Source organism: Carassius gibelio, chromosome B7 (assembly GCF_023724105.1).
Source record: "Carassius gibelio isolate Cgi1373 ecotype wild population from Czech Republic chromosome B7, carGib1.2-hapl.c, whole genome shotgun sequence".
Classification (NCBI taxonomy): Eukaryota; Metazoa; Chordata; class Actinopteri; order Cypriniformes; family Cyprinidae; genus Carassius; species Carassius gibelio.
Genome location: NC_068402.1, coordinates 28,607,538 through 28,895,895, shown reverse-complemented (window position 1 = coordinate 28,895,895; position 288,358 = coordinate 28,607,538). Strand labels below are relative to the sequence as shown.

Here is a 288,358-nt window from a genome sequence, read left to right as displayed (position 1 = left end):
ATTCTGGGCAAAGTGCTAATGTCTGACTTTAGCACAGATAATAGGATTACATGAAAATCTCTGGGAAAACTAGCTGTGGTTTCAAAGTCCTGACAAGCTGCATTTCCATTATCTGCCTTTAAAATGTTCTCTGTCCTCACTCTGAACTGACTCTCTGCTTTCTTAATCTCCTCCTCACCTCACAGAGCTGACAGTGAGAGATCAAATAAATAAATAAGTCTCTTTGTTAAACATTCAAGAATATTTTAAGCTGAATCTCCAATGCTAGATAAGAAATACGTCTCATTTGCTTAATTTGCATATAAATATAATATGGGTTCCACCCATTTAATATAATTACAAACAGACAAACAAACAAACTAAACATGCATTAAATGCACATCTTTGAAAGAGCGCAGTTTGCGGAGAGAATTTAATTTCTGTGTGAACCGGATGCTGCTGCCGACTGGATTTCAGTGTGGTGGCATATTTCTGTCAGACACAGACGAGGACACAGAGGATTCAGTGCAATAGTGTTTAATGTGAATCAGAGGTTTCAGACACAGGTGAATCTTGACACGAAGTAAACACAGAATGATAATCTCTTGACACGTAGATGACACAGTGATAACACAACTTTCCTTAATGTGATGGTGATACAGATGGCGACTCAGACGAAGACGATGGGAACAGGAATACAGATGATGACGAAGAGGGTTCAGCAGATCAGGTAGGTCAGACGAATGGCGTTCCGGTTAAGTGTGAGGAGATCGGTGCAAGACCAGACAATGGGTGATGGTGATGGAGGCTTTATATGTGGCACTGGTGATGATGCACAGGGTGTGTGTCGCACGGTGGTGGCACCATGCGATCATTTGGCAGCCCATGTTGAGTCCCTACGTTTAAGCCACAGCCAGTGACTGCTCCGTTCCGCTACAGTGGCAAGTTCTTTGATTGCCCTCCGTTGGGACTGCCCTCTGATCCCTACTTCCTTCAAGAGCCTTGTGGTAGAGCTGGCTACAAAACCTCTGCATCCCACCTCCACTGGCCACACCTTCACGTTCCAGCCCCGCCCCTCTGCTTCAGCTGCTAAGTTGGCATATCGCAGCCTCTTCTGCTCAAATGCCTCGTCGATGGCATCCTCCCATGGGACAGTGATTTCAACGATGAAGACACGCTGGCAGGACTTGGACCAAAGGACAAGGTCTGGGCGCAGGTTGGTTGCTGCAATTTCGGGTGGGAAGGTGAGCCTCTGGTTAAGGTCTACCCGCATTTCCCAATCCCGGGGTGCGTTCAGTGGGCCACAGTCTGGGAGTGATGGCTTAGTCCACTGTTTCTCCCCTTCCCGCATGAAGGTTGTTCTCCGCGGGATGGTAGTTTGGGCATTTAGAGGCGCGGCGTTGGTGGTTGCCCTCTTGTTCTCAAGTTCGGCAGCCAAACACCTCAGCACTTGGTTATGGCGCCAGGTGTACCTTCCTTGAGTTAGGCTTGTCTTACAACCCACCATGATGTGTTTGAGGGTTGCTGGGGCTGCACCTGCACACAAGGAACAGGCTGGGTCCTCTCCATACCAGAGATGTAGGTTGGTTGGGGAGGGCAGAACGTTGTATGTGGCCCTGATTATGAAACTTAGTCTATTAGCCTCCATACCCCACATCTCACTCCATGTGATTTTTCTCCTCTCCACAAGTTAAATGAACAATTCTTCACTTTAATACAAGTTATAACGTGAATGTACATCAGAGGATATATTAAAAAATAAAGTACAACTTACAAGCACGCATCATCTCTGTGCCTATAAACGGTTTTAACCAGGGAAATCATCAGTATAACAGCCTGTAAATAATGTGTGTTACATGACATTTACACAAAAAACCTTGTTCTGACTGATTCTAAAATATATCCATGCCTTTTTTTTTTTCTTTTTTTTTCTTTTTTCTCAAAATACACACCGGTAATGTTTTTTTCTTATAAAAAATTACTTACATTTTCTAATTTAACCATGGCTTAATCCTGGATTAGTCTAAGCCCTGTCTGTGAAGCTAGGCCTATATCTAAAAAATAAGCATGTGATAATCACAAATTTATTAATCTTCTTTTTAATAAAAAAATAAAAATTCACAGTATAGTTCACAATATAGCCTAAGTCAAATTTTCTTTTAATAAAACTATGATTGTTTTGTGCTCAAATTTATTATATTGAAAGATAATTATGATATTGCAAACATAATAATAATTGTTTTAAATTATGTGCTGGTATTACCTTATGAACTCATATTACATTATAATTTGTCACAGTGTGTTCATAATGTAATCCACTTTTCACACACATTATGTGAAATACACATTATGTGAAAAAAAAAATTAATAAAAAAAGAAATATTATTACATTATGAGCACAAGATTTTATTATGTTTTGAGAAAATTATTACATTATGAACTTTTCTGTAGGTGTGTGTGTGCAGTTATTACATTATGAGTTGCTACAGGGCTCTCCTATAATTCTGACCCAAAACACTGTCATGAATTAAGAACGGTATCAAACCGTCCTGCAAGTGTGACTGAAGCAGCAAACTTTGCAAAAAAAAAAAAAAAAATTGTCACTGCCTAAGTAATTTGAACATGATTTTACATTAGCACAGTGGTTTTCAACCTGTTTTGGGCCATTTTCAAATAGATTTCAGTGATTTTTTTTTTTTTTTTTTTTGAATATTTGTGCTGCAGTAATAGAACCCTGTTTTTAAAAATATACTGAATTCCTGATTTACTGACTGAACATGGTAATTTTGGTGGATAAATATCATTTTCACATAACATGTAAATGGAAGAAATGTAAAAGTTAAAGAAAAATTTTGTGAAAATATTTCAAATGTGCTTTCAATTTTTTTTTTTTTTTTACTATTTTAGCACTGCCCTGATTCATATATGTGACCCTGGAACACAAAACCATAAGTAGCATGTGTATATTTGTTACGTCATAGTCATGAGTCCAAATTTCTAATCTTAGTAATACAGATTTCTTGTTTACATATTTTTTTCTAAATAATTAAATTTTTAATTTTAATTTTGAATATTTTTTTTTTTCCATTTCATATTTATATTTCAATCTATATATTTTCAAAGCATGTATTTAGCCCATATACTGTAATTGCACATATTAGCCCATATAATAATAATAATAATAATAATAATAATAATAATAATAATAATAATAATAATAATAATAATAATAATAATAATGAAAGGCCACATGACATTCATGACATTTGATTTGACTGTACTTTAAATATCATTATTATTAGGTTTCCCAATAATGCAAACAATTTAATATGAATTATATTTTATGACGGCTTACAACAAAGGAAATGTGTAATTCAAAACAATTGCAGCCAGTAAGCATCCATGTTATTTTTGAACAAAAACAAAGAAAAGCATATGCTGATTTATTGTTTCTGAATGCTAGTTACAGGCCCGGCTATAGACGGTTTCAACGTCAACAACATAAACAAATGTTACTGGGCATGCATGTATTTATGGCCCTAATTTAACTTCCGGTAGACTTCCAAATAGAATCAATAAAAAAAAGTCCCTCAAGAGTAGATTATTATTATTTTTTTTTTAAACAAACAAAATATGTTTGCTGCATAAATCAGGTGGACTTAATGAAAATGCAAATTAATTATTTCTGAACAGGAGATAATATATAAAAGCATAAAGCGTGAGAAATAGAGGTTTCCCCAGTAACAGCTTTAAACAAAGCAGAGCTGGGCTCACAAACTCTGCATTATCAGGCATGTAACATGCAAGTCTTCCTTCAGAACAGTGATATAAAAACACCCGTGCCTCGTTTTGATATTTAGACATATAGATCTAAGGAATTATTATTATTAAACGTGCAGTACGTTACATTACTCGTGTTTATTCAACGAAGCCTTTTTGAAAATCGATCAGTTTTAAATCTGTGGCGAGTCTCCAAAAATAAATACTGTAAATGTATGGGAAACACATCCCACAGCACAACCACCTGAGCACAACTTCAGTCGACTCATCACCTTGACTTTAACTGCATTTTTAGAAGGCACCGCAGCCAGACCGATATACACAACACAGACCGGAAGTAAACTTAGGGCCAGGCGCATGCGCCCAATGAAACCGTCTATAGAAGGGTGGGCTGGCATATATCCTGGGTGATAATTTTTTAGTCATCATATAGTGCTAATATGTACTGTAGATTAAAAATAAATAAATAAATAAATAAATAAAAGGGATGCTTTCGATGTAGAAACTGCGTCGGACTTTGGAGATAATTTTCTTTTCTTTTTTTTTTTTTCTTCTTTTTTTGCAAGTTTCAGCTCATACATCTTTGGTAAAAAACTCGCCTTAACCTAACGCATCCTAAGAACACCTCAGCGTCCCCCTTTCAAAAATATTGCTTTGAGTGTCCCCTGATGCTCTCCGAAAGTCCCCCCTTAAGAAGCACTACACTAGCATGATAGTCATGGTCTAAATGCACATAAACTGTGAAGTTTGCACGCACAGGTGCACACATACATGCAAACTTATCATGCGTATCTGTGTCCTGACTCTTCTGTTCATGCCAAAGCTCATCCATCCGCTCAGATCCACTGGTGAAGCAGAATGCACCCGAATCCACCCATTTAGCCCATTTCAAACACATGGATAGACAGCACTACTTCCCAGAGACTGCTGGAGAGAACAAAAGTGGAGAATCAGAGTGCCATGAAAAACATCAAATAATAATAATTATAATTTGTATCATGTATATACTGTTTTTTTTTTTTTTTTTTTTTTTCTGGGTACTCAAAGCGCTTTAAATTAAGGGGGGGGGGGGGGGTCTCCTCAACCACCACCAGTGCGCATGATGTGACAAGAGACATATTGCGCCAGAACGCCCACCACACACCAGCTTATTGGTGGAGAGGAGACAGAGTGATGAAGCCAATCAGGATATGGGGGTGATTATGAGGCCTTGATGATATGGTAAACACACATAAATTTAAAATGGGGTAACCAACCCTGCAATCAACTGTCCTGCAAAGTTTAGCTCCAACCCTAATCAAACACACCTGCCTTTAATTTTTAAGTGATCCTGAAGACCTTAATTAGTCACTTCAGGTGTGTTTGATTAGGATTGGAGCTGAACTTTGCAGGACAGTCGATCGCCAGGAGCAGGGTTGGTTACCCCTGATCTAAAACTTTCATTGTCCTCAAACACAAACACATACAAAACATGATTCTGACATAATATGTGTACTGGGCTAGAACAGTCTGAGACCTCTAAAATAACACATAATAATACCACAAAACCTGTTGATAACCATAACCATTACCAGCAAGTTTATAAGTTCACTATAAGTACAATGTACTTAACATTAATTCATTCATTGAACATAACTACATAGTAATTACTAGCCTATGGAGAATTGCTCTTGACTCATAAAGCAACTGCAACGGCTTTGGCAGTAACATTTGTACTGGGCTTTTTTAAGTTATATTCAAAGTCTGAAAACCAAACAGCATTCATAACTTGTCTGAATATGTTCACCTTGATCCATTTATGAAGTTCAGTTGCAAAGAAGTCAAAAGAGCTCTCACGAAAGCTGCAGAGAATTGAGGGCTGTGACGTGTGGGACGGGGCCGAGAGCAGTAGGAAAGGAGCAAGGCCGGTGGAGTGATTTGGAATTGAGCGCCACCTGCTCCACTCACTGGTCTCGAGTCCCATGGAGGAGACTGGAAGGATACAAACACGGGAAGAAGGAGGCGGGAACTGGCGAACATTCAAATGAAAACTTTAATAGTAAAATAAACACAACACAGCACGACAACCCCTCACGGATGAATGCTGTGCACAAAAAAAACAACAACAAAAAAAAACAAAAAAACAGCAAATATAGCCCTGGCCTGGTCCTCTCTCATCCTTCACTGTCGTCGCTCCTCTTTTGTGATCTTCCGATCTCCTCCGTGGGACTCGAGGCCAGTGAGTGGAGCAGGTGTCACTCATTTCCAAATCACTCTAAAGGGCCTCGCTCCGTTACCATGCACTCTCGGCCCCGCCCCACTCGTCACAAGGGTATTGAAGAAAAATCATAACATCATCAAGAGGAATTAAATATTTGATCAGAGCAATTGAGAAAATCCCTTAGTTTACTTTATTTACTATTTTTAAATGTGTCCATGGCAGCAGAATGTCCTGCAGGTGAGGTGGTACATGTATACATAATATAATATAATAGATAATTGTGTGATCAGAGAGTGAGAGATAGATAAAGGATATCTCATTTCTATTTTCTTTACAGGCACTTAAATTGCTTCTGTATTGCACAGATGGAAATATATATATATTTTTTCCTGCATGCAGTACAGATGATGCATCTCTGTGAGGCTTATCAGTGTCTCAGATGCCCACATGCCAAGCCATATCTAATCAAAATACATGCAGAAAATAATTACCAAGGTGGAGACTATCAGTTTTGCTCCTAATAATTAGGCAGGGTTCAGAAAGCTTTATGACTCACTGATGATTATGGTTTCCTGTGTCCTCCATGTCAGAAAGGATAAGGCAGAGATAAAGAGTGAGAAAGAGAGAATGTTTTATTTATAGAATACTCAAAAGGCTTCATGTATATAAATTGCCTAGATTTTATGTGACATGGGACTTTATGATTAGCTATTATTAGTCCGCCCACACATCATTTATGAATAATAAGTGTATGTGCCCCTAGCATAGACACAGATCAGTGTTTGTAATAGAGATACATTGTGGTTGGATTTTGCACGTTGCACTTTGAGTGAAACGGCTGAAGAATTATTATATATATATATATATATATATATATATATATATATATATATATATATATATATATATATATATATATATTTTTTTTTTTACAATTATTATTCATGCTGGTAAAGCAGTGACCCTTTTAATGTTCAGTCCCAACAAAAACACACACATTTGAAAGTGTCAGGACCCCGGTGCACTCATGGTTGATAAGTTTACGTACCCATTCAAAAGCTGTCGAGCACATATTCATGTCATATTAGATGCATAAATCTGTACTTTGCTGGACTTGAGGTGAATGTTACAATGACAATATATATATATATATATATATATATATATATATATATATATATTTGCTGCATGTTTGAGATAAATGCAAGTGTTGGAAATAATTGTGTAAAATAAATAAATAAATTCAACAAATAAAATAATAAAATAAAATAAATGTTTTTGGTTAAAGACCTCTATAACACTCCCAATCACATAATATTGCAGCTCTATTCAGTTTATTAATTACATGCGTTTTAAAGCCTTGTCAGTTTACATTACAATATATACAGTACAGCTTTATGAGAACACAGACATGAAGCACATGCACATAATGTCAGCTGTCGTCACACAGTCACACATGTCAAGTAAGCACTAAGCAAAGTTCTCTTTCCTGTCAACTGTCAAATACATGCAAGGTTCTATCAAAAACATAGAAAGTTCACATAAACACAGTCAGTTAAGTCAGTGAAGACAAACAGTATATTCGATCTTTGAAACAGTGTCTCTTGAACATGGCAACAACACACTATTAACACAACCAGGCCTTGACACCTCTTATTTTTTGGGGGCAGGAATTATTTAAATGAGGAATACTGTGACATGTACATTACTGGGAGAAAAATCAGGATTATAAATGAAGATACAGAGATATGACATATATAACTTTTGTATAACTGTTTGTCCTTTGTAACTGTGCAGCTATTTTTAATGCACAAACAGCAACATTAAACAAATAAGTTGAACATGTAAAAAAGGCCTAACAGTTCTAAACAGTGAATAGTCTCAATAAATAGAGACTAATAGAATGTGATGTATATTCTGCATTCAAGATTTGTCTTGTGTGATGGGAAACACTAAACGATGTGACATCCGTCAAGCCAATCCCAATTCAACAAGCACCAAACTTAATTAGAAAACAACAAGGTCACAAAACTAAAGTTTAAACACACTTTCAGGCTGAGTTTACCCTAAAGGCCTTGTGTTTGTATTTGTGAGTGTGGTGTGTTTGCATGGAGAAATACTGATCAGCTGCCATATTAACTTTAATCAGGTCACTCTGTAATAGAAAGCTGCACTCCCCGCTGCAGGAAACAGGCTTAATTAAGTTGAATCTGTTTTTCATGACGTTCCCCGTAAGTGAATTAGCCGAATAGACACTCACCAGGCCACATTAGTTAAGGTTATTTTATTTGTGTCTGTTCTGCCTAGGTTTTATCGCAGCTGTTGTTGTTGTTTTGTATAAGCATGCTTTGTAAAAAAAAGAAAGAAAAACAAGCGTGTTTTTGTTGAATGTATTTGTGGCAATAATGTATATATATATATATATATATATATATATATATATATATATATATATATATATACACACACACACACATGCACAAATGCACGCATATATGCACAAAAATATGCTAGACCACAGTGATACCATAGACATTCTTTGGAGTGCTAAAGGATGGAGAATAGAAAGCAGAAAAAAAGTTGAGTTGGTTGGCAGATGACAACCAATAAATAAAATGACAGAACACATAATACATACAGTCTTTACATGTGTATTGCAATACAAAGAACAACAGATGTGAATAGAAAGTCACCCAAAGACTTTATAGGCTATGTGTTTGTGTGTGAGAGAGATAACGGAAAAATTAATCTTTATACATATGTGACTGTGCCAAAAGAAAACACACATTGCTCTCTGAAAATCATCCCAAGAATGAAACAAAGAATTAAGGCACATCATAATCCAGCTATCTCTCTCTCTCTCTCTCTCTCTCTCTCTCTCTCATTCTCTGAGTTTAAGTGTAGTACAGAACACAGAGTGACATGTACAAAGGAGAGGCAATTCCACATACTTTTCTCCCTTTTCCCCTCTCTCTCATCTTTTGAGAAGATAGCCCTATTATTTTTTCCTCTGAAAGCATTCATCTATTTCTGGTCAGGACAGTGCATCTGTCATATGAGCCCTTGGGCTCAAAAAATGCGTGCGGGGTCAAAGATCTAAACTCCCACAAATCTCTAAATGCCGGGCTGAAAGAGGCCATGGATGAGATTTTCCTTTTGGTTCTTTTCCTTCTTTTCTTCCCCCTCCGTCATGGCATATTTTGAGCAATGCCTGTTTAATCTCTTATTATTTATTTTCATCATTTGTCTATTTCAGAAACCCTTTCTACAAAAAAATGGGTAATTATGAAATGGGTGCCTTTTTTCCAATTATATGATTTTTTTAAAGTATATATATATATATATATATATATATATATATATATATATATATATATTAATAAATGGATATATATATTAGTATATAAAATGTATATAAAAAGGTAAAAAAAAAAAAAATATATATATATATATATATATATATATATATATATATATATATATATATATATAATATTATATTTTTTTACCATTTTTTAACCACCTTTTAGACAAAATTAATCTACATGGATACATATTAGCATAGATACATACTATCTATAGCAAGATAATATAAAGCCAAATTGCTAGTTTTCACAGTCTTTCCATCAACATATTTATATCTGCTTATATGTAATTATATTAGTTATGGTTAAAAATGAGAAAAAAATGTTTATATTGCTTCTATGGCCATTTCTTTTCACTCTCTCTGTCCTTTTCACTCTCTCAGTTTCCCCATATGTTTTTCTAGTCATAAAGACCCTCTTGAAAAACTCTGTCAAACACTGGTCCATTAAGACACATTTGGAGATTAATCTTCTAAAGAAGGAACATAAGACAGCTTGGATAAGCTTTTTGTCTTAGGATCATGTGTAAATCCATTTTGTAAAGACATGAGCCCCCCAAAAAATCCTTCACTGCTCAGCGGGAAGAAGTCCGACCAGGCAACCCAGATTAACCAAAAGTCTTAAAGAGATTATACAAAAAATCTAACTGCCTGTCTCTCAATTAACTAACATATGTTGTACTGTGATCTAATGGCTTAATAGTGTCAATTTTATTAGATACATATGTGCACATTGCATATGCTCATGGACTCACATGCACAGCCTGTCGGCCCAGTAGTCCAAGCTCAATTACTGTGTGCTGTAGGCAGCCTGTGAGAGTCAGAGGAGAGGACAACAAAGGTTACTATTGGCAGTCTGTTCTAAGCCAATGCGTCTTCCCTATAGTGCACATATCCATGTGACATTTACCTGCTCATCAATAGTGGAGAGCTGAAAACAACTGAGGTGCCCCTTTGTTCTTCCCTTGGGACGTTTGTTTGAGGATGCTTACAATAAATCTGTCTGATCGTTTTGGGAAAGTGCAAAGAAAGAGACATATGAGTAATTTGTTAATCTGTAACCTTTTTTAAGCAGCAACTGAAAGTTTTCTTGGCAATCTAATCAGAAGATCACATAGATTTGTATCTGTTTTTATCTGTTTGTTGCTAATCAGTTACAAAGCAGTGGAAGAAGATACCCTCTAACGTTCTTTTCTTTTTGCTAAAGCATAAATGATACACTATGAAACATTCTACCTCGAGGCTCATTCATGAAAGAGATTTCTTGATAAATATAGCAAACTCCTAATTATACTATGCAATATAAGTTGAATCTCAAAGAAATACTACTGGGAAATACAATTTATACCAAAGGCTTTGTAATCAGAGGACAAGAGTATATAGTCAATCGCACAACAAATCCATAAACTGCATACATGTATTAATGATGTCAAGAAACGAGTTCAACCGTTGGGGTTTGAAAGAAAACAAAAATCATTTGCATTCATTTTCTCCATGGAATTGGTTTTTAAAGACAAATTATAACCCTTTTAAAGACAGACCTGCTGTGAGATGTGAGGTCTGATAATCAAAGGAATATGCATTTGTTGCAGTCATTATTCTGTACTCTGTATATTTTCAACTTATTTATTTTTTCTTATGATTCTGCAAATAAATCTCCACCAATCAGAAACAAGCAAATCCCTCTTTAGTGTCCAACCACCCACTTGTAAATGATATTACAGGGAAACATTTTCACTATTAACAAAGCCACTATAACTGCTGAATATATTTACCGGAGTGAGCTATAATGTTTAATAAGAATATGGTGGTGAAAGAACCATGCAGGGATGTTTATTTTGAAGTGCATGTAAGGTGATAGAGTGGGCTGTCTTTAAAGTTTGTGGTGGTGAGTTCTGACAGTGATTGTAGTAATTTGTCAGTAAAGTGGTAAATTGTAGTGTATGTTATTTCCCAGGGAAGTAGGCAGGGTGGTTTGGGGAAGACAGGTGGCCCAGTCTAGAATCTGTCGACTTGAAATGAAGAACATTTCAGTCATTAGAGAAGTTTAGTCCTTGTTGCAGTGTGGGTGAAGCAACACTGAAACTTGTCAAGTCACAAGATGCTCATAATTAAGTGAATAAAACTGCAGCCGCACTAGTCTAAAACACTATAAGTCTTTTTAAACGCAGCTTAGATGGCTGATGATATAATTTCTAATTTAAATAGAGTCATTTTCTGGCAGAGAAACAATGAGGGTGTATTAATTAATGAACAAATCTCAATTAGGGTGACAGAATTAAAATTTAAGAAACGTTTATGCTAAATACCACATCGAATAAAATACACTTAATTGGCAACATCTTCTGGATGTAATTATTATTAAGTGATTTTGAAATGCAAACATCTTAATCTTGTCATAAGAAATATGTTTTCCATTAAACCAAAAAGCTCAATTTAAAATTCCACATTATACTTGCTCAAACAATGAAGTCTAATATTTGATCAGAATATCAAAACTGGAAAAGACCCAGGGGATAATATCCACTGGGATAAGCATCATTCCATCACTGATATGAAAGATGGCACATGAACGTGTGTTATGTCTGAACGGGGTTTTTTTTTTTTTTTTAAGCTCGACATACACATTGTCACACCCCTCTGCCAAGCTGTTATTTTGAGAAGTACAGCAGCTGAAATTGGCTCAGAATTACTATCACAGGCCTGGACTAGAGGAGTATAAAAGGAGGTGTAATTGCAATGTTTAAGAGCAGAAGGAAGTATGGGCATCAAACGTAGAAAGCTCTGCCTATCACCGGTCCAGCGAGAGAGTGGCACCACACTGACGGAATCCATAATTGCCACCTTCGCCCCATTTGAATGACAGCTCCAGTAGTTCCTAAATAGAACGGTGCTGCATTGTGAAAGACATGGTGGAAAGGTCTGAAATGAGATGCATGTGTGTGCATGTCTCATTTTTTTCTCAACCCAGTGCAAGTGTATTAGAATAAATAAGACCCAGTTCTCAGACAAGTGGGCTTGCTGTTGTTGGTGTTGCTCTCTCTCTCTCTCTCTCTCTCTCTCTCTCTCTCTCTCCCAGCAGAGGCAAAATCCTTGATAATTGGTCATAAGGGGAGGATTGACCTTTGCTAAGGCAAATGACTTTGCAGGTCCCTATGAAACTCAACACAATGTCCAACGCCATCTGCCATGTTTTTTCTTTTTCTTTTTCTTTTTTTTCTGTGTGTGCATATCACTGTGTGTGTACATCTGTGTGTGTTTGTATTCTTTTGTGTCGTGAGCAAACACTCAGCAAATTAAGGGCAGTAGACAAGTCAGCAGTTCTCTTTCCTGCTAGAATAACCCCAAAGCCCAAAGCATCATGAGGTGAGTGCTGCAAGTTGCAGTTATTGTTGTTTTTAGATCACGGGCTCCGGAAAGCACTTCGAATAAGTCGGGTCGAGAATGATGACAAGAAGTAATAACAAAAAAGTCACTAAAAGTCTTAATCTTATGCAGTGCTTGAAGTGGGCCGGTAAACGTTTTTGTGTGTACCGGCATTTCTGACTTGTTGCCGGTACTCCAAGTAAAAGCGTCAGGGTCAGGGTGATTATATGATCCCATATATGATTAGAAAGGACACTACCCAGTGTGATATAAATCACACTACCCAGGCGGGATCACTTCTCATCTCAACCAATCATGTGAATGAATGCAAGCGGAGTGTGTCGAGTGTGATAGCATGTCAGGGGAGGTGTGCAGAATAATTTGAATCAGTACTTAAATAAAATTATATGTTAAAATGAAATGGAGCAGGCTTTTGCGATCACATCATTTTAAACTTGTAAACTCCTGGATACTCCAAGGATCCAGTAAATGAATTCAAACAGTTCAAGTTCAAAACAGTTATAATGCTTAAGTCTAACTTACATCCAAATTTCAGTAAAATAATTCTTTTCAGAGTGTTTTATAATGAATGCTGATTATGCGGTGGTCAGAGATTTTGCAATAGATAAGATGCGCAAATCCACATCATTTTCAGCGTTTTTTGGCACATCTTCTCAGTTAACAACGGCTCTGTGTAGTAATAGCTGCTCTATGTGAAATCACGCACCTGATGGAATTAACCACTGATTAGAGAACCGGCTTTACTGACGAGATGCGCATAACGATCGGCCGATCGTGATCAGAGCACCCCTAATAGACACAGAGATTTACTTTAATTTTCAAGCTGATTACTCACTAAAAACTCACTAAAAACATATAATACAGTTTTACTATATTTTTTGTCAAATAAATGCTGCTTTGATGAGCATGGTAGTATATATAATTACTTTATCTGTTACTTACCTTCATGCGCCTTCCTCACAGAAATTCCTAAATCTCGTTTCTCGTTCCTGTATTTATTAGTGTGAGTTATGAAGTCCTTGCCCACTGCCATATGGGGAGAAAATGGGGGCTCTGCTTCCATTCTGGTCCTTTACGGCTCTGTGGAGCACAGCTCTCTTAATCAGGGGCCTCATCAATGTTCCTGGTTCTGTCGCACATTTGGGCCATTAAAGCCACGGGCTGATTACTGAGAGAATGTATCGCTGACATCCAGAGCTCAGTCTGTCACTGTGGCTGATTGGAATTTTCTGCCAGGATGAAATAATGTAAGTGTTCCAAATTACCAAATCGCTCAGGAATCATCAAGGTTATCTACAAAAAGTATGATTTAATTGTAAAGAACAGCTGATAGGGTTTTATGTGGAAATTAAGGGAGTTAAAGAAATAAAAAAAAAGTATATATATAAAACTGCAGAGATTGCTTCTACTAGGACAAAAATGCTCCAAACAGGGATTGGTCGATGGTCACCAAGGGAGACCAGGGATGCTATCTGAGTGCAAACAGCTGTGAACCTAGCAGACCGACGTCAGGTTGACTTCTGCAGCCTTGGATCACCTGTGAATCACAACAGTAATGGTGCCACCTGCTTTTTATCATAGCCCGAGCTCATTGTGGTAGCCTGGACAGGAGCCTTCAAGGCCCATAGAGCAGCATGCCAAGCGTAAATTAAAATATCAGCCTCAAACAGAGGGAGCCAAGTGACAGGATTATGGTGAAAATGGCCATCCTCAAGTGAGAGAGCTGAACAATAAAAAAGGAAAGGAAAAGAATGAAATGATCTTCTTCTGAGGCCTTAGAAATCGTTCAAAACTCAGTTGCAAATCATCAAATTGAAATCTGTAGTATATGAAAAAAAGCATATTAAACAGCATATATGATGAATTATAGAATTAGCAAAATTTGTTGGTGATACAGTATGTTTATTTTATTATAAATATTTTAGTGATCCACAAATGTATTGGCTAATTGTGCCGTCAATTAAAAAAGGGAAAAAAAAAAAATTGTGCCGAAAGCATTATAACAATCGGATGCTTCACATCTTATTTATCTGTCTTATTTATTTTATGTCTAATATAAAATGTGAAACAGAAGATTTTTTAACATTATACATCTCTTTACTGTCTCTTTCAATGTAATTTATTGTTGCTGAATAGAATATATTACTTTCTGTCTATTGACCGGCAATGTAAATAAGAAACGTTTATAAAGAATATGATTTTATTTGAATGTATCTCACTAATATTTACTTTATAAGGTGTACAGTTAATTATCAGACAAAAAAAAAAAAAAAAAAAAAAAAAAAAAACATAAACTAACATAAAACTCCAATAAATCTACTACAACATCTTCTCTAGTGTTCTCTGGTGTATCTGTAGTTATTACGTTTTAAATTTATTTTTGAATTTTCCACTTGATTTCTCTTCGGGTAAACTTCTTCTTTTTTTTTTTTTTTTTTTTTTTTTTTTAAGCGAAATGGTTATTTTTTTATCTTTAAATGAAATCGCTTCTTTAACTTTAACACCATGTCATTTCCACGTGTTCTCATTTGCAGCCTGCTGGCTCAAATGGCTAGAACCATTTCAATCACTTCCAACCCTGTGGTCTCTGACCTCATCTGAGATACTAAGTGCTATGAACAGGGAGATAAAAGGTTGCTCGGACAGCACAAAATGCTCTGAAATTAACATCAAATGATGCTTATGCTCTCATTGCACTCTTGGCCTCCATCCTGCATTCATTGCATATTTCTTTTCCCCTCCCTCGTGTCTTAGTAAGAAACACAAGACAAGAGACTATGCAAATGACCACTGACAGCAGGTATTTGATATGCTAACTGCCTTAGATAAATAGCATTAGCTCGACTAGATGCTTTCCAGCATGCATAAGATGGTTTTCTGAGCAGCGAGTCTATGAAACGTGGATGGGAGGCAGAGCGGATCTTTTCTGAATGCTGACTTTGTCTGTGAGAACCAGGATGGAGAGCACTGGTCAAGACAAAATGCATATAATTCAAATGCAGTCGCTCAAGCTTTTGCCATCTCAGCATGGCTGCCCTGACACACTTTTAAAGATTCAAAAAATTACTCTCACCTCAGACCACAACAACTACATCCAGCAAAACACTTTTTCAGTCTCTCGCTTTCCCATTTCTTTCTTCTCACCTCTCTCCTGCATACAAGAATAAGTGAGTGGCCTTTGGATCTCAATATTTATACTGTAGCCGGCTATGCTGCAAGCTAATGAAATGATGATCCCTGCTAAGGAACGCTGTCAAAGCCCTTCATCTGCCGGATGTCAGGGTGGCTTTGAAGGTTGCACTGCGAGTTAAATTACATCCAGGGGCGGGCAGCAGTCTCCTTAGCGTTTATAAGAAATATTGGATGCCCTTTTAGATCTTAACATGCATTGCAAATGCACAGAGAGCACAAAGAGAAAGAGAAAGTCACTTAAATAGTACCATCTAAAAGGTGTATAAAATAGAAGTGGCTTTTAACCTTTTGCAAGCAGTGATTGGCCACTGGATCGGATAACTGAGAAATATTTTGATATCGATTTATTGTCCACTCAGCACTTTTCGTCAGCTTGTTTTGTGGGTGGAATAAACCTTTAATACATTGAGCCAAATAAGCTTAAAAAATAATAACAATACAAATTAAAAAATTATAATTATTTTCATAGTATTATTTTTACATGATAATAAATGCCAGATATTAAAATATAATCATACTAATAAAACTAATATTGGTAGTATAATATTATAGTATGCAAGTACCAGTATATTATATATTATATTATAACATATACACATATATAAACACACACACACACACACACACATATTAATAATGACAAGAGAACATTTTCAAATTCCCCAGAGTTTAAACTAAAATTAAAATGAAAACTGTAAATGTGAAGATAAATGTGAATTCAAAATATGATAAAAAAAAGAAAAAAAGAAAAAAAAACTATATCTGCACATAATATAAAAATAGCACTGATAAAAAAAAAAAATTGAATTAAGTATGATCAAAATATTAACTCTGGGATTTTCTAAATGTCTCTCTCTCTCTCTCTCTTTTACACACACACACACACACACACACACACACACACACACACACACACACACACACACATATATATATATATATATATATATATATATATATATATATATATATATACACTGCCAGTATTGACGAATACCAATAAGTAGTGCTTTTAGTGATGTTATGATAATGAGTAACAGCTATAATTTGAAGCATTATCACTGTAAATCTGAAAAGTACCCATTGGGGCCGTTCACACAGCAGGTTTTTTATTATTATTATTATTTTATTATTATTTTTTTTTTTTTTGTATTACACAGTGCCACTTTTTTATTCCATTTTAAACATACACCATTGTGACCATTGTACTCATGTCTCACCTATTTTGAAAGTAAAAAATAAAATAAATAAATAAATACAAAACAAGAAAAAAAAAACACCCTTTCCCCAATTCCACTGCCTTCATCTTGTGTTTTTACTTTATGAATGGCCCCTTGTCCCCAGATAATATGTTCTATTATTGCTTACAAGTTAGGGCCTATATCTTTTTACGGAAAGCCTGCACGGGATGAGCTCTCCAATGTGCTGAACACACTTTAGATTCAGTTTTAGATCAAAACTGCTCCTGTTCCAGATGTGAAGGCAGAGTTCATGACAGATGGAATCAGACCAAACCCAAAGATCAAGTCAGGGCACAGTCCTCCCTGGTGTTGTAATTAGAACTCACCACCCACTTCACTTCACTCAGCCCCTCACTGAACTCAACAGGAGCTGAGCCACTAGCCCGCATCTGCCCTGCAGTGAAACATAACCTCCAAACCACCACAACAGTTCAAGCACACGAGTGATCCTTAACCAACCAAACCAAGATTTAGCATCTCTGATAGAATCTCTCGCATGGCAGATGGTTACTGCTCTGTGAGTTTTGTCCTTTTGAATAAAAAATGTATCTTACAGTACATGTCTATATTTTAGTGGAATCACTGTATGCAGACTGGCTGATAATTGTGTTTTAGGATCAATTAGCAATTCCTCCCTAGTGCCATATGTATCTGACTGAACTCTCTCTCTCTCTCTAATATAAACATGATGTGTATATATATATATATATATATATATATATATATATATATATATCATGTTACACACACACACAAACACACACACACACATTACACATGGACAAAAACAGTCACACAGTATATGTTCGTTATGAGCATTTAGATGTGCAAAACTGAAAACCTCGCATATGGCATATCACATACTGGAGTTGTCATGCTTAAGCAACTGTAAAGAGTGTGTGAAAAGATCGGACTACAACTGTGCGTCCAATCAAACTGTGAGAGAAGGAGGTCTCTCTGCTGTAGCATAGCCTTATTATATTTGGACCCTCACTGGGAGGCCAGTGCATTCAATCTCTAGGCTCATGTTACACTGAATGACTCTGATTTATAATAGTAGAGAATTCACACCACAAAATAAAAAATAAAATAACAAATTCCCCCAGTAGTACTTCTTTACACAACACTTACCAGACATCACATTCAGCTAGCTAGCCACAATTTTTAAAATACAGAATCTCACTGGCTAGGTTAATATTGTATATTCAATTGTTTTCACTTGTTTTAAGATTTAGATCACCTAACACAAAATTAAAGAGATAGTTCACCCAAAAATGAAATGGTGTGCCACGGCAGATGGGACGAGGAGAAGAATTGTTGTCATTATTTTAGTTTTCTTTCCACACAAAATGTATTCTTGTAGCAATGTCAAATTAGGGTTGAACCGCTGATGTCACATACCGCTGATGTCACATGGACTATTCTACAATGTCCTTGCTAAGTTTCAGCCCCTGGTCAAATTTCAGTTGTGTTACTGTCTATGGAGGGTCAGAGAGCTCTCAGATTTCATAAAAAATATATAAATGTGTATTCTGAAGATGAACTGGGTTTTATGGGTTTGGAACTACATGAGGGTGAGTAATTAATGACAGAATTTTCATTTTTGGTGGACTATCCCTTGCAATATGCTGGTTTGGTACTCAAAAAGCTGGAAGGATCTTACATTTAATCCTGATAATGCAGATGCTGCGTATATCGTTCAGGAATATTTGAAGAGAAAGTTCAAAAGAACAGCATTTATTTGAATATAAAGCTTTTGTAATATAAAAAAAAATGTCATTACAGACAGATTTGGCAACTTAATGCATCCTTCCAAATAATAATAATAATAATAATAATAATAATACGTATTATTATTATTACTATTATTATTATTATTATTATTATTATTATTATTATTGTTAATATTAATATATATATATATATATATATATATATATATATATATATATATATATATATATATATATATATATATATATATAATTACCAGTCTTGCCCACACTTTTCATCAGTGGATCTCTGTCCAGTAAGTTTCTTTGTAATGCCTCCTAATGAACTCAGTTTTGCCATGTCAGCAGCATCAATCTCATGCCAACGGAGTGGTTAAATTGGGACATGTTTCTCTAACAATAGAAGGACAGTATGTGTGTACAGTATGTCTGAAGGGCATTGGGAAGCATTTGGGAGGTCCAAAGAGGGAAAGGGATAGGGATGGGGGCTGGAGGGCTGCCATATTGCGCTATGTACCAACAGGATACCAAAATGCTGAGCGGACACAGCCTGTTTGGTCCTGCACAGGTTCAGGTCCCCATGGGCGACAGGTATCCCCAAAGAGCTGACACATTGCTTTTTCTCCCCTTCTTCTTTGTCCCTCCCTTTCGTTCCAATTCACTCTTTTGCTCTTGTCAAGGGAATTCTAGCAGGTGTCTGGAAAGGACCATCTGTAATGTCTTCCAATACATGTCTTGTTCTTAAACATATACAGCTGCATCTCAATAAATTAGAATGTCCTAGAAAAGTATTTTTTTTTCAGTAATTCAACTTAAATTGTGAAACTTGTGTATTACCTTAATTCAATGCACACAGACTGAAGTTTAAATTTTTGGTTCTTTTAATTGTGATGATTTTGGCTCACATTTGTAGTGAAATGTTGGCCTTCTGGAAAGTATGTTCATTTACTGTATATGTACTCAACACTTGGTAGGGGCTCCTTTTGCTATAATTACTGCCTCAGTTCGGCGTGAAATCAGCATCTTTAATAAGCTGGTCAGCAGAGGGAAGCATGAAGTGCTCCAAAATTTCTTGGTAAACGGGTGCAGTGACTTTGGCTTTCAAAAAACACAATGGACCAACACCAGCAGATGACATTGCACCCGAAAGCATCACAGACTGTGGAAACTTAACACTGGACTTCAAGCAACTTGGGCTATGAACTTCCCTACCCTTCCTCCAGACTCTGGGATCTTGGTTTACAAAAGAAATACAAAACTTGCTCTCATCTGAAAAGATTTTTGGACCACTAGCCAACAGTCCAGTTATTCTTCTCCTTAGCCTGGGTAAGACACTCTGACACTCTGTGGTTCAAGAGTGGCTTAACGAGAGAAATACAACAACTGTAAACAAATTCCTTAACAAGTTTGTATGCCTTGACCCCAGCCTCAGCCCATTCCTTGTGAAGTTCACTCAAATTCTTGAATCAATTTTGCTTGACAATCTTCATAAGGCTGCAGTTCTGTCGGTTGGTTGGGCATCTTTTTCTTCCACACTTTTTCCTTCCACTCAACTTTCTGTAAACATGCTTGGATACAGCACTCTGTGGACAGCCAGCTTCTTTGGCAATGTTTGTGGCTTACCCTCCTTGTGAAGTGTGTCAATGATTGTCTTCTGGACAACTGTCAGATCAGCAGTCTTCCCCATGATTGTGCAGCCTAGTGAACCAAACTGGGAGACCATTTTGAAGGCTCAGGAAACTTTTGCTGGTGTTTTGAGTTGATTAGCTGATTAGCATGTCACCATATTATAATTTGTTGAGATAGTGAATTGGTGTTTTTTTTTTTTTTTTTTTTTTTTAAATGTGAGTCAAAATCATCACAATTAAAATAACCAAAGACTTAAACTACTTTAGTCTGTGTGCAATGAATTTATTTTATACACAAGTTTCACTATTTGAGTTCAATTACTTAAAGAAATGAACCTTTTTCCACAACATTCTAGTTTATTGATACACCTAATGCAAAGTTTACTCAAAAATTTAAATTAGACTGTGTTTTACTCACACCTGAAGCATCCTAGGTGTATATGACTTTCTCCTTTCAGACGAATTGAGTCAGATATGCCAGTCTGGTCTCGCAAGTTTGTTTATAGGAGCAAAGAAAGCAAAGTCTCCTCTTGGCTTATATTGAAATCCTCTGACATTGCTCTTTGCAAAGCATTGGTTTGTACTTCTAATTCATGCCGTTTTGTTTTGTTCTCTCACAGCATTGCCGCAATGCCGATGTCTTAAATCATCCGCCAGAATGGCTTCCGCTCATGACACATAACAGAAGTGAGATAAACGTGTTTATTATGTTTGAAATATGGATATTTTTCTTACAAAAATGCATGGATTCACTACAGGAGACCTTCATTTACTCCCCAGAACTGTGTGTCAAATGTTTTATTATTAATGCGTACACTTTATTTGACAACTTGTGTACTGTTCAACTGCAACACCCACTGACTGTAATGACAATTTTTAATATAATGCCACTTGATTTCATCTGAAAGAACAAAATCATATACACCTGGGGTGCCTCGAGGACGAGTAAAACGCAAGCTTATTTTCATTTTTGAACTGATACTGTAAGGTTATGGAAAGACTTGAAGCACGACTGACATAGAAACCATTAACTTTGACCCGTGTCTGAGGACCAAGAAACTAGAGACTAGCTTAATACTAGCAGCTAATAGAAAGATTAAGAGATATAATAGAAGGTTAAGGGTAAATGTTTTTCAGTGAGAGTTTCAAGTTTCCTTTCCTCAGTATGTAGAATGTGAAATAAACAATGATCCAGACTGAAAGATCAACAGGGACTGATGGAACATCTGTATCTACTACGCCTCGGCAGTGTTCAGTTAATCTTATATTTAGTTTGCCTTTGAAGCAGAAACCCAATAACTTTACAAATCAGACCTTCACAACTGAGATTGCCAAGCTCCATATTACACTTCTTTGCATCAAAGCCTTTAACCATTTTTTTTTTTCCTCAATAAAGTTTGTAAGCTGTTCAGGAATGTGAAAGCCTCTTTTTCTCACCATGTATGGCTAAACTCAAACAGAAACAGAAAGCAAACAGTAAAACATGCACATTAGTGTGCTTCATGTGGTGACATCTATAAACAGGCTTTATTCAAGTAAAAATATATATTTTTAATGATGACCAACAAAATCACTTTTCGTGGGTTAGATAAGCTAAAATAGTTGCTTTCACTTTTTACAGTCAACTTATGAAAACAGGATGTGGGAATGTTACACATGGGCTGAATTTGGAGGTGTGTACCTCACTGTGACACAGTATCAAGACCATCAACCATACCGCTGGGCTAGCTGGTCCTTTGGCCCCCCTCCCAGGACACAGCTAAGGTGGGATTTCATATCCAGGCCTCCTGCTGTTTTGTTGTGGTCTACATAGCTCTGCAAATTGCTCTCTGGAGGTTTGAGAGATAAAAAGAGACGTATGCAGGAGATTTACCCCTGTGGTCTGGACCACCCGTCCTCTGTTTGCACCCTGGTTATCAGCAGTTATTGAGGCAGGATTCACTACTAGGCCTTTAAAGGGCAATTAGGTGACAGCCAATTACAGGTTTACAAATCTCATGGATCAAAGATCATTCTGTTATTTTCTATCCATGCATTTCTATGCATCTATAGGACCATTTAAAGGTATTCAGACACATCAAAGCTATGATACACAGAGGGACACGATTTTGAATCTGGCCTTTCTATTCCCCAAAGCTGTTTTCTTTCTCTGCTTCACTGGCTACTTTTGTTGTCCTTTCAAGTAATGGCATTAAGTCATTAAAATAAATAGAGTTATTCTCTGAGGCATTTAATGCAATAGGATAGAAACTAAATATAAGATAATTACTTTAATTCACCATTGTTTTGATTTTACAAAAATAAAACATATAATTATGCAGTGAACATAAGTCTTCTGTCTGCATCTTGCCAAATCTCCAAGATTACAAAGACGAAAAACAATAACCCCAACAAGGACACAATAGCCTGAATCATTAAAATACTGTAACTACTAAAACCCTGCAGCTACACGATCATTATTCAGTTCGTGAATCCGAAATATAGCTGTGAAAATGAAGACCTGAGAGCATTAAAATGAGCTGTACAGTGACAAAGTAAAACAAATGACTAGGAAGAGAGTACAAAACAATTTCTAAGTGTTTGGATGTCCCAGTAGGAATCGTTGATTTGGTTCTCAGGAAGTGGCAGATACATCAAACCTCCTAGAGGCAGCCTAGCAAAGGTCATCATTAAAAATATATTTTTTTGCAAACCAAAAGAAGACTTGAGAGAAATGCTACAGAGATGCCATTACTCAAAGACAAGCCCATACAGAGAAAACCTAAAATGCCTAATAGTGACCAGTTTCAATGAGGGAAAACATATTTTTAAGGTCACATGATACCAAACTAAAGGTTTTATCCAAAATTCAAATGTTGCATTAGTGCTGTAGGCTGTGTTTCACCAACAGGGATTGGACATCTTGTTAAACTGAAAATACTGCAAAATAGAAAATTGTCTCAGAATAGTCTTCTAAACTGACAAAAAAAGACAATCTTCCAGCAGCACAATGATCCCAAAACCCAAGACCAATAATTGTAGAGTTTCAAATGGTTCTTTTTTAGGACAAGCTCATACAAAGCTTAAACCAGCTCATGACCAACTAAGGACCAGCTGGAAATAAATAAATAAATAAAGATGCATTATACTCAAATATGGGGACCCTACTGTTCTTGTTTAATTATTGTTCAAAACATTTTAATTAATACATTCAATATTTTGGCAAACACTTTTGTCCAAAGCAGTTAACTAAGCTATACTGAATCATCAGTGTTGTTCCAGGACTGCGTTTCAAAGCTGGTCTGTTTCAAAGATTAAAAAAAGGGTGATATTTCTTAATCTTCTACGTGTGGTTTGTAGTTTGGAATATGGGATTGTTAGTTGATTAGGATCTGAAAACTTTTACCAAGGCTTGCCAGTTTTTGTATTTATATATTTATTATTATTATTATTATTATTATTTCAGCATAGCTATAGCTAGACAGAGTATCTGAGACTCAAGGCATACATTAATTAAGGTCTAATCATTACCAGATTACTGAAGCTTAAAGGACATCATGTCCCTGTAGTCATCCCATTCTTAAATATCAAATTAATTGATTCATATTTGAGGTGACCAACTGGCAAAGTGTCCTCGTCAGCTGCCCTGTCAGAGGAACAGACCCACAGGGACCCTGAGCAAGAGAGGAGGCAACAAACCGACCAGCAGGCCATTTCTGTTTCACTTTTTTCTCAAAGTAGACTTCAGCTGAATACAGAGAATGGGTGCATAAAAAAATAAAAATAAAAATAAAAATAAAAAAATAACACCAAGGCTGTTCCAAATGTATAATATATAAAATGTACATTCAGCTAGTTGGCATCACAAAGTAAAGACAGACATAATTACTGAGGTAAATAAATACCTAAATAAGTATTGGCAAATGAGATATAGTATTATTGTTATTAATTAATTGTTTGTTTGTTGGTTATTTATTTGTTTGTTTGTGTGAGTTATTGTACACCTGGTTGTTTATTTTCATTTTTATTTTAAACAAGATGCTGTAATGCAATATATAATACATACTGTAGTGTTTACATGTACTCCCCTCCCCATTCTGTAAAACTCTTGCTCACGCTTAACCTTTTCTGAAAAGAAACAGAGTCGCTGCTGAATGCACAGAAGGAGAGCTGACATTAAGCAAACAGAAACTTGTGGCGTTAAAGGCAAGAAGGATCCTCAAGTGTGGGGACCTTTTGCCAAAGAAAACGTCAGCACTGATCTTCAGCAGAAGCTATTTTGGGGAGAGGACAGCAGGCTATGCCTTGCATCCCTACCGTCCTTCATGATTTTGAGGAGGCTGGTCATGACAGTTTATCTGGTCATATAGGGCAGCATACAAAACAACCCAGGAAATATTTAGAAGAGCATTGCCCTACACACACTTTTCCAAGTTTGTGTGTATGTCTGAGGAAGGTGCAAACTTGACCATTTTGAAGAATTGTGGCATCATTATTGGAGAAGAAGGTTGCCGAGGGTGAAAGAAGAGGGGCACCACACGCAGCTTAGCTGTACAGGAGACGTCGGCCCCAGTAAACCCCCAGAGAACCATTACGCAGACAGCGGCTTCAGCAGGCGGCACATTGTTAACCCACGGAAAGTTATCATGGTATTATCTCTGCTGCCTTGATCCTCCTCAGGGATTTCCTCTTTCCTCTTTTATTTTTCCTCAGTATTCGTTTAGTCTGAATCTTCTAAGTTTTCTTTCTACCAACTGCCAGAACATGAGCATGTTCTTGAAAATGTTTATTATTATTAATATTATTGTTATTATTTTATTTAGATTGTAAACTGTGTCATAGAGCAATGTAGTGTTTTTTATTTTTTATTTTGTCTAATCAGAAATGGTTCTTCTCTGTAAACTTATCTCTCAATTCTCTGTATTAACTACATAAAACCGTATTAAACTTAATTAGATCTAAAAATGCTCAGAAGTGGATACACATTTTTTTTTCTTAGAGTCTTAAGAAAACTTAAGTTTTCTTAAAATTTCCATTATAGTATTATTTTCATATATTTTATTATGTATTTTGTGCTATGGCCAACTCCTTGGTTAAATAAAAACCTTTATTGGGGGTAAAATTGTTGGTTGTTATGGACATGATGTCATAGTTACAGGGCATCATAACAACTCTGTTATATTATAATAACTCTATTACTAAATCATTACTCCATCATTTTCACAAAAGAAATATGAAAATATACTCAGCCTTATTTCAGAACAACAACACAAATTATAATGCCATGATAAAGGTTATATTAGTTTTGATGTGATCTTCACAAAACAAAACTTTAAGGGAAACAAGTCAATTTAGCTCAAAGGGAATCATTTAAGATTTTAAAGGAATCTAATTTAAATTTGAATAGAATCACTGTTTCATGGCTGATCAATGATCAATTTTGGACATGATTCCTATAACAAGAATATGATGCATTTGGCAAATAACTGATGGTCAGGAATGTTTCAAACAAACAGATTCAAACGCATACATACTAAACAAGTATATGAATCCTTAAGCTATCCAATAGTTATTAAAAGACATACACAATAAGTGTCAATATCAGTGGACTGATATTCATTTACAAGTCTTTTTGTGTTCATTTTGGTGCGTCTACATCTATAAAAGACAGTCCCTGTGCCATTCTCTGGCATAAAGATGTTCTGTGGAGACCAGAGGTTAAAAGGTCCCCTTAGGAAATTTAGTCTGGCTCTGCTAGGTGGGGGGAAGTCAATCCAAAGGATCTTTTACGTTTACTCTCATGGGTTTAAATGTGATGGTTGGCTGTGCATCTCTTTGACCATCAATCTTGATTACTTGCCCCAAATTTGACAATCTCTTCTCCGAATTGAAATAGTCAGTAATTGTTCTAAAGGTGTTAATGTTGAAAGCTGTTCTGTAAAAGAGCTGGTTGGTTGGTTTTCTTGCTTCTGACTTGTGGCACAAGGAATTGATTTACAACATCCATGTTTCATAGTCATGATCAAATCTTCAATTTGTCTGGTTCGGGTCTGGGACATGAAAGTTGAAGAAACACCCACACACACAACTACAGACACCCAGGCGGGTTTTGTAAGGCCATTGTCTTCTCGAGCCCTCATCTGTTCCTGCTGAGTGTGAGTTTTAGCATTGAGGTAACATTTCAGGGGAATGTCATTACTCTCAGATGTCCCTGCGACCTTGGCAGCTTCCACAGCTGCTATCTCTACAGCAAGTAAAGGCAGAGAGGATTGCACAAAGTATAGAGGGAGAGAGAGAGAGAGAGAGAGAGAGAGAGAGAGAGAGAGAGAGAACAGGATGGCAGTGCAGTGAACAAACACATTCTAATCCATGCTGAAATCAGCAAAATCAAAAGATGAAACAGAAGGGAAACTTTCCTAAAACATGTTCACATTTATTTCCCCCCTCACTTTCTAACTTACTTTCTCACTCACTGCTATTATATCAGTGCCTTTCTCCTTTTTTCAGTTCTCTCATCTCAATGGTGTCACTTACGCTGCTGTTAAAAAGGGTTTTGTCAGCATGTCTCCAAGTGCAAAGCAAACTTATCAAACTCCCTTAAAGTCACAGCTACACACCCTCACATCCTTGTCAAGTGTGCCCTGAAATGAGGAAAGGACTGATCCAAAATACCATGGTCACCCACAAATTTAATACCAATTGCTGTTGTACCCCTACCCCACTGCAGGGGTGAATAATAATAATAATAATAATAATAATAATAATAATAATAATAATAATAATAATAATAATAATAATAATAATAATAATAATACATGGATATATTACATTTTGTTCAAATTGAGAACATTTTTATTTAAAAAAGGTAAATACACAGGGAACATAAAAAACAAATAAAATAGTATAACACACACACACAAAAAAAATAATATATAATATATATATATAGCATATAATGAATTTGTGTTAGCATTATTAACAGAACAAATGTAGGCTATACACTGTTTGTATAACAGACTGTATTGAAGCAGTACTCTTTTTATTATGACTATTATTTTGACTGGATTTTAATGAAAAGTCTATGCTACATATTAATGTGAACAAGAGAACATGCTGATTCATATCAGACCAGTTCTGTCCGTTAACATGATAGCAAATTAAATTATGAGACAGACGTGGCACTAATACTTCCTTATATTTTCTTTATGATTTATATATATATATATATATATATATATATATATATATATATATATATATATATATATATATATATATATATATATATATATATATATATATATATATATATATATGTATGTTAAACATCAGATCTTTCTATCCATGCTCACATCGATTGGCATCACAAGAACTTTGCTGGTTTGAATCTTGTCTCACAGATAAGTCTTTCAAGGTTATCAGGGGAGGGGAGGGGAGGGGAGGTATCAAAACACATCATCTGGTCATGGGGTTACCTCAGGGATCAGTTCTTGGACCCCTCTTCTTCTCCATATGCATTACATTGCTGGAACCCATTATATAGACACATGGTTTCTCCTTCAGTTGTTATGTTGATGACACACAGCTTTATTTCTCATATCAGCCATGTAATACAACGGACTGCACAAATCTAAGGGTGTCTGGCAGACTTTTTTGGCAAGGATGAAAGAACATCACCTGCATCTCAACCTAGCAAAGACTGGGCTTCTCGTCTTCCCTGCCACTCCGAAGGTACAGCACATTTTCACCATACAGCTAGGATCAGCAACAATAATACCCACAGAATTCAGCATTGGGTAATCTAAACCATCTTAAATTTAAATATCTCATTCCAACATCAGCATGGGGATACAGGTTTGGTCACTGCAGAACATCTTAAGCCTTCCTAATAGACCAGGTCACACAACGTCTTGTTCAGGCCCTTGTCATTTCTAGACTGGATTATTGCAACACTACTGCAATAAAGCCACTAAAAAAGATACAGAACAAAGCAGAACAACTGTTCTACAGTGCTACTGGAGCCCATGTCACATCTCTCTTTATTTCTCTGCTCTGGCCACCATTTTGCTGCTCCCATCAAGTTTGATGCTTGCCTTTAGAATGGTCACATGCTAGACATTTGCTTACCTTCGCTCTCTCTTACAAGACCATCTCATCCAGATTCCAGAGGCCAATAAGTGAGTGGCACCTTGTGGTAAAATCAAAGAGAAACATAAAATAACTTTTCAAACAAATTATTTAAATGTTCCTGACTGGTGGAATGATCTTCCTAACTCACCTAAATCCCTAAAAATATTCAAGAAACAACTGAAAACTCGACACTAGTTCTCCCCAAAAAATGAAAATTAGCTGAAAATGTACTCACCCTCAGGCCATCCAAGATGTAGAAGTTGTTGTTGTTGTTTTTTTTCCATTGGAAAAGATTTTCACAAGTAAACAACACAACTCCAGTCTATCAATTAATCTTCTGTTTGTAATAAACAAATCCATCATCAAGACATTCTTAACTTTAAAATGATTTATTCTGTTGGAAAAATACACACACACACACACACACACACACACACACATATATATATATATATATATATATATATATATATATATATATATATATATATATATATATATATATATATATATATATGCGTGTGTGTGTGTGTGTGTGTGTGTGTGTGTGTGTGTGTGTGTGTGTCAGCCAGAGAAATATTCCCAGATCAAACACTGTTTATAACTGAAAACAGTCCAAATCAGTTTTACACAAATGTTGCTGGATACTAATTTGTGAGAACAATGAAGGATGGACTTTACTGGAGGAAGCATGGTTATGAAGGGGTTAAATATGCAGCTGTTTACTCTCAAGACATTCACTGATCGAAGTTATCTCAATTACTTGTGGACTCTTTCAATGTTTTTATCAGCTACTTTGACTCTCATTCTGATGGCAGCCATTCACTGCAGAGGATTCATTATTGAGCAAGTGATGTAATGCTGAATTTCTCCAAATCTGTCCTGATGAAGAAAACAACTCACCTGCATGGCCTGAGGGTAAGTACATTTTCAGCAAATTTCAAGTTTTTGAATTCCTGCTACATCCTGTTGACTTGTATCCTCTATATTTATCCTATTCTTACATCCCTCCTTCTAGCTTGTGTTTTACTGGACAATATTAGAAACTTTGCATTGCTAGCACTTCTCATTTTATTGATAAATTGCTTGTTGTATATGTCTAACATTTGATGCTTTAGATACAAGCGGCTACAAAGTTAATACATGTATGTATGTATGTGTGTGTGTGTGTGTGTGTGTGTGCAATATATATATATGCCACTGGAATACACAAACAACTATCGTTTCAGTATTTTCATGTATATATTATGTCAAAATTACCCTTTTAGCACACCACTCTGGGGTAAAGAGCAACTGACGATGCATTTTCCTCATAAATGCTTATTTTCTTGGCTCAGCTCCTTACTTTTAATTAAATCAAATAACTGAAAGAAATTAACATGGTTTAAGATCACTCCTACATCATCTATATTTACCCCTCCTTCCTGATGTGGCCTCCAGCTCTCCCAAAACCATTAATTAGCATCCAGTGTTTTATGTATTTGCTGTAGCATGAAAAAAGAGCCAATGTGAGTGAATAGGTGAGGAACTGTTGGCACGAAAAGAGCTGAGAAAATGCACATGAATCAGTTCAGTGCTGGCCTGGCTCGGTGAGCTATGCCAAGCTGCTACATTATTTATCATCGCTAACAGACGTGGTTCTGATGAAGCAGTGAATGAGTAATTGGGGCCTTCAGCATCAGCATTCACTAGCGTTGCTCCGACACTTAATACACTGTGAATGAAGAGCACTTGTTGTAACTATTTGTCATTAGCTGCTTTGCTTTGGATGGTTCTTTGGCAAAGGGAAGCATGTGTATGGCAAGTCCATATTTGTGTAAAATCTGCTTTGTGCTAATGCAGTTAGGAAAGCATAATGTCGTGCTCAGTTTCAAGTCGGATGTGGGAGGTTCCTAATCTCCCTTTTTAATGCGTTCTGTTGTCAGACGCTCAGAAGATGACTAATGAATAACAAAATGCCAATGCATGCATGTGTTCTATAAGTGTAGAGTTATCAACAGAGAGTACAGTTTGGTACACATCTGCTCCACTTCATATGGTCATATATAGTTTAATAATGCAGTTAAACAAATGTATTTTCATATTGGTCAACATGAAAATCATGTTTTCTTTTTTCCCCCAGTTTGTCTAAAAGCAATTATCATTCCCCACAGTTGAGAAAAAGAAAATATGATGCCTATTTAAAAAAAAAAAAAGACATCACAATAATCAGTACATTTTTTTTTTTTTTTTTTTTTTTTTTTTTTTAAGTAGGCAAATTTGAGGGTTTCAAGTGTACAATCAAAAGGTTTCAGCATTCTTAAAACCATGCATTCACTCTGACTGACATTTTCAAACAACATATCGCTAACTACAAGCTACAATAACTATTATATTAGGTAGTCAGCATGCAATAAATGGATTCCTGCAAATATTGTAGAAGCCAGCGTTTGATAGAACAGTAGACTTGGCATAAATATCTTTGTGTGATCATTTTAAAAATGACTAGTTTTAAATAAAGCCACCAAAGAAACTGTCCAGATATTCAATTGCACCATTTGATTTCTTTATCTACTATAACACAAAGACTTCTGAAGGATCAGAAACTCTTCTTGAGATGGTGTCAGAATTTTTTTTTTTTTTTTTTTTCGACAGCTGTGGAGAGGTAAGAAGTAAATATTTTTATCTTGGGATTTTCTTCAGCACAATTGCTTCACTACCAATTTTCACCTCTCTGTAATGTTAGCAGGATACAGCTGGATTTTTTGAGAATTGAAGAGGATGCATTTGCTGATTTATGCTGTTAAATATTTATGTCTTAGCCCTCTTGACATGGACATGTCATGTGCTCAAATCATTGGGAGGTTAAGTGTTCTTGTTTATGTTAATTTCTAAAGGCCAGATATTCACACACTGGGATTATTGTGCTGATCCTCTTAATGCAATAGCAGGGCAACGTGTTTGTGCACCTTGTTTAAGAGCTCACGCATTTGGAGGAAAATGTATTCCTCACGATGTGTTGTCACAACAGTCTAATGTGTAAACAAATATTCATGCTATATGCTGAGCTATTCTGTGACATTTATTCTTAACTTAAGTAGATATACAAATGTGTACAACAGTAGAACATAAATATATAAATAAAGAGAGTGCACAAAATAATATCACACCACATACGCTGATTCCCTTCCTCATACAGTCCCAGTTACCTTATCGCATCTCAACACTGACACACTGACACAAAGCAAAATACAATCAACACTCTCCATATGACATTTGTTCATGGTGGTGGAAACGTCCCTATAGGGAAACCTCACAATTGTGCATAGATATGAGCATAAACATAATGTGTGCAACTCTAGTTTCTGGTGACAAACATACTGCACTTTTACAGAGCCTGCGGGCCTATGTGTCCTGTCCCCTGCAGATCTCTCTACTTTTGGCTCAGTTCCTCCCCTTGACATTTACTTCTTTCTGATACTTGGATATTGCCAGCTGCCACATTAAAGCTGGGGTAGTTATGCACACTGTCAGTGGCATATGCCTTCATTTTGTGGGCAACTGCAGACCCCTAACTCCTGCGCAAAAATGTGCTTTAATGATATATCATCTCTAATTCTGCCGCTGGGACCAGTTGTTCTCCTTCCTCCAGGCCTAGAATGGCATTTCAAAAATATAAGTCAATTTGACGACTTCCTACATTCTATTAAATCTGGTCACAGTTGCATAGAAATAGTATTAGACAGAGTAAGTTTACTGTACATGTACCTTTGAGCTTAAAGGGGGGGTGAAATGCTATTTCATGCATACTGAGTTTTTTACACTGTTGTTTTTTACAAGAGTTGGATTCCCATGCTAAACATGGACAAAGTTTCAAAAATTAAGTTGTAAGTTTGAAGGAGTATTTTTGTTCCCAAAATACTCCTTCCGGTTTGTCACAAGTTTCGGAAAGTTTTTTTCGAGTATGGCTCTGTGTGACGTTAGATGGAGCGGAATTTCCTTATATGGGTCCTGAGGCACTTCTGCCGGAAGAGCGCGCGCTCCCGTATAGCGAGGCTGAGCAGCACAGACATTTCACTGATCAGAGCGAGAGCGTCGCGAAAAGTCACAAAAGAAGTGTGTTTTTGGTTGCCATGGCAAGACAACCCTGCACAGATTACCAAAAAAAAAAAAGCATTAAGGGATCAGTGGATGGAGTTTATTTTTACAGAGCATCAACGGAGTTGTGCAAGTGTTTTTGTTTGTTCCCTGCATTTCGAAGATGCTTGTTCACAAGGCCCAGTTTGACGACGGATTTGCGTATCGTTTATTTCTTAAGGATGATGCAATCCCAAGGAAAAAGGGTGAGTAAAACTGCTTCAAATATCTCTGCCTTCTTGTTAGTGCGTCCCCTCCCATGCCAGAGACTCGGGTTCGAGCCCCGCTCGGAGCGAGTCGTTGCTGCTGCTGCTTTCGTTCAGTTTCAGCCTCTGGATCTGATTCTGGATCATAAATAAACGGCTGAATCTGACTGTAAGCCATGGTTTGTTTTGGATGATGGGTTTTCCCTCACGGTAATGTCACAGCTTCCACATCCTCTCAACGCAAAAGCCTATTCGCACTCGTGATTCTTTAGCTCCGCCCACACGTCACGCCTCCAGCCGGTCGTGTTTTTCTGGGAAAAATTGGTACAGACTATCTTTCTCTTATGAATATAATAAAACTAAAGACATTTTGGATTTATGAAGGATGCAGTACTACTCTATAGGTACTCAAGATTAACAGGATATTGAGTGTAAATGAGCATTTCACCCCCCCCCCCCCCCTTAATTTTCCACTTATGTGTATAGAGCTGAACATAAAATGCCATGTTAAAATCGGTGGTGGAGGTTTACTCTTAGCTTGTTCTCATTTCCTAGCTGTGCTGTGTATGACAGATTAGTGCAGCAAAATATGTAAGGATAGACAAGAAATTGTTGGATTGTAAAGTGAAGTGTGCAATCGATTAAGAGCGTGTAAGGAATGTACCCTAACACTGACTGGGATGTATTTTTATAGCAACCTCAAGAAATGTATGACTTCATCATGGCAAATTGTTAACAAGTTCTCTTGTCTAACATTAGACATGTTAATGGTACAATTGCTTCCGCTCATTTTCTGTTGCTTCTACTCATTTTATGGCATCCATTTGCTAATGAAATGCACAGTAGTAATACAGATGTTTGACATTAACCAAAATGAATGGAAAACATAAAAGTAGCAGTCAAAGGGTTGTGGTCAGTAAGACTGATATTATTATTATTATTATTATTATTATTATTATATATATTTTTTTTTCACAGCACATTGTTATTTCAAATAAATTAGAAATGTATTTTAATTCTACATAAATAAATGTTATAATTAGGCTATTTATGTATTTTAAGTACAACTATTATTATTATTTACTATTATATATATATATATATATATATATATATATATATATATATATATATATATATATATATATATATATATATATATATATATATATATATATATATATATATATATATATATACTGCAAAGTTGAAACATACACATCTGTGCAAAATATATGGATGGATGGGAAACAGTTTAGCGGGACTATACATTAATATGCAAAAAGAGGTTTTGCATGCATGGATGTGACGAGATTTATGACACCCTGTAGCAGCTCCAGCTCCTTTCACAGCATTTCATATGATATGTAGATGAATGACATCCTTGCTCCGGCATCATCAGGCATGCTTTGTCATAGGCTGACCTTCGACTTTGGCCCAAATCCAGCTCAGTTCTCATATGTGTGTGTGTGAGCATAAGCGTGTGTTTCTGTGATGGATGTGTGGAGCAGAACAGCTGTTTAGGCCATTGCCGGGCTCAGGGTCAACAGTTCTGGGTGACAGCCTTGGACACCGAGATGGATAGAGACACCATTTCCCTGGCAAGGATCGCTCTTTGTTGTATGTTTTGTGTGTGTGTGTGTGTGTGTTTGTGGGCGCAGATATGAGCTGAATATTTGAAACTTAAAAATACATGAATTAAACATTTCCATTCAACCATTAAACAACCATTAAAAACGTTTTTGCATTGAGTTAAATTTGACAGAAACAATGTTACTTTTTCAGGAAAGTGCCATGAATCAGTCTGTTTTGTCATAAATCAGTGTTAATGCTTCAACAAAGTCTGTGTATGGGTTATGATTCGGTCAGAGGAACTTATTAAAAGAATGTGAAGAGGAAATAAGAGGTTAATTGTAAATTTTACTCATACTGTACATCAGAAAACCAGTAAAGTCAGTCAGAACCGAACATAAGGGTTGACATAAAAGAAGTCTTTGATGTTCAGTTGTGATACCTTTTTATGTATTACACTTGCATGAAAGTTAAAAGGCAGTTTCAATACTTCAGAGGACTGATCGATTCCTTCGTGGTTTTCCTCCCTCTTGCTCTCTCTCTCTCTCTCTCTCTCTCTCTCTCTCTTTCTCTCTCTTCTGTTCTATTGTACACTCCTAATGCTCATCCACATTTCTTGCAATCTGCACTTGTTAATTTCCAGCCTTAACTTTTCCTCTTTCACTCTCTTACGTTTTATCTCTCTTTCATTTTTGAGAAGGCACCATACGTACTTGATCGATTATGTAGAGGGGGTTGGAGTGGTTGAGAGCATACAGCCAAGGTTTTCGTGTTCCTCACTAAATTAGGCCTTTCTGTCAGCCACTCACTGCGTTTCATCTGCTGCAGTTTAGGAAGGAAATAACATGCACCGTTTTCGACGTGCTCGCAGCCATTGAGGTTTTCCTCCTACACAGCCGCTTCCAATGTGAGAGGCTGCCGAGAAACATTCTCAGAAGAGGGCGAAAATGCTTTAAACCAGGAAAATTATTTGCCTGTCCTCATCGAAACAGCTGAATATGGAAAACCTTCACATCGCACCTGCAGCCTGTAAAATAAAAGTTTCATTAAAGTTAGTCTTATTTCTGGGGGGAAAAAATAAAATAGAAATACTTGCAATTATTATTTTCTATTAGAAAGAAAATGGTCCGATAACTTTTTTTATATTTTTTATTTTATTTTTTTTTTGGCCCTTTGAAACTTGTTATGTAGCAGATAACAGAGAGAGTTCTGGTCTTTGAAAAATCTCAAACCGGATTATTTGAACTCACCCTATATTCAATGTTATGCTAACATCCACACCACTGCTGGGATAGTCTCTAAGAACGCAGCACTGTGCTTTCCTTGATGGTCACAGCTTGCCAAAGTCCTTGTTTTAAGTAAATGTAGACTACAGTGATAGCAGATGCACTTAGGAGGAGCAGAGCCAGAAAAGCACATCTGTTCTTTATGAGAAATGTGGCGTGAGTGTGCTCTGCAGTGCCCACATTTCCTCTAGGTAGACATTTTCTTGGCTGGGCTGATCATGATTTAGGGGCCCTTTGCATATTGCAGATTCAAATGCCTATGATTGTGTTTTGAAAGGTACCTCTAGAGACTGCAGGTGTTTTATGAAGTTGAAACAACTGATTGTATTTAAGAGTGAAACGGGCCACATCAAGTGTGGTTTGTTGTGATACATTAAATATAAGCTTATCCCTCAAGGAATGGCAACATAAACATATAAAAAGATAAGAAGGCTAAAGAATCATGGCTCCTGCAGGGAAGTAGAGTAAAAACGCTTTCCCTAGAGAAGCCAAATGCATGTACACTATTTGTTATTAAAAGAATAAAGTGATTAAAACACTAAAATATGCTCTAATCTTCATGATTCTTTTTTGCACCACTTTCTATTTTTCTTCATTAACTGCATTTCATGTTTGAAGTTTATGATTTACCCTCACAAACAAATGATTGCAGTGTATCCCACAGGGAATGGCCCACATTTTTAATCAGTTCTAACCTTGAGCTTTGACATGTAAATTTCATCATGCTGAATTTGATTTTGCGTGTCCCCTATGTGATGTAAATATATGCATATTTCATATTCATGTGAGTAATTGTCATTCTCCTCAAAGCAAACAGTGACAAAACAAACTAGTTTGTGGATGTAATCATGGAGTGAAATTATGGGGAAGGTTTTTTATTGTGGTTTGTAAGCCGGGTTCAGCAGGCCTTGCATCATTCTGTAGTTTGCTTAATTGTTACATTGTTTTATTATTGTACATTTATGCTTTAACAATGATTTAACCTGCTGGTTTCTTTGCAATTCATCGTAAAAGGACAGTTCAGCCCAAAATAAAAGTTCTCATTATCATTTTGCCAGTAACTGAAGAACCACTGGGCGACTGAATAATTCAATGAGTTGAACCCCAATTTGTGAACAAATCATCTGATTCATCCAGTTTGCTTTATGAACCGAATCACAAAACAGCGTTGTGTTCACTTATATGATTTTGCAGTTCAGCAAATGGATTTCTTTAGCACTATACTTTTCTTATCAGCACATTAAAATTTGGATGTGTTATATATGCCAAACCAGTACCTAACTATGTGTCAAATCCTAGATGACAAAATGCTTCAAGGGTTTCAACATGAACAGAATTACTGCTATAAGCTGAACAAGCGAAAAAAAGACCCTTGGGATTGTTCCAGAACATCAGCCATAGTCCAGATGTCAAGAGATTTTAGTATTCTGTATTGGTGCTGTCAAGCTGCTGGCTAGATCACTGAGAGACTTTCTCTTTGGCATTCATTTTTGGACAATCTTGCATGTTTTTCCTTTCATCTTAATCTGAGTCAGTAACTTCTTGCGCACTGCATTTGGCCAATTAGCTATTTGTGTCTCTATAATAAGCTTCTGTCTCTTTCTATCGCTCCCTTTCTGTCTCCTTTTATGAAGTTTGCTTTGGATATATCCAAAGTATAAAATAATTTTCAAGTGAAATGCCTCAGTATTTCTTATCCTATTCCCCAAGGTCCTATATCTTCTTGAAATCGATGCGTTTCTGCAGACACATTCAAAGATGTCAAGTGATTGCCCACTTCACTTGCATGGCATTGGGAAGAAGAAATCTTGTTTTCAGATCTAATGAGGGATCATAGCCTTTATTACATCATCATCATCTTTTTTTTTTTTTTTTCAGATTTTCTTTGTGTGATATACACATTTGTACTGTGAAAGCACTGTATGTGTCTTATGTACTTGTGTACTCGATTTAACAGAAAGAAAAAAAAAATAAGCCTCAATTCACTATAGTACTTCTGGGAACTCTGAACACCACACTCATATATAGCCATATGAAAGGTACTGGGATACAACCAGACATCAACGTATCAAATGATTCCAGATGTTTCAATACAGGTTTGGGTCAAAATCATCTAAACCAGATTTAGGAAACTATTTCTTTATAGATCTTTATAAATAATCTAAATATGCCTCTTATCAAAATGTTGCATTAAGATGACTGAAATAGCTAAACCCAATTAGTTAGAAAAGATAATGTAATTATTTGTATTTATTTATTTATTCTACCCATTCTTATTCATTTATCATTCTTTTTCATACCAGTGCAATTTCGATTTCTCTACTGTTCACCCATTACACCTCTCCCCTTCTGATGTTGAGATTTTACTGAAAGTTTCCAGTAATGAAACAGGACTATTTTGGAAGCTTTCTTTCCATTGAAGTCTAGCAGTGTTTTGTCAGAAATCTTTTGGCTGTCATTGCTGGCTGAGTTCACTTCCCTGCTGTCACTGTGTCTCAGTGCTGTCTATGCTCATCGCCAAGCCAGAGAGCAAAATTTGGAAATCACTCCCTTGCATGTTCAACTAAAAAAAGTGCTTTCAATAAAATAAAATAAATAACTAAAAAAGGCTGATAAACTTATAGATATGAGATCTAACTACTGTGATCTCACAACATTGAATGCCTTTGTGTAGGTAAATTGGGAAAAGTGAATCCAATTTCTGTTGACAGCCTAAGCTGCTGTATATGGGTTAACATTCCAGTGATGCAGTATTGCCAAAGGCTTTAAAAGTGGGGATTCATGCACGTCTGGAGAGGACTGAGCCCTAATTGACCACTCCATGAATACATTTCCTGTACTGTTAACCTAAAAGTAGTGCACAGTTTTACAGCCCCTTGTAAACACCTGTTTCTAAATGATTCAACAGCCTATTAGAAATATTAAGAGATTTCTATTGGTTGCACACGTGACATCTCAGATAATATCTAGACTGTTAATCAGAGTTGGTTTTATTTAAACAAATGGAGCTTGACACAAATAACTTCCAATGGGCTTCTAGGATGCTGTGCTCTGGAAATACAACAAAATGGAGTTGGATTAAGTCGAGAAGCCAAATGAAGTAGAAATTGATTATTTTCATTTTCCATTTTCCCCGTCTTCCTTCTGCTCGTTTATTTTGTATAATTCCTGCAGGATTAGTGCAATCATTAGTTGGATTTTTTGTCATTGTAACTGGATTCTTTCTCAACCACCTGGTGTGCTTGTTTCTTGAGTGGATTCATTTGAAGGATGTGGACCCCAAATCCAAACTGATGCCTGCTAATCTTCAAGCCATGTATTTATATATTTTTTTTCTCTTTCTCTCATTCAATCCCTTTATACCTGATGAGGTCAAACATTCTTAAATATTTAAGAGTAGACTTGTTGTTAAGTGGTTTTAATAATGGTCTTTGCCTGATGTATTTCACTTTAAACTTATGGCGTAAAGTTAAATGAAAAGCCAATTGAAAATACCTTCAGTGCCCTGAAGTTCATACAGCTTTGACAGCATTTCAATTGACCTTGAATCTAGAGAACAAATTCACATCAACATGCCACCGATAGGGACTCTCTCTCCCAGGAAAGTGAGAAAAAACAACCAAACAAACAGTTCAGATTCATTTCGTTGGGGAAGCAAAATGCCTGGAATCACAGTCAATTTAGTCTTGTCCTGTAAAAAGCCCAGTCCCCATCTGCTCCCTTGTATCCCACTAACAAGGCCTGTGCCTGGGCAAAAAACAGCTTTGTCATTCAGGGAAATGAAAAGAAACATCCACTGTAGGTGGAACAATCCAACCATACAGAGACAGACAGCAGTTCAGAGACGAGAAAAAAATAATAAAAATAAAATAATTCTCACCCTTTTGTAGACAAGGTAATTTGTTTTCTTTTTTTCTCATTTTTTCAACCCATTTTTCACCCATTTGTAATCACCTTATCATAATCTTATTCTCTAGCTTAGGATATATATTTGGAAATAAGGTGGGAAGAGATAAAATGAAAGAAAGCTATATGCGCAAAAGCACTCAGTTAATAATCAAAAGTAAAGTATCATGGTAATACAACTTTTTTTAAGAATTACGATAAAGTAACTTAATAATTATAAAAATGTGTGTGTGTGTGTGTGTGTGTGTGTGTGTGTGTGTGTGTGTGTGTGTGTGTTTGTTTGTTGCATAACTACAGAAATACACAACATACATCAATTGTGCTTGGCAGCTGCCTGTACTCAAATTGCTCAGTTTGGTTAATTAAAATTAGCTAATGCCAGACATTTCCTCAACATTTTGTCACAATTTAATTTCATTGCTTTCAGTCCATTTAAATGAGTAAATCGGTAAAATAGAAGTACTTAATCCATTTATGTTGGGAGGACATGAATCATTCTGGTTGGCGTTAGTGCAGCATTGCTAAATCTGGGCAGGGGATTTCCAGTTCTCAACATGCTTTGCTTGAAAATAGATGTGTTATGTGTTTTTTTTTTATTTTTTATTTTTTTTTATAAAGATTAAGGGTCTTTTTAGTTTTCAAATTATGTTGGAATTTGGGGTAGTTACTTGAGTGGAGCTTGAGGATGGGTACACAAAGTACATTATTATAACTTACCCTTGTGCAAAAGTAGTTGTAGTAAATTGTATGTGTATTAAAATTTGCAATTAACATGCTACTGTAAGCTATTTCTAGCCTGGGCTGGCACATTCCTAATTTTATTGGGGTTAACTCAATACAGTTATTGTTCCGATACACAACAGTTTAATTTAATGTTAAGAAAACTAATTTCCAATGTGTAGAACCACTTTCCTCCTTTGAATTAAGCCAACTAATACTTTTTTGTAGACTACGTATGGCTTACATTAATCAGGATGCAGATTAATAGAAATATTGATCTGTACTTCCATTGCAGCCTGCTTCCCCTAATGTCCGTTTCCCATTTCCTGTAGAATGCATCCTTGAGAATGGTGTGGAACATGATTACTTCAGGAGAGAGAGAGAGACAGGACAGAGCTATAGGAAAGAAGAAAAAAAATGAAAGGAGAGAACGCGGAGGCAGACCATTTTACCTCTTAGTAGTCATTCTGGACTGAAAATGGAGAGAGCATTAAGGCAGCATGATGGAATGGAAGGGTTCTGAGTTATTAGAATGAGGTGTATAATTGTATCTGCTGCACTGCCCCCCTTAGAGTGACTTAGGGAAAGAACATATATTTTCTTTTCTTTTCTTTCTTTATTTTTCTTTTATATAAATAAAAAAAGAAAGAAAGAAAAGAAAAGAAAATATGTTCTTTCCCTATTTTCTTTTCTTTCTTTATTTTTCTTTTATATAAATACAAAAAGAAAGAAAGAAAAGAAAATATATGTTCTTTCCCTTTTTTTCTTCTTCTGGTTAAATGGAACAAATGGTAGAAAAGGTTGCTCTAATGTGGACTCTGGGGATTCAGTGTCCTTTTAATTCTTTTTTTCCCCCCTACAATTTCAAATAGGTGCATCTCTTTAAATGGGATTTATGACAGATTCCTTCCTTCTATTTTCCAATTGCAGCCAATTATGTGAAGTGTATATACTCAAATAAACTACAGTGCAGTATGTCTGTGCCTTTGCAATAATGATGAGATGTAATAATAGGAACAATGTCACCTTTGCATGTGGCCAGCAGTGGAGTAAAGTTTGGCTATAAAAATATGCATTCAGAATAGCACATTCTTTTATGTTTTACAGCTTGGTAAATACAGTTAAAGGGCTAGTTCAAGACCTTCAAAGATCTTTGGAATTGGAACACAAATTGAGATTTTTCTTTTTTTTTTTTAATGAAATCAGAGTCGTTCAACTATAATGTTATTAAGTTATGAGAACTACTTTTGTGCGCAAAAAAAGAAAGTGTGTGAACCTCTGCTCACAAACAAGGCAAACAGTATTCTCATAGTTTCATAAAATTGAAGTTCAACCACTGATGTACATGGACTGTTTTAATGTTACCCTTACTACTCTATGTTTCTGGGCCTGGAAATATTTTTGTTGCATGGTAGGGTCAGAAAGCTCTCAGATTTCATCACAAATATCTTAATTTGTGTTCTGAAGATAAACAGAGGTCTTACGGGTTTGGAACTACATGAGGGTGAGTAATTAATGACAGAATTTTCATTTTTGGATAAACTACCCCTTTAATGTTTGTTAATGTTTTTTTTTTTTTTTTTTATGAGTGTGAACATTAATACTTTTCATATCCTGTGGACACTTTATTCTGTTTTGAGCAGCAGAGAGTACAAATTCAGTACTAAAGTATTAAAGTTCAAATATCAGTATTGTTATTTTACAGGTGCACTACTTAGGACAATTTGTTTTTTTGTATTAAATACTAAATTCAATATTTTATTTTACACCATATTATTATTATTAGTATTATAATTATTTACGTTTACGTGATGAAAATTCCTGTACTTTTTTTCTGCAGCAGCCCAACTAGAGAGAATGTGGACTGGACAGGGATCATGTGACTGTTGTGTAGAGAAAGCTCTCTGTCTTCTCAGAAAACTAGACCTGAAACTAAATGCCGCCTAATAGTTTGAGACAGGTGACGTGCTAGCTAGAAAGTCCATTACCATGTTATTAGTAGCACACTGTTCATGTGTGTGTGTGTGTTTGTGTGTGCAGGCAGGCAAGTGGAAGGGGGCCCGACCTGACAGTGAGACTGTAGAGTTGGCGGTGACAGGACTTTTACGATACAATAAAACCAAACTAAATCAGAGCCATGGAAACAAGTATACAAAACCCACGCATATATTTACGCTTGCATAGACACACAGGAACAGGAAAGGAGGAGCTGATGCTTTCTGTGTAGGATTTCTATGGCTACTGGACTCCACTGAGCAGAAAATGGACATCTATTTTGCACATGAGTAATGTTCTTAGTTTAGGGATTGTATGTCAACATGGACATTTATAAAACACTCACTGCCTCCTTGTTTGTCCCCTATGGGGCAAGTGGGTGGAGTGGCATTTGTGTGCAGCTCTTTTGTTACAGGAAAGAGCAATGAACAGGAAAGTGAAATCTCCCTCATGAGACCTGTCAGCTGCCCCTGCTCAGCCCCTTGAGGTACACTTTATAAACACACACACACACACCATCAGCTCACCTCTCATTCTTCCCTATTTTGTATCTACACACATTGAGACAAACACTCAAGAACATGACAGAACACCTTTATAAAGATGTCCCAGTAAAAGTAGGGCAGTCCTGATTTTACAAGCCATGTCTCAGAGGTAAAGTCGGGGCACCATTTGTTCTGATAATTTGACTAGTGTGCTTTAGTTTGATATTGAAATAAAGGGTTTAAATAAGGCAATTGCTGTGATTTGTGCCTTTTCTTTCATGAGTTATTAGCAGCAGCACAATGTGTTGCCTTATGCAACAAGAAACGCTGGGCCATGGAGACGTTCATTATATATATATATATATATATATATATATATATATATATATATATATATATATATGTACAATATATGTATATATATATATATATTGTACATATATTGTACATATATTGTACATATATATATATATATATATATATATATATATATATATATATATATATATATATATATATGTACATATCTCAGTCCTAAGCATGTCTCAACTATTAACTGTAAAAAAAAAGAAAAAGAAAAAAAAAAGAAAAGAAAACAAGAAGAAGAAGAAAATATTACATAAATTGATGACTCGTCTATTTTCTTCCAATGTAGAGAAATGAAGCCAGTGTCTCAGGAATGTCTGAGAAATATTGTTCGTTTTATAGCATGAGATACTATAACTAACTAAAATCAAACTTATTAGATAAAAAAAAAAAAAAAAAAAAAAAAAAAACACTTGAATATGCTTTAATATTATAAAAACTACCTAAAATTAAATTATTAAATAAAGTAATTTTAGATTTTAATTTGACTCATATTCCATTCGTTTACATGGAGAGGGTGGGTTCAAAAGTGCAGCATTTATTTGAATCATACTGCCCCCCAGTTAAACAGATAAACAAATGGGTACATTTCAGCCAAAAAAAAAAAAGAAAAAGAAAAAAAAAATTCCTTGGTACTAGACATGAAAGCCATTGGATTTCAGTGTTTTGCATAGTGGAGAACCCAGAGAGAGACGCAGACTAGTGGGGAATGACTCAAATGTGTTAAGTAAATGATACTATGCATATATCTGATAACCATCTTCTGTCATAACGATATGCAAAATAGATAAGTTAATGAATTAGTAAATGCTTAAATAGTTATATCTACTATAGTATTAATAATTACTGGTAATAATTAGCACTGTATTACTGGGTACTGTTATACTGAAAAGCACTTCATTCATTCATTCATTCATTCTGACAGAGTAGTCAGTTAAGACTTCCAGTGAACAGCAGTTTAGACCTGTTGGCTAATTATGGTGTGTTAAAATTATACATATTTGTCACAATCCTAAGCAAAATGTTTCAAATAATTTGGGTTGAAGCACAGTTCATGTTGACTAATGTTTGCTATTGCTAAAAGATAATACAGTTACTGGAAAAAAGATTTTTTCCTTTGTGTACAATTTTGTTTTCATGGTCATCTGGTTGCATTTTCACATTCTCCTACCTCTCTTCACTTCAACACACCATCGTATTATTTCTCTCTTTTTCATTCTGGCCTACACACACACACACACACACACACACATCTCTTGGTCAACCACCTATTCCAGCAGAGCACCATTAGCGGTAGACCAATTTCAGGCATGCACATGTTCAGCGCAGAGACTCAAATGGAATATCTAAGCCAGTGGACACATTTAGTCTCTGTAAGCATGGCATCACCTATTCAGAAAATTCATCATTAACAGACCATATGTGTAAAATAGGTACAATTCTGTGTAGTATTATTTTTTCGTCATGCTTGAATATGTGATGGATTGTAGTTAAACCACAGCTGTGCTGGAAACATTTTCTGCCACTTAGTCTCTACAACAAATGATCCAATCATGATTTTTGCTCTTTTTGTTTGAGTTGCATGTGAGAGATCTATGTTAAATCCTCATTATTCAAAAATGTGTTTTGTTCTCCATGCTTTGGTAACAGATGTGTTCATGGATATGATATCATCATAGAGGCAGAAAACATATTTGACAGGTTGTGGCACAGAAATCAAGGATCGCATGGACTGTTAAACCTTCATCTAATTTGATTATTTATATTCATGGGTAACAAGCTGATAGATGATAGACTTTTATGATGCAACCACCCCTTCCTTATTAACTGGCCATGACATTGTCACGGAAATGAAATAACTAATGTGAGCAGAGCAAGACAGAGACAGGCACAGATGTGTGATCTGGAGAGAAATAACTGTATTCTTCTTCTTCTTCTTCTTCTTCTTATATATATATATATTATATATATTAGGGGTGTAACGGTTCACAAAATTCACGGTTCGGTTCGATACGATACACTGATGTCACGGTTCGGTTCGGTTCGGTTCGATACGTTTTAGATACAGCAAAATGTAAAAACATCTCAACTTTTCAGAATGCCGCAAGCGCACCGCGGGTCATGTGACAAGAACCAACCAATCAGCTTCATCCTTTCCCGTAACAACGTTGAGAGCTCAGCCAAGATGAAGGATCAGCTGATCATAGTTGTATATGGATTGCAATTTTGAAATAAATTTAGTAGCAGAGCTACTGCAAGCGATTTTTAGAGCTGCAAATCCATTTATCCTTCGCTGAAATTTCCGCGTCTCATGGAGAGAGCACGTCATTGTTGCTTAGCAAAGACAGACGCCTCATGAGCGCTTCTGCCCGAGCGCTTTGGAAAGGAGGAGAAAGACGTGCTTAGCGTTTTCCACGCGTTTTTAGGAGCACCAGACCTGTTGGTTATTGGGGGATCTTCTCATTTCTAGTCTGTTAAACGCATTGGCTATTTTGCAACGAGCCTTCAGCGCTTACTGAGTGAGCGAGCGCCTGCTGAGTAGCCTAACATAAACATATAAGATGGTGTTTTTTTCTTCTTCGGGAGTGTCAGGGGCGTTGCCTGTTACGTTGTTTGGGTTATTGGGCTACCTTGTTGAACGCATATCATTATATTTCTATCTCTCTCTTTTTTTTTTTTTTTCCAAATATAATTAATTACTCAAACGAACCGTTCGGTATACATAATGCGTACCGCGTACCGAACCGAAAGCGTCGTACCGAACGGTTCAATACGAATACGCGTATCGTTACACCTCTAATATATATATATATATATATATATATATATATATATATATATATATATATATTTATTTATTTGTCAGCCAATTATGCTTTCCAACTTTAAACAGTCTTCCTCGGGGTACAGATCCATTGTTTACACAATTTGTACTACTTGCAATCACAGCAAAAACAGAACAGTTAACAAGTGGGAGTGGCTACAGTTAACACGTTACATTGTTGCAGATTTGTACCCTGAAGATGGCAAAACACATTGGCTAATAAAATGTATAATTTAGTCTACTTTCACACTATTGTAGAACGCTACTTGCAAGAGCTATGATTATTATTTGATGAAAAAATCAACTATATGCTTGTAATGTTGTGAAATATTGTACTCCATGTTTCCATTTTTAGTAGATTATATATAATTTATTACTGTTATGACATGTCAGCAGTCATTACTTCAATCTTTACTTGATTTCTTGGAAATCATTTAAATAGGTTGACCTGGAAATATATATAAATATATAATATATAATATATTTATTTTTTTTCTCCATATCTCCATGTCTTTACTGTCACCTTTAATTAAAAGTAAATATATTAATGTATCTATTTCAAAAAGAAAGAAAGAAAGAAAGATAGAAAGATAGAAAGAAAATAATTATATAGATATTACTGACTCCAATCTTTTGAACAGTAGTGAATGTATTATACATTATTAAAGATTGTATCAATTAAAAGTTATAGAATTATTTTCGGTTATTTATAATAATAATAATAATAATAATAATAAATCCCCCTTAATAATAACACTTCACTTTTCACAGTCACATCAGTTCTTTACAAATAAAGTTGTCATCCACATACCTGAAAGTGAAAGTGAAAAGAAAAAAACATCATCGACTTCTTCTTCTGTTTCACTCAGAGATACATCAGATTTGGGTTTGTGTTTACGTGACTTCAACAAATACCAGTGGAAAAGAAATCCAAAAGCTCCACATTGATCCAACCAGTGGTGGTGATATCACCTTATCACTCTGAGTACGATATAACTGCACTCCTTTATTTGTTATTTGTTGACTGGAATCCATTCAGGCATATCTGTCATTCTGACAAGACATGACCAATTACATCAAGTCTACAGCTTTGAGTGACAAGGCATTGGTGAAGGAGAAGTGACAGCATTGGCAGATATTTTTTAGTAACACTTCAACAAAATCTGATTTATTTATTTATTTATTTATTTTTTAGTGGGGGGATCACTCACACTTAAGGAAACTTCATATCAACCTCAGTGACTGACATATACCCCCCCCCCCCACCCCCAAGCTTGTTGACCACAGGGGTCCCGTTCACCACGATTACGCTACCAACTGACTGGAGAATGATATGCGGCCATCAGTGGGTTTTTTGTGCATCAACAGTTGTGTTAGCTTTTTCAGAGAAAACTTATTACTGTAAAGCCTGACAAATTAATTAGAAGATACTAATAGAATACACAATCCAACTTTTTTTTTTTTTTTTTTTTTTTTATCATATAGGGATTTATATAGGGAAAGACATTTAAAGCACAACTACATTTCTTTCTATATCATCTGATATTTTTTCTATATTTATTTTCTATTCATTCATTCATTTTTATAAGCTTTTGAGGCTAAATAAAATTGCAGACATCCAATGGAAGTGAGATATTAATTTATATTCGACTAAAACCATACCTCCCGCTTTCTCATTTCACAAGTCACCCACACGCCACGACACACATCAACAACAAGTCTTTGTTAGAAGAGTTATGTGTTCAGTTGAGCAGTCTAGCCATGTATTGTTTCACGATATCATTCTAGCATTGAAGAACATAATGTATTTTCCACATTGTGAGAGATAGATAGAGAAAGAGGGAGAGAAAGGGGAAAGTTTGGCACACTGTTAAAAGCCTGGGCCAGATGCCTCACACAACTGACAGCTGCATGTGAGGACGATCCATTTAACTAATAGACTGATATTTAAATGCATCTGTTCTAGTGCAGGAGCTGATCGGGAGCCAAGCCATGGCGCGTCGTGGCTGGGGGAAAAAAAATGCTGACATTTTCACGCCGGCAGAAATAGACAATGTAAAAATAGGTGATGGGCTTTCATTAAATCACATTACCATAAAAATGCAGTAACGGTTACTGGTGACATTTCCACAACTGGAGAAAATGTTTTTCACGCTAGCTTTTCTTTCCTTCTGTCTTTGCTGCTCTTTCTCTCTCGGTTTTCTTTTTATAAACAAAAGTGAAAAGTTGAACTCGTTATGCAAAAACAGGATAATTACGTCTCTTCTAAAAATCGTTAATGTCATGATCTTCTCACGATGTTGCACATGTGTGCATGTAATCTGTGGGTGGCACTCACTCTGAGCTCTTCACACCCTCAAGTCATTGTATTGATGGATTCAGTTTTATCACCAGGTGACCCAGTCTTCAACATAGCCCTTCTTTAGCTTCGAGCACAGCACTTTAATACTTCTTTCTTCTCTCGCTCGAACGCACACACTTTGTGCTATTTTGTTACATGCTTTTTTTTTGCCCCTCGTTCCTTCATACATAATATTCTTTTTATTTGATGCTTATATATGCATGAGTCATACCCTCCACCTTCACTGTGGCTCTTTAAGCTGCATTTGCTTCCCTTATTGGTGAGAAACAGACGGAGAAATGGGAGGGGACCATGCTCATATGCCAATACAACTAATCGACATTGCTTGGTATGCATGGAGGAGGTTGAGCCATCGTGTTATAAATTGGCATGTGGCTGCTAGCCAGGGCTGAAGTGCATTAGTCAAACGGCCTGCATGTAATAAAATGTAGGGGTGGGGGCTGGGAGGGGGGCAAGGCTCCCGCTAGATTGAGATCTTAAGAAGGCTACCCGCCTAACAATATATTTGGACGGCAAACCCGAGCTCAATCCAGTCGGCCAGATCCTATCAGCGCACGAGCTTAGGTGAGGCTAAATTAGATGACATTCACTTTGACAAATAATTTCCCCCATCCTGTGCATATAAAAACCACTGGGCTCTCACATCTTTAAATTGGACTCAGATGAGAGGGGAGGCACAAGTATAGGTAGACGAGTTCAAGCCTTTCAGAGAACATAAAAGTGCAGTTGTGCATAACAGCAAATCACGAAAGGATTCATCCTTACTTGGAGGTGTGAAGTGGAACAGCATTGTTGTCTATGAGATTAACAACTGAACTACAGGGTATGTTTCCTGAAAGAAACTGGTTACAAGCTCCATTGTCATAGACATAACACTATTTTGTGTTCATATTTAGCTAACAATGTTACTCTGATCAGGAATTTAAAACACAAATGTTGGGGGAAATATTAGGCGAGAGGCTGTATTTAAGGGACCCCTCTCAGGTCAAAGTTGATCAACCCAGATTATTATAAAAATAAAAAAGACTATATAAATATACTTCATTAAATGTATTTCATAGTTCTCCTAAGTAACTTTGCAACTACATGTCTACTAACTCTTTGTTGAGTTAGACTGATACTGTAGGTTAGGCACATCCTGATTTTGCTGAGTTAGATGTGTTCCTAGGTCAACATATTTTGTTGACCCTGGAACAACATTTTACTCCAAAAATATATTCTTAACCATATCCCTACACCTAAACCTAACCTTAACCATGAGTAATCCCTAAAATCAGAGGAAATGATAGATGAATGACACTGATGTACAAGCACCAAACACTGATTTTAAGTGTAAACTTCACAAAATCTATAAACTGGTTCTTCAAATCTGATTGGTTAATCACAATGTTGTTCCAGGGTCAACAACGATGTTGTCCCAGGAACATGTCTCACTTGGTAAAATCAGGTTCTGCGTAGGTTAGGTTTAGGGTTAATAGAATACATTGACATATACTTGCAAAGTTTCTGATAGTCCGTATGTTGTATGTTGTGGACCCATCACAGTAAACTGTTAGAAGATATTAAGCATACAGTCTACTAATACTCTAATGACTGCTAGTTAACATAAATAAAATAGTTCTCACTTATTTTTCTAAAAATCACATTGTTCAATTTCATATGAAACTCCCATCTCATTAAAGAGTTACATTTTCTCGTAAGATTGGTCTGTAAGAGAACCAAATTATTCAACAAGATACAGTCATTATTTACTTACCCTTATATTGTTCCAAACCCATGCTTTCACCTTAAAATGACAAATCAGTATATTTTCTTATAAAACCTCCGAGGTTTATCTCCCTCTGTTCAAAGACTATTCCACCCATGTTCAGCTTTTGTTTAAAACATTTCATTAAAACCTGGACAAAAGGTCCAGTTGTTATCCTTTTTTTCAGCAGTCCTGCTGAGAACATCCTGTTCCTAAATATGCTGAAAATGTGAAACTATGTCTGGCAGTTTTGCAGAGCAGCTCTAGCCTTGTGATCTCGATTTATAATACAGTGTCTTTTAGATTAATCTTTGGGAAATCTCTAATTCATCATCATAATCCCTGCATCCATTCTTGCAGAAAACACATTTTTAGTACGGACTGAACATGCATTTGAATTCCCTTCTTTTCTTTGTAACACTTCGGCTGATAATAGATTTAAATAGCTGAGAAGCATGGTCATTTGTAAAGGCATCCATTCTGAACTGCAGTGTAAAATGTAAAGGGCTTGTTGGACTCCGCCAGTCCAAATTACATTATTCTGGCCAAGCTCTCTTTAGAACCAGCATGAGGGGTAGTCTAGTTTTTGATTTCTGTATTTTGAAATGCTTGGCTGTAAGTTTAAGGCACTCTGCTATATTCCTGGATTTGGTGTCCAGCAGAGACTCGACAGGAGAGATCCAGTCTGCTCTACTAGCCTGAGAAACACAGGCAGCCTCCAACAAAGAGAAGGCAGGAAATCAGCATGGCTTTGAAGGATAATTGGTATGAATCAGCCATGCTTCTAAGCAGTTTCTCAGCTCAAGTAAACTACTGCAACGTAGATATTGTTGACCATGGCACTGCAGTACAGATGTCATTTACAGGGAATTACCATTTTGAAAGCTTGCCAAAAGTGATGAACACATGTACTAAAGTCATAGTTTAAGAAAGCCCAGCCAAAAAAAAAAAAAGTAGTGACAATATTTTTTTGATTGACGCTGCATTAATTAATTCAAACTTCAAGTTCCTATTTAATTACAGTACATAAACTGAAAGATTCTTACAAAATAATTGATGTAGTTTCAGGTTTTTCTCATGGGTATTCTGATGGGTAACGATACACATTTAACTGAGCTAGAATCTCATTGAAGCAAGTATTTCACATACAGAGAGTAAAAATAACTAAATAAAATAAAATACAATAAAAATATCATATGTTAGATTATTGATTTATTTATTTAGTGGCTATAAGATCTTACTTTTTAAGTCAAACCTGATTTGTTGGGAGAAATACATTTTCCTATGTACAATGTGTCAAAACATGGTGCAAAATATACATTGATATATATATAATTGATATATATATATATATATATATATATATATATATATATATATATATATATATATATATATATATATATATATATATATATATATATATATACTGTATATAAAGAAAAAAAAGCTTGCTTATTTAATTTTTCATTATTTTAATTAATGATTACATTCATTTTTTATTTTTTATTTTTTTTCTGATTGGGCAGCAATATTTAGTGGCTCAATGTGTGCATTACATCTTATAATGCTGAATGCTACATTTAAATTTTTTACATAAAAAAAGAGACTGTTGATATTTATTTTCTTTTTTTAATGAATATGGAAACATAATGGATCATTTTGGCCAAGTTATGTTGGTCTATTAGCCTAGCATAATGCATAATACACAAAGTAATTAATAGATAATCAAGGTATTCTGCTCTATAGTGATGATCTGGCAGCCATACAGCCTGACAGAGGTAAATAATGCAGCCTAATGGCTTTGGTCTCCAGTTTAAATAGTCCATTTCGGCTTCTTGCTGATGTTTTAGCTTGCTTCCACTTACAAATATTACTAGTCAGTTTATTAGAGAACATGTAAGGCTGCATGCAAACGCTTAGCGACTACAATTTGCTAATTGGGCTCTTGTTCCACATTCTGAAGGCTTTACTGGCAAAGTAATGTAGTGCTTACTCAAGTCTGTGTTGAGCAAAGCTTGTTTTTATAGATGCTAGCAGCAACATCAGCAAATCCTGAATGACTCACTCTAGTGCTTTGACAGAGCTGCTTAACTTTGCTGTTAGGAAACACACACTCAACCATCTACATATGAATAAAATGAGTTTGTCCTAAATAACAGAATATACAGTAATAGACATAACACCTTTACACGGATTAATAGAAGAACTGTTGGCAAAAAAAACACACAAAAAAAAAACACATTTAACAGAGTGTGGTGTACCATTACCTCATGTTACATGGTGTGACATTTGAGTCACAACAAATTCTGTCAAGCCGTTGCACTTTAGACTGAGGCAGTGTATGCATTCATAAGGCACTGCAGTTGATGTTACTTGACACTGGATGCGGTCATAAGATATCAATAGCAATGGAGACCCTACCAATAATAACGGCTTGACCAGCATGAAGACCCAAGCACATGCAGTGCTGCAGGGATGGAGCATTTTTGTAAGCCAAAATCCAGAAACAAGTTAGCATTTTAGCACTTCTGTTTCCATCCTCCCAAAGTCAGTAGGCGATTTGAATGGGTCTGAAGCCTGAAATAAGGTAATTACTCCATCACTGCAGTACTCTATCAAAACATACATATGCAAAAGATAACCAATGTTACTCCAGGTTTACGTACTGTACATGTTGGCATGTGTTGCGATGCATGCTATAATTATAATCGGCTATCAAAACACACACAATGTACTCTTCAGTCAACACATACACACACACTGCAACACACACTGCAGTTGTTTGCTGGATGAGCAATATTGCCAACACATTAGATTGGGGCACATTGGCTGCCGGCTCTATGGATTTATGCTTCATCACCATGCTGTATCTCATAGCGTTGATTATAATTCCCAGAAGCCCTTAATTAAACGGTGTGCATGAGAGCATTTTCCCTTTCTTCCTCTTTATTTATTTCTGAATGTGCACAGCATGGATTTACTGACCATCCAGAGGAGTGCTAGCAAGCCGAACACAGAGAGCATTTATAAATTTGCAGGGCTTTGAAACACAGTCCAACAACAGCCTCTTTTATTTTTTGTTGTGATATCTCTTTCTTTTCTTTATGGTTATCATGGATGTAGTAAAAGTTATGCAATTTATGGAACTGCTGTGGCATGTTTACATAGGTATTGTAGATAATGCAGAATGTAGAGAAGATGTATGGAGTGGGCCTGATAATAAAAAGTACACGTGGTTCCTTAATCAGCTTAAATCAACTGAGTGTGCATATACGGCATTGCTTTAATTGACCATTTAGTTGAGTTACAGCATTTGTCAGCACTAGCATAGCGATAACACCTTCTCATATTTCCCCTTATAGAGCACAGGCTGTACCTTTGGAGCCAGGAGTGCCAGCATTACCGGAAAGTACCATCCTCTACACCCCCACCTCGTTCCTTCTCCCCTCATTCGCTTCCTTTCCATTCCATTAGCCTCTATCTGAACGATTCCAGCCCATTAAATGAAGACGTGATGAAATGTATTGGATTTACTTGAGGATAATGTCCTTTTCTCCAACTGTGATTCTCCCCACAGCCATGCCAGACACTGGATGCATTTGTTTTCACTTCTAATTGATCGGAGCGTTCTCGGAGGACTACACACATTTGAATCTGTGGAGCTAGTGTGTGTGGATGTGACGGAGTTGTCCATTCATATGTCAAAATTGCTCTTGGCTCTAACTCAGATTCATGTTTGTCAGCATATGCGTGTGTGCGTGCAAATTTTGGATCATTGAATCACGATAGAGTGTAATGAGCCTCAAACTGCTATTTTGTTTGCATGATGAGAGGAAATTAAAGAGTGGGATTTCAAATCCTTTTAATGGAAGCTGAACTGATGAATCAGTCAGCTGAGGGTTATCGGTTTAATAAAATAGTGGAGTTGTTTTATGTTTGGTGCAAGCTGAAAAAAGATGGAGTGGATGTAAGATCTGAGGGGTATGTTACTACCTAATGCTCTTAAAAAAACAGCTCTAGAACTATAACTTTTCTGTATAATGACTACAGTAAAAAAACATACATTTAATTTCAGTATAAATTTATATGGAAAGCTAACACATTATATTGTGTTACTATATGTGGAAATTGTCAAAATAAAATGTAGAAAGCATAACACATTTATAAATAAATGTAACTACAGTATGCAATGAACAATCTTTATATAATCTATAACTATCCCTTAAGGTATTAACAGTTTAAAATGATTAATAATAATAATAATAATAATAATAATAATAATAATAATAATAATAATAATAATAATAATCATTATTATTATTATTATTATTATTATTATTATTATTATTATTATTATTATATTTATAAATGTGTTATGCTTTCTACATTTTATTTTGACAATTTATTTTATTATTCTTCTTATTATTAAGTTTGTTTAAATATCACTATCAGTCCATCACAGCAACACTGGCTCAACCAATGGTGTGAGTTTGGGGCGGAACTATTTGTTTGATCAACCAATGGCAGACGTGGAGTGATCTGAAAAACAGTTTCAAATTATTTTTCCAATTCAAATAATTGAAAATCATCAAAAATCACTTCAGCTATACGTAAAGCATTATTTATTTATTTATTTATTGTCAATGTCTGACATTGCTATGCCTTCTGAAGCATTCATACATGATCTAACAAATTTCTCAGAAGCATGGTCATTGTTTGAGGATAAAGATAAAGACACAGTTGGATATGAATAAACAAATCATTACAAGTGATGCTCAGGAAGTGAGAGTGTTTGTTTATTTATGTGCGTGCGAATATAAGATATTTCATTAGAATACTAAGTTCATATTAAGAGTTGTGAAGTAAAATGAATCTGCGCTGTTGCCCACTGGGTTTGTTTGTTTGTTTGTATGTACTCTATCTATGTGTGTGAGCCAGCAGGACGGTGTATATTTATGGGTTCAGTCCCAAGTGGTGTTCAACACCGACCTGTTCAAACTAGAACACACAGTGGCTAGAGGTAAGAATCTTTGAACTTTAAATGACTCCGCTCCCTTTCACCGTATTTTAATCAGACACTGTTATTTATGAGGCAAGAGCGAGGGCGGGGGTGCTTGGCACTCCATGAAAGCCTCATCTTTTCCCATTTACCCCTGCTGTCTTGCCACCGCTGGCCCATCATTTGTGAAATCAGCTGTGGCAGACGGAAAAGTCGGTGGTAGAAAATTGACTTATCGAATGCGCACAGGCAAGACTACCATTCCCATACAGGGAGAACAGAGGCCAAGAAGTGAATATTTGTGACTCAAAGATGCAGAAAGAAATGAATAGAGCAGTTGGGGGCTGTGTGATGGTGCCTAAACATTTGTCACTCAAATGGGACTCACTTGCATTTTGCTTTTCATTTCATTTTCTTGTCTAAGATGGGTGTAGGATGGGGCATCACTGGATTTCACTAGTGAGGTAGGTGGCTTATGATCCAAACAATAGCACACCTGCTTAATGCCTAATAGAGAGAGAGAGAGAGAGAGAGAGAGAGAGAGAGAGAGAGAGAGAGAGAGAACAGAATTCCCATTAGAACTGACTACATTGAGGATCTGCATTCATGTTTTGCCAAGCGCACAGTGAAGCACTACAAGATGGACGATTGCTGCACATTTAAAGAATCACAGTTTCTTGTTTTCTGTGGTGTTGGTTTTCAGTTTATACAACTAACCGCAGAGTAGAAGCTTCAATTGCAAGAATATTCTCTTCCCAGAACTAAATTTGAAGATTTAGAAATGTAAATAACTCGATAGCCGATTCTTCACATCGGCAAACAACAAAAAGACAAAGCTTGTGGTAGTTTTTACACAGAACAGATTCTCTGAACTTCAGTGGCCATTGCTCATTGCTGCTGTATTACTAGTTGGGAGAGTTCCCACTTTTCAAGTGTTAGCTACGATGTGGAAGTTTTTGTGCACTCAGCTGTCGCTAACTAGATACAACAAATACCCTTCACACTGATAGCTTGATTATTATGGCAAACTCTACAAGCATTATTTGAGTCTAACTTTTTGAGCAACAAAACATAATTTCTCTACCGTCTCTTTTTTTGCATGATTAATCTTCTCTTGCCTGGAGGGGACTTCCTCACTATCCATCTTATGAATGCCATGCTCATTTGTTACCTGTTGATGGGACATAGTTCAGTGTCTGTCCTCCATGATTAGAGTGCCACTAATTACTTCCCTCTTGCTTTACTCTCTCTTTTTCTTGTTAGTTGAACTCTTATTTCCCTCTCCCCTTTCCAACCTGGCAACCTCACCCTTTCTCACAAACACACACACACACACACTTTTTTTTCTCTCTCTCTCTCAGATTTTGCACTTCTTTCTTTCTCACTCCCACACGTTTTCTCGTCATCATCACTCTCACATACCCTGAAATATCCCTTCATCCCACCATACTCTATGCCTTGTTTCTTCTTGATTCTCCATCCCGTCTCTTTTGCTTCCATTCACATGTACTTCACTAGTCTGAACACCATGTGTAGCCCACTTTAGAAAAAGAGGGGGCAGACATTGTATATATGATGTTTAGTACTTGATAATATTGCCCTTTCATGTTGTGGAAAATATAAAAAATATCGGATATTTGATGAGAGATGACATTCTTCTTCATTCACTTTTATTGAGTAGATGCTTCTTTCATCAGTATATTATTTATTTTTCTACTCAGTATATCCAATACTGAACAATACTGAATGAATTATGATTACCCATGGTTACTCATATGCAAGTATTTGTGTAAAGTCAGGTAAAAAATATCCTATGTGAACCGCTTTAGTACAGGGATCAATTCTCACTATTAACTAGTTGCTTATTAGCATATCTATTATTAACATATTGGCTGGTTATTAGTACTTATAAAGCAAATTTTCTGCATAGCCATTTCTAAATCCCTAATCCTGCTCAATACCTAAATCTAACAACTACCTTACTAACTATATGTAAGCAGGAAACTAGGTGTTTATTGAGGCAAAATTCATAGTTAATCATTTGTTAATTGTGAGAACCGGTCCTTAAAATAAAGTGTGACCATTATGGATAATTAACATTAACAAAGGTTAATAAATGCTGTTAGTTTATGTTAACTAATGCATTAACTAAACATTAAATATGCTTGGATAATATTAATGAATTTAATGGTTAGCTGAATTTCAACCACTGATGAGTTCAGTATGAGCAGAGAGTAAGTAAATAAATAAATAAATAAATAAAAAAAAAAAAAATAAAAAAAAAAAAAAAATATATATATATATATATTGTGCTATTATCCAGCTGATTTTTTAACCTTAAATACACTCAAGCTGTAACTACTGTAACAAACAGCAGCATTATTTCTATTCTTAGAAAAATACAAATGCAATGCTGAAATAGTTTTGATTGGCTTTTAATATATAATTTACATTTTTGGCCATTACTAGTCGCTGCATCTGTCACATGCAGTGCTGCTGAACAGAGCCAGTGATGTGAGAAAACAAATCATTTGTTTTGCCTCATGCACTCTAATGTCATACACATCCCAACAGACCTGAAGTTGGCTGAAATTATGCATTGTCTTTTATGCATTGTGCGTTGTTTTGGTTTTCAATTTTTCATTTCCCCCCCTCTAACTCAGGAGTATACATTCTGTAAAGTCTTTGTTCATTTAAGCCAAGTAATTAATGTTGTAGAGACTTACTGGTGACAGGTGCAACAAACCATATTCTAGATCTTTCCCCGTGACATAGAGCTCAGCCATGTGTGCATAGAAATAAGATACAAACTCTTCTGAACACTTATAAAATTGTTTAGCATAAAGCAGATTATTAATTTCATTGTTTTTAGCAGACTCTTATCAGACATCCCTGTAACACTTTATTATAGGGACCAGTTCTCATTATTAAGTTGCTTAACAGTATGTTGATCATTAACTTATTGGCTGATTATTAGTACTAATGCAGCACATATTCTGCATGGGAAGGGGTAGGTGAAAGGATATAAAATAGATTTGGGACTGGGCTAACTAACTATAAATAAGCAGTGAGTCTACTGAGGCAAACGTCTTAGTTAATGGTTTGTTAATAGCGAGAATTGGACCTTAAAATAAAGTGTGACTGATGTCCCCTCTATGGAGAGATGTTCTTAAAACAGAATTCCTGAGACAGTTCAAGCCTTATTGTTGGTATCAATCTTACACTGTTTAAATCCTACATGTGTGTGTGTGCACTATGATCTGAGAATGCACATCCTCTTTTTTTCCAGCATGTTCAGCATATGTGTAAAATGTTGGCTGTCTACCAAAATGTCTCCGCTTGTCAATCCAGCATTCCAGTATGTCAGACACCCCCAGGAAGTGCTGGGATGGCTAAAATGGTACTGGAAGGCGGGGTGGGAAACAAAACCCATAGTGATGATTGGCTATTTGGCTTGTAGCCAAGGTAACAGGACTAAAAGGGTGAAGGTTTCCTCTCTCTCTCTCTCTATGTCCTCTGAAAGGTCAAAAGAATCAGACACAGTCCCTCAGAGGCAGAAATTGTATAACACTACCTACATCTCAGCACTTAAGCACATTTCTCTAATTACTAGCTCATAGTCCATAATAATGCAATTGCACCTAAATCAGTCTTTCTAATTATACAAGTTCACATTTGAGCAGTGAGGTAAATAGTAGCATTTACATTTGCATTTACAATTATGTTTTTGGCACTGACATCTTACCATGTGACTTCCAAGAAAGTGCGTACTGAAACACTTAGAGGGATAGTTCATCTACAGGGGTCCGATGCTGTTTTTACACCGCTGACATTATTATAAATGTAATATTTATTATTAATAATTAGTTTAAATTAATGATATTAACATATACAACATACTAACACACACGCACACACACACACTATATATTATCTTACAATGTCTCATCTAATCTTATTATCTTATTTTTTTTTTATTAAATTATTATTATTTTAAATTACCTCCACAATGTTTTGTATAATGTTTAGTTAGAGTTTGTTTTATTTAATTAATTATGTATTTATAAATGATAACATGAGTGTCAATAAATGATGCCATAGTTTTAATGTTTGGGTGAACTATCCCTTTAAGCAGGTAACTAATGGTAAGTCAAATGCTATATCAAAATAACTTTCTACACTTAGAAGTGAATAAGTGCTTGATTTAAATACACAGCAGACCATAAATTACAATGCCTAAAAAATGGCATATTGATTTCTTTCTTTATTTTTACTCAGGGTTATTTATTGTTTGTTTGTATGTTTGGATATAATAAATATTTGCTGTGACTAACATCAGTGTGTGCTGGTTTAACAGCACTTTAGCAGACTATTGGTTGATGTGACATTAATCAATTAGCTAAATGAATATTAATGGAACTCTCTGAACTAATGCACAGGAGATGCATAGAATGTGTCACTGCACTTTCCACACTGCATTTATTCAGCCCTCAATGTAGTTACTCAGACACTGTGCTGTGATTCAAGATTGAAAAAACGCTAATGAGCATGTTGAGTGTTCATTTAAAGCATATTCTTCAGAATAATCAAAAGAAACAAAACAAGTTCTTCAGCTTTTCACATTCAACAAAAGTGTCAGGACACATTGTGATTTGGTTGCAAGCATAAAATGTCTTTTTTTCTGCATGATTTCACCAAAATTCCACTTGAAGTACAATTGGTACATTGTGAGGTTTATATATTTTATTGAAGTTAGTTGTTCATTCTGAGTCTGTAGAAGAAACAATTCCATAATGTCAGTACTTTCCATTTCTGTCAAATGTGGTCTACATCACAATCAGATGGTGGAATCATTGAAGCGAGAGGATAACACCACCCCTTTTCCCATTCTCTCTCTCTCTCTTTCTCTCTCTCTATCGCTCTCCGCAGCCCCCTGCCCGTGTCTCTCCGCACGGCGGCCATATGTGCAGTTTCACAGTGGCATCCAGACATCTCCCATCTCAAGTCCTGTCATTCTTTCCAAGCTCAGACATCTGTCAGAGAGTGAGCGTGAGCCAGAGAGATGCAGCCACGCAGAGCCTCCGCTCAGCTGGTGCTGTTTGCTGGTGGACGTCCGGAGGCGTTTCATAGTCTCCATTTAAAACTTCATTTACTCATTGTATTTATTTAATTATTTATTGATTTATTTTTATTCTTCGTCACTCTAAATAGTCGTGAATGAAGATAGATTCTCAACAAAAACAGCAATATCTGCATTCATATCAGGTGAAGAAAATAAATACATAAAATGGACATGAACTTGCACCTGACGTGTATTGCATTTTTTTTTTTCCCTACTCTACTCAGTGTATTACTGTTATATTTATTCTGCTCACTACAGCTGTATTCTCCACCTACACACTTCAGAAAAAAAGTACAAAAATGCAGCTTATTTGGCAAAAAACACAAATCCCTATTCTGAGATCAAACCTCAAGATGTCAAGAAGTAAATGAAAGAGGAAATTATTAAAGAAAGACAGCATATGGTGTGAGGACAGAAGAAGGGAAGCGGTGAACGAGTGAACAATAGTTTGGCATAATTTACAGGACGTTGCAGATTTGCATTCATAACAGATGTATGAAAGCCTGTGCAGGACACCCAAGCGTCCCGTTGAAGGACGTTCTCCGTCTATCCGGTTTTGCACTGTCGGGGTGGTGCTGTCCCGCTGAAACTGGTCAGGCCCATGTGCGGATCTACCGGACAGCTTGGCACTCAGCAAGCGGCCTGCGCTGTCACATCCCTCTGCTTGGCGGGCCACATTGGTGAATGGCGGTTACTGGTTACTGGCAGCTACAACTGACTACCTGCTCATCTGCTTCTGGCTATGGTTGACCTGGGGCGGACTCTATGGGCCCACATGCCTCTTTAGCGGCCAGACAATCTGCTCCTTCTTCTCAAACACACGCACGCGTCACAAAAATTGTTCTGCCTCAACAAATTGACACAGTAAATACACACTGAACATGAATAACTAACTCCACTTGCTGAAATAAAAAAGTAAACATGCATTAAAACAATGTATATTAGTCACAAAAGTAACACGCATATTCTGGCCTTTGTCTCACCCCTCCCCTCTCCACACTCCTTCCCACCAACCACACACCTCGCTTCTCTCCATCCTTCTCTCCACCTCTCCCTCCTCCTATGTGCTCCCACCGGCTCTCTCCATGTGTAGTGCTAAATGCCCAGACGTACCATCTGAGTGGTTCATCCGCCAAGACTTTCTGAAAACACAGGACGGCTGTCCCACTGTTGCAGAAGAAGAAAGAGGAATTCCGTTTAATCAAGAATCAGAGACGGCTTGGCCAAGAGTCCTGGGAAGCCTATGAAGGTTGTTTGAAAGGAAGGAAAATCTGTTTAACGTGCACACACAAACATACACATGTACGTAAAATGATGACCCCCCCCCCCTCCAAGCACACATATAATTAAAACAGATCACTTAAAGAAACTGAATGACAAGCATACTGTTTAATCTCAGGTAAACCAACCAAACAAAGCATTCGGTTTTCACTATAGTGCAGATCTCTCTCTCTCTCTCTCTCTCTCTCTCTCTCTCTCTCTCTCTCTCTCTCTCTCTCTCTCTCATTCAGTACCATCTGAATTATATTTAATGTCCCACAAGTATTTTCTGTGATATATGCATATTAGAATTGTAACGTTTTTGAAAGAAGTCTCTTATGATTATGTTTTATTAAAAATAATACAGTAAAACATTTATATTGGCACACCGTACTTAAATTTAGCATAACTATTTTCTTTTTAATATATGTAAATATGTAATTTACTCTTATGGTGACAAAGCTGAATTTTCAGCAGCTATTATTCTAGTCTTCAGTGTCACATGATCGCTTAGAAATAAGCTGACTTGGGTTCTCGTATAGCTCATTATTATCAATTTAGAAAACAGTTTTGCTGCTTAAAATAATTAGTGTGGAATAATAATAATGATTATTATTATTATTATTATTATTTAATCTTTTCAAGATTATTTAATGAATATGCTAAATGCATAAAAGGAAACGTTAAGGGGAAAATATTTATTTGAAATAAATGTACAACTTAAATTAACTGCTATGTACTTACATTTAAATGAATCATTTTGTGCAGTGCATTTATTGCGTACATACAGTATATGTTTTTACATTGTATTTACATTTAAAAATACCTGCATGTAATTATATTTGTAATAAATTTATGTACATTAATAATTACACTGTTGACCCATCCCTTACACCTTAACCCATGCTTAAACCCATAAACCTACCCATACCCCCAAACCTGTCCCTAACCCTGCCAGTATCCCAACTCAATAGCATCAAAAGTGTTTTGCAAGACAATTATGCAATAAGTGCATTGTACTTTTTTGATGTAAGTGCATAGTAGTTAATGCCACTTAATATAAAGTGGGACCAAAATCTCTAAATGTTAAATGTTGAATGTCCTTACTGTCACTTTTGATAAATTGATTGCATCCTTGAAAAATTAATTTAACACATTTTAAATTGTATACATTTTAAATTAGTCAATCAATCAATCAATCAACCAATCAACCAACCAATCAATCAATCAATCAATCAACAAATCAATCAATCAATCAATCAATCAATCAATCAATCAATCAATCAATCAATCAATCAATCATAATTACATAAATTGTGTATTTTAATTAAATATATTTTTATTTGCAAATAAATGAATATGATTTAAATCTGAAACCTTACTAGGTACAGGAAAACACTGAATACAATTGCCTCCACACTCTAAAAATACTCACACAATCTGACTTTTCTAACTGCTAACATAATGTGGTTTGGAATGCCATGACACACTGTAAGATGTTGTAGTGCAGTTGACACAGCACTCGACCACACTGATGTTATTGTATCTGTAAATAAGCTTTAACAAAATCTGTGCTAAGTCATTCAATGGCAAATCAGCAGGTCATGTTTCAACATTTTGTTTTATCACTTTCGTTATACTAACAATTCCAGACTCCACTTCATTGCACCATTGTATCTTCATTGGAACCATTTCCATGTCATTTCCTCCTTCATTCACACTGACAATTATACTTGATAAAAAAAAAATAAAAAAAATAAAATAAAATAAAAAAACATGAGCATCACACACACACACACACACACACACACACACACACACACACAGACACAGAGAGAGAGAGAGAGAGAGAGAGAGAGAGAGAGAGAGAGAGAGAGAGAGAGAGAGAGAGAGAGAAGAGATGGATTTCAAATGAACAGATGTCTAAATTAAATTAAATTCAGAGGAGTGAGGCTGCCATCAGTCTAGACAGTTTGACTTCACTGGAGTGATGGAGTCTGTCAGATAAATGAAAGACATATGAAGAACAGATTTTATTTCATTCTTTTCCTCTAGTGACTGTGGAATTGATTGACACAAGGGACAGTTAAGCTTTCAGCAGCAGGTTTTTTCGGACTGATTTAATGACCAGTTTTATTTTTAAAGGCTCCCAGTATATCAATAACACATTATATTAGAAGTTTATGAATTAGGGTAATTTACATGCACTTCTTGTGTTTAATGAAGTGTGGTGGTTCAGAATAACCAGTCACTGTACAAAGTTACAGAAACAGGCCCTCTTAAAGGGATAGTTTACCAAAAAGAAAAGAAAAAAGAAACCTTCTCACTCTTATGTCATTCTATGGAACATTATAAGATACTATGAAGAATGCTTCAAATAATTCTCGTTCACACTGAAACATCAGATAATAAAAGCTCATGGAGATGATACTGAGGGACCAGACACAATAAAAGGCTCATGCTATTTTTATGACACAAACATTTTATTAACAAAACTACTCTTCACTTACTGGTGCATCAGTCATTGCTTGCATTCTATGTATACAAGTAATTGTGAATAAATATTGTCATCTTTGCAGAAATGTAACATGAAAATTGTAGAAAGTAACATATAACTTTAGCAACACTAAAGTATGCAGGTGTAATAAATATATGCACAATATGGATCATAAACATGCATCATAATTTTCAAAATACAGTGATATATTGCTGCAGCAATGAATCCTAATCCTGGAAATTAGTTCAAAATCATAATTCTAAGCTTTTATTTAGCTTGGAAAAGGAGCTAAGAAGTGTCTAAATAGTTGTTTGAAACATTAAACATCACGCCAAACAGGATAACTCATCTACTGACTATAATCCACTTTTATAGTGTCAGGATCTAGATGAGAGACAGCGGTAATTGAATCCAAGCACAGTGTTTATTTACAAGATCATAAGAGCAGGGTAAGTAGTCAGTGATTTCAGGTGCAGGTTCGGTGCAGATCTCTCAGTGCGGGGTTGAAAGCAGGTGAGTACGTCCATTGAAGATATGTCAATGCCACACAGTCACAGTAAACGTGTTATCTTATTTACTACAATAATACAAAAGTCCATTTTAGAATATAAACTGCTTAATCTGTCAGTTTCCAGTATGGCTTGCTAAATATAAAGCATTTGTGTTCCTGCTATTGTGCGTTTAACTTAAATCATGCAGATGGGTAAGTAATTCCTTTATTTGACATTTACAAATCTACTTTGAGATTGTGTTGACAAACAGGTCAACAGTGCACTATTTTCAAGTTTAGCGTGCTAAGTTTAGTATAAGTTTAGCACTTCCAAGTAATTTGCCTGCAGTATATCTATTTGCCATGACAACCACACAAGCTTGCTGCTTACCATGTAGTCACATAGTAAAATCATTTGAATGGACACTTAATGTGAACGTATTTACAGCATACAAAGGATGGGAATAGATATAGGTTTACTGTATAAATGCGGAAATGAGCTGACTTTGTTTTCACCCTCAAATTCAAATGTCAAGCTACAGCTTTGGAACCAGCCTGATGCTAACTTCCTGTTGACCTGCAAATAAAATAAAATAAAATAAAATAAAAATGTCATCCCTGCAGCACTATATTATTCAAAAGTGTTTGTTTTTTGCAATAGCACTAAAGACCTGTTAAATGCTTATATGTAATATAGATTGCACTGCTGAATGCATTTGTTATTTGAATTACAGCTGTTGACTTTATGTGTCAGAAACCAAATATGTCAGTGTTATTGTCACTTACCAGTAAGTAATTAAAGCGAGCAGCATTGCACATTCTCCCGTCATAATCGTCATCACACATATAAAGTGCTGTGAATAATAGAGCGAGGAGAAGATAGAAGGCATGTACCACCCTAACAATAAGCCAGCACACTAAAATGACGGTCGAAATCTGACAGCTAGGATTATAGTGGTCCTGCGGTAGAAAGGCCTCTCCGACAGAAAGCCTCTGGAGCAATGCATGAAGCTATGTTATAATTAACTCTGCTGCCAAGAGATATTATATATCATCAGCCATCCTCCGGCCAAAGGAAGTGCTGCACAGGGAGAGAAAGTCATGGCTGTGGTATTGTTCAGGGCTTAATCAGGTCATCGCTGTGGCAACTTAGATTACAGTCATTTACAAGGTGCTGGTTAACGTCCGCAACAACAAATCTTGTCACACGTCAACTTTTCCTTTTTTTTTTTTTTTTTTTAGAAAAGCCCTTTGCGGCAGGCCCAGCAGACAGTAAGCAATTAGGCTCAATCTGGACGTGGGTGACAGAAGCCGCCCAGTGACAGCAGCAATGACACTTTCGACTCTGACTGACGGGCAGATGATGGCCCCCCGAACGTGTAGCGCCAGACCCGCAATCAAGACACATACAAGTTTACAATGAAGACCTAATTGTAATTTTTAAGCCGACGCCTTTTGAAAAACCAGACTTTGCAACACGAAGACTTTGAAGACTTTGAAAATATGCACAGGACAAAACAGATTTAACAGAAGTTAATTGCATCCTATAGGCGAGCATTAGCAGAGAATAATGAAATCTGAGGGGAGGTGTAAAGCTAGGTTCTATTGTTTTGATCTCTTTCTCTCCTCTCTTCATTTTCCTTTTCATTAAGAGTTTGGTCTGCACTGACAGATTGCTGTGTGGAGAGTGATATCACAGAGGTGATTCAGACACTTTCCGAGCCCCAAAGCTTCAGTGAGATCTGCTTCTCCTTTATAGCTTTAACCTTCATCTCATTCTCCCTCCCTGTGTGTGGATCTGCGACCTGACCAATCACCCATTGTATTATTTCGGTACTCCCTGGTGCAAAGTCTCCTAAATGAACACATTTGTGATCATTACGATTCAGATCGCAGGCTCTTTATGACACATTTGCTTGCATGGATCTGGTGCGATTGATTTATGTAATTACAATTCAAAGTCAATGTGCCAGGTGTCCCAAGAACAACTGAGAGCCAAGTGCATTTACATTTTACATTTAAGAAGACTAATTAAAAATTGTATTTTTGATGTTAGAGTTAATTACATTTCAGATTCGCATTCTACATTCACAATCACATTCAGCGTTCCTCGCTGTACCCAGCTGTACAGTGGTCCACTCTGGAACGCTAATTTACTCATATTACCCAGGAATCTTTGTGCTCTCTCCCTCTCTCTCAATTAACCATGTGAACACATATCCACCTCTCATTTGCCTCCTCATTTAGTGCGGCTCTTCTGGCTCGGGCCAAATTACCTGCCGTTTCAGAATGGCAAAAACTCATTCAGCCCTGTTTACAGCTGAGTATGAATAATGAAAGTGACAAATGGAATCGCTCAGGAGCAATGCTAGGACTGGCTTAAAGCCCTGTTTCGTTAGGCTTGGCTGACTTTTGTAATTACGTTCTCTACTCTTTTTTTTTTTCTCCGCCTCCTTACTTTTCCTTTTCTGTGTGTTTTTTTCTTTATATTTTACTTATTTATTTTAGAACAAGTTATGTGGGGAAAAATGTGCCGGAAATGTAATATATGTATTCCTGACTTTCTGACATTGAGATTAATTTTTTTTTGGGTGCTTAAAGGCCAAAATGCTTGTTTTGCCTGTGGGCTTTTGAAATGTATTTCTGCATACAGATTTCTTAGGAACAGAACAATGTAACCATTAAATGTGTGACACCACAGCAGATCGCTCTAAAATTAAAATCAATATCTAGACCCACTTTGTATTAAATGTTATCAAATGTGTACTTACCGTAAAATTCATCATTTGATACATTGCACTTTTTGTGTAGGTACATGTATATACAATGTACTTATATTTTTTAATACCTGCATGTAATTACAGCTGTAATTCTATTCTGTAAATACATCTGTAATTACATTGTTGGCCCCTTAACCCAGCCTTAAACCTAAACATACCACAAAACCTGTCTCTCACCATAACTGTATCACACCTAAATGGTATTTAGGCTACATACAAATACAATGTTACCTTATACCTCCCAAACACATAACTGAGACTACAGTACTTTTTGATTTAGCCTTTTTTTAAGACTAAATAAAAAGGTACACTGTTTACATTATTATTTATTAATTATAATGGAATGTGTTTAGCATTATGAATATTTCATTAATTTATTAAAAAAGGATGCACAATCAAGCTGCTTTGCGTCTGACACCAAACTGTGTGGTAAATCCACTCTGAAGATTTCTATAGTTAAGTTCTAGAGCGGAGGTGCAACTCTTATCATGGAGGACCACAGTCCTGTAGAGTTTAGTTCCAATCCTGTTCCAACACACATATCTGAAGTGTTCAAATAATCCTGAAGGAGCTGATTAGCTGTATCAGATGCATTTAATTAAGGTTGAAGCTAAACTGAGAGTTGGGATGAGTCTGGGACCCCTGCTCTCAATCTGTGGGGGCGCCAGCCCTGGAGGCTCGAGCACCTGTTAATTCCGAAGCATACACTTGAGTGAAACAGCTGTGAATATAAGATTTTGCTGGATCTTTAGTCATCCACTAGAGGGTCAATTTGACTAGTCTCCAAACTAATTATTGGCTATGGTTATAGCAAATTTGGCACAAGTGAGGTTGAGTTTAGACTGAAAAGAAAATAAAATATAAAAAATAAACATACATTCATGTAGATATTAAATAGGGAAAATGTACAGTCAGCTGATCTTTATTTTAAATTACTCTAAAATGACTCTAAACAAAGACAGGGTACTGAGTTCTTGCATCATTCTGGCAAGGATCATTTAGCGATAATGAATGTATGATTGTACATTATCCAACTTAATACATCACCACTGATACAGTAAATACATAAATGGATATTAATTATTGATTTGAGTGCAAATAATCTGAATATATGAAAATAAAGAGGTTTCGTGCTACAAGAAACGGAATAAATAAATAAATAAATAAGACTGGTTGTTAAGGTGTACAGAATTGGTTGCCCGTCAAAACATAGTTTAGAAATTATTATAATACAGTATTTGACCACATAATTCCATGATTAACCAATCAGAATCAAGTATTTCAGAGTGCAACACAAAACTACTTTGATATCCATCCCTGTATCACATAACAGACTCTATCTGTCCCTCAGTATCCATATCAGTTTCTCAAACAAAGTTGCCCAGTTCCTTTATTCGTCTCGCAGCTTAAAAAATCATTGCACAGCATGTGCATTATTCAGAAACCAAATTTAATTGGGTTCTGTGAAGCCAGCCCTTGATGATCACTCCCTTATTGTTCTTAATTTACTGGCCATTTGCTCGTTTTACCTCTCCTATGCAATCCACCCCACCCACCACCCGAATAATTGGAATCTGCCCAATGGCAGTTCATTTAGCTCAGAGTTTCTTTGAGACAGTCAGGTGTTCTCTGATCACCCCTTGCCGTGAGCCTTTCCCTGCGGTGTCCACTAACCAGCAGGACATGCCATCAGATGGAGTGCCTGCGTCGCTGACATCCCAATTAGCCAAATTAGCCTCTTAGAGCTCGTCACACCACATAGACTCTAATGGCTCGAGTACTGCTGGGTAATCTCCTTAATATAGGCCAAAAAATGATCAGATTATTGCTGCATTGTGACATTTCTCTGTAAACAGTAACAGACAGCTGTGTTTGGGTTATTAGAAGAAGTTTTGTGGAGATACAACATTCAGATTTGAAAGGCTGATGCGAAGGAAGACATTTTTCATATGATTTTCATGATGGCTCATCATAATAATAAAAAAAGGTAAACAAACAAGATGAAGACAGAGAAATAAAAACATATTTCAAGAATAATTCCAACTAGAAAATAACTGTAATAATAAAGAACTAAAACAAGCCATCCTGGGAGCTATAATATGGCATATATCAGAAGTGATTTCAAGTCATCCATGGCCTTCACACACAGCCAGAAGAATGCACTGGAAAAGTGGCAGATGTACTGTAATTAAAGTGTTGCAGTCCTTGAGTTTGTTGCTCTTCTGGCTTTCCTCGTATCGATCTCTCAGTAGTTGGAGCTCTTTCACCTCCTCCACCAGAAGCAGAATTCCTGTTTACCTTCCTGTGGGCTAAAACAGTAGAACAGTGCTGTGTTAATCAACTAATTAATTAATGGGAAGTAGCAGCTTTACCTAAAGGATCATGCATAATATTTTTTTTTCTTTTTTTTTTCTTTTTTTTCTTTTTTTAACAAGAATATAAAAAGATGTGTGTGTGTTGTGCATGACTGAAGACAATTATAGCACATAATTATATTTGTAATAACATGGAAATGATTTACCTATCTATCTATCTATCTATCTATCTATCTATCTATCTATCTATCTATCTATCTGGATACCTCAGAATGAATCTCACGGAATGGGGTTTTGAAACTACATGGAGGTAAGAAAATGATGACATGATTTTCATTTTTGATGAATAATTCCTTTAAGTACATTCACAATGCATTCGTATTATGTTTGTCAGTGTAAGACTCTGTCAGCATTGAACAATGGGGTTCCTTTGAACAGACCATCCTTTGATGTAACCTTTCGATGACCTCTCCAATTAATGGGTGAATTTTTGTTCCTCTTAACAGCATGGTTTAAAATATGTAGTGCCATTAGAAGCCTTTTGTACATCCACTCTCAGTCAGTTCTTTTAAGTTTATTCGGGCAGCAGTCTCGCTGAGGTAAGTGGGTCACTTATATCACAGGGCAAAACAATGTGGAGCACAATTTTGGGAGATCTGAGCTTCTTTCTCTCTTCCCTTTTATGTCCTCATTCTCTAATTAGCTGTTAAGGAGAGCTGAGGGTGGTCATACTTGAATATTTTGCCCAGATGTTATTCCAGTGTTTGCCCTGAGGGTGTGGGTTTGTTTACTACAGCACATCATGGAGGCTGTGACTCTTTCTGTGGGCTCATTATCATACGGACATTTCTTTTTTGATTTGTTCTGACCTGGCTAGTTCATTGGAAATCCCCGTTGAGTTAGACTTATGCTGTGTAAATTAAACAAATTATTAAATGAAGCTGTAATTAGTATTCATATGTTTTGATTGTGAAGTAATATTTAATGACTTTAGTGTAATTTCACACTATCATCAGAGTGCTCATAGAACTTTATGGATATCAGCAAGTGGCAGTTTCCCATCTGTCCTTCACTCAAATAATCATTGTTCACAGTCAAATATCCCCCACCCCCTTTTTTGAAATATATTAATAAAGTACAGAAGCCTGCACATGGCATGCAGAGGTGAAACAAAAAAGAAGAAATATATATACATATATACTATATTTCATACATACTATATTTCAAAAATGGGGGTATATACAAACACACACACACACACGTTTGATTTTGTGAAAAGTGGGGACATCCCATAGGCGTAATGGTTTTTATACTGTAGAATCTGTATATTCTATCGCCCTTCACCAACCCTACACCTAACCCTAACAGGAAACTTTGTGCATTTTTACTTTCTCAAAAAAAAAAAAAAAAAAAAAAAACATCATTCTGTATGATTTATAAGCTTTTTGAAAAATGGGGACATGGGTTATGTCCTCATAAGTCACCCTCTCCTTGTAATACCTGCGTCATACCCATGTCATTATACAGAGTTGTGTCCTGATATGTCACAAAAACAAGAGCACACACACACACACACACAAAATAACAAAACAAATAAATTAATAAATGAACTTAAAAATAAAATAAAAATAAATAAATAATTCTGACAATATTTGTCAGGTACATTTAAATTCAATTAATCTGTGGCCACATTCTATTAATTAACTTTTTTTTTAATTATAGTTAACTCATAGTCATTAACTAAAACAAGGAAACAAATCAATAAGAATGAATGGATGGATGTGTCAGAGTATTTACAGTTTCTACACATTGCACTGGTATAAGTGTTTTAACACCGACAAAATTACACACTTTAATTTTAAAGTTTGATTAAAACATCTGGTCAATAGTTCTGATGGGAGGGGGTTGTTGAATACGATACTCAACAGCAATGCAGGGATATTGCTCACCCAGCGATCCACAACATGCTTAATTGAGCAGCACTCTATCTCACAACAGCTGATGTGAAATCAATGGAGTCCACAGGAAGGGACGGTGTCTTTGCCTCTGGGTTAGTTTGAGTATCTGACAGAGGCAAGAGACAGTGGCTGGAACTTCGAATGGAGTTTCCAGTAGGATGATTGGGTAAATTCAGTCAGCAGTTTCTTGGAACTTGCGCCTGACTGACTTCAAGAGAAAAGTCAGCCAGTATGCATTTGTAGATGACAATATATACACATAAGGTCAGGCCCAGTCTTGACAATTTTCTGAAATTATTTCTCTATTTTCTAGAATGTGATTGCAGGTCAAATTTAAATCTAATCAGCAACAAAGCCTACCTTTCTGTAATTAACATGTAAAAGCATCATTCACAGATTAATTTATCTGTTTTACATGCCTTACAAAAACACCAGTTGGAAATAGGCAACATCTCTGTTGACGCAAACATAAACACATTGACTCAAGTACCACTACCCCGTTTTTGTACCATAACAGTGTCATCTAAGACATTACCTGTGAAAATATGGTGACATTAACATGCAAAAATGTCTTCGAAAATGTCAATCGAGTAACACATTTCAATTTCCGTCCAAATGCATCAATTTTAGAAGCCGCAAAGACACATTTGGTAAACATACCTCAATTGGCTTCCTCTGGGAACTATTAAAGTCACTGTGTTAATGAAACAGTCGCTCGCTCTCACACACAAACACACTCGCACACCAGGAGTCCATGCAACAATGCAAGCCCAGTCAACATCAGCATCCCTAAGGATTCATTAAAGGGCCAATTGTGTGATAGCAAGGAAGCTCAAAGGAAATACAAACCCCACCTTGAGCTTGCATCGATATAGACAATCTCAGATTATGACTTCACCGTATGGTAAACAGAAGGTAGTCAGTGCTTCGATTTCATTATCTAAGACTCTGGCAAACAATATAATGATCTTTACTTGGTACAAAATTGGCTGGATCTATGTTGAATCAATATTAACTGTCAACACACTCTGACATGAAATCAACAATTAACAGCCAACAGTGGTGTGAAATGCTAATTACATTTACACTCAAAAATTAGCTTGATTTGTAATGATCATTATCTGATAACCTAGTATTCAGCATGCTAATGAGACTCCCAGTGTGTCATGTTTGCAATTTGAAATATATCTTATTACAACTTTTACTGCACTAACTCAAGAGCTTTACCTGCAAACTTTTAGCGAATTTGTTATAATTAAGTGATATCACATTACATTGAATAGTAGCCTATTATGTACACCTTAAATGATATTGTTTTTATAAACGACTCTATGAATTCTGGAATGGATAAGTGGAGTGTTATAAAAAGTGAAAAGTCAAGGATCAGTGCCAGACCAATCAGATTAGAGGACTGGCGCCAACTATTCATTTGACCTAAGCCATATGGCGTAGATTTACATATGTCCTTTTAACAAAGCAGAATGCAGCTTAAAGTCATATTTTATTCCTGCTAATGTATCAGTTGTGTTTAGTTTGTCTGTGAGAGGATTTTCTGTACACCATGCTTTGCATGTTGACCGACCAAACATATTGCTCATGTTTAATTAAAAGAAAACTATGCCTATTCACATTGTACACATCCTTCTTTTAGTTTCTCTCCCCTTCTTCTCTTTTTGTTCTACATTCCTGTGGAAGATTATTTATCTAAACACTCCAGTCTTCTCAAAGTGCATTCGGCGGCCTTCTAGCTATTTTCCACTCGGGCGACCGTGAAGTCATATTGACACTAGACATATGGCAAGCTCTGAGTGGAGATACACTTGCAGACTGCTCCTGTGTTTCAGTTGTCTTAATGAATAATACCATGGTGCATTCAAACGTCTACAAGAAAGGCTCAGGGTACTCTCCTCTCCTCTCTTTCTGTCTTTCTCTTCTCTCCCCCTCTCTTTTTTCTCCGTTTTTTGCAGCATCAACAGTACCTTCATGCATGAATTAGTACGCTTGCATTTCCCATTCAAACACATCGCTGAGAGAGAAATGATATGTTTCTCTCCCCCCTTACTTGTTCTCTATCTATCAGTTTATAGAAGAATTAAGAAAAGAGCTTGAAGGAGAGATATAACGATTTTGTGATGACTATTTTGGTCACACTTTATATTAAGTGGCCTTAACTATACACTTGACATCAAAAAATAAGTACAATGCACTTATTGAGTTCATATTCTTGCAAAACACTTTTGATGTTATTGAGATGATAAGGGTAGGGTCAGGAACATGTTTTGGGGGTGTGGGTAGGTTTATGGGTATATGGGGTGGGGGGTCTAGACATAGTTTCAGAAAAATATTTGCAGGAGTCTCATTTTTCATCATATTATATTCAGATTTGAAATAGAAACTCATGAGACATGTGACTTTCAACCCATTACTTTTCTAGATTGCTCCAGGATTCATTTCATGTATTTTTATATCAAATAACAAATGTATATATATTTAAGTGTGGTAAAAAAAAGAAAAAAAAAATATAGGCACTTTTCAGTGTCTATAAATTTGAATATTTTTTAGCATTATCAAATCTGGTTGATAAAAAGTAAAGCCCAAAGGGTCTTCTTTCCAAAGACACCAAAATTATGTTTGTAACACACTGAAGTAGGAAACTGTTACAATTATAAATTTGGTAGAGCACTTTCAGCTGTGAGTCCCATAATGGGGGGTGCTGGCTAACAGGTTAAGGGTGCGTTAAGGTGTAAGGAATGGGTCAACAGTGTAATTATAAATGTAATTACATATATTAATTATAGACAACTACATGTTACTTTTGAAAAATATAAATACAATGTAAACACATACATGTACGCAATAAGTGCATTGCACCAATTGATTAATTTAAAATATAAGTACATAAGTACATAAGTAAATGCTGATTTTTTTTTTTAATGCTTTTAAACTATTCATTATATAATCTTGAAAATATTATAAATAAAGGTGATTGTGATTATGTCACTGAATCATTTGCTTAACTGATTTGTTGAAACACCACCTGTGTATTTATCTTGTTTCTGTTTGAAATTAGTTTGGAACTAATTGCACTGACAAAAAAAATAAAATAAAACTAAACTTCTGCCAATATTGTGTCTAAAATGTAGGAAATGTAGTAGGAATAAGTCATACGTATTCTGACATTCTTTGATCAGTTTCAGACCTAATTCATATGTCGAAATAAATCTGATATGAATGGGATACAGGTATTTGTCTCTGGATTTTGCCTTGTAAGCGTGTGAAAATGTAATACTTTTCAGGGTCAGTACTTCTACATAGAGGTCAAAAAATTAAAAAACCACAGGTCCAAAAATTCATGCCCGAAACCGAAAGAGACCTTTAATGTACTACACCGAACCAACCCGGACCCGTCTATTATTTCAAAAGCTGGACCCAGACCCATGTAGATCAGAGAAATGCCTACCCGGACCCGACATGGACACAAGCCTACCAGGAAGACACAGACCCGACTGGACCCGATTGTCACAAATTCCACCTTAAATTGCTATTACAAGTCAAGAAACCTGTTGCTCTTGTCTTACCTTATTTAAGGAGCCGTATTCTCTCTTCCTTGTACCTGACTGCCTGTGATGCAAAAACCAATCAATCATTTGTTCGTTATCTGGCTCGGCTCTGTGTTCATCTTCACTTCTCTCTTCACAGCAGTTCAGTCAGTGTACTGTTTGAGTACATGAATTACTACGGTATATTGGTTTGTTTTAACTCAGAGGGAGTGTCAGACACATTAAAACAGTTAACAGCTTAAGTAATTTAGGATGAATGCTTATTGGAGACATGAACCGTTTTAAACGATTCAGTTCCACTTGGTGAACTGGTTCAAGAAGATCCGGTTACATCGAATGATTAGTTTGTGAGCCGGATATCACTACACTGCAGTGTTTTGAACTTTCTCAATGATCATGAATAAAGTTGTAGTTTTTGCTATTTTTGGACCAAAATTTATTTTCAATGCTTCAAAAAATTCTAACTGACCCTCTGATGTCACATGGACTACTTTGATGATGTTTTTCTTACCTTTCTGGACATGGACAGTAGACCGTGCACACAGTTTCAATGGAGGGACTGAGAGCTCTCGGACTAAATCTAAAATATCTTAAACTGTGTTCTGAAGATAAACGGAGGTCTCACGGGTTTGGAACGACATGAGGGTGAGTTAATAATGACATAATTTAGATTATTGGGTAAACTTACCCTTTAATCCACTCATTATTTCAGCTTCAAAAATCCACTTGATGTTACGGTGACGGATGACAAATACGGTGCACATGTACATTCTGACTCAAATTAACTCGCATAATATCTTCGACTGTTTGCCCTTTTGAACTATAACAACGATTTCTCATGAAGTGCCATGGCCACTGACGTTATTTATTTGCTATCATCTCTGTGCTCTCTGCTCTGTGTCGAGTCTGAATCTGACCACTAAAAATATAAGATTAAACGTTTCATTTATATTATAAAATGTGAGAAAATGTAAAGCGCGGTTTGTCCCTCAATGGTTGCCATAGACACATGACACACACTTGAGACTGCACATGCGTGCTTCCTGGATCAACCTAAAATATGCTTTTAATGCAATTTGAGCTTCATAGAAAACATTAATATGAAAGTTCACCTCAGATTTTGTTGCTGATTTAAAATATATTAAATATGAGCGTGTCAAGTCTGCAAGCATTATTACCGTGCGTGCACTTGCATTAACTCTGAGGCTGCACGCTCTGCTTCTAACGGCAGATAGAGATATCGCTATTTTTTTTTTTTTCTTTTTGGCTCATACTTTTCTTTTCCTAATTTTACAAGTTGCAAGTTACAAGAGACACAAGCAGTGTCTGATCACGGCTGGGTGTTCTCAGAGTCCGATGACTCCGATCGCACAGGTATTACAATGTTAAACAGACCCGGGACCCGAAGTAATAGATTCGGACCCGACCCGGACCCATCGGATCATTTAACATATAGACCCGAACCCATACGGGTCCCGGGTCGACGGGTCTCAGGTGCACTGAGAAGACCTCTACTTCTACCTTGGGTTGTTTCTCCAAGTGAAGCGGAAATGCAGATATGGAATATGGGTCACTTAAAATAAATAAATAAATAATCGAATATGGTCAACATCAAGATCCACAGTGTAAATGCAGCCAAGGTAAATATTTCAAAACTGTGTCTGCTTAGTTAGCAATGGGTGCAGAGAGGAACGCGATGAAGCTCTATGCATATCATGAGATTTGTAGCGATGAAAATCAAACTAATGAATTGGTTGTTACTGGGAAGCATTTTTCATCAAGCAGTGCTTTAGTTATGCATGCTGATGCAAGTAACTTTTATTTACTTAGCATTTCTGTAATTTATTTGCGTTTTACTGTGGAAGGTGAACTCATTTTTCTATGTGCCCTCATTTTTGTGACAAACGTGAAGCTAAGTGACAGATAAAGTAATGTAAATAATGGCTTCATAAATTGATTTCCAGAGTTCATATTAGCTTTGTCCCTTGCAGTAGAATGGGGATGGGGAGCATATAGTCTAAGTTAGGTGATCTGAGAGTGATAAGAGAGGGACACAGGCCCCTCTTGACATTGAGCATCTCGGTCTATGTGAGATGATCACCGAAATGGCAGATAAATCGCTTTTTCACACGTTCACCCACTCACACACATTATTGGATCTCATTTTAAATCACACCATTTTCCTTCAGCTTTAATAAAGTGAGGCTATGGACCACAGTCTGAAGTGGAGATGACTTAGACTGAAATATTTTACACCACCACAGAGCATGAAAGCATGTCTAAATACACAATTTAACAATGGATAAATGTATATATATATATATATATATATATATATATATATATATATATATATATATATATATATATATATATATATATATATATATATATAAAAGACAGGAAGCGCTAAAATAATATTACACCAACTAAAATCAAAGAACAATAAATAAATATGTCCTTTACCAAACAGCTGCCACATTCAAGGTTTCTAAGTAAGGTTTCAAGTGTGCATATGTTCTAAAACTCAATAGGGCCCCGAAGTAACTTCATGCTAACCTGAGAAGCAGGCTATTTACATTAGACAATGACAACACGATAGTTCATGGGCCACGTTGTGATTAAATTCAGTGACCGCCACTCTAATTTTTCCTCTGGTGGGAAACAGGGAAGGGGAGGAGCAGAATTTTGCATGAATCAGTGTGGAGAGGTGAAGGACAGAACAGATGGCAGATGGATGGAGTTGTAGCCAAAGTCAAGTGTGCAAGACTTTTTTTCTCAGAGGTATTCTGCTGTGATCTTGCTTAATGCAGCACGCTAGAGAATACAGAGACAGAGCCAAGAAGAGGTGAGATTAGTAGGCTTGACATTAGTTCAACTTATTTATATATTCCCAAATCACACTGTGCCACCATCTACCAGGGCACAGCGTGTAAATGTGGACCAGGCCATTCCTACATAGACCTCATTAGCCACAATGGAGGCTATTCAAAAGACACTCTTACCCAAGAAGAAGTCTTAGTTAGAATTCCCTTTCACCTTGAAGGAAGTTGATTTGATGGAACAGAAAGTACACAATTTACATTGAAGGAAGTACATGATCTTTTCATTTTTGGTCTTGTCAGTACATGGGTACTTGCTGCTTGGAGCCAATCAACATAAATAGCATCTTCTATTCAAGTTACATTAAGAAAAATAGCAATGTATAGTTTCTATTGATGGAGTCTATATATTGATGGATATCTATGCACTTCACTTGACAAATTGCATTTTTTGGCACACTTGCACATCACACAAAGAACAAACTTGGGGTTGCATGACAGGCTCATTATGAAATTAAATAAAAGTTATTTTGAAATAAACTGTATATATATATATATATATATATATATATATATATATATATATATATATATATATATATATATATATATATATATATATATATACAGTTTATGAATGAAATTGCCTGCACTTTAATTAAGTGTTTAATCCAATGTTCAATTAAATTAAATTTGATAAAATAAAAAAAGGGGGGGGGGGGGAGCCTTTGACAGTCAAAATAACTTTAGTTTAGTTATTGTCACATTATCCTGTAGGGTAAGCATTCTATACATATTCCACACTGAACATTTATGAAACATATTTAGTTCATTCCATGCATGCCAAATAAAATGCATACTAGCAGATTTCTTTTGTATGCTATTCAACAAATTAGCTGTTTTGCATCATGGATGGCCGGTCACAAAATCTGTAATATCTGAAGAGGATTGAACTGTGTGGAGCTGCTGTGTTGCAGTATTATCAGTTATAGCTGACTTGAAATGTGTTCTCTTTATCAGTCACTGACATCTCCCACAGTTCATGTCATTGAAATGGGACAATTCTGCAATCTGACATCCCCATTAAAAAGTCAAGAAAAGTGCTCGCTCCACCCCACATCCTAAAAGCAGACTCGTATTGATGAGTGCGCAAATCAAATTGATGTAATTAATGCTCAGGTTGTATGAAGAGGACATGGACATGTGTACAAACCATTCATCACTCGCTGAGCTTATTTGCTTTCAGCCCATTGAAACAGCACTTTGGCCTCGATGAGCTGAATCTTAATGGCAACCGATTGGCCATTCTTGTTGTGTGTGCACAGTCTTGTGGGTGGATGGGCTGGCTGTGTTGGCGATGTGAGAGCATATGTATTCTCTCAGTCTTTTCCTCTCTGTTCTACCTCTCAACTATTCAACCTTTAACACTGGATCTTTAACACTGCAGAGCGTTTAAAGACAAAAATAAGGAAGCTAAGACAGACATAAAAGGTAAAGAAGAGCTTAAAGATATATGATTCAAAAGTCCACAATAGGCCATGCAAATGACATATTACAATACAATAAACATGGAAGAGAAACATACATGGCGAACTATGAGTAGTATAAAGAATACTGTCATGCACAAGCCATTAACCCCTGCATTAGCCCTTCAATCCACAGGAGGTGTCTACACTCTAAAATGATTATCGCTCTCCCGGGGTAAAGCCTCAAGCCTCCCTCTGACAGACACAGTGATAGATGAGCATACAGATTTCCTGTTTCTTTTTAACAAAATTGTAAACATTGGAATCCCTTAAAGAGACTGCTTACCCTAACAGCTCACCTCTGTCATTATTTACTTTCCATTGTGTCTTCCAAACAAGATTGACTTTTTCAACTGTGGAACATAAAATAAGATATTTTGTGACTCTTAAATGATGGTGACACCTTATTTTAATGTGTTCCTGTAACAATTTTTTACTATAGTAATAATAATACATTATAAAACAGCTAACAATAAACCAAATTCTAAACCTAAACTAGATTCAAAGATTCAGTCTTTAAAGAATGATGTGTAGGATCAAGTATATTGCTGTTGTTGTCCTTAAACAATAAGGACCTATAGCTTTTGAGTGGTATCCTGGCATTTGTACATTTTCATGTTAATTTTTGTAATTTTGTTATGCACCTGTTTGTCTTATTTATTTATTTCCTTAATTGTATGCCTTCTTTAAGTTGTTTGTCATAATCCAGCCATAAAAAAAAAGAGAGAGACATATTCCTGACACATGCCAACAGGTTAAAAGGCAATAGTGCAGCTATTCCCATGGGCTCTCGCAGTACTAGTGCAGCATGGAGTACTTTTGATAAAGTGTTTAAGGCTTTTGAGAGATCACGGTTGACAAGGCTGTATTTAAAGTGAGCGCGAGCAAAAGACACAGAGTCAAAATGAGGGGAGAATCCTCTGTAGTGGATAACTGATTGAAAACATAAATGTCAAAGGAGAAAAGAGACAGAATGGGGCGGAACTAAGAAGAGACGGGATTGGGAATACCAGCAAACGCTCTCATTATCATTATTATGATAATTTTGTATTCAGACTAATCACAGAAATACAGGTGGATAGGTGAATGTGTGGAGGTGATATGATGTGTGTGTCTGTGTGTATAATAATAGGTTAGAACCTTGAGTAGAAAATGTATTAAAAGTAGGATAGAATAGAATAGAATAGAATAGAACAGAACAGAACAGAACAGAAAATTGCATTATATACTTCCTATGAAATGCAATTTGTTTGTATTGATTATTTTTAATTATTATTTTCACATAGATTTCTTTGACTAGGATTTAGTGACTTTTCATTATAGATATTGATAACATAATTTTGAATAGAGTGTCAGGTGTAGCATTTTAGATTATGTGAATGGAAATTAATTTTTGTTTCTTCATCGGAACACATTTGGAGAAATTTTGCATTGTGATGTGACATTCAGCCAAGTATGGTGACCCATACTCGGAATTTGTGCTCTGCATTTAACCCATCCGAAGTGCACACACACAGAGCATTGAACACACACACACAGCAGTGAACACACACCCGGAGCAGTGGGCAGCCATTTATGCTGCGGCTGCCCGGGGAGCAGTTGGAGGTTCAGTGCCTTGCTCAAGGGCACCTAAGTCGTGGTATTGAAGGTGGAGAGAGACGTACATGCACTCCCCCCACCTACAATTCCTGCCGGCCCGAGACTCGAACTCACAACCCTTCGATTGCGAGCCTGACTCTCTATCCATTAGGCCACAACTTCCCCAAAAGTGTGACTTGCTTACCAGTAATTCCGACAGAAAATTAGTCCAAACAGCCAATAGAAAAACCACAATAATACACAAGTAATCCACATGACTCCAGTTCAATTCAAGTCTTGTAACGTGAAAAGCTGCATGTAATAAGCAAATCCATCATTAAGGCATTTTAACTTTAAACCATAACTTATGGCCAAAATACATGGACGGCTTTTGATTGCAAACTATGCATATTTCTCTCTTAATTCAGATGAGACTTTTTTCACTCGAGGGAGCAAAATGTTGGATGTCGGATTTGTTTATCATGCACAGCCTTCCATTTCACTTGAGATATGACAATTACTTGGGAATTATTTTGAGGTTTTCATTAACTGTTTGAACTCGCATTCCCACGGCACCCATTTACTGCAGATGATCTATTTCAATTCAAGGATTCAAAAGATTCAAAGCGTTTATTGTCATATACCCAGTGAGGAAAACAAGTTTCCATGAGCAATGAAATTCTGAATTTGCTGTCCACAATGAATGCCAAGATAGTGCAAAAACTGTACAAAAACATACAACAACTATACACACACATACATACAATGTAAGAAACATAATAATAAAACTATGCAGCAGTGGTAGCAATATACACTATGAAAAATATAAATATAGACTATGTATATCTATATATGCAAGGATAGAGTAGGAATATAGAATGTGAACAATAGAGATTTAGACCATATGATATGATCTACATCTCTATATCTATATATGTTACTAATGTTAAGCATGTGATGTAATGCTATTTCTTTTTCTTTCTTTTTTTTTGTTGTATATGTTCAGATGAAAAAACAATCTACATCTTGGATTGCCTAAGAATGCCTTTTTCAACCATGTTTCTTAAGTCTAAATGATTAGTTTAATTGTTCATTCACAATGCTTTTGGGAAATACAGTCTGAAATTGTTTTGTCATAAAGCATGGGTTAACAGTAGATCTTGTTGTCAGATATATGGATGTCTGACAAAGGGTCAACATAGAGTAGACGACTTACAGTACCAATAAATATACACTACTCGCATTATATTTCATGTCTCCATGACATGACTTTGTTCATAATGTCTAGTGTGTCACAACTCAATACACAGGAAGTGAATTATTGAACAGCACTGACCTCATGTTACAGATTTATAAAGAAGATTCTGTAGGAGCCCAGAGGCTCTGGATGGTCAGTGGTGTCAATATGGAGGAGGGCATATAACAGGAGATGATAGACTGCTGACCTTTCAGACTCATCAAAACGCCAATGCAGATGACAAATAAACCTTTAAGTTAGATAGAAGTGCTGACGGAAAGCAATATACACTTCTCTTGTTGTCTCTATATCTATTTCTCTCTCCTTTGCTCTTTTTCTTCCTGCCGCTTGATGTCAGATTTACAGTACACACCAAGATCTGGAATCTATTGCATACCGTATGGACATGTATGCAATATGGACCAGTCTGTGATATTGTATTTGTATGAAATATATAGTTCAAACATTTGAGGTCAGCAGTAATATTGTTAACAGTTATATTGTAAACTTGTAGCTTTTTTAAAATCTTTTTGTACAGGTATGTTCTACATTATATTATTTTGTATTATTATGATTATCATCACTGCTAAATTTTCCAGGATTCTTGAAGGTACAGTTAACATTACACCAGTTTAAACTGCACCAATTCTGTCTCTGTTAAAAGTTAATACATTTGACTTTTTTTATTTTTATTTTACTCATTATTTAAGTTTTTTTGGTTCATGTACAACACTTGCTCTTCTAGAGCTAACAGCCAAGCTGTAATAACTAATAATTTAATGGTGAATGTACTCATTTCATTCATCAGGGCACTTTAGATTTCATAAACATGAGAAACTGGAAATTGGTAATTGTACGGTATTAACAATAATGATATTGACCAATACAAGAATATTGTATCCTTGGCTGAATCTTTCTTAGCTTTATTAAAGCCAAATTAAACAATCTAGGCATAAACCACAAACTGTACGGCTCAGTTTAATTACAAGCCTGTTTTGGAACTCTTTAAATCATTATTAATGTAGCCTTTCATATCTAATAATCAAGGAAATAAGTGTGAAATTAATGATTTATCATTATATATATATATATATATATATATATAATTTACTTATTTTCTCTCAATGTTGTCATTATTGTCACAGGCAATTCCCACAAACATCAAAGCAATAAATAAATAAATAAATAACTGTTTTTTTCAAGGACAGTTTGACAGATCCAGTTTCGGATGAAAAGCATGCAACTGAAGAAAAACAGAACTGTATTAATAATCAAGATATAAAATGCAACATAATATACATATACACGCATATACATATATAGATGGAGAACAGAAGCTTTTAAATCAACCAGTCCTTTAACCCTGTGTGTCTAGAGGGGCTGAACCGTAAAATATTGTTTTGTGACTTTAATTAAACAGCTAGAAAGATAAACATTCAAATGTGTCTTGCATAAAGAGAGTCATGACTGTAACGTATAGCTGAAGGGCTTGTGCTAATAGATGAATCTGATTATGTAAATCATCATTAATGTTTTGATTCAGTTGAGAAGGTAAAGTAATGCAATGGCCTAATAATAGAGTGGAGTGAACTCTTGAACTCTCTATGAATCCCAGTTCAGTTTTCTCCCCTCTTGGGAACAGAAATACTGACTTTTTCACTACATGGGTATATTCAGGGCTTATGTACAACATTATGAGATAATAGCAAATTTAGATATATCTGAATGTTGAAGAATTTACTATTACTATTAAAATTAATAAGGACCTCTACTGTTTGTTGTGCCAAGTTGTGATGCAACCTGGTTTCCTAGCACTGTCCATTAAGTTTTGTTTTCTGTCTCTATCCAGAACTAGGGTGTACTATTTATGAGGCATTGCAAGGCCTTGTATCACCTCACATTTCTCTTGTTTATTTTATTGCATATTTGTTATTCCCCTGTGTGTGTATATATGTGTGTTTGTTTCCTTATTTGGGTTCCACAGTAATGCTAACGCAAGGCAAAAAAGGAGGAGCTGTCAACACCTTTGCTTATTTAGACACTTGTGTATATGAGTGTGTGTGTTTGTCAGATTTAATACTGTTAGATAATTGTGTCTGGATAGATCACCCTATAACCAAACTGAATCTCACAAGCCACCATATTATCTGGCTCAGCGACTGTATCACATGTAGATTAAAAGTTTCTATGCACAGCTGTCATTTTGTGAGGCATGACAGAAATCTCTAGATGCAGTTATTTTGACATCAGGGTTTATATATATATATATATATATATATATATATATATATATATATATATATATATATATATATATATATATATATATATATATATATATATCAATTTGCAAATATGTTAAAAACCTGTTTTTTGCTTTACCATTATGGTGTATGGGGTGTAGATTGATTTGGGGAAAACAAGTATTTTAAAGCAGTTTAACATAAGGCAGCAACATAACAAAACATGAAAAAAAATGAAGGGGTATGAAAGAGGCAGTGTATTTAAAAATGTAATTTATTCCCAAGATGGCAAAGCTGATTTCTCAGCAGCCATTTCTGCAGTTTTCAATGTCACATGAATGATTCAGATATGCTTTTGGTGATGAAGTAACATTTCTTCCTCTTATCAATATTGAAATCAGTTGAAATTTGAAAAGAACAACATTTATTTGAAATGCTTTTACTGTCTCTTTTGATAATGCATCCTTACTGAATAACAGCATAAATTAAACAACAATGAATGAATGGATGAATGAATTAATGTATATTTATCCAAACTTTTGAATGGTATTGCATAATACATAATTATATGTTAATAATTTATAAATGGTTATTAAAGTGAATGTATGTGCAGTAGGATGGTGATGTTAATTCCTTGGTTGGGACTAATAAAAATGGACAGAAATTAGACCATTTTAGAAAACATCTATTAAATTAATGTGGACAGAATGACTCGGATGATTTGGGTTCGAAAGAATTTAATGAGAAATGTTTCATTTCCCAGGGAAATCTTTGACGTTTGATTGCAGACCTTGGTGTCTTGGCAAATCTGAGCACAGTTTGAGTTAATGATGAGTTTTGAAATTGCAGCGAAAAATCAATTTATAAGGGCACAAACTTTAAGTTCAAACTGATGCTGTGCGAATAGTAATGATGATGTAATACATGATGCATTCGAGGGGTTAAGGCTACGTTTTAAAATGATCAATAGTAAACAGTGTCAAGCAGGATCGGTACAACACAGGAAGATTTCACATAATTTGAAACATTGAAGACTTGCTAAATTTACCTCCATCTTGTTAGCCAAGCAAATGCTTGTTTATGCATACTCTTATGCTTGTTCATATCCTACAGCTCTTTTATCTTTGGTATAAATGTATGTTTTCACATATGTTCACAGCTCATATGTCTTGTACAATATGTATGTGTGTGTGTGTATCACATGGGGGATTTTACCATGGCAGCCTTATGAAATCTACCTGTGTAGCATTTAAGTTGTGAGCAGAGGGAGTGTGTGTGTGTGTGTGTGTCTGGAGAGCAGACGGCTTCCCTTGGGACCTCGAGGGTAAACAAGAGACACAAACACAACTGAGAGTAAAGGGCGGATCAAAGCGAGGACAGAGACGTGACTTAGACTGCCAAGTTTTACAGAATTCAGCTTCCTCCCTTATACGTGATGTTACATTATAAAAGTGCAGTCATGTTTACTACTGTAATGTAAAATTCTGTATTCAAAATGTAGTTATTTCAATGCAAATCTGTGTGATCTGGAAATATGCATGAGGGGAAACATTTTCTTTCTGGATTTAAGTTTGATCAACTTAGTACATGCAAATTTGCCATCCTTACTAATGAAGTCACTTTCATTTGAAAGCGCTTCATGCTTAACTACACTACAGATAATGATCAATGGTTTCTATTTGTGTAAAATAAGTCAACTGTCTATTGTCAATAGTGTAAAAACAAAACAGAGAAGGGACTTACAAACCACACAGCTTTCTTATGGTCTGCACGGCAAAATCAGAATGATGTTCAGAACAATGGGTAATGCTACTATGATCTACTGACAAAGCACAAGTGTAAATAAAAAGACACATTCAGATTATTTCCATAATGATTAACGCAAATGCAATACAAAATAGCATAGAGTCTAAAACAAGGGTTACAAACAAGCAGAGCCAATGTATAATAAGGTGCAGATATTTTACAGGTCACGCTTTTTTGGTGCAAAAATCAGTATATTGACTAGGGCAAACCTTAACAAATCATTTTGTTTAATCAGTCTCAACCCATACATTTTGAGTCTGAGAGGGAAACTCCTATGAATGCACATGCACACAGTTTTTCAACTGCTTACAAACAAAATGTCACCCAATTTCTGTCGACACTCAAACACAGGGACCACACACCAAATCAGAACTAATATTAAGGCAAATGTGTTTGCAAATGTTTGCTTTTGAAATGTGTTTGTGATATCTGAATGCAGTGCTTCATTTTGCAAGTCATGTGAGACATTTTGCATTTTTGTGTGTGCAATTCTTGGATTTGTGTATAAACTTATGAAAAAAAAAAAAAACAGACAACTTTTCCTGTAACCTGTAAGTTTAGCTGCAGAAATAACTGTCCACACATTGTCATCGCTGTATGCCTTTAGTAAAACTGACAGTAGTTTTAAACTCCTAAAGAGATCTTGTACTATCTGTTAGTGAATCTGGCTCTAATATATAGATAATTATAGACAGCATTCAGCTTGCTTTCTGTCTAAATGTGATTCGGTCTTCCCTGTTTGTGATGACGACTGCCTAGATATATGTTTGACATAATATTGCTGATAGCAATTTTGAGAGTCTACTTAAGATCAAGAGTTATCATGTGGATGCACAGCCCACACAGTTCACCGCTCAGTATGCTGTTTGTTCCTCAGTGCGCGTCTCTATGTGCATATGTGTGTTTGTGTCTGCTGCTCGCATCTGTTCACTTTCCACATCCCTTCTGGGAATCAAGAGCGCTCATATTATCAGCTTTATGGGTCTCTGAAATCCCCAATCAGCCAAATCCAGAGCCACTTGAATGAATTGATCCCTATATCGGATCCCGTGGTGTAATTAAGGGGATAAAGTGGTAAGAGGCAGTCAGTCTAAGCCCTGTTCCCCCAAGACCATTCATCTCTGCAGCCCATCACCACACACGAGCTGCATTATTCATTACCCCTTTACACAGCCATACATTTGGACGCTTTATAGAGATGCCTTCAGATGCGAGAGGGGACATTTTTGAAACATTACATGGCCTTGTTTGATCACTGTTATTTCGCATGCTTATTTAACTGGAGTCAGTATTTATTGTTGCTTCTTGCACCGGCTGAGGACGCCGGGGCTCAGAGCCCCAACTGAATGAAGAAAAACAGCTTCTTCCACCATGTCAGTGTGAGTGTGTGCACACAGAAATCTTGCTGGTTAAGGGAAATAAATGTGTTGCGATGTGTCGAGAGAAAGAATTGTTGATGGTGATGGAGTCATGCGCCCATGTGTGTGTCTGAGAAAAGGAGTGTGTATTACCGTGCTGTATGGTCCAAACACATTCCCATCTTGAGATTCAGGAATGCTCGCAAGTCTCTTAAGCTCAGATGCAGCTTGGGATCAAACTGTGGACTGAATTCATCATATTTTCCCCACATAGACGCACTCGAAGCGAAAGAGAGAGAGATTTTGAATTCTATCTTAAGATTGCCAGCAAGGTCTGTCACGATAGGTATTGGGGAAAAACACAAAGAGAGGGTAGATCCAAATGCAGGTAAGGGTTTTATTTAAACAGAGGGGTAAATACAAAATAAACAGTCATGAGAGACAAATCAAACAAAAAGGGAACCGGATGAAACGGGGAACTCGGAAGAACGGAAAGGTAGAGGAAGTCTGGTGGAACGAGAGAATGAGACACATAGGGTAAGACAAAGCAAGACTGATGGACCTGAAACACAATGACATCAGACAAGGACTCCGTGACATAGACTAAGACAGACTGGGTATTTATACACAGAAGGATAATTGGGAAACAGGAGACAGGTGGGGTGAACAATCAATCAGGTAACAAGGAGGAAGGTGACCATATAAGGGAACAGGAAGTGATCTGGGACAGGCACCGTGAGAAGGAGGACATCTAGTGGAACCCCGGGGAACAACAACCCAGACACTGTGACAGTACCCCCCCTCTACGGAGCGGCTACCAGACGCTTAAAGACAAAACATGACACAGAGACCAGGAGGGAGGCGGACAGGTGGAGGCTCAGGGGGAGGGACGGAGGGCCAGAAAAGGAACACATGGGGGACAAACACCAGAAATGATACATAAAACCGGGAGATCAGGAGGGAGGAGGACCGGAGGAGGTACAGGGGGAGGGACGGAGGGCCAGACTAAACTAAAGAGAACAGACAGAAACAGAACTCAAAAAACACAAAACATAAGTCCATGAAGGACATGTTGAGGCGTCCACTAGGACGGAGCAGATGACCACCACAGCCGTGTGGTCAAGGCCAGAGCCCTCCAGGGCGGAGCGGAAGACCACCACGTCTCTGTGGTCGAGGCCGGAGTCCACCAGGTCGGAGCAGAAGACCCCCACGTCCTCATGGTCATCACCAGAGTCCCCCAGGGTGGAGCGGACGACCACCACGTCCTCGTGGTCACCGCCAGAGTCCCCCAGGGCGGAGCGGATGACCACCACGTCCTCGTGGTCACCGCCAGAGTCTCCCAGGGCGGAGCCGAAGACCACCACGGCCTTGTGGTCACCGCCTCGGGAACTGTAACGGACACCGCCTCGGGAACAACATCGGGCACCGCCTCGGGAACAGCATCGGGCTCCGCCTCGGGAACAGCATCGGGCTCCGCCTCGGGAACAGCATCGGGCACCGCCTCGGGAACGACCTCGGCCTCGGGAACAGCATCGGGCACCGCCTCGGGAACTGCATCGGGCTCCGCCTCGGGAACAGCATCGGGCTCCGCCTCGGGAACAGCATCGGGCTCCGCCTCGGGAACTGCATCGGGCACCGCCTCGGGAACTGCATCGAGCACCGCCTCGGGAACTGCATCGGGCTCCGCCTCGGAAACAGCATCGGGCACCGCCTCGGGAACTGCATCGGGAACTGCATCGGGCTTCGCCTCGGGAACTGCATCGGGCACCGCCTCGGGAACTGCATCGGGCACCGCCTCGGGAACTGCATCGGGCACCGCCCCGGGAACTGCATCGGGCACCGCCCCGGGAACTGCATCGGGCTCCGCCTCGGGAACTGCATCGGGCTCCGCCTCGGGAACTGCATCGGGCTCCGCCTCGGAAACAGCATCGGGCTCCGCCTCGGGAACTGCATCGGGCACCGCCTCGGAAACAGCATCGGGCTCCGCCTCGGGAACTGCATCGGGCTCCGCCTCGGGAACTGCATCGGGCACCGCCTCGGAAACAGCATCGGGCACCGCCTCGGGAACTGCATCGGGCTCCGCCTCGGGAACTGCATCGGGCACCGCCTCGGAAACAGCATCGGGCACCGCCTCGGGAACAGCATCGGGCACCGCCTCGGGAACTGCATCGGGCTTCGCCTCGGGAACAGCATCGGGCACCACCTCGGGAACGACCTCGGCCTCGGGAACAGCATCGGGCACCGCCTCGGGAACTGCATCGGGCTCCGCCTCGGGAACAGCATCGGGCTCCGCCTCGGGAACAGCATCGGGCACCGCCTCGGGAACAGCATCGGGCACCGCCTCGGAAACTGCATCGGGCACCGCCTCGGGAACTGCATCGGGCACCGCCTCGGAAACTGCATCGGGCACCGCCTCGGAAACTGCATCGAGCACCGCCTCGGGAACTGCATCGGGCTCCGCCTCGGGAACTGCATCGGGCTCCGCCTCGGGAACTGCATAGGGCACCGCCTCGGAAACAGCATCGGGCACCGCCTCGGGAACTGCATCGGGAACTGCATCGGGCTTCGCCTCGGGAACTGCATCGGGCACCGCCTCGGGAACTGCATCGGGCACCGCCTCGGAAACAGCATCGGGCACCGCCTCGGAAACAGCATCGGGCACCGCCTCGGGAACTGCATCGGGCTCCGCCTCGGGAACTGCATCGGGCACCGCCTCGGAAACAGCATCGGGCACCGCCTCGGGCACCGCCTCGGGAACTGCATCGGGCACCGCCTCGGAAACAGCATCGGGCACCGCCTCGGGAACTGCATCGGGCACCGCCTCGGGAACTGCATCGGGCTCCGCCTCGGGAACTGCATCGGGCACCGCCTCGGGAACAGCCTCGGGCACCGCCTCGGGAACTGCCTCGGGCTCCGCCTCGGGAACAGCAGCTGCCTGTCTCCTCCTCCGCCCTCTACGATGGGGAGTCGGTGGCGTTGAGTCGGCCATCTTGTGCTGTGATGCTGGGCTGGCGGCCATCTTGGGCTGTGACGCTAGGTTGGCGGCCATCTTGTGCTGTGGGGCTGAGCTGGCAGCCTTGTCTGGACACTCTGGTGTGGTTGTTGCATCCCACTGGGCACGATGGTGCAGGTAATTGGTAAACCCCCAAAAGTCCAGTATCTCTAACCCCTTCATCTCCCATGAAGGTAAAGGATCATCCAGGCAATTATTAAATAAATCCTTTAGTGCTGCATCATTGTAACCTAGCCCGACTGCCATAGTCCAAAACAATTGCGCCAGGCCACCCACCTCACTTCCCTCTTGATGAAGGGTGATTAAGTTCTGGTATCTCCCCCTCCGTTCCTCCATGGTGGCTGGGGAACCGATTCGAAATCCCACACCGCTGGATCTAGGCATGACGGAGTCCTTCTGTCACGATAGGTATTGGGGAAAAACACAAAGAGAGGGTAGATCCAAATGCAGGTAAGGGTTTTATTTAAACAGAGGGGTAAATACAAAATAAACAGTCATGAGAGACAAATCAAACAAAAAGGGAACCGGATGAAACGGGGAACTCGGAAGAACGGAAAGGTAGAGGAAGTCTGGTGGAACGAGAGAATGAGACACATAGGGTAAGACAAAGCAAGACTGATGGACCTGAAACACAATGACATCAGACAAGGACTCCGTGACATAGACTAAGACAGACTGGGTATTTATACACAGAAGGATAATTGGGAAACAGGAGACAGGTGGGGTGAACAATCAATCAGGTAACAAGGAGGAAGGTGACCATATAAGGGAACAGGAAGTGATCTGGGACAGGCACCGTGAGAAGGAGGACATCTAGTGGAACCCCGGGGAACAACAACCCAGACACTGTGACAAGGTCAGGCTGTGTATATCACTTATGTAGACTGGCATTCAAATCATTCTCCAAACCTTGACTAAAGACTTAATGTGGCCAATCTCATTTGATCCCCTGCTGCCCAAACTCTGAGTAAATGCCCACCAGCAAGGTGCTGACACAAGGCCTTGTTAGGAAGTTCTACATTTTCAATGTGTTGCAGCAAATAGTGAGTTGGATGCTTTAATACTGCCATGAAAAAAAACCTAAATAATCCTATATTTTACAGTGTGTGTGTGTGTGTCTGTATAGCTGTTTTATTTATTTCTTTGTTAAATTTGTATGCTTTTATTTTACTAGTAAATGAAGGAAGGAAGGAGTTATTTTAGCTAACTATTTTAGTTAAATGGTGCAATAAGCTCAAATCCATTTCTAATATGTCTGTATATGTCTTGGCTTGGATTTCTGCACTTCCAATTATAGCCATTAGAAATTATTCACGTAACATCAATGGAATGCATCACTTTTAATTTTACAAATTTAAAAGGATTGCACATTTTGAAATAAAATGAAACAAAATTATCAAGAATTGCATTGCGTTATTTATTTTTAATGTAGGCTATTAAATTAGAAGTCGAAGCAAAAATCTATTTTAGAGTGCAGTTATTGTTTATTGCTCATACGTTGGCAAATAATACAATAGACAAAAAGACAGTACACTAATAAACAGACTGTTCCTGTTTGTTAACATAGCTACTGCAGCAGAGAATCGGTGTGTGGGCAGCATGCAAATAGAGAGTCTCTTAAACTTGCTGTCTCTCGTGCCATGACTGCTAATCTATCAGAGCAGGAAAGGTGCACTGTGAGCATAGTCTGGAATAAGTGCTGACCTACTTGATCCAGAGCAGACAATAGATGTGTCACTGTTCTATCACATTTACAAATATCCACACTCTCACATGGTTAAATTACAGGGTTTTAGTTCGGTCTGTCAAAATATAAAGTGATTAATGGGATAGTGAGGGAAGGGACAGATTATGGACATGAGTGCTGAGGCCTAGAGCTCAACCTCGATGGATCACACTGGCAGTTCTTAACAACATGACATAAAACAGGGAAGAAATATGGTCACTGCTAGGAGAGAAAGGTTGAATTGGCCAATATTAGTCTGCCATCAGTTCCGAGAACTCAAAGTGTCTGGAAGTGATCAAATTTAGCTCTTGACAAATCCGTTTGGATTACCATTCATAGCGTCATCCTTTTGGGCTGCACTGTTAGAAATAGCTGTAGATTTAGAAGCCCACTACTATTAAAAAAAAAAAAAAAAAAAAAAAAAAAAAAAAAAAAAAACATACAATACCACATTCATCCATTACAGTAAAATACTGTAATTTATATTGTTTTGGGGTAATTTTGTTTTGGTGGGAATATTTTACAGTATATTTTAGTATTGCTGTAACCTTGCTGTAGCCTAACTGTAATACACCGGGCAATAATACAGGATTGCTGTAAAAAGCACTCCACCTGACATCACATCACAGACAACACTGCTGCTGCTGACTGAAGAGAGAGAAGCAGAACAGAGGATGTATGCAATTTCAGTAAGTTAATTAGATTTTTATTTGTTTTATTCAAGCGTTATTGCTTCCAGTAACTTACTGTAAAAATACAGTGAGACTTTTCCCTGTTTGTGGGGGGTTGGGGGGGAGCTTTTATACCCCCTTTTTTTCTTTATACATAAAATTCACTAGTAATAAAACACAAACAGCGTTTAGTCATTTTAACACAAATTGCAATGTATTAATTGTATATGTATGCATTAGCATCACATAATCAGCTCCATATGTATGGCTTTTATGACATAGTAAACTTGCTCAGTAGCTCATCTGATCAGCAATGTACTTCTAAGAAGTCTTTATTTTAGTGAACCTGGATTTGGGTTTTTAAGTCACTCTTTCTGCCACCACTACATGTCGACAAGTGACTGTGTTAATAAATGAGTCATTGAATCATTCACTTAACTGATTCATTCAAAAACAGATTCATTCAGGTATGACACTTCTGTGTGTTTCTGGAAGCAAAATAATCTTGTTTTGACTTTCAACTGTCTGTAACTATTTTCATTGGCTTAGTGGAAATAATTGTCTAATTAGTAAATTAGTCTGTATTAACTTCTTGTTTATTGAACTCACATTTGTTGTCAAGTAACGTTTTCTTAGCACTTTACCATAGAGATAATGAGAGAACATTTATATAACACATCTTTATGGTTTCAATTAAATTTAAAGTTTATATATGCCTCTTTTTTTTTTTTTTTTTTCAAAACTCATTGTGAAACTCTTCACTTCCAAAGCACTAGACATGCTGATTTAATAATTTCACTACGTACTAAAGGAGAGAATATATATATATATATATATATATATATATATATATATATATATATATATATATATATATATATATATATACATCAAGTGTACAAACAGCCTTTGATTTAATTTCCCATTATATAGATGAGAATATTAGAAAATCATAAATCAGATAAACATAACTCTGCATTGACAGGGTATGGGCTGTGCCCATATGTTTCGGCATTGCCTCAGTGGTTCATATAATTCTCAATCAGTGGCTGACAAAGGCAGGGTTAAATATGACAGGGAAATTCATTTCAAAACGCCATCTTGAGCAGAACAGCAGTGAGCGCTGATCAATGACATTATTAATTATCCTTGCAGAGTATCGACTCTTTCTCACTCTATCTGGATCTCCATTTATTTCCATTTCTCCCCTTTACCACACCCTAACATCTGATCTAGATGAAGATGCATTATGTGCTGTTGAGATGGGGGATGAACATAGTTAAATAGTTTGCTCTCATTCTGGATGATGAAAAATAATAATAATAAAAAAATAACATCATTATGTAATTTTGTATAGTAGTTGACTGTGGGGCATGTTCATGCAAGCCTTAACATCTGTGCAGCTATTATTTGTTCCTTTTACACCCAGGAAGTCTGTATTTGGAGCATTGTATAAATCATGGTCAAATATGGTCAAAAAGGTTAGGGACAAGTTTATATTATTGAGTCCAAAAGAAGTTAGAGAGTTTTGGGGGTGTAATAGTTGTGCTCTCATACCTCAAGGGTCATGTTGGATTTCTGCAGCAGCTGAGAGCGGCTGATCCAGGGTCAGTCCTCTGTGAGTGCTCCATCCATCACACTGGCTGAGGGAGTTTATGAGGCTGAGCAGGGAACAGCAGTGAACTCTGGGGAGTTTAGGCACCCTTCTGCAAAAGTAGAAGTCAGCAAAGTCTCTAGGGCACAGGGTAAATAATGCATTTTTTTAAACAATTCTCAAGGGTTGTGTTAACCGTGTCCTTGAGTAACTAATCCCAGAGACAAAAATAATTCCTGTTATTCACAGCTGTTCTGCAGTTCAACTTATACGTTTTTTTTTTTTTTTTTTTTGGAAATGACATTTTTTTGTTGTTGAATAATATATTTTCTGAATAAAACAACTAATTCTCCTTTTCTTTTTTTTTTTTTTTTTCTTTTTTTTCGTGGGACTGAATGAGTAATTTCTTGGAATCCACTGAACATTCATGGGATTCATAACCGAAACACCTGGTTTTAGACCATAATATTTTATTAGAATGGTGAAGGGCCTCTTTTTGCAGCCAATACAGCATCAATTTGTCTCTGTAATGGCCGATACTAACCCTGCTCAGAAACCAGAAGGGATTTTTAACCATTCCTCTTGGAGGAAAACGTTTCCTGACTTGTCGCTTCAAAATACGCTAATATATATATATATATATATATATATATATATATATATATATATATATATATATATATATATATATATATATATATATAGTGGCAGCTCCAAACAATTTTGATTGGGGGGGCAATGAGGGGTCCTGGTCATTTCAAGGGGGGGGGGGGTGTCTCATTAAAACCAACAAATAATACAGTGGACACGGCTAATAACTGCATATTACTGCTACTAAACAACAAAAACAACAAAGAATATCAACTTCTTTGTTTTTAATGAATGAATCAATTGCAGTTTGCAAACAATATGCTCAAACTTTAAAGGGTTGGTGCTTTAAATGGTTCGCATCACCAATACACATGAATCCACAAATGACTTAAGCGGTTAACTTTTTTAACGTGACTGACACTCCCTCTGAACAGGGTCGTGCAGAGACCTTTGGAGGGGCAGGTAATAAAAGTATAAAAGGGGCACATGGAACAAGGCTTTAAATGGCGCTGTTCAAAATATCAATACAGCAATATATTGTGATGCATTCCTTGCTGATTCACGTATAGATATGGATGGTTATGTATTGATACAGCAGCAAATGCTTTGATGCAGTTTTGAAAAAGAAACAATAGAGAAGACAATTTTAAGTTTAAAATAATAATAGCTATGGGATTAGAAACTGAAATGTCTTAAATTGTCCCAACCTGGTGGCTTTTTCTTCTCTGTTCTACAGAATAATTAAGAACAGCTGTTATAGTAAAAACTATAGAAAACACTTGTGCCTCTACATTTTCCTCTTTCTCACCAGCCTCTGTCTCCTGGCTTGCTGTTAGCTGCTCTCTCTGTCACGTGTGCCTCTACATTTCCCTCTTTTTCTTCCTCTATCTCAATCTCCTCATCTGATCTATTACTTTCCATTCTCTGTCCATCTAGGAACAAGGCTCAATTTAATATTTCAGCATTAATCTATTATTTTAACCATCACTACTACTCTTGCACCTAATCAGAAAAAAAAAACAAAAAAATACATAAAAAACCTGATACACTGTATTATTACTGTTGTAGTTGTTGTTGTCTAAAATCGAACACCTTTGCAATGTAAACAAATGACAGGCTACATTTGTTATTCATATCCTTCACACTGCACTTTGATGTCAGGCATTTTTTATACATTGATATTTTTACATTTATTTCCAGAGAGATATTATTGAGTTTACAGTGGTCTTGCTGTTGTAAATACTGTTGTTATTGTAAAAAATAAATAAAATAAAATAAAATAAATAAATAATAGTTTAGTCAAATAACATAAAAAAAAGACCAGACCCCTCTATGCCTGTGAAACTTTTCTCCCTCAAACAGCACACTAGTGTTACTTCTACTCTACAGGCTACATACAGCAATATAAACAACATATCTGCATGTTCTCACATCACATCGTTCTTGTAAAATAATAATAAGCAAATAAACATCAAAATCACTTCGCTGAGAATGAAACATCACTTACCAGCTGCTGCGGTGTTGAAAATATCCTTTAGCAATTAAAAAATGCACGTGACGAATTGTCCCGGTCGGATGAGGTCGTCGTCGAAAGGTGAAAGGTCATCATGTCGGTCATTTTACTTACGGCTAAATTATTATTAATAAATTGTACTAATATTATGATTGGGCGTAGGCAGGCATTCACAAAAGGGAATGTTATTACAAAAAAAAAAAAAAAAAAAATTAGAGGAAATTTTGCTTTTACAAAAGGGCACATAAGTGGCAAAGGAGCAGATGTTCAAGTGAACCGGATCTTTCGGACAGTTCAATCAAATAAACCAGTTAAAAAAAAAAAAAAAAAAAACGGTTCACAGGTTCTTTTGCGCTCGATGTAATGTCATTCGCGATGACTGCCAGTCAACACTAGCAAAGAATCAGTTCAGAATCAATCATCAAAAGAATCAGTTCGTTTCAGACGAGCTGTGAGTCAGTCTGCTTCACACTGAATCACACATCATCAGCTCCTTGGTTTTCAAATCAGACTCGTTTGACAGAAACAGTTCTCGGTTCAGTGTACGAATAAATGTCGAAATAATTATTATTTATTATTGTTCTGCGTAGTTTGAAGATATATTTCGTTTAATCTTTATCCCAGATATATATATATATATATATATATATATATATATATATATATATATATATATATATATATATATATATATATATATATATATATATATATATACGTAATCAGGAAGAAGGTGGGGGGGTCAAGGCATTTTTTGGCAGTGTCTTGAGACCCCCCAGGACCCTCCCTGGCACCGCCGGTGAATGTATATATATATATATATATATATATATATATATATATATATATATATATATATATATATATCTGGTGACAGTTCAGGCCATGAGGTGGTTCAACTTTACTTTCATGTTCAACAAACCACCCATCGGTCTTGATGTGTGTATTGGTGCATTATCATCTTGATAAATGGCACCACTTTCAGGGTACAATGTTTGAACCATTAGGTGCTCATGGTCGTCTAGAATGGTTCGGTAGTCATTGGCATGTGACCCATCAAGCACAGTAGGTAATGGCATTAACTTGCAGCCCAACCCATCACTGATCCACCCCTGTGCTTCACTTTGGGCATGCAACAGTCCAAATGGTAAGCCTGTTTAGGGCTTCTCCAGATTGTAACTCCCATGGATGTGGGAAAAACAGTGAAGGTGGAATCATCATACAACGATACATGTTTCACATGATTTTCACTGCCATCGAGTTCACTCATCGGCATTACTAGTTAACCACACACCTCATCAAGCTTCACACTCTTACTGATTTTAAGGTAAAGTCACTTATATATCATAAACACACACACACACACACACACACACACACATGCATGTATACACATGTATGTGTGTGAGTGAACAACTCATTTGAATACTGGAATCTCTGGAATAACGCATAAACACAATTACACTCAAAATCATTGTGAAATTTAGTTTCATCTTAATTTTTGTTGTTCCGCATTTGGCCCACTTCTCACAAAAAAAAAAAAAAAATGCTGCTACATTGGTTATTACAGATAAGTACATAATAATCTAAAAAAAAGCATATTTATAATCTCTGGGCACACTGTTTAAAACTAATTTTATTTGAACATTGACAAAATCACAGTACAGCGAAATGTTTCATAAAAACATTTCTGAATGAACTATACATTGTAGTGTGATTACATAAAAAATATATATATAGATAGATAGATAGATAGATAGATAGATAGATAGATAGATAGATAGATAGATAGATAGATAGATAGATAGATAGATAGATAGATAGATAGATAGATAGATAGATAGATAGATAGATAGATAAAACAAGTGTGGTACTGATTTGTACTGTTATATTCTACATATTTCACTGGATCTTTTGGATGAGTCACAAGCACTGATTATCAGTCTGAACTGTGACTTTGAGCATTGTTCTATATCAGAGTCTAGACACTGTTTTAATGTACTGAGTCTGTTTAGGAATTCATTAAAACTAAACTGTGCTATGATTATCTCTGATTGATGATTGACACTCAATGAAAGTTTTAACAGCATTGGGAAAATGTAAAATGCTATCTGCTCTCTAATCATTTCTGAACTTTACTGGATGCTGATGTTTTGACATCACAACTTAGCAAAGTAAAAGGCTTTATTTATAGGTGTGTTGCTTGCCAGCCTGTGCTGGCTACGTAAGTGTGCTGTATGACTTGTGATTCATGTAAAATGTATTACCGAGTGGCATTTGTTTACCACCAGAAATATATATATCGTCCCCTTGGAATTATAAGGTTCTATCTGACATTTTTGTCAAACTTGAGTTATTCACATTTTCTTATTCTGTGTCAACATATTAACATTATGTGATATATTTTTTAATGTTGTGTACATAATGGTTTATTCATTTGATTGTTTGTTTCCAATCATAAATTAAGGATATTACAAAAAAAAAAAAAAAAAAAAAAAAAAAAAAAAAACACAAAAACAAATCCAGCAACTGTAGTATCATGGTATACTTTAATTTCTGCAGAGACAAAAATGACAAGCAATTTATTTACAGAAATACCTGTACAAAAGCAAAAAATATGTAAAATAGATCATAAATAGAGGTGGGCTTGCGCTCAGTACATTTGCCATGTTCAGCTAAGCTGCGTGCATAGTGACTCCTAATAAAACAATGATTAAAATCAATCCTCAATTCTACATCAACATCCAAGTCAAAGGACAAATAGAGTATGAGTTAAATAACTTTTTTTTTTTTCATAACCTGTGATGTGTCCTATGACCTAAGTGCTACAGCCTAAGTCTTATATCTTCTAAGCTGAAAGCTCAAGGAACACACACCTCAGAGTGCAAACAACGATTAAACAAAAGTAATTTAATCATGTCGATAACAATGTTAGATGTCCTTTAAGAATTAAGGTGCAGACGTTCTCCAGGCATGTACAGTAGTCTCCTCCGTGTTTTTTTTTTATTTTTTTATTATTTTTTTTTATATATAGTAACTGCCATATACTCCTACTTTTTCTAATCAGCCGATATATATATATATATATATATATATATATATATATATATATATATATATATATATATATATATATATATATATATATCGTATAGTCCTCTGAGGTGTGTGTCCCATTCACGAACCTTTGGAGCTTTGTTTCTTCTGCCGTCTCATATCATGGAAACGGCAGAATTGCTCAAAGTGTGCTAGCTTCATCCCTAAAGGACACCGTGTTTGCTCTTTTTTTGCTGTGCCGCCATCACAGTATCATATCATTACTGATCTTTTTCGAAATGTCGCTTTCATGACTAAAGTTATCCTTGCGGTTTGGACGTGTGACCATGCTAACTTTGAAATGGATGGATATACCAGGGTATCACCTATGACATGTACAGTTGGTACTCTTCAATATACTTGACAATGTTTGACTGAGCTTACTTAAAGAAGCCACAAGATAAAAGCTTTTGCTAATTGAAAGTCTATCATAATAAAATTGCCAGAACTGTAGTTTTAGAATAAAGTATTCTTCCTTCACTTTTAGAAAGCATCTCAGTACAATTGGTTTCATACTGGTTAAAACCAACGGGTCATACCAATAAAGGTACAAAAAGGCACAGTTGCATATCTTGCATTCACTCTATAGTTATGTTTTGAATTTTTTTTTCTTCTTTTCTTTTTTACAGAAGCACTACATATACAACGTGGCACTGGGAAGGAAAGGGAAAGATATGACTGATGAGATCTGAAGAGGGCATCATTATGAGCGTATATTTGAAAATCAAATAGAACAGAGAGTTGTGAGGTACGTTAGACTCCTTCAAATTGTTTTGGAATCAAGTTTCACAACTAATTTTCTACATAATGAAAGGTACTTTTCTGTGAAAGGAATATAAAAATTACAGAACCAATGGATAAAAGTACATGTGCAATGAAAGAAAATTATAAATAAATCAGATAAGCAACGGATGATATGATGGTTAAATAAATCAGTGAATCACGAATGTGTATGATTCTTTTTCATCCTCGTCAAATCAATATACATAGGCATACTACAATGTCTAGTGTCTGTTCGTAACAAACGCAAGCAGTGGACTTCCATGTTCACGGGGTATGATATTTGTACACTTTTTTTTTTTTTTTCTTTCTTCATAATAAGTGTAGATTCCCTTTAAACGTGCATTTAAAATTACATATCTATGTATACAGTTTGTAAGCATCAGAGCACTTCTTTTAAACACGAGTAGTACATACAGACTACAGATCTGGAAGCTGCAAAAAAGGCAGTCCGTTCAAACTCAATGAACCATTAACAAACAAAACAAACAAAACAAAAAAAAATGCAATTGCATCTGAAAAATTTACCTCCATTTTAAAAGCACGGATGCCATGGTATACTAAACCCTCTTGTAAATGGTTTGGGATAGGCCCATGATGCATGTATAAGTGTGCACGTGGTTTCCCCACATTGCACTGGAACATATGTGAAGGTAATTAAAGCAACATGTGACCTAAAAAGGAGCTGTCCTGTCCCAGTTCTTTGAGACATCACGTCATGTTGTTCCCGATACTTTGGTTATACAGCGGCATCATGTGTCGCATTGCAATCGCTCCTATCGTGCCTGTAGTAGCCGAACTTTGAATGTGATTGTACAAGTAGTCGGTTCACTCTGACTGCTACATGAGGGACACGAATTCTCATCCTTGATTACTCTTCTAAGTGTGTGAGATTGAGAGTGAATCTGTTGAATGAGTTTATTGCTCTATTTAACATTCATACTAGGAATGTTACACAGGGCCAGCCCAAGCTCTTCAGCAGGGCAATATTATTAAACTAATTCACCCCAGCAGCATATCCAAATAGTGTTCAGGTGGCTTTATGGGATAATTATAATGTGTATGTACAATGTGCAGATCAATTGTGTGTGTTTTTAAGTGTTTGTGTCTGGAGGCCATCTTGAGACCACAAAAACTTCAGCATAGTTTCACACATCTAGAGAGGGATGAGCCTTAATTACACAAACCCATGGAATTCAGGCAAATAACTGACAAGCTCTGCAATGTAAAGAACTTCCATCTACTTCAAGAGGTGCATGTGAGCGGGATGAAAACGGGTCGCTCATGAATTCAATGCGTGTGTCCAGAGTATGTTTACAGATTATATATATATCTATATATGTATATGTACAATACTTCACCCACACGACAAAAAAACGTGCATTAGTGGATCTGTGTATGCTTGTGTTCCTTCACGTGTACATAAAGTTGATAGGCACACAGGTAAACTTGCTTCTCACGCTGTAAGTTCGTCAGCGCATACGCCGTTCACTTGCGCCATTTGAGTATCTACAAACCCTTGTAAAAGGCTAAAGTCAATGACGACGTACGAAACGCTCCGACATCATGTAGAAATGCCATCACTGATCATTGTACGATGATTGTCGTCCATCATTAGCCTGTCTTTTTTTTTTTTTTTTTTTCTTTGTTAATGGGATTGGTTGTCCGGACAGTTCAGTACTTCGACTGATTGCATATGGACATAATACATCCACATAAAAACACTCCCGCCCACCCCCCCAAAATTAAAAACGGATTAAAATACAGAACCAGTCTCATCGGATCACGTTCAGTTATAAAAACAAACACAAAAAGGTATAGTCCAGGTCCATTTCAAGGGGCACACACTCTTAAGGGGCTAGATGATGCATGCATGTTTAGAAAGAGGTCTACAGAAACCAGGCAGCACTTTGGGGAAGTCTACGAGCCCAATACGCTAGCAGCAAAGTTGCACTGATCCACCAACATTCCCTTCTCTCCACCTCGGCCACTTCCCCCTCCTCCGCCTCATCCTTCTCACACACATTTACAACATGTAATTCCACAGTTTTTACTCAGACGGCTATTTAAGTTTGAAAGTAGCAACACACTAGTTGTGCGAGCAGTTTGAGGAAAATCCATGTTGCTTTTGTTTAAGGGTTTGGTTTGCTAACAGCATCTCTGACCATGCTGAGTCACTGTCATCGTCCCTTCGCAGTCGTTGTGTGTCAATTACAGGTAAACTTCCCGCCTGGTGAGAGTTCCGCATTGCGTCGGCTTGTATTCACCCGTGGGCGCTAGCGGAATCTCCTCGGTGGGGCGAGATGTTTCCTCGCTGGCAGAAAATCCAGCTGAACTAAAGGTGTCGTAGGATGAGGAGGAGGAGGCCATCTTCTTGTTAAGGAGATTACGGTTACGGTCGCCCAGCAGGTGTGAGGGGTCCCCGTTGGCAACAGCTAGGGTCTCCTGGCTGCCAGGCTGTTCGGCAACGCTGCCCCCGGGGGAGGTCATGAAGGTGGAGAGTTTGGGAGGGGTGGCCTTGGGCCTACGTTCAGGCGAGGTGCGCACAGGCATCCAGCAGGCATCCGAGTGGCCATATTCGTCACACTCCCGCGTGCATTTACCCGTCATAGCTACGTCAGGCAGGGGCCGAGAGTCTGGGGGAAACAGAGAGAAAGAGACAGAAGCGGTAGAACATTAATGACGCTATCTGGCTGTATACAACTGGAGAAACTGAAGAAAACACTGAAATACTGACACACACACACACACACACGCACACTGAAATAATAATAAAATAACTGTGGTATGTGTCTCATGAAATTGACTTAGAATCGTAAGTGTTCAACAAATGTTTTTGATCAGCTTTGTGGAATTTTTTATTCATTTTTTAATCACTGTAATGTCATGATAAACACATACCACAGCACACACAAAAATGGAAAACTACATTCACGAACAACAACACTTAAAGCTAAAAAACAAATTAAACAAAAGAAGAAATAATGTGAGCTCTAAAAAGAAGACCATGCTTTGAAAACGTGGGGCAATTCTACTGTTCCATGACTTCTGACTTCTAAACTAATAACCTGAATTTATCTCTAATAACTGTGTGTGTAGTCGATGTGCTTTTATGCGAGTGTCGTGTATGCGTCATGTTTTTTTTTATGTGTCAACTAATAGCTGACTCTACAAAGGCAATCAAATTTTAGCAAAGTTGTGCGGGAAAGAAGTCAAAGTGTCTTTTTCTAGTTTAATCCCCTCGTTGGCCTGAGGGAACACCTACAGTGTACTTATGGAGCGACATATTGGAGGATTTGCTGCAAAGTGTTGTGCTATTGGGTTACATCTCACATCTCACGTATGTAAGTAAAAAGGATTATACAAGCATTTTCTAAAGGCTCTAACTGTTACGCATCTGAATGATTAATTATTTTCCCAGGCTGGGAGAAGAGATTTTAGATTCAAAGCCACAAAGCCATGAGTATCCTTAACATCTCATATCTCTTCTATTCAGAATGTCTTCTAAACGGATATAATTCTGTTTACACTTTTAAACACTTGAAAAGCAAACAGATAACCATCAGATGCGCCAAAAGTCTATGCACAAACAAGGTTGAATATGAAGTTCACTAAGCTGAAGTGCACACAAACACTAAATGCTGAAATCCCTAAGCTTCGATGCCAAAGCACAAAGCTGCAAATGTTAGAGATGGTCGGTTAATGACCAAACGTGAGGTATGGCACAAGCAAGAGAGGGTGAGTGCAAATCTAAAAAAAAAAAAAGAAAAAAGAAAAAAAAAAAAAAAGAAAAGAGAAAGCATGCTGCCTTTTGTTGAAGAGCAAAATTTTGGGTTAACCATGGCTTACTTTTAATGTTCTTTTTCTCCTGCAAAGAAAGAATAGGGTAGAATCACTGTTCGGTCCCTTCACAGTGCAATGCTATGTAAGATTAATCAATTTAGTGAAAGGTATCAGACAAATACAAAAAAAAAAAAAAAAAAAAAATCATAATGTGTTGCAGTTATCTGAGAATCAATTGAATACATGGCATGATTTCAAAAAGTGTCTTCTATGGTGGACCATACAAATATATTAATTGACAGATTAAGAAAAATTAAGAGTTAGATAAGAGATAAATTCATCTATACAAGAGCAACAAACGTGTTGCTCCACAGCCTACTTTACTGCTAAGCTTTTAAATTTCAGGAAAATAAATGCTGCTAAAAAGAACGAGTGCTATGAATGGCGTTCTTCAGTCAGCCATCACAACAGGCTGGCATTTAAACCCACTCAGGCGGTCTCTCAAGACTGTTCAGGATACCAGTTGCCACAAAACGATTTAGCATCCTTGTCCAATTACGACCATTTGCTGACCTCAAGCGAACCCCCAAACATGGCCTCCTGACCTCAAGGCCAGACTATAATGCCTGAAGAGCTCCTGTTAACCTTAGTGGCGGTCTCTGCGGTGTGGTTGCAATGTGGGCAAGTAAGGGTTAGTTGCGACCGACTGAGACACCAGACCACAGAAAGAGTTCAGTGCCGCTTCCTGTGCGCTTTTATGAGACCGTAAGGCTGGATTGCTGCCCAGTGTCTAGGGAGAGGTGTGGATGTACGTTCGCCCCACAAAGCTCTGTCATGCATCAATGCACGCTCAGTCAAGCGACGGTACCTCAATAGCACTAATAACAAAGATGAGTGTGTAGGCTCCAATCTGCAGGACGTCGATATGCCACCGCAATGTTAATGCTTCAGACAGGGATTACCAAATTGCTGGATAAATCTTATATGACAGTTAATGTGTTCAAAGACGCATTAAGAACTGTAACAGGTTATTCACATACACGACTGTCAGGAAGATGTCAGCGTGTGATCAGACGCTCATCTCTTTTAAACACTGTGTAAAGGAAACTTTGTAAGGAATTGGCAGGGAAAAACGAAAAGCTAATGTGTTTTCAAAACTTTAGTTCAGCGAACAAAAAAGAGAGAAATTCTGAATGATGTGAAAAAGAAAGAAAGAAAGAAAGAAAGAAAGAAAGAAAGAAAGAAAGAAAGAAAGGCTTGTGAAAGAATCATTTAGACTTTTGTGAACTAGATCAACTGATTCATTTGTTCAAAAGAATCGCACACTTTTAATGCAGTATATGGGAAGGCATGTCCAGAATATTCTTCAGAAAAGTAATTCAGACTTGTGTGAAATGGATCAGTTGATTCATTCAAGAGTTCACTCAAAAGAACAGACAGATATTTCTTTTTCTCTCATTGACATGCCAAGGAGAACTAGACCAGCATTTCAGTGAATTAAAAGCTATCCAGTGCTTCACTTTTATAAAACAGAAAAGATTAGCCAGAATGTTCTAAAAAAGAAAAGAAAAGTTGGGAAAAAGTCGTACTGATTTGGAATGATGACAGAATGTTCATTATCTTCCAGAGTATAACTGTCCTTCAGACTAAAGTGATTCAACATCTAGCATTTTCCAACAACCTAGTATTCTGTACACATAGAGCTGCAAGTCCAGCCAGTTTTGATTGTTAGTGTTCAGTCAGTGTAGAGTCAGTCGATGAACATTTCATGCCGATCAGTCTTTCAGACCACTACCGCATCTCCACAGCTTCACAACTCCAATGTCTGGCTTTCATACCACTCCGGTCCCTCAAGGCCGTACATTGGCTTTTCATCTATCGCTTACTGTGCCGTCTTCAGCAATTGTTTCCTCCAGTGGAAAACAACAAAAGGAGCAGCATGCGTGAGAGCGGTACTTCATTAGTGCTCCTTGCACACCACTGCCATACAGCCTGTTACTGGAGGCTACGCTTCTGTAAAACTATTTCGTCATTAACTCTATTAACTATATATTACATTATACACATACATTTCACAAAAATGCATTTTATTTTTTAGTCTGAGCATTGGAATATATTTAGGAAAGTTTTGAATGTCAGAGATGGATGGATTTTTATACATTAGATCATTTTGTCTGTTATCCATTCTGCTTGTGTGCTGAAGCATTCAAGTGAAATTTATAAGTGCTGGCATATTAAGTATAGTTTCCTGTTCAATGTTCTTTTTCTTGCCTAAAAGTTTGTTCTCTCCCAGCTTATGCAATCCTTTTATTTTTTCAGCCTAGTCTTAACTAGATTTTGTCTTTTGCTAGTTTGTGCACCTATTTTAGGTTCCCTTCTTAGAACAGTTTTGTCCAATAATCTCATTGCAAATGGAACAGAACATTGCCTGATTTTAGGCAGGAGTTAATGTAATATAAGAGCATGTAATTGTGATTTGCACAATCTCTGTCTCCCTTCCAGCTCATTATGGAAGTAAGATGGAGACCATTTAAGATGTCACTCAAAGATGGACTCTGAAGCAGCGATAATTCAGAGCATTTAGATGGGGGGCAGACACAGGTCAAAATTGCATTGAGATGAATTCAATCATTGCTAGAATGGCATTGCCTTCTCCTTGTTTCATTGAAATGAACATCTTACAAGAGTGAATAAGTCTGAAATCCACTGATCCATTTACATTCATCTCTCTCTCTCTCTCTTATATATATATATATATATATATATATATATATATATATATATATATATTAACTTTTTTACTATGTTAACATTAGCGGAACTAAATGTCTATGGCTTGCAAAGCCAAAAGACATTTTTTTCCTTTCAAATTCTCCCTAAAAAACCCTTTGGCTTTAAATGTGACCCCAAGCCACTTTTAAAACTCGGTTTTGAGCCTGAAAAGCGAGGCTTTGGAGACAGCAAACAAAGGGGGCCATATTCGGGCCTCTAGCCCAGGGCAGAGCGAATGTCGCCGGGCTGCAGAAAAGCCGGAAACGCATGCGGCTCTGTGGCACGCTAACTGTCACTCCGTATAGTGGGCTTTTCTGCCGACGGGGGCTCGGAGTATAATGCCTGCCATTTTCCACAGCCAGTCCTTTTGAATAACTCAAAAGAAACATCCACTCTTCTCCGACTGAGGGTTTGAAAACGAGAGATCAGGGGAACGGCGGGAGGGGGGAACGGAAGATATGGCTCTCAGAGCTATTCTGTGAGTTAATTACGTGTGGACAAAAGTGGATTCCCTGGCGCAGTTGGAGCTCTGCTGTTGTGTGGCTGGTGGCAGGGTTCTGGAAAGCTGTAAGTGGGCCAGAGGCTCAGCTAATTGACAAGGATATGAGGATTTTGTAATCTATGTGTTTGGGTGTGTGTGTATTTTGTCCTGCTGTTTAAGGCTTAATGCCTAGCTTTTCTAGCACGCGTGAACGTGTTTGTGCGTGAAAGCATTAGTCGTCCTTTTATATTTTCAGCGCTCTGCGTGTGCATGTGTTTTCATCTTCTGCAAGTTAAGCCTCGTCCCTCAGAGGCCTGCTGAACTACAGGCTGCTCTTTTGCTCTCTGTTTTCCGGATGGGAGGCCCTGCCAAAACATAACTGCCAGCCAGAATTTGCTGACCCTTCTGTCCAGTCGCTCTGTGTGTGTCTGTGAGAGAGAGACTGTCTAAAATCTCAGCGGAATCCACAAGATTATTCAACAGATAAACAGCATTTACAGAATAGCATTTGCCACATGTGTTCACGCGCACGATAACATGTGCCTCGACAAACCGCAAGAAGAAGTGTCAATGTCAAGTAATGCTGCTGTTCACACTGGGAGATAAATACAGCATGAAATGACTAAATCATTGCCAACAAGAACATATTTAAAGGGATAGTTCACCACCTAAAATATTTTTTTTTGTCATCATTTGCCCTCATGTAAAATCTACCTACCCCAAATGGTATTCAATTAACTGTGAAAAAATTTTTTTTTGTTAAAACAATACAAATCAACTACAAGGAACAACCTTTTTTCTTTTTTTTTTACATCAAGAACACTGCCATCTCCCCTTTTTTTTTGTCAACTTTTCAAATCTGACAGCTCTTCAGCTTCCGTAGCCTTATGGGATGGCAAAGTGTCCACTTGTTTCACACATCACAATCTCAGCAGATGCTGTACATCACATTGGTATTGTTCACCTACTGTATCATTACATCTCGCTGGCATATTGCTTTTTGGTTGCAGTGTAGCAGTGAAATACACATATTGAGACACCAGTGTCTCTCCATATCTTTGCAACAACAGGGATGTTTTGTCCCTCTGTGAATGTCCCTGTCTGTTTTCTCTTGCACCTAAAATCAGCCTCTAAGCAGCATCACACTCTTTCTCTTAGCGAGATTAAAACCCCTCTTTAACACATTATCTTGTCTTTGTCCACAGATGCTTCACGAGTTTTATATTTTCATTAGGAGGCGTCTGCACAAGAGATGCTTGTTCTTTTCACCAGACACCACTGAAAAGGCTAGAATATTGAGGGAAAAGAAAAACGAGGGAGACTGTTCTTTTCTTTCCAGTTAGTGCTGTCCATTTGATTCAATAATGCTGAACAGCCCTTGTAGACTCATTAGGCTGCTGATCTCATGTTCTCTCTGTCACTTTCTTTATGTCTTTGCACACTGTGGACACCAAGACTCATGCTATCACATCTGCCATCCAACTTCACTTTTATACACAAAAAGTGACACCCAACCAAAACAAACAAACAAACAAACAAACAAACAAACAAACAAACAAAAGTATATAGACAATTACATTCTTAAAAATAAATGTTCTTTGTTGTCATCAGTAGTTCCATTTAGAATCCTTATCATCAATGGAACCTTTAAAAGGTTATTTAGAGTGAAATATATATATATATATAAATTATTAAGTTTTTACAATTAAGGAAAACAAGGCTATTTATTTGAAAAAAAAAATCTGGTTGTCAAAAAAATTGTGGATCATCTTCATATTTAATGTGAAGAACTAAAATTAAAGTTCAGACAATTTTTGAGGCCATATGACCGATATTAGCAGTGTCTCTGATGAGCAAACAGAATAATTTAGCTATCAAAAGTAACTTTTTAGCGCTTTCCCTTGGAAATTCCCGGCAAACTGACAGCATAATGCCCTCTAATAGCATTAGACGAGGTAACGCAGCAGTCAGCTCACGAGTGCTTTAGCTGAGCTAGCGTGATGGGCGAGAATGAGCCGGTAGAGCTTCAGGAGGACTAAGACCGCTGTTGACCTGGTTTGCTTCAGTAACCTCAGCGTTGCACTGCATATGCTTACAGCGGTGCTGCATCAGTGAGCCAGGACAACAGAGTGTACAGTAACACAACAGCAGAAGAAGAACCATGTCAGACATGGTGCAATGATGTGCGGTGGAGTGATGTGTGTATTTATTTTCCTCTCTTGCACTCCTGTCTCTTTCTCTATCTCTACATCAGACTCGGCCCACAGCCTGCGTATCGATATGAAAGAAAATTAGATCCTTGCTTCCCAGATGTCTCTCTTAGTAAGCCTAATAACCTCATGTCTTATAAATGTAAATGTTTCTTGCAGTTTCAGAAGAGATCAAAATCTTAAATCATAAGTCGATATTTCAATATAATCTCAGATGTTCCTTATTCCAATCCCTCTAAAATAATCAAAGCTTCTGAGCTACTGTATAGTAATAACAAGCTCTACACTCTTACAGTTGTGCATGTCATTTGTTTGTGTAACAATTATTATTATTATTATTATTATTATTATTATTATTATTATTATTATTATTAACAATGTAATACGATTTTAATAAAACTAAAATAAAATACATTAATTATTATTATTATTATTATTATTATTATTATTGAGCAGACATAACAGCAACTTCTACTAATATATATGAAAAAATAAATAAATAAAATTAAATGCCTGGCTCCATGTGGTTATGTGGTATAAGTGGTGGAAATGTTAATTAAAAACATGTAAAGTAAAATAAATAGATACAGAAGTAATAATAATAACAACAACAACAACAATAATAATAATAATAATAATAATAATAATAATAATAATAATAATAACCACATAAAAAATACCCGCAATGCACCCAATTTCATCAAACTCTTTGCAAATTCTCACTAGTGTTGAACAGGTATAGGTGGCCTCTTGTGGTGCTTAAAAGCACTTGGGGAAATAATTAGTCTACCGTTAGAGCTCTCCAGCTATGATTAATTGAGCAGAGATTAACTAGCATAATTTCATTCTGCCGACTATCTCACTGCCAATTACCTAATGCGACTCCCTCTCTCGGCATCTCCCGCTCACTCCCTCTCTCATCAGAAGGCATCACGAGTCTCGGAAATGTGGTGCTGACCCTCATTTTCCTGACTTCTCATCTATCTGTCATAAAAAAGACAGAGTGTGCTCATATGCATACACAATCGCAGCACTGACATGTCTAGCTCTCTAAATTGGGAAACCAGAAGAGATTTTCACAATCCCAAAAACTACAATTATGCAGTGTACATCTGAAAAGACCAGTGAGGCTGGAACGTTCACAAATGTGGAGATAAAGTAAATGCCCCCCTCCCCCACACCCCACATTAATCAAAAACATTTCAACGGTCAAACACATTGCAAGCACTAACACACATATTACACCATTTCCATGACAAAGAGTATGAGTGATATGGTGAGAAGCATTCAGGAGGTGGACAGACAGCAACAATTGTAAAACACTGTAACATATATATATATATATATATTAGAAAATGGTAGGGCTTGAGCTAGGATTGACTGTGCTAAAAGAGAGACAGATATATAGAAAGTAAGAGACAGACGGGGATTAAAATCTCACATGCGTGTGTGTTTGTGGCTGTGTGTTTCTTTTTTTTCCCTCACTGTTGGTCTTTAGACTTCGTCTCATTGGCTCAGAACTGGGTGCCTTATCGCACGTTCCCAGACGCACATGCACAATAGCCTATTTTACACCATTAAATGCGTATTTGTCAAAATACAATTTCAATTAAATCCCACAAACCTACTGGTTTGTGCTTTGCTCCACTTACCACTGAGGGAACAGAACAGAGGATGGAATAGCTCTCTCTCTCTCTCTCTCTCTCCCTCTCTCTCTCTCTCTCTCTCTCTCTCTCTCTCTCTCTCTCTCTCTCTCTATATATATATATATATATATATATATAGCTCACATACACACATAGATGGAAGACAGGGATCGAGAGAATGAGAAGCCAAATGAAAGACAGGGACCCTGGGAGAAGGAAACTGTATTGTTTGAAGCACACAATGAAGATTGAATGATTTTCCTAACAGTGGACCACAAACAATCGTTTCTGCAATGATTTGACACGGACGCAGCATCCACTTGCATTTTTTCATTAAATAACTCAATAGTGCTGTTTTAAAACAAAGTGTCTTTACTTAATGCTACACCGGCCTAATCGATTAATACATGGTCACAAATAAAAACTGTTTTTCCAGCACAAACAAATTCAGGTGAGAAATGGTGTCATAATGTGAGGATACTTCCAGTCGTGGATGTTACACGTTGTACAATCTCATCTCATCAACGGCGCACAACTCGCCATCCCTGCGGATATATGGACTCATAACCTCTCTGTTAGTCGACCTAACTGGCCTCACACTTCACCGCTTTGCCAGAGCAGTGGACCCTGCATATATTTCTTATGGAAAAGGGACCAGATTGAGTCACCACGTTTAAATCCTAGCATGCCAAGGGGTGTTAGAGGCTAATTAAGTAAACCGGAGATAGAGAGGGTCTAGCTGGCTGCTCCAGATCTCAAACACTGGAGGGTTTTGGCCCTTCAGGCCAGCTGAAATTGAGCGAAAACTTGCAAAATGAGCGGGGGTTCGTATTTCCGCGGGGTTAAGCCGGGAGGTCTTGATGAGATGTCCTCTGATTCTCAGACTAGCACCTCATCAAAAGTCAAGTGAACTTTTGCAGAAAGTTCTCAGCCTGGACAGGCTTTGGTTTTATGAGGCTTTCATTAAGGACCAGTGAACTGGGCAAAGACATGCAGACTGCAAGCAACTTCCGTGGTTTGTTTTCGAGGTTTTTAACAAAGTGATTATCTGGGAAAGACAAAATGGGGACAAGCGTATATGGGCCCTGACAATATGAAGAACAACACATTCTTTTTGCCCGGAAACTGGGAAGCGTGGGAACAGATAATTGCTAAAGCATTACCGCGGCCCATTTTATGCTCTTAATTTAGCACCCAAAAAACTTTAAACTTCTCAGAATCACTCCTGTTTGAAGAGCCCTTTGTGCAAAGACACACTTTAATTCGATGGAGCCAGAAAGGTGCCACATTAAAGCCGTATACTAACTTAACTTCAAAGTAATAGCAAAATAGCTTAATGCAGTAGAGGTTTCGCTCACACTAAAGGCTTAAATTCATTTACGTGGTCCCATGATGTTAAACAGTGACATTCAGCATGCTAAAAAAAACATGTGCTTTTAAGCACCTTTATCCTCCAGCAGCCATTTTGTCATCTTAAAAACCATTTAAATGTGCATGTGAGTCATATTTTCATTTAAATCAGTAACTTCAATGAAAAAAAATAATAAAGATTATTACATAAATTATATTATAAATAAATAACTATTATATTATATTATATTACATTATATAAATGCATAAATTACATTATCATAAAGAGGTTTATTTTGCACTAACAACTGGCTTGATGTACATTATCCGGTGTATTACACGGCTATGTCCTGCATAAATAAATATCTGGGCACAAAATTGATTTGCTTTGAAATATATTATTAGTAACTACTAATAATAAATGCAAAGCTCTTGAGAAGAAAACATTTGATAGAAAGTGGCTTTTAGCCAAGAAGAATGAACAAGTTCAAGCTAGACAAATATTTAAGGGATATGGTACAGTCATACCACTTATTATACAACTTTTCATTATATAAATAATTATGGCAACATAATATATTATTCTAAGACAAAACTGATTAGAAATCTCACCTATTATTATTTTTTTTTTTTAATGTTATTCAGCATTACTACTGACAGTGGTTATTATTGTGGAAATAACACATGTGGAACGTCCTGACAGACCAATCAGATTTAAGTACTCCAGTGAGCTGATTATATTATATTATATTATATTATATTATATTATATTATATTATATTATATTATATTATATTATATTATATTATATTATATTATATTATTCATGAAACTACTACTTGAATTAACAGTGAAATTGTGTGTCAGAATTGGAAATACTTCTGCAGCCTCATTACATTCTAGTTTCTCAGTGTTTCTGAGCCACACATGTGACTGATATTCCTTTGCGATGGTGCACAGAGCCCTTACAGGTGTGCTGTGTTATTAGAAATGACTGTAAGCGTGAAGATGTGCCCCAATGGTGTGTCTCTTGCCTGTACCACAGGTGGCTTGAGCTAAATCAAGGCCAGTGTCAGTGCATTGTCACTGCTACACTCTCCTGAGCTGGAACTAAGATATCACTAGCCTCTATACTGTACCTGAGGACTGCTGACATGTACACTAAACACACACACACACATGTTCTGGCCACTTGCTGTGAACCTGTACAGTATTCTAGTTTAGAAGCTGAAGAGGGTTTAAATTGTGTGTAATGGCAGGTATGCTTACAATAAGAGCTAATGCTAATAACTCCATGTCTGTTTGTACAGTACATCATCTATGGGTGAGGACAGGTTTGATAAAACATTGTATGTTCACATCACACCCTATATTAAATCTCTCATTCCTGTCATATATATTTGGAAACCCTATACTCTAGGTTGGGCCAGCATGTTAACACGAGCTAAGCTAACGGCTTAAAATCTCTGCGTGTATTATTAAACAGGTTTTTTAGCCTTTTCACACCCAAGCTAAAATCAGAAAAATGAGCATACTTTATTAAATGCACTTGCACAGGGGGGTTATGCCTTCGTGTCTGCAGCGATCAAAGCACCTTGCCACATCGCTTTCTCGCATTTGACTCTAATTCCTCTGGGCAAAGTGATTCAATTAAATCTTTCTCTCTCTCACACACACACACACACTCACACAAACTAAAATAAATGGAGAGATAGAGAACACAGCAGCAATAAAGATGGTTTTATTGGCAAAAGGGGTTCAAGTCTTCTGAACCAAACGGTCTCTTTCTGTTTAAAGCTGAGATTATTTAAAAATGTCTGAATTGGCATGAACTGGGTGTCCCAGCAATCTATTTGCATGCTTGCTTTGAAGGGAAAACAAGGTGATAGAAATATGTCAACCGGAAGAGATTTTGTCATACTGTAAGTTCCGACCCAGCCATATTTAACATGAATGCCTAGGGCTTCTGGTGTCAGCTGCTTCTAGTTAGCTATTAGCTGTATAAAACCAGTCCATTATTCTGCTTGATGCCGTTAACTGGTATTGTCATATTATTTTAATTAACTAGTATAATAATAAACACACTGGTTTGTAGCAGAAATACTGCAGTTTTACTGTTCACCACACACATATCTAAAGATTCTTATATCAAGTCTTGTTTTCCAAAATATCTAAATTAAGTGATTTTATTCTTAAAACAAAAGAAAAACAAATTCTACCAGTGGAGAAAGAAAAATAAGCTTGTTTTCCTTTTGAATTAAGTTTATTTTTCTTTCTTTCTTTTTTCTTTCTTTCTTTCTTTCTTTCTTTCTTTCTTTTAGATATCTGTATTGGAAAACAAATACGGAGGAATACAATTTTCAAAAGCAGAGGGGGAAAAATGCTCTTTTACGATTGCTGGTAACGGCGTTGTTCAGTGCTTCATTATAATAGAAGCAAATTATTTCTGACACGATTTGCTAGGTTGTTTACAGTTGCATTAATACAGAATTCAAATGATTTGTGGACAAGTGCAGACTGTAGTGTACATCAGTTACTTAGTGGATTCAAATGTATCATATGTATAATGCATTATGCTATCATTCATTTATAATCCATAAAGCCTTTTCAAATGTTAAAGTTAAATTTTAAAGAACTTAAATCAGTACAGTTTAGTCAATTAAAAAAAAAAAAAAGAAATCCTGCATTAATACTTGATTGTAATATTTAAGACTGAATTACCAGCATATATATATATAAGGTTGTTTTTGGCCAGATTCTGACGGTTGACCATTAGGAATGGCAATTTAGCAGGCTTGAAGGTTTCCGCATTTCTTCCCTATCCTACTCTCTCTCTCTCGCTCTCTTTCTCTTTCAGGTGGATTGATTTTTGCCGATTCCCACCTAGCAGTGCAACACTGATTCTCAAGCAGTGGGGCTGTGGGAAATATTTATCCTTATTGATCCAAGGGGCTGATGAGTCTGTTATGAACGCTGCAGTTCAAACAGTTTTGGTCCCACAAACATCTCTAAATATCAATCAGCTACGGGTGGACTGAGAGCCAATACTCGGATTGTTTGTGAATGCCAAGAAGGCTGAACCTGTTTTCCAAAAAGCCAAGCATGATTTTCACTGGAGCCCTCATGCAAGACTGGACAAACACGTCAGAAGCATGTTTCCTTATAATTGTCTCTCTGTAGCGCAGCATTAAGGAAAGCGCAGACGCTGAGAGAGACAAAAAGAGAACATTAGCGGCGAGGAGAAAACATCTTCGTCGTATATAGATGAGGTGCTGGAGGGGTTTACTAGCTTTGAGCGTGGCAAGAGGGGGCGCTGATAATTCCGTCTGCTGTCATGTCATTAAAAATTCAACACCTACAGGATATTTTCTGCATCAAACTTTCATGCCATCAGGTTGTCTCGACAGCACTGGCTTCACACTCCCTAACGATGATAAAACTGATGAAAAAAAGCTCATCTTCCTGTGTGCTGTCTCTGATAAAGGCGCACATCACAGCGCGGCGCTGACAGACAGGGTACAGTAGGCAACAGTGAGCTCGGAGAGAATGCATAAAGGTTTAAGGCGGCTCATCTCTTACTTAGGTTCGCCGTGTCTCCACAATGAGAAACCACTAGGGAGACCTTAACAGCTGGAGCCTATTCCAGAAATGCAATCTGTTTCTTCTCGTTCGTATGCGTGCATGCACGCTAGCTGATTTAAGCTATCTGACTTTTAGCCGTCATACTCTTTTAAATCTCAGAGAAAAAAAAAAAAAAAATCAACAGAGTCGATCAACTCTCAGCAATAAAACTATCCACAAGTTCTCCCGTGCGCAATTGTATTACGCAAGGTCATATGGAAATCTGTCCCGTTTCCCGGCCGGCACACTGCATCACTTGTCATGCCAGCATAATAAACAACAGCAGAAAGCTCTTGATGAATTCAGCAGAGCACAGTGTTCAAAAGGCTAAGCTTGTGAAAAGTGACTTTACTTAGCAGGAGAGCGTTAAACATGCCCGCCATGAAACTAAACTCAATAAACATCTACATTCACCGCTTATCGCTTAAGATAATGTGCATTAATTGTTGTTCAGCAGCGACGCTGGTTATTGAAGAAGATTTTCGATGAAACATTTCAAATGAAGTATTCTGCCTAAAAGCATCTTTAAACTACACCCTCATATATCACTAGAAACGTGCAGCGCATTAATCAGGATGAAATGTTGCTTTTATTTTTATTATGAGCTGAATGGTTTGGCTCTTTATCAATAGCAGTATTGGACTTTAAAGTTGGACGGGGTACAAAATAAAAATGAAATAGTACCCACGAAATGGCTCTAATAGTAGTGTGAGGCTGTCATTATAAAAAGCAATAGATTTTAACATTGCTGACGCACCACCTGAAAATCTAATAAGCAGTACATTTTCCTCCATATTCCGTGTGCAGTGAGTGAGCTGCATAGAGAGGCTGGTAATGTGCGAGGCAATTTAATAAGACTTACTCCTGGCTGTAATATTGCACGATCAACAGGGTCCACCGGGGGAAAAAAAGAATGCACACAGAGAGAATCATGCCCTGGCACACACCTCCTGCTAAAACTTCCACGGAAAGATTTCAAATGGAAGTGCTAAATACAAGTCGCATCAAAATTCATAAAGTGTGAGAGAACTGCTTAATGCACAAGCCATGTACAGTAGAAATAGCATGAGCATTCAGACAGGTTAAACATTTACCATGGCAACCATAGGTTCTGCTAAAGTACCCAACAAAAGATTGCATAGAATAGTGAAACAATCATATGGCAATGCCATATACTGAATGAATATAATATGCTTGCATTTATAGTATTTATTTAGGTGTTTCATAAAATCTCTTGTCAAAAAGAAGTGTACGTTATTGCACTGAATGTACACTTAAGTTTACTTCAAATCTTAAAATATGTACAGACGTATTTGCCGATAATATAATATCATTGCAATTAAATGCTGCTTAAGACAGTACACTTTCCTGACTATTTCTTAACACACTTAAGTGCACTCATGAAGTACACTTAAGTTCACAAAAAAATGCTCTTTGTAATTGTCAAATTAAAAGATGCACATTTTAAATGTTTAAATACACAACATGTGTTTTAACAGAATTAATGTTAAAGTATATTTTAGTTAGCTTACTTTTTTTACGTTTACTAGTTTACTTAGACTTTATTTTAAGCACCAATTCTCACTATTAACTAGCTGCTTATTAGCAAGTATATTACTAACATACTGGCTGTCTGTTAGTATTTATAAAGCAAAGATAAATGCCTTATTCTGCATGATTTTATTTCAGATCCCTTCAGATCCCTATAAACATACATAAAGTTAACAACTAACTTACTATTAATAAGCAAAAATATTAATTATTGTATTCAAATATTAAATATCGTTAAATATTATAGGCTATTGATATTAATTAATAGTTGAATATGTGTTCCCTATTCTAAAGTATCACCAGAATTATATTTAAATACGTTCTTAAGTGGATAAAATTAACTAACAAATAAATATGCACTCTGGAGTTCAGTTAACTGCCTTAAATTCACATTTAAGATACATTTAAACATGCAAAAACATTGCATCCAGTACCCACTTAAGAACAGTTTTAAGTATATTATTTCTGTAATAAATATTTTTTTAATTATACACTAAAATGTACTTATTTTGTTACCATTATATATAACTTAAAACATTACCATGCTAAAATGTATTAAAAGATATTAACACAATAGCAGTTTTGGTACTTTTTTTTTACTTCGGTAAATCTGTGGTTACTGGGTATCCATGTCATTAAAAAAATTAAAAAGACAAAAAAAAAATATTACGCTGACTTTGAGGTTCACATTGTTGTAATTACTGACATTAATGTACATTTTACGAAGAAACAAATCCAGTAGCCTTGCAGCGGTACGTATGCCGACCATAATACCGATGCAGTTGGGCTGTGTGGAGTGTATGATGTTCATACATGACTGCTCTAGCTGTCTCCTGGTCTGTCGCATTCACTGACATTTACAACACAGCCCAAGCTGCCAGTGTATAATTCACCCTGGGCCATGGAGAGTGTATATTTAGGACAGGCCTATCTCGGTCAACCCCTAAAACATTCTCGCTAAACTCTCTCACACTTGACTGAAAGCCATGTCCATGCTAGCGTCTAAACATGACCCCACGCCACTGTGGGTGAGGAGCTGCACACAGAATGACAAACTCTTCTCTCACTTTCCCCTCTGCCTTCTGTTCCATCTCCTCTGTAACACCGTTGGCTTCTATTCCGTTCCTTTTCTTTTTCCATTAGCTCATGAGGAGAATTGCACATTTTCTTCACATTTAAAGGGTTAGCGGATTTGGCTATCAACATTATGCTGTAGATGAAGGCATAATGGACCGCAAAGGAGCTCCTGTGATAGGTGGATCATCTCCCACCTAATACAGACGCACTAAAAGCCATTAACTAGAGAAAGCATTCGAACCTTCCCACTCGCATTACTTCAGCAACGAGAATGGACTAACAATCAGAAGAAGTTCTCAAGAATGCAAATAAGCACAATGTGAAAAAGCTACAGCTAGAAGCCCGAAACATATCATTTCTTTCAACTTCTCCCCTACATTAGCATTTAATTTTCTCCATCGCTTAAGAGTGCTCATTATATATATTTGCTACATAAGAAATGGAGGATAAGGCGCTTGCTTAATTTGTTCTCCTCCCTCAAGGGCTTGGCTAATCTATTGTATGGCATAAAGGGCTTGTATTGTCGTACACTCTGTTGGAGGGGGTGCGAGTGCATTAGTATTATTAAAAGAATGATGAAAAGTGACTCCATCGCTCGCCGATGATGAATCACTTGGCTGTCTTTTCAGAGTCAAATGACACGGGCTGGTGAGAATCCATGTGATGTGGCAGGATTTGACCCTGCGCACACATAAAAAAATAAAATAAAACAGGAATCGCCAAAATGAAAAGAGCAGCTTTTCATAAAACAAGATTGCTCACGATTCATGTGAAAGTGCATCAGAGCTGCTAACACAGCTTCACAAACACATAAGCTGTAAGTAAGGATGCTTTATTTTCCTCTGTGTGATCTTTCGAGGCAAATAAAATATTAATAGAGCTGGAGTGCAAGTATGTGATCATTATAACAATTTCTCTGCTTGTGAAGAAAGGGAAAAGGTTTTTGTAACTGGAAATGCTGACTTGATGAAAGTAAGATATGGAATGTGGAGGAGAAAAAGACCGCTAATGTGACCCAGAAAACAAGGGTATGTGCTATATTCTGAGAATTATAATAATTATCATAACTTCATGGTTAAGATTGGGGCAGGGGTTCTCAACTCTGGTCCTTGAAGTCAGGTTCGGTCCAACCCTAATCAAACGGAACTGAACAAGCTAATAAAGTTCTTTAGGATCGCTAGAAAAGTTAAAGGAAGGTGAGTTTGATCAAGGTTGGAGCTAAGCTCTTCAGGAAAGTGGATTTCGAGTTGTGGAGGCCAGTTGAAACCTCTGGTTTAGGGTTTGGTGTAGGACTTGGGTCTCATGAGATTTCTTACAATATTGCTGTCTCATATGAATTACTTATGCAAAATATGAATTGCTTGGTTGTGCTAAAAAATAGGCTTGTTTCTGGCTTCTCAATGTATATTTTCCAAGTTAAGTGCTTTAACTTAGCGGTTAGCAAAAGCTATAGAATGTTTCGCATCCACCGCACTCAGGAGGGCTACTATTACCTGCTTTCATTTTTTATTTTTTGGGGGGGCAGGGGGGTCACTATTGGTTATAGGGCATTTTATAGAATTTCCGCAGTAAAGTATGGTAGAAGTGGGAGCCTGAAAAAGACTTTATTCTGTATTACTCTACCATTAGCTGAGAAAGCTTTTTCCACTTAGAGTGTCTGGAAGAGATGTACAGTACAGCAAAGCCAAGCAAGCTATCATTAATATTGGACAAGCTCGAGATTTCCTGCATGCATTAGTGGCGAGATTTATTGACGTCTTTGCGCCACAGATGTGACAGTTGTGCGTAGGTACTTATTCAAGAGCGAGCACTCGGAGAATGTTCTGTCAATGTTGCTCACTGGTTAACGGAACGTTTGCCAAAGGGTTCTCACTGGCATGTGTAGATTTGTGGCAACCTTTGAGCTGTAAGTCATAGCAAAGCAAGACCTCCTGTCTTATACAATAAGTCTGGACCAATTGCTGTTTTTTTACGTTGCAACCCACCTACACAGCAAGCATTTAAGTGGAAAAGTATGGTATGAATGCGTAAAAAAAAAAAAAAAAAAACTTAAGACTGCAACCACCCTATCCGACTATTAATGGTTTCAAAACATGACTTGATTTTAGAATTTGCAGTAGTTGTCAGGCAAGCCCTCTCTCTCTTCTCAGAGATGGTGTTTACTACAGGAAGAGCAAATTCTGCCCTGTGGCCTCCCCTACAGATGATAATGGAACAGAGTTGCCCCATAAATATGCCACATTAGTGCCCGCTTCACATGCCGCCTATCAGACACAACACAGATAAATCCTTGTTGCTTCACCCTCAAGGACTGAACTAAAGCCGTCCATCATAAGGCACTCTCCCACACGCATACACACAGTGCTCTAAAAGAGGAGCCCTTTCGAACCTTTCACTATGTAGATGAAGTCTGCCTTTTGTCGCTGTTCATGTCAACATGAAGTACAGGCAAATAAATAAATTCGAATTTGTTATTTATTTATTTTTTTAAAGGGAAAATGGGAGGTATGTGCCCCTAGAAATATGAGCATATACAGAAAAACCTGACCATTAAACCCTGTCCTGCCTCAGGCCTACCACTCTGATCTTCCACGGACATAACAGATTTGTGTAATGGTAGATTGGCTCCCAATCTGGTTTAATATGCATGAGTTGTATCAAAGCCTTAGAAAGAGATAGCCTAAATCTGATCAACATAATAGTCAGCTGCACTCAAATAGCAGTCAGTCCTGGGGGACAAGCGGCTCAGTTTTATCTAGGTAATATATATTTTTGTACTATAAAGACGATTATAGGTAGGGATGAGACACTGAATAATATGGAGAAAATGCATCACTAATGATGCAAAATAATTTACCAGAACTTGGCACTTGTCTACAAGAGTTCAGTCCCAAACTTGCACTACTTTTTTGAGCCAATGCACTGTGTTGGACTGGTCAAGATGAGTTTATTTTTACACTATTAAAGATTTTCTTAAAATTTGGATTAGCTTAATTTATTTGTTTGTACTTTAAATTATATATATATATATATATATATATATATATATATATATATATATATATATATATATATATATATATATATATATATATATATAGTATTTCAACTTTATGTCAATCATTTATTATATTTATGTTTATGTACAATAGTTAATAGCTAGTTTTAGATAATAATACAGTAATAACCCTGGTTACAGAGCCACAGTGTTTATAACTTTTTGTGAAACAGATGGCTTACACATAATTGTATCTGCATATTCAGCTGGGAGAAAAATATGGATATTGAAAATAATAATAATAATAAATTAATAACACTATGATCGCTGCTACTATTAGTTGTTTCTTGGTTAATCTGAGGTTTCTATAGTAGGTTAATAATAATTTAAAAAAACAGAATGATAATATTTACTGTTTTGTTCACAGTAAATAAAAGATTGTATATGGCACAATGGCTTACAACACGTGTCTTTTGTTTTCTAGGAACAAGTATAAGATAAAAAAAAAGAAGTAATGCAAATTGCATAGCAGGCTGAATATGTGAATCTGAATTGCTAATTCAATTTCTTGTTTCTTTATCAGAAAAAAAAAGAAAAAAAAAAAAGCTTTCTCTCATTCTTGTCTTGCTGATTGTATGGAAAACATGCCACATCGTCCTTGAAAAATCCTCATAGTTTCTACTCTGTCTCTTACTTTCTTTAACACTCCCACACTCCCTCCTAATTTAAACAGCAATGCATCATGGGTATTACATCCAGCTTCGATCAATGATGGCTACAAATATCCCAGCAGCTTCTTTTCCCAGGAAATGGCCTGACTGTTCGTAGTGTGAGCGAGCGAGTTTTGTCACCAGCAAGGAAGAGAGAGAGAGAGAGAGAGAGAGAGAGATGGGGTTGAAGGGTAATTTCTATGTGTAGTAACATGCCTGTATGGTGACCAGTGTTTGCTGCGACTGACTTATTAAAGACAACCTGAAATCAAAATGGACTCTGTTTTCTTTTGTAATGCACATTCCTGGTTTTATTGTGAATAGCCCATTGCCACTTGTTATTTCAAAGAAATATAGTTAAAATATATTTGAGTTACACTTTAGTATAGGGACCAATTCTCACTATCACCTAGTTGCTTATTAGAATGCCTAGTATTAACATTTTAGCTGTTTATTAGTGAATCACATATTATGCATGACCCTATTCTACATCTCTAATCCTACCCAATACATAAACCTTACAACTACCTTATTACCTATTAATAAGCAGCAAATTACAAGTCTATTGAGGCAATAGTCATAGTTAATGGTTTGTAAATGGCGAAAATTGCACCTTAAAAAAGGCGTGTTACCTTTTATGTAATATTGTTTAACTATACAGCAACAATATTGTTATATTAAATATGAATAAATTACAGTACTACAGTGCAGAGTGCCACATGATCTTTCAAAAAACATTTTAACAGCAGATTTCAGTTCTAAAACGTTTCTTTTATCAATGTTTGCAAACAGTGCAAAATGGTATTTTCTACTAAGGTTTTCTCTAATCAAACGAAATTGTTCAGTATCAATTTACCGAAGCAAAATGTCTTGCGTATGCAAATCATGACTTTACTGCTGAACATCTGATTAATTTGGCTTCAGTCTAGTTAGGAATCAGCTTTAATGTTACTACGGCTCAGGCCAGCACTAAATATTCAAAGAGCTGACCATAAGGGTCGTTCGTGAATGTCACCTCATCACACGCAGCCATGTCTCGGCCAGCGTAAAGGTGACACGAGTGTAATCCTGCAGTCAGGCATTCTTCAATACAGCTGCTCTCTGTTGACTGAGGGCAGTTCTCCGGTGAGCCCGTGGATCCCTCAAAGACACCACAAACACCACCCCTCCTCCCAAAAAAAAAACAAAAAAACAAGTCAATATTTGTCTAGTGCTGCAGGTGAATACTTTATACATTTGCTCTCTCTCCTAAATACCATCCTTTCTGGATCTCAGTGCAACACAGAGCATTTGCCTTTATTGTCAGACTGAGGAAGGCCACTGACTCTCATCTGCCAACAGGAGAAGCTATTTCTGTCTCAGCTGCGCCGCTGTGCATCTGTCTGCGAGAATATATCAGCATTGCCCCTCTTTTTATGGAGAGCAAATGAAATGAAATTACTTTCATCTGTAAACTGTTTCCGTCTATGGCTTGCCGTAGTCGGGGGTGAAATTGCATTTCTCTCTCCCTCACCCCTTCTCTCACTTTCTCGCTCCTTTTTTTTTTCTGTCCTTTCTCTCCCACCATCCAACCGTTGCTCTTTGGGTAATAGCGCTTTGATGGAAAAGCTCCGTGAGGGCGCAGATGGGGGACTAAGCATGGTGAGATCAGGAATGGGGGATGGTTATTGTTTTTATTGATCTTTATAACGCATGGAGAGCGTGTGATCACATCACCTTAGCTTTCATCACGATGTGTTATCGATCGCCCGCCAATTATTGGCTAAAAAGCGCAAGCCGGGGATCAAAGAAGAAGGAGCAGGTGTGAGCAAATAGTGGCTGTTCGCGAACTGATCACAGGTGTAATGTGTAACATAATCAATGAAAATAAAGAATTTTATTGTGTCAGAGGTCAGAGAGCGTGAGAATGTGAGGCAGGTTTATTTTGTGTTTGACTGCATGCCTGATGAAACTTGACTTCCTATTAAATCTGTGACGACCAGATATAAACGACAATACATTTTCTTGTAAGTTATGGTTTTCAAAAGTAGCTTTATTATATAATGTTTTTCTGGTAATACACTGCAAAAACAAGGAAAAGGCACGAAGGAATTAATTCCTGAATCAGTGCATTGCAAAAGTTATTTTATTCTCTTTATTTTGGTCTCTTTTTTTTCATTGTAAATATAAAAAAAAGGGAAAAAAATGTAACAACATTTAGATAATTGTAGTGTATTTGTGTGTTGCATTCTAGTTTAAACATATTAGCACAATATACTTATTCTGAAAATATACACTTTGTAAGGTATTGTTACTTCTAAGTTAATGTAATTTAGCAAATAGGTTTTAGCTTGTTAAAGCATAAACCTCTCTAAAGTTTATTATATCTCTGCTTAAAACAAGAAAAAAAGTATGATATCATCTGGCACAATTTTGCCTCTCAAGTCAGTTTAACTCATTTTAAAAATCTTAAAACATTCTTTGCTGAAAAGAAAAGAAAGGGAAAGAAATCCTGTTTTATGCAGTGAATATAGTTTCTGTATAAATCTAAAGTCCTTTCAATTCCAGTACTGTGTGTCAGCCTTCCCCTCACAAGAAAAGAGTCAGATGACTCTAGGACCCCCACTAAGATTGATTCATTCCTCCCTCCTTCCCACCGCATGTGTGCTCCAATCAGCGATATTTCACACTGACAGAAGGACCCCACAGCGGGCATCCACCAAGATGCTTGACTTTCTCCTCATATATTAAATTGTTTCCTTGGGTAAAAAATTACGACACATAACTCTTCTGAACCCAGTCGCATTCACTTTTTTAACAAGACTAAGCACAAAGCTACTGGACGAACTAAAGCGCATTTGAGATGTAAAACCCATCAAGCGCAATAATGGAGCCAGTTTCGTCTGTTTATTTATTTATAAGGACCTGTTATGCCCCCTGAATTAGAATGCTGTCTCCTGCTCCGGCCGGCCTGAGGTAATGGGTCGAGCATCAGCAAATATGTGTTGGGCTGGTAACAAATGAGCAAATATCTTGCAAGCGCCTCTGTGCCAACAATTACAGTTCGTCCACCCAGTCCCCGACATCACCTCCTGTTCCCTCCTTTCCTCTCTTCTTTTGTCAAGTGGTCTTGGAGCCCTAGCCAAACCTCCCGCACTCTCCCTTCTGCTTCTTTCTTTCATCTCACTATTCTGTTACTGCCTCTCTCGCAGCGCAGAAAGCCAGCATTACTATCCCTGTTCAGTTGATTGACTCCATTTTGTGGCAGACGACTAGTGCATCACCCTCCCCTTTAGATAATACCTTATCACGCAACAGTTAGCTTGTAGTTCCCCTGCTGCAAGCAAAGGAATGGGGAGGGGGGCACATTCTGAATACCAATGCACTCATTTTTTTTTTTTATTCAGTGTAATTCAGGGTCTAACCACCCCCACCTCCACCAATCTTTCCTTTCTGCCCCATGAATACTGCATCAGCTCTAACTGACTGTGCGTGCTGACAAAGAGCCCTAAGAGCCCAGAGTTTGACTGGGGTGAGTCCATCTCCGACGCTGTCTATTTTCTCGCTCTATCTCTCACGATGCACTTTCACCTCTCTCCCCATAGAATGAAATGAATTGGAATTAACAGGTCTGTCTCCAGCAATAAGTTTGACTAAGTAATTCGGAGAGCAATCGGGTGAATTAGCATTAGGAGAGAAGTGACATGGAAGGATACCGTCTGACACGGAGTGCACTAAATCGTGTACAGACCCAGAGGGAAATGAACCTCTTTTGTTGCTGGTGTTAGTTCTGGGTGAGCAGAAAATGCTCGGAGTTTCTGGGTGGCCAGGAAGGGCACAAATACATTTTGGACATGAAGTACTTCTGTTGCTTTTAGTTTAATGCATATGCAGTGACATTTGCATGCCATTTGTCAAATCTGAATTATGTTAGATCTTTGTTTTTCAAAGGAAACAATGTTTGTCAGAAAAAAATGCACTTATAGGGCTACAACAGCTATCACCCCTACTGAGTTTGAGTGGAACATTTTTGGTCTCATTGGTTTCCCAGCCTGATTTGCATATTTTAGCTTCTCTACACGGTGTCTCAACAGATTTGCAACTCGGGACACCTGAGGGACTCATAAAACATACAAAAATCACAAAAGGCTGCAAATAGTCACTGATGCTCGAGGAGCCAACAATATTATCAAACCATGGGGTGTGTAAACTTTTGAACAGGATAATTTGTGTAAATTCAGTTATTGTTTTGTCTCTGTATGTATTTAACTTGAGCTCTACAGCTACTTCGGGGCAGTACTGAAAAAAGTGCTTTTTTATGATTTCATATTATTTGAAGAAAAAAAAATGCTAAGGGGTTTGTGAACTAATGAGAAAAGTTTTTTATTTTTTATTTTTTTACTTATAATAATGACTGTATGTTCACCTATGTGTGCATGCTGAGAATGAATGTAAATATAGCAAATGATCCTCAGAAGCAAACTTTGCATCACTAAGTTGCAATCAAATTATCATTCACTGAGGTAAATCCAAAAGTTGTACTTCCGTCAGACTTTGGAGGTCTCGAAAGGGCAATTTGTCTCTGACTTGCCCAATTACTGTACTAAAGAACAAACAAATGTCAATACCCGATGAATAATTACTTTCATACAGACCTAATTAATCTTGCCAATTAAACCCGAGAGACGACCAAACTTTTTTATCTAGCTCTGATCGTCACAATCTATACAACCTCCGTGACCATGACTCAAACCTTCGTGACTCCTGACGCCGAAACAAAGCTGCACATGCTGAGCCTAATTACTGCACAAAGGGTCCTTAGTAGCAGCTTGTTTCATAGCCGTGATTCTCACGCACCATCTTTGAGTCATACACACATACGCTCACAAGGGAGAAAGAAAGGAAACAATGAAACGAAAGAATGGAAGAGGCTTTTGTCTTTGTAACTGAGAGTGATAGACACAATGTCTAACATTCAAGGTCCTCAGTCGGTCAGAAAAAAAAGGCTACCTGGCAAAGTGTCTGATTTGAGTGATACAATAGAGAAAGAACTGAATGATCTGTTCTGCGTGTATTCTCTAATGCCATCTGGTATGCGAATAGCATGGTAAGAATGTTCTCTAATTAACGTTTTGCGAAGTCGCACTCAGTGGAAACTCCTTCCTATGTGTCTCAGTTGGTTATGGGTTTGAAAAACACTCTTAAGAATAAAGGTTCTTTATTGACTGCAATTGTTCCACAAAGAACCTTTACCAGCCATGGAACCTTTTCATTCCACAAAAGGTTATTTACAAAATTTAGATGACTAAAATGGTCTTCACACTAAGAACAAATGGTTCTTTTAGAACTATTCACTAAAAGGTTCTTTTGGGAACCAAAACTGGTTCTTCTTTGGCATCGCTGAAAAAAAAAAAAAAAAAAAAACCTTTTTGGAAGCTATATTTTTAAGAGTGTAAAGGAAAGCTGCCTTTAAATTTGGTATGGATCGAGTGCTGACCTCCTATATAGTCTGCACTGCAGTTGTGTGCAGTGACGTAGTGCCACTGCGAGTCTGAGCCATTTCATTTGCTGCAGTACGTGTGTGTGTGTACGTGTGTGTGTGAAGGTGCAAGCGGTGTGACAATTTCTACCTGCTTAGTGGAGTTTAACTGGTCACATTTTGTGAGTTTAACACTCTCTTACGCTCCTTTTTGTTACAGCAAATCTCTCTTCATTCATTGACTTTCTCCACGACTCATTTTGCTTTCATTCTCATGTCCCCTTTTTCTCTCTGTCCCTGCTCTGCTCTGTTGATCCTCAACACTTTGTGTTGAGGCAGATTCAGCTGCCGGCGCACGGAACCGCTGCACATGGTTACCTTTCTGATTCAGTTTTCTATTCCCATGGTACCTCTCTCTCTCGCTCGCTCACTCTCTTTCTCTCTCTAACCTTCTTTCCACTCCCCCTCTCATGGCTCTGTGAGCTCGTACGTGTATCAGTTCTGTTTTCCACCCTTTTCTCCCCTTTTCTTTCTTTCTTTCTTTTTTTTTCTCACTCTCTCTCTCTCTCTTCTGCTGGTCGTCTCAGACAGAGCATGCTCCTCACACACTGCGCTCTGGAACAAAACGGACACCATTAACAAGGGAACACACCTATCCGTCTGCGCACCAGAGCTGTCCGTCAAAAGGTTGGAAAATCGTGCCCTACAACTCTGCAAAGTACTGGAGATAATAAAAGTCCCTTATGAACTCAGATATCAAGCACTGCAAATGTATCACCGATTTTAATGCTCAGAATTTTAATGGGGATGCCACACTTATTAAAAAAGTAAACCAATAAGCCAGTATTTATTTTAGTAAGCCAATATATGTTTATTATTTATCATTTATAATACAACAATTATCAACAAATAATTTAACATAAACATTTTAAATAATTAATAAATAAATAAAATAGGGGAAATTAAAAATCCAATGTTTATTCCATCCTATATTATATAATGTGTGCCATAAAATAGAGAAAGAAACGGAAAAGGTCGATAATGAATATGGTACCAATATTAGGCATCTCTAATGTTTACTGACTTGCTGTTTAGCTGATTGCCAGTGGAATTGATTGCAGAAAATATTGATTTAAGGTAAGAATAATGATGATGGTGATGAAGACCATGATGAACCTAATTATCAACATCATCGAAACGAACGCCTAATAAGAGTGTTTAATCCCAGAGGGCCTAAGGTAGTCTTCAGTGTAATGTTTTTCCCAGATTCCTTTGTAGCCCTCAGGGAACTGATCAACAGAGAATGCATCCTGCCTTCTGCCTAAACATTCCCCTAATGGCCTGGAAACACACACTCACACAGACACACATCAGCATTATAACTAAGGCACCCTCCCTTAATTAAAGATCAGGGGAGAGGTGGTGTACGTCAATGACTGCTTTCATGGGTCCTCCAGGTGTCTCTATCCGCCTCTGGAGGTCAAGCATTAAGCCCTCGTGACATGAGAGTCGACAGACAGAAGCTCAATCTAAACATCTTTGCTTTCTTTGTCTCTTGCCATGTCAGAACAGCAGGAAATGAAATGTTGAAATAAAACAGCAGAATATAGGGTTCCATTTCCTCTCTTTCACGGATTCTGCCCCCTTCCTCACGCGCCTTGAATTTCACCTCATCCGTTCTCTTTCTATCTTTAAAAGCGAGCGGAAGTGGAGCTAAAAAAGACAAAACAGCACGATACCCTCGCTGTAGACAACCAGTCAAAACCATTAAATATTAATTGCAGAGAGGATTGTGTTCTATTGTTGTGTGCTCTGTACAGAAAGCTGAGTGCCGATACTTTGTTCTTAGATTGCTACGTATTTATCAGTTTTCCTAAAAAAAAAAAAAGTGGAAAAAGAAAACAGATTACGAAAATCATAGACCATTCTAGTCCCTAATCCCCCTGTAATCCGGAGGTATTGATCGATGATCCCAGGGATGGCTGGAGGCAGCACCAGAAAAAAGAAAAGGTACTTAGACCAAAGTAGCCTTGTCAAGTTAAAACAGAAAAGCTTTGAAGTAAAAGGCCCTTTGCCATTCATCGGTGTCCCATTCTCTCTTTGTCCAAGTCCATCCGTGTTCTAGACAAACGCTGTGGCTGGTGGAAAAGCAGATTAGATACATGACTCTCAAACCCAAAGTCTTTTGTTTGGACTGCCTATTCCCGAATAGTTAAGCGAGATACGATCAACTGTAGAACTTCCATCAATGCTTGTTTAAGAATAGGCCAATGTATATGGCTGCCATCATCACTCAGGTCACAAAGCCAATGAATGGCATGGCTAATGGCACCGATATGTACAGCCTGTTGTCCCTGTTGCCCTTTAACCCAGGAAACAGATGAGTGTGGACGTCGTCGCTAATAGCAACTGTAGCTATATTGTCTAAAAAAGGGAAAAATCGATACAGACTGTGTGTCTTAACCGTATTGTCCAGCTGTAGCGGCAGTCAGACTTTCTAAAGCAGTCTGTCCGCACAGCTAGTCCACTCAAAGAACACCTGTGCCTTGAGCTCTGATAGCGGCCATCAATGACTTGATTTACAGACATCAGTCAATACCATTCATCGGCTCGCTTACAATCCCTTCACCTTATTGTGTTTTCAAATTCTTAAAAAAACTCTCACCAGGTGTATAATTCATTGGCTCCTTTGTAGACTTTTATGGACACAAGCTGTTACAGTTACTCAGAGTTGAGATCTGGACGGCCTGCACAATGACTGCTTTTGCCTATTTCCACGACAATCATTTTTGTGCACATGTAACATTGAACCGACTCGATTTTTTTAATTGTAAGATACATTTCAACAAACAATTACAGTAAATAGCAAAGCAAATGCTGTGTGGCAACAAAGTATGCTCAACCTTTTCTCAGAACTACCTTTCATTTTGCAATTAATTTTAAACAAAGTGGTTCTAAGGTCATATTTTGTGAAGGTGTGAAGTACTTTTTGGCCCCTTTTACAAATGGCATTAACATGCTTTTAATTCCTGAATAGTAACTGGACAAACTCTCTTGGTTATTTTAACTGAAACACTTTTATCATTTCCTGACACTGATGGATAAACATTGATTGGTAATTCAAAATACCTTCCTTGTTTTTTTTTGTTTGTTTTTTTTGTATGTGTTTGTTTTTTTTCTGTACAAACCATTGAGGTAATTATTCAGTATTTACTCAATTATTAGCATTCACAGTAATATGTTTAGGAAAAAAAAGACAATTGCATATATAAACGAAGGTATTTTATACTCAAGAAGGCTGATCAAAAATTGTATAAAACTGTTATTTTTTTATTATAATATAATATAATATTAGGACTGTCCATTTGACTTGTTTATTTAATAAGTTATGACAAAATAACACAATTAAAATATTTTAATGCAGTTAACGCACAATAGGCTATCACATGAGAGATGTTTATGTCGCGTAGAACACAAGAGCAAATGTGATTTTTTTTTTACAACAGTTCAGTAAATAAGAAGTTAATATTGTGCTAAATTTAAACACAATATTGTTTGTTTTGTTAAATTTTGGCAACAAAAAATAACTTAAAAAGCCACAGAAGAACTTTTGTGCATCTCCAAGCAACACAGTGTTGTTTAGTTTCTGAATGAATCTGTGTTTTGAACGAATCCTGTGAAACAAAAATGAATCAGTAGCCAATTCAAAGGCTGCATCCGAAAGCCTATGCAGCTGACTTGCTTCCTCGCTGCCTCAAGAGGCAATGACTTTGCAGGCAGCTTCTTTGCATGAAGGCACTTAATGAAAATGATTTCGGACAGGCTTCTGAGGCAGCGTTACGGTTTAATGATCTTTAACAAAATAGAACGAGTTTTATGATAACAAAGCAAATATTTATCTTTCATAATATTGATTTCTCTCAAGAAATAACATCAAAAGTGTAAAAAGTTAGTCAGAAATCAATTTTCACACCATCTGAACACAGAACTTTCAGATGTCATCTTTATTTTTTTTTAGCTCATCAGTCACGGATTGGAACACACAGGATTGTGGGATATCAAAGGTAGCGAAGGATACATCTACTGTATGCTGAATTCAAAATTCGATCAGAAGAAGGTACCTCCGGAGAAAGGAAGGAAAGCAGAATTTGGATTCGGACGTGCCTTGATGCCTTCCTGACTTCCTGACTTGGAAAGCTGCCTCCGAAGGCAGCAGTTTAGAGCTTTCGGACGCAACAAAAGAGAGCCGTTTACTGAATTCCTGAATGAATCAGCCATTTGAATTCTTCATTTGAGCTCATAAAGACAATAACTGATCTCTGCTGGTAATTTTTGTTTCTTCTTTAGAGTATTTTAAGATAAGATGTATTTTAAGATGTATGTTATTATTTTATTTGGTTCTCAATGTTTATTTTTTATTACTACTATCAAAGTAAAGCAGCTGTGCTATTTATATTTCTTTGTAAACTTTGATAAATAGAAATCTTTGACATTATAAATGTCTTTAGACTTAATGCAGTCTGTAAGAGTATATACACTTAATACCTAGACTTATCCTATCAGGCTTTGTAAAAGCACTTGTAAAGTCAGTCCTCTGTGTAAATTTCCAAGAAATACAGGGTTTAAATGGGCAATCGTTTATGCCTGGATTGACTGGTGGCCTATATGTCATACCTGTACATGTGCACAACACCAGTGCCACATTTGTGAAGGCATAGATTTAAAACACACACAAACACAACACATCATTAGTCACCATCACTAGAGGTATAAGGTGTCCTAGTACTGCATGTATTTACCTGACTGCAACACAATACACCAAAGGCAAATGAGATCACTCTTTCCACAGCCAAATCCCTCTATCCCTGCATCCATCCCTCCCCTCCTGCTCCTGCCTCCACCTCTCCATCCCACAAGAAGCTTCCGTAAAGAAGGAGGAGATGAATGTTTGGAAAGAGCTTTTAGGGCATGCTGCCACCCGAGGGATCACGTGTATGTGAAATCACAGTATGTGAAAGTAAGCATCATGGTAGATTTCAAATCCTTGTGAAGATCTTGCCGAACACCAAAAATAACTCTTTTTTTATTGTTTACTAAATAGAGGCTTTACAGACATAATGTCTCGGTTAAGTGCAATAAACATTAAAGAGCTTCCTGCACATACATCGCATTGAAATCAGCCCCATATACAAACAGAAATCCACACAAACATCCACCGCACCGCACACGGTAATCCCTTAAAGAGGGCTTAAGGACACGTCTCAAAGGTATGATCCGTGCAGAGGAGTCTGTGCGTAATTAACACTGTCTGTGTTTTTGAAAGGTAGGGCCAATTACAAAGAAGTAGACGAGTGAAACAGGACAGAAAATGAGAGAAACTGGTGGAGGACCTCTATTCTTATGGATGAGAGGAGTTTTGGAAGACAGACATAGTCCAGTGTTCTCATCATAATTCTAAAATCCATATCAAAGGGCAAGAATAATGAACACAGCAACTACAACTCAACCTTTCATTATGACGAATATTACATCTAATTCTCACCTCACATTAAATGGTCTGAAGAGCAAAGGGGAAAGGCAAACTTGGAAATGACCAGTGATGAACTTTAAAGGGGTACACTGAAGAATTTTCACTCAGAAATTAGTTCTAAATTTCAGTTGATTACAAAGAAACAATGGAGCATATCATAAACCTGGCGCGATGCAACGCAAGGCTAGGATGCATTTTCACGTCCAGCGCCACGTGGTTTAATTAGCAAATGCATTTGCACCCATACAGTATGTGAACCCATGCACTGGTCTAAAAAAGTGGTATGTTCAGGCGCATTGCTGGCGCATTGCTATTTTAAGGAGCTGAAAATAGACTGTGCCATAGACCAACTCAAACCTGGTCTAAAGTCAATATTTGGTAGACGTTGTCTACACGTTGGTAGAAAATGCGCCTCTGGGTGGGTCCACAGTCCGCGTTGACATTGCTTATTACACACATGGATGTGCATCACACAAACATGCCAAATATTAAAAACAAAAATATTACATTTTAAAAGATTATTAATGTGTAGGCTACATAAATATAAAAATATAATGATGGATAGACATTGCATGTATTAGAATTAGGCTACCTATTTGCAATTCAGCCTATTGCTACTTATAATGATTAAATAAATTCTACTTCATCCCACACCTTCTTCACCTCAGGAAGCTTTGGTGGATTCCTGATTTGTCCTGTAGATGATCTGCTCGCACGCTTTAACTTCACTCACAAGCAAATCGGTTTCTTCGCTTGAGAAGCGTTCAGCTTTTCTGCCAACAAATTCCGCCATGTAAATAGTGTTCCGCCATGGCACGAGCGAATTTCACTCTTAAAGGGAATGGGAGATGACACTCGCCCCCGCGTTAAAATAGCAAAAGTGGAATTGGACACGCCCTGAGTGCACCTGTGCCGTGCGCTTTACACTTTGCTTTTTTTTTTGTAAAACATACTCTAATATTTTGTTTGTTATTTACAACTTCCAACCTTCCTTATATAGTTAAACATAAAAGTTATTTTAAGTCATATGTTTTGTTTTGTTTAGTTGTGTTTTTCGAAGGCCTGCAATACTGTTTGGTTACCAGAATTATTCAAAATACAGTGCCATCTTTTCTTTTAGACGATATCTAGGTTTATGATGACTTGAAGGTAAGGAAACGACAAAATGATAATAATAATAATAAAAAAAATTAAAATCTTTTATTAATTATCTATATTTTTTGGAGTTAACTTTATTTATAAGGCAGATCAGTTAATCTAGCATGTATTTGTTTGTTTGTTTGTTTCATTCAAAAACATATTGCTATGTCTCAAACAAATGAAAAAGCGACTTTAGCAGGCAGTGACAACAGTTCGAGCAGTGGAAGCATGGTAACAGCTGATATAAGTTGTTTCCAAGGCAACCAAGGTGGATCTCGAAGTGAAAGCAGGTATGGGCAGAAGACTTGTCTGTTCATCAGAAACTATTAAATTATATTTAGTCAGTTCTTTAATCATCTCTGTGATTTATGGGGTCTTTTATTCTCTGATTTCAGCGGACTCTCTTTTAATAACAGGTAGACAATGAACACTCACATCTGAGATTCAATAATTAAAAGTGTTCAGAAGATAAGATTCTTGTCTTTTTCTATAGTTTTACAGGCCGATTGAATAAAGCTCTGAATGACGGTGGGCAAAATATGATTACGCGAAAAGCTAAATTAATTATAGAATGAACAAAGATACTACTGATGAATATAGAGAAGATTGGTTTCAATCTGTCCGACTAAGATCAAAACAGAATTCAATAGAGTTTGGACTGTGTAAGGTAACAATTAGGAAGATGCCATATTTGGGAGCAAATCATTGTATTTAAAAACATTTTCAAAAAATGCATCTTTCTTGTGGATGAGTAAAACTATTCTAAATGATTCTAAAATGAGCTAAAGCAATTCAATACTATCTGATTAAGCCTTGTCCGAGATAACTGGATTAGCTTAACTGAATTGATTCCTTGAAACACTGAAACCTTTGTACACTATTACAAAAATGGACTATATACAATGTTAGATTAAAATTGTCTGTAGACCTTGGACTTAATTTGATAAATCATGCACTGGAAAATGAACTGAAGTGACAGGAATCGCTAGGTAGAAGTGAAAGATAGAATAACTATCTCTGTCCGGTCTGACTTTGCCTCTGTCCGGCTGGTCTCCATGGAGATCGGCTAAATTAAGTAAGTGGACTTTCTATCCATGATGAGAAATGGGCCATGAGGTTTATGCATCCTTAGTACCCTCCAGAAGCCCCCCCAGAGATGCACACACACTGTGTGTACAGGCACAAGGACATCACAGGATTCTGTACATTTATAAGGACTGAAGCATCTTGTTTCATTCTAAAAGTAGAGAAAAAAAGGGCTGGTCAGCTGGTTATTGTCAGAAGATAAAGTCTGAAATCAGTTTATTTTGGAGTAATGACCAGCTGACAGTGCATTGCAGTAGCAAGTAAACATCTTTGTATGAGACTAGAGTCAGTTTATTTGACATTACACAAAAATGCCATGTCCGACCAATCAGTATCCAGCATTTCAGAGAGCCGCATAATGTGCCTTCACCTTTAAAGGATGTGACACCAAGCATGTCCATTATAGCACAGGGCGTCTGAGGCCACTTGTACAGGCACACCTGACAAGCGCCACGTGTTGCTTTCCCCGCACGCTAACACTCTCTCCTAACCTTTTCATTGGAAAAGGCTTCATTGATTTAAACAGGCCACAACCATTTCGCCTGTCGTGGACAGCCTGTGGGAGCCCCAGGGGGTCTGCTGACAGCGGGGCATTGGCCCAGCATGTGGGCCCTATCTGGGGACCGGGCATGAGCCCACCTACCTGGATAACTAATGCTTACCACTGCGTCCTACGTTGGCAAGTAGATTTCAAGTTAGAAAGTGCTGCGTGCGTGTGTGTGTGTGTGTGTGTGTGTGTGTGTTTAAGAGTGGGAGACAGGGAGAAGAGAGAGAGAGAGAGAGAGAGAGAGAGAGAGAGAGAGAGAGAGAGAAGTGATATAATGTGGGAAGGTGTTTGATATTGAGAATATAATGGGAGTAAACATAACTATCCATGTTGAAGAGCACTAATAAATAGAAATGAAATGCAGTTCCAAAAGCAAACAACAGGGAGCAGCACAGAGCTGGAAACTTGACTAGAACAGAGAGTCCAGCCCAGTCCGCCTTTCCTGCTTTCACCTTCTGGAAGAGCAGATGTAATGTTTTGCTTGCATTGATTACACATCCAAAGACCCTTTAAAACAAGGAAACCACCCTTTGTAGATACAAAGAGTGAAATGAAAAAAAAAAAAAAAAAATGAAAAAAAGAATGACATTCAGATTAACTTAAACCGTCCTGCTGTGAGTGCTAATACTAGCTCCCATTACCTGGCTTGAACAGTTTGAAGCTGATCTGACTTGAGATATTAATATCGGTTTGCTGTACTCTGCTCATAAATGGGAAGGCTGATTGGTTTAAAATGAGCAGCAGCACAGAGCTTAAATTGACATTGAAATCTATTGACTTGCCAGAGACAGGGCTGGAATACCAATAGAGAAAGGGATTAAACAGACTCATTCTTCATGAAATAAGGAATCTGTCTATCTATCTATCTATCTATCTATCTATCTATCTATCTATCTATCTATCTATCTATCTATCTATCTATCTATCTATTTATCTATCTATCTATCTATCTATCTATCTATCTATCTATCTATCTATCTATCTATCTATCTATCTATCCACAGTATATCTTGTTCTTCTCATTCTCATTCTATTTATCTCTCGTTCCCCTCATACTGTCTGCTGTGATTTGTAGAGACAGCTCTTTACCCTACCAGTAAAGCAGGCAGGCCCATTCCCCGCCAAATGGTCTACAAGAGCCAGTGGCCCACCCTAAGGCAAACATATCCCCCCTACCTCTGTCTTACACAATCTCCATCACCACACCTGCGTACACAGGCATTCAGATTCCAAAAGAGGGAAGGGCTCTACCCAACCGTGATAAATACGCTACAACAGGATAGAAGCCCAACTGTGCGTGGCATATACCATGGAACAAATATTGCGAGTCCCTCCATACGTGCAGATAAATGCGGGAAAGAAATCTTTCTCTTTCTGCCGCTCTCGTCGGCTCTGTTTACAGTAGTGTGTTGGGAGCTACAGAGTCAGTGTCATCACACAAAAGGCCACACTGTCAGCATCTTTCAGCTCTTGCCACAGGGACACAGAGTGTGTGTATGATTGTGTGTGCCTGCGTGAGCAAAGGATAGAGAGGATTCAAGACAGAAAGAAAGGAAGAAAGAAAGGAGGAAAGAAAGAATGATTAAAAGATGAGACAGAGAGATAGAGAAAGAGGTCCATTCTTGAGCTGCTTTAGCAGAGTGCTTCAGACATTGAGTAAGTGCTGAAAGCTGCCTAGAAGCTTTAGCTGGACATTAGTGCCCAGCTCAGCAGAACTTCCTGTGGATCCATCTGCTAAAGTAAGCCATCAGACAGCTGAACCTCGCTCCAGACAGACAAGCCTGACCCCGCTAATCTAGTCCGCCTTAAAAACACCAAAGGAAATGCTATTTTTTCCTGAGGTCTGTATTGGGAAAATAGTACTGCATTCCACGAATAACTTTTACCTTTCACTAATGTAAGCGGCAGTTTAATCTGGCCGTTTTATAAGAAGCATTAATACGATCAATGAGAATGCCTACAAATCATTACAGTCATTACCAAAGAGCTTTTAGAATCAGATATACCAAAGAAGAGATGAATTTATCATGATGATAATTAAACATATTTGATTAAATCGTACTGTTGAATAGATATGGCAAAGCAACAGTAAATGTAATGTGCACTGTGTATTCACAGTATTGTATTATTACAGAAAAGTCATAAAAGTCATAATTATATTATTTCAGCGACCCAAGAACTTGCTGGTGTTTTTTTTTTTGGTATATAAAATATCTGAACAGTTGGAACTGAACTAGAAAAATTAAAAGCTTTATTGTCCTTTATTGTTTTAAGCCAGGGACACACTGCATTATTTTCTGTTGTCCCAGGCGAAAGATTCACTGCCATACTATGTCAAACTATACCATTCAGTCTCAAAGATGGCTATTGTCATGGTCTTGCGGCAAAAGATAGCCTGCGATAGTTTTCGAACAGTGTCGAAAATTCAGCAAGATCATTGCACAGCTTGTTTGCTGCTGCAACCCACGTTTACTGACCAGCCGATAAAACTGCGACATGAACGCGACATGGCACTAAAACATAAAACTGCTTTCCTTAAGCTCTCTTTGGACGCTTCCACTTTTTTCAACACACATGAAAACTCCAGCTGTCAAAGTTTAATCATGCTCTTTTTGTATACCACTAGTGTATGTCGATGACATTTTAATCTTCTATAGTAACATACAACATAGCAGAAGTTAAACGTTCATCATCGTACAGTCTACATGCATATTGTACTCAAAATTATTAGATCCATGTCGCACAGTGTGACCTACACTGATCTTCTAGGATTATTAAAATCACTCAGTGGGTAAAAGGCTTTACATAAGTAAAATTTGAATATTTGAATATGACTGAATATGACACAACTCCGACTAAACTAAAATGAACACGGGTAGTTGGTAGTATTTCAAACGTCATATTTCTGTCTGCTCAGCCTTCTGCGATGAAATATTAAAGAGTAGCTTGACATTGCGCTTTAAGCACCTACATACAATTCTAATCCAGTAACAGCGGCTTAACAGACATTCATATGTTAAAAATCAATATTTCTCCAACCTGTCAACAGTGTGCTGTAGTGATTGAGGCAGTGGCCTCTCACTCTGACATTGAGCTTGAGGGAACAAGGTCGGCCTTCCAGCTGTCATCGCAGCCCTGGTGCTGTATAATTCTCGTCGGTAGCTCTATTTCATTTTTCCCTCCCAAACATTGTTGATTCATTTGGGAGACGGGCGAGGAGAGAGAGGAAGCCGGGGAAGTGTGAACAGCTCGGATGGTCTAGAGAGAGCCAGATTAAAGCCGACACAAAGAGCGTTTTGATTAGGCGTCATGGCCGGCACTGCATGATGACTTTTTATGCTATCTACTGCAGCCACGCGTGACTAAAGGGTTATTTGACGCAAAACCCCAGCCAGGGAGCGGAGAGGTCGTAATGGCATTGACTCATTGTCACATCGCTAATAATTGCAGCTTGCTGGAGATCGTTAACATACTTTTCACTTGTCCTGCAATAAAAGAGCCATATTGCTATATGGGTTTGTGGTTTGTGTGGACGGAAAGACGACGGAGGAGGATCGTTCCCTCACTTTTCTACAGGTGTGCTCTGGTTAATCTATCTGTCATCTGTTTGGCAGTTGTTGGTTGTGTCAGCTGGTGTGAGGGAACAGGTGGGGCATGGTCCTGAGTGAAGATAATTAAACACCTCTGAGAAGGAGAGCCCTTCATTGCTCTTCTCTCTCTCTCTTTCTCTCTCTCTCTCTCTCTCTCTCTCTCTTTCTCCATCTTCCTCTCTGACAGCGTGGTATGGTAATGCAGGCCCTTGACTTTGGGAACTCAACCCCAGGTTCAGGACATGTCACTCACCGGGGGTCAGTAGGGGGCGCACTATCGAGCTCAATTACCATGGGCTGTCAATCAAACGGGCCTAGCATAAAACTATTAGTCATTATCTCTACTTTAAAGGACACAGATACCCTTCAAAATTAAAAGCCTTGTAACACAATGCGCCAAGTGCATTAACAGAGGATTATCGGAGTACATACAGTAGATGCTTGTAGGGTTTCAAAAAGATTTTAGCAGGGTTGTTGATTGATTAAAAGTTTAATCAAATGAATTACAATTAATGTATTGCTTATATCAATATTTTGGAGGAGCGTTTCTTGGAGTAGGATATAACTCAGGGCTTTGATTGAACTACATGGCTTCCAGAAATGTAGCATATTAAACAAATGCATTGACCATTATAATAGTGATTTGGTGCACAATGATTAATAAAAGTAATAATAATAAAAAAATACTACTGCTTTCTAAATATTATTAATGTTGAAAATAGTTGTGTAAGCCGTTTTTTTTTGTGTGTGTGTGTGTGTTTTTGTTATGATAGTTCAAAATAACATAATTAGTTTGAAATTTAAGCAAATATGAACTAATGGAAATGTCCATACTGTATATCCCAAAAAAAGTTTTTACGCTCACATGAGTTTTGAGAAAAGGAACAATTCACAAAACTGCAAAGGAATTTTTATTTTTATTTTTTGACGCTTTACAGGTCACATGGCATATGCAAAATGTCATATGATCATTCTTTAATGTAGTATAACCTCCAAGAAACATTTAATAAGTTGCTGCTCTCCAGTGTAAGGGGCTTTACCTACCATTAATGCTTAGACAATTTACACTGCACACGTCTGCAGAGCAATGTGGCTCTGATACGGCCACGCTAGTCAATGCTTGTGTTTATTCCAACCGCGCCACACACGTTTCTGAAGCAGCTCTCTGTACTGCTTCTGTAAAGATACATGCATATACCTAATTTGAATAAATGAAACCAAAATCCGTCAAAATCCCACCAAAATTTGTAACAATGACTTTTCGTGAGAGGCAAAAGTTTATGTTTTAGTCTCATAGCATTGGTTAATGGAAATGCCATCATTTCGCCATACTTTTTTTTATCGACATTTATAAAATATCGCGAAAGTTTTGCGCAAATCTGTCATGGAAACGAGCCTAGCAATTTATTCATTCTTTACTGCCACTTTTGTAATCCGTCTTGCTAAATACAGAACATTTTTTTTCCAAAATGTTATATATACAGTAACATATAATTGTATTGTATTAAATGTTTGGTTTATGATTAATTTTGCAATTCTAATCAGTATTATAAATTAGTATAAACACTCTTACAACACAGTGACTTTGGTTGTAATAGACTGAAATAAATACTAAGGTGCTTGTAAAGAAAGAATAAATCTTTACATAAATGATTCGTTTTTGCAAGCCAAATCCTCACGCAAACTCATGCAAATGCACAGATAGACGTAAACATCATCTCCTTGAGCTTAGTGATGTTTAGAGACGTGTCATAAATCCTGACTCACACAGAGCGTCTGCCTCACACAGTGGCCGTAATTACCAGAGAATCCTCCAGAAGTATTCTCATATCACGGCAGGACTGGCTGTCGAGAAGGATTATTTCCCCACTCTCCGACTACAACACCGATGGCTAGCCAACAGAATGGACTGTCAGCTTGTGTAATCACCCCAATAAAAAAGCAAAGACCTAGTATTCCATCTCAGTTCTGCGGAAGCCATTTTAAACCCTCATATTAAAGCCTCTCTTTCTGTTTTTCTCTCTATCTTACCCCTCTCAGCTCTTTTCTAATGCGATTCATTAATTACTGCATTTCATTAACACAAGATCATTCATTCTAATGTGATGTGGAATATATTACATTAGGATAACAAGAGTCTCAATGCATAGCAATAATCCTTTGGACATCAGAAATACTATCTACTACACTCAAACAATGGTATTCCTTTCAAAAAAATGAAAGGAATACCATTGTAGTTTTTCTTTCTTTTTTTAAAAATTTTATTTAGTTTATTTATTTTTTTAAATAAACATAAAAGTGTGTTGGATATAATAAATTCAATACAGAAAATTATTAAAACGGTCTAAAATTTACAATTAAAATACGATTTTACTCTAAATGTAATACTTGTGGCCTTAACTACAATATACTTAAACTTTTAAAAAAAATAACTTGATACAACACACTTTTTGTGCCATACATGTTGCATAAAGAAAAAAGAAAAATTACATTTGTGATTAATATCTGTAATTACATTTATAGCATCTTTAGCACATGTTTTGCAATACAATATGAACACAGTAAGTACATTGCACTTAATTTTGTTGCAAGTACATAATATTTAAAGACACTTAATATAAAGTGGGACCAATACTTGTGCATATTTTGTTGCTAATTCGTTTAGGATGCTGCCTTAGAAGGTAGATACCTATGTCGGTAGCTAAACAGATGTTTATATGTTATATGGTTAAAATCAAACATTCCCTCATGAAGTTATAAAAGGCGCTTAAAATCAACATCAGATGGCCAATAATATATATGAATAAATCAATTTCTGTATCCATGACCTCTGAGTTCTGTTTTGTCAAGTGATTTGAAGAGAATCAAGCGTTCAGATCAACACTAACACGATTACTGAGCCCATCATCTCTCCTCACTCTGTATATTTATATGCTTTTTCCTTCACTCTTCTCTGTGTGTGAGTGATCATGTGTGTGAAAACTCCTCATGCTGCATAAGTTAAGGGACTGATGTGAGGAAAACTGGCCGGCCATAATCCACTTACTGATGTAAACACACAGATCTCCATTTACAGGAACGGCCTCTGATCCAATAACACACCTTCATCCCTGGAGGGAATGTGTGTGTGTGTGCCTGTCGAAATGCAGAAAAAGCCGAGACTGGAATGGTTTGGACTGTTTGGACAATCTTTAAACGTATATCAAAATATGAAGTTTGAAATCAGATCTGGAATACTGTAATCCATAATCTATGCTTGATTGTTAAATGAGCTTCTGCAGATATTTAATCACTGGAGTGTGTGTGTGTGTGTGTGTGTGTGTGAGAGAGAGAGAGTGAAAGGAATCTAGGCTACTGCCTGTCCAAGATTAGTTAACAAGCCTGTCTTTATTTCTTTGTTTTCACCATTTCTTGTAGTGTAGCTGAAAATGAATTATTTCTGACTGTCTGGGACCTTGAGGACAGACAGAACGAGAAGGATAGATGGAGGGAGAGAGAATGAGAAAGACTAGAAAGAAAAAAAAAATAACAAGGATGGGTAAAATATTTTCCAACCTGATGCCAAGGACGACAACAGCAACAAACGGCACCATATATTTCCCCTGATACATTCCCGAGCCACTCTTATCATTGTGTTTACTGTGCCTATGAGCTCAACAAAACATGGCTGCTGTGTTTAGATAGACATGCACCCACATACGCACAGTTAAGACTGTGGATTGTGGAATTTAAGTCTTTTGTTTTGCTAATTGCATTCAGTTTGTCCAGGAATTCTTCACTTTGTGTATTCCTAATGTAATCCGACACAGACAAAAGGGGGATGAACAGGGGTGGATGTTCTGGAGCGGACGGGGGTTAAGCGTCTTGTTGAGGCAAAAGGCAATGGTCAAAAGGACATGATCAGCCCAGGAACTGAACTGCTAAAGGCTACTCACATCTGTGAAATGCAGCTGGACTGACAAGACCATTGAAAATGTGTTTAGTCTTGGGCTGTATTTATTTTCCAATGCCGGTATGAAGCTGCATAGGCTAATTAAGAGAAATTAATACTTTTGTTCAGTAAGAATGTATTAAATGGATCAAAAGTGACTAATGGGCGCTTAAAATTTCTGCTTTGACATCACAGATTCCGAAAAGATTTTAAAATGCATTAAAATTAATTAAACAATACATGTAAATATTAAATAAAAAAATATAAAGTAAAATAATAATTCATATTACATTTAGTTAATACATTTTAAAAAATAAAATAAAATATTCAAATAAAATTAATTGTAAAATATTGAATTTTTTTCATAATATTACTATTTTTTACTGCATTTATGATAAAATTAAAGCCTTGGAGATCATAAGATAATTTTTTTTCTATATTAATATGTAAACAATAATAAGTACAGCTCTTAAACATGATATTGAAGGTTTGATGATTGTATGATATTATATGTATTATGAAATATAGCTCCAAAGATGATGTTACTAATCATCATTCCATACATTGAAGACTTTTTGTCCTTCTGTGGAAAATAAAATGTAGTTTTAAAGCTTTTAATGTTCGTGAATAAATAATTTAAACCAGTTTTGTGAACCAGATCAACTGAAAAAAAAAAAAAAAAAAACCTGACTTTTAAACTTTCACGTCAAGCATTTCAGTGAATCGAGACTTAAGTTTAAGTCTATTTGCCACATAAAGCTTTTGTATGGCTTCAGAAAACTTGGAACATCTCAAACAAGCTGTACAGAGCATTTTTATTACTTATCATATGCGTTTTGGAGCAATGTCTACAACCCGATGTCAGCAAATGATAATAGATTTCCATTTTTGTTTGAACCATCTCTTTAACTTGACTGCTTAAAGATGAGAAACAGAGAGAGCAAGCTGTCATTCATAAATATGGCTCTGAAACCAGAGACAGTGTTTCTCTCTCTCTCTCTCTCTCTCTCACACACACACACATTCCGGTTGTCCTTCGTTGATAACAACGAGTAACCACAGACAACCACACAGGACACAAAGAACCACATCCTCTCGTTTCTAAATCAGAAACAACATCTATTCTCATCTCTCTCGCTCTCTCTCTCTCAGCGTCCACCCTTTTCCTCTCTAATGAACGTTGCAAAGTGACCTGCTGGGGCCCCGGCACAGACAGCATGGGAGTTTTGAACTTGCTTATGATACTATTATTAACATGCGTGGCGGCGGGCCCTTGTGATGCCTTGCCGTGATAAATGAGCATTCGTTAATTGGATGTCGAAAAAACTCCCGTTTCCGAAGCTTTTGACACATCCATATCCCCAAACTACCGACTCCTGACGATTTGCAATTAAATAATGGCAGGCAGGAGGAATAGCGGTTCTACAGGACTGGTGGGCAGACTGATTACTGGAGGAACGATATTAAAGAATGCGGCATAAACAGATGATTACAAAAGGGACGGCACCACCTGAGCTACCGGGGGAGAGAGGGGAAAGTGTGCAATAATTATCCATCGAAGAACTGAGCTGAGACAAAAACTCTGTAAATGTGTCAGGGGCTTTTGTTTGGAGTCATGTCAATTTGCGTCGTAATTAATGCAACTTTGTATAGATTCAGTGGATACAAAAGGCAAAGGCCACCACTAAAATTAATTTAATAATTATTATTATTTTGTTATATTACAATTTATATTATCAGGACAACAGTTGAGTGAAAAGTTGAATTGAATTAATTAATAAAGGCTTAATATTTGGTATGTCCTTTTAGATCATTGTTACTCAACCTTTTTGACTATTGTCCATAGAAATATAAAGGTAATGTTTACAGAAATTAGGAGAGTGAACAGATTAAAATAAGTAACTCAAATAATTATTATTACAAATTATAATTGGTAAGAGGTTTGGGAAAATTTAAAAACAAAGCATTTATTGCAACATTGCTCTTTAAATGATCTTGAGAACCACTGCATTAGCGGACATGGACTCCACAGGTTTGTGCAAAACCTAATGATCCATCAAGATTTGAGTTCACATGGTCAATGTCTCAAATTTTCTTTAGTGACATGTAATAGAACAAAATATAACAAAATCACATGTATTTATTATTTATATCCTAATATTACTTTATATTTCTTCCTTTTTTTTTTTTTTTTTTTTTTAATCCAAAACCATTCTGTTTATATTTAGGTTTGAATAAAATTCCACTTCCAATTTCTGAATGCAGACTCAGCCTTTTGGATGGAGGCCGGAGGTACATTTGCATTTGGCAGGAGCTCTGAAATATAGCGTTCTCTCCACTGGCAGCCATCTTGCAGAGTCTCTTGGAGAGTCTCTTTGCTTGTGACAGTTCACCATCATATCCAGTAATAAATGCGGAGGTGCTGTGGGTTTAGGCAAGATGTTCCTTAGTAATTCCACCCCGCATTCAGACAGAGACCAAAGACTAACCTGAGTCGAGAGGAGATTTGCAAGCTCATAAACAGTAAACCTCTTTCTCTCCTAATCACCTTGTACAGATAAAGTGTCTTTCCTCTGGGCCCCGGCTGCAAACTCAGAAAGAGAGTTTTGTACACTGTCACATGCATCAGCGTAAATCCCAGATAAAGAACGTCTGCTATTACATTTCTCAAACACAACCAGAGCCAGTCAGCTTTATAAAACTTAATTTTTTTGTACAGCAGTATATTCCCAATGCTACAATGCCTCCATCGGCACTTTCTCTGCCAGACAGAGGGGTGGGATTAATTCATATGTGCAGATTATATACGGGGCCAAAAATTACATAGAGACAAGAAGGAAGATTTAACAGCTAGTGTTGGATAAGCAAAAGTAATCCAAGCTTAACGCATGCACATAAACCAAAATGAAATTAGCAAGAAAGTGTGAGAGAAATGATTGGGAGACGAAAGAAGACAAAAAAAAAGCGCAGATATAGACCATCAGGAAATTGCCATTTCGAAGCCTAAAACCATCTGGTCTTGGCTGATAATCTGTTGACCAATTTGATTAATATTACAAATGGGCGGGTATTAAAATTGTACTGTTTTTCATTCTTATTTTTTTTTTATAAAAAAAAAAAAAAAAAAAAAAAAACAGATTTAGAGATGATTTGGAAGGTGAGGTGGGGCAACGCAATGTTTGTAGGATTTAAACAGATGAATGGTTCGCTGGCATGTCTTACCTTGCACAACACAGGGGTTATAGATTCCCCCATCACTCATTTCATTCCTCTAAAAAGTGGCCCATTTCTCCTCAGCTTCACCCCCAGAGCAAAACTCTCTGCACCATCAATTATTTCATTCACTCTGTGAATTGGATCATAGTTCACCAGGCTGCACTAGCATGACATCGTCTGAACTCAGCTGAAGTTCACCTGTGGTGTGAGGCCTGCCATTCAGACAGACGAGTGAAAGTGGTGTCCATGTTGTTTTAGCATTGATTAATGTCTCCAGTGGAAGGCTTTTAGCCTGTTCCTGCTAGTCTGACGTCTGCTCATAATTAGAGGAAAATATTTACCCAAGTCTAGTCTTTGTTGAAAAAAAGGCAATTTGCCAAGTAATAGTGATGGCCGTGAACGTTTGAAAACCATTAGGAAAGTCAAATACTCGTCAAGTCAAGGCTGGGTTTAGTCATGTAATGTATTTTCTTGCGACATGACTGAAACCTTTAAAAACACCTCTTTATCGATCGCAGATAAATGGCAATAGCTTCGCCGTCCTTAAATTTGATTTGTGCCTCTCATTTCTCTATTCTCTTCAGCTTTGTCAATTTCAGCACAGTCTGAGAAAATACACATGCCAAATCAAAGTGTCATTCTTTAAGTGTTTAACCCCTTTGCGTGCAAACATCGCTGACGGCCCCAGTTTATTATTGTTTCACTTTCACAGCACATTAAACATCACTGTCTTACTTCATCTGGACAAACTGTGCATCAATGGAAAGTTTAAAGACTCAAGCTTCGATATTTGACCAATATTTTGATAAAACATTGTTGCAGTGACAGATATTTAGTGATTTATGTCAGGAGTGCAAAATAATAAATCCGTATTATGCCACATTTTGAATAGAAATTCACAACTCACTCATATTCAGTCACGTCAAGAGCGGTTTATTTGTGTTCACATAGACTCACTGAACAGCGTCAATAAGGATTTACAGACCAAAGATGCATATCTGCGGAGATATATGGATATATTTACTGATGTTTACTTCATATTTCTTCAGACAGAATCGTCATTTCTATTCATTTTCCACGGATTTACGCGATCAGATGATAAACAGCCTCTCCCAGCGATCTCTGTGTGCGTGCAGTAGTCACAGCTCGTGCGGTGTGTGACTCAGACTCTGATTGGGTCTTTCAAACATCAATCTTAGAGTTTCATATCTGGACACCGCCCCATCGTGTCACATGCTTCCTGCACACTTCCTGGTAGTTATCTGGCCAAAACAACACTGAAACACCTCTGTACACACAAAATATCCGAATAATAAACCCGCGATTACGATAGTAAAGCTTGGTATGAGAATTTCTTGAGATCTGGGGCGTTTTTATAAAAAAAATCGAAAATGTACATCGGAAATGCTAACTTGTGCAGCGATGAAAAAGGCTACAAATAACATATTTTTACAACAGTAAACGACCAAATTCCACCCCTGATCGCTAAAGGAAGTTATTATAAACACTCGATCGGGGTTTAAAGTGAGTTTTGAGTAAAAGTGTACTAATAATTTCATAAATTGTCAGATGTAGCTTGATGCTAACGTTAGCACCAATGCTACTAATAGCAGGTGCTTTTCTTCTTCATAATGCATTTTTGTCTCAATAATTCACGTAAGGTCGTAAGAAAATGTTTTGTTGTATTTTTATAGTAAGACTTTTGATAAATAAGGGCTAAATGCAAAGAGAGACTGAAGTGAGATCGCTGCTTTGTTGCTTTGTAAAGCCTGAAAAACCACAATCAAGGCTAATAAAGGTGGAATAAAAACAAAAGAATAATGATAAAAGAATAATGCGGATAATGTGTCATACTTGGCGGAGGTGTGAAAGAACCGTTTGGTGAGAACAATACAATCATGATTCGGGCAGTTTTCAACAGTGATACATACACAAAGAGCACAGGAAAGTTTACATGTGAGATCTTACAGAGATGACAAGGGCCATAAATCAATCTGATTAGCCTTCTCTAAAAACACACATGACATGGCCTTAGAAAATATTTCATAAAATTCACAGTTTTACAGATTCGATTATGAAATTTTTTATGAAGTCTTGGAAGACTTGTGGCCTTAGCTACACTGTGTTTTCAAACTCATTTCCTACATCAACATTTTTTTAAATACATTTAAAACATATGTTTTTAATATTTTTATTTTTGTTTTTATGTTTGAGCTTATATATCTCTATTATCATAACAGTCTGAGTGATTCTGATTCCTGAACAGTAAACTTTAAAGTGTCAGCTTTGTGAACAAAGGTTGATTATGTATCTAGTCAGAAAGAATCATGAGCAGAAACCTTTTTATTTTGGGTATGTAATTTCGGTCTCCATGCCAAAAAAGGGGGGTTACTAGTAAGGGGTTAATATTAGTCTTTCTGATGGATGGTTAATTTACAGGTTTTAATTAATCACACTTAACTACTCTTTTTTGTAATTGTATTTGTTATAACTCATCTATCGTAATTGTTCTCCTTTGTAATATATTCACTTTTTTTTTTACATTTAATGTAATAATAATAATAATAATAATAATAAAAAAAGTCTCTGATATTTGTTACAGAGAAAAAATAACACGATTGAAGTAACACATTACTTTCAACACTAAAAGGATGCCTTGCAAAGCAGACTAACCTAATATTATATATACAGGCAGCACTGTCAGCCATATTGTTCAGTAACAGCAGAGCTAGCGGTTTTCTCCGAAGGGAACCTGCACTATCGAATAAATCACCTCTGTGTGTTCAAGACAAATGAGGCTGCTAGCATTGCACCTGTTAGCAAAATATCCTCACTCGTATGCAAGGACTCTAAAGAACAGAGCTTCCTTCATAATAGTGGCCGTTGCATATTAAGCCACCTCCATGATAACAAACATGCTAAAAATGGAGAGAAAAATAACAAAGCTTAAACAAACAATAGAGGGAGCCTGACTTAGGCGCTTATTTCTGTTTATCATCCTTCTTTTCTCTCTGACCATCAAAAAACCCTGAAGATTAGGCCTAGGCTGTAAGCAACAAATAGGGAGGTTTTGTGGGGAGGGGGAGTCGTTTTCATTCTAGTTTTGCAGCGGATAAATCGGACACAAATATTTCTTGCCATGGCCTACTTGCTGAGCCTTGGCCTTATGCAGAATTCAATTCCAATTTGTCGCTTGGTTTCTGCTTGTGTTTGTGTGTGTGCATCCTCAGGGGTGGGTGTATTGTTTGTGGGTATTGTGAGTGGATTTGAGGAGCCCATCTTACGGATTAAAACCTCTCTCCGGTTTTGTCAGATCATCCAAGCACTGTGGCACTAAATCAGTGTGGGTGGTTTTTATCATTATGTCAATCCATCCACCACCAGCCCCCTTCACTACAGCAAATGTTGCATCTAAGAGAAGCCTATGCATGGAGATCAAACAAGAAAGAAAGAAAGAAAGAAAGAAAGAAAGAAAGAAAGAAAGAAAGAAAGAAAGAAAGAAAGAAAGAAAGAATTGACATTTTAACTAAAATGTAACATTTAATTCAATTATTTTATAAAATGTACTTATCGTCTAAGATTTTACATTGTACTTATATTAAAATGTCATGTTATTGCATGTGTATTAAATCTACAACTACATTATAATTCTCCCTTGAACTTAACCATAACCCCAAAACACTCCTTAACTTTATCCATATTTCACTTCAATAGTAGCAAGTGTTTTTAATTATAAAACAAACACAAGTAAAGACATAAGAAAGAAAGAAAGAAAGAAAGAAAGAAAGAAAGAAAGAAAGAAAGAAAGAAAGAAAGAAAGAAAGAAAGAATTGACATTTTAACTAAAATGTAACATTTAAATCAATTATTTCATAAAATGTACTTATCGTCTAAGATTTTACATTGTACTTCTATTAAAATGTCATGTTATTGCATGTGTATTAAATCCACAATTACATTATAATCCTCCCTTAAACTTAACCATAACACTAAATCAGTCCTTAACTTTATCCATATTTCACTTCAATAGTAGCAAGTGTTTTTAATTATAAAACAAACACAAGTAAAGACATAAGAAAGAAAGAAAGAAAGAAAGAAAGAAAGAAAGAAAGAAAGAAAGAAAGAAAGAAAGAAATATGGGATTAATCACTCATGTTTAATTTTTAAGTAGAACAGCAAGAGCTAAGGAAAGACTGACAGCAACATTGGGACGGAAAAACAACGGGATACAAGAAGCAGCAAAGAAAGAGAAGGAAAGCAATCTGATAGAAGTCCTTCGAGAATGGAAGGCTAGATTGATGGAGAGAATATAAAGAAGTCTATGGCTAAACTCAGAGAGCCACGGGCTCTGGTAAACTCCCTCCATGGCCCTGCCTCGTATCGCCCATGGCTAGTCATTATTTCCTTAGAGTAACCACACAAAAGCCCTGAACGGCACACACACACACACCTTTTGTTTCACATTCTAGTCCCCTCAAACCAGGTGTGTGTCTCTTGTTTTGTGTTAAAGTCACTAATCCTTTTTTTCCGGCAAGGGTTATAAATCCATTTCTTCTGTCTTTTCTGTCAGAGTCATGTGATCTTGAGGTAATTGTCTGCGTCTTGGAGTATTTTATGCCGACTTCTCTTTACATAATGAAAAACAATCGTTGCTCCCTTTAGGGCTCACTCATCCCTTTTTCAAAGTCTGCGCTCTTTGTACCTCTGAACATTTTTGTTCTTTTGTTTGCTGAATCGGCCCATTTGTGTGTTGTGGTATGTGGGAGGTTAAAAGTGCAAAGTAGAAAAGTTTTATCTAGTGTTTTGACTGCCATCACCTGGCTCTCTGTAAGGTTTGGGTGAACACGTGTGTGCGTTTTGTGCATTTCTAGTGGCCGTGCATCTACTTTGTCACTGTTTGCAGCCCAAAAAAGACTAAACCTTCAAAACGCAGTGGGGAGCATACAGTTGTAGGAGAGACTTGAATGAGATTTGTCAGGCCCCAGGCATATTTTACATGACATTTCAATAATTATGTGCCAATGCATATTCACCTCACAACAGGCTCCCAATGAAAAGCAATGCCAAAAATAATTCCCTGAACTGTCAGGTGTTTATTTTATTTGTCTAGCTGCCGCCACAATTCCTTTCTTTCCCTGACCTTGCACTGTTTTTCAATTGACACGCAATTTCTAGACATCAAGGCACTTGCTTAGAAAACATTCAGATGCTGATAAAAAGAAAATGCTGCCATAATGCATGACTTGAGCAGATATGACAGAATACTTTCTTTTTGTCTGTTTGTTGCACAATTCCCCAATGTTTATTTTTAGAAAGAAAGGGATTGATTCTGTTAAATGCGATAGTTTGAGAGACGGACGCTTTTCTGTTTGTGAAAGGTCACGGTTCATGCTAAGAGGTGCGGGACAGAGGCACAACGAGAGCTTTGAGGCGAACCTCCCAAATGCCACCAATTGACACGTGCAGAAACATCTCCTCCCGTCACACTCATTCTGCCTCACCTACATTCATGCTCTCTGCGAGCGGAATGCCAGCCTGTTTCTTTTTTAATAAGACAAAGGAGGACGAGTGAATGGAAGGAAGAAGAGAATAATAGAATGCCAAAGGCCTCAGTGGCTTTGCTTCTTGTGCTGCAGGGATGCATCTTCCTCCTTTTCTCACCTTGAGCTCTCGCTGCAGTTTGGTAGTCTACTCATTCGTCTCAAAACAGGGGCAGATTTATACTAGGCCAATGCCAAAGGGACCGCTGGAAAACCTTTCAAAATGGATCACATTTTGCAGCAAGAGAAATAAATATTGGGGGGGGGGGTGATGGTGGTAATGTTAATCTCTTCTTCACTGCAAAGCGATCCATCATCTTTAGCTAAACATAGATGGGTGGTGTTGTCTGATGGTGCGAACAGCAGTCATGTGATATGGTTGGCAGGCAATGAGATCGTTAATGATATTCAGGGTGTTAAGGTACAGATTCTATGACTTTTCGGCCTCCTCTGATCTCTCTCTCTCTCGCTCTCTCTCTCTCTCCTTCCGTTCTCGCTTTATCATGTTTAATTTCCAGCTCGGTAATTAAGCTGATCCGATACCTGATGTGATTGCAGGTACTTCAAAGTCTTGCCACAAAGTGATGGTGAGTGTCTCATTTATTTGAAAGGTCTTGCGGCCATCTCCACTAATGCCTGCCTTGGATTTTAATAAGAGCACTCAAAGAAACAGCCTTCAACAATTATCCTAATGTTCAGAGAACTTAAAAATAGCTGTAAATAAAAGCATTTGACCAGAGAGACTGAGTGAAATGTTACCCTCGTGTTTTTCCCTATGCATTTTAATTCAAACACACATTCAAACTAATCTCCAAGCAGTTATGTATAGGTTAAAAGTATTTTCTGACATGAAAGAGTTGCATAATTTCATAACGGGGTTACAGAATTCTCTATACTTTGGCTGCAGTACAGATAAAACGCTAAATCTTCTATGTTGTGAGGCTATTGTGCGATTCCTTTTAACAAGTCTTGGAATACTGAATATGTATTCCTAGGCTTGTCAAGCCTTGGAGCTTGGGAGTCTTTCAATAAGCTCAGCAAACGGCTGACTCATTATTCCCCTGGGTTTTTTCCAGTCAGAGGACTTTGGGAATTCCTGGAATGATTGACTGCGACAACAGGACATCAAAAGTTAAGAAACGAACTGCTGCGAAAGCCAAAGGTTAGTGCCGTCAATCAAATATGCTCGAAAAATATGCAAAAATAACATGTAACATGATAACCAACAAGTCCTCTTTCACTGAAAAACATCTTTACTGAAATATAAAATTAATTTACTGGGTTAATCCAATGAGCAAAATTGGATTAATACTGTAGTACTATTCAAACCCTTTAATCAACCAAACTAAATTAGCAGTTTTAAACTTGTACAATGTTGACTCACTGTTGACAAAAAACATTGCGGGCTTGAACATTTATTCAATCATAACTTGGTTAAACACCCTCTTAACTCTGTTGTTGAACTCCCTCTCACTCTTTGAATTTATAAATTAGGATTATTTGAGATAATGAGAGACACATTCCTGAGGTGCAACATCGTGGATGATTTGGCTGTTGGAACAAAGCAGCCACAAATCAGAGGCCAAAGCGAGCCAGATTTTTTTTCTTTTTTCTTTTTTTTTTTTGTACCTTAGAGGGCAGTTCAGTTGTAGACACTGGGAATGGCTGCATAATCGCAGAGCTTCTAAAATGTTTAGTGCTTTTATGTTCAGGAAGGCTCCACCTGTTCACAAAAGCCAGGTGACGCACAAACACTTGGCAGGAAACACAAGTGAAATACTGCTTGTTTTATACAGGTCTAGTATGGCGCTCTGCCTGAACAATACTTGCCACTTCACTGAACTCCCAAAGCCTGAAGTTTGCACACGCTAGAGGGGCGAGCTTGTTTTTGTTTCATACTGATTAAGAAAATCCACACGTTTTCACCTCCTAGTGCTCTACGTCCTGACAGTCTCATCTAAAAGCAACTGGAAGATGAATTGCTGAGTGAAGTAAAATATGACATGGTTACACAATTCAAACCAGTAACCAGAAATACCTGTTTTATCTTCTCAAACACAGAGATGAGTATCTGTTATACAACTGCTTAACCATCTGCACTTATGTTTGAGAAAGGAATTCAAGACAGGAATGTTTGAATAATGGTCGCAGCACGAATGAGTGTTTGTGCTTTGGGTGTTAATAATCCTGTTTAATGATGTGTGACTGTTTTTTTAGTAAGACAAAATACGCATGAGAATGCAAGTGTATATTTTACCTAATAAGATCAACCACAAAACATGTCACATGCACACACTCAACCTTACAAGTGTAGGAACCTGCCCATAATCCTGAACCTGATTCCAATTTTCTGATAAAGAAGAGCTCTATTAACTCTTTAGTGCTGGTTGACTATAACAAATGACCTTGAGTCTTAGGTCTGCCGACGTGACGCTCGTACAACACACCAACCGCAGCAACTCGCTCCCATTGTCCCAAACTGACTGAAGCCACAAAGTCCAAACAAAAACTAACAAAGGTTACACACAAACTTTCTAATGAATGCGAATGCCAGTAAAGGTGGCTTGTGATGCTTGTCATTGCTTTAGTGATCTCTCTCTCTCTCTACAATTATCGGCCCCGCTTGAGTTCTGGAGAAATAAAAAATGAGGTTTATTGGATTGAGGCTCTACCGAGCTCTTGAAATATGAATAGCTTTAATTAAAAGCGACTGGCATTGCCATCTGGCCCTCTGTATCCGGCTTCTCTAACGAAGTGAGTGTGCGCGTGGTGTTCATTTATTTATTTATCTGTATGTTTGCTAATGGCCAAGTTGCTAAGACAAACTTGAGAGGTACAAGTAATTTGTGCAGTTAACAAATATATATATTTTTTAACTACTACAAGTGAGTTTGTTTGGTATCTATAAGGAAGCTGCTAATAACACCCTCCCCCCATTTTTATTTTCCTTTAGTTTGAAGAACAAGTAAAAAATCTTAACAGCCTTTTTTCAACTATTGAAGAACCTTTTGGAAAATGGAAAGGTTGTATGGATCACAAAGGTTCTTCATGGAACCATACACTACATATACACAAAGCGGATACTATTTTATTCGGTGTGAAATTTACTAGTCATTTCTGAGTAAAATGTGTATCTATACCTTTTTGTTTTCAGTGTATCTTGATTTTTAAGAGTGTACAATCAAGCAAATCAAAGCAAAATAACAAAGCGAATATCAAGCTGATCCAACACAATCTTCCCTATCTACATCTATCAGTGTGGAATGCTGAAAGTGAATCCTGAAACACAACTGGCAATAAAAAAACCTGCCGTTTTTTTATGATTCATAAACAGATCTGAAGATACCATTTCAGTTCCCATCATCTCCAATTGCATTAACCTTGGGCTTTAACTGATCTGAGAGTAGCTGTTGATTATACAAGGTTATATTCAGCCAGATCTCAATTCTTGCTTTAAGACATATTATACACCCAGCATCTGTCCACAGTCATGATAAGATTACAGAAACACTTAAGGCCTAATAAGCAGACTCTAGAGACAGACGTCTCCAGGGTTTAAACGTTGGTCAGAGAGTTTTGCTCACTGTTCCTCTAGAGAAAGCCTATCTTTATCACTGGCAAACGCTCCACTGTCTCTAAGGAAAATAAAGCATTGTCTTTCTATCTATTTGTCTGTCAGCCATAATGAAACCACAAAGTTACAGGATAATAACATCTAAGTGATAATGTTGGAAAGCAGAGAAACACTTGGGGAGAGAAGATGCAAGTCCCATGGTTCAGCACAGGGGAGTGAAGAGAGAGAAGGAAGAGATAAGAACGAGGAGTAGAGCAAATGTATTGACTGGATGATCATCGATTGACAACGACCAAGTCGAAGAGCGGGAGTTTTACAGAAAGTCAATCAGTCTCTTTCCTGCTCGCTCGCTCACACTCTCTTTCACAGGTACATTTATGTGCACATTAAAGGAGGAAATATCTAATCGCTGTGTACTATCAATATTTTGTATGTTTGTGCAGCGTGTGCTGCATTGACATTTGTTTGCGCGAGAGAAAGAGAAATTGAAAAAGAGTGGGAGAGAGGGAGAAAGAGAGCGTGTGTTTTGGAAAACCCATCTTCACAGCAGGACTTCTTCATTAGGGGGACGCCCAGTTCCTGCCATGACCTTAATCCCAAAACAAACAAACACACTCACAACAAAAACCTCACCAGGATCCCAATCACACACATCCTTCACATGCATAATGACCACAATTACAGACCTTGGCTGATTCTTTCTTTCAAGTGATGGCATTTTGCCCATCTGTTAACTACAGGGGTGTCTGTGTGTGTGTCTGTATGATCTCCCGTCCATATTTTAATTGACTCCAGGTTATCAGAGCTGTAATATAGCATTAGGGAAGCAGCACTGTGAGGGGCAATGACTGCCATTTAACTGACTTAATTGAGTGCTTTCCATGAGAAGGACACTGAGAAAGTTACCCTTTCAACATATAAAAACCCGCAACTTTCTTTGCTCTCCTGTTGTGCTACAGATAGAGGAAGACGACCTTGTTTCATTTTCTCACAAAACCTTTTTTGGCACAGCTTGCAGTGACTTAGTCTGACTTTTTTTTTTTTTTTTTAAACAACCAAAACAAAGCTGCCTTCTTGGAAAACATATACTGAACAAACACTGAACTTTTATTATAAGTAATTACATTTATATAAAAATGCGCAGAGTTTTGTTTAATCGTATAATTTCCTCCCTGGGATACATATGAGCATATCACATACACTCAAGGTGCATATTCTTTATTTGATTAATTGATTTGACAAAGAATATGAACTTTAAGGAATGTAATTTCATTGTTTCATTTAATTAGATTAACATTCAATTTTAATTAATGTGTGTGTGATTTAGACTGCAGCCAAATAAAGTGAAAATAAAGAAAATCTCTGGATGAATGAATAAATTTGTCAAAGGACAGCTTTCTTACTAAATATTAATCTGATCATTTATATAATCACCTATATTAAGTAACAAGCTTATGTACAAATATAAGAAAACAGAAGAAAACGATTTGTGACCCCATGTAAACTAGGGGTATTAATAAAACTACTTTTTAAATATAAAAATAGCAATGTAAAAAACTATTAGATTTCATTAGATCTTCAAAACACCTTAGTGTGTAACTTCTATAATCAAACCCCACCACTTTGTGTATAAAAAAAGTCAGTATTTTTGTGTTAAGCCATTGGAAGGTAAATATATCTAAATTGCACTCAAGACGTATGATCACACACTTAAAAGTGAGTATGGATGTTGTCTAAGTCTCCTGAGAGAGCATTAAAAGCATTAAATGAACCTAACACCGACCCAAAAGACTCAGTCAAAGCGGAACTAACCAATAGCATGCCTAAGCCAATTATAGATCCACACACACACTCAGGACATTTCTGTCATGAAAGAGACATTGACAGCAACTTTGCTGGGTCGCAAGTGTGACCGGCTGTGTATTTGAGTGTGTATGAGTCTCTGTGTGTGATGTTTGATAATGCATGAGCCCAGCAGAGCACATCAGCTTTGAAAATTTTCAGCATCAACTTCTAACTGCATTGAATGCATAAGCTATTGTACTAATGTTCACTTCTGCTCAGTTCTAAGCCGAACATAGTCTCCTGACTTTTCTATTTTCCCAACATCTCTCCCTCTCTAAACCCTTCTCTCTCTGGCTCTCTCTCTCTCTCTCTCACACACACACACACACACACACACACACTGATTCTCCTAAAGATTGGGAGCAGCAGGGTGAGGCATCTCTTTTATTTATCAGAAATTGATTCATCTGTTTGTTTGCATCTGCCCTTGAAAGATCTTACAAGAAAGATAGAATGGAACAGGAAGAGAGTGAAAATGCAGAGACTTGAGGTGGCAAGAGAGAATGAAAACAGGAGAGAAGAGAGAAAGAAAGAGAGCTAGATGAGAAGACAAACGGATCATTAAATGATTACTAATAAAACATCAGAGACAATGTGTGTGCATGCGCCTCTGTGCATTCATCCATCCAAATGTCTATAACTTCCTGGAGTTGTGCAGTTTGAGACTAAATAAATGAAATGATGGCAACATTGGACACATCAATAACTTCCCTAACCTTTGAACTATTGACAATGGAATGATGACCTCTTTTGATAACATGAAATATATAAGCCAATGCAATGTCACAAATGAGACTATAAACAGCTTTTCGATACCCATCAGCATATGTTTCCTTAATGTTCCCTCCTGCTTGGGTCTGACTGATGGCCAAATTCACAGTTTTGATCTAATCAGCCTTGCATCGATCTCCTAGTGACCAATTATTTTTAGCTTAGTCTGAATTAGAGCCAGACTTTAATTGAGCTAATTTGGTGCAGAAGTGTCCAAATGCAAAGGCTTCAGATCCAATGCAGTAAGTTGGCAAAAACATCTTCCATTCCACAAAGCCTGTTTAATCCACATTTAGGACAAAGTTCTCCTTGCGATAAAGTTAAAAATCGAATTCTGCAGTGCTTTACCAAGTCTAGCATTTTTCAACCTTCAACAAACCACAAGGTTTTAGTGTCATGCGACCAGTCTCAATGAGGTAACTCAATACACTAGGCAAACTTTAGTGCTATGGACCTGATCTTGACTCCAAGACAAACCCTGGCTCCTGGTCTTCTAACATGTATTCCTATGAGTAAGCAGAATAGACATTCCCCGGAAAATGGCACACCGAGCTCACACAATAAACACCTGTTGCTGATAAAGTATCAAATGTGGACAAGACAGCCCTTAATGCTCGACAACTGCTACCGAATACCTCCCCAACAGTGGCTCCATTGATACAGACCCAACACTGGTTGGTTGGTCATTAACAATGGAGCTAACTGTTGACCACAGAGAGCTTCTACAAGGGATAGGTAACTCAGCTACAATGAAACTAGATACACGCTCTTACTGTTCAAGCCATTTCACCTGTTAAACCCTACAATTTAAAGAGCGCGATAGGCACGGCAGCATATCATACTGACAGTGATTACTGAAAAACAGCCAAAATTACTCAAGCAAGAACTGTTCCTGAAAATGTGTTTTTCAACTCACCACAGCACAGTAAAAGTGAAGAAAGCGATATTTTAATCTATTTATCTGGCACACAAGCAAATCTTTGATGTTTAAACGATGAGTTATGTCTCCAATGAAACAGCCCTGACCTTATCTGATACTAAGATACTATACTCGCTAACCGACCTTTAGCTCTTACTGGGTAAACACAGCAAAACAAATACAAATGAACTGTATTTAACTATATATGTTAATGCTTATGAATACTTGTGAGCTGTTGAGCCAGTCACACTAAACACTTCAATCACAGTTTTATACTTAGCCTGTAAGACAAACCTAGCAATTCCCGCCTATTCAGACTTTTCTATTCATATCTGCCAATAAACAAGCATCTGTAAATCTGTGTCAGCGTAGCTGTGTGTGAGTGTGTGGCCTTTTGTGAAATTTGTCCTATCTCGTTGACTGATGAGTATGTCTCTTTTTATTTAGCTGTTTAGCCTAACTCTGACTTATCTTTTTTTTGTGTTTGCCCCTACCATTTTCCATATGCTCTGCCTCACCGACACTGCCATCGGGCGTAGTCCTCTCATAGGCGTCTTCGGGTAGAGGGAGGGCACCTAGTCTGGGGCCGGACGAGCTCTTGCTGCTGGGCGTCTCCGACTCCTCCAGGCCACTGTCGTAGCAGCTCTGCAGCGAGCCCTGGTGCGGGTCCTGTGGCTGGCTCACCACCGAGAAGGTCACTCGGCGGAACGGCTACAAGAGAAGAGATTGCTGGGGGTCACTGGACTGAAGAGGTCGAAGAAGAGGGGTTGATGTGGGGGGTGTGGGAGGGATAACTCTGAGTGAAAGTATTTTGCTTTAGCTCTAGTTAGATTAGCGCACTGCGCTACATGCTTCAAAACGACACAAACAGCAACTGGATTAATGTCTATACGTAGCTTGAAAGCAGCACTCGGCAAGGGAAGCTAAAAAATAAACAAAACAATACTAATGAGCTTCACAGCACTTGTTTAATGATTCTCACATGAACAAAAATGGTAGGATAGTGAGTTCAATGCCCACAGGAGTAAGTACAGATGCCACGCTTGGCATTGTGGTTTAAATATAGCGGCGGAGGTCTGAAGGACGTCAAAGTCTCCTTGTGTGGTTTACTTTATAGCAAAAACAGGACAAGAGGAACAAGTATGGTCCCAATGGGAGATAGAATGGAACACATGGCTACAGGCTAATAAACAAGCACATGGATCCACACACACATTTTTCAAAGTAACTAAAGAACAAATAGGTGAAAGGATGCACACAGGAGTAATAAACTGTACACTGAGGCTTGTTTGAATTTGTGCTCTGCGCTCTGAACCTTTGATTTTAATTTCCTCTTTCTCTCGGGTTGTATAAGTTAAGGAATGGCACAAAAAACAGCACGATCGGAAGAGATGACTGACACTGAGCTGGGAAGGGAGACGATTTTTTTTTCAGTTTGTGCTGAGATCCAGCAAAAAAATAAATAAAAAAACAAAAAAAAAAAAAAAAAAACAAAGCTGGGAGACAAATTAAACTAGGAAGGACATGAAGTCTACTTGATATGGTTCAGTTCATTAAAGAGAACCAGATATGCATGAAATCAAGTGATGAACTATTTTTGTACTTGTTTTCTGCTGTTATCAAAGTGAAACGTCTTGCTACGGTGGTATACTGATGCCCTTTAGGACTTTTTTAAATGGGAAAATGAATTTGTTGTCCCGATTTAACTGCTCCTGTAAAAGAAGACTTTTTGTCCTTCATATCCCAATGAAATACATTAAGATAATGGATACATATGGGATTTGAGCTAAATGAGTGACTGGAAGAGTGAGAGAAAATGAGCATGAGAGAGAGAGGGCTGAAAGGTGGAAATTAAATTTTGATAATTTAACTAGCATTGGAGCCTTGTAATTAAACCATTGACTCTTCCTGTCTGGGTAAATGAAAGCAGAGGGAAAAAAGAGAAGACAATGGAGAAGAAGTGATCCCTCCACCCTCCCATCATTCTTTCTGTGTCTCACTCTCCCGCCTATTACTTACTCAAATTATCCTACACTGAACGTTGGTGCTGTTTAGACTGTCTGTCTGTGTGTGTTTGTGTGTGTGTGTGTGTGTGTGTTGAAAAATAATTCAACTCAGTTCAACAGTAAGAAAACCTGTTATTGTTCATGATGGTCTTATGACATTTCTAGGTAATAATTTGATGTATAACTTTTTTTTTCCTATGAATTAATTAATTACAATACAATTTAATGAAATTTAATGAAATATTTGCAAAACAAAACGTACATATTATGTTAACTTCAACCAAAGGTAAAGGAGCTAAACTTAATCAATTTGATTAACTGTCTCATTAAAATTTAATACAAAAATATAAATAAATAAATAAAAAAAAATAATAAAAATAGTTTATGACTCTGTATGCAAACGCTGATTATAACATTTTGTTTTATACAATACGTAACATCAGCACTTACTCTTTCTATCCAATACTCTGGTCTGAAAAAGGTTGAAGACCCTGGCTCTAAATGAATATAAACTTCAACCAATTTTTTTTTTGTTTTGTTTTTTTGTCTATTTTTCTAACTGCAGCAAAAGTTTGACTGATGCATTAAATAGACACTAACAAAGCAGCAGCATCTCTAAGTGTTTGCCTCTGGCCTTCTCCCCACTGCCCTGCTTCCTGTCACTGCACATTTTCTTTCAGGAATATTAAACAAGACGGAGCACAATCATTCACTCCTCTTTTTCTGTCCAACTCGCTGCCTTTCAGACTGAGTGGCCTAACACTCACCATTACTCCAAATTGTCCCTTTAATTTGACACGTCGCCATAATCTCTGCATTTGTATTCTGTTAGGTTACTAGGGTCTGTGTTTCAATGTAAAGTAGTGTACACACACACAAGCACAAACACACATCCTTGTTTAAAGGGTTACTCCATCCCAAGAAAAAAATTAATGTATATTATAATATTATTAAATTATTTGTTTCCTCTGTGTCTCTCCACATCACCGTACTGCTGTTTTGAAGAATATTCGTTGAACACAAACTGTCTCTGCTATTCTGTGTCAGCCACGACACAAGGATAAATTTTCTACGTGTATTTCCACCTTGATTTGAACAAAAACAGCACATCTGTGCAGCACGGCTGACACAGAAGAACGTACACTGCTTTTGTCCTGTTGATATTCACCAAAATCGCGCTACAATGATGTGGAAAGACACAGGGGAGACAAATAGTCGAATAAAGTCGTTATTCTTTGCACACAAAAAGTATTCTTGTCACTTCATAACATTACGGTTGAACCACTGATGGCAGATGGACTATTCTGACAATGTTTTTCATACTTTTCTGGACCTTGACTGTATTTCACTTGTCAGTCAGTGGGACAGTCACAAGCCTCCCGGTTTTCATCCAAAACATGCCCTTGAACAAAGCCTCTCCAAAATGAGAGATGAGAGTCACTGAGAGCACTGACAAAAACTTGCTACGTCATCACACAGTAGCCAATACCTAAAATATTCTAATAACATTAAAGGAGCCACTTGCACACATTTGGCATTTGTTCTTATGTTGCATTAATTAATTTATTTATCTCCTTCATTTCTCTGGCTAATGTAGAAATCTTGGCAATAAATCTTGTTTCCATGTAATTACAATCAACATTCAACAAATGAACTTAAATAAATATTCATGGGCTAAAAAATTCACTTTGGATAGTCAAACATTTGTTGCATAATTAAAAAGAAGCTCACAGGGGGTCTCGCTATTGCACTGAAATAATGGATCAAAATGATGTTTATGTATCAAAGCGCCATTCCCTCTCTCTACCTCCGAAATGAAATGGCTGCCTCTGCAGCTAAGTGTGACAGCAATCAAAGTCCCACACTGAGGAGTTGAGGCTTAAATTACCCACAAATGAACTGAACTTTAGATAAATTGGTAGAGTGTGGCATTATGCTTGGTGCAAATGTGATTTTCAAATATAAGAGTCAATGAATGTCATGCATGAAGAATGGCGAGATGGGAATGTGGTTGGCCATGCAAAGATAGACAGATTGGTTTATTGATTGAGCAATGATTGGCTGGGCTTCCCTACCGTGGAAGCAGCTTTATGAAGGACGGATTTAATCAAATATTGTACATATATTTGTACATTCATGTACAAAAGGCTTTAAGACCTCCTGATGATACGCACATGGCTTTCATTTCTGCTAGACATGTTCCCTTTGTGATATTCTTTATATAAAAAGAAGAAGAAAAAAAGGAGGTCATGTTATGGCCAAGTTGCCTAATGGCAAAATGTTTCCCAATTTACATGACTTTGTATATATTCAATCATAAATGTATGCAAATATCTGTTTTCTCTTTTCTTATTAGCAGTGCAGGCGATAACTTTCAAGGCAATGCATGCTAAATATTAAATGTGCAGTGCTGGAAACTTAAGCACTATTCAAATACAATGACACAAGAATACCAGTAATTTTAGCGGGTTTCATCAGTGTAGGTATAAAATACTATAAAAAAAAAAAAAAAAAAAAAAAAAAAAATGTTAACAAGCTTATTTTTTGTCTCTTCAAACCAACGTACTGTGTGTGTGTGTGTGTGTGTGTGTGTGTGTGTGTGTGTGTGTGTGTGTTTGCATATCTTGGAATGGACTTATATCCATGAACCATGAAGAGCAGTGGTTTAACCAAAAACACAATCTCTAAAGCCGCTTGTGTCTTTCTGAAATCAAGCAGACAAGAGAGGAAAGGAGAAGATCATTTTAAGGAAGATAATAAATAACACTGGATGAGATAATACAGCAGACCGGAAGAAATTCAACTTGTGTGGTTAGTTTGGTAGAAGTTCTAGATTTAGTTAGTTAAACAAGAACATTAATCAGTCATCATTGTCTAGACGTAATGGCCTGCTGCTAGAACCTGTAATTAACCTCTGTTCAAATTTTCATAAGCACCCTGAGGCTGAACCGCAGACTGCTATCTGATCAAGCTGCCACTGTACAAAACAGCCCAAGGGTAACGCAACTGTAGATCAAAATAACTAATCATATCAGGTAAGCTACAGGTTGTTTCGACTTAAATTCTCAGCCGGGTTGAATAGCTAACCCAATAGCAAACCCCGTGAGCATGCCAGATATGCATTGTGATGTTCCGGGTATCAGAATGTTGATTCTTCATAAAGAGAAAAGGAGTGTTTGTGTGTGTGTGTGTGTGTGTGTGTGTGTGTGTGTGTGTGTGTGTATATATATATATATATATATATATATATATATATATATATATATATATATATATATATATATATATATATATATATATGTTTTTATTTAGCAGATTTACTTAAAAATGTCATTTTGCAGTATAGAAATATATATATAACGTAAAATTACATAGTGCATTATATAAAATTGCTAAATTAAAAATAGCAAGAAAGTAAATTGCACTGCATTAAATAAGTTAACGTTATTTTAAATTTACAAGCAAATACAAAAATCAATTTATAATGTCAATATTTATCTATGTACAAACCCCTATGACTTCTAGCTGGATACTTTTCGGAATTTTCAGGATTTTTCCAATTCTTGATAAGATTAAAAATGTAGATTCTCGCGTACACTAAACTTCTCAAGACTTAAAGTGAGAACAACACGTTACGAAAGGAATGTGTCTGTGTGTTCGGAAGACTAACAGAGTCTCTGGTGAGGAGGTCAGGGAGTTGTGTTTATCCTGGAGCTTGGGGAGGCTCAGGTGTCTGCTTTGTCTTAAGGGATGACTGGCGCTGGTCAAGCTTCATTTCTCTTCAGCCTTCCTGCCTATGAGGACCTCCAGATGGGCTCTATACCTCCTGAGACCTACTGGAGTTTAGCCAGGTCTGAGGTCTCTCTGGCAAGGCATATATCAACACACCTCACTGCAGGCGCTGAAAACTTCCAGGGCAGATTTTACCATTGGACCACTTCCCTCAGCAGAGTGTACTTTGATATCTTACACAAGGCTGTTGTGTTTCAGTCGACCGGTCTTACTCTGAGGGACCCCTGAAAACATTCAAACTCATCCAGAGCAAACACTAAACATTTTGGCCACTTTTTAGGCCATTCTTTGATTGCAGTCCACATGTCTACAGCGTTATAAGAGGGACTCTTTAATCACTCTTAACCCATCAACTGTCTGAAGCTCAACTGATCAGCACTTCAAAAGTATTCTTTTACAAAGAAATACAAAGCCCTCAAACACTGAAAAAAAAAAAAAAATCAGAAAAATTCCTTTCTTATCCTTTCCGTCTGAAGTTCTTCAGAATACCTTCAGAGTATATCTTGGTGAACGTCAGATGGCTGCCTTTGAATGTAATCCTTTTCGAAGGCACTGAGGCATAGATATCTCACCTGGCCTGATCATTCATTCATTCATCTATCCATTTTTCCTTGTCATCCACTCCACCTCACACTCCACTCGGCAACGGCATACTGATGCATCACTTCTTGCCGTTCCAGTCCATTTCCTCTCAGGCCAACTTCGCCTTTCCACATGCCAAGTGTTCCAGATGTTCGTGCCTTTGCCAAACAAAACACTGAGGATGTTAGTCACTGTAGTGAAATTAGCTGCCCTTGTTTATCAGCGTTCATACATTCTTAATCAAGAAGTCAGCATTTATATGTGGAGCAGAGAGCCTAGCGTTCATCAGAACTTCTCTTGATCCTCGAATTCTCCTTTTATATATCCGCAACGAAAGTACTGTTGCAGTGCACCTTTTAAAAAATGTATGTTTTGTTCTTGTTCTAGTTGACAATTGAGAATCAGTACTGCCTCTGTATCTTTAAGCCTCCTCAGGTACATCTCATTCCTGGTTCTAAAACTCTGTGATGTTGTTCCCAAAAGTAAGATTATTCCTATTATTGTCCCCATTTGGAGGAAGGATGGGTTGCATTGTGCACAAACACTTGAGTGGAGGACATATTTTTGGTCGATGCTCCTGCCAGTTAAAATAACCGTTCTCTACTCCACCTTTACACACACCATACCCTATTCCTATTAACATTTCAGAACTCGCATTAACATTCCTGACAGCAACTGAAAAGATGAAGGGGGGAAAGCACAGACAGATGGGAACCTCAAAACATTTCTCTGTGCTCTTTTCTTAAAATCCTAGCTAAACTTTTAATTGCTCTTTAAGCGGTGGATTAAGCCAGAACATATTCCGAAGGGATGATGTGACAGCTTCAAAGGCTTAGCTGACCTCTGACCTTCGCTCCATGAAAAGGAACGATACCTCCAGGGTGCTGCTTCACACTCAAGATCCCAAACATATTCTCTTTTAAGAGAGTTTAACGATAGATAAATAAACACCACAGACTTTTTACACAGGCAATTTTTCCTCGCAATTCATGACGCTACACAAATAATGGATTTTCTATGCACTGTGGGTTTTTGTTTTGGCTTTAAATGCGAAATGTGTGTTTCTCCATTTCATGTTTTGTTTTTAATTTTGCGCCCAATGTTGCTCTCTTTCAGGAGTGAAAGGGATATGCACTTTCCTGTTCTGGTGCCACATATCTAACCTCATCGGGGCAAATCCATTATCATCGCACGCTGAAATGGATAATGGTCTCGGGTGTCCATCAAACTTACAAAAATGCTTTCAGGTGCCTTTCCTAACAGGATAATGTAGGAAAGTTGAACTCCATTTTATCTTTAAAACGCACACGCAAACAAACAAGCGTGTTCTCATCTAACTTACAGACAGTCTGGCTTTGACTTACGTGATCACGTTACAAACAATTTCAGACGATCTCTTTCAGCTCAAATGACACTTTCTTCAATCTTCTTGTGTGTCCATGCATCCGTCAATCATCGGCAAATGACATTGCGCTACAAGAAGCGTGCAGGACTCACTTTAACTGCGAGCAGTCAATCTGACAACTGACCCACTAAAGTCACTAAGTGACAGGCGTAATCGCAACAGCTACGGTAGTCAGAGGTGACAGAGGCCTAGGAGTCAGCGAAAGTGCAAGTTGTAAACATCCTGAGGGCAGATGGGATACCGTAACTCGGACCATGCGGTTTCATGCTGTAGAAGGAGCACCCTCTCTCCTGAGCAAATATCTGGCAGCGTAATAAAAAAAAAAAAAAATCCACACAGACTGAGGAGGGAAATGACAAAACAGAGTATGTGTTCACACCTCAGCTGGATTATGATTGACACATGACTGCTCTAACAAAGCACAGAGTGCTGTTTCCTGGCAGGCTGCATTATCTACATCATAAGCACTAGTCTATTAAATACATCTGCAAACAGTGAAGCTGTCAAGATGGCAAATAATGCATTACAGTGATACATCTCTTAGCATTTTAGGGGATTGTGAAAAATGTGCAGTTTTAGAGAAAATATTTAACCTGCTGAGTGGAAATGTGAGCAGGAAGAGGAGGAAACTGAGACAATATCATGGACCACTACAGCATAGCTGGCGTTATTGAAAAGAAACAAGGATTTAATTGAAGAGAGTGACATGTATAGCCCTATTCAGAGCTTAGGGAAATTAGTTTGACCAGTGTTCTTTGTAAATTTCATTCCTGTCTCAATCAAACATGTATGTGTTGTTTTCACATAACCTTGATCAAAGTTACAAAACAAATTATCAACAGTTTTTCGGCTAAGAGAAATCTTTTGAAAAATCTATTCTTGTCTGGATGGAAATGTCTGTAGTTGTGAATATTGTATTTTTACAACACTCCTGCTCATTTATTTTGACCTTTATTAAATAGAGTAACTAAACTTTTTTTTTTTTTTTTTCTTAGACTGGCTGGTGTTCATAAAATGTTCATAAAACAGAATTCAATAAAGGGAGTGAGTCACAGTGAATTCAGAACAGCCACTGCAGGTAAGTATGACTATCATCTTAATTGACACCTTAAAATGTAATTATATATATATATATATATATATATATATATATATATATATATATATATATATATATATATATATATATATAATTATGATCTTTTGAATTTTTTAAATCCTCAAATTTGTACAGTATTTGTATTGAGAGAGAAAAAAAAATCCTTATGAGGCTCATATACTTCTGAACATTATGATTAATATGTTTATTTTAAACATACATGTCCTCTGTCAATGGCTGTATCTGAAATGTTGTTTAGAAAACTAATCTTGTTTCAAGTCATAACTGCCAAGTTTCTATGCTTTACAATAGTTACAATAGTAAGCAAATGTCATCATCTATAAAAAAAAAAAATATTGTCAAATAAGATCAACATGCAATGTTATTTAAATTTTCTGTGAATGTATTTGGATTTATTTTTTATTTTTTTCTATAGATGGTTTAAACAAGCAGTAAATATATGCCATCACCAAGATTGCTATCCAAATAAACTCATTTGGGTTTCAAATCTCTGCTTCGCATATGTTTCTTCTGTTGTGTGTCCTCGTATTGTTCTTTTATTCTCATTGTGCTAAAGAAACAAACAAAAAACATGTTTAGTGTTTTGGCTTCCTAAAAGAACACATTATAATGTGTAAAGAAAAAAGACTGACATTGTGAGAAAAAACAGTGAGCGAGAAAAGGCTTGGCTTAATAATACGATTTAAATTTAATCTACAAATCTAACTTTTACTTAACACAAACCTCAAAGGATGTTTTGTCAAATTTCTTTTTTGTGCCCACCCACCCCCCAACCCAAACACACACACACACACACACACACACACACATATGTTCCAGATTTTTTCTAAACTGTTTTCTTTTCTTTACCTTTTTTTCATTCACTTCATTTCCTGCGTAACAGAGGACCTTTCGGTGGACTGGAGCAAAAGAAGGCGTTTATCATGAATAAATCAATGTCAATGTGACAGAAAAGCAAAACTCCATTTCCGGGGGCTGTGGACACATTACTCAAAACATCCCTGCCGTGTCACCCTCAAATATACACACATACATACGCTCACACGTTGTCATTGCGGCGTCCTTCATCAATAGGCTGACTCCCCCGTTTAGATAGAACGGGCCATTTGTGAGTCTCAGCCCAGGTCCAGAAGACAATTATGATAGCTGCGATTAAGAAAACAATTATTCCAGAGAAGTAATTATCCTCTAATGTTTTAACAAACAGAGGCAGAGAGAGAGAGAGAGAAAAAGCCCAGGGCCATTTAAGATTAGCCTGGTGTTCACACTGTGATGGCCATTACATACAGGGGTGGTGAAGAAGTGATCAAACTACTGATGTTACAATATAATACACACACATTCACACTCACGCTCAAATATAAATGGCCCTCAGGTTACATGACTCAACACACACGGCTATTGCCATGCAATTACTTTTTTGCAAATAATATGTATATATCCATAACAAACACCTCGGGAGAGCTATATTCTGTCCTTGCTGCTAATTTCAATTGTCACTTAAAAAAATAAAATAAATACACATGCAGTGGGGTTATTACAGCACTCCTGAAATAAATTGCAATTATTTCAGTAAATGTTGAAGAAAGAAGAAAAACTGAATAAATAGTAATAATAAATGAAATTTATGAAAACAAGATGAAAGGATGCTGTCGACAGTTGTTTTGCATACAAGTGAATGTGAATGAACACAAAAATGTATCTGGGTTTGGCTCTTATCCAGACAAATCCTGAGAGTTTCCCTTTGGCCCTGAGGCAAATTGAAAAACATAATACAAAATAAATAAATAATAAAATAATAAAAATGAAATAAAATTCTCTTTTTGCCTCTTTATAATGAACAAGGTCAGTTTCCTCTATGAGCTGTAATGAGAGAGTGTCTCTTTCGAAAATCGACATACTTCACACACTCAATGCAGATTAATTAAAGGTGAAGTTTTTTGTTTGTTTGTTTGTTTCCTATCTTAATATATGTTCTTTTAGTCTAGTTAAATGTGCAAGTATAATGGTGCTTTTCTACTGCATGGTATGGCACAGTATGGTTCGGTACTGTTCACTGGGTCCAGTACCTGGTACTTTTTTTAGTACTTCGGTGGAGTGAACCATACCTTTACCAAAACGTGACGTGTAAACTCTGCTGATCACAGATTGGCTGGAGAGAATTGTCACTACCTACATCACTGAACTTGCGACAAAAACACAAAAGAACCGCTAGATTTAAACCAGCACAGCACAGCCAGAGAAAGAGGTTTTGAACGAGCACACCTTTTTAACAACACCAAAAATGGCTATTCCGTCGTCTGTTCTAAAGAACTAAAAACTTTCCTCCTGTTGATAACAGAGGAGCGGATCCAGCGAGATCTTGATCGGGCGATGCAGATTCGTTTTTCACGAATCACGGCAGTAGAGGCGGCACTACAATAACGACATGTATATAATCCCACCCACTCTCAAAAGCAGTACGAAACTGAAGTGGAAACGTAAACTGAGCCGAGCCCAGTCGAGCCTTGCTGTTCCATACTGAGCCGTACCTTGCAGTGGAAAAGCGCAATAAGTAAACCATTCTAAGATTGAATTCTGAAACTGAATCCTTAAATTGCTTCAAAGCAGCCTATTGTTTATATATATATATATATATATATATATGTGTATTAAATTTTCTTGCTATGCTATACATGCATATCAATATAAGATTATATTTTTTTACCCTCTTGAATTTCATTTCATTGATTTAATGAGCATTTTGCTGGCTTTATCTCCCCCAAAATATTCAATTACTTTTTAGTAAACATGTAGACTTTAATGATTCCATTTATTTCCACGACAGATTGTCTCTCTTCTTTCCTCTTTCTGCATTTACTGTATGTCTGGCAAGTAACAAAGAATCTCTGGTTTCGCTGAGATGCCGGGTGTAAGTGAGGCTTCAGACGGCTCCAGCTTCTTTCAACAATTTCACTGGCCACAACGACCCCAAAAATCTCATTTCCACCGCTCGCCTGTCTTCGTTCCTTTCAAACAGGAATCTACGAGCTGGGCGAGATATAGTTTCTCCAAAGATAGAAGGATAGCAGCTCCGCACATCAGCCTGCTTCAAAGGGAGGTGCTATCAGACCCTGCCATCGCTATGGCAATGACGAAGATACTGATCCTAATCCCCATGTAAAAATGAAAACCCCCCGAGTGCCCGTGGGACTTCTTCGAGTACACTTCGCATCTCCGGCTCTCTCCCTCTTCTCTAGCTGTCTCAATTCCAGATCTAAGTCACTAAGATTAGAATGTACCTTAGTGTGCTCTCGTTCGCACTTTCTCTAATTGATATATTGGGAGTGAACTTTTTTTGTGGCTTTGGAGTTGTTGCTCTTAGAGGAAGCTGTCATTTTGTAGCGATCTGGGATCAGCCTCTTCTCCTGGTAAACAAGATAAAACAGGTAACTGGAAATCTTACAGGGCGACTGGATTTGTTTGAGCAGTAAATGTGTGGCTTCCATGTTGTCACTCTGTTGGGTTGACTCAATAGCTCCTTGCCTGAGGGCTACGGAGTGTCAAACGTATTATTAGCAGCGTGAAAACATCCCTGGGGCCAGCTAAACAAATAAGACACACACGCGATCCTGGAAAGATGGGAGCAAGACAAATGACAGAACGGGAGAATTTCTAGATGAACTCACAATATTACAGAAGGGTGCAAGAGTTCCTTCTTTATATCTTTCAAAAATCAAGTTTAAAACACATCAGGTTCTTTGAAATGCATTATATGCATTCTTGTGGGCTTCAAATGGTTTTATGGCATCAAATATTTTCCTTTATATACTTTGAATTATTATTTCAATATAATTTGATTTAGGTTTCTGCTAACACTTTAGTTTAGCAACCAATTCAAACGAATAGTTGCTTATTAGCATGTTTATTATTAACATATTAGCTGTTTATTAATTAATTATAAAGCACTTATTCTGCATGAACATATTTTACATCTCTAATCATACTCCATACTTAAACCTAACAACTACCTTACTAACTATTAATAAAAATAAGCAACAAATTAGCAGTTTATTTAGGCAAAAGTTATAGTCAATGGTTTGTTAATAGCGAGATTTGGACCTTAAAATAAAGTATGACCAATAATATGTAGAATTGGGGTAGCACTTTATTTTACAGTCCTGTTCCTCATGTACATACTATGTACTTATTACAGTAATTACAATAACTATGTAATAACTAGGTACTAACCCTGAACCTACCCCTAAACCTAACCCTACCCCCCATAGTTACCTTGTATTACCAGAACTTTCTTAGATAAATACACTGTAAGTACACTATAAGTACATGTTAGTACACGTACTGTAAAATAAAGTGCAACCAGAATTGGCTTTTAAAGTTCCCACTCAAAAATTGTAACACATTCAAATAAACATGATTCATAAACATGAAGTAGAAAGACTGAAACAATATATTGGAATGTTTATTTTAAAACATACTGCAGTATATATATATATATATATATATATATATATATATATATATATATATATATATATATATAGTAGTCTAGACCTGACCACGGCCAGCTGCTCTATAGGTCACTGAGAGATCCAACAGTTTGACAGGTTAATGGCCAATAACTTGAGAACAACTGGGTTGATCAAATGACAAAAGGGCCTTGCTGGCCAAGTAGACCAAAGCGAGATGTGGACAGAGATAGACAGAGAGAAAAAAGGCATCTGTTCCACCTGTTCACAGACTACAGGTAATCACAATAAATTATGTAACATGAGATGGAGAAAACAAGCATCACATAGTTTGAGCAAACACACACAAGTATATGTAAGAGTTAAGTACGGGCCAGCTAGGTTATCATGATTATGTTTTAAGGTATTTGAGTTAAATTGGTCTCTTATGGATATCATACAATATGATCTTAAAGAAATGCAAAAAAAACAACAACAACAAAAAAAACATTTAAAAGACCAATTGTGGTTTTAAAAGTATGTGGCTTCTATTCAGCTTGTGTGTTACAACACACTTTGAACTTGACAAGCAGGTTTCTTTACCAAATCAAACGCGCCGACGTTTACTCACACGCACACACTTATCCTCTATTTCTTTGACAACACACATCAAGAGCAAAGACAGCACATGCTGCACTTCTTAAATGACTATAATGAGGCATAGAATGGGGGTTAACACAGCCATGTTAATGCTACCCGTCACGACTAAATATCAAAGAAAAGGCATTCTCAAATCATATATACGTTCTCTCTTCAGAAACCATACTAATGCAATTTAAAAGGTGATCTTCCAAGTTGTATTAAAACTGGCAAATAACATATTTTTTTTATATATTTAATTTTGCAGTATGATCTATGTGAGTCTACTGAGTAAAATCAGAATCAGATGTTATTGCTTGTAAAAGGAATCTGGCTTGGCGGGTGCTGACATTGAATAGAAATTAGGTTTGAAATGTATGCCAGAAGTAGACAGCAGTCCTCAAATGCTTAAATATGAGGGGTGAAAAGGCCAATCATAACACAGAGGAACTATTATGCACTGGATAATGATTTATGTGGCTTAACACACACACACACACACACCCACACACACACTAGGCTGTCAACAGTATGCTTAAACAGGTTTTATCAATATTTTGCCTGCACAATATCCAAGACGACATGACACCTTACATACAATAACAAAACTTGTGCCAGTGTGTTTGGAACTCAGTATCAAATACCATTCAAGATCACAGGTCTGGTTTATCTAAACATGACAGTCCCACTGAAACATCAGTGTTATTGTTTATTATATGAAACAGAGAATTGTTTAAAATATTACCGGATCAAATACCAGCATGTTGGCTTATGTGTAAATATCTGCTGACACATTTACAGTGCCTGCTGTACACCACTGATTAGACTGAACAGTGAGACAGCCTGCACATGTTTAACTGGACTGAGACTGCCGTCTGCTTTATGTCCCCATGATGGAGGAGACTGCAATGTTAGTTTTTTTTTTTTTTTGGTCGCAGTTATAAGAAAGCTATGCAGAAAGCTCCAGGCTCATTGTGGTTACATGTAGCAATAAATAGAATGATGTGTGAACAAACAAGTTTTCAATATAACCCCCGACAAATTCAAATCACTGAGATATGTATAAATATACATAAAGGTGCTGTTTATAAAGCAACCCAGAGCATTTGGATAATCTCAACTGACTGTGTCCAGACAAAAAAAAAAAAAAAAAAAAAACCTTGGCCAGGTTGCAGGTTTTCCTCGCTGGTTTAAACTCTGTGGCATATGCAAACCAGACACTACCCAGTGGTTCCAAGACCCGCTTACATCTGTCACTTCATAAACCAACTGGTGTGCTCCTACAAGGTCACATATCTGCACAGTAGAGAACAATGAATGAAGAAAATAAAGTAAAACTAATGCAACTAATGCAATCTATCCTCAAGATTGAACTCAATCAGAATTAGCTTTTTACTGCCACACTTGTTAACATATGTGAATGAATTCAGGCAGCGAAGTAAATGTTAAGACTGTGAGCATAAGCTTATGTTTTACTGTAAGCTACACTGCAAGGTTTAAGTTTTTACCCATGCAACAGGAGTGCAATATTATTTGCCTCTATCTATGGGCTGCATTTCCCAAAGGCATCATAAAACCATTGCCTCAATGGATTTCACAATCAATTTAGCTGACGATGGTTTTAAGAAATGCAGTCCTGGCCAATATTAAAACTATATACTGATTTTGTGTGTATATATATATATATATATATATATATATATATATATATATATATATATATATATATATATATATATATATATATATATATACATATATATATATATATATACACAAAATACAGTATATATGCGTTGTATTAAATTGAATGGTTTTATTAACTTTAGTCTTTAAACACTAACTTAATGATAACTGATGATTGCAAAGATAATCGAAAGTAATACAACCTAATGTACAATATGCATGTACGATTACATATCCAATAGCTGATTGGTATCAACTGAATACATAGCTGATTGGTATCAACTGAATACATTTTACACTGAATGAATTTTGGCTTGATTTCAGTGAGATTTCTGTTTACTTTGTACAATGTGATTTAACACAGTACCATTTTGGTACTGTGTTAAATCACTACTTCAAATCTGGGCCCTAAAGCAAAATCAGTTGAGAAGCAGCACTATCAGCCATAACATTGGTTTGAGGGAGATGTGAAGGGGCAGTGAGTCACTGGCTTATCTGCAGTGAGCGCACTCACCACTGGATGTGTCACTCTAACATCTGCAGGTTATGGGCTGCGGCAATTAAAAACCCAATTGGCAAACTATCCACTTCTCTTTTACCTTTAGACTCTTTTTTGGTCCTGCACCACACACATACATTTTTTTCAAAGGGAATTAACAAGCTACTATTAATTTGAGTTCAGTGACTCTGCTTAAACATGAGCTGGGGAAAGAGGGGGGGGGGGGGGGGGGGGTGAAGGGATGGAGGAAATGAGGAGAGAGAAAATCCTCAGCAGAATCCCCATGAATAAGTAATAGACCAGCTGTATGATTTTTCATAACTAAAAGAATGACAGACGAAGAAAATGTTCATCTCCAAGAGAGATTCCCTCTCTTCCAAGACAAATCCCCCGTTAACCCTTCACACACGCTTTCTCCCTCTCTCCCTCACACACACAAACACAAACACACACACACATACACTTGCAGTGTACAGCAGGGGTGATGTCTGATGTAAAGCATTGCAGAAACCACCTGATCTTAAGTATCTGGAGTAGCGTGTGTGTGCGTGTGTGTGTCTCAGTGCTCCGTTAGATCTGTTGGATTAGCTAAGTTTAATTGGATATGAGGACCTTTCGTTGCCCTCTCATCACTTCCTTTGAGCATAATTAAAATTAGCATAAGAAAAAAAAAAAAGAAAGGAAGCATTTGCTTATGTTTTGTTGTGGCAGCCATCAGCTCTTAAATGTGATCTGAATGTATCCCTACTGTAATATGTTTATATATGCTACATTAAACATTACATTTTATTATATAGCTTTACAACGAAACATTTTTTGCAGACTTTGACTGATCTGGAACCAGCGTTCAAATCCTTTCCATTCCTATCCTTCATGACAATACAGCACCCAAAGCTGGGTCAGCTGAGGATCTTCTGAAAGCCCTGCAGAGACTGTGAAGCCCCTCCTTCTGCAAACAAATATGGCTCACTCTCCTCGCTGTTCTCTTTTATTTCAAATTCATTCTCCTATATGGTGACTGCTGCTTTGGATCTATACTCTGTATGTGAGCTGCTGTATAATCTGTCCTTTTTCACTGTCTCATGCTCTTTAGTATCTCATCAGTTCTCTCTCGTTTCATCAGCTCCGAGCAGCTGACGTGGCATACTGATATGAAAACAACACAAAGGCTTGACCTGCTCACAAACAAATACACACTGTCCATTTCAATTTTCGAGAGGTCAAGATCTGGCTGGTTAGCATGACCCAGTTAGACCTTTTTGGTAGATGATGTAACTACACACTCAATTACACAATATCTTTCTCCACTGATAGCCACTCTTACGTACACATCTATGTACGTAAAATTGTTCGGTTTTTCTCGCTTTCTACGGCCTGTGATGTTACAGCTCAGTATGGTTGCTAGTGAATGCTATGAGACTTCACGTCAGAATTGTCATGAGGTCAGCAAAAACACAGGCATTCTCAGGTGAATGGCTATTTTCGAGTCACAGTTGTTTTGCGTCAACCGTGCAACTGCTATTGAGATGAATGTGAACGACAACTGTGCCTCAACAAACTGACATGGCCAAACACACATTCAAAACTCGAGCGTATACACACAATCACTGCATAATAAACAACAAATGTAATATAAGCAAACATATCGGGAGAGAAGGGCACATATGCATACACATTATGTAAATGTTCAAATGCTGTAATTGTCAAAGACTGCCTCTATATGAAAACGCTTTCAGGGTTTGTGTATGTGTGCGCAGTCAGAAGTATTTGGATTGAGTTTCTCTGCTCTGGCTCTCCTTGACACTCTGTTTATCAGTGTATGGCAGACAGAGAGAGAGAGAGAGAAAAAAAAAAAAACATTAGATGTAATCGTAGAGAACGCTCGCCCAGAGCACACGGTGCACAAGATTTACATGACGACAAACAAATCAAAGCAAACATAAAATAACCCCAGACCAGGCTGCCATGGTTTGTGTCACTGGGCTATACTTTGACTAAAACTAGCAGAAAATAGCACCAAAATGCTAGTTATTATAAAGAAAGTCAAATCGCTTCTATTTTAATGCAGAATTATATGGGGAAATTGGTCATTTGTATTAAGAGAGTAATTTATTCCAAAATAAGTCTTAAGATAAGTCCAAAGAAAAAACAACAAAACTATTAAACCTGAGGTTGCATGCAATGCACTGGGTATCCGGTAATTTCAGAGGAAGTAATTCTTCTCAAATGTACCATAATGGAGAAGAGGTGGAAAGGAGGCAACTGATTTTTGTTTGTGTCATGCAGTGTTATAGTTTGTTTATTACCTCTTTTATTATGACTGACAGTATCTGAAAATTGAATATACAGTATGTGGGTTGGATAGATGCGCTTGTGTGCTCAGATATCGGTGATTAAGTAGCACTCACTGATGTCCCTGCTCAATCTTTGATCATTACACATCGCCGTCAGACCCTAAACAGAAAATCAGAGGGATGTTTTGCATGCAAAAAGAGGAAGAGGAAAGAGAGGGACCAAAACAATCTCGCAAACAAGAGAGAGAACATAAAGAATAAGGGGTGCATAATTAGAGCTCTTTAATAAAGCATGAGCTGGAGAAAGCCGACCTGCTTTGGGAGGAGGCAGAGAGCCTAGATACTCCTTTTAATGTTATTGATTGGGAAATGATGTGTGTGTGTTTGTGTCGGCGCATGTGTGTTGTAGGTATTGATTGCTTTGACCCAAACACAACAAGATTCATGCACCATTTTATTCAAAGCTTCTGCGATGAGCTAATGCTAAAAATCAGTTGCAAAATCTTGGAGGAAGAAACCAAACCCATTCAGAAGAATCACGAGTTATGAAGTGAGACGTAGGCTTAAAGGATGTTGTGTGTATGTGTGTAGAATAGCTGTTTCACTCGACGCCACGGTGCCTTCAAACAAACAACCCTATACCCTAAGGGAGAGAGGACTAATCCATTCAGCCAACAGAGCAATTCTCATTATCGACTGCTAAAAAACACAGAGGGCAAGAGGGGGGCAAAAATGAGCGAGGGATGACAGGAAAGTGGAAAGGTGGAAAAAATAAAATAAGAAGAATAAAAGAGTAAACCACCAGACAGTCTATATATTCAAGGGTAAACATCTAGAGTACAATAAAGTTGCATGGAATAATCAAGTAAAGAGCATTGCTCAGAGGCTGTTGCTCTTCATGGTTCTCGGTTACGATTGATACAAAAATAGTGTCAGATTTTCAGTGTCAGTAAATTTTGTTATGTACTTTAGTATTTTTTATATATATATATATATATATATATATATATATATATATATATATATATATATATATATATATATATATACATATTTTGAACTTTTCAATTTTTAACTAATATTTGCATTTTATTTTACTTCCATTGGAAAACACAATTTTTAAACAGTTATGGTTTAAGTTAATAACTTTAAAGATAAAAAAATGCAGACATACAGTGGTAATACAGTAGAGCTATGATATATATATATATATATATATAAACTGTATAAAATCACTACATATTCAGTATATTGTAAACACAGAAATTAATAAAATACATATTAACACAATTCATCAATTATTTAATTTTAAACTATTTTATATTGTGGTAAAGGCAATGATTCTATTCATTATTTGACATAAAAAAAAATCAATCAATCAATCAAAGCAGTGTACAAAAGTCACTCTACAATGAATCGCATTGTTCTCTAGGAGAAACAAGAGATACTCAAGGTATTTCTAGAAAATCTTTTTGTTATTTATTATTATTTACTTTTATTTATTTTTTTAAGATGAACATACTTTAGTTAGCTCAAACAGACAATCATTAGCTTTTTAAACCTGGGAACACCTATTCTCAAATGAGCCTAATAAATAAATGCATTGGCACAAACCAGACATCATATTGAAGTGCTCCTTTTATTTTGTGGAAGAAACAGTGTACACGCACACACTCCCTCGCACAAACACACAGTTATGTGGTCTCATTTCATAGACTCCATTTTTCCACAGTCTTCTATTCACACTGGGGCAATGCAGGTGTTGAACAGAATAATAATCAATGTGTGTGTGTGTGTGTGTGTGTGTGTGTGTGTGTCTGGATGGATGGGTAGGTGTGTGTGGGTGTTATTAGGGACCATACAAACACGTGTGCATGCAAGGAGCACAGGAAATCACATTCACACAACACGCACATTGAGATTTAGATTTACACACAAATATATTTACCTCAACCACTGAGATATGGTAGGCGGAGGTTAATCCATAGCTGCATGAAAACAGCCCTCCGATTGGCTGAGATGTGGCAGCTCTTCTGCCCACTCCAGGAAGTGATTGATGTTAAGCGGACTTTGATATTTGACTGCTGTTATGACAGTAGGAATATGATTCATCTCCTCTGCCAAAGGAAAATAACCTGCTTCTCCAGGCTCAAAATACTCACACACACACAAATGTAGAGACACAAACACACTTACACAGACGCAAACTCAACTGCAGCTGTTATTCTTGAGTAGATTCACAAGAAAACTGACCATAATATTAGACAACTGTTAGACATTTGATGAATGATGACAAGAATTATGTTCAAAGGAAAAAGGGAAATAACTGATGGATGCAATATTCGTTCCACATCCAGCTCGGAACCAAAAAGACGTTATTTTTCTTTTTCGTGGGAAGAAAGAAGAACATTAAACAAAAGCTTTTTCTTTATAAAAAGCTAACTAAAAGGCCGTTTATTTGAATGAGTCGTTCAGGGTTGATCAGCGTGAAGTGGAAAGAAAATGGTGGTCCTGTGAATTAATTTTGAGGGGGTGCTTCTGAGTAAAAGAGGAAATGATTGATATTCCAAACTCATCTCATTTCAGTTAAACGACAGTATTTCTCTCAGTCCAAAACACACTGCTATAAACTCACTGTGCCTCAGATGAACTCTGTGTACTGTCTCTCAATCTCTCAAACTGCATTCAAACAGAAAAAGACTAAACTGTATAACCACAAAATGACTGCTGCTGTCGGTACCTAAAATTGAGTAGCCGTTGATTGCCGATGAGTCATAATATCGCAAGACAGATTTTACTGACTGCCAGAATCTGTGGGAACTTAAAGTCCGAAAAAACTTCAGATGCTGGGTGTTTGCTGTGGGGCTGCACAATCTGGAGAAAATGATTATTTCATTTGATTTTATCTGAAACCTTTCAGAAAGATTCTATTTTGTTGACAACTACCAGTTTATAAGCACTTCTCCTTAAAGTTGTTGCATGTTGCATTTATAAGTGCACACTATAAGTGATCCAAACTCAGAGCGGATGCAGAGATGGAGTTTGTGTAGGGCACATTTACTGCAAACCCAGCCACTCCAAGACCCTGAAAACAATGGATCATGAGCTGCTCGCAAGTAAACGGACACAGTGCCGCGCTTCACTCTGTGAGCTATGACACACACACACACACCACATATATTTATTTCAACCATATTTATTTTGATTAAGCATTTCATTTTTATTTTGATTTATCATGCAGCCTAAGTTTGCTGGGGGTAAAGACGCTGGGCGGCAAACATAATGTATGTGTCTGCATGCATGTACTGTACACACACAACTACATGTGACATAGATGGATCTGCCTTGCTCTGTCTCTATTTATCTCCCTTTCCCGTAAACACACATACTGACGTCAGCTTGTTTATATATGTGGATGTATGGGCTAGCGTATGTATAATATGTTAATCCCTAAGGGCATAATGCATCTCCCCTAGAGAATGTTCTGGAAGTGTTAATAGCTCACAGCCGGGAACACGGCTCTTCCTCAGACCACAGGCAACAAATCACTCCATACCTGCACTCCAGTGCTCTCGTATCCTACGATGTATCCATGCTGAGAGTGTGTCCATCCGCCTAATTCTCCTCATTTTCTCCCCTCCCATCTTTTAAAAGTAGCAAACTGCAAAATCCCATTTCTTCCTGTAATACCTGGCCCTGTATGGGAATGAACAGATAGATGTAGACAGAGAGAGGGGGAGAGATGGAGGGAGAGGTGCTAGCTCAGCAGAAGGCCTGGTTAATAGCACCATTACTGTCATGAGGATCCAGATTCGGACAATGAATTAATAACGAGCGGAAAGGGAGTTGTGTGAGAGGGATCGAACACACACACACACACAAAATCACTGGCGCACACTGAGCACCTCTATTGCGTAAGAGTGCTGTGTGTAATGGCAATAAAAATGGGAGATGTTGGTTCTGAAAATGTGACACACTTAAATAGAAGAACAACGGAATAAATGGAAAGCTTAACCGGATATGCATGGATTGTTAATCCCACAGGCCGAAGAAACTTTTTGGCCTAGTCTGGGATGCATCAAACGTTGATCAGTTTAAAAAGAAAACTGTTGACATGACTGAATTCAGATTTTTTTTTTTTTTTTTGCCCTGTTGATCCTGTTGCAGCACTTAAAGAACTACTATATCGCTGCTTTCTATTGATTTATTCTTAAATGCTTTAATGCACTGTAAAGTGTAAATACAGTCTGTAATGCATCATACTGGAGGTGTGGTTTAGCTTTAGGGAAAACAAATCCCAGTTACCACCAGTCCTATTTTGTTACCATAGTTACCTATTGGGTAAATTTCCAATAGATTCGGAGTGTTTTTAGAAAGAAAAACATGCATGTTTCCTTTAGCACTTCAAATGAAGATCTCTTTTACCAACCAATTAATTAAAGCTAAAAAAAGACTACTGGAAATTCAAGCAATTCAGTAACAAGACGATAAGGGACACCTGTGGAATAGCTCATTTATACTGTCTTTTGCTAATATAATTACAGAAAAAATAAAAAATATAATTCAGGCTTCCCCCTGACTGCAATAAATTACATATTGATAACGACTGTATCTACTAATAGACTGAACTAGGTTATACTTCATTTTAAAATGTCCTTGTTACAGTGTAATTCCACATGTAAATACTGGGTAATATGCATTATTTACACGATATATTTACTATTGGGTTTAGGGTTAGTTGAATGCAATTATGCATCATTTACCGTTATTACTAAGTATAGTAAATGTGATGACACTTTATCTTAATAAGGTGTCTTTGTTACACATGTTACAGGTACTTTCCATAATAATTACAATTGATTATGCATAATTATAGGGGAGTAACCCTAAACAAACCCTAATCCTAACCCTAATACATATAGTAAGCACATGTAGTTAATCAATATTACTCAGTACTTAAATATATACCTACACTGTAACAAGGACACTTTAAAATAGAGTATAACTGTAAATGCATGTAACCTGTGTAAAGGACATTGGGTCCCACTTTATATCAGGTGGCCTTAACTACTGTGTACTTACATTTAAATTAATTCTTTTTTTGCAATGCACTTATTCATTGCCTGAAAATGTCACATTTTGACATACAACTCTCAGCTGCAGTTCACTTGTTACGCATACTTTTATTTAAAGATTAGAAAGATGATTTTGTGATTTTTAGATTAATTGTTTTTATTCTCTGACCTATTCAGAATGTGTTCAACAGTCGATTCTGATTTAACTCTGTTTTATCCTTTTTATTGCAGCATAAATACAGGTTAAAACCCACTGCAAATCCGCTCAGGAATTTCCAAAGAACATGATTTGTCATCTCCATCAAGCCAATCTGGTCAAACTCATCTGTTCCCTTTTGATTATTTTGCAACAAATCAAATCACATTTGAATCATATCAAATTTCGATATCTAATATGGGTCAGATGGATTATACTGTACGTAGAAAAATATAATAAATAAACGGATGAAACATAATTTATCCAGAAACAGAAGCTTGGCGTGCAGATTAAGGGAGATAAGCTTGTTTTTCCTATCTCCATACCAAGACATATCACATTCATTTGGTGTATTTTGAAAACATTGTATGGGGAAACTATGGCAAGTGCAATTGTGTATAAGAAGCAGAATGGCTGCTGAGACTACACACACACACACGGCCAAAGATAAGCCCCTCGGAAAACACACTCGCAGCTCAAACACTGAGTACAGTTGAATAGCATTGCCATTTGAGTCATGAACCTTGAGGGAGAACGCAAGTGAAGAGTGCAGATTGTGTAAAGATTATCTATAGATGCTCCAATATAAAGAAAGATGCGGAGAGACGGAGACAGTAAGAATCAATGACGTGCTATTATATCCCCTACACAGCTGCAGCACAATAAAACGCTTGGAATATGAAGCAAAAATACATCAGGATCTCTTGAGTCTTCACTGCAATGCAAATCTACTTCAATCTTGTTCCATTTTTTTGTTTTTGGGGGGCTGTAACAGTAGGGGAGGCCATGAACAAAACTGAATAACGCTGAAGTGAGAGTTTGGAGAAACGTCTGGGGTCTGTGTGTTACTGCAGTGTGCCATTGCAACAAAACCCACAAACATCGCCACGAGTTGTACCCCTCCACCAGATTCATTCAGCATTCAGTCCTACACTACGACTCCCTCAGCCAGCCTCTGACAAAATACGGTCTCCTGCAAAACAGAAATATGCTTATAAATGTCTTTTCAGCAAATCATTTCACACCCGGTTAAAGCTGGCACGCAGACCTGCATGCTATACACACACATGAAAACTGGAAACTCCACCTCTTTAGTGGAAGAGGTTAATCTTGCTCATGATTTGATGAAGAATTAAAAAAATAACACTCTGTGTCCTCTCTTCACGAGCGCAGAAGAATAGACGGAGAGACACTGCCCCGGGCAACACATTTTCTCTTTCTCTCCTCCTCCCTCATCCTGCGCTCCGCTCGGCACATCAGTATGCTGCAGACACGCGCGCGCACACACACACACACACACACACACAGTTGGAAACACACACATAAACGCTTGCCGGGAGTCTCTAGACACTGGAGCTTTGTGCCGCAGAGCTCTCTCTCTCCCTCTCTTTCTCTCCATCTTTTTCCTTAAGTCATCAGACTCAGTTTCTTCTAAGTGATGTTTCATCAAGACATAGGGAAAGTAGTATGTATTTATTGGAGTCAACTTCTCAATTTTGTTCATTTTTAATGGTGAAGCAAATGCACCACACCCAACTAATGGCCGGATTGTGTTTAAATAAAAAAGTCTAATCATCAGAGCCCTTGCCTGAACCCGCCTCTGAGAAAGTCAAACCCAAACTAGATCCATCACAATGCTGTGGAGAAAGAAGCTGAGCTAGAACACTCAGCATAACATGCCAGGAGTGTGTAGCATTTGAGTGTTCTGTGTGTTGTTATACAGTCTCTCAGCATTTGTAATAAATAAATAAATAAATAAATATAAGGTGAAATAGTAATATGATTTAAAATGACTGCGTTCTATTTTAATTCTTTAACATTTAATAGAATTTGTGCGATAGCAGTAATTTTCAGCAGTCTTTACACCAGCTAATTCATATAGGCCTAATTGTGGAAAATTGCATACCACTTTCCCAGGATTTTTTGATGGAATAGAAAGTACAATGAACAAATCTGATTTGAAATATAAATAATTTTTAACATTATGAATACACTTCATGCCTCTTTAGATGAATTTAATGCATGGTTTCTGACCTCAATCTACATCTGACACACGCATACAATCACAAATATTGAATTTCAATTTTTAAAAATTACAGAAATTTTATTTTATTTTATTTTTTTATTTATTTTCAAAAGCTGGCAGAAGTAATGACTAAAAATGTGTTTGCTAACTTTAGGTCTATTTATTTATTTGTTTATTTATTTATTTATTCTCCATGCTGAATGTAATCTCTTTTAATCACATTGCATGTTACGTTATATTAGATGTGATTATCCTGCAAATCCAGTCTGTCGCAGTTTGGTCCAAATATCCATATGTCTGAACTAAGGACATGTTCAGGCAGTACAGGCTTAGCCAAAGAGGTCACATCCTAAGAAAGGGTTTGTATTTATCTATTTATTTCTTCTATGTAACCCTTCAACATTTCTTTTACTTGTTAGTATGAAAATAAGTTTGATATCGAGTCTGATGAGTCTGGCATCTTTATCCTCTTCACTACTTCATCTTGTTCATACAGATTAGTCATCAGAACACACAGCCAAGGACACACACACACGCACACACACAAACCCAAAGGCATACTTCACACACTGTTTTATCAGTGCACTGCAACAACATCGACCTGAGCTTAAGGGGGAACTCTTGGGGGACTTCTGTTGAAAACGTTCTGTTTCTCTCACTACTTATGACCTCATAAGATCTTACCTGACACTCAAGACGAGATTAGAGACACACACACACACACAAGAAGATAATAATAACAACTAAAAGTTCTTTGAACAAGAGACTGTCATAAAACAGTGTCATTGTGTCTGAACTGTTAATGGTATTTAGGGCTGAACTACTAAGAGAAAGAGGATGAGAGAGGCTACTTGAGTGTGTTCATACATGTTCGATACAGTCATTATGATGACATGCCAAGCATTATGGTGTGATTGTGTTTGCTTTGTTCATTTGAGTTGAGGTTAGAAATGGATTTGGCCCTAAAATAGCACAGGTGTGGCACACTGACAGATAGCATACTGTATAAGATACATGACTTTAAGTTCCATTCACTGCAGTTCATACCAATGCAAATGTAGAGCAAATGCTCTGACCTGTGAATTTGTATAGAGACAATATCTGTGATCAATAGATCTAAGCATCACAGACCACAATGGCAAACTTGTATGGTATTCTGGAGTGTATATTTAAAGATGTAATTTTTAGTTAAATATAATTAAATGCAGTCATTCACATGTTTGGGGTCTGCATTTATTTTCATTTAATGGAATTCATACATTTATTCAGCAAGGATGCAATGGAGTCACAGTAACAACATTCATAATATTAAGCGTATATTTCATTCTGTTACCATAACTCTGTTATTTTGAACTTTGGACTCATACATATAAGTATGTAAAAAGTAATGGATGCTGGACATTCAGCGTTGCCATTACAACTGCAAACTATACTTAAACATATTAAGACTGGGTAACAAATTATTTTAAGATGTCCTTGTTACACACATTACATTTGCTTACTAATATAATAACAATTAATTGCATGCAAATAACCCTAAACCAAACCCCAATACTAAACTTCATCATGTAGTATGTAGTTAATTAATATTTCTTAGTACTTAAAAATATAATTACACTGTAACAATGACAATTTAAAATAAAGTGTAACCAACATTTTTATTTTAAATTGTAATTATAGTTCACCTTATTACCGTTTTTAATTTATTATTATTATTATTATTATTATTATTATTATTATTATTATTATTATTTTTTTTATTTTTTTTTATTTTTTATTTATTATTTATTTAATTGTACTAACCCCAAACTTGTGATGTGATGTGTAACATAAGTACATAAATGCATAAAAAACCAGCCCTACAGAATGACATCATATCCTGTTGTCCATTTCCAATGCAGGGTTAATTTAGCATGTTTAAAGTGTTACTACATCTGCTGCATCCCATTCGGTCTCAGATGAAGGATTCATATCACTGACTTTGCGGTTTCATTGGCCAACACTCTGAAGATGTATTAAGAAGCAAATTGCAGTGCCATCGTTTGCCTTGCAGGTGTTCGATTGTCAGCAAAGATGTCTCCAAATTGCTGAGGATAAATGATGCTGAACAGTGCTAGCACTTATTTTGCAGGTGTAAAATGATCAACCGCTCATTTGCAGTGTTTTACACACCTATCTTTGCAAAAGGGTATCATTAATATTCAGTGTGGGAAACGTCATTTACTGTATAAGTTAATTTTATCTGTTTATCATCATTTATCAAGTATGGATTTCTTTGCGTGACAACCACATCATTCATTTTAGGTTGACCATTGCACTTCTCCAAGAAAGAAGAATATAGCACGAGAAAGAGCTGAAAGTTTAGCCGAGCAGTGAAAAAAAAAAAAAAAAAAAACACTGGAGCTTTGCAAATCAAGATTTCTACTTATTTTTACATTCTAGAAAGAAAACAACTCTACAATCTCTACATTCCAGCTAAGAGGATTCTAAACGTCCACAAAATGCATGCTGACCGCAACTTTCCAAATTGTGATTTATTCAGCCTGTTCTGCCTGATGTGTGTCTCCAGGTCAAGGTCTTTTCTCTGGACTGTGCTTTAGCCCCGAGCAGCTTCTGTGTCCTGCCAGGGGCGCCCAGGTAGTTTAATTTAAGCCAAGCTGAGGTGGATCAAAGCCTGGACCGAGCCTCCACATCAAAGTGTGCGCATTGCATCTGTGCGAATGAAGCGAGACCGCGATTTACCTTTGCCACAAACAGGGGTGGAAAAGGACCGAGGGGTCAGTTTGCCTCTGAGAGACAAGGAACAGAGGAAGCAAAGAAAGGAAAGTAGTTGAAGCGTTGCATAGAATTAAATTACACGAACGAACATATGTAGTAAAACTGAGAGCTGGTTTTTATGATGCGGTATTCATCAAGCACTCGCTACAAATACTCAAGAGTTATTAATCAAGAAATTGATACTTCAAAAGTTATTCATTTGTCTTATCTTTCAGTGACCTTTCCACAGAACGATAATCTCAATGTTTATTTTCTCTCCAGGTCGCCAAGTTTCCAGACGCTGATAAAAGATCCTGTTTAAAGAAGAGTCAAAGCCACATGTTCCTTGTTAAAACACCTGTAGATGTTGGCTCCAATGTTTTCAGCAGTCATTACACATCGCTGAGACATTATCGGAATATGCGATCTGCAACCCAGACACACACTCCCTAAAGGATGTCGGCTTTCAGCTCGAGCTGGAATCTTTGGCAGCGGTTGCTGCATAAGTCTTTCTCACTTCCAAGATCCGTTTAAGAACAGCGCAACGGCGTCCAAACAATGGAATTCCTTGTGGATGATCCAGCGCCTCATTAACAATTAAACCTCCGTTTGCAACATGGTGGAGTGTAAGAAGTTTCTTCTGTCCCGCCAATCATATCTCTGAACCGCTGCCAAACGAAATATCTCCTCGTGCCATAAATATTTTCATCCCTTAAATTAAGAGAGGTGAAAGATAAATGCTCCTTCAGGTACACATTTTAAAAACGTCACATATGTCAAATTCTCCGCTTTTGAAAGAGTTCCATCTGTTAGTATGTCATGTTTTCACGCATCATATGTAAAAACCTCAAACCGAAGCTTTTGGTTTGAGATACTTTGATATGAAATTGAATGCCTTTGATATGAGACATAAAATACAATGTTTCATCATTAGCGGAATGTTAAGAGAGTGAGAGAAACCCACAATTGTGTATTTAATATGCAGAAATATACTGTGCTTGTTTCTCTTCCATCGTTTCAATTTTACTTCAAAAGGAATGGAGGTAAAAGGAACGAGTCTTCCAGTATGTGTTTATTATTGTAATTTTATAAAGAGGCAACCTACATAAAGAATCACACACACAATGCAATCCACATCAAAACTAAAACCAAAGAAAAAGCTGCCATTTAATTTTGACATGTTTTTGATGTGTGCATGAGCGTACTGTATATACTCATGTTTCATGGATATGTGCACTGGCAGGTTTTGTGATTTCCAAAATGCCGTTTTACAGATGAATCGCTGTCTCCATGGTGAGGGTTTAAAATGCGCTCTCTGTATGCATTCATTTCTGTGCTTGTTTTGTTCTTTTTCAGATGTATCAATAAGAGCCGTTACCTTATCATGCTTAGTCTTTCCTAACATCCCTAGGAAATTGAGGAGTGAAACTAAAGTGTAGCGCTGATGGAATTCTTTGTTTTAACATTTTTCTCCCAAAAGACACAAAAAGCATGTTAGAGTGGGTTGCAGATAAGCCTCATCCATTCCAGACAAATACATTATTCTTTTATCATTTTCTATAGATTTTTCTAAAATGAGAGAACCATTTCAGCTAATGCGTGCATCTGTTTGCCAACTAGTGAGTGTATGTAAGTCTGCGCGTGATTGGCAGGGAATCGAGCAGTCCAGCCGTGTATTTCAACTGAGGTAGATGGAGGGAATGGCTGTAATTAACTGTAATTTGTTCTGGAGACATTATGAAACCGTTGGGGCACTCAGCCTCACAAATAGAGGAGCGGTATAAGAAGGAGAATGAAGAAATCTAGCACAAAAGAATTCATTGTACCTTTTTACAAAACATGCTATGCATCTGAAGAAAATAGAGTCAAATTCATAAAGCTAAAACACCCATTAGCCTAGGATGGGTCATCCTGTGAGTAAAAACAAGACAAAACATTCCTTTAAACATTTTACAGTGTTTTAAAAACCTTTGTGCAAAAGAGGTGCGTTTGCATTTTCCCTTGCATTTTGTACTTGTTATGGAAATACTATTCTTTAAAAGAATATAATTATTGAATATAGTGTTTTCTTTTTTGTTGTTATTTGCATTTAAATGAAAATGTATTATAGTTTAAATTATCTACTACTGACTTCTACCACTACGTCTTCTATTGACTACTGTCCTTGAAAATAGTTAAAGTTATGGCAAATTAAAAAGTAATTCCATATATTTTAATGAATGTATTTCAATTTATTTGTACATTAAAATATATGTTTTACACGTTTCATGAAGTTGCAATTTAGTATAACTAAAATATATTTACATTAATTGTAATACTGAATTATATTAAACACAACACATTATATTTTAAATCCCATACTATGTGTGCTTTATAATGTAATTAAACACAACAAAACATTACTTTATTTAAGAGTAGAAGTAGACTACAAGTGCACATTCAGTATGATTAAGCACACTTCTTTATCACAAGTGTAGCTGGCATATGGCAGCCTGCTACAAATGCTAACAAAGAATGTTCTTGTGACATTTCAGCAACATTTCCAGCAGCATCACCACGACTGAAGCTTTGCGGACCTTAAACACGCTTTGTTCCCGGGTTCTCTGTCACTGTCAGTCTTTAATCCAGCCTATTAATGCTAAACCTGAACTTCACCCCAGCACTTGGTAAATGACAGTTACCTGCCAAACAAGCCGAGCTGAGAGCTCCGTGTGAACAAAGACTTTTCCGTGATGCATATCTGAGGCCACAGGACAGAGAATATCCCCCTCTCTGTTATTCTTTCTGGCTTACATAAATCCCCTCAGCGAGGGAACCTGGTGTTAATGTTTTGCTCTTTCTTTGAAGTTTTAACCAGCAGAAAACCGGGCCACAGCTCTAGACCACATGGTGAGATTTTTCCTTCAGAAGGCTATCACCATAAACCCCCCTCCCACCTTACTAAATAATGCTTTGTTATAAAAGTTTCTTGTTAAAAGGGAAAACATAGAGAACTTATTGCTGAGCTATTTTTTTTTTTTTTTTTTTTTTTTTTTTTTGCATATGAAAGCAACATAAGTTGTTCATTTGCTCTGCTAATAAGCTGGACATGCGATGAGATTTTTCAGAACGTGTACATGGGTATGAGAACGGAGGGCGTAGGTGGTTATTTCTATGTGTGTGTTGTTCACTCATCAGCGCCATATGCTTGTGTGTCCCTGCATGTAACCTGTCTACAACAGGTAGCATCATACAGACTCAACAATGATCAAAGAAAGGGGAACGGAGGAGCCTCAGGCTCTGAGAGCAGCTGTTCATTCCTCTATCAACATCCAGGGGGGCCCGGGTTCGATCCCCAGGCTAGATTAGAGATCAGGCCAGGCTCCGTGTATGAGCTGCAGGCTGAGACAGGTAGGACAGTCCCATGACACCTCCATTTTATTTATCTACACTAAGCCTCTAGGTATATTTTGCTCTGTTCAGGTTTCAAATTGACTTAGGACACAACAGTTTTATCCACTTTGAAGAATGCGAACTGACAGCTAATTATTAGATTTGGGAGTATTCAAAAAAAAAAAAATTCTCATTGTAAATCAAATATGCATAGATATTTTAATTCAGACGGAGAATGATACGAAAGTGAAGAAAATGTTGAATACATTCAGAAAATTACAGTCGAACCACTGATGTCACATGGATTATTTTTAAAGATGTCCTGATTATCTTTCGGGGCACTGAATGTGATAGTTGCGTTTCTGTCTATGCAGGGTCACAAAGCATTCAGATTTCATCAAAAATATCTTAATTGGTGCTCTGAAGATGAATGAAGGTCTAATGGGTTTGGAACGACATGAGGATGAGTAATTAACAACAATTTTCATTTTTGGGTGAACTAACCTTTTAAGGGTATTTATTACAACTTTAAGGTACTAGTATGCAGCATTTAGAGTTAGATCCATTTAAGGATATTGCCCTAAGCTGTGTACACCTAATTGTTTTTTTTTTTTTTTTTTTTTTTAAGTTTAAGATTCATCAAAATGTGTCAAAATGTAACAGTAACAAACATGCATTGATACGCTGGACTCTGCTGAAATCTGCCACCAATATTTAACTTTAATGAAGCCCTCTTTGAGAACATAGATAGGCTGGTATGATAGAAATAAAAAAAAAAAAGAGAGAAAGAAAAGATATAAATGTATTTCCCACACTGAGAGGGATTGAAAAGAATGTCAGCCAAATAGTTTTTGCATGCCAGGAACAATTTTGGAGGACAAAATGGACTCACTACTGTATGTTATAAGTGTTGTTTTCTAAAGCAACTTATTGAGGGTTATGTGAGAAAAAATGTTAAAACTTTATTTTATATTTTATATTTTATATTAGTAAAAAGTGGTAATACTGACTGGGCATGGACAAACCGTGTCTTAATACAAACAGAACACAAAACCATCCTGAACATGTCTTTCATATTTGTAAGCTAACATCAAGAGCAATATTTTCTATTTCTGGCAAAGAGTCTTGTGTCATGATAGCAGTTGTGACTTTCTCTTTACCCTGATAATGAAGAACTGAGGCGGTTATAAAGCTCTGGTGTTTCGCTGTTATTGGTCTGACAGAACAGTTACTACAGAGAGTTACTGAAAGCAGAATAATATATTCCGCTAATTAAAAAAAGGAATCTGTGAAGCATTCCCTGAGTTCAGAACTGTAGGGCTACTGAAACTGATGTTGTCCAGAGTGTGTTGACGTGTTTTCAGGAATACGGATGTGTAGAAATAACCTTGTGTCAAGGCTATCCTACTTCAAAATTTCATTTATACTTACAGTATTCACTTCCTTGACACTATGAACTATTAATACTGTATATTCTGTGTATTTTGCTCTCGTCTTTAATTTGCTTCACTCTTTTCATATCCAAGTTCTGATTTTTTTTCTGTGATACCAGTTATTTAAAAAAGCTTCCCTTTCATCTACAAAATCACGGAAAAGCCCTGGTTCTAATTCCACGGCTTCTATAAATCCCCAGAGGATTAATGTAAATGTTTGCTTTGTTTTTATTTAGAAATACATTCATTAGAAGTGCTGGTTGACTGTATTGTGTGTGTTTGTCTGTCTTCTAACAGACTCTGGTTGAAGTCTGTAATTAGTAAATGCTGAGAAAGCAGTTGCAGGAATGAAAAGACTTATTATTAAGATCTTTTCTGTAAGCAAGCACACTCCATCCTAGCCGGTGCTGTGAATTCAGGCGAGCTTTGATGAGAATAGATGCTGATATTTCTGCTGCAGGCGGGAGGATTTATGTATTTGTATGAACATCTTTTAAAAATGTTCTCAGCCTCGTCCTCATTTTTCATTTTGTGCAGATTAATCGTTTTGTTTGGGGTCTATTGACCTTGCAGGGTCATAGAATGCAAATAAATATCAACCTGCACACAGATACATGAATTTAGATGGTTACAAATACACAAATATCTCTGGTTCAGACAAACAGGTCACATAGAGGTTTACTGAGTGAATGGGGAAGGAAAACAACCCTGTTCTCCCATATGGAATTCATTTGAGTTTGCTTTTAAAAACATCACATCATCACTTTCAGCAATCTACACGGACATTAAAATCATACCATTGATGATGTGTCAAGAAAAAAATGTGAGCTTCCTAGTTGACGTAATGCATATTACACAACCCATAAAAACTGAACAAAAATAATACTTTACCCTATTAAATTCCCCAAAGACAGTATTATCAGTTTACCCTAAATGGTACTGTGTTTATCCATTGGAAATTAAACCAGTAAAGCTGTTCTGTGTCCTAATTTGAGCTGCATTTCAGGTGATGCTGAAGGTGATTGTGACGTGATGCTGATGTGAAAAAAAATGCATGAAAAAAAAAATATTTATATATATATATATATATATATATATATATATATATATATATATATATATATATATATATATATATATATATATATATATATATATTCTGAGCCCCAGAGATGTGTGGTTATCCAAAGTACATGACTGCTCCCCAGGCCAGCAGTCTTTTATCGTTTCTTCAATCTCTCCATTTCTGCCTGAGAGCACCACATCCCTAATCCCTCTCTTCCTGCTCTCCTTTTACAGCGATTTGCTTGGGTCAGATCTAGCCTAAGTTCACACATCTGGCTCAAACTGAACCCATTTTAGGACGATTTTATTTAACAAGTGCTCTATATCTGGAAAAGGAAGAACGAACAGATGCAATGATCGCTTTCTTCTTGATGAATCTGACAAGCAGCTTATGGGAAGAGAAAATAATAGAGAGGGGGAAGAAAGAGGAGAAAACAAATGAGATGCTGAGGACAAAGTTGCCTTGAGAGTGGGAGGGTGGTGGCGGAGCGAGATTGCTTACAGTCGGTTCACACATCTGCATCAAACGGCCTGACACATCTGGCGTTATCGCACAACACACAGAAACCAAAAATAACAATCGCTGCGAGAGGGATGGGCCGAACGAGCGCCGCAGTTTCGCTCTACACAATAAAGCAGAAGACTTCCAAAGACGTGTTACTTTTGGAACATGTTCTGTAATATTTTTTGATTGCCTCGATCATCAAATACCTGTATATAATGTCCCCTGAGATTTGAAAACGTCCATCTGCACGCCTAAGAAAGCAAGCGAGAAAACCGTCTGTTGGGGGAGATGGGAGCGAAGGGAAGGTTGAGACCGCAAGGTGTTTTAATGTAAGCGTCCCTTCGAGATCAACACATCAGTTTGTTTTTAAGTGTGTAAAATATTATTGACGCTGTTTAAAAATTGATCTCAGTGGTCATTAAGAGTGCCCTGATGATGAGGGGCGGTTCAGGCACGTGCCTGCAATTAACAGGAATCTATAAGCCACAGGCCATTATGAGGACACGTAAAAGCCGACAGGCACTCTTGGGACGCCTCATTCACAGAGCTGAGTAGTTAACAGGGGAACGAAGGAGGGGTTGTGATGGAACGCTCATAAACACACACTGTGGTGGGGTCTAAAAGTATAAGAATGTGTGTTTTTTTATGTAAGATTGAAAAAAAAACAATATTTAATATATTACATAATTGTATAATGTATTATAATTGTACGTATTTTACGTAATTTTATATGTATTATAGTCACATTTTCCATTAAACTGCCATGCAGCAAAAGTCATTGCTACTGAACAATCTGTTTTGCTATAGCAGGAATAAATTTAATTTTAACATATATTCAAATAAAAAAAGATATTAAACTACATTTTGACTGTATTTCTGATCAAATAAATGCAGCCTTGATGAGCATATGAGACTTCATTCAGGACACTGATTTATGTCTATTTAGACACAAGATGCTGTTTAAATCACCTTAAATCATGGAGAATATACAGCTCAAAGCCTGTAACCATTAAAGCAAACAGAGGACAAAAAGATGCACTTCCACTAATGACCTCAGACCCCACTATAATGTATCTAACCCTACTATAAACGCAAATGAAGTGCATAGACAATTTTATTACATCTGACTTGCTGTATCTTGACCTCAATTAGTCAAACATACATTGCATTAAATCTACACATTTACACAAACTCTCAGACAGCCAACACAAGGCCTCACTCTGTGTTCTGAATATAAATATGTATAAATGCAAGCAAGAAATTCCCCTCGCATTTCTACTGAAATCAATGTTTTAAATCACACACACACTAGCATGTGCACAATATACACACATTAGTGCATGTATGAGGGGATATGCTGATGCATTTGTGAGAGGTTAAAAGCATGAGGGAAAACCATTTGGGGAAAATGTCTGATATGGATAATATTAACGTCCTTCGTAGCAATAGGCACACAGCACACCTAACCTCTCTACCTCATAGGGAATTAAAGAAGAGCAGATAGAGAAAACAAAGAGGGGATGTATAAAAAATGAAAAGATATAGAATGGGATAAATATGAGAGAAAGAAAAATGAAGAAAAGGAAAGTGGAAAAAAGTGCCTAAATCAGCTTGATATGAAAAATGGGCTTTAAAGAGTGTGTGGTGGAAAGACAACAAAGTGGAAACACCAGGGATTCCGAGCAAATGTCACTGTCATTTACCTCGCCCTCGTCAGACTTTTTATGTGAGAGATTGAGAGAGGAGAAGAAGGGAATTGGGCTGGACCTAAATGGAAATGTACTTATATCCATCTGGAAGCCAGTTTCACAGGGCTCTTGGGGGCTCTGTTCATTCTAGCTGGGCCGAACCAACGACCTAGCAGCCAGATATAGACCCGATGGCAAGTCTATTGGGAGGTATCAAGCTCAGGATAGAAACGACTCACTCATTTTTCACCTGCCACTAATTAATTTGAAGATGAGTGTGTATGTGTGCGATAGAGTGAGTGCATTAGGCTTTTTTTGGCAGCTGGTATTTATGTGTGTGTGTGTGCGTGTGTGTGCATACATTTCATCTATATGTGGGTTTTTGTTTCATTAGTGTTAAGATGAATTTTAGCAGTCTTTTACACATCCTCCCAGGGTCATTATTCCCTTCTAAGTTTCAGAAGTCACATTTGCCATGATCAAACCCCCAGACAAACACACACACACACACACACACACTGAAAATCTTAATCTCCCGAAGGTCCAATGGATGCTTATGCAACCCCAGCAGGCCTTCCTCTGCTAGTTATCTGCTTTGCTTTCAAAGAGTGCTCTACTCAAAACCCTGCTGCTCTCAAAACATCTCGGAGACACTTCACGGGAGATTATGCATTATGAACAGTCCCACTAATATGGCTCTGAAGTATATTCTGATGCATGAGTTTTAATTAAGAAAGAGCCGAGTCAACATTAAAAATCCATGACTGAAAATATGCGTCTGGCCTCTCTCGAGCCGTCCCTGCATATATTTCATCTCGCACCCCTGATATGATATTTGTTTAGTGCCACGACACTGTGCTAACTGGCTTAGGCCTGGAGGAGAAAATTGCTCAAAGGTTTCTCTTATAATTCAGGAGAATTACACTTAAGTATCAGCTTTGTCTCAGATGTTCCTCGTAAAATTTTAATTTCTTAATCTCAATTTCTGTCCAGAGGAAAAACAGAGACATTAAAGGGACATCATTAGTAATATATCTTCCAAAAAGTGCTTCCTAAAAGCTTTTGCTGTGTTTTCAATACACTCTGACCAAGATGAGTTCTCTCCAGTGGGTCTGTTTAATGTCTTAAACCACCTAATTGAACAAGTTATTAACAGATGGAAGGAATTAACATGGACTGGGGTACAAAAACAGCCACATACAGATGGAACATGATAAGATGTTGCAGGCTGGACTCAAACCTGTATTACTTACATGAGCAGCAAAGCTTAAAATACTTCGAACACAACTTCTGTGTGGACACTAAGCAATAGCTAAATAGTCTTTTTATACTTATACTTATACTTATACTTATATATTATACTTATACTTATTACTGATTAATCAATTAATAATTGAATATACACATATCAATCTTATTTCTGCTGGATCTATCTGCCCCTTTTGATACTGTGACTCATCAGATTGTCTTGACCATCCCCTCATCACTAGGCATCACAGAGATTCCACTTCGATGGTTTGAATCCTATCTCATTGGTAGGTCTTTCAGGGTGGCCTGGGGAGAGGGGAGGTATACAAGAAACATCAACTGGTCACTGGGGTTCCTCAGGGATCAGTTCTTGAACCCCTCCTCTTCCTCCAACGCACTACATCACTGAGACCCATCATACAGGCACTCGGCTCCAGTGATTATCAAAGACCACATTGCAAAAACTGCTCGATCTTGCAGTTTCCCATTGGACAACATCAGAAAGACCGGGCCATTTCTCGCAGAGCATGCTGCACAACTTCTTGTCCATGCCCTTTACAATTCTAGGCTGGAGTACTGCAGTGCTCATCTAGCTGAACTTTTATCTTGCACAGTCACACCTCTAAAAATGATTCAGAATTCAGCAGCACAACTGGTCTTCAACAAGCACCCCAAAAATGATTGATTTGGATAAAAGCATCTGCTAAATGGATAAATGTAAATGTACAAATAATTAGTATGTAATAGTGTATAGAAAAAGTAAAAAATAAAAATAAAAAAAGGAAACATTTGAGGTCACATAGTGCACATAATAATAGAGCAGAAACATTTTCCTGAAATTGTAGTCTTGTTTTCCAGTATAAATAGTATCACATGAATATTTTGTTACATTCGCACAGTTAAATTATGTATATTAAATTCAGTGTGTTGCTGAATATATGAAACTAAAGTAACTTTTTTTTTTAAATCAGTAAAAATTACCATTTATTAAAGCTGCATATATTCTCGAACCCCACATGTTGGAATACTGCGCAATCATACACTCAAAGATGCTTGAGACAAACCTCTACAAAAGGTGTCCTAGAAAAAATTACCCTTGAAAATTATGTTTTTTATTATACTGTACACACACTGTCTATATTGATTTCCTTTATTAAAATATCATTGGACTAAAGTTGGACTAAACTTCCAACAAGCCCAGAGAGAGAGAGAGAGAGAGAGAGAGAGAGATGATAGAACAGAGTCAAAGAGAGAAAGACACGTTGATAAAGAACGAGAAAGGGTGCGATCTAAGAGTTTGAACATGTCTCCCATGTTTTTTTTATTTCTTTATTTTTTTCACACTCCTTCATCTTATATTCACACCCGGACTGAAAACGCAAAGGCCCTGAGGAAGCTCCCAGCAGCTCCTGTTTGCCTATTTTTCAAATCTGTCAGTTCTTTTAGTACATCTGCCTAAGACAGACACAGAGACACACACATGCTCGCACATACGCATTCGTCGCATGCCATTGTCAGTGTTATTTTGGTGGATGCTGCTATTGCTGTTGACATGAGATTGCAGTGAATATCGTGGTCTGTGTCAACGTGTGATGCCACGTGCAGATTCGCCCAGAAATGCACACACACACATACACTAAAATGTTGAGCCAAACTGAATGTAAAGATCCTAAATTGCACAATATATCAAATTAATTACAATTACTAATATCGGCATATGCAAATCAACTATTACTTTAACAACTTTAAGAAATTCCTTATTAAATGTAATATTCCAGTGGCCTTTCAGCCTGTGTTCTTTTTCTTTTTCCATTTGCATGAGTTGAGGTCAAGACCCTGAGAGCAGCACCACCGAACTGCCCTACAGTCGTCTGGACAGTTTGCACTATCCAGGCTCACAGTGCTTCTATTCAGAATTACTCTCTTCCCACCCATTCATCTCCCTTCGGATCTGTCTATATTCACTAACCAAACTCCTGCACTTTCACCAAACTTTTTTGACTGAGTGGAGAAGAGAAACAAGGGAATGGCTCTAAGGGAAGACAAAAAAGAGAGAACATTCAAAGAAGAGAGGATTTTTAACAATGCACACTCGATGGAAGCATATGGAGGGTGTTTGTGTTCAACAGTTGCATCGACAGATTTTTACAGAAAAAGAAAAGGCCTCCCATTAGTCTGTTTCTAAGTGTTTACAGGCACACAGCATGTTTGTGAGTATGTGCGTATGTTTATATGTGTGTGTGTGTGTGGGGGGGGGTGCAATTATTAATACCCAAAGCTTTTCGTTGCTTTCATACTTGTCATTTCACAAAAGTCTGTTTAACGCATCTAGAAACACACACATACACATGTACACTTGATGTTAGGATAAATATTTAAATCAATTCCACCAAATCACCTAAACAAACACGCATAACTTACATCTGCTTGAACTTTTATTTACCCTACAGCAAACTGAGAACTAAACAATATCATATTTCTCTTTTGCAAATACAGTTTACCAGAACTAATGTCCGTTTAAGGCAATTTGGTCCAATTGGTGGCCATTTTGGAAACACCCTCAAGCAGCTATTTACCATCTATAGGCACAGAACAGCATGTTCTACGGATTTGAATGAGGATAGACAACATTTCTGAAGCCTGGTGACCAAGCTTGTATTTCAGGAACCTATTTCAAGATATAAATAATTTGCAACTGCAAATAAATAAATAGATAAAAAAGTTACATTTTTATAATACATTTATTTAGTATAGTTCAAGTCTATTCACATATTACATATTTATACGGACATACAGCTCGAGACTTACGGTTATAAAGTTTATAATTCAACTTTACAGTATTTGGAATATCACGCGTGTGCAAGGCCTAAAATGTGTTTTAGTGTCACTATTGCTGAAGATTGTATGATCTTTGAATAATATCATCCTTTAAATGCAAGATATTTCAAGTGTACCTTAAGTATACATTGATAGTTCCTCTTTAGCACAATCACTTCAGTGTATCTTTAGTTGGACTTCAGCACTACTTCCACACAGTTCTACTGTATTAAGTGAATTGTTCCAGTTAAGCATACTTTAAGTATACATGTGTGCTATACTAAAAGTACAGTTGCAGGGTATTTATATTAAGCACGTAAACATGTAAATGTAATTATAATATGCTTAACATTAAGTACATGTATTTCAAAAACATGTTTTCATGTTTCTTTTTCACTAAGGAAATCATTTTGGGGGGTATTAGCCACATTATTATTATTATTATTATTATTAGTATTATTATTATTATTATTATTATTATATTTATTTATTTATTTGATTAGTATTATTAAAAAAAAATACTTTTGTCATTTCATGCTTTGGCACTGGGGCCCCTTTGAAGCCATTTTTCTTTTTTTTTCACAACACAGCTTGTATTTCATGTTTCGTGGTATTGTTTAATGCTACTTTGAAGCATATCCAGGACACCTTTGAGATGTATGGCCCTTGAAACTCTCTTTTTCTTCTCCCTTGTTCTGTCTCTCTGAGATAACAACGTAAAAGAAAGAAAAACAATGCTGGCTAGCAAAGTTGGTGTTGTGTGCCAAGAGCTACAAAGCTAGCCGGGTCTGCAAGTGCTCGGCTGAGTTATGTGCCGGCGTAGTAAAAGCCAGCGTGCCCCTCACTCACGGTTAATTGAATCCACTGAATTGAGTGATCTCCAAAGCAAAAGACACAAATTATCAGTAGTCTTGAAAAGCACTCCTGAGGAGGGCCTCCTAAATGGACAGCACACTGTGTGAGACACTGAAAAGATTTGTCACAAACATCAGCTACTGGCCCTCCCATGTCTTTGGCCACCGCTGCTGAGGGGCAGGTGTAGAACAAAATGAACACGATTTTCTCACACTGCAAACAGAATATGTTTGACAATGTAATGTTCTTATTAGACTTCTACATTGCTTAGTGACTAGCTGCAAATTTGTAGAGCCGTTGGACGGACCTTTTAACAGCTGTCAGCATGTTAACAAGTTTCAATTCACACTTTTAATTCATTAGCTAACATGAGCAGCATTTTTACAGTACTTACTTAATCTGGGTTAACATCGCTTTCTACATATACCAATATCTACATTTTCTGTTAAATAATTACACACTTTCATTTGTATATATTACTGTTTGTTAATTTATTGTGAACAAATGTGAATTACCTAATGACACACACACACACACACACACACATATATATATATATATGTGTGTGTGTGTGTGTGTGTGTGTGTGTGTGTGTGTGTGTGTGTGTGTGTGTAAGACATACGACTAACGTATATATGACTAACATAGTAAAGACTAAGAAGTCATTTTAAAGAAACATTAAATACGACTTTTCAGGTCTCCATTGAGAATCAATAGCGGATGTTAAGTCTCTTTCAGTGTAATATGTTTGGTGGTCTTTCGAGGGGGTGGTGAAAGACATGCTGAAGTAGTGACATGCCATTACTATAGAAACTAGATGGCATTTGAAACCCATAAATTCTAGATTAGCATACATACATCAGTTTAAAGCTAGCCATTCCCACCAAACCAAATAATTTAAATACAGATACTGTGGTATTTTACAATAGATATAAAAAAAAATAAATAAAAAAAAAAAAATATCACAATGTTGCTGATGGTCCTCAGTTCAAAGGGGAAGGGGAAAGAGAGTGAGAAAGAGTCTTTCAAAAGGATTTTGGAGAATAATAAGGCAGCATACTGCAAATCTTTTAGGTATATGCTAAAGGTAGGAGGTGTTCCTCTTGTGTAGCAGCATGAGCTCATAATCTCTCCTCACACACACTGTGTGAGGCATGAAAATGAGGGTCTGTCTTGAGTTATCTTAAAACTGCTCCAATTCTTTTTAAGTGTTCTCCATACTAGTGCAGAAGGACTATGGGTTTAATAACTAGCGGGAGGTTTTTGGGAATAGCCCATTACTGTGTCATCTATTATAGACTATATTACGTGTAGTTCGAGATGGGTGAGTGTAGCCACCATTATACAATAGAAATCATGTACCTTTCTTTTAATAGTCCTATTTTTTTATAGCTCTGTAATACATTTAAAATGAATGTAATAATTGCTTATTAAAAAATGAATTTCTCAGTAAGAAAAGAAAGCCATGTTTTTTTTTTTTCTTCGACTTAACTAATCTTCTGTTCTTGTGCCAGTATGGCTGAATGTTTTCGAATGTATGCGTTACTCTGACGGATTGTGTTGTTGTTGTCCATGACGGATTTCATTTAGCAACTGGCTAATAGGCCGATAGCAAACACGAGCCGAGGGTGGGATGGCATTCTCTGGCACCTGTGAAGCTGAGGTCTTGTCTGTTCCCCTCCGGCCCTTCTCGCCGTCCAAAGCCTGGCCTGTAATTTTCAATGGGTTGTAGTGTCCAAGTGTTGCTGTGACCCCCACCTCTGGAGTAAATGGATTAGAGACGAGTCGCGGAGGAAGCCTTGATTATTTCCCCACGTCCCACAGTAAAAAACAAGGGGAACTCAAGACTTGGCACTCCGGACCTGTTATTATATTGGCGGGGCTGCTGCAGTCGAGCAGGTCTGGGAATTCGAGATCACAGGGGTCGAATGACCGGACATACACAACCTAGTGATTACAGGAGCTGCTTTGAGAATATATGAGAGGACTGGGAAGAGGAAAAGATAGAACGATTTCTCTCTTTTTATATCTCAGTCCCCTTTCCCAGGTTTTAATTCAGGATAGTATCTCTGTAGAGAGCTCAGGTAGACTCTATAAATCTAGCTGGTGAAAATTAAATGGCCATAGACCCAATCCTTGCAGAGGAATTGTTTTCTGCCCATAAAAGACTTTATTAGAGAGGAGTTTGCCTGCCTCTTCTAGGTTTTTCTCTTCTCTGTTTCCATGTCTCTGTTCAGGGGCAACAAATCCAGGGGGACAGGTTCTTGTTTTGCGTGCATTGACTAAACTAGTCCACTGATATTAAAAGTCATATACTTGATTTGTTTTTATGACACATTCTAGGTATAGACACAAGTAAACTATATATTAAGTTTGGGATCTCTTTCTTTCTTTAACATGTAATAAATTGATAAAACGTAACAATTTTCACACTCAACGTTTAAAAATAAATATCCTTTTTTGCATATTATTTTATTACAAACGATTTACAAACGACGTGTTTGATCAAACATTTATCCACAGACCCACAAAATTTTCAGAAAGACAAAATCAATTAAAGAAATGAGAGAGCGCTCATCCCTAGAGAACAGTGCTTAATAGTTGAGCAACATTCGGCGCACTGCTCATTAGAGTTAGCATGTTCTGACAGGTGCAAGGATGAAATATGACATGTTCATTTGTGCACCGTAATTGAACAAATATAATGATTATGGGGGAACTGTGCCAAGAACATTGTATTTAACTTGCGTTAATTCCAATCAGTGTGCTGTTGACAATTAACTATTTACACAGTTTATATATTGTATTGCTAATTGTAATTTGATAGCAAACTGTGGACATTACAGATAAAAAAATAATGAAAAGAACAGATTACGTTGGAGATGAAAATTATGATATATGAGTTTACAATATTAATAAAAACAGAACGAGATTATAAAATGTAATACAATATTGAATTTCAATTTTAGTGAGATAACCTTTCAGATTGACGTATGTCTGAATGAATTTGCCAATACTATGGAGAAGCCCTGACTCATGAATATTAATTAGGTTACAAGAATGGACAGGTTACAGTGCAACCTAATTCATATTTATGACCTAAGCAATTATTACATCCTGAAGTCATAAGAAGCCAGTTGTTGGCGCCACTTTTTAAAACTTGTTTATTTTTTTTTATTTTATTTTTTCTCAGTATTTTTTTTCATTTACATATTTAATTTTATTTATTTTTTTCCCTCATGTTATAAGTCAAAATTTGATTTTAAAGTTTAATAGATTGAATTTATTTGGACTAGTTCAGGGGGACAGGTTTTTTGCAAACTAAAAGTCTAACACAACCCTAATATGGGACACACACATGCTTTGACACCCAGATCATTATTCACAGTGAACAAGCACACTTTCATGGCATAACCCACCTTAAATCACAATATAATTCACCTAATCACCCGTCTTATTCCCTTCTATGGCAAGTGAGGGAGGACACCAGATCACAGCGTCTGAAATTAACATGACTGAAAAGGCTCAGGGGACTCCATAATTCAGCTGATTTTATAACAGGCTCTCATAAACTCCTGAGCGTGACCTTCATTTTTCAAAGGCCGCCCTGCATTCCGTGCACTGACAAGATTTATTGGCCAGCACTAATAGCCTGGTCTCTCTTTGGTGGCCTCTCATCGATATAAAGCTTCCTGGCTAGCCGGGTGAGGTGGCATGTGATAATGAATATTTTTGCAGCTTTCGAGCATTCTGGATTATGTTTTGTGATGAGAATGCACGTTCAGGCCAAAAAATAGCATTAAAAACCTGGGCACGCTACTAAAACACAAAGACAATGAGATTTTTCTTTGATATTCATAGCCACCAAGACTATTTCAGTTTTCTTATATCTGTTTTCTTACGCTTTCTGTGTCTGCAGCTTTCTTATTTTCCAAGATCTATCGAGAATCACACACACACGAGCGCGCACAAACACCTTTCCTCGCATGTAGCTAAGTGACAGTGTTCTTGTGATGGAATGGCTGAACCGTAGAGGCCCCTGTTGCAGCACATTTTCTCTCTCTCCAATACGAACGCACAAACACGTTCCCATACACACACAGAGAGCACCTTGGCCTTGCTCTTGCTCCTGAGATGCAATACCACACAGCTCTCCCACAACTTGATGGATGGCCGCTGAACCTTCCCTCTCCTGCCTCACACACACACATAATCTCATTTGGGAACGGTCTGGACACACACACACACACACACAGTAGTAATCTCTTTTTGCGGCTTGTGGAATGACACTGTGGCAAAAGAAATGGAAGGCTATTGGTAGACTACCGTCAGTTCTTTCCACTTCTTATTCCATTCCGTTTGAATCCATTTGACTTCAGCCAGCATCTCTTCTCCATACCAATGAGATCGCGGTGATGAGGAGCAGTCTCTTTTACACAAATATGTAAGACTTTGTGCATTATTTATACTGGCCCCAGTGTTTAATCTCCACTTATGCAGTCAAGAGATCACAACTCACTTAATATTTCAGACCCTCACGCTCGTGTGCTTTACACTGGAGAAGAGCAAATGTTTAAAAAGACAAATAAATGGCTGGAGGTGGATCGTGTGCGTGCTTTCAGGTATGTGCGTCTGACTTTGTGCCTGTTGGTGACAGATATGGGTTATGTCTCTTAAAACCATCTGGATTTGGAAAATGATATTACAAGTCTTAAATCTCAACACACGCAGATGTTTCATTGCGGAATGAAGTTGTCAGTCATTCTTGGTGTGCATTATTGCAGCCAATAAACATCTATCCATTTGGCTGAAGCACATTTTGATTAGACAGCAGCGGTGGTATTTGATGATAGAGTATGTAATGGTGTCACCCAGAAATGTACACTTGTATACTGTGTATCCTTATTCCTTCATGAAGAACTAGCATGGGAATTTCATTGGAGTTCCTCAACAGACTTGAGACTTGCTCAACAAGCACATGCTCAAACACAAACACAAACACTTGGCCTGATACGCCCTGAAAACTTAGATAATTATTATTATTTTTTTCTCCCACACACAAAGAAACACAAATATCCCCACTGCATGGATGAGCACGTAGAAATCATAGACCAACGGTCCTCAGCATTTTTGTCTCCAACAATATTCAAAAGCCCAAAAGGAATTAATATAATTACATTTCATGACTTCAGGCATCTAGGATAAATCTAAATAAATATATATATATATATATATATATATATATATATATATATATATAGAGAGAGAGAGAGAGAGAGAGAGAGAGAGAGAGAGAGAGAGCTCGGAATAACTGGAAATGTGTATATTAATTAGAAAATTGCCTATTGTTCTTTAAAATTTGATTAATTTACATGTCTTTTACAGGTGTAGAAATCACACTTTTACAATCAGGCTATAATATACCTAGGTTTTCAAGACTGTGAGAACCATGATAAAGGATGCAAACTTTTTCTGAGGGGGTAGATTAAGAAAAAAAAAAAAATCTTCTTCTATAAGCAATAGGTAACATGCAATATCCTTAATCATTTTAAAATGTATAAATAATCAAAACTGACAATATTTACTTTCTTACTAGATGTTTCTGATCTTAATGTCAAAATTTCACTTAGAAAGGAAAGGGTTAAAACGTAATAGGGATTTGCGACATCAGCTTATAGATGATGTCACTACTCCAACTCCTGTCATAAAGACCACTTTTCACGATCCTGATAGCTAAATCAAATCCCGCCCTCTAGAAACACATCACATTGCATAAGTAAAATGGGTTGCAAATCTGCCAAGATGCACACACCAGACCACATCAGGCTGTGAATATGAACATAGTCCTGTTAAAACAAGCAAAAGAGCCATTTTAACCATCCAATCCCTGTTTGCATTCTTTGTGTTGACAGTGAACTATTCCCCTGTGTTAGTTTGGAACAATGCTAAGTGGTTGTGCTTTTTTACAAGCACCACTTAAAAACAGACAGGGTCGCGGCTGTGAAAACAATTACACAAATATACACAAAACAACAGATGCACATGCCGAGTCAAACCAACGCATATGCTCACTTCCTCTGACCTGAAAACAACCAGAGAGGGAATAGAGGTAAGCTGGCATTTCAGAACCTCAATGACGTAAAACGTGACTAAATTCTGACTGGATGAGCCTCGCTCAAAGTCACTGTAAAAAGCAGAATTTTCAGTTCAGTTGAATTTTATATTAATTCACCATTGCTTGGTCACTGTAAACATAAAAAAAAAAAAGAATTAAAAAAAATATAATAATAATAAAAAAAAAAAAAAAAATATATATATATATATATATATATATATATATATATATATATATATATATATATATATATATAGTGTTAACTATTATCTATTTGTTTTGCTGCTGTTTTCACTTTATGAAAGCAATAAGCCATTCCAGGATGTGCATTATAGTGATTTCACCACAGTTAGAGGGCTTTCCACTTCGCATTCTGCCTAAACACACTCTTTAACTGTAGTAAAAAATCACTGTAATACACAGCCTCTCATGGCTTATTTCTTTAATAAACTCTTATGCTGACAGACACACACACACACACACAAACGAAAGGCAGATAACAGAGAAAGAAAAAAAACATCAAAGCATTATTACACTACAGTTGTAACATACGTGTATGTGTGTGTGTGCGCGAATCATAATCCAGTGCACTCTGTGAGTTTGGACAACGTCAGAATTGAAGTACAGATTGGGGTTAAGCGAACACGGTGATGACACCGGCACTTACAATCAGCACAGCAGCAACCAATCAAGAGATGATCTCACTTTTTCCCTTTCTCTTCGGCCCCGTCGCTTCTATTCCACCCGCAACTGTCGCTTTCATCATTTTAGCATGATAAATGTTACAAGTGCATCTCCGTAGCTTCAATCAAGACTATTCACATGAAGATTGAGGAACAAGAGACTATGAGAGAGAATATAATAGAGAATAAAGAGAGAAGCAGGGCGACAGAGGGACTGAGAAAAAGAAAGAGAGGCGAAGAATGAAAGAGAATGAGAGAGACTGCAGGCACGCTCGAGCTACATCATGCTGTCAACGGGCAGCTGAAAGGATAGATTACTTACAGTAACAGAAGGAGGAAAAAAGAAATCAAAGAGACGTCGCAGTACTACTTGTAAAAGGTCAAGTGAAATCGCTACAACTGCGCTCCGAGAAGAAGATGATTTTTAAAAAACGCAACTGTATTTTTAAACTGTTTTCTCTGTTAACTTGGCCTTGTGCTGTATCAAATAGAGCTTTCGTATTTCTGGCTAAAGTTTCACAGGTCATTTACATGTACTGTTTTACATACGCCCGTGTCTGGGCACAAATAAAATGTTGACCTGTGCATGCAAATGAAGATGTGGCCTCTATTTTCCAAAGATGATCTGTGTTGTTCAGCTTTCAAGGAGTGACTGGCTGTTGTCAGTCTCCTTGCGCAATCTAAAATCTCACTGGATTATTACAATTAATGACAAAATGAATATTTGGAAATGCGAAATGATATTTCCTTATTGACACACTACATCAAAATAAAGAAATACGTAACTGACTAGCTGGTGAAAATACTAGTGTTCTAATATTGTTTGTCATCACTGTAGTAAAGGGTTTAATTTTTGCATATGCATCAATTTCAAAAGTCTCTCATTCACTTTATCTCCTAATGGGAGCCACAACCATGCATGTGCGCTGTCTTGAGTCACATCTGTACCTGTGACAGATTTGGTCAGCGTTGGCCATTCAGTGCTGGAGTTAAGCTGACAAGCTCTCCCTAATAACACAGCAATCAAGCCTGCAGCTGATCTAATTCTGTCCTGGTCTCCATTACCCAGCAATTCCGTGCCATCGCATGGCGTGTTATTTAATGTGACGTGACGATGATGGCGTGTAGTTAATTTTACGCCTCTGTATTGTGATGAATAGAATATACGGCTGCTTGTAAATGCAGCTTGATTGCTTCATCGATTGAAGGTTTATCCTCAAGTCTCTTAACAAACATTTTTTTTTTTTTTTTACTGTAAATAAATCAAATGCAATATTTACAATTAATACACTACAAAAATTTTATAATTTAAATGTTGGATACATGTACGCGCTTAACCCATTTGTACCTTTTAACTCGCAAAAGCACTTTGTATTTAATGAAAATAAGCTTCTGTAATTTGCGTGGATGTTTTGCGAGCAGCAATACAAGGTTAGTTCCAGAAGTACACACACAAATACCCATAAACAGCCAAGTGATCGCATTTGCATGGCCGTGTTTTTTTTTATTGCTTGCACATGTCCAACATGAGTGATGCTTTGGTCCGCCAAATACATGTATGTAAAGCACATGCAATATGGAAAGCATCGTAAAGGCTGAAACCACAACAAATAAGCCACAACGACCTCAAAAAGCTTTACAAATCTCAGCAATACCCTCAGACAAGACTAAATATGGAGATGGATTAGTACAAACCAAACCATTTTACACTCTCAAAAAAAGCCAGTGACTGTCAGATATTTGATTCAAATGTTGATCTTGACTCAGAATTAAAAGGGTGTTATAACCCCAGCCCTGTTTGTACAAAATAGGCCAGAATCCGTTTCATCAGTGAATGACACTCATGCTGTTCGACTGCATTTAGTCGCCACTGATCCTAGAGTGTTACTGAATCATGGGGAATGATTAAAGACTGAATATATCAGTGTTCGCTGGTTTAAAACGCGAACAATTCTGGATACAGCCTTTTTTAAGTAAATTTCACCCCTGCATCTTAATAGAGCTGAGTGAGAAGAATTCTATAAAGGAGACAGAAAGGAATAAAGGAAATAATTCTCTCCCATCAGAGACATTAGCAGCATTCAGACAAACTGAATATGTAATGCAACAAAACATTAAACCAGTAGTTGAAAACACTTACTAACGGTAAACAACCAGTTTAATTCTTTTCAGAGAATGCCGAAGAAAAGCATTAGATGCTATGAAACGCCTTGAAATATTACCTTTCTGGCTAGCAGGAAGGTGGCATCTCTCACTTGCATTAAGGTAAATTAACGACATCTTAAATGTCCTATGTGCAGTGAGACATGGAAACACTAGGGTTGTCCGGTTACCTGTCTGGGGCAAACAACCTGGTGTAGTTTCTGCTTCAAGACAGAAGACAGTGTGTATGTGTGTGTGCCTGAGTTTCTGTGTGTAAGGAGATTAGGGGGATGTAGGTAACATGAAACCAGACCACACATTTATGAGGCCACTGCACTCAATCCCGCTCAACACTCACAAACACACACACACACACACACACACACACACATACACACACTAACACCGAGAACAGTAGAGACCTTTCTCTAGCCTGTTAACAGGGCCCTCTTTCTAGTTCCTGTCTCTTTTACCCTTTCCTCCACTGGACAGAAAAAGGAGAGAGGAAGGGGAAAAGAGAGAGCATCTCAGATGTCAGACCACAAGAGCTGAAATCAAACACGATCAAAAAAAAAAAAAAAAAAAAAAAAAGCCAGGCCTTTTCACAAGGAGAAAAACACAGGTAGTTTTCATGGATGACTTCACCAGCAGGAGTTGTACTGTGACGAGAAAATTAATCTTGTCCAGAAAACTAGGTATTTCCAGTCAGCTACAACAAGACACCATTATTAATAGCAGTGTATGTTCTCCATCATTAATTTATACGCTACGCATGGGCCAGTACATCTAGTCCAGAGAACGATTATGTCATGTGACCTGCTTTGAAACTTAAAGGGACACTTCACCCCAAAATGAAAATGTTGTCATTAATTACTTACCCCCATGTTGTTTGTCTTTGGAACACTATTTAATATATTTTGGATGAAAACCGGGAGGCTTGAGACTGTCCCGTAGACTACCAAGTAAGTTACACTGTCAAGGTCCAGAAAAGTTTGAAAAGCATTGAAAAAGGAATTGTTGAATAAAGATGCTATTTTTGTTTTATTCACATACAAAAAGTATTATTGTTGTTTCACAACATTACGGTTGAAACACTGATGGCAGATGGACTTTTCTGAACATGTGTTTCATTCTTTTCTGGACCTTGACAGTGTAATTTACTTGGCAGTCTATGGGACAGTCTCAAGCCTCCCGGTTTTCATCCAAAATATCTTAAATTGTGCTCTGTTTTTATAAAAATAAAAATAAAAATAAATAAATAAATAAATAAATAAATAAATAAATGTGTGTGTGTGTGTGTGTGTGTGTGTGTGTGTGTGTGTGTGTGTGTGTGTTTTATCACCCTTGTGGCATCAAAGGTTACTACAAAATGTGTTTTTGCAGTGTCAAAAGCATTGCCGTTGTCTGGATGAATAGAATAACCAATCAAAAGTGTTTCAATCAATCACCATTTTGAATAAACCCCTCAGTTTTGTTCATAGCGAGCTCACCTATTGAGATCTACACTTTCTCAAATCCTCTCATTATAGCAAACAAGGTGTGGACATGATCTAAATAACAATACTTATGTAATATAGTCAGCTTTATTTTTTATAATGTTTTTGTGTATAATAAGTTTTTGCAAGACAGCAAAACCGAAGTGCTTAACAGCTTCAGAGATTATAAAGGGAGTTACTCACTTTCTGTGTATATATACAGAAAGCTGTATTTTCTCATGCTGCTAATGTTTCATGAGTGGTAGTGGAGTGATTTTACTAAATTATAATTCTTTGTGTGACTGACAAAGTAGCGATGACTGACATTATGATAACCATGGCAACATTTTGACTTGCATTTACTTGCAGACTTGCAGTAAATTTCTTGTGGTGGTGAACAAGAAGCATGCAACTGTTGAATCTGTACATGTAAAAGAGTGCCCTCTCTGCACCCCCATACCTCCCCCCCCCCCACACATAAACTAGAAATCAATATATTAATAAATAAACACAAATTCTATTAATCAACCTAAATAATCACAATTACATCCCTATCACACAGCTGTAATTAAACCTTACAGCAGTATGACACTCATCAAATCAGTGATTCAGTGAATTAGTCGCTCGAGTCCATTGTGAATGTGCCTGGCACATTTTCCCTTCATGATGAGTGACAGAGAATGAAAGAGATTGGGGAGGAAGGTAAAGATGGATAAAAAGAATTAAAAGGAAAAATAAGAAGGTAATCATAAAAGTAAAAAAAAAAAAAAAAATCTACCATTAAATCCAAGCTGGAATCATATTAGGCTCAAAAATGAAATTCTAATGACTTCTCTTTATAAAGTATTTGATATAGACTATTATGCTATCTTAATGGGATTTTGCGAGGGCATGTTGGCTACTCCTGATAACGCTCAATAAAGCATCTAAAGAGCCCCTCTTAAATTGTCAGCGGGGACGTACGTAATGACGCTGGACTTGATCTCGCTCCATGCCAAGGACGCTGTAATTGCAAACTGGTAATAGTATAGAACTCTTTTGCTCAGAACCCTGTGAAAGTCAGCTACATTTGAATGGACAAACAAATGGAAGGCTCGTACAAAGCACTGCAGCTTTCAAATAAAAAGCAAATAAATAATTATCTACACAGAGTACTTGGACACACAATACATGTGCCGGGGCAGCAAATGGAGGCTGTGTTTAAATATGCATGAGATGTCCGAAAGAAACATGGGCAACAGTACTCCTTTCGCAGAGAAGTGCAGACGCCTAAACACAGCACATCAGAGGGCTGTTCAAGAGGGTAGGAGAGAGAGGAGAGATGAAAGAGAGACAGGACAGAGTTGTCAACAGAAAAAAAGGGAAACTGTGCAAGGAGCCAAAAAAAAAAAAAAAGCTAGAATGAGAAAAGAGAAACAAGTGGGATACTGGAAAGAAGCAGCAGGCATAAAAAAAATGGAGAGATGAGAGTAGGTGTTTCTAAATACACAGAGGAGGGGAGAGAAAGCACAAACCAGGGTAGATTTGTAAGGAAGAAAATTCTATAAAATGAGTGAGGATGCGTAAGAGAGAGAAGGCTAGCTTGTGGCTTGTGTTTAGAAAGGGCATTGTTCTGGAATGCAAGAGAGGACACTACTTACACCATGTTAGATAGGAATCAATAATGCATTAACCACCTTAGAAAACACATGAAACGACAGGGCAAGTGTTCTTTTCCTGGCAAATCTGGACAATGATAGGGCTGACTTCATTTTGAATTAACCTCACCTAGCAGCGGAGCACTCCACAGGACAGGGAACAATAATGATATGAGTTTATTATTTCAAACGTGTGCCTACGAATTTACAAAGCCATTACATGGCCGCTGTAACAAAGGGCATTTTATGCTTTAAATAATGACACAAACAACAAGGAGACTATAGGAGAGGTATGGAGTAAAAAAAAAAAAAAAAGAAAGAAAAGAGAATGAGGGATTACAGCACGGGAGACAGACAGAGAGAGAGAGAGAGAGAGAGAGAGAGAGAGAGAGAGGGAGGAGGCCAGATTTCACTGCTAGGTCACTGAATTGGTCCAGACACACAAGTGCACAGGAATGTTAAATCTGACCTCCCGCCCAGATGTTCCCAGTCTGTTCGGATAAGCACACTCAAACATGACACCACAACTAACATTCCACCTTTTTCAAGCTTTTCTCCCTCTGCTTCATCTCACTCACCCCTCCTCTATCCTGCCTTCCTCCCAGAAAGAGAAAGAAAGAGGCATGTTTTGATAAAAGAGGTTGGGTCACGCTCCTGACGCAAACCTACTGCTGAGACGGAATAGCTGTGAACCAGAGCCATATGTGATCGCATTCAATCTTCAGACGCACACACGCAGACAAAGGTCATCAACGCTGACACCCGCATCTGCCCTACAACTACTCTAAAAGACGTGCCAATGTGTCCACAGCGTGGCCTCGGCACCCCAGGTGGCCTGGCGGATATGATATCCCTGACTGAAGAATGCCTTCATGTCGCTTTTAGCATTACATCTAAATGGCACTCTGAAGCGAAGCGGGTCGATACAGAGAAACAGAAGCATAGGCTAAAAATACATATATACAGTATGATAGTATTACAGTGTAGGCTGAATAGTGTTGGTGTTTATAGGCACTCAGATAAAGCTTGAAGATTCAAGTATAAAAAAATATGATTGATATCAGATTAAAAAGATATTGTTCTTACCTGTTTGTTGTACTTGTTAATGGTTTGGCTACTGTACTCAGAACAGTGGTCTGATCCGATGGATATGTTATCTCCAGTGCCGACGAATGTGTTGGCCGGCGGCAGGTCCTGAACAGCCTGGTGCTTTTTTCCTGCCGTTGGAGACTGAGGGTGCAGCTGAACGGTTGGCAGGGGTGAGCTGGATTTGTAATGGCGGGCAAGATCTGGGCTTCCGGGGCCACCATTGACGGAGCGATAGCGGCCCATTCCCGGACTGTCCGACAGTTTCTCGTTAACGCCATCGTAGCGCTGCCCATTTGGCTTGGATGCCTCAACGGTGACGATGCTGCTATATAAAAGCTGTTTAGACTTTTTCTTATTCTTGTCTTTCTTGGGTTTCTTGCCTTTATCATGTTGCTGAGGAGTGAAGAAGTCTTCATGATCTTTCTTTCCAGCCTCATAGCCGTTCTTGTTCTTGGGACGGCAGTAGCGGGCCATGACGACCACCAGGATGATAAGAATCACCGTCATGATGCCTGACACAACTCCTATGGCGATGCTCAGTCGTTGCTTTCCCAAGTCATAGTTGGGGTCTCCTGCAATGTCAGCATTGAGTGGCGTACCGAGACTTTTGGCAACTTGCGCCTCTACAATAGTGGAGTTGGAAAGCGTTTCGTTGACGTAGATGTGGACCAACGTGGTGGTGCTTTGTGACGGAACCCCACTGTCATTCACTTGCACAACTAGTCGATGAAGGCCAAAATGTTTTTGCTCTAGTTTGCCAACTAACAAGATAACCCCAGTCCATGCATCAATTTCAAACAACTTAAATGGATTGCCACCCACTATTCTGTAGCTGAGGTTAGCATTAATACCTGTGTCAGTATCAGCAGCTGAGACAGTCCTGACCACCGTCCTTATGTTGCTTGAAGGAGGAAGCAGCGTGTATGAGCTATTCATTGGAAAAGTGACAGTGGGGGGATTGTCATTTACATCCATTACAGAGAGGGACACCGTGGCTGTAGCTGACCGGGGCGGATCGCCTCCATCAACAGCTTTGACACGGAATGAATATGTGTTTTTTTGCTCACGGTCAAAAGCCATGTTTGAGAATATGGTACCTGTGTTGTTGTCAATGGAGAAAATATCTTCCTGTTGCTCAATGTATAGACTCATGTCTGCATTTGGTCCTTTGTCGGCATCCATGACCGTTATCATGCCAACAGGGCTGTTGGGTTGCAGGTTTTCCTGTATATAGAAAGTGAACACATCCTGCATGAACTTTGGCTCGTTGTCATTTTTATCTGCCACCAGGACTACCACAGTGGCCGAGCCCTGCAGAACAGGCATGCCTTTGTCTTTGGCGATAACTTTGAACTCATATCGTTCCGTCTGTTCCCTGTCAAGTATGGTGTTGACACGGATGTCACCTGTGTCTGCATCGATGGAAAATATTCCGTTCACAGAGGAGTCCAGGGAGTAGGAGATTTCTGCATTTTTGCCACTGTCTGCATCTAAGGCCACTACTGTGACGACACGCTCACCAGGAGCATTGTTTTCAGGAAATGAAACTTCCACTGTGCTTTTGGTAAAAACTGGTGAATTGTCATTCATATCCCCCACTTTGACGATCAGTGAATTGTTGCTAGAGAGGCTAGGGCTCCCAGAGTCAACAGCAACAATGACCACATTATACTCCTGCACTGCTTCATAATCAAGTGGTGCTGACGTATGGAGAAAGTACTTCTTTTTATTCATTTCACCCTCAACCTCACTAGCAGGTTTGAGCTGGAACGGAACATCTCCCACCACGGTGCATGTCACTATACCGTTCGGCCCTTTATCTCGGTCTGACACTTGGACCAGAGCGATGGGTGTATCGACAATCACATCCTCTGCCACATTAGCCACACCGTCTTTGAGAAAAATGCGTCCGATTTTCCGTATGTCGATATTGGGGACGTTGTCATTTTCATCTTTGATGTTGATGATCACTGTCGCCTTGTCAGTCTTAGGGGGCTGGCCACGATCACGTGCCATGACTGTGAAGCGAAGCTGGCTCACGTCTTCGCGGTCAATTCTGTGCAAAACACTGAGCCAGCCAGTGCTCTCGTCGAGACGCAGCAGTCGTCGCACCGACTCTGTGGCTGCTCCGAAAACATATTCAATCTGTCCATTCACACCAACATCGGTGTCGCCCGCTTTCAGCTGGAGAATGGGGGCACCTGGGGAGCTGTTTTCTGGCAGGTCTGCCTCATAGACGCTCTTTTCAAAGCGTGGGGTGTTATCATTTACATCAGTGATCATTACCCTAAGGATGGCTTGAGAGGAGCGTGGGGGGTCGCCCCCATCTCTAACTCGCAGAGTCAGCTCATAAGAGTCGCGCTGCTCTCTGTCCAGCGCTCCTTTGATAATTAGCTGCGGCTGCTTCTCGCCGTCTGTTGTGTCAGCAACTTGAAGTTCAAAGACGCTGCTACGGCTCGCCCCCTCGTCAAACCTCCGCTTGCCCATGTGAGCGTCAACACTGCCGGTGCCGGAAGTGCCGATCCTCCTGACAGAGCTCTCGCCGTTGTCCTGAATCAACTCGTATCGCTCAATTCCATTCCGACCGAAATCTCTGTCGGTGGCCGTGGGCAAGAGATAAAGTGTGCCAATGGGTCTGTTCTCCTCAACGGAGAGCGTCAGAACAGGTGAGGGGAAAGACGGCGTGTTGTCGTTTATGTCTAAAATAATCACTTTCCCCTCGAAGAGATCAACCCAGCTCTGCGCGGGTCCTATCACGGACACTTCGAAATCTATAAAACATTCGTTCTCATCAAAAATCATTTGACACTGCGGCAGCTTTTCGCGGTCTATCCGCCGCTCGTTCGTGCTCAGATCTCCGGTCATGTTATCGATTTTGAAGTACTCGGAGCCGGATTCTAAGGTGAAAGTCACATCCATGCCAGCCGTGATGCCAAGGTCCGCGGCTACATTGCCCACACGGACATCGGCAGGACCCTCCTCAGCCAGGCGGTACCGGAGCACTTGCTTGGCTGCGGGCTGACTCAGCAGCTGCAGAATAAGAAAGCAGTAGCTTAAATAGTCCACAATGCCTGTAGTCCTCATTGCTCGTCGCGGGTTTCCCAGCAAAACTGTACGTTAATTTTGTTTAACAGCTTTTTCACCTTCCTCTCGCTCGTGTTAAAGCGCTTGTTTTCTCACAGCATGTGTTTTCACAACCGGATACCCCTCTGTGGTTACGAGACAGAATAGCGCATATCTGTTGTCTTTCCCTCTCTCTCAGACTAGAATCTCGCTCTCCCTCAAAAAATATGCACAGCACTGACAGAAAGTCTTTACAAATTCATTCAACATTAAGCTTGAAATAAACATGCCATAAATTACTTGCTGAGACTACTCCTTGTTTGCCATGGCTTGACATCGCCGGGTCTTTTCATTAAAGGAAGCGAAGCCAGATATTCAATCCGTTGCGCAATCAATTTATAAGGTTTTAAATCCAGTCTTCCAAGATACGAGCTCTCCGCTCTGGATGATATCCCATTATATGGAATAGAAACTGAAATATCAGAACTTCTTATGCTACGGATATGAACCGCAAATGATCTTCCCTCTCCGTGTGCCGTGCCGCGCGCACAAGATTTCTCCAGTCCACTCAGCGTCTAATAGTTCTCACTTGCACCAGAGAACGAAAAAAAAAAAAAAAATCTCCGCAGTGCCACTGTGTCGTTCAGCGTTAAGGCAAAATGCAAAACTGAACAACAACGGAGTTATAATCCTGGCAGAGATGCTAGGAATGTGATATTAAAAGTCCAGCGCGAGGACGGTCCTTCTGTCCAGCGCGCGCCTCTCACCTGCAGCAGAAGCGCGTGTGTATCTGCCGCACTCTGCGCGCGAATCTCTCTCTCTCGCTCTCTCTATCTCTCTCTCTCTCCACCCCCTTCGCGCTGCGCTCCCTGTGCGACAAACAAAGCTCAACTTGATCGCTTAGTTTTACTGTTTGAGGAGGGTCTCTTCTTTTTTGGTTCGCAGGGGCATTTTATGGCGAAATAGTCTATAAATAATGTATTCTCCAGAAATGAGCATTTGGAGACTGTTGGAGGTTCAGCGTGCGAAATACCAAATGCTTTCCAAAAGGGGTTTGACATTTTAAAGGGAATTACATTTCTGCTGAGGCTGGTGTCGCGCAAATCAGAACTGGTTACCGTCAGCTATCATTAAGATGTTTCAAATATGTTTACGCTGTACAAATCTATCTTAAAGTGATGAATAATGACAGGAGTTATGTTTTGTCGATGCATTGCGCGATATTGAGCGTAACGGAATTGTTGCTATGGTTACATCCTTTTCAAACAAGACTTATTTGAGCGTATGCGTAAATATGTCTATTTAGCATATTTTGGATTAAGTCTGACTTTGGGAAAACATACATTTGCATTATGTTTGTACATTTTTGCATGTTAAATGCGTACTTTTAAGAATGCGTGTTACACTCATGTTTTAACTGGGATATCCTGCCTTATAAATTGTGCAGTTTCATAGACTGCTGTTTTAATAAACATATGTTGCAATGCATTCGCCATTAAATCCATAATTCCATAATATAGCATTATTCTATAGGACTGTGAAAATAAATTCATCATTTTGTTTGCACTCCTTCTTGCTCCGCGCATCCCAACAGTACTCTATTCATTATTCCAGTCCGTGCGCCCCAGATCATCTCGGTTTCGATGCCCCTCGTGGCTTCCCGGTCTGTTAGAATATCAATGTGTGTGGTCGTTAATGGTGAGATTTTTTCTTCGTCACGTGTGTGTACGCGGTGAGGTCCTCTACTACTTAACAGCCATTCTTATCCATCTGTTATGGGCATTTTGCGCAGAAAAGGCACCACGGACAGCGACGCTCGGTTGACTCACCGCTGTGAAGGAGTGAGAGAGCGAGTGCTATGACTCTCCGTGACCAGAACCCTAATGGAGACCATCAAATGCACAGCTACGATTTATATACTTATTTTAGTTAGTACCCTCCGCGTTCCCATTTGGACCCACAGAGTAATGCACTGAATCTACAAACACTTAGGTATTTCTAACTATACACCCCAACCCCACACACACACAACTTTAGAGGGGCGGGTTTCAGGTAATATGTGTGGGAGATTTGCCAATCCAAAAAGTGACTGAGAGTGCTAAACTGACTGTAGCCCCAGCGCGCGGTGACTGGACCAGAGAGCTGCCGCCTGCAGAAGGAAGCCCTGCTCTCCATAATGTGAGCACTGCGCCAAATGTCGCTACACAGCGCCCTCTGTTGTCCTCTTAAAAATTATACTGAGTAAATTATTCATTTGCCTACTGCATATATGTTGAGGTGGAGTTATAGTATGTATAAAGCGGGGTTTTCCTGATATATCTGCATAAGCTTTAGTCTATCTTACTCTCTTTCAATTTGCGAATCAAATCCAGGCACCATTTTCACTCATATTCCCTGCAGTCCGTTTCTCATTTAAAAGTACTGTCACTCATTAGGACGTTAATGACATTTGAAATGAGTGCTTTCAAAAGCCACTAGAGGGTGTTACCCTTTTTAGTGTGGAGTGCACGGACGTTAAGAGGTCAACTTTTTAATATAGAGTCGTTAATTTCTAGGCTCCTCTCAGGTGGATGTTTCAGGTTAAAATAGATTTTTCAATATTCTTTTGTATATAGGGTCCAGTTCACACACATGAACTTCATTGCCTATATTGAATCCAACACACCTTAAAACATGTAAAGTGGACAATTAAAACAATTTGTAGCACATAGGAGTGATACTCTGATGGAATTAGGCTTACTGTTATCTTAAGAGACATTGGACAACAATATTATTATTCTAAAAGGGCTTCGGAATGCACAATATTTTAAGGTCATTTCAATAATGTGTTTTTAGACACCTAAGATAGGTCCAGTTGTGCCAAAAAGTCTATGCCGGTCCATTAGTCAAAATAAATAAATAACAAACCACTAAATTATTGAACGTGTCGAGAAAATCACTCTAAAAATGATGCTATCTGCCAAGTATGGGCAAAATAGTTTCAGCAAACATTGGTTGCAAGTCAAAACAAACTGACAAGGATAGACATTTTACTGGATAGTCATACATAATTAAATATTACAGAAATACATCATAGAAAAAAATCACCACAGAAATGAATCAGCACTTCTGTAAGCAAGTCTGAGAAATGTTCTGGGCTTCCTGTCTATGACTGTTTATACATCAGGTCATTTAACATGGCCAGGTACAGTGCACCCAAGAGTGAAAATGATGAAGACTGTATGCAGTCTATGTATGTGTTTAAACGTTTGTATAATTAAAAGGTATAAGCAGCGGTTTACACATTGTTATAGATGGCTTTACTATATACATGCAACTCAGAACAAAAACATTTGATACAATTATTTTTGTATGCTCTGAAATACAAAGAATAAGGTATACAATTTTGGCAACGGGTGAATTTACAGTACAGTCACTTCCGTTTAGTGAGCCTGGTTTGAATAATTAGAGATCACTATTACTGTGAGGAAAGCAAATAAATGAATTAATTTATCAATGAAGAATCTACATTATACATCCATGAGTAATTTTGTTGTTTAGGAGGAGTTAACAGTTTTTAGTTTTGAATAAGACAATAAGAAGGCGAAGGGGGGGGGGGGGGGGGGGTGCAGAAAAAAAAACAGAACCATATCTGTGTATGATTGATAATAAAGTGGCAAATCTCAGAGAGTGAGAGCGGTAGTGAGAACATGTGACAAGAATAACTCCGCTTCCACACATTACATTGCAGAGGTGCCACTGAAAGGTGTCACAGCAACTTTTACAAATGTGATGGAAACTGCTCCGAGGAGGTTTTATGCACTGATTGTAAAGGCTACAGCTAATCTAGAGTGACACAGGTTGAATCAGGTGTTTTGGACCGTGCATTGCAGTTGATTAACGTTTTCACGATGCATACAAAAGGTAACAAACCTCTAACAGGGCTGAGAACATTTCCATACCTGCTCAGCAACAACTTTGTTGTAATTAGTCAGTCACTTCCACTGCGCCGTTAAAAGTTTAGCTTCAAATGAAAGGTGGCAACTATGGAAAAGCATTTGTTTCAACATAACGGCTTTAATGGAACTGATATGATATCTTGTGGACATTTCGAATGGGATCATCAACTGGCTGATTGGAAAATAATTAGTTGAGCGTCGTTCCACATGAAAGCTTCATTTTTATCTTGGATCTGTCATGTGCTTTGCCAAACAACCATAACAATCCTCCCAGCAACAAACACACCCACACTCCTCTGTGTCTTTCCCCTTTTGTTTACTGCAGTGTAGTTAGATGAGGTGTGTGGGCAGTAACTTACACCTGTCGATAGTTTGGACTTTGTAGAAAAGCAGCACTAGTCTTATCTCCGCAGGCCAGCAAAATGAAACCACTAGAACCTGTATGTTGCTTCTGCTGAGTTAAGAGACATTGTTGTTGACCACCTATGTGAAGTACAAATAGATTTTTTAGTAGTAACGTTACACTTGCTTTTTATGAAACAGCTAGACACCTTTTGTCTGTTTGTAAGAAACAACACTATAAAATGTGTTCTAATGTAAATTCACATTTAGTGCATGTGAATGGCTAATTGGTCAATGTCGTACTTTTTACATTTAAAGAATAAAGGATATACATAATGATCTATATTGATGTTGTACATATTGTAGAACTGTTTAATATTTCGGACACAGAAAAGGTTATATAAAGGTTATTTTATGGCATCGTCAAGCAACTTTATTTTTTAAAACTGTAGATTTGAGCGCACATAACATATAGAAACCAAGTGCTCATGCCAAACGTGCCACAAGAGCATGTGGCAAAAGAACCACCGTAAGACATGCTCAAAAAATACTGACAAGAGCACATGGCAAGGGAATTTAACAAATGTGAAGTGTACAAACATGGAGAATGAGCATCCATGTCCTGACACCAAAACCAATACCAAAAATAAAAATGCATCACATGGGTGTAAAGATCCTGTCACCAACCCCAAGCATAAAGAGAATAAAGTGTTAGGATCCTGAGACTACAACATAAAAAAGAACACAATCAGTTCCAATGGAAAAAATAATAATAATAATAATAAAAAAAAAAACTGAATAAAATGTTCAACAGTTCTTGACATTCCTATCAACAGAAACATTTCAGAGAACATTTCCGATTCTAGTTCAGTAAATGTTTTTTAATTCACTAAAAAATGTTTGAATAGTTTTTATTTTAATTTTTTTTTTTTTTTTTATTTTTTTTTTATTATTATTATTATTTTTTTTTGTAGAATGAGAATGAGAAGACAGAATGAAAACAGTGTCACTGAAATGTGACCTTGAGTAACACACTTTATCCTGACTTATAAATGAATTTTAGGGAAAACTGTGAAGACTCTCAAATAAATTATTAAATTTAAAATATATATATTCATGTGCTGGATGGGTTTAAACTCTGGAGCTTAAGTGTGCTTGAAATAAAGCCTCACTAACAGAGTGCAATAAATTAGTTTTATTGCTCATTACTGTGACACCGAGGGGAAAGAAAGGCACAGATTATGTGCCCTTTTCATGACTGGAGAAGGCACCAAAAAGCAATCCAGATTTCTGGACTTCCTCTCCAAAGCCCCCCCAGATATGGCTATTTATAACTACAAACGTTCCTCCCAATTTGCTTGGTCATCAAGTTTGTCCCATTGGAAAAACATAGACCTTTACAATCCAGCCATACAGTTGTAACAGAAAAGTGTCGAACCAGACAAATTAAAGAGTCTATCAAAGCTGTTTGGAACACGAGCCGAATTCCTCAGGAAGTCATAAATCAGTTATAGTGCCACAAGAACCAAGCAAGATGACCAACCAACTTGTGCACACAACAGTTTTCAACATTAACACCACTAGAACAATTATTGACAATTTTAATTTGCAGAAGAGATTGTCAAATGTGTTGTTCATAATTGAAATGCAACGCTGGACATCACATGGAAACCCATGAGTTAAACACTTCCATTGACTCCCCCCCCCCACCTAGCAGAACCAGACTGAATTTCCTAAGGAGGGGGTGGGGGGGGGTGGGGGGCTTTAAACCTCTGTCTTCACAGAAAAGTCTTTGTCATGAGAATGGCAAATAAACTGCTTTTGTACATATACTGTACATGGACCAGAATGAACTCAAAAAGACTTATAAATGAATCAGTCCATCGCTTCATTCCATATTCATTTATGTGTAACCCACACATTTGACTATCATGTTATAATCCCTTATTGTGTATGTTTTTTTTTTTTTTTTTTTTTTTTTTAATAACTATGGCATAGCTTAACGATTCATAATTGTGTTTGATATGTGTGAGATCGAATCTGCTTGCTTGATATTGTCCTGACAATAATTTATTTCTCACATGTATCATATTTGTGTTAAAGGAATCATGTCCAAAATTATACCCTGCAAGAGCAGGAAAATTCGGAACACATGCTTGGTAAGATAAACATATGATTTATGATACCCCCCCCCCGAGCCAAGACAATATCTGATTGGTCAAGACAACATTTTAGGTGTGGCCAACAGGCCAGTTAAATACTTTGGACACCATGAAATCTTGCTTTTTAGTCTGCTTTTAGTCGGCTTTTAGTCTCTGCTATTAGTCATGCCTGCTCTTAGCTTTTAGCTTGTAGCTTTGCTACCTAGCTTTAGCTTGTAGCTTCTAGCCATGCTGTTTAATCATCACTGTTCTTTGAGCGCGGTTCCAGTGTGCTTCGGCCTGCAAGCCTGCTGCTTCTTAGCCACGATGAGAAGGAACACAACCTTGTCTCGTCAAACTTTATTTCTTTTATTTTCCGTTTGAGATTTTCGTGTTATGAGTTAAGTTTTGTAACGTCGACCTCGTCTGCGCGTTTCAACTCCAACCAGCCACACAACTCAGATTCAGCCAACGCCCAACAACCACGGGCTTCCCAAGATGTCACTTCAGCGACTGAACTTCCAGCCAATCAAAGACCTCGGGATACCCCTTTCACTGGGACTCTTTCACAGGAGACGCAAGTAATTTTACCTCCAGACTGTGACCTTTGCTGGTGTATCTAATATAAGTTTAACCCCATTGAGGAACTCAATGCGAGCGTTAATTACGTGATTGATGGTTGTTCATGTCTATGCAGTTTAACGTATTGCTGTAAACTTGGGATTCCATATTTCCATTCTCTTAAACTCATCTTTCCCTAACTTTATATCGTCCTGCAACTTGTATGAATGTGTGAGTGCATGCGTTTATGTGTTAGATTAGTTTATATGTCTTAGATTTAATAAAGCCTTATTCATATTGAAAAGAGAAGTATCTTGTGTTTTGTGCTTACAAGTTAATGTCTTAAACTGCCGATCTTGTTACTGTGCTAATTGATAGTGTTTCACTATAGTTTGGATATTAGTATCCAGCGCAGATTTGATGTTAAATGGCTCGTTCACTGAATCGCATGGCGTCTAAGTGATCAGCCGTGAAACAGTAATTCTGTTCAAATTCCCTTTAAAATCTTAAATTGTTCCCTTTGAACTAAATTGACTTGTTTCCGTTACTCAGTGACGCTGCTCTTTCGTGATACAAATGATGGAAGAGACAGAGTGAAATGTCTGAGAGGATGGCTTTGTGGAAATGTTCATTAATCCAGCCGGCCGGCTTTTGTGCTTTAGATCTTAACATGGCCGTATGCGAATGATGTGTACGATTTGTTCTTTGGCACTGACTCATTTGAGAGCTTTGTTCAGTGATTTGTAAAACACATTGCTCATTTCAGGGATTTAGCCTTTGGAGTAATTTGTGTCATGTCAGCTGATATGTCATGCTTTAGTCACAGAGTGACGTACAACAAATCACAAGCCCCTTTTAGCCTTCTAACCCCGCATCTTAAAGTACACTATTCTCTCACTTCTAAAAATAGTTCCTGCCCATGTAGAGCATGTTTTGCATTAGTTAAACTGTATTAATTATAGCTATGAATGAGTCGATGTTTCACTCTTAGATATGCCAAAGATATGCATCTGAAATCAAGAAGCTTATTCATAACGAGTGGCAATGCATCATCATCATCACAACGTGTGGTGTAGAGGGAGTAGGTGAGAACGAATATGAAGGAGGGGTGAAAGATAGACAGAAAGAGCATGTGAGAAAGAACGAGGCAGAGAGAAAGTGTGCATGAACAAGAGGGCGGTTTAAAGAACATCGATGTGTCAAAGTCACACAATCTGCAGGACCGCATGGGATCGACAGAGACTAGTTCAGGGGCTTATTTGTGATGCAGAACGGTAAGAAAGAAAGATGTGACACATGCTTTGTTCAATTATCAGTAGGTTATTAGTTTCGTAGTTACTGTACATTACAACAGCAGATTTCTTGTCTTCTTTTGCATTAATACACACGAGGTAACCATTCGAGCCAGTCAGCTTTACTTTAGTGTTTCATCCAGCCTGCTTCTGGTTAAGAAAACTGTTGAAGAGAAATGTTTATAGCCAAATAAATTAAGAGTTTTGTTCAGCAATGGCACCGTTAAATTGATCTAAAGTCACAGTAAAGACATTTATAATATTACAAAATATTCATATTTCCAAGAAATGCTGTTCTGTTGATCTTTTTGTTAATCAAAGAATCTAAACAGCATCACAGTTTCTACTTTGTAATAATAATAAATTATTATTGAGAAGTTAATTAGCCTATTAGAATGATTTCCAATGGATCATGTGACACTGAAGTAACTGAAGAAAGTTTTGAAAAAAACTTTTGAATAATAACTCATATCATAATTATGTTTGTACAACGATGCTGTTAATTTGAATTTTGTATTTATCAAATAAATAATGTATTGCTTTTTTATCACGTGACCCTGAAGACTGAAGTAATGTTGGCTGAAAATTTAGTTTTGACATCACAGGAATAAATTATGTTTAAAAGTATACATTCATATAGAAAACTGGTATTTTAAAGTGTAATAATATTTCACAATACACTCTTAAAAATAAAGGTTTCAAAGGGTGTTTTTGCAGTGATGCCATAGGATAATCATTTTCAAAGAATCAAAGAACCTTTCAGTGAACAGTTCCTAAAAACTGTCATTTTGAAGAATCATTTTAAAAGAACCTTTTTCGACCAAAAGGAAATTATTAAAATTATGGAATTAAAAGATTCCATGGATCTTCAAAGTTCTTCACAGAACAACTGATGCCAATAAAGAACCTTTATTTTTTTTAAGTCTGTGTTATTCTTTTACTGCATTTTTTTTATTATTTACAAATAAATGCAGCCACGGTGAGGATACTCGGTGAGGAGAATTTTTTCAAAAACAATCTTGCATCCTCAAACTTGTAATGGCAGTACAGATTAAATCTAAATTATTAAAAGATCTCAAACCAAAAACATCCTGCAATTTTTACTGGTTCGATCAATACTGATTTAAATATCAGCCTCTCTGAAAATTTCCCTCACATACTGCCACTGCACAACAGCAAAATGATACATGACACTTTTTCCTAAAATAAGCTCAGAACTTGCCCGCTGTCTCTGTTTTTTCTGCTTTCCGCCCGTCTTTGTGACCTAATCTGTCAGATTCTCCTGATGTTGTCATGCTCCTTAGTACTTGTCACCACTCTTGACAACTGTTTCTTGATGTAACTCTCTTCTAGTTCCACTCAATCTGTGCTTGTAATCTTGACGTGCTTGATAATGAGCCAAAGATATTCAACTTCATCTCGATGTCATCTGAGAGGGTCTTTTACAATTTGGGATCAGGGAGCTGGATTTATCTGCTTAATCTTGCATTATCACTTGATTTTATCCATGTACAGTAGGTGCATGCACATTAAATTATTTTGTATTTGTGCAGTCATAATTTACTATGGAAAGGTGCAAAATAAAATGTAGGTACTACATACTGTGCTGTACGCAATGATAACTGAATATGCTTTATGCAGTTGGAAACAATTCAAATACCTACACTGTTTCCCTCTTTGTCAAATTATTCTTCTTAATAATATTTTTCAATCTCTTGAAATTCTTGAAAATTGAAATTGCATTATGTGTTATACTACACGTTTTGTAGGTATCATGCATACACAAAATTAGCATACCTACATATAGAATACCATTGAAATATAGTGTGAGTAGTGAATTATCATGGATATAGCCTATACCCTACATGTCAGGGCTTTTGCTTTGATATCTTCCCTTCCTAGGGTGGATTAAGGGTATATTGGAAAAATAGAAAGAGCAGAGCGATGACTGAACCAGAGCAGTTCATGAACCATTTCTAAGCCACTGGTCACATACAACCCTATTCTTAACATAATCATGTTAGAACCCTAGGACTAATGGGAACAAAACTGGATGGTGTTCCCTCTGTTTTTGCCAGACTTGTGAAGTTTGTTCTCTATGTAGACGTTGATGATGTTCATGACATTGATGTCTAGATAGACAGAGACTCTGAGCTAATGAAAATATAGATGTAAAAATACTTTTACCACTAAAAGGTTTAAATTAAATGAGAAAATGTGCTGAAAGAGTAATTAAAAATCTAAAGCATTTTAAAATCAATCTAACATTGACAGGTTTTAAGCTTTTAAATACTGCAGTACTCACAGATAATGAAAAGAGCTGCTGAATTTGAAGGATTGATTATGAAGATAAAAATAAAATCAAATAACTAAAATAACCTGAGCTCTGAGATATTGTGATATTGTCTCTGCTGTCTTTTGAAAACCATTACCAAGGACCATGACAAATAGGAGCATGTTGCGAGACATTGATAATGAAATGTGACAACATCCTCTGAAGGACTGAACACCCTGGAAAAGCCCTCAATGTATTTAAATTTGAAATTGGCAGATTCTGTTACCCTGAATTTATTTTGATTTGTATCCTCGTGATTGTGAACCTTGCATAAAACATAACACACTACTGCTACTCCAAACAACTCAAGTTTAAGATGTTTTTACTAGCCTACCGGTAGGTTCTAGTCCACAAAAGTCACCGCCTTTAAACTGACTCATCGAAATACTAAATTCTCTTTAGGTCTGTCATAACAGTCCCATCTTCAAGCAGGAAAAATATCATCTTGCATGTTAGAACTCCACCATGCATCCAAAAGGAACAAAAATAATGCCAGTTCTCACTTCCCATTCAAGGAAATACAGAATCCAACAGACAGAGAGGTCAAGGAGGCACTCTGTCAATACTGTTACTGCCCACAGGCCTGCCAATCACAGACTTTTGAGCCACATCTATTGTTGGCTGTCAGTAGCCCTTATGGACACCCATGAATATTCATTCCCTTGTAAGATCAGCGAAGCATCCTCATCCAATCTGACGTCACTGAATGCAGCCAGTTTTGTCCCTGACTCACAGTTCTCACTCAACCTCCACATTAATAATACATCTAAGACATGATGGGCAAGAACTGCCGAACCTCTCATATGACTCCCTCTACTTTTGCTCCCACCATTCTTTCATGTTCATCTCCCTTTACCTTTCTTGTCATTGTGTGTTATTCTTTCTCTTCTCTCCAGTTCTAGATCTTCTTTTCCTTTATAACTCAGTACACATTCCTAAGTTCTTGTTCTCCTCCCACTTATCAGTCTTTCCCTGCCACCGTAAGCCTGTGCAGAAGTGGTTTAGAAAAGTTAACACAATGTTCTAGCCCCCCTCCGTCCACCCGTAATATGCAGGTGTTGAGGTTGGCACTGGTGTTATTATGGAGACCCAGGCAGCGTGGCAGCATGCATTACGCTCCCTACCCCCCAGCGTTCCTTAATCTGCCCCGTCAATGAGGAGAGAATGAGAGACATAATGTTTGGGGACATCTCCATATGACAGGACAGATTGTGACTGATCTCCCGTTCTCCCCTCTTTTTTTTTCCTTTTCATCATTATCACGATCCGTGTTCCGATTCAAAGGTCCCTATTATGCAGTGTTCACTGCTCCCTACACTCCCAGAATCTGGAGACATTCATTCATTTGAAATGCTTTATGGATTTCAAGTATGATGGCATAATACACTTTACTTTAAAAGGTTATGTCCCCCACGGCTGCATTTATTTGATCAAACACAGAATAAAAATAGTCAGTATTCAAATATTACAAATAAAAAAATAAACATTATTACAATTAAAAATAGTATTTTTTTCCAGAATTTATTTTTATTTTTCTATTTATTAAAATGATTTTTTTTTATTTATTAAAATGATTTTTTTTTTCTATTTTTTTTATATAACAATTTATACAGTAATTATTATTAGTAGTAGTAGCAGTAGTAGTAGTATTCTTTCAGATGACCAATATTTGAAGGACAGCTTTATTTGAAATTGTATAATTTTGTACATGCATATATTATTTTATATATTAATATAAATAAGCAAAATAGTATATGATAAATATACATTTTATGATTTCGAATGCCCCGAACACTTGACTAAATGACAAATTACTGTTGTGATTTTTTTTTTTTTATCTGTTGTGGTGAAATCTGATTTTTACTGTTGTACAATGCATACATTTCTTAATGTATGGTAAAGGTAATGTCATGTAACTGTCATATCAGGTCATAACCTATAACCACTTTGATAATAAAACATTAAAATACCATCTAAGCCATAATAAAACACATTTTTTTGGAGACAACTGTTAGTTTTTATTCATTGTATTTAAGTCATTTTCTATACTAAGCTCTTACTTCTTTATATTACAAGCTATTATAATTTAAACTTACTTTTATGTCATACATGTATATCAGGAGCTGCTGGCTAAATGACCGAATGCATTGTGATATTCTTGTAATATTTCACAGTGCGCTTTTGTGCGACTGGAACATAACAAGCGAGTTAATACCTGCATCACTCTTTCTCTGTATCTATCTGTTTGGGTCATTTTCTCACTTCGCCCACATGCAGTAGTGTGGCATCAGACTGTCACCTGTAACTTCTAGTGCCAGCGAAAGTGAAAAACTGTTGTTTGTGTGTGTTGGAGGGTAAATATTTGTGTGAAGATGAGAAACAAGGAAAGAAAAGGTGTTTGAGAGAAAGAAAGAGAAAAGAGAGCACAATACATTGAAAAGAAGGCATATGTGCATGAAAAAGACTGAGTGTGAGAAATAAAAAAAGTGTGTGACAGTACATATCTTTGTATTTTTGTGGAGAACCACAGGGGGGAGAGTTCTCTCTCTTCGTCTGAGTCAACTGTCAGAAATTGAGGGAGAGAGAGCGAGGAGAATGTGCAAAGATGTTGAGAAGGGCCTGGAGATGATTCTATTCCCCCCTCCAACTCTCTCTCTCTCTCTCTCTCTCTCCTATCACAGGTGTGAAACTTCAAAAAAAGGCCCCACTCCTCACAACCCACTCTACAGAGTGAGCACTTGCCCTGTCAAAATGTCGTGAGGTGTAAAATACTACCTCAAATCTTTCCCTTCCCCTCTCTTCCACACACGTTCTAACATGGCATGGGGGAGACACACTCTAACCCCTTTAGCACACAAGAGTGCAAGGGCACACACGTGCACACACCTCCTTATGTCAGCCTTCTCTTTCTCATATTCACACTCGCACGCAAACAAACACATGCTGTCTGAGAGGACTGAGATTACAAAACTTCTGACTGACCATCACATGTCTTCTTTTTTAGCTCCCTGTCAGTCACTTATACATACAACCATCTGCTGATTGACAACTCTCTCTGAGGCTCAAGCATTTCAAATAATGTTGGGGATGCTCTATATTATAACTACACTTAAAAAAAATAACAGCTTGTTGGTCTAACTTCATAAAATGATGACACACATTTACATGCATTTAATCTGATTTATTTGAACTTAAATTAAGTTAAATGTACTGCTGTGTAAAAGCCATGCTAATTTAATGAGATCACACCAATTTAATTTGACATATTCTGTGAATGTTCCCTGAACATAATTCACTCTTGTTGATCCAAACAGTGTTGTTGCTATTCAGACTTGTGACTTCGTGCAGAGTTTTCTGCATTTTTATGAAACTGAAAAGACCTGTTAGAGTTTACGTTCTTTTTTTTTTTTTTTAATGTTTAGCTATTTTAAACATTTAAAAGAGGTCAAACAACAATTATTATTATTTATTTTATTTTTTTTATTTTTTCTGTTACCATTGTGGTGAAGAGTAGAGCTTGTGCTTAGGTTGTCAATAGCATACACGCACACAAAATGTTCAATGATTGTTTGATTGTGAAGGGTAGACATGCTGGCAATATTGACTGTATAAATCACGTACTGACCTTCAAAATGATTTTTTTTTTATTTATTTAAATTTTCATATTTATTCTTATGAGAATGTAACAGCCAACACAACACTTTTTCACTTCCGAAGTACAATTTTTGTAGCATGCAAGTAATGATTGAGTAAAAATGTTCTCATGACATTAGCACAGTCAGAGCTCATGCAGCCTGTAGCCTAATCACAAAGTCTATACTTCACCATGATGGTAACCTCAAAAATCAACATGAACATAAACTCTTTTAAATGTCAAAAATATTAACAACAAACTTTAATATGTCTTTCCCTTTAACAAAAAACATTTAAACTTTTATTCTCCTGGTCTATCCCTATGCAAAGCATGCTGGGAACTAGACATCCACTGCCTGTTACACCCCTGGACTCATTTAGTGTGTTTTTGCCCCTGTGACCCAGTTTCCGTTAGTTCTCAGGTTTGTCTATTCTATTCCCCATGTGTTCCATGTCCCTGTTAATTTAGTCATTCCATCCACCTGTGTTTCCCCAATTATCCCATGTACTTAAGCCTTGTCCTTTCAGTTCAGTTTGGTTGGGTCTACTTACCACTTATGTGTGTCTTCCTCTGTGTTCCATGTTTGGATAACTCCTGTGTTGGATATAAAGCCTTATTTCGTTTATTCTCCAGCTCCGTGTTCCTTCTGGTAGTGTAACGTAACACTGCCCAGTTTCAGTCAATGCAAACTAAATGATTTGTGTAGGCCCAACTTAACTTCAATGGTTTAAGTTAACATTTTACAAATGCAATTTCATTTAATATAATACAATTGAGTGTAACTGACAATTGGATATAATCATAATAATAATAATAAAATAAAGATGTATGTTTTAGCTTATTTCATTTATTTATTTTTTGAGTTAAAGTTTCTCAATAAATTAAACTGTGATGCCTGTCATTTTATTTTTTTATATTAATTATCTATTTCAGTTAATATAATAATATAGCACAACACAATTGTCTTCTTAACTGTCGTAAGTTATGACTCTGCCCATAATTGCCTACCGAATGTAAACCTTAAGTGTTCCTCAGGTGCATGTGCAGTAATTGTTTGTGATTCACTGAATTAGAATGAAAAAAGAGAAAAATATTGGAAATATGTTTGTAATGTAATGCTTTCCAATAAAGAGCTGTAAAGCTTATCTGGATTTTACTAATTCATCTTTAACCCTCTGGGGGTTTAGGTGGTTTTGGGGGCTTGGAGAAGTTTTTACATGCCCTGGAATATGTGTACAATACAGCATCTTTAAATAGAGACCTTTTTTTTAACTCCGTATTCCTATATTTGTATCTAACTCTGTATTTCCCAGGAAGAAGCACACAGAGCCTCTTTGAGCTCTGATGTAGTCCAGTAAGTTTTCACAAACTTATTTAGCTAATCCGATAACAACTAGGAACTGTTTCATAATGTATTCCATAACCTGTGTATAAAACCTCTACTCTGCAAGGCCTTCATGTATCATAATTGGTTATCTTGACATTTTAGGAATGGACACCTCATTTGTTCCTTCACCGCTGTGATCCAAATACTAATGAAGCGTATTCTGCTACACCGTTTCTGTCAAGGGGCTGTGGGCTGTTTGTGCTGAGCTACATGGGGGCGTTATTATATGCCACTCTTTACCATCATGGATTCTCATTTTGTGCTGCCGTTAAGTTTTATTTGTCCTTGCAAATCTGACTTTTAGACCATATGCTGAGGTTGCAGTGGATCGACACCTTTTGGAGAGACTGGCATAAAACTAATCTTAGATCAGCAAACTTAAATTTCTTTGAAGCATCAGTGGAAACAGATGGTCAGACTGAAATAACTGAAATGCAATTCTGATTCCTCACAAATCTTAAAACATGAGGGCTATTTTTGCATACAGTGAAACAAAGATATTGTTAAGCATACTCTAGGATAAAATGTATTTAAAGTCATATCTAAATTGCGTGATCAAAACAGGCTTCATATGACGTGTTGATGAGAGAAACAAACAGAGCAAACCACTCTTATTGTGGCGAACATCATGATCTATTTCAGTCCACATATCAAGCTACGATTCTAACCACAGGTAGAGAGCTGTTGTTCCAACCGCATACATTTATGGTGCTGTTTGCGAATGTTCTTTAGAACCATGGTTTTTGGAAACACTGAATAGTTTTACTGTATTGGTAACAAAGGAACTTGCGACCAGATGCAAATACATGCATGCAATTCATATCAGATTTATTTTCATTTCAGATTTATTTGTATTTATTTATATGAATGAGGCATGAAACTGGCCATGTGTTTTTTTTCCCTGCTCACACAGTCATGGGTTGTATCCGACTGGTGCCACATGGGATGAAAAAAACGGAAATGAAAATCACTTGAACCATGTAATGTAAATACATTTGACATTAGGGTAGCACTTTATTTTACAGTCCTGTTCCTCATGTACATACTATGTACTTATTTTAGTAATTACAATAACTATGTAATAACTAGGTACTAACCCTGACCTAACCCTAAACCTTACCCTACCCCATGTAGTTACCTTGTTTTACCAGAACTTTCTTAGATAAATACACTGTAAGTATACCATAAGTACATGTTAGTACACATACTGTAAAATAAAGTGCAACCGACATTAGAATTGTTACCAGAGGTCAACAGAACCTGTGTGACATGATGTTCTACATTTGTTGATGTAGAACACAGTGATAACAGTTCTGGTTTATTTAAGAAAAACTCCATAGGGAGCTTTAAAAATTATAAAAGATAGAACCGATAAAGAGAGCAGTCATATTCATGGGTACATTAACTTAGGGTTTACTGTGTTTATTATTATTATTATTATTATTTTTCTAGGCTTGATTGTGGTTATGGAGTGCAGTCTAACATGTGTTAATGCTTTGTAAAAAAAAAAAAAAAAAAAAAATCCTTATTTTTCAAATAATTTACATTTATTGCACACTGTTCTGTCCCTTCTCTCACATTAGCCTTGATTATTTCCTGTTTTTATGAAACCCAACCCTCAGAAATACACAATGGGCTGGTCAGCTGGCTCAGTGTGTTGTGTTTTGCTAAACCGCCTCTAGAGAATGTCCGCCCCTCTCAAGCTCAGAATGTGCTCCGGTTGTATTGTAAATAGTGCTGTCAATCGATTAAAAAAAAATAACTAATTAATCGCACAATTTTTTTAAATTAATCGCGATTAATCGCGATTAATCGCAATTAAAAGACAGAATCTTTTTGGATATGTAAATGTAAAATGTAAATAATTAATGTAAACTCAAGACAAAGAAACTATTTAAATTCAAAATATGATTGTTTATTGGATTTTTTGTTTAACTTGTAACACAGATTTTCTCATGTAAACAACATACCTGCAATAAACCATCAATATCCTCCAAATTAACTGTTGGCTTGAAAGCCATATTTATTACAGAAATAAAAACACAGGCATGTAAGTACCATTTGAATTTCAAAACAATCAATACCAATAAAAAACAAAAATGATTTCCATGTTGAATTCTAAGTGGACTGAAAAAAAATTCCAAAGTATAGTCATTGCCAGTGCTTTAAGTGGGCCAGTACGCACCGGTACTCAGTACCGCCACTTCCAAATATAGCTCTTGAGCGTACCGCCACCTCTCCGTGCGCCCAGAACGTGCTTGTAGCGTACCGGTACACTCATTTGGACATCTGTTTTAATAGAGGTTTTAATCTTTTACCTGCACTGCCGATTTTCAGAGCGCCCTTCACAATGCAAGCTTCCTAATTCATCCCACCCAGAGCAGAAACTACATTACCCATTCACCCTTAAGTTATACAAGTGAATAGCGCATGTGTCGCTTTTCCCACTGTTAAGTGTCAACAACTCAACGTGGCCGGAGGTGTGTGAAACTCGTTGTGAGTTATACTAAAGCAAAATCTTGAGTATTTATTGTCTGATAAACATTAAAAACTGTCTGCGGAGGTTGAGTCGTCCTGCAGCCCCCGCTGGCTGTTCATTGGCTGCAGCATCTTTTTTCTAAGTTCTAAAAAAAATACCGTAGACGGCAAGGCACAAATTTAGATATTCATTTATCTAATTAATCTATAGCCTATGCACAAAGACAATATGATCTTTTTGTCCCCTTTTTGTTTTAAAGCTTGATGAAGAGAGAGAGCGCAAGTTGCTGCAGCTGCGAGGAGGACAGTGATGCACGCGTACAGGAGAGATTGACAGTTCGCGGCACTGTGTACAAAAAATACTCCGCTACACAATTATTTCGTTATTTTCGTCTAAGCTTATTAACGTTAGCGTTACAGAAAGGTCTGATTTACGCACTGTTACAGTCATTGTTTTTTTTTTTTTTTAAACAATGACATTTGAGTTCATGATTTTAATGTTGCTGTTTCTTGTGGCAGACTAAATGAAGAGTAATGTTTCTTGTGGCAGACTGAAGAGTAATCCGGCAGAGTTTTATACTGAAACTTTCCGTCTAAAAGTCCTTCCTTGGTCTTATCCATATTTCTTTGCATGTTGAACACACATAGGCCACAACTGGAAATAAAAAAAAACTGCAACCGCGTTAATTGCGTTATTTTTTTTAACGCGTTAAATATTTCAAATTAATCGAATGCGTTAACGCGCTAATTTTGACAGCACTAATTGTAAACAATGATGTCCTCTATATTGCTTATCAGTTTTAGCCTGATTGAGATGCAGAATATTAATGAAGAGGATCGCACAGAACCAGTGCAGGCACGTTTCTTAATTATATGTTCGTTTGTTGTTGTCTCATACTTTTAGATACTCTGTTGTTTGTAAATGCTACTGCTTCTGTTAGCTTTTAATATACGATTTTATTGATTAAGATTTAATAGAGCCGTATGCATGTCCATGTATAATTTTTATCATAGATTTGTGAAAATAAGTGTATAAATGGAACAGCTTGTTGGTGCTGTTCTGACGATCTGAATGAGAGAGAGAGACAGAGAGAGAGATGCAGAGCAGGGGGACGCGAGGAACAGGACTGAAAAACACCGCACAACAAGGCCACGCCCCCTTTGTTGTGTGTTCCCGGGGGTGGGGTTTATCTGGGTTCACGATGTAATCGACCTGGGAAGAAGCTGTAGTCTCTTACCAGCCATTTTTGTAGGCATTAAACTGCCAGAATTTTATAGAGACCATATCTCCATATATTGAACTTTCATAACATCAACTTTTCAAAACATATAGCAGCTAGCGTGGACATTTTATGTTGAACTATGTATTATTTTGTTGGTGCAACAGTTTATGTTGATCTCTTTATTGTTTTGGCCAAGGTTATTGAGAGTTGGACTTAGTATGTTATGGCCTCTGAAGCAACAGAGAGATGTTTTCTAATAGTCAGTGTTTCCAATGTTCTGAATGTAATTGACAGTATTGTGTTTTACTTAAAAAAAAAAAAACACTTTACAGAAGGTTCCAGCACCTGAATAAGCTTCCTGAATTTCTGAAATGTACTATTTCTAAATTGTTTCTAAATATGCTATTGATACACTTCATGGCACAAATTGCACTGGTCTGCTAGACTTGGTTGAACAAAAATAAACAATATTTTGTTGCTTAAGCTTATGTATTTCAGTCATTATTCAATGGTATACTATAAATCCATGTGAAAAAAATTACTTCTCACTGTTCTCAGGTCAAATGTTTATATGCGATTAAAATGTGATTAATTTTGATTAATCAATTTGTTTATTTTATAAATCAGTGCACTTCAGAACCAATTCCAATTAATACAATGAACTACTGTTTATTATCATAAAAGCTAAACTATGTATGAAGTCACTGAAGATGGTTAAACAAGGTTCACACTTCTTAAGAGAACCATGGTAACCAAAGATGTTATGAGCAGATGTTTACTCATATGTTCATGTGTGCTGACATCTGTTCACAATGACTGAAGCCCTTACTTGATCATTAAAACCTATAGAGGAGGAAACATAAAAAAAGCATAGGCTCACTTTTTCACTTCTTCATGATCATATTTTAAAAAGATTAATATAAGAACTTTAAAAAGTCTGTGTATCTCTGTTTGTGGGGTGCCATTGTGCAATGATTTGGAGCAGATGTTTAAGCATTGCTTAAGTATTAAACAGTTTAAAATGTTGTATAAAAAAACCTCTTTATTAACAGGCATATATTGATGTATAGATGTGACTGGGGGCCATAATGTTAATTGCATAAGGATGGTTGATTATAGGGTGACAAAAACAACAACAACAACAACATCATTTGGTTGGTGTTTAATTACTTATTAATTAATTAGTAGTTAATTAATAAGTTATTTTGTATGGAATATATACAAATATAAAGATACAGATGTAATATATTTAAATATATATTCCTGCTCCATTTTGGACATTTTTGTAATGCATAACGTCATATGGACATGGTTTTTCATTTGTCTTGCAATACATTTGTTGTGTTTGTATATTTTTTTTATTTGCGCCTTTTTCAAAATAAAACAAATCTGTCTATCTATCTATCTATCTATCTATCTATCTATCTATCTATCTATCTATCTATCTATCTATCTATCTATCTATCTGTCTGTCTATCTGTCTATCTGTCTGTCTTTCTGTCTGTCTGTCTGTCTGTCTGTCTGTCTGTCTGTCTGTGTGTGTGTGTGTCTGTGTGTCTGTGTGTCCGTCCGTCTGTCCATCTCAAAACACTTTTACAATAGTTGACTTGCAAACCATTTATAATAGGTTGCCAACATTAAAATTGCCATCATTTACTCACCATCAGATCTGTATGCATTTCTTTGTCCTGCAAAGCACAAAATTTGATTTTGATATTAGTAGATTTTAAAAAACACTGGACCTTCACTGTATTGTCAGGAATGTATGCATGTATATGCGTACATGGTGAAATGTCTCATTGCACGTTCAGCATGAAGTAAGACATGAATGCAGGAATGAAGTCAGGGTGAGTAAAATTCTGAATTTTCTTTTCTTTTCTTTTCTTTTGGTAAGCTATTACAATTTGCCATCGTTAAAATATTCATGTTCTTCTTTTTTTTTTTTTTTTTTATATTTGTTGTGGCATGTCAATAATTCCACATGAAATTAAATGTTTACAAAGATGAATTCCACGAGAAGCTGAGCTCTGAAACGATAGATAGATAAACTATTTCACAGTATAAATTAGGTGGAGAAATGCAACTCTGTCTTTTGCTGCAATTGCAAAGTTGGCATAACTTATTTTTCCTGTGGCAGCCATGTTTTCTGTGTCTGCTTATTTATTTTGCTAGGTGGTGTCTCCTAGAACTGTGTGTTGTCAAAGTGGTTCACACATTTCTGTCAGTCACAGCGGATACGTTTGCTAAGGTGTAAAGTTTTTTTCATTGCCAAAGTTGCACTTGCATTTTACTGTGTGATTTAGTTTGCTTTTTAACCCTTAAATTAAAAAGCATATTGAGTCATCAGAAATATAGTTGCACAGGAAAAAGATACTTACGCATTTACCTATCTCGGGTTTCTAGCAACCCTATACACTGTTTACAAAAAAAAAAAAATAATAAAAATAAAATATCAGCCTGCTGGAACATAGACAGAACTAACTCACCTCAAAAACATTTAAAAAATACCTTGAAATATGTTATCAGCATTTAGGAAGAATGAATGAATGAATGAATGAATGAATGAATGAATGAATGAATTAATTAATTAATTAATGACGGCACACAAGTAGTGAGATAATATTTTTATTCTGTGGTGCTTTTATGTTTACCTACAATAATGTACATTATATACATGTGCATAATGTATGTATGTATTTATTTATTTAGCTCTTATTAAACCATCCTGGCTCATTCTCAAGCTAAATGTTCACAGAGTAAACCCTAAGCATTATATGGAATTGTATGTATCTTTCTGTTGATTTCTACATGTGATAGAGTTAATGGATTTGACTTCAGCCCACTGCAACAGTGTAACACACTTGATTTACACACTCATTTGCAGAGATTCAGTCTAATCACTCAGCAAATAGGGAACACACAGCCCCCCGTGCTGGGACAGGAGTCTGCCAGCCTAGAAATACGGAATTAGTGTCTGTTTGTGTCTCTTTCCACTTCACACGAGTGCTCTGATTATGAGTGTGCAAATCATATACAGTATCTATTCAATTCAGTAAAATATTGTTAATTTTACCATACATATTTTATTATCAGTCAAAGAGGACGGTGTCAAAAGTCATGCAAATATGGCAGTAATATAAAGCTATAAAATAAATTGTCAGTTTACATTTAAACTTTTTTTTTTTTTTTTTTTTATCAGTAGAAAGTCAGCTTCATCTGAAGTCTTTGCAAATGTTGGCATCATCTAAAATCTTCACAATAATATACCTCTGACATGCCTTCCTTGAGGTATTCAAAATGTTTTATTTAGTAGTATTTGTATGCCATTATATAATATTTGATTAGCTTAATTATCCATTATTTGGTTATTTGGGAGCCTTTTTACACGTTACATGAACTTGCTGTTATAACAACAATTAATTATGCATAATTATATGCAAGTAACCCTAACAAACCCTATTCCTAACCCTAACCATATAATGCAGTTAATATGTGTTCCTGTAGCTCAACTGGTAGAGCACTGCGCTAGCAAACAAGCAAGCACAAGGTTGGGGTTAGATTCCCCGGGAATACATGATATGTAAAAATTGATAGCCTGAATGCACTGTAAGTTGCTTTGGATAAAAGCGTCTGCTAAATGCATAAATTTAATTTAATTCAATATTTTTTGCCCATTACTTAAATGTATAATTACACTGGGGAATTATGTGAGGATCCTGTTTGTGGACTTCAGCTCGGCCTTTAACACGATCATCCCAAACCTCCTCCTGCCCAAAGTAACTCATCTCTCCATGCCCACCTCTGTCTGTCAGTGGATCAACAGCTTCCTGACAGACAGGCAGCAACTAGTGAGGCTGGGCAAACTCACATCCAACACTTGACAATCAGCACCGGAGCTCCCTAGGGCTGCGTTCTCTCCCCACTGCTCTTCTCCCTGTACACTAATGATTGCATGTAAGGACCCCTCTCTCAAGCTCCTGAAGTTTGCAGACGACACCACACTCATCGGCCTCATTCAGGACGGTGATGAGTCTGCTTACAGGCAGGATGTTAAAGAGCTGGCTGTCTGGTGCACTCTCAACAACCTGGAGCTTATCACACTCAAAACAGTGGAGATTATCGTGGACTTCAGGAGAAACCCCCCTGCTCTCCCCCCACTCACCATCATGAACAGCACTGTGACTTAGAGTGACCACCTGCTAATAAGTCCAAGGGGGAACAAGGGGTATGTTTCTGTGGGACAATGTGGGACACTGCCTTGCGTGGCGGTGCCCCCACCCCATGGGCAGACTCACTCATAGTGGTTTACCCATTTCTAGCACATACCACCTTACATGGTATATTAATAATGCCCATTCCCCTAAACATGTGTAATTGCTGATGTACTGTATGCTTTTGACAGAATCGACAAATGCACTTCCACTTACAATTTACTTTAGCTATTTAATTTTATTCATTCTTCATTAAAATTTATTCACTTTAAGAATAAATTACTGCTCATAAACAGCATTTGCCTTTAACAAGAGTGAATGTTTGTCCGGGGGGAGGGGGTTGGGGGGAACATTTCTTCTCATGTTTTGTAATGTCTGGGAAGCCAGAATGTGCATGCATCAACAGAAACTTTTTTTTTTTTTTTCTCAAACCGTGCCATCCCTATTACCTCAAAAATCTATAAATTACAGGACTAAAACAATCATGCCCTAGCAGACAGATATTAGTACATCCCATCACACCGGCACCCGCATCATTTGTATGGTCTGGTTTTCAGTCTAAAACAGTTGCGTCAAGTATAAATGTCTCGTCTGTTTCGGGAGGTGCGCACGCAGTCAGAGGAGGCTCGCACCTCTCAACTCGCACCGGGGGCTCGCACCTTTTTTTCTCAGATTTTGAAAAATCTTCACTATCGACTTAAAATGCTTCCAAGATCGACTTGTCGACCACGATCGACGGGTTGGTGACTCCAGATATAAATGAGTGACCAACTTTTTTTTGAGCAAGCGTCGATTATGTGTGACACAGTCTCAATTTGTGGGACGCATGAATTGGGCTTCAAACGCTCAAAATCTCAACTCAGAAGACTACAGAAAGTAGTCAGAACTGCTGAGCGAATCACTGTATTGTCAGGAACTGCTGTACATACATAACTGCTTTTTGTAATATACCTGCCATACAATTGTCAATTTGTATATTGTCATTCATTACCTACTTATCTGTATTTTTTGTATTTTATTATTTTATTATGTTTTTTTTTCTGTCACTGTCATTCTGTTGTACTGCAGAGCTTCTATCACGAAAACAAATTCCTCGTATGTGTAAACATACCTGGCAATAAGGCTCATTCTGATTCTGATTCTGATTACACTGTAACAAGGACACCTTAAAATACATTTTAACCGGTTGTTTCTATAACATTTTATGAGGCTCCATTTGTTAATATTATTAAACTTACCTTAATTAAATACTCTTATAAATGTGTTGCTTATTGCTAATTAGTTAATGCATTAACTAATGTTCATAAATGGGACCTTATTGTAAAGAGTAACTTTTTTACAGTTTAAGTTTAAGTTATTATAATACTTCAACACATTTTCAGTTAGTTGCCAAGGCAGCATTTCTAATAAAGTTTTTAAGATTTAGTTTTTTTCATTTAAAAACTACTTGATTTTACTTCAGCATTAAAAATAAATAGGTTTTAATAGTTTTATATTTAGTTTTAGTTACCGACACTAACCCAAAACGCCTCCCTCAGGAAAAAGAGTTTAATAAGCATCCTAAATAACATGAACATCTAAAATGGGAAAATAGATTTTATTAGTGAGAGTTTTAGGGATAGAGAACAGAAAGTCTCATTAGCTCTTTATAACAACAACAGAAGTCAATGGAAAGTCCCATCATGCAAAAAAAAAAAAAAAAAAAAAAAAAAAACTTGCGTGACGGATGTAGGCACTGTACGTTTCTCCACAGTCTCTCCGCATGCCTTCTGTCTCCCCTAGCCCTCTCCTCATGTCCTCGGTACCTTGCAGTATATCTGAACAAATCACTCAGCACTTCCCAAGCGCCTCACCTGCTGATCTCTCTTCTTTCCCCCTCTGCTCTCTCTATCCTTCCCTCTGGTGCTACCACTCTCAGCCCTGGGTGTGATCTGTTGTCCACCCTATTTCCAGCTGCCATTATTGATCGGCACAGCTGGGCCTAATTATCTGAGTTGGGCTTGCAAAGCATGCTGGGAGCTGTGAAGCACTTATCCTGTAGAGTGAAAGGAGTCAATACAGCACTTAGTGAAAAATGATTAAAATGATTCGAAGTGAGGGGACATAAAGTCTGTTTATGCTACTGAGGCAAAGGTCAAAAAGGAAGTGAGGACTGTTGTTCAGAAGCAAATGTGGGAATAACATGGACACACAAGAGCAAAACATAAATAGAACAGAGAAAATGAAAGGGATGAAGGGTTAGCGAAAGGCAAAAGCCTTGCCACCCATCTCCCATCCAAACAGCCTTCCTTCAGTCATCTTACACTCTTTCATGTGTAAAATATTGTTAAAATGAACCAGGAAACAGCCTGCTGTTGCTAAACAAAAGAATAATCTTAATGTAGAGACGGGAAATGGCAATTTAATCAGTGTTTTGCCACAGTTAACTTTTCTTCTTTTGTCGCAGTGTGAATCAGAAAGCCAATCAGCATGATATTTCCGCCCTCTTCAACCCTGCAGGCTATTAGAGTTGTGACTTTTAGAGTTCAATATATACTGTAAAGAATGGCTTTTGAACAATATTTTAATCCCATCACTCACTTCCTCGCTTTCATTAAATCGACCAGATTACAAGGGGCTATTCAGCAAGGCCTTGAGTTTGAAATGACACAGTCAGAACAAGCCGCGAGCCATGATTCAGGGGACGAGTCACCTTTCAAATGTAATAAACTGCATGGATGGAATTTCAAACACATCCTATTCATTTGAATTTTTTAAGTCCAAAGTCTTGCCACTCACGACTTGACATTGTCCAGGTCAGTGCACCTTTGAACACAGAGACTCAGACAGCAATTTTAGACTTCTGTTTTGTCTCTTAAAAGACATATTTAAATATGACCTCTGACGGAGAATTGTGCTGGAAACCTTTAAAGAATGGACTATTGAAGTGATAATGTAGCAAAGAAATGTCAAATAAAAAAACTTAAATAACTTGAAACGCTCGATGGAAAAGAAGTTGTGATATGCACTTTTTCCATATCATTTAACAGGGACTAGCCCAATAAGTCATTATTTGTACTGTCAACAGTGGTGTGAATAGATTCATTTAAGGGTGACTTGAACCATAACCCATCTTTTAACAATTCTTGTTAATTTAAATGATGGTAGACTGTAGAATTTCCTGAAAATAGACCAACACTTTATTATTGTAATTCTACTACTACTAATGTCCAACCTGGTCTCACAGAATTCCGTGAAATGTCCACGGGTCCTTAACTCAAAATCCGTGAAGCCATCACGGAATTGCCCCAAATTCCGTGACCCGGCCACGGATATTTCTCCAACGCAAGTCAATGACACTGACCTCCCGTGATCCACACACGGATACCCGTTTCAATGACGGAGTACAGAACTCGCTGAACGGACGTGCTTTCTCATTTGGAAACGCAACATTTGAAGTATTTGTTTCTTTTCCAATATCAAATGCCATAATGACATTAACCAGACAGCTGTTGTAGTTATTGCATTGTCCTGTCATCATAAAAATTACGTTTGTTTCAGTTACAAAAGTCCCGTGATGGCACGGACCTCCACAACCTGACCTCACTCACTTGTTTAGGAACTTACAAGCTTTTCGTCGACACTGTTGCAATGGCATGTAATTAACTTGGCATTTTTTCTCGTCCTGTCATCATAAAATCCAGTTTGATGGCGTTTTACACACATTTTGGCTATAGTCAGAACTAAAATCTGTGATAGGAGCACGGAGTGAGTCTGTGCTTAGATCACGGATAACTCTAACGCAAGTCAATGGCACTCATCTTCCGTGGTCCGTACACGGATCGTTTCAGTGATGGAGTACAGACCTCACTCAATGGACGTGCTATCTCATCTGGAAACGCAACATTTGAAGTATTTATTTTTTCAACACCAAATACCATGACCAACCTGACTGTTATTGTAACTATTGCATTGTCCTGCCATCATACAGATTCACTTTGATTCTGTTAGCCTAACTAAAATCTGTGATACGAGCACGGAGTGAGTCTGTGCTGAGATCACGGATAACTATAACGCAAGTCAATGACACTCTTCTTCCGTGGTCCACACACGGAAACCCAGTCTCACGGCAGTTCGTGATTTTGTCACGTAATTTAATCTATTTATTCGTGGCAGGCACACGTTTATTTCCTTATTTTCATGATTGCAGCACGTTTTTTTAAACTAATGCATTTCAACTGGAGGCATCTTTCGTGCATCAGCACAATATTTTCTGATTAATTATTATTATTATTATTTAATTTTTCACAGGACAACAGAAGAAACTCACTGAAACTTGAAAAAAAAATCGGAGCTTAACTTACTGTACAAAACTGAGCAACATACTGTATTGCTGGTGACAAAAACACATTAAAAAATTTTTAGCTGTAAAATGCGCAATGGTTCTTTTTTTACTTTTCATTGATTTTTATTTTTTTCACAGGCCTAGATTTATTTGTTTTTTTTATTACAGAATTCAATATCAAGTCCTTGACACATAACTGTAACACATTTTCACATTAAGAAACAATTTAGTTTAAATAAAAAGAACAAAAAATATCTAAAAATAAATACATTATTTATTAGCGATAGGCCTACAGATTTATTTTTTTTAATTTATTTTTTATTTTTTTACTTTAGACTCTAAAGTTAAAAGTTTTTATTAAGGCTATTGTAAAGGCTTCTTAAAAATGATGTCGCTGATGAGCCTCTGATCGCTGTCAGATTCTGTGATATGAATGTCCGCTAATGGGTTTAGAATGAGCCCCGCTCGGCCCGTGTTCTGGCTTACTGTAATATTTCACCTGTAATAAGACCGAAATAATATAATTAAAATAAAGAAATGAATGAATACATGATAACATCTAAATAAATGTTGAAAGATTTAGCGTTATAGTTTTAAAAATATTAATAAACAGCAAATCAACACAGAAAGACCTAAATAATAATAATACATAATTAATAAACAGCGCCGCCCCTCCCACTACGCGCATCACGCGCTGTGCGTCAACCCCAAAGCGTCAAAAACTGAAGCGTGGTCAAGCGCCTCTAGCATCACTGACATGAGATGTTTATCGCTTTGAAATCACGTTCAAGAAGTCTCATTCAGCACACATCGCGATACTTTCCATCAGTTTGCAAGAGCCGCAGGTTGGGTGAGTTATACAGTCTATGGTGAGTAGTAGTAAATATGCTCTTTTAATGCCTGTCATAAAACGTATTCTGTCTTCTTTATTAATCAGATGAGCGCCTTGTGTTAACTCTCTGTATTACATCGGTCATCCGAGGCTGTCTTTGAGTTTCATTGTGTTTAACTAAATGAACACAGCTGCTAACTGGTTAAACTCTATCGGTCACGTGACGTGACGTGACGTGCCACAGACCTGGGATCCGTTTTATATTCATTTCAGGTTCAAAGATGTAAGTTGTATTTGTAGTAAAATCATGGTAACCATGACACCTACAAAAGTAGGTAAAACCCAGTAAACAAGACATTTACCATGTTTTTTTTTTGTTTTGTTTTGTTTTTTTACCACAGTAACTGTAGCTTTACTGTAGTATAGTAATAGCACATTAATCACCAAATTAACTATAGTTGTACCACTGTAATGGTAGTGTTTTAATGTGCTTTTATATGACATTTCACAGTAATCACATTTACTGTACCATGCTTGTAATACCTTTTTTTTTTGTTTGTTTTTTGTTTTTTTTTTACATTAAAAAACATTTTTCCCATATTGTAGTTCAATTTATATTGGTTTATATCTTAAATATTTTGCTCACAGATCACTATTAACATTCTGTATATATTTCTGTTTTATTTTCTTTCCCCTTGTATTAATTTTTTAGCTGAAAAGACGTAAAGTAAGCAGTCACCCCAGTGGTGTTTGTGGAGAGGTATTCCTTCAGAAATGGAGAAGACAGAAAGCTGCAGAGGCAGGTTGGTCTGTGATAGTTTGTCCCTTTTATCAAACATTCCTGTTGTTATCATTTGCACAGAATTTTGTTGTTTCTTAAACTGTTGTACGGTCCAAATACCCAAACTTGCCATCTTTGCACATTTCCTTTATTTGGCCCAAGTGAGCATGAAGATCACAATGTGTGTCGATCTTAACATGACAAAGTTCGTTTCAACTTTGCATTTTAAAAGAAACTTCTAAATGTCTTTTCAATAGTCCCTATTAAAGATGACAATTTATTTTGTGGTGCTTCTAATTAAGTGATAAAAAGAAGTTACAAATGATGTACAAAATAAATATACTTTTCTGTGCACCAAGAAAACATGCAACACTTTGTTTTACTACTAAATTAGTCTCAATTTCTAATTATTATAATTAATATTTCACAAACATTGGAAAGTTGCGTGACCTCCTGTGAGATCTCTGCAAAAAGTCTCACATTAATTCCAAAACATGATGCATGATGGGATACACTAAGCGTTGTATAGCGCTCCGGAGAAGTATTGGAGAGGTTTAGTGTGTGTTAAGGATGCTGTGCTTTGGCATTATTAAGACCGGGGACAGTCTCATAGTCACGTACACACACTCTCAAGTGAATAAGACCTCAAGTGTGGGTATCTGGAAAGGGGAAAAGTCTTTAAAATGATCCCTAAATACAGTCGCACATCAAAGTCTTAATAATTCAGTAATTCAATTTAACACTTGTATGATATTGTACAAGCCCCTGGACAATCTCATCTGACACTATCACAATATTGGAAAATCAGTTGCCCCACACAGTCAGAAAGTTTATATTGTTCATTGGCTTCTCATTAAATTACTTCAAATAAGCCCCATCAGTTCATGTTCCCACTATACGTGATCTCCATGACTAGATATTGCTATTAATGACTTGCTTTTAATAATGGATGCATTTAACATTTAATTATACAGCATCTTTGCAGATTATGCTTTCATATTCTAAAAAAAACACAGTAATGTTGCATTTAATTACATAATATTTCTATCCTTTCTGTCTTACAGGATTGTTTCCAGATAACACTGTAGTTCTCCGTCATGCACAAGGATTCACCTCTTTAACTCCCCCCCCCCCGCCACACACACACACAGAGAAATGGTTCCTGGATCAGTGACTCAAGACTTTGCAGTGGTTTGATTTCTGCAGAAGATGTAACTTTGTTTTAATTAACCTTATAATGAATACATTGTGACCTTCCAGCAACCCATATACTGTACTGTATACAGAACCAGTGATGACAACAATAGTTAAAAAATAGCATTTATCATATTGATAAAGCATTGTGTTCTCTTTGTCAAGCTTCATACAGTAAACTTTACTTCTGGTGCTTTTATCATAAAAAAGCTTCAGTTCTCATCAGGAGTTTTAGTAAAGCACATATTCATGCACAGCAATCCCCTAGTTCCAGTCATGAAGTGAATGATGTTATTGTTAAAGTTATATTTCTGCATTTTCATGTAGCAGGTGTTTGTTTTCCTGAACACTTTATCTTTCTTCCATTGTTCGGACAATCAGTGTTTACGTGATGCTCTGCTGATTGTGTTTTATAGATGATATTGCACACTTGACATGCATGTCTTCATGATGTTTTTTTGTGAGTTTGAAACATTAAGTGTTGTATCACTTTTTGGTCAATAGAATCTTTTAAGAAAATGTATATTTTTACGGTGTTCTCTGAAAGATATATACCATAATTATAATGTTTTGTTTTTTAATAAAAGAATTTGCACACTGAAAAATGTTAACGTTTACAACATAACTGCCTTTTTATTCTTCATAGTTTTATTATTTAAAAACGAGCTTGGTGACAGTGCAGTAATATGCGCACTTTGTCTTTAAATGAGTTTGACATATCTATAAATACTGGAAAACTCTTACAAAATTATGTATGTTCATTATGCTTTATTTCAGTTTTTATTACTAGAGATTAATTGGTAAAGCAAGGCAAATCACAGAAACAAATTTAAATAATTTAATAACTTAATAATTTCACTCTTTACTTTTTATTATTAAACGCTCTTGTCTTTGGTCAGGAAAAAATGTATCTTTTAAATTGAATGAAATGAATCTATTGGTTAGATAAGATACAACTGTGACTGTGCAGTTCACATCACATGTGTTGTACACACACATGTACACATCGATATTGCCAAATTGTTGTCAAGCTGAATAACAATAATTTCTGTATTTGCATTATTGTTGGAAGAAGGTGTAGACGTTAATAAAACACTATCTAATAGGTGGCAAATTTAATTTATTGTTAACCAATCTATCCCTTTAGCCGAAAAACGGAAAACAGCGTTCATGAATGACAATAAATGGTTAAGGAAGTGTGATGACGCTGCTCAGCTTTGATGTCATTGGCTGTGAATGTCCCTTGTCATCGCAGGACTGTCTGTGGTTGGATTATCTTTTAACCCATATTAAACCGCGGATCATGTTACAAAAGTATGTTTTGCTGCTATTATCACATTAGTAAATATATTAAGTCAAAATTGGGTGTTTCTATGTTGAGAAAAATCACCTTTTTACCGAGATCCTAACACTAACCCTAAGAATAACTTCAATGAACTACAAAAAACAGCGCCTAGTATTCCCTTTCCATAGACAGAACGATGGAGGCTTATGGGTAATGTAGTTTAAAAAGTTTTATTAACGAAATGAAATAAATAATATATTGAATGGTAAACTAGACATATAAATATGTTCACTGTGTAAACCACTATGATATATTTGATAGGCATGGTGAAATTTAGTATTTTAGAGTATGCAATATGTAAAATGCCTTTATGCCACCTTTCCATTCATTTCTGAAAACTGTGTCCAACATTATTTTATCAGCATAGCATAAGTAGTAATCCTGCTGATTTTCTCTTTGATATGTTAATTGGACTCTGATTTACAGCCATTTGAAATGTACAGTTTTGGGCTCTTCCGGGGGGTGTTACTGGGCCCCTGGGGGTAGAAGGGCAGTAAAACCTACATATATGTATTCTCCTCATCATGGACAACAAACTGAGCTGAGTCACATTTATATCTGACAGTTTTCACAGTCCTCTGTTTTCTAATTCTTACATCATTGCTATTATACCTTTTGACAGGACATTGTGAGGCCATCTGATGAAACATGGAAAAATTATAAAGAAATGTTTTGATAATAAAAATAATAGATTATTTATTTGATTTTTGAAGTAAACATCAATAAATATAATGGATGAACCTGCAACAACATGCCATTATCTATTCCCCACCTGTAAAGCAGTAATCAAGGACAATGTATACACATTGTGATACTTCACTATTACACAAGGACAAATTCATTCACACACATATATATATATATATATATATATATATATATATATATATATATATATATATATATATATATATATATATATATATATTACTAATAACTAATTAGCAAAAATCAGTGTAAAAATGTCCTCTCACCCCTGTCTCTTGCTTTTCATGTGCTGGACATCAGTAATGTGTGTGCTCTTGGTTTTAATGCAGTACAAGATCCACGTTGATCATTCCTGCTACATTCTCAGTTATCCCTCGGGTGTTTGTAACAATAAAGCCCATGGCACCATCTTGTAATGCAAAATAATTAATCTCGTAACTCCCTTTCTTTCACAAAACAATTGGCATTTGTTAATAAATATAAACAATAATAACTTTCTGGTGTACTGATGTCCCAGATGTCATTAATCTGATCAAATATTTTTATGTCTTAAGTAAAAAATAATCCCAATAATGATTATGTCGTTTTTCCAAGTCTAAAATAAACACATATGAGCCTACCTAGTAAAATGATGTGTTTACCAAGAATCTTCAGAACACAATATTCACCATTTTCATTTTATTGAAGCATAGACTATAAAGATGATAAAGTAGCATCAAGACAAATAAGATCCAATGAAAATAATTATTCATAATCAAAAATACATTAACCTCATATATTAATCAGTTCACACAGATGAGTGATGAAATGTCCTTAAAAGTCACACAGTCCCATCCAGTCAACTGTGATACAGATCATGTGATACATATAAGACATTTGATACTGTTTCAGAAAATAATGATTCCTTATCAACACATCTAAACTGGTCTCATCGTGATCTTCTGTCGTGTCTGGAAACCGCTTTTGGTTGATATCCAACACTGATGTGGTGTAGCTTGTTCTCAGACAAAGATTAGATTCAACTTTATTGTCATTATGCAGAGTACAAGTACAGAGCTAATGAAATGCAGTTAGCATCTAACCAGAAGTGCAAGAATATAGTGTTTTAGGTTGCACTTTATTTTACAGTACGTGTACTAACATGTACTTATAGTGTACCTACAGTGTATATATCTAAGAAAGTTCTGGTAACACAAGGTAACTACGATGGGTTAGGGTTAGGTTTAGGGGTAGGTTCAGGGTTAGTAACTAGTTATTACATAGTTATTGTAATTACTATAATAAGTACATAGTATGTACATGAGGAACAGGACTGTAAAATAAAGTGCTACCGTGTTTTATATACATAAAAGTGCAGAGTAAGTAAAGCTATGATATACAGAATTTACAGTGGAGTTGCTATATACAATATTGATCAGAGTATATACAGAATATAAATATGAATGTAATGTAGGGATTGTATGTACATTATGAACAGAGCAAAGAAGAATTATATATACATTATGAATAGCAGGAACTTGAGAACAGTGGTAATAAATACAGTTGAATGAGTGTGCAAAAGTATAGTTTAACAATTTATTATATGCAAAATAATAGTAGTGCAATTATATTTATTGTAGAAATAGTTTACTGTGCTTGTACAGTAACAGCTTTAGACAGTTTATAGTGTAATGGATTTAACCATGTGCAGTCTGTGCAAAATATGAGTAGTGCAATACATGTATGTAAAGTACTGTGACCAGTGCAGTAAAAGAGGAGGTGCAGGATAGATTGGTGGTGTGGTGTTCAGGAGTGTCACAGCCTCGTGGAAGAAGCTCTTCCTGAGTCTACTAGTTCGAGAGCGTAGGCTCCTGTAACGCCTGCCGGATGGAAGGAGGGTGAAAGGTCCATGGTTAGGGTGAAAGGCATCCTTGATGATGTTTCTTGCCCTACCCAGACAGCGCTTCTGATAAATGTTCTCTATGGAGGTTAACTGGGTGCAAGTGAGATCTCCCAGTCCTAAGATCCCAGACCTGGTCAAAGTGAAACAAACAATCCAGATGAAGTTGTTTAATGGACAGAGAGCTCAGCTTATGTTCTGTGTGATTTTAGCAGGGTGAGCAACTATGACCCTTGTAGTACTGTACACTTACCATTCTTCAAGCTGTTTTAAGATCTTTTGAGAAGCTTTTTCTCTGAAGACAATTTACCACATCCTCTTCTTTCACTCCTTTCAAGAGCATCACTTGGTCAAAACCCCTCATTTGGTTGATGAGATCATCTGTACAAAGTAAAATTGTTAAAATACTGCAATAAACAATTTCATTATGCAAGAATTTAGAAAAAGTTACAGAGGCAAAGGACTTGCCCATGAGACTCCATTAGCATGTGTAGTTCTCAGAAACTCTAGAATTCATCTATTGTTGCAGTAAATGTGTTTTCTTCCTCTAGAATCTTTCTCCAGAGTTAATGACTTCTCTCACAAATGTGTTTTAGTCTTTGCAGTGTAAGGCTTTGCTCAAACCAATCAACTATCAATTCACAATTTATAACACAACATTCACAAAACAGTGAGATAATGTCAATTGGTGTTTATATCAATTAAACCACTTTTATGACACTTGTATGCTTTTAAGAATAACAGGTGGTGTTTTTTTTAAACTTTAGATTAAAAATGTTCCAGTCAAACTTTGCTAACATGCTATAATTATTATAGCTGTATCAAATAAAATAAAATAAATATAAAAACATTGGAAAGAATAATTACGGCTGACATGACCAGTCCTGTGAGAGATCATCATAAAGTCCTGTAACACAGCATTGCTTCAACACACACATACCAGAGGACTTCTGTTTGCTTGAGCACAAGATGACCATCTTCATTTCTCATCCTGAGCCAATCATTTCCTTGGTCTTCCTTCTCTTCTGTGAAACAAGATAATCTTACTCTGTGTGCAATGAGCAATGTTGCTCATTAAACATATAATTAAGTTAATTTAAAGTAAGATTCAGACCAGAGCATTTGATGAGTAAACAAATGTACCTGGGAAGAGCTGATCGTGGCAAGAGTCGCTGAGACTCAGTAATAGCTCTTTTAGTTTTTAGGAAGGTTTGTGAGGGTTGGCTCCCCAAAAACTTCTGAAAAAGAAGAACAGCATTATCTGCAAACAATCATGTAAGACAGAAAGAAAGGAAATTTTATTTAATTACATGCAACTTATACATTACTATATACTTTAACTTATACATTACTTACATACATTATTTTTTAGACCATGAAAGCATTAGTGAATTATTAAGACTTTGACGTGCGACTGTATTTAGGGATCATTTTAAAGACTTTTCCCCTTTCCAGATACCCACACTTGAGGTCTTATTCACTTGAGAGTGTGTGTACGTGACTATGAGACTGTCCCCGGTCTTAATAATGCCAAAGCACAGTGTCCTTAACACACACTAAACCTCTCCAATACTTCTCCGGAGCGCTATACAACGCTTAGTGTATCCCATCATGCATCATGTTTTGGAATTAATGTGAGACTTTTTGCAGAGATCTCACAGGAGGTCACGCAACTTTCCAATGTTTGTGAAATATTAATTATAATAATTAGAAATTGAGACTAATTTAGTAGTAAAACAAAGTGTTGCATGTTTTCTTGGTGCACAGAAAAGTATATTTATTTTGTACATCATTTGTAACTTCTTTTTATCACTTAATTAGAAGCACCACAAATTAAATTGTCATCTTTAATAGGGACTATTGAAAAGACATTTAGAAGTTTCTTTTAAAATGCAAAGTTGAAACGAACTTTGTCATGTTAAGATCGACACACATTGTGATCTTCATGCTCACTTGGGCCAAATAAAGGAAATGTGCAAAGATGGCAAGTGTGGGTATTTGGACCGTACAACAGTTTAAGAAACAACAAAATTCTGTGCAAATGATAACAACAGGAATGTTTGATAAAAGGGACAAACTATCACAGACCAACCTGCCTCTGCAGCTTTCTGTCTTCTCCATTTCTGAAGGAATACCTCTCCACAAACACCACTGGGGTGACTGCTTACTTTACGTCTTTTCAGCTAAAAAAATAATACAAGGGGAAAGAAAATAAAACAGAAATATATACAGAATGTTAATAGTGATCTGTGAGCAAAATATGTAAGATATAAACCAATATGAATTGAACTGCAAGATTTTACATTAAAAAGGTATTACAAGCATGGTACAGTAAATGTGATTACTGTGAAATAAGTCATATAAAAGCACATTAAAACACTACCATTACAGTGGTACAACTATAGTTAATTTGGTGATTAATGTGCTATTACTATACTACAGTAAAGCTACAGTTACTGTGGTAAAAAAAAAAAACCAAAACAAAAAAAACATGGTAAATGTCTTGTTTACTGGGTTTTACCTACTTTTGTAGGTGTCATGGTTACCATGATTTTACTACAAATACAACTTACATCTTTGAACCTGAAATGAATATAAAACGGATCCCAGGTCTGTGGCACGTCACGTCACGTCACGTGACCGATAGAGTTTAACCAGTTAGCAGCTGTGTTCATTTAGTTAAACACAATGAAACTCAAAGACAGCCTCGGATGACCGATGTAATACAGAGAGTTAACACAAGGCGCTCATCTGATTAATAAAGAAGACAGAATACGTTTCATGACAGGCATTAAAAGAGCATATTTACTACTACTCACCATAGACTGTATAACTCACCCAACCTGCGGCTCTTGCAAACTGATGGAAAGTATCGCGATGTGTGCTGAATGAGACTTCTTGAACGTGATTTCAAAGCGATAAACATCTCATGTCAGTGATGCTAGAGGCGCTTGACCACAGGCTTGTTCGACTTCATGCAGTTTTGCGCAAACCGATCGTCGGCTGACTTGAAGCAGTGCATGCCGGTTAGAAATGTTGTCCGACTTGATACAGCGCTGACGCCACGTGACTGTGACGTGTGCCGTCAAAGTACCACGAGAGCGATTCGAGAGTAGCCGGAGAACTCAGCCAGCGCAGCTTCTGAAGAGCGGCTGCACAGATTCTGATGACGACACAACTGATCCACGATTGGCTGGATTCACTGATGACACAGATGACGTGCGTTTCAAGTTTATTGCGAGTCAGCTTCAGTTTCAGAAATTCTCATATGGACTTTTAAAACAGTTCAATACGTTTTTATGTCGTCTTCATCTTATAAATCATATTTATTAAATATTGTTTTACTGTATTTACTTTATTGTTAATATAAAGTTTGTGTGTGTTTATTTTGCATGACTTTCTTTTTTATACAGACCTTTTACAGTATTCAGCAGCATAACCTATTCAAATGAGCATTTTTAAGAACTAAAATGTTAATCTTAAAAGCATACAATCTAATGTGGTCATAAATGTATGCTCCTATACAAATGATACATAATACATTATGTTCCTCCATTTGTTTGGTTTCTTCATATTCTTTAGTTTATTTTGCTGTGTTTATACTTCACCTGCATGTGGTTAGCAAACTGCTAACAACTTGCTGTAACTTCAACTTAACAACATTCAAGACCCTTCCAAAACACCACTTATACACACATTAAACGCGATCAAGTAAGCAATCGCCACGTGATCTGCCATGACTGACGTAATTGCAGCAAACTACGGGAGCCACAACGTGTCCGGCTTCATATCTCCGTTTTCAGCTCCTCCCCACCTGCACGCGGCTACTCTCGCCGATCGGTTGCATCCAGCCGCAGCCGATGTCGAACACACCTCACGCTTCAGTTTTTGACGCTTTGGGGTTGACGCACAGCGCGTGATGCGCGTAGTGGGAGGGGCGGCGCTGTTTATTAATTATGTATTATTATTATTTAGGTCTTTCTGTGTTGATTTGCTGTTTATTAATATTTTTAAAACTATAACGCTAAATCTATCAACATTTATTTAGATGTTATCATGTATTCATTCATTTCTTTATTTTAATTATATTATTTCGGTCTTATTACAGGTGAAATATTACAGTAAGCCAGAACACGGGCCGAGCGGGGCTCATTCTAAACCCATTAGCGGACATTCATATCACAGAATCTGACAGCGATCAGAGGCTCATCAGCGACATCATTTTTAAGAAGCCTTTACAATAGCCTTAATAAAAACTCTTAATAAATCTGTAGGCCTATCGCTAATAAATAATTTATTTATTTTTTTATTTTTTGTTCTTTTTATTTAAACTAAATTGTTTCTTAATGTAAAAATGTGTTACAGTTATGTGTCAAGGACTTGATATTGAATTCTGTAATAATAAAAAAATAATAATCTAGGCCTATGAAAAAAATAAAAATCAATGAAAAAGTAAAAAAAGAACCATTGCGCATTTTACAGCTAAAAATTTTGTAATGTGTTTTTGTCACCAGCCAGGGGCGTCGCTAGGCCCTTTTTAGGGGGGCTTCAGCCCCCCTAAACTTATGCCCAGCCCCCCTAAAAAATTATTTGATTAATTAATTAGTGTTCGCTTCAGTCCCCTTTAAAAACTCATTTGAAACGGTGGCAAGCTGCATCAAGTTCCGGCTCCTCCCCTGATCTGAGTCTGCACGGATTCAGCGCGTTTTTCAATCCACAGTGGCGCCGAGCAGAGCGAACATCAGAGAGTACAAGGTGTGTGTGTGCGTGTGTGTGTTCTCGCATCCAATACCAGTACGTCTTCGCTGCGTTCACCTTCAGCCTTTATCACGGTGTGACAGTTGTTTTTTCTTCCAACAAAAATGAAGCGATTAACACCCATGAAAACATACTTTAGAAAACGATCATGATTTATTTTAATTTACTTTTTAAAATTGAAAACATATTATTGTGTATTTCGGCATTACATTATGCAGCCATGCAAAATAAATTATTAACGACACACATCATTGTCTGAAAGCACTAAATGGCACAGAGAGAGAAACATCATGTGGAGATATTTTGTTTTCTATTATTAAATATAATTTTGTATTAAGTAATAATGAATCATTAGTGTATCATGATACATATATTAGAGTAAGAGTAAAGGGATCTGTGATTTTTTTTTTTTTTTTAAGTAATTGAGTTATAGAAGTGGCAAATTGATAATTGTGTTATTTTTAATAAATTGAAATAAATATAGAACAGATTAAACATATTGCCAATAGACAATTACATTAATACATGTTTTGTCTATATTCTTAATGAATATTAGCTGGTTAGTTAAATGATTTGAAATGAAATACATTTTCAGGGGCTGACTTGATGTATAACCAACCGTATTGTTGATTATAAAGGCTAAAAAGCTAAAAATTTATAATAATAATAATAATAATAATAAAAAAATATAATAATTTATATTTCATTGTAGATGGATATACAACATTTTTTTGTTGTGCAGGAGTAGGTCTGCAAATGAGCAACAGTCAGGTGAGAATAGAACAGACAGCCTCACACACACACACACACACACACACAATACCACTGTGTTCCCAAGATTCATTGCAGTCATTGAACCCTTATGTTGTTTTAATATTCTGCCGATTTCCACGTACATTTCATAAGAAAAAGCAGTGGTATCATCAAAGGATAAACATGGATGTCCTAATACTGAATCAGTTAGTCTTTATTGTAAAAAAAAATAAATAAATCTACATTCCCAATTCAAAATTTTCCAGTGACTGGTCACATCTAAAAAACTGTATTAGTTTTTTTTACAGTGTTATATATGGCTCAGTCAGTACTCCTACTCCCATATATGAAATACAGGGAATACAATGGAATAGTGGATTGCAATAAGGTTAGTAGTATACAACCCTACCCTAATAGTCAAATAATATTTTTTAATCATACCCTTATTGGGGGCTGAGCCCCCCTAAAATCAAAATCTTAGAATCGCCCCTGTCACCAGCAATACAGTATGTTGCTCAGTTTTGTACAGTAAGTTAAGCTCCGATTTTTTTTCAAGTTTCAGTGAGTTTCTTCTGTTGTCCTGTGAAAAATTAAATAATAATAATAATAATTAATCAGAAAATATTGTGCTGATGCACGAAAGATGCCTCCAGTTGAAATGCATTAGTTTAAAAAAACGTGCTGCAATCATGAAAATAAGGAAATAAACGTGTGCCTGCCACGAATAAATAGATTAAATTACGTGACAAAATCACGAACTGCCGTGAGACTGGGTTTCCGTGTGTGGACCACGGAAGAAGAGTGTCATTGACTTGCGTTATAGTTATCCGTGATCTCAGCACAGACTCACTCCGTGCTCGTATCACAGATTTTAGTTAGGCTAACAGAATCAAAGTGAATCTGTATGATGGCAGGACAATGCAATAGTTACAATAACAGTCAGGTTGGTCATGGTATTTGGTGTTGAAAAAATAAATACTTCAAATGTTGCGTTTCCAGATGAGATAGCACGTCCATTGAGTGAGGTCTGTACTCCATCACTGAAACGATCCGTGTACGGACCACGGAAGATGAGTGCCATTGACTTGCGTTAGAGTTATCCGTGATCTAAGCACAGACTCACTCCGTGCTCCTATCACAGATTTTAGTTCTGACTATAGCCAAAATGTGTGTAAAACGCCATCAAACTGGATTTTATGATGACAGGACGAGAAAAAATGCCAAGTTAATTACATGCCATTGCAACAGTGTCGACGAAAAGCTTGTAAGTTCCTAAACAAGTGAGTGAGGTCAGGTTGTGGAGGTCCGTGCCATCACGGGACTTTTGTAACTGAAACAAACGTAATTTTTATGATGACAGGACAATGCAATAACTACAACAGCTGTCTGGTTAATGTCATTATGGCATTTGATATTGGAAAAGAAACAAATACTTCAAATGTTGCGTTTCCAAATGAGAAAGCACGTCCGTTCAGCGAGTTCTGTACTCCGTCATTGAAACGGGTATCCGTGTGTGGATCACGGGAGGTCAGTGTCATTGACTTGCGTTGGAGAAATATCCGTGGCCGGGTCACGGAATTTGGGGCAATTCCGTGATGGCTTCACGGATTTTGAGTTAAGGACCCGTGGACATTTCACGGAATTCTGTGAGACCAGGTTGTAATGTCGTATTACTGCCGTTCAAAAGTTTGGGGTTGGTAAGATTTTTTAAGTTTTTGAAAGACGTTTAATGTTTCTCTCCAAGGCTGCTTTTATTTGATTTGAAATCATTAAAAACTGTAATATTGTGAAATATTATTACGATTTAAAGTGACTACTACAAAATGTCACGTTCTTTAATAAATCATTCTATCTAGTCTTTCGTGTCACTTTTGATCATTTCAATTCATAGAGCATATACAGTAAAGCTGTCATAATGAGATTTCAGTTGTTATAACTGTTGTGCTCTCCCAGCTAGCACATGTAGTATTTGAACACACATCATGGTGCTTGCAGTGCATTTAAACATTATTTACAGTCAAATGCTCCCACATCTAATTCCATTAAAGGCCGTGTTGCAGGGTTAATTTTTCAACTGATTTGTGCAATTTGCTTGTTGGTAATAAACCCTTAAACTGTTATCCATTGTATTTTATGTTGGTGGGTATCACAAAACGGAATATAATAAGAAAAAGTAGGTACTATCTTACAGCGGTCTGCAACGATTCTCCTTTCCCCCACAATTCATTGCATTACGTCACCTTGGGGAGATAATTTACCAAAGCCCGCCTTGAGAGCATTGAGAGTGACTAGAGAGACGAGTAGTAGATGGGAGTATTCAGATTATAGAAAAGATTATAGAAAAAAGATATATATATGTTCGTGTAGTTATTGTGCACTGCTGCTCGTAGACCAGCTCCAGTGCTCATTGCTGCGTTGCTAAATGATAGCAACTCACCAGGACACTTCACCAACTCTCCACTCCTTCTTCTTGGACCATGCATTTAATTGGCTTTGACGGCAATCAGTTCTTGGCAGTTCCTCATTTGCCCTCTCATGTCTGGCAGGTTCGAAATTATACGGCTGCGGGCCATCATACATGTCGGCTCTTGCCATCTCTTCCTCATCCCAGTCAGTCGCCATAGTTCTAATACTAGACTGAGGCTACCTTTCCTCCACTTCTCCCCAACATGACATCATCACCGAACTGTGTAAAAAAAATAAAAATAAAACGTTAATACCAAAAACGTAAAAAAAAAATGGTTTTTAAGACCATTTTTGAGACATTTTAAAAATGATATACATATCTTGATTGATTTATGTACCAATTAATCGACAGTGGTGGTTAACCAGCAACATGGGCTTTAAGCTTGCTTCATATACAGGAGAGAATAGTGTTCATATGTGACATAGTATATGTAGTCAAGCTCCATTTTGGAAGTTATTTATTTTCAAATATAGTGGAATTTTACCACTCTGGGCACACCTCAATCAAACAATTACGTCACCAACAACATCACCCTTTTTTTATTTATTCTAAGTTCACATACAAGTATAAACATCCAAATACCACAACCATACCAGAATAGCTTTTTATTTATTTTTTTATTTTTTTATTTTTAAATCCACAAACGGTGCCCCACAGGAGATGCTTACATTACAACACCAGGAGGCCTTGGCTTGGAAGATGGACTCATCCTTCAAAGAATCTGCTTTACTTTGCTTTCACTCTTCAGCAGGCTGAAGAGAAGTGATGGATGTACGGTGGGTGACAGACAGACATGTAGATAAATAGATACAGAAGTAGAGAGCTTGACAGATGAATGGACTGGATGAAAAATAGATAGCTGCATGATACATAGTTACTGTAAAATGATCATAAATTATGTAAATCGGTGCATTTCAGAAGCATTTCCATGTTGTGAAGTATTTCCAACAGTACAGTAAAGTACAGTTTTTTATCATAGAAGCTAAACTATGTATGAAGTCACTGAAGATGGTTAAACAAGGTTCACACTTCTTAAGAGAACCATGGTAACCAAAGACGTTATGAGCAGATGTTTACTCATATGTTCATGTGTGCTGACATCTGTTCAGAATGACTGAAGCCCTTACTTGATCATTTTAAACCTATAGAGGCGGAAACATATAAACAAAACATAGGCTCACTGGAAAAAAACTCCATTAAATGTACCTATACTGTACATACAATTAACTGCAGTTCCATGTTGAAATTAAATTATCACTAGTGGTGGTAAACTGTAAACTGTTTTTCATTAAACTTAAAAAAAAATGCATATAAGAACAACCTTGAAAAATTTTATGTATCTCTTTTTGTGGGGTGCAGTTGTGCAATGGTTTGGAGCAGGTGTTAAATCATTGCATAAGTATTAAACAGTTTAAAATGTTGTATAAAAAAAACACTTTATTAAAAAGATATGTGTTGATGTATAGATGTGATTGTGAAATGGTGCAATAATGTTGATTGCATAAGGATGGGTGATTATAGGGTGACAAAAGCTGTTGTGTTACGTACATCAATCAGTGTAATAAAACAATGCCAAATTCATGTTCATCTGATTTGGATAAAACCAAATGTACTTTTATTGCCATTTACTGGAAATTTCACTTTGAAAGTACTGAAATAGCATTTGTGGATATGTATATATCAGACATGGGGACTTGTGACTTGGTGACTTGGACTCGAGTCGCTATTTTTAGGACTTGAGACTTGACTCAGACTTGGAAGTTAAAGACTCGGGACTTGACTTGACTTGAGACACGATGACTTGAATGACTTGAGTGTTAATTACATCATGTTTTCAGTTTGAATATAAAATATATAAATTATTTTTTAAAATAAAGTTGATTCAGCTGGAGCGCAGGCTGAGAATAGCGTCGTGACTGGATCAGGACACTATCATCAGTCATGCCCTCTCTACCTTACACACACCACGCCCACTTAAATCAGATATCACATCACATCAACATGTCAGCCTGAGAGGTACCGAGGGTCATCGCTTTTGTCTTCAATAGTTCGCGCCTAAAAACGCGTGGAAAACGCTAGTCGCGCCGCTTTCTACTTCTTTCCAAAGCGCTCGGGCAGAAGTGCTCCTGGGGCGTCTGTCGTTGCTAAGCATCCATTACACGCTCTCTCTCAATGAAAACGCGGAAATTTCAGCAAAGGATAAATGGATTTCTTAGCTGAGCTTTCAACGTTGATACGAGAAAGGATGAAGCTGATTGGTTAGTTATTGTCACATGACCTGCGGTGCGCTTGCGGCATTCTGAAAAGTTTAGATGTTGAGCGCGTTGCTTTCATTATGAGCGCGCATACCGCGCGCCTACATTGGAAATAACGAACTTGAGCGCACAGAAGACGTGATGTGAACAGCCCCTAATGATCCGCTAGCAGGCCGTCAAAAAAACGCATTCCAGGGGCGGCGCTAGGGCTGGGCTAAGGGGGCATAAGCCCCAAATATTTTGTTACCTTGTCTTTCTCATAGAGCAAAACAATTAATCAGAAAAACAAATGTAGCTGCCGCGATTACCCAATCATGACAAGTGCATATTACATACATACATACACACATATATATATATATATATATATATATATATATATATATATATATATATATATATATATATATATATATATATATATATATATATACAGTACAGAATATAAATATGACGTATTTTCAGTTGTTTCATACTTTTTTGTTATGTACAGTACAGACCAAAAGTTTGGACACACCTTCTCATTCAAAGAGTTTTCTTTCTTTTCATGACTATTGACTATTGTAGAGTCACACTGAAGGCATCAAGGGCTATTTGACCAAGAAGGAGAGTGATGAGGTGCTGCGCCAGATGACCTGGCCTCCACAGTCACCGGACCTGAACCCAATCCAGATGGTTTAGGGGTGAGCTGGACTGCAGACTGAAGGCAAAAGGACCAACAAGTACTAAGCATCTCTCGGGGAACTCCTTCAAGACTGTTGGAAGACCATTTCAGGTGACTACCTCTTGAAGCTCATCAAGAGAATGCCAAGAGTGTGCAAAGCAGTAATCAAAACAAAAAGTGGCTACTTTGAAGAACCAAGAATATTACATATTTTCGGTTGTTTCACACTTTTTTGTTATGTATATAATTACATATATAATTCCACATGTGTTAATTCATAGTTTTGATGCCTTCAGTGTGAATCTACAATTTTCATAGTCATGAAAATAAAGAAAACTCTTTGAATGAGAAGGTGTGTCCAAACCTTTGGTCTGTACTGTACATAAAAAAAAAGTATGAAACAACTGAAAATACGTCATATTTATATTCTATACTCTGAGAGAGAGAGAGAGAGAGAGAGAGAGAGAGAGAGAGGATAAATGTAACAGTTTAATGTTGTATGTAAACTGTGTTTGAGAGAGAGAGAGAGAGAGAGAGAGGTGTTCAGAGAGGAGTCTGTTGGATGTTTAGTTTTATGGACTCAATGTTGAAAATGTAAAACATTTCAAACACTGTTGGCAGAAGTGAAAAATAAATAATTTTAGGAAGTTACAATTTTGTTTGATTCCATGATGTATTTTACTGAACATGAGTATTTACAATGCAAATCCAAATTATTTTAATTTACTGACAGTTACTTATATCTTGTCTTTTAACTTTATTAAGATCAGATTCTGCAGGTAAAATAACAATATTAAGGTGACTTGACTTGGACTTGACTTGACATAGCTTGTGACTTGACTTGACTTGACTTGCCCAAGAAAAAAATACTTGGGACTTACTTGAGACTTGAAGGTTAAGACTTGAGACTTACTTGAGACTTGCACATGTGTGACTTGGTCCCATCTCTGGTATATATTACCTTTATTTAAGCAGACTTCTCACATCCCTTTCATCACTCTCTCATTTGTTCATAATTCTTTCATTCCTGACTCTCATCTGCTATTTCCTACAGACACATCCTTATCGGATGGCGTAAAGGGATGAAAAATGTGTGTGTGTGAGTGCATGTGTTTGTGTGTGTGTGGGAGGGGATTAAGTGCACTGTTCTCTTATCTCCCAAACACATTCTCAGGTATCAAAAGTTTTACCTCCCTGATAGATAGATAGTGTGCATGTGCGAGAAAGCGAGAGAACATGGGGTGCTAGTCAGAGAGAAATAGGAGATCTTGCCATTACAAAAGAACAAGCAGTTGGACAGGACTACCAACCGTAAAATTAGTCTTCAAAGATGTCAGTGGCACTGCATGGAACACACATGAATATACACATCGCTATAAAAACATCCAGAACCATCAAGAATTCTTGTTATGAACAATTTGTCTCAGAACAGTACTGGAATTCCATTATGTGCATATGTGTGTGGGAGGTGACCATCTGAGAGGAGATATTATGATATTAAACACCTCTAAATAAAGCTAATTTATGTTAAGATGAGTGACAGGTTGCTGCTGCTGCGTGTAGTGCACTCATGCAGGCGTTAGTTTGAGAGGACGCATTTGATTGACACCTCTAATTGGGCCACGATGCTCAGCTCATCTTCGTTTTGAAGCACTCGTCATCATCAACAACATCAGTGAATTCTCTGTAATGTTTATCAATTAGCCTGAAAGTCACACAAATATCAAGTGTACAGTAGTTTAAAATATATACACAATCGTGATTAATTATCTTCTTCATACAGAAGCATCACACACAATATTGCATATGGAAAGACAATTCACACATGTAAAAAATATATATTTTTTACACTTCCTTTACACATATCTATGCAGATGTTTGCAAAGGGGTCAAGTTTCATTCGATTAGCAAGGCCCCTTGACTAGCTGCATTTACACACTTCATACATTTAGGTTCAATACGATGATATATATACAGTATATATATATATATATATACACAGTATTGTTCAAAATAATAGCAGTACAATGTGACTAACCAGAATAATCAAGGTTTTTAGTATATTTTTTATTGCTACGTGGCAAACAAGTTACCAGTAGGTTCAGTAGATTGTCAGAAAACAAACAAGACCCAGCATTCATGATATGCACGCTCTTAAGGCTGTGCAATTGGGCAATTAGTTGAAAGGGGTGTGTTCAAAAAAATAGCAGTGTCTACCTTTGACTGTACAAACTCAAAACTATTTTGTACAAACATTTATTTTTTCTGGGATTTAGCAATCCTGTGAATCACTAAACTAATATTTAGTTGTATGACCACAGTTTTTTAAAACTGCTTGACATCTGTGTGGCATGGAGTCAACCAACTTGTGGCACCTCTCAGCTGTTATTCCACTCCATGATTCTTTAACAACATTCCACAATTCATTCACATTTCTTGGTTTTGCTTCAGAAACAGCATTTTTGATATCACCCCACAAGTTCTCAATTGGATTAAGGTATGGAGATTGGGCTGGCCACTCCATAACATTAATTTTGTTGGTTTGGAACCAAGACTTTGCCCGTTTACTAGTGTGTTTTGGGTCATTGTCTTGTTGAAACAACCATTTCAAGGGCATGTCCTCTTCAGCATAGGGCAACATGACCTCTTCAAGTATTTTAACATATGCAAACTGATCCATGATCCCTGGTATGCGATAAATAGGCCCAACACCATAGTAGGAGAAACATGCCCATATCATGATGCTTGCACCTCCATGCTTCACTGTCTTCACTGTGTACTGTGGCTTGAATTCAGAGTTTGGGGGTCGTCTCACAAACTGCCTGTGGCCCTTGGACCCAAAAAGAACAATTTTACTCTCATCAGTCCACAAAATGTTCCTCCATTTCTCTTTAGGCCAGTTGATGTGTTCTTTGGCAAATTGTAACCTCTTCTGCACATGCCTTTTTTTTAACAGAGGGACTTTGCGGGGGATTCTTGAAAATAGATTAGCTTCACACAGACGTCTTCTAACTGTCACAGTACTTACAGGTAACTCCAGACTGTCTTTGATCATCCTGGAGGTGATCATTGGCTGAGCCTTTGCCATTCTGGTTATTCTTCTATCCATTTTGATGGTTGTCTTCCGTTTTCTTCCACGTCTCTCTGGTTTTGCTCTCCATTTTAAGGCATTGGAGATCATTTTAGCTGAACAGCCTATCATTTTTTGCACCTCTTTATAGGTTTTCCCCTCTCTAATCAACTTTTTAATCAAAGTACGCTGTTCTTCTGAACAATGTCTTGAACGACCCATTTTCCTCGGCTTTCAAATGCATGTTCAACAAGTGTTGGCTTCATCCTTAAATAGGGACCACCTGATTCACACCTGTTTCTTCACAAAATTGATGACCTCAGTGATTGAATGCCACACTGCTATTTTTTTGAACACACCCCTTTCAACTAATTCAACTAATTGCCCAATTGCACAGCCTTAAGAGCGTGCATATCATGAATGCTGGGTCTCATTTGTTTTCTGAGAATCTACTGAACCTACTGGTAACTTGTTTGCCACGTAGCAATAAAAAAATATACGAAAAACCTTGATTATTCTGGTTAGTCACATTGTGCTGCTATTATTTTGAACAATACTGTATATATATATGTATATATATATATATATATATATATATATATATATATATATATATATATATATATATATATATATTTACATAAATAATGTATTTTATTTATGTAAAAAAAAATATTTATTTATTTATTTTCTCCCGGTGCTAAGGGAGAGCTAGACCGATATGTGAGGGTGCTAAGAAAATAAATTATATTGATGACGTCAGAGTTACTTCATAAAGAAATGGGGCTAAACCAGGGCTAATAAAAATTCTGATGGGGCTATTGGACCCTGCCCCAGCCCCAGTGTAGCACCATCAATGCTTTTATTCACCAAGGATGCATTAAACTGTCAAACCTTACAGTAAAGACAGTGAAGTCAGGACCACTTCTGAGAATATAATTTTTTTAGAATTCTGTGGATTTGGTGACAGGCTTCAGCTCTGAGGGGCTCAGCTGCCATACTAGACAGTTTAAGATAGCTGCATTGGCGGAGGGTGAACCAACTCCAGGGTAAGGTTAAAAGCAGCCATTTTTTTTTTTTTTTTTTTTACATAAAAAAAACATGATGACTGAAGCCGTATACACTGTGAATTTAATCCCTTACTAACATTGTATGCAGGGTACATCTGGGCTTTGTTGTTTATGATGAGAGAATTCACAAGAGTCTGGAAATCAGTCAGCGAACGATGATGCATCTGAATTAGGGGTGTAACATTTCACTCGTTTTCTCTATGCATCGATTACAAACCCTAACGATTCATATGCATCGATCTTGAAAAATGATTTTTGAATCGTGATTCACCAATCTCGATCAGTAATCGATTTAAAACACTAAGAATCGAATGAATTGCGATTTCTAAAGCGATTCAATGTTTTCAAAACATATACACGTTAAATTACTACACGCACAAATTAATGGAGACCTTGAACAGTGTTTGTGAATTGTGCCTCTTATCTCTCTTTCACACGCTCCACTTTTACCGCTCGAGAACGTCACAGGATTGCACTCGCGCTCTGTTCGTCTCTGACGTAGCTGATGTGTGATCTCTCCTAAGAACTAATGGCCAGTAATATTAAAGTAGCTTTACTGTTCTGTAGTGTGTCAATGGATCTCTGCATCTTAACAATGCCGTTACCTGAGCAGTAGAAAGCTGCATATTTATTGCATGGACAGAGCAGAAATGTAAGTGTCTAAATCATACGCACAGTTCCATTGAATGACAATTGTGTTTTAACAATTCTGATGAACCGAATGTACGAAGGACACTGTTAAAATATCCACAGCATTAACAACGACCTTGAAATAAGAGCTCGAGGTTTATCTGATAATCAGATGCATGAAAGTAGGATTTGTGTCTTCAGCAAACAGACGTCTTGTAAGTTTTCTCTCAGAATCATCATTCGCTGATGGAGAGGAAAAGTTAAATAGCTACTATAGCAATGCATTTTGTGAAAATTAGATAAAGAAGTTTTCACCCTGAAAGAGAAGTGATCTCGCTCTCTTCAGTGCTAATTGACATTATTTATTTCAGTACAGAAACTATAAAGTAGGGTATTTCTACATTATTCTGTGCAGAAAAATAAAATAATAGCTAATTAAATTAAAAGGCTACATACATAGTATGATTGCATTTTACATTTTACTTTGTCAGGATTCTGCCAAGCTAAGCACCCACACCTGTTCCTTATCAGCATTAACTATCTCACAAAGGGACTATAAAGCAGTCCTTTCAGCCCAAGTTCTAGGTCGAGCCTCCAACAGGATCCCAACAGGAACAGACCATCTGCACTTGTCTCATGAGCTCCTGACATGTCACTGCCCTCAGGACCCGGAACAACCTATCGTTACCTGTGATTCAACGGTCTCTGTAGTCTCCTAGGAAGAGAAAATATATGAGCGATCTGTAACTGTGGCTGTGACACTTCTGAATCAAACGTACTCACCTGTCTACGATCCAGTCCCCTGTGTTCATCGTACTGCCCACACTTGAAATCAGGAAGTATTCGCCGAGCACTTGAATCACTAATAAACACTGTGGACTGAATTCACCTACCTTTGTCTCCCGTGCATATCCTGACAGAAGGCTCAATGCAAACCGATCTAAATTCAGCGCAACCAAAGATGGCGCTTCTGCAAACAGTGCTCCTATGCTGGTGTACATGGTAAACTTAGTCTCTTGACCAGCACCATTCTCCGGCCTGGAGGAAGACTGCAATGGATTCATATCACAATGCTTGCTCATCCTGGAACAACACGCACATCAATACCCTACAGAAAGAGCGAAAATCTTGTTCATTATCCTGCAATTATCCGGGGCTGCGTTAAGATGGTCCGAAGTGTTGTGGTTTCAGGAGACTGTGGTCATAGACGACTCTGACAATGATCAACAAATGTCCCGTCCACAGATCTTTACCCAATAGTTCCCCAGTTAAGCCCAGGATGGGCTCCTGGCCCCCAGTTAAGCCCAGGATGGGCTACCGATCCCCCGTCAAGGCCAGGATGGGCTCCAGATCCCCCGTAAAGCCCAGGATGGGTTCCCAATCCCCTGTCATGCCAGGATGGGGTCCCAATCACCGTTTCACCCAGGGAGAATTCCTGAACCCCAGTTAAGCCCAGAAGTGGCTCCTGAACCCCAGTTGGACCCAGAAGTGGTTCCCAATCCCCAGTTAAGCCCGAAGAGGTTCCTGATCTCCCGTCAGGCTCCGAAGAGTTTCCAGATCTCCCGTCAGGCTACGAAAAGTTTCCAGATCTCCCATCATGTTCCGAAGACATTCCCGATCTCCTTTCAGGCTCCGAAGAGGTTTCCCTTTCACCAGCTCAGGATTGCCTGGAGTCCCCTGCTGCACTTCGGCACTCCCGACCCATGTCTCCTCCTCGGCCCGTCAGCCCGCCGGCTCTGTGCCGGCTCTGTATCCCTTTGGCTCCACTGAGGCCCATCTGCCCAAGCACTCCTCCGGGCTCCCTCGTCCATCCAGTTAAACCTCGGTCGGTCGTCGCTCAGCTTCCACCATGGACTTCCAGGTTTCCGGTTTCGGCTGGACCCTCCACCCCTTTGGCTTCACCTGGCTCCTCCCTTCCTTTCGGTTTCCCTGTCATTCTCTCTCGTCCCATCGTTGTCCTGGTCAGCCGAGTCCTCAGCTCTGCCCCAGGCATGCGAGCCAGCTGCTCCACCTTTGGACACTTCACTGACAACCAGATGTAACATATACTCACCCTTTTGTAACCCTAACCTGTGTCCTTGTTCTGCTGCCCTCAGGACCCCGGAACACCCTATTGTTTACCTTTGATTCAACGGTCTCTGTAGTCTCCTGAAAACGTACTCACCTGTCTACGATCCAGTACCCTATGTTTATCGTACTGCCCACACTTGAAATCACAAAGTATTCACCGAGCACTTGAATCCCTATAAACACTGTGTACTGAATTCACCTACCTTTGTCTCACATGCATATCCTGACACTCTTAAAGCTCTTTGTTTGTTTGTTTGTTTGTTTTTTAGTTTTTTATCTTGACTTACATACATTTTTATGTATGCCATGTCATGCCATAGCATCATTAACAATGGACATTTTTTTTGTCTAACTTATGTCTCTCAAACCATATAGGCTTGTGTAATTTGCCCCCTGACTAAGCAATTGCAGAATCTAGGGGAAGCTTTATCATTTGAATGCACTTAAAGAATGCAGAATTGAATCATTCTAATCAAATCAAATTTAATTGTGAATTGAATTGAATTGTTCTAAATTAGCAAATATCGTTCTTGAATCGAAATGAAAACCTGTGAATCGAATCGAAAATCAAGAATTGTGTGTGATTGGTTAAAATGTGCAACACTTTATAAACATCTAAAATTGAATACAGTGCAACATGGTCTTTGACCTTAATTTAATGCCTCAAATTACATATTATTAATATTTTTGTTTGTATTTTTAATTTTTTTTTGTAACAGACTAAATGTAAATCAAAGTTATAGATTTAATTTGTTTTTCATGGGCTTTTTTGTCCAATTTAGTGTATTTTTTTTCCCCCCAAGGCTAAGTCTTCCCCAGCCTTACACATGCTCCACACATGGATAGCTCCTTAAAGTATCAATCCTCCACCTGAAAAAAAAAAAAAATATATATATATATATACAAAAATAATACAAATCCAGATATTTCTTAGCTACATATACATTTTTCATAAAATGGGATGTAAACAATTGCAAATAGAGAAAGATTACAGTAACAGTCCAGTCAAGATGATTTCCTAAGCACAGACCCAAATGCTCTTCTGCTTGGAGGGGATTGTGTGGAGGTGGGTGCAGATGTGTGATTGACAGGCGATCTGACCAATCGTAAGGCTGAATCTGCCATTTATTCTGACAAACAAATCAGACAGTAGACTAGATTAACTTTGGTGGAATAACAAAAAAAAAAAAAAAAAAAAAATAGTGTATTCGTGTGTATTGATGTCTTTCTACGTTTGAAATAAAAATAACATCTCATGTTCATTCATGTTTATTTTATGCTTTGGGTAAATATGAAAAAAAAAAAAAAGTAATAATAATTGGTTTACATGCCACGTGAACTGAGGCAATACAATGATCTGTCATGACACATTAAATAGCCACAAAACTGTATTTATCATTTTAATTTCTTAAAACAAATTGCAAATTTGAAAGCTGAGATCTTGTTTCATATCAGAAATGTCCTTCTCTGTCCTTTTGTTCGCCGTTTTGTCTCTTTCTTCTTTGCTCCGGAATGTATTTTTCAATGTTAGAGAACGTGGTGTATGGTGTGAGAGTGGCATGGCTTGTTGGACATAGCAACAGTAACTAAGGAGGGCAGGTTTTTTAAAAGGGTGAATTCCACAAAATCATTAAGGACTACAACTGCTTCAATATTTATAAAAACAAGACATGATACATGATCATTAAATCAGCATATCAGACAGATTTATGAAAGTGACTGAAGTCTGTAGTAATGGCTCCATCACAGGAAAACATTTTCAGACAGCAAAGGGGTCTGAAACACCCCATCACCATGTCTTTGTCCTCCTCAGACAACTGTAAGTAAATTCTTACCACTGCTAACCAGGAGCAACCCACAAATAACACATTGACCCATTTGTCTTGCCATAATAATTTGGCATTTTTTAAGTTGCTCAGATCTTTATTCCTGGCCATTTCTTCTGCATCCAGTACACTGATTATGAGAACTATTTGTTTGCTTACCATCTACACACACTCTAATATGTGGCCTTGTTAAGAGATGATCAATGATATGCATATCACCTGTGACTGATCATAACATTTTAGGAGCACGTATAATTAAGTAAAAAAAAAAAAAAAAAAAAAAAACCTTCGAACTCCCTGAACTTTTGTACAATATATGCAATTCAGTTATATTGTAGTAAAATAGTAGTACATAAAATGTATGTACTAAATAATAATACAAAATTTAAGATTATATACAGTATAAGCATATGTGGCTTATGCTACATCCAGTGAGATGAGATTTAAACTTATTAGTGATCTCTTTAGGCTCTTGTTACTATAGAGCTGGCATGCTATTCTAATGAAGTTATCTTTTTCTTTCAACCAAAAATACAATCCAAACACATCCATTATCATCATTCTCTCTATCTGTTTTCTTCCTCTCACATTCTGACAAACATAAAGACTCTCTCCTTCTCTGTAAATCTCTTTCTCACAGTATCTTTGCCTTATAACACTGTCTGTGACAACATAAACACAGGCTTGCACACACACACACACACACACACACATACACACTCACAGAGTGGCTATGGAGTGATGGCAGCCTACACTATGACCATATGGGAGTCATAACTCAAGCCTCGGATTGGCGTAGAAACCATCTGCCCTACAGCAGGGGAGGGATGAAGCTGTAATGCACACAGAGACACACACATTCACAGATGAGTCCTACAGTACTACTGCCTCATCCTCTGCTGCAAGACATCAGATCGAAATAGCTGGATACAGCATAAGAAAAAAGAATGGCAGTAAATATTCATTTGCATAATCTATTCCACTAGAAGACCAGCAATGTCTCAAATCACATACTCTGCTTTATGGTGTCATTGGCCATCCATAACCTCTCCCTGCAGTCTAGAAATGTTAACTGTGACTGTGCGCAGCTGGTTAGAGACCACCACTGGTTTGGAGACCTCTATGGTGACTAGTTTTTGACATTAACAATCATACAATTCACACAGGCTACCTAACTATTGTATTATTCATTATAAATTGTTATATTTAATAAATAAAAACTTTTAATTTCGGATTATTTTATGTTGTGCCAAATCATTCCAGAACGTGTTCGTCCTTTCTTCCCATGAACAAATAATTCATACACTAAAATAAATAAATACAGTATGCCTTATATGCCTTTACACTAAATAAATTAATTTCCTTTATAATTATCTTTATTGTTATAAATTTATATTTATCTGTGTTTATATTTAATATATTTACCCTTTTTGATCTTACAAATAAATTAATGAATGAATAAATTAGTAGATAAATCAATAAAACAAACAAGCTTTTGTTACTAAATAAAACAAAGAATACTTTCTAATTTAAATTGTGATAAATTTATATTTACTATATTTATATTATTGTGATATATAATTAATTAATGGATACATAAATAAATACTTTTGTTATTACAATTTATAATAAATTGATATTGCGCCTTATCATAAATCTTGTCCTTATATCGTATTATCAAATAATTCAAACAGCTATACACAGTAATGAATAACTAAATTAATGTTTAACATTTCAATTCTATTTATTTCATTTTGTGAGAAGTCATGTCAGACTGTATTTAACCTTTTGATTTGTTTCTAATTTATGTTTGCTAGTGTTTTCTGTACAATTCCCATATGGCTTGAGCTTATTTTTTACAGAATTTCTGATCTTTAAGCACTTGTTTTTGTTTTCATATTGCGCAATAGACTGCACAGTGAAGTCATTAGTTACTAAAGCCTTAATGAAAACTGATCAGGCTGCCCTGGAGGTTTCCTAGCAACCGCTTAGATTGATGACTGTGGTGCAATTGTTTTTGTTTTAATGCGGGACTAAAGAGAGCGAAAGAGAAGAGAGGGAGAGAAAAGAGGGAAAAGACGGAAAGCGAGAGATAGGAATTAGTGAGCTTAAAGGGCATTATGTCAGTATATGGAGGATTTAGCGTTTTAGGCGGGATTATGGCCCTATCGCTTTGATGGAGGAAAGACAGAGCCTTTAGTCCATGGATGACCATTATTTTTCCACCCAGTGTGGGTGGCAGAAATGGGAGATCTGGCCAGTCATTTATGACCATCGAGGTTGTGCACAAAAAGGTGTGATTTCTAAAAAAATAAATGATAATAATAATAATAATAATAATAATAATAATTATTATTATTATTATTATTATTATTATTATTATTATTATTATTATTATTATTATTATACATTGTCTATATTTAGAGATTCAGTAATATAACATTGCCACCCTTACAATTATATGATTAGTCAGTGTTCCATATGAAACTAAGATGATCTACATGGAATTGTGTGTGTGTGTGTGTGTGTGTGTGTGTGTGTGTATATATATATATATATATATTAAGCAATAGCACAGCATGATAAAGTTACAGTAACCTTCTATTATTGCAAACATCAAACATTCACTTGATTCCAGGAGCAGCTTTCGCCCCTGCCTTGACATTTCAGATCCATAGCAGATATAGGCTGGCCCTTATTGAGTAGAGTGCCTGAATGTTAGGGTAAATAGGTGAATAAAAGTGCAGAGTAGAACCAGTATGCACTGATCCACTGAGTGGAGAAGGCTTCACCCCAATCAGTCTGTTGGTCACCCAATACCCTGTGTTCTGGTCTAAACTTACTGTGCCACAGCACCACACATCCCAGATGCGTGCCCAAGGCAAGGGCTTATAATGTAGAAAATGCATCACATGCACATCACAGTTTAAAAGTTAGGACATTAAGTAAATTACATTTGTTATAAATTATCACTTATGTGCATCAAGGCTGCATTTATTTGCTAAAAAAAAACTACAGTAAAACAGTAATATTGTGAAATATTATCATAATCGAAAATACTTTCTTATTGGTGGTGTAAATCGAATGGTTCATCATGATACGATATGATCGATGCTCATACCCAGTGATGCAATATTTTTTTCGATACCTCAAAAATGTATACGATACGATTACGGTTCTATCATATACAGGAGTATATCGATCGATATATATATATAGATATTTTTATATTATATATCTATTTTAAACAACCATCTACATTTTTATTAACTCACAAATGCAACCAAAATATATAACAATATTTTTTTTTTTTACATTCTGTACCTCAGTTGGGATATCACACACAATTCTTGACAAAAAAAAAAAAAAAAAAAACCTTTTTTATAATAAAGAAAAGAAACAATTGGGAAAACAATTCTGGCTGCTACTATGGGCTCAGTGCTAAAAATATTTTCTACAGATTTCTACCACATTACAAGCAATAGCAGAAATACAATACAATACAACAAAGACATAAGTTCAATAACAATGCGTTTTCAGGTTTTTCAGCTCAGTCCACAGTACATTTCCAGGTATGCTAGAGAAATGTAAGGCTAATCACATGTTAAATAACTGCACAGTCAGTCTTCACTGTATAAATTAAATATAGATAAATCATTTTTGATGTTACAATGGTTATTTAGTCAGCAGCAGTGAGCACTTGTATTTTTCTATGACAGCATTATTTATTATTAGTTTGCTTTCACTTTAATATCAAAGCACAGGAATAATATACTGATACGCATGCCTTTTCTTTCTCAACTGTTTACGTAAAGACATTATGTTTTACCGACTTTACTAGGATAATTGCCAAAACACACATTTTGATTTAATTTTGTCTGTATTTATTCATCCATGCTCAAAAAAGCAGAAGATTTAGTATTTGCACAGTCTAGACACAGCTGTCTGTGTGCTAGCTTGCGCTTAGACGTGTGCGCTGAAAACGTCTTTTCAGCCAATAATGCCAAGCCTCTTTTATCCTTTACCTTGTGTATTCGGGCAGGGGCAGTCCTTATGTCAAGTCCAGATGAGTTTGAGCGAGAATGCACACATTGGCAATAATGCATAGACGGAAATTATGTGAAAATTTGGACAGTTCAAAATGGTGAATATGGTATTTTAAGTGTGGCATTGATGCATTGTATCGTCAGACATCGTATCAATGTATCAATCCATATCGATGAATCATTACACCCCTAATAAATATACTGTATACATACAACAAACAACATCCATTCATGACAAAACACACACACACACATGCACACACACACACACAAAACGACAACAACAAACTCTATATAATCCAGTACTTAATAAAAAGAACACTGCCAACCATAAACAGTGCCCGGCTTGGCCCCATCAATTCGTGCCGCTCTACATTAATGAGGTCATAGAGTTGGCTTAACCATATAATACTGTAATAATGAGGATAAAACAAAGCTTACATGTGTCCATAGATTATTAATAGAACAGGACACGTCACAAAAATATATAGAAAAGTACCAGCTGATGCAATATCACAGAAATGGCAGATGTAATTTGGTTGTAGTTTCATTTTGAATCTTTTGCAAGGAGTTATTATACATGCTCTATGAATAACTTTGAAATATATAAGACGATGAGCCACGTTTTTAGAGGTTAAACTGAGGTTAGATCATACTTTCTCCTAAGTCGACAGATAAATTAAAGGGGTCAAATGATGCTATTTAAATTTTTCCTTTCTCTTAAAAGGGGGGTGAAATGCTATTTCATGCATACTGAGTTTTTTACACTGTTAAAGAGTTGGATTCCCATGCTAAACATGGACAAAGTTTCAAAAATTAAGTTGTACGTTTGAAGGAGTATTTTTGTTCCAAAAAAACCTCTTCCGGTTTGTCACAAGTTTCGGAAAGTTTTTTTTCGAGTATGGCTCTTTGTGACGTTAGATGGAGCGGAATTTCCTTATATGGGTCCTAAGTGCGCGCTCTTCTGAGTAAAACTGCTTCAAATATCTCTGTGTTGTTAACTTAGCTATCCAACGACAAAAAATACGACATAAAATGGAACTTAGTCATTTTCCAAAACCGCTAAGCAAACATATACAGTTTCAGTACATACCACATAGCATACCGCCTTTGCTGATGCTGCTCTTGTTAAATTTCAGCCTCTGGATCTGTGTCACAGCTTCCACATGCTCTCAACTCAAAAGCCTACTGGCGCTCGTGATTCTTTAGCTCCGCCCACACGTCACGCCTCTAGGCGCTCGTGTTTTTCCGGGAAAAATCGGTACAGACTATCTTTCTCTTATAAATATCATAAAAATAAAGACTTTTTGGAGTTATGAAGGATGCAGTACTACTCTATAGGTACTCAAGATTAACAGGATATTGAGTGAAAACGAGCATTTCACCCCCCCTTTAACTTACCATAGAACAGCAACACATTTTATGGACGACCGCTTTGTGAACCTAGGAAAGGAGGTAATTCTGACTTGCTTCGACAATCTGGCGCTTCTGGATAAGCTAATGTAAGTATGTTTTGTTATTAGTATTTGCTATTGAATGATTAAATGCGGACTTTTGTGTGTTGTGCATGTGTGAAAGAGAGAGAGACGGTCACACAGTGGAATCAGCTGTCTTAACCATCCATGGCTTGTGTACTGCAAACACATAGCTTCATCACTGTGTCTGTCACACCACTCTGTTCGCCCTCCAGGCTTGAACTGATGGTAAAACAAAGGACTGTTTTTAAATCTTTAACTGTCTTCCTATTTATTTTGATAGATAAAGTTTGCGATTATGGAAAGAGGCGTTACATTTCTGACGAGTGCCTGCGGTGTTCTGCCAATCACAATGCACTGGGCCAGCTGGCCACTCTGAGCAGACTGTGCTTGTCGGAAGGAGGGACTTTGTAGAATGCCGGATTCATTCAAGGATTCAAGAGTATATCGCATCTCTTACTGTCAAGGCCACAAAGGAGGGACTTTGTAGAAATGGTCACACAATGCCGAGTTGAGTAAAGAGTCTATTGCATCTCTTACTGTCGAGGCCACAGCCAAGTACAAAGTACTGTGCTGCTCCTTAAGTGCTGGCTTGATACCATTAGCTATGGCACCATCTAGATCCACCTTGGTGATGGTGGAATCTTTGAATGTTTTCTTCAATGGCAATTGCTTAATCACTTTTTTTCCTATTGTCCTTGACCGTTTAAGTACTTATGATGGAATAGATACAGAGTTGTTCAAAATTCACTATCAGGATTGTAAAATATTTGACAGAATGAACGGAGTGAAGGACTGTATGTCCTTCATACGATCCTTCACATGAGGGTCACATGATCTTGAATGTGCAACTTGACGTAATATTGTGTCTAAACACTGCCTCCACAGAAGAAGATCAACGACTGCTTATACATCACTGCCTGTTTAGCCCCTCCTACCAATTTGGGGATGTAGAGTAAATAACAAGAGAGGCAAATACAGGTTTATGCAGAAATCAAATGATAAATATGGCTACAAAGACAACAAGACACTGGGTGTGAACTAAGTTGTGGTAAAACAGTCTTTACGTTGCCTTCCTTCTGATCCCATCAGATAGGAAAGCGTGGTTGACACGTCTGTAATAACTCTGTCCTTTGTTCACTTCTTTTTTACCACAAATTAATTTACAAACAAGGCAAAATTTGATGCAGGATTTTCAGAAAGATTGAAACTAAAAGACATAGCTGTACTGACTATGTTGGATCTGTCTGTAATGTTGCAGCATACAAGTGTGAGTAACTGTTTTTGTTACATGGTCACTATTGATTTGTCTGTTATCACATATCTTTTGATATGTACTGAGTATTAGTTAAAGATATAGACCGTCAAACAGGCACAGCTATTAGCCAATCATAGTAGTGAACATTTACAATCCGCCACGCCTATTCAAACAAAGTATACTGATGAGGGGGTCAAAAACAGGACAGAGAATAGCCTAATACTTCTAAATTCTGATCTATTTTGATGTACAAATCTTAACAACATGGACCTCAGAGAACAGTAAAAAAAAAAAAAAAAAGAAAGAAAAAAAAAATCATGACTCTTTTAAAAGGTATATTTTTGAGATAGCAAAGCTGAACTATCTACAGCCATTAATCCAGTATTCATTGTCACATAATCCTTCTGTAACATTTCCAGTCCAAATGATAAAAGAGAAAATCAAAAAATGGTTCGAAATAATCCACAGAAAAAAAGCAGAACATAATAAAATACAACTGTACCCACTGAAGGAACTGAAGGGCTTAAATATACAAGACAACAAACTGAATACAAACAGGTGTGATCTAATTAATAAATAACCAAGGTAACTAATTGGTTGCTGGAAAAATTTGAACAAAAGAAACAGGAAACAAAGATGAGCAAACTAAAAGTCCTTAAAATCAAAACTTACCGAAATAAACATAATCTTTAGACCCTCAGAAAACATTGTAAAATGATAATTTGGTGATCTAGAAATTTAATAGCACAGTTTAAAATTATTGTCCTGCTAAATAACATTTAAATATATTCCCTGCCATTTTTTTATTTAAATACATTCTTTTTAAATAATAATTTCCCAGGGTAGCCTTCAAGGAGAAGCCATCCCACATTGTTATGAGCCAAAAACAGACTTTCTTATTCTAAATACCAATACAATATGCTATACTAAAAATACCGTACTATTAATAACAAAACATATTTATTGCTAAAATTGTTTGATTAAGTTAATTCCACTTAATTATATATTGATTGATTGATTGTCCAACATATGTGTGTGCAGGTTTTTTTTTTTTTTTTTTTAAAGCTTATCAACATGCTAACGTCAACTTAACACTGTTAGACTTTTTATTGTACTTTGGTGGAAACTTACTGGCACGTTACTGTAATGTAGCAAATCAGCTCGAAGGAGAAATATGAATAATCAATCATTACTACTTATAATTAATTATAAATATTTAGATCTGCCTTAAGTATTTACTTGACCTCTCAATACCAACTGTCTGTCAATTATAAGAACGTTAATTTCCTGGTCAAGGAACTCTACTCTACTCTACACAGCTCTACTCAGAGCATGCAGCAAATATTTGCATGATTAGGACTTAGCAAACATGAACAAACAATGAACAAACTCAAGTGTGATACAAGTAAGACTTTATTAACTACATACATGCTTAAACTAGTTTAACATTGCGCCAGGCGCAAGCTTGGGGTGTATTTTAAGGCTCTTAGCTCAGCATCTTAAAAGAACCGCAGACTGCAGGTGGGTCACTGATGTGAGGCCTTTAAGGTCTGAGAAGGTTCATGCCTGCAGGCCTGTTCTGCCTTTTTTAAGGTGATAGTTGCATTTCGGGGAAAGGGTCCATAGACCCTTTGGTTAGAATAGGGGGCATTAGATATTATTTGTTAAATATAACAAATAGTCGTGTGTCTGATTTGTCCAAATGTTACATAATTCTGATCCACCTGCCATCTGACAATCGGAATCCACCTGCCATCCAATCATCAGGATCCACCTGCTGTCCGACCATAATGACAACTGTTGTCTGACGATGTTTGCAGGTGAACTGTGTCAGCCAAAAGTGGGGATTCTGTAGCATCTGCTGAGGATCATGTACGATCGTTTGGGCTTTATGCCTTACACATTCCTTGCCTTTTGACATTTGCTTACAAATTACATAATCTGGCCCCAAAGTCTAGACTTCATTATCTGGAAGATGCTGAACAGATCAACTCTCAGGTCTCCCCATATGACTTCCAACTCATTCCAAGATAACTAGATAGCCCTTGATGAGAAGCTTTTTCCTGACAAGGAAACTCACATTTTCACAATACACAACACATACACCTAAAAACTTTTTTTTTTCATTCATACTATAATTAATCAGTTACAAATGAATCTGGTATACACATGTGGTTTGTATGTTTCCCTGTTATAGCATCTTAGTTATAATATTTTATTTGTATTAGGTAGACTCTCAATGCTTACAGTCAAGTAAATGAGTGCATCTCTGCTTTAGGATTTTCTCGATGTATTGTCCTTGGTATCAAAATGATCTGCTTTTATAACTCAAACAATTACAGGTGTGTCTCAATAAATTAGAATGGTGTGTACAAATTCATTTATTTCAGTAATTCAACTCAAATTGTGAAACTTCTGTATTAAATAAATTCAATGCACACAGACTGAAGTAGTCTAAGTCTTTGGTTCTTTTAATTGTGATGATTTTGGCTCACATTTAACAAAAACCCACCAATTCACCTCGTCAAATCAGAGTATGGTGACATGCTAATCAGCTAATCAACTCAAAACACACGCAAAGGTTTCCTGAGCCTTCAAAATGGTCTCTCAGTTTGGTACACTAGGCTACACAACCATGGGGAAGACTGCTGATCTGACAGTTGTCCAAAAGACAATCATTGACATCCTTCACAAGGAGGGTAAGCCACAAACATTAATTGCCAAAGAAGCTGGTTGTTCACAGAGTGCTGTATCCAAGCATGTTAACAGAGAGTTGAGTGGAAGGAAAAAGTGTGAATAAAAATGCAAAATCAACAGAGAGAACCACAGCCTTATGAGAATTGTCAAGTGACATTGATTAAAACATTTGAATGAACTTCAGGGAATGGACTGAGGCTGGGGTCAAGGCATCAAGAGCCATGTCAAGGAATTTACTGAACCACAAACAAGGCATCAGAGGCATCTTACCTGGGATGAGGAGAAGAAGAACTGGACTGTTTCTCAGTTGTCCAAAGTCCTCTTTTCAGATGAGAGCAAGATTTGTATATCAGTTTGAAACCAAGGTCCTAGAGTCTGGAGGAAGGGTGGAGAAGCTCATAGCCCAAGTTGTTTGAAGTCAAGTGTTAAGTTTCCACAGTCTGTGATGATTTGCAGTGTCATCTGCTGGTGTTGGTCCATTGTGTTTTTTGAAAACCAAAGTCACTGCACCTGTTTACCAATAAATTTTGGATCTCTTCATGCTTCCTTCAGCTTTTTGAAGATGCTGTATTCATTTTCCAGCAGGATTTGGAAACTGCCCACACTGCCAAAATCACTAAAGTGGTGTGCTTCACTGGCCAGCAAACTCACCAGACCTGAACCCCATAGAGAATCTATGGGGTATTGTCAAAATGAAAATGAGAAACAAGAGACCAAAACATGCAGATGAGCTAAAGGTCAATGTCAAAGAAACCCATTTAATTATTATAATATTAAGACATTTCTGTCATATCTGCAGTTAATCTAAGGTCACATATTTTGTCTAAAAGTTAAAACATACTTAGAAAGGCAAAGACGCTCAGTGATGTGGCTCCTAAAATAGCCTTTGGGGTGTAGTTAGCTCCTGTTGAATCAAGCAAAAGAGATAAAAAGAAGAATTATTATTTTTCGTCTGTGATTATTAACTAATCACCATATGTTAAGAACATGATAATTCACAGAATTACTGCTAGATTGATCTCTTTTACATATATATATATATATATATATATATATATATATATATATATATATATATATATATATATATATATATATATATATATATATATAGTGTGATGGGGTGCTGCGCCAGATGACCTGGCCTCCACAGTCACCGGACCTGAACCCAATCCAGATGGTTTAGGGGTGAGCTGGACCGCAGACAGAAGGCAAAAGGGCCAACAAGTGCTAAGCATCTCTCGGGGAACTCCTTCAAGACTGTTGGAAGACCATTTCAGGTGACTACCGCTCATCAAGAGAATGCCAAAAGTGTGCAAAGCAGTAATCAAAGCAAAAGGTGGCTACTTTGAAGAACCTACAATATGACATATTTTCAGTTGTTTCACACTTTTTTGTTTTATATATATATATATATATATATATATATATATATATATATATATATATATATATATAAAATTCCATATATAATTCCACATGTGTTAATTCATAGTTTTGATGCCTTCAGTGTGAATCTACAATTTTCATAGTCATGAAAACAAAGAAAACTCTTTGAATGAGAAGGTAGTCCAACGTTTTAGTCTGTACTGTATATTTATTTTGTATACTGTATATATATTTTATTTTATTTTATTTTTATTTTTTTCCTGGTATATGTGCTGGAATAAATGTTTGATTTACAAGATAGAGACTGCGCGATATATACAGTACACGTCTCGCGCGCAAGAGAGAACACGCACACAACAGAGAAATAAAGAGAGAGCTCGTGCTATTTAAAGGGGGGTGAAATGCTCGTTTTCACTCAATATCCTGTTAATCTTGAGTACCTATAGAGTAGTACTGCATCCTTCATAACTCCGGAAAAACACGAGCGCCTGGAGGCGTGATGTGTGGGTGGAGCTAAAGAATCATGAGCGTGAGTAGGCTTTTGCGTTGAGAGCGTTTGGAAGCTGTGACAGCTGTGAAGGCTGAAACTGAACGAGAGCAGCAGCAGCAACGACTCGCTCCAAGCGGGGCTCGAACCTGGGTCTCCGATGGGAGGCGGACGCACTAACATGGAGGCAGAGATATTTTAAGCAGTTTTACTCACCGCCTGTGGTTCCAACACACAATCGTGACCCTTTTTCGTTGGGATTGCATCATCCTTAAGAAATAAACAATACGCAAATCCGTCGTCAAACTGGGCCTTGTTTGTAAAACAAGCGTCTTCGAAATGCAGGGAACAAACACAAACACTTGCACAACTCCGTTGATGCTTCGAAAAATAAACTCCATCCACTGGTCCCTTAATGCTGTTTTTTCTTTGGTAATCTGTGCAGGGTTGTCTTGCCCTGGCAACCAAAAACACACTCCTTTTGTGACATTTCGCGACGCTCTCGCTCTGATCAGCGAATGCCTGTTGTGCTCTCACTCAGTGCTCTGCTATACGGGAGCGCACGCTCTTCCCGGCAGACGTGCCCTCAGGACCCATATAAGGAAATTCCGCTCCATCTAACGTCACACAGAGCCATACTCGAAAAAAACTTTCCGAAACTTGTGACAAACCGGAAGGAGTATTTTTGGAACAGAAATACTCCTTCAAACGTACAACTTAATTTTTGAAACTTTGTCCATGTTTAGCATGGGAATCCAACTCTTTAACAGTGTAAAAAACTCAGTATGCATGAAATAGCATTTCACCCCCATATATATATATATATATATATATATATATCTGACTTTAAATGGCATAAAATACACATAATGCAGTGGATATTACAGTAGTTAACTGTAAAACATATATACTATATGGTAGTTTACTGGGCATTTTTGCAGTAAGTAACTGTAATATTACAGCAAAGTCTAACAGTGAGGCGGTTGATTATGTAGACAGTAGGGAGGTGAACAGGGTTTGGAACTGACTTGGCTCCTAAGATTTGAAACTATCATGAATATAAAATGTGTCACTATCTTTCTGCCCTCCATATTTTCCTTCTTAAATCATTGTGCACACAGTCATGTCCTTGAAATTGTGAAGAAAAAAAATAAAAATAATGTTCCCATTTCAGAGCCAAAGAGGATGACCAGATCACAGGGTTTAGCATAAGGATTCTGTGAGTGATAATGGCACTCCATTTGTCAACAGATGGTGGCATAGTTTGTGTCAGTAGTCTTATACCTGAGGGAGGAGGCCGTGTTTGTCTGACCACCTCTTTCTCTCCCTTATTCTTATTCTTATACTTTCTTTCTCTCTGCTCCACTGCTCTATGCTCTACATCTCTTTAAATGTATTTTATGTTGGGGGTAATACAAAATGAACCATATCATTTTTAAAAGAGAGATACAGTAACTGTTTAGAATGATGCATGACTTGATTTATATGTCTAAGAATGCATTTAATTATTACACTCTCAGAGAGAGAGAGAGAGAGAGAGAAAGAGAAGGTACAAAAGTGCCCATTCAAAAGCAACTATTATGTTCTTTTAAAGGGGTCACATGGCATTATTTTGTTTATGCAGTTTAAGGTTTTTTTTATTTTTTATTATATATATATATATATATATATATATATATATATATATATATATATATATATATATATATATAGGTTTATATAGGTTTACATATAAAATATGCTTTAGGTATTCGTATATATATATATATATTTACAGTACTTAAAATTTGAATCTACCATATTTTGCGGACTATAAGATGCACTTTTGTTCATAGATTGGCTGGTCCTGACTTATAGTCAGGTGCGACTTATTTATCAAAATTAATTTGACATGAACCGAGAGAAATGAACCAACAGAAAACATTACCGTCTCCAGCCACGAGAGGGCGCTCTATGCTGCTCAGTGCTCCTGGTCTGCACTGAAACCATAGAGCGCCCTCTCGCAGCTGTAGACGGTAATGTTTTTTTCTTGGTTCTAAATAAATGTGACTTATAGTCCAGTGCGACTTATATATGTTTTTTTTTTTTTTTTTTCTCATCATGACATATTTTTGGACTGATGCGACTTATACAGTAATAGAGAATATTTAATGCAAGAAATCCAAATGCATAGGTTGTGAATGGAAGGAATATAAGGGATGACTAAGTTCTAACAAAACTGAGGTTTGACCACACAGGGTTAAATAAAACATTAGTTTTGTTAGGTAAAAGTAAATTAGAGGAATGCACATAATGTAAAATCACAGAAAATGCAGAACATATACTTTTGCATTGCTGGAAATATAGGAAAGAAAGAATTAGATTGAAGCAAAAGATAAGTCAGACAGGAACAAAATGGAACCTTGAGGGTGTTTTGGGAACAACAGTAGAAGGGGTAAAATATGCACAGGATGCTGTTTTGGAATATCTGAAGGATACAGAGGTATATTATAGGACTGTTTTAGTAGGGTGTGGGTGAGTCTTAACTTTTATAAAGAATATCTCTTTGGGTTTGAGACTTTAGTCTTTGGAAACTTTAGGGATGTTATCCATGCACTGACAGCTTGTAACACTCCAAAGAGAAAAGAAAATGCCTCAAGGTTACCGATGTAACCCTTATTTGCCGATGGAACAAGACACTGCGTTGAACACTTTTGGGAAAGACTTTAGCGTGACCACACCTGAATCATGTGTGTATTCAGACTAATCGACTAAGGACAAGGAACTCCCAACTTCCTGTTATAAGAATCAAGGTTATTAAGGGTCGCGACTCTCACTTTCTGTTCCCCTCTGTATGAGGAGCTTGGAAACCCTGGTGTGGAGGGGGCACAAGACTTGCTCTAACATGCTCTTTGAGGGTTCAACCTGCTTCTCTGTGGTTCATTCAAGATCTAAAGTGGCCAAAGCTCAAGCTATCACCTCCACAAGCTCCTACTCTGCAGAATTGAATGGTTCATCAAGCCCATTCCCTGGGGCGAAAAACTACTCACTCAAAGCATGCTTCAGAACCATGGGAGGCGTCGCTGGTTCCGGTGGCCAAGGGAGAAGTAAAGGACTCACCTCATCTCCATCCACTCCAACAGATCCATTTGTGAACCCCACCACACCAGTTGCTGTGGTGCCTTGGCAGATGAAGGACCAGAGCTGCAATAAGCGCTGGCAAGGGCTGCCTTCTTGAACAGAACCCTTCAGGACCGAAGCGTCCGCAGTGAGAGGCACTCACAGTGCAGACAGTCAGCACCCTCGAGAGCTGACTCTGCATGCTCTGTCCCATACAAACAACAAAGAGGCTGTATGTATCCCTACCCGTGATGTAGCGAGGGCAGGGAGGAACACACAGCCTAAAATGTTGCTTGCCTTTATCACCCACTTTATCTGTCTTGTGCTTAGACTTTGGCATAGCTTTCTCATTTGAGACATTGACAGACAAACATAAATAAGCTTCCTGGTCACTACGTCACCCCTTCCGTGGCATCAGGTCCATCCAGTGGTCTGATTACACACTTGATTCAGAGCATGGTCACGCTGAAGGCATTCCCAAAGCATCAGTTCCTGAAGGGGATCTTTGAATTGCATCATGTGACCCCTTTAAAGTACTGAAATGCACAGGTACTGCTATGTAACATTTAGGGATAAATAAGGTCCAAAGATGCACCTTTTAGCTTTTGTACCTTTGGATATCGCTAAGTTACAGCTTTGTATTTTGTATTTTATTAGGGTTAGTTTTTTTACTGAGTTTAGTTAATTTTATTGAGCATTTTCCCACATCCCTTCTCAACTCTACATTAGCAGACAGTAAAACTGTTGTGCATACTGAGTTCTTAGTATTATTACGGGTCAACAATGTACAAAACAGAACATTGAATGTATGAATAGTGAATGAATGAATAGTGGAAGTATCAAAGCCGTGGGTAAAGTCTAGTACCCTGTGATGCTCTGATTCATGCATTAGTGGTGAAAATGATGCAAAGCTGCACTACAGTACTACAATAATATTTATTTAGTTATTTACTCATTTATTGATTTGTATGCATGTATCATTTATGATCATTGAATGTAAGAAAACATGCAGAGATTAATGACAATTTGGTTTCACAGTAACATAAACGTGTTTGAGAATATGTCACATACATTTTTACATCATGGGCCAATATTGGCATGTTTAACGCATCATGAAATAAGCAGCCTTCATCTCCATCTGTCCCTCTTGAATCTGCAACTCTGCAAAGCAGCATTCAGCAAAGTGTCAGATGCACACACACACAGGCACACACATGTGCATGGAAACACACACAGCCTTGTGTCAACGGCAGGCAGCCCAGAGGATTATAACACAGCTTAATATCTGATTTAATTACCACACTAACACAGTGATCATTGCTTATTAGTGTGAGGAAAAGAAATGTGCAAAATAGAGTGCTAAGAGAGAGAAATGGAGGGAGGGAGGCAGAGAGAGATATTCTCAGGGCTGTGGTTCCTCTGTAGCGACGCAGCAAGTTGCTACCCATAGGAGTGAATATGACCTTTTTCTCTGCACTTACTCCTTGCTCATTTTGTCTACTTGTATTTTTTTCTTTTCACTTAGAAATTAGTTGGAAATCTTAAAGGGTTTTTTTTGCTATTTAAATGAATGTTTTTAAAAAAATAATAATAATAACTGAACCAGTGGTTTTAAAATCTTCCCAGTCTACTGGCATTTGTTGAGACACTTCAAACATTATGTAATTCAAGGAATTGTATCTTTAATTTTCACCAAGGAATGGTAACTCTACAATAAATAAATCCACTCCACCAGCTAATTACTCTTCAACAGTGAATCTATAGAATGATAAAGGGATACAATTCTAAAGATGGCTGTGCACTTGTTTCTCTGATGCACAATATCAATATTAATGTGGTATATAGTAATAGGTTAATTATGTTGGAGCCATATTTGTACAGCAGAAATATATTAACTGAAATTGCAGATGAACCCTTTATGGTCTACCCCAATCAAGAGCTGAAC

At 37.2% G+C, this 288,358-nt stretch overlaps 1 protein-coding gene and 2 long non-coding RNA genes across 7 annotated transcripts; 1 reads left to right on the top strand and 2 right to left on the bottom strand.

The window, feature by feature from the left end:
* Positions 1–102,482: 102,482 nt before the first annotated feature.
* pcdh7b (protocadherin 7b) lies at positions 102,483–218,597 on the bottom strand. 5 transcript variants are annotated; one of them, XM_052561875.1, is made up of 4 exons: positions 214,729–218,597; positions 160,577–160,793; positions 104,586–104,604; positions 103,233–103,372 (listed from the first exon to the last, which is right to left on the bottom strand). In XM_052561875.1, the coding sequence occupies exons 1-3, from the start codon at positions 217,813–217,815 to the stop codon at positions 104,588–104,590; spliced, it is 3,321 nt and encodes a 1,106-aa protein (XP_052417835.1). In that variant the 5' UTR covers positions 217,816–218,597; the 3' UTR covers positions 103,233–103,372; positions 104,586–104,587. The 5 variants fall into 5 exon arrangements, with proteins under 5 accessions (XP_052417832.1, XP_052417833.1, XP_052417834.1 ...); XM_052561872.1 differs by lacking the exon at positions 104,586–104,604 and having other exon boundaries at positions 102,483–103,372; XM_052561873.1 differs by lacking the exon at positions 104,586–104,604 and having other exon boundaries at positions 102,483–103,372; positions 160,601–160,793.
* Positions 218,598–245,265: 26,668 nt separating this feature from the next.
* LOC127961466 (uncharacterized) lies at positions 245,266–248,761 on the top strand. The gene is made up of 3 exons (XR_008154451.1): positions 245,266–246,775; positions 247,205–247,295; positions 248,338–248,761. It is a non-coding gene; the product is annotated as an uncharacterized LOC127961466 (long non-coding RNA).
* A 3,002-nt stretch (positions 248,762–251,763) lies between these two features.
* LOC127962566 (uncharacterized) lies at positions 251,764–255,330 on the bottom strand. Its single transcript, XR_008154605.1, has 6 exons — positions 254,973–255,330; positions 254,492–254,582; positions 253,543–253,637; positions 253,340–253,424; positions 252,653–252,780; positions 251,764–252,532 (listed from the first exon to the last, which is right to left on the bottom strand). It is a non-coding gene; the product is annotated as an uncharacterized LOC127962566 (long non-coding RNA).
* Between the last annotated feature and the right edge of the window lie 33,028 nt (positions 255,331–288,358).

Coding starts and splice junctions, on each gene's coding strand:
- pcdh7b (XM_052561872.1), bottom strand. CDS start 217,815: ATGAGGACTACAGGCATTGTGGACTATTTAAGCTACTGCTTTCTTATT. Junction 160,794..214,728: donor TTAACAAGTACAACAAACAG/GTAAGAACAATA, acceptor CTTCTCTTGTAG/CCGTTCCGCCGAGTGACCTT. Junction 103,373..160,576: donor GGCAGAGCATATGGAAAATG/GTAGGGGCAAAC, acceptor TGTTTCCCCCAG/ACTCTCGGCCCCTGCCTGAC.